The 283,487-nt window shown below is 42.4% G+C and overlaps 16 protein-coding genes across 19 annotated transcripts; 10 read left to right on the top strand and 6 right to left on the bottom strand.

Annotated features, from left to right (window-relative positions):
• Positions 1–29,326: 29,326 nt before the first annotated feature.
• On the top strand, positions 29,327–50,509 carry LOC306974689 (uncharacterized protein; the record flags this gene model as incomplete). Its single annotated transcript, XM_079572062.1, has 9 exons — positions 29,327–29,357; positions 32,397–32,502; positions 32,581–33,534; positions 39,081–39,838; positions 44,133–44,232; positions 44,311–44,732; positions 47,078–47,773; positions 49,477–49,597; positions 49,669–50,509. 9 exons carry the CDS (start codon positions 29,327–29,329, stop codon positions 50,507–50,509), a joined length of 4,029 nt encoding a protein of 1,342 aa, XP_079428188.1.
• A 4,536-nt stretch (positions 50,510–55,045) lies between these two features.
• LOC306974465 (connector enhancer of kinase suppressor of ras 3-like) lies at positions 55,046–81,039 on the bottom strand. The gene is made up of 14 exons (XM_079571717.1): positions 80,787–81,039; positions 77,593–77,693; positions 68,127–68,290; positions 64,196–64,398; positions 63,408–63,489; positions 61,166–61,207; positions 58,830–58,940; positions 58,698–58,757; positions 58,551–58,619; positions 58,216–58,359; positions 57,369–57,511; positions 57,148–57,287; positions 57,021–57,080; positions 55,046–55,460 (listed from the first exon to the last, which is right to left on the bottom strand). Exons 2-14 carry the CDS (start codon positions 77,642–77,644, stop codon positions 55,096–55,098), a joined length of 1,635 nt encoding a protein of 544 aa, XP_079427843.1. The 5' UTR covers positions 77,645–77,693; positions 80,787–81,039; the 3' UTR covers positions 55,046–55,095.
• Positions 81,040–91,725: 10,686 nt separating this feature from the next.
• On the top strand, positions 91,726–119,389 carry LOC306974688 (serine/threonine-protein kinase D3-like; the record flags this gene model as incomplete). The annotated part of the gene is made up of 18 exons (XM_079572061.1): positions 91,726–91,965; positions 101,134–101,272; positions 101,335–101,460; positions 104,801–104,985; positions 105,426–105,558; positions 106,437–106,511; positions 106,580–106,691; positions 107,879–107,999; positions 108,807–108,884; positions 109,292–110,057; positions 111,685–111,731; positions 111,799–111,871; positions 111,948–112,054; positions 114,078–114,239; positions 114,445–114,543; positions 116,756–117,023; positions 117,097–117,182; positions 119,264–119,389. 18 exons carry the CDS (start codon positions 91,726–91,728, stop codon positions 119,387–119,389), a joined length of 2,943 nt encoding a protein of 980 aa, XP_079428187.1.
• Positions 119,390–119,682: 293 nt separating this feature from the next.
• ndufaf7 (NADH:ubiquinone oxidoreductase complex assembly factor 7) lies at positions 119,683–125,177 on the bottom strand. Its single transcript, XM_079571678.1, has 9 exons — positions 124,899–125,177; positions 124,376–124,524; positions 124,128–124,208; positions 122,911–123,021; positions 122,569–122,838; positions 122,330–122,443; positions 121,416–121,559; positions 121,187–121,357; positions 119,683–119,937 (listed from the first exon to the last, which is right to left on the bottom strand). The coding sequence occupies exons 1-9, from the start codon at positions 124,963–124,965 to the stop codon at positions 119,713–119,715; spliced, it is 1,332 nt and encodes a 443-aa protein (XP_079427804.1). The 5' UTR covers positions 124,966–125,177; the 3' UTR covers positions 119,683–119,712.
• Positions 125,178–125,561: 384 nt separating this feature from the next.
• cebpz (CCAAT enhancer binding protein zeta) lies at positions 125,562–141,788 on the top strand. Of its 2 annotated transcripts, none has more exons than XM_079571768.1 (20): positions 125,562–125,791; positions 127,211–127,354; positions 127,519–128,031; positions 130,722–131,246; positions 132,137–132,444; positions 132,857–133,088; positions 133,202–133,295; positions 133,370–133,468; positions 134,698–134,786; positions 134,900–134,953; positions 135,030–135,180; positions 135,255–135,321; positions 135,750–135,856; positions 135,941–136,001; positions 136,898–137,082; positions 137,969–137,998; positions 138,073–138,159; positions 138,221–138,294; positions 140,114–140,195; positions 141,450–141,788. In XM_079571768.1, the coding sequence occupies exons 1-20, from the start codon at positions 125,588–125,590 to the stop codon at positions 141,590–141,592; spliced, it is 3,249 nt and encodes a 1,082-aa protein (XP_079427894.1). In that variant the 5' UTR covers positions 125,562–125,587; the 3' UTR covers positions 141,593–141,788. The 2 variants fall into 2 exon arrangements, with proteins under 2 accessions (XP_079427894.1, XP_079427893.1); XM_079571767.1 differs by having other exon boundaries at positions 133,367–133,468.
• A 1,609-nt stretch (positions 141,789–143,397) lies between these two features.
• Positions 143,398–147,595, bottom strand: LOC306974985 (protein CEBPZOS-like). The gene is made up of 4 exons (XM_079572395.1): positions 147,456–147,595; positions 144,663–144,771; positions 144,541–144,585; positions 143,398–143,499 (listed from the first exon to the last, which is right to left on the bottom strand). Exons 2-4 carry the CDS (start codon positions 144,769–144,771, stop codon positions 143,420–143,422), a joined length of 234 nt encoding a protein of 77 aa, XP_079428521.1. The 5' UTR covers positions 147,456–147,595; the 3' UTR covers positions 143,398–143,419.
• Positions 147,596–148,286: 691 nt separating this feature from the next.
• xrn2 (5'-3' exoribonuclease 2) lies at positions 148,287–188,906 on the top strand. 3 transcript variants are annotated; one of them, XM_079571697.1, is made up of 30 exons: positions 148,288–148,517; positions 150,280–150,407; positions 150,482–150,593; positions 150,671–150,782; positions 152,655–152,713; positions 152,794–152,883; positions 152,947–153,019; positions 153,094–153,144; positions 154,086–154,243; positions 155,554–155,628; positions 155,739–155,872; positions 155,949–156,006; positions 157,004–157,111; positions 157,299–157,343; positions 157,418–157,561; positions 158,981–159,025; positions 159,092–159,180; positions 159,258–159,393; positions 165,675–165,782; positions 165,857–165,946; positions 166,020–166,092; positions 166,182–166,265; positions 167,335–167,432; positions 167,502–167,581; positions 167,659–167,715; positions 169,805–169,873; positions 169,958–170,086; positions 172,625–172,737; positions 183,278–183,371; positions 188,776–188,906. In XM_079571697.1, exons 1-29 carry the CDS (start codon positions 148,443–148,445, stop codon positions 183,367–183,369), a joined length of 2,685 nt encoding a protein of 894 aa, XP_079427823.1. In that variant the 5' UTR covers positions 148,288–148,442; the 3' UTR covers positions 183,370–183,371; positions 188,776–188,906. The 3 variants fall into 3 exon arrangements, with proteins under 3 accessions (XP_079427825.1, XP_079427823.1, XP_079427824.1); XM_079571698.1 differs by having other exon boundaries at positions 148,291–148,517; positions 183,305–183,371; XM_079571699.1 differs by lacking the exon at positions 158,981–159,025 and having other exon boundaries at positions 148,287–148,517.
• Positions 188,907–193,474: 4,568 nt separating this feature from the next.
• Positions 193,475–198,188, bottom strand: LOC306974458 (homeobox protein Nkx-2.4-like). Its single transcript, XM_079571709.1, has 3 exons — positions 198,149–198,188; positions 195,695–196,199; positions 193,475–193,987 (listed from the first exon to the last, which is right to left on the bottom strand). The coding sequence occupies exons 1-3, from the start codon at positions 198,152–198,154 to the stop codon at positions 193,515–193,517; spliced, it is 984 nt and encodes a 327-aa protein (XP_079427835.1). The 5' UTR covers positions 198,155–198,188; the 3' UTR covers positions 193,475–193,514.
• Positions 198,189–204,090: 5,902 nt separating this feature from the next.
• LOC306974461 (homeobox protein Nkx-2.2-like) lies at positions 204,091–209,459 on the bottom strand. Its single transcript, XM_079571712.1, has 2 exons — positions 209,039–209,459; positions 204,091–204,511 (listed from the first exon to the last, which is right to left on the bottom strand). The coding sequence occupies exons 1-2, from the start codon at positions 209,262–209,264 to the stop codon at positions 204,102–204,104; spliced, it is 636 nt and encodes a 211-aa protein (XP_079427838.1). The 5' UTR covers positions 209,265–209,459; the 3' UTR covers positions 204,091–204,101.
• A 16,599-nt stretch (positions 209,460–226,058) lies between these two features.
• LOC306974589 (bifunctional protein GlmU-like) lies at positions 226,059–231,765 on the bottom strand. Its single transcript, XM_079571901.1, has 3 exons — positions 231,713–231,765; positions 228,299–228,472; positions 226,059–226,363 (listed from the first exon to the last, which is right to left on the bottom strand). Exons 1-3 carry the CDS (start codon positions 231,713–231,715, stop codon positions 226,103–226,105), a joined length of 438 nt encoding a protein of 145 aa, XP_079428027.1. The 5' UTR covers positions 231,716–231,765; the 3' UTR covers positions 226,059–226,102.
• A 1,494-nt stretch (positions 231,766–233,259) lies between these two features.
• LOC306974687 (uncharacterized protein) lies at positions 233,260–233,950 on the top strand (the record flags this gene model as incomplete). Its single annotated transcript, XM_079572060.1, has 3 exons — positions 233,260–233,751; positions 233,785–233,901; positions 233,945–233,950. The coding sequence occupies 3 exons, from the start codon at positions 233,260–233,262 to the stop codon at positions 233,948–233,950; spliced, it is 615 nt and encodes a 204-aa protein (XP_079428186.1).
• A 1,175-nt stretch (positions 233,951–235,125) lies between these two features.
• Positions 235,126–251,371, top strand: LOC306974686 (uncharacterized protein; the record flags this gene model as incomplete). Its single annotated transcript, XM_079572059.1, has 4 exons — positions 235,126–235,211; positions 240,038–240,120; positions 249,840–249,961; positions 250,042–251,371. Exons 1-4 carry the CDS (start codon positions 235,187–235,189, stop codon positions 251,369–251,371), a joined length of 1,560 nt encoding a protein of 519 aa, XP_079428185.1. The 5' UTR covers positions 235,126–235,186.
• Positions 240,646–241,867, top strand: LOC306974460 (uncharacterized protein). Its single transcript, XM_079571711.1, has one exon. The coding sequence runs from the start codon at positions 240,933–240,935 to the stop codon at positions 241,863–241,865; it is 933 nt and encodes a 310-aa protein (XP_079427837.1). The 5' UTR covers positions 240,646–240,932; the 3' UTR covers positions 241,866–241,867.
• Positions 251,372–255,956: 4,585 nt separating the features above from the next.
• Positions 255,957–282,642, top strand: LOC306974462 (uncharacterized protein). The gene is made up of 2 exons (XM_079571713.1): positions 255,957–256,007; positions 281,493–282,642. The coding sequence occupies exon 2, from the start codon at positions 281,887–281,889 to the stop codon at positions 282,583–282,585; it is 699 nt and encodes a 232-aa protein (XP_079427839.1). The 5' UTR covers positions 255,957–256,007; positions 281,493–281,886; the 3' UTR covers positions 282,586–282,642.
• On the top strand, positions 257,141–258,280 carry LOC306975104 (uncharacterized protein; the record flags this gene model as incomplete). Its single annotated transcript, XM_079572524.1, has 1 exon — positions 257,141–258,280. One exon carries the CDS (start codon positions 257,141–257,143, stop codon positions 258,251–258,253), a length of 1,113 nt encoding a protein of 370 aa, XP_079428650.1. The 3' UTR covers positions 258,254–258,280.
• On the top strand, positions 266,319–280,113 carry LOC306975103 (uncharacterized protein; the record flags this gene model as incomplete). Its single annotated transcript, XM_079572523.1, has 7 exons — positions 266,319–266,506; positions 268,452–268,572; positions 274,906–276,394; positions 277,318–278,314; positions 278,389–278,458; positions 278,531–278,658; positions 280,100–280,113. The coding sequence occupies exons 1-7, from the start codon at positions 266,410–266,412 to the stop codon at positions 280,111–280,113; spliced, it is 2,916 nt and encodes a 971-aa protein (XP_079428649.1). The 5' UTR covers positions 266,319–266,409.
• Positions 282,643–283,487: the final 845 nt, after the last annotated feature.

Genomic DNA, 283,487 nt, shown 5'->3' with positions numbered 1-283,487 from the left:
CTACTTTTTTCTTCTACTTTTTTCTTGTTCTATTTTTTCTACTTTTTTCTTCTCTCTTCTTTTTCTCCTTTTCTGTTGATCTTCTTTATCTTCTTTTTCTTCTTTATTTTTTTCTACTTTTTTCTTGTTCTACTTTTTTTCTATTTTTTTCTACTTTTTTCTTGTTCTTTTTTCTACTTTTTTCTTGTTCTATTTTATCCCCTACTTTTTTCTTGTTCTTTTTTCTACTTTTTGCTTGTTCTATTTTTTTCTTGTTCTACATTTTTCTACTTTTTTCTTCTACTTTTTTCTTGTTCTACATTTTTCTACTTTTTTCTTCTATTTTTTTCTTCTACTTTTTTTCCTACTTTTTTCTTGTTCTACTTTTTTCTACTTTTTTCTTGTTCTATTTTTTTCTACTTTTTTCTTGTTCTATTTTTTCTAAATTTTTCTTGTTCTTCTTCTTCTTTATTTTCTTCTTCTTCTTCTTCTTCTTCTTCTTCTTCTTCTCTCTTTCTTCTTCTTTTTCTTTTTTCTTCTTCTTATTCTTCTTCTTCTTCTTCTTTTTCTTTTTCTTTTTCTTTTTCTTCTTCTTCTTCTTCTTCTCTCTTTCTTCTTCTTTTTCTTGTCTTTCTTCTTTATCTTCTTTTTCTTCTTCTTTATTTTTTTCTACTTTTTTTCTTGTTCTATTTTTTTCTACTTTTTTCTTCTACTTTTTTCTTGTTCTATTTTTTTTCTACTTTTTTCTTCTACTTTTTTCTTGTTCTATTTTTTCTACTTTTTTCTTCTCTCTTCTTTTTCTCCTTTTCTGTTGATCTTCTTTATCTTCTTTTTCTTCTTTATTTTTTTCTACTTTTTTCTTGTTCTACTTTATTTTCTATTTTTTTTCTACTTTTTTCTTTTTCTATTTTTTCCTACTTTTTTCTTGTTCTATTTTTTTCTACTTTTTTCTTGTTCTTTTTTCTACTTTTTTCTTGTTCTATTTTTTCCCCTACTTTTTTCTTGTTCTTTTTTCTACTTTTTGCTTGTTCTATTTTTTTCTTGTTCTACATTTTTCTACTTTTTTCTTCTACTTTTTTTCCTACTTTTTTCTTGTTCTACTTTTTTTCTACTTTTTTCTTGTTCTATTTTTTTCTACTTTTTTCTTGTTCTATTTTTTTTCCTACTTTTTTCTTGTTCTATTTTTTCTAAATTTTTCTTGTTCTTCTTCTTCTTTATTTTCTTCTTCTTCTTCTTCTTCTTCTTCTTCTTCTTGTATCCACTGAAGCAGAATCGGGACTGTTTTGCTTTGAGCTCATTTTGTCTTGTATATTTGTTTCTTTAACCAAGTGCATTTTCTCCAGTTCAGCTTTACCCAAATGTACAAGACTCGTCTAAATAGAATTTACATTTTCCCCGCGTTTTCTGAACATTTCACTGTTTTTTTCAAACCTTAACTTTGTGAAAATATTTCAAAAATGCGTCAAATTTTGTGAGACAGAAAAAAATAAAATGAATCAAAATAAAACGTGTATTTTGTCTTTACGTCCTTTCCGTTTTGTCCGCGCATGCGCAACACAAACCCCGTCCCGTGACGAACCTCCGCGGTGCGTTTCCGGCTGCGGCTAAAGCTCCAAACGCGATGTCCAGAGGCCGGACCGTGAGGGCTGTGGTCACGGAGCGGCTCTCGGCGGCGGCGGAGCAGATCTGCGCGCTCATCGAACACACGATCACGGAGCTGGAGCTGGAGCTGAGGGTTTGTCAAGAGGAGAAGAAGAGGAAGCAGGAGCCCGGAGTCCAGCTGCCCGGGGCGGGTGAGTCTGGGCTCAAGTCCGGGCTGAAGTCCGGGCTGTTATCAGGAGTTAAACAATCATTACCTGCTTTGTGGAACAGACAGTTCTCAGTTTACAGGTTTGGGCCTGATGCTAATGGAAGCTAACAACACCTGTGACCTTTGACCCCCCTCCCACATATTTACATAATAATCAATGTTGCCAAAATGCCTTCATGTCACTGAAAAGCAGTTGTTTAACCTCTTAACTCCCGCCTGAACCGAGACGATCTTTTTCCTCACGTCATCAGATTTTTTTTTCCATCATATTTTTGTTGGGTATTCAACTCATTTTTGTAACTTTTTAGTCACATTTGTCTTTTTTTTTGTCTTTTTTTTTGTCATTTGTCGTCACTTTTTTGTCACATTTCCATCATTGTTTTCGTCTCAGTTTTGTTGCTATTTTCACACCTTTTCCCCAGAAGCTTTTGGATTGGGGTAAAGCCAAACTGGAGAAAATGTGCTCGGTTCAGGTGGGAGTTAAGGGGTTAAGCTTTTAGGTGTGGGTAAAGCTCGGTTACGCCCGGGGGTGAGGGTGAGGTAAAGCGCTCTTCCAGAATGGACGTGTGGCCGGTCCGCCTCTGCCTAAATCTAAAAGCTTCAAAAATAGCGACGATAACTCGACAGAAATGAGAATGAAACAAAAAAGTGACGACGACGACACATAAACACACAGAGAGTTTTCAGATGAGGCAGTGAGACGTTTCTAGATTTGGGCAAAACTGAACTGGAGAATATGTGCCCCTTAACCCCTTAACTCCCACCTGAACCGAGCACATTTTCTCCAGTTTGGCTTTACCCCAATCCAAAAGCTTCTGGAAAAAAGGTGGGAAAATAGCAACAAAACTGAGACGAAAACAATGATGGAAATGTGACAAAAAAGTGAGAAAACTTTGACAAAAAAAGTGATGAAATAATGACAAACAATAACAAAAAATGACAAAAAAATTATATAAAAAATGACAAAAAGTTCCCAAATGAGTTGAAAACCCCCCAAAAAGATGGAAAGAATCTGATGACGTGAGGAAAAAGATCCATTTCGATGAGTTTTGTAGGTCTTAGCTTTCAAATGAGGCGTTACACTGGCCTACAGGATTTGGGTAAAGCTGAACTGGAGAAAATGCTCTCGGTTCAGGCGGGAGTTAAGAGGTTAAAGTGATAATCTGTAAGTCTAAATATTTCACAAATGTAATAGATTGTGTATAATTAACCGTCTGAAGGCAACATAAGGATTATTAAATAATCATGTTTTCCTAAAGTCCTTCCCTTCGCTGATTTCAGCAACTAATCAGAATCCGCAGGACACCACTTTGACCAATGAGACAAGCTTCTCCTGTGAACCGGCCTGTCAGGTCCAATCAGGAGGGAGGGGGAGGAGCTTGATTGTTCACTTTTGAAAATTCTGTCCCCGCGCTTCTCATTTTGCAAACGAGGAAGGCCTTTACTTTGAAATGTCACTCTATCTCTCCTTACTTTGCAAACTTACAGACTATCACTTTAAAGGGACTAGATCAGGGGTCTCCAGGTTCATTTCCCAGGGGGCCAAATGTACCGGGGGGGGGGTGTCGCTGGAGTCCATAAACTAAAGCGCCAGTAAAATATGTTTGAATTGGGAAAATGCCAGTGAGGAAACTTGTTTGAATAAATGAATAATGATGACAAGACACATGTGAGTTTATTAGCGTGTCAGAGCTGGACAACACGTATGATGAAAGGATTAGAGACTCTGCGCCGCTGCTACGCTAACGTGTCAGGCGTCAAGGTCGACTCTTTTAAGCACTTGGGGACTGTTTTTGATTCCTCTCTACGATTTGATAAAAACACAGAGCAAAGTGTCAAACGTGGACAGCAGCGAGTTCACCTGACGAGGAAACTGAACTATTTTAATGTATCAGCAAATATTTTAAGTCACTTTTATCATTCTTTTATTGAAAGTGTCTTAACCTTTTCTTTTATTTGCTGGTTTGACGCCGGTCTGTGAAAAATCAGAACAGTCTGAACCACATTGTCAAAGTGTGGAGTCAGATTCCTGGTGTGCGTTTTGAAGACCTCGCCTCACTCTGGAAGAAAAGAGTCGTCCAAAAGACTCCCATGTCTTGCGGTCGCACTTTACTCTGATGCCTCCGGGGGGCGATATGTCGTCCCCCAACAGAAGAGAAACCGCTGTTCAACATCCATGATTTGATTGATTTGATCACTCGCCCTTCGACAAACTGTCACTAATCCTATACCTGACAGGACTGTTCGTTTACCACGTGGCCGTCATGTGTCGTTTATATCCTGATCTCTTGTTGTGTCAGTGCCCTCTGCTGGACACCTGTGGAACTCTTTCATTTAACCTGCGCAGGAATGAGCTGGAGACTTTTTTTTTTTTTTGGGACATACTCGGGCTAGATGGAAGTTGTATTTTTTTATACTCGCTACTGCCACCTCAGGTCTCACGCGTAACTGCAGATTCTATATTAAGTTTATGTTAACCGTTTACTGTGTCCTAACTTTCCGGATTAGAATATTTTGTGACCCATTTCTATCTGTTTGTTTTTGGGGCAATAAAAAGCAAAGGAAACTCTCCAGCGCTGATCATGTAATAAATGTGTCCCTCCAAATCAAACAGGACTGTCCCACTTACACAACTGTTGGAGGAGGTCGAGATAACAGGACTCACTGTGTGTTTTTAGTCCGGGGAGTGTTTTGATCTTTGTGACGACTGATGTGTTCGTATCAATAGGAGCAACATTGAAGAGCCCAGAATCTGAATAATGTGTCTGAGTCTCAGCTGCACGGGATAATAAAGAGCTTTACTTTGTTCCCGTTGTCTCCTGCAGGCGTCCAGATGTCCTCGCTGAGTCCTGGTCCTGACCTGAAGCAGGAAACCCCAGAGACTCCGCAGATTAAAGAGGAGGAAGAGGAGCAGAGCGTCAAACAGGAGGAAGAGCAGCTGCCAGTGTAAACATCACACTCACGTTTCACTGACAAACACTCACTTTTTAAATACACGTTTTGAATCATTTCTTTCAGGTCCGTCCCAGAGTTTATCACTGTCCTTGTGAAGAGCGAAGAGTCGTCACCGCCGAGCCAAACCGAGCACCGAGAGGAAACGCAGGGACAAACCGAGCACCGAGAGGAAACGCAGGGACAAACTGAGCACCGAGAGGAAACGCAGGGACAAACTGAGCACCGAGAGGAAACGCAGGGACAAACTGAGCACCGAGAGGACAGTTCAGAGCCTGAGGGACAAACCGACACTGACGATGACGACGACTGGGCACCTCCCAGTCCTCCAGCTGCGAGAAGCACCGGCCTGTTCCCCAAAAACACGTCTGCCCCAGAGCCCGGCGCCTCCGTCCACGAGGAGGACCCGTCAGGAGCCGAAGGGGCCGAGGGGAAGAAGCACCAGTGCCCGTTTTGTCAGAAGATAATTGGAGCTAAAAGCGTTTTACAAAGACACATCCGAGTCCACACGGGGGAGAAACCTTACAGCTGCTCGGTGTGTGGGGTGACGTTCGCCCAAAAGGGGAACCTCCTGAAACACGAGAACATCCACTCCCGGGCGAAGGTGAAGAAGCACCAGTGCTCGATCTGTAAAAAGACATTTGGGAGGAAGTTTGTTTTGCAGAGACACTTTCGAGTTCACACGGGGGAGAGGCCTTACAGCTGCTCAGTCTGTGACAAAACCTTTTCGCTGAAGAGTAACCTGGTGGCCCACGGGAGGATCCACTCCGAGGCCGACCGGAGGCGCCACCACTGCCCGGTCTGTGAAAAGATATTCACCAACAAGTATGTCCTGAAGAAACACGTGTCGCTGCACAGACCTTACAGCTGCTCCGTGTGTGACGAAACGTTTGCCCATCACAGCGACTTCAAAGCGCACATGATGGTGCACGCCGCCACCGTGAAGAAGCACCAGTGCTCAGTCTGTCAGAAGAACTACTTCACTGAGAGCGATTTACAGAAACACGAGGAGGTTCACCGGATCGAGCGCCCGCACGGCTGCACCGTCTGCGACAAGGCCTTCGTCCAGAAGAGGAGTCTGGTCTGTCACATGAGGACGCACACGGGGGAGCGGCCGTACTGCTGCTCCGTCTGCCAGAAAGACTTCGCAGATCCGTCCGGCTTCAGGAAACACATGAAGAACCACAGAGGAGCTCCTCCAGAGAAGAAGCACGAGTGCCCTTTCTGTCAGAAGAAGTTCACCAGGAAACATCTCCTACACGGACACATCACGGTCCACACCGGAGTGAAACCTTACAGCTGCTCCATCTGCAAGAAAACCTACACGGAGAAGAGTTCTCTCACGCTGCACACCAAGCTAAAACACACAACGGAGAGCGCCATCGTGGAGAGCGCAAACGTGGACAACGCAGACGTGGACAACGCAGACGGAGGAGCTGAGGGAGGAGCCGAGGGAGGAGCCGAGGGAGGAGCCGAGGGAGGAGCCGAGGGAGGAGCTGAGGGAGGAGCTGAGGGAGGAGCTCAATAAAAGAGACGAAAAGAACAGAATAGACTAAGATCTTTGCACTGACTCGAAACTATCGGAGAACTTTCTAAAGCAGGTGTTTGGCCCTGTGTTGTGATCAATGTGCGAAATACCCATTATTATTTGGGAGGATCCCATCTCCGGATTGTTGTGCAGCACAGAAATCTATTTTCTACTCTTTAATATACAGTCAAAATCCTTGGTGCTTCTCCCTCGTCCCTCTCGTCCCGTCCGTGTCAGCTCCGCCTCCGTGAGCTGCTGGAGGGAGAGATCCAGACTCCAGACATAAGTGAAGTTATGACTTTAGACAGGACTAAATATGAAGCCGATCTCTCTCAAATAAGAAGTGTCTGAAAGGGGGTATTCTGCTTTTTTCAGTCCCATAGCACCAGTCTATATCACACTACAATGATGACAAACCTTCTGTTGGTCTGTAAATGCAGTAAATCAGAATAACTGCCTTGTATAAAATGTCTCTCTCAAAATGGCTGTAGTGAATGTCTTGAAATAGGCCTCTGTCTCTTTAAGAACCTCTGAGCCTTTAGACACGCCCCCTCCACACGCTGTCTGTGGCATCAGTGGGGAGGGGGTTCTGCTGAGGAGCAGTGGTTGGTTACTCGGCTGGTGACCAAAGCTCGGAGGCGTCTCCAGGAGGTGGGGGCGTTCCTAGGAGGACTCAGGCAAACCTATCCCTAAAATGGCCGCCATCAGAGTTTTTACAGATTACTCAGAAATACGTGAATGTGCCAAGGCAACACTTCAGGCATGTTTTTAATGAGGGAGTGACATAACAACATGATGGGAAGCTTGAAAAAGTTGATTTTGCAGAATACCCCCCCCTTTAACTTTTCTGTAAACAGCACTCGTGGACGGGGTGCACCTGCAGAGTTCTCCCATCTGTTACTCAGTCTTTGCCGAGCTCTGTTTTCCTCAAATGCAGCACAGGGCAGTGAAACAAAAGAAAAACACAAGCCGCCGCCATGACCACAGCGTGCGCTTGTGTCCTGCACCTTTGCTTTGTGGTTCATATCTCTGGACATACTGGGCCCGTCCAAGCTCCTCAGCGATCCTCCCCGTCGGCTCTGAAGACTGATGCCAAATACAGCCTCTGGTTATCCCCGTGACCCCGTGACCCCGTGACCCCCCCCCGGCGAGCGCTCGACGGCGGCAAAGACATTTGAAAGAGTGTTTTTACTCTGCCCCCCCTCCTCATTCTCTTCATCTTCATCTGTAAAACCAAAAACCCAAAGTAAAAGGTTTTAAGGGCGAGTCGCCACAGGGAGAAAGTGGATTTATATATTTTTATTGAGGCTCAATAACGCCTGTGAATAACATGAAAACCTGAATCTGAAAGCTCAGCCTCCGTCACACACAAGCCCCTCCCTGTGTGTTTTTATCCCATTTTTAAACACTCTGAAAAATGAAGGATTGACATTTTTTGAAACTTTTTATTTATTTTGAAAGTCCGAGTCTGTCACACATTTAAGTAAAACATTACTTTTATTTTCTTTATTTGTGTGATAAGCAGAGTTTGACCTTCAAAATAAAAATAAAAGATTTGAAAAATATTGTTCCTTCATTTTTTTAATAGTTTTTCTAAAGTTTATCCACAGCGTAACCACTAAAAGGTGTGATTGAGGGTTGTTACTTCACATGTTTTGAGTTTTTTATTTTAGATTCATTTGGAAAATCAATCAAATGTTGAGTAAAGTGTTTGAACTCCTCTGTCAGAGCCGCGGTGGATGAGCCGAGTGGGATCAATAAATCCAGAGTAAAGACAGATGTTTTCTGCACAGCTGGAGGAACAGCTGTGTCCAAAGAACCGCTCACTGTTTATTTCAGGATGAACTGTTTTGTATTGATCTGAGCAGCTGAATGAATGAGAGGGAGATGAATGAAGCTGATTCATCATCATCATGATAAATGTAAATGTTAAATGATTGTGTGAAGAATCTACAGATTAATGAGCAGTTTCTTCATATTGTAATAACTCTATGTCACTGTTGTTCTGCTGTGGGGGCTCTAGGGGGCGCTGTGAGTTTGTGTGTTCACTGTGAGCTCTGGCAGGAACAGCAGCTTCTTAAAGGCACAGGTTATTGTATAGATAATATATAATATATTATGTGTGAGCAAAACACTGCATCTGATTATAAAGCAACTTCTGAGAAAAGTTTTCTGGCATTTCTGTGAAAGTGACCCCGAAAAGTGACCATGAAAAGTAACCCTGCAGGTTGTAAATTGTAAAGAGAAGAGGAAGAAAGAGCTGTAGCAGTAACAGTAAAAGAAAAAAAAGATTTTCGAGTTTAAACATGCAAATTATGAGAGAAATGTTGCAAATCTGCCGGAAAAAGTCGCAAATTTGTGAGGAAAGTTTGATTTAAAGGAACAGGTGTTTTCCACACTGAGACATGTTCTTACCTTAGACGAGTTCATGTGTACCTCTCTGGTCTTCACGCGTGTCCTCAGTCACGTTAGCACAGACGGCGTTAGCATTTAGCCTCTCTCCTCTATATCTCCAAACCAGGTGAAGATAGAAGCTTCCGAGCTCTTCCACGTTTTCCCTGTTTAAATACAGTTACATGAAGAGTTACACGATAAAGTATAATTACACTAAATTAAACTGTGGATTTTCTAAGTGGATCAAAGGGGGAACTATATTGTGAGGCGTAATAATACCAGGAGAACAAATGAACTCGTCTAAGCTCAGGTCCAGGATGAGCAGATGGAACGAGCTCCACCAGCGACAGTCGAACATCGTCTCATGTTCCAATAACTCGAACCTGAAGATGAACAAGACGAGACGTGTTGTATCATCATCATCATCATCATCACCATCATCATCATCATCATCATCATCATCATCATCATCATCATCATCATCATCATCATCATCATCATCATCATCATCACCATCATCATCATCATCATCATCACCATCATCATCATCATCATCATCATCACCATCATCATCATCATCATCATCATCACCATCATCATCATCATCATCACCATCATCATCATCATCATCATCATCAACATCACCATCATCTCTGAGTAAGTCGACACTTCAGCTGCTTTTATTTTGGAGGCAACACAGGCGAAATTTATGCAAATCTGTGACTTTATCCCCCTCACCTCTGCCATTTTCTTTAGCAAATCTGTGACTTTATCCCCCTCACCTCTGCCATTTTCTTTAGCAAATCTGTGACTTTATCCCCCTCACATCTGCCATTTTCTTTAGCAAATCTGTGACTTTATCCCCCTCACATCTGCCATTTTCTTTAGCAAATCTGTGACTTTATCCCCCCCTCACATCTGCCATTTTCTTTAGCAATTTTTTTTCAGGCAGATCTGTTATTTTATTTTATTTTTTTTAAATTCATTTTTTTTATTTGTTTTTATTTTATTTTATTTATTTTGTCATTTTTCCCGTTTTTTTATTATTATTATTATTATTATTTTTAATATATATATATATTTATTTATTTTTATTTTATTTTATTTTTTTGTGTTTTTTGTTTGTTTTTTTATTTATTTATTTTCGTCCCTAGTCCCTAATACGCCGCCGTAGAAAAGCTAAGATTATAGGTATTATTATTTTATTTTATTTTATTTTTTTGCTTTCTGAAAACTCAACGTTCGGCACGTGACCAGAAGCGGGACCAAGCTCCTTTTGTTGACTCGTAGTCGCGCATGCGCAGGGCCAATCCTGCCTGCGCGTGTGCGGCTAGCTCCGAGCTAAAGCTAAGTCGGTTTGTAAACATGTCCAGGGCTCAGGCGGCTCAGGCGGGTCGGACTCTGCGGGCTCTGGTCACGGAGCGGCTTCGTGCGGCCGCGGAGGAGATCTTTGTGCTGGTGGAACAGACTCTAGCGGAGTTTGAGCAGGAGCTGAGTGTTTATAAAGAGGAGAATCAGAGGAACCAGCGGCTCCTGGACCAGGTTCTCAGCCCCAGAGTCCTGCTGCCCAGAGCGGGTGAGTCTGACCGTCACATTTAGATATATTTCATAATCATTTCGCCAGCGTTTTAACCTCTTAACTCCCGCCTGAACCGAGCACAGTTTCTCCAGTTTGGCTTTACCCCAGCTGTGAAAATGGCAACAAAACTGAGACGAAAACAATGACGGAAATGTGACAAAAAAATGACGAAAAAATGACAAAAACGTGACAAAAAAATTACGAAAAATTGATGAAAAAGTGGCAAAAATGTCACAAAAATGTCACAAGTGATGATGGAAAAAGTGACGAAAAAGTGACGAAAATTAGACAAAATATGACTAAAAAATTACAAAAATATGACAAATGTGATAAAAATCTGACAAAAACATTACAAAAATATGACCAAAATGTAGCAAAAAAATGACCAAAAATTGAAAAGAAATGGACAAAAAAATGACAAAAAATGGATGAAAAAGTGGCAAAAATGTCACAAGAAATTGACCAAAAATTTATGAAAAAATGACAAAAAATAGACAAAAAATATGACAAAAATTTGATCAAAATTTGACAAAAAAATTACAAAAATGTGAAAAAAGTGACAAAAATGTCACAAGAAATTGACAAAAAAAATGATGAAAAAATGGCAAAAATTAGACCAAAAAATGACAAAAATTAGACCAAAAAATGACAAAAATTAGACCAAAAAATGACAAAAATTAGACCAAAAAATGACGAGTCTGAGTTTCATCTGGACTCCTGTGAGTGATTCAAGAGCTTCCCTTTGTTTCTCTCTGTCTCCTGCAGGTGTTCAGACGCCCTCGCTGAGTCCGGGCCCTGATCTGAAGCAGGAAACCCCGGAGACTCCACAGATTAAAGAGGAGGAAGAGGAGCAGAGCGTCAAACAGGAGGAAGAGGAGCAGAGCGTCAAACAGGAGGAAGAGGAGCCGCTGCCAGTGTGAGCTCCACCACTTTAAACATGTCACATTTCACTGACAGAAACACTTTTAAATCTGTTTTTAATGGCGTCTCAGGTCTGTCCCAGAGTCCAGCTCCGTCTGTGTGAAGAGTGAAGAGTCCTCACTGCTTCAGCAAAGACAAACTGAGCACCGAGAGGAAACGCAGGGACAAACTGAGCACCGAGAGGAAACGCAGGGCGAGGACAGTTCAGAGAGTGAGGCACAAACTGAGCACTCGTCTGACTCTGACGTCGACTGGAAACCGCCCAGTCCTCCAGCTGTAAGAAGCACCGCTCTGTTCCCCAAAAACAAGTCAGCACCAGAGACGAGCGCCTCTGTCTCTGTGCACGAGGAGGACCCGCCAGGAGCCGAGAAGAAGCACCAGTGCTCAGTTTGTAACAAGAGATTTGGGAGGAAATTTGTTTTAAAGCGACACTTTCGAGTTCACACAGGAGAGAGACCTTACAGCTGCTCCGTCTGTGACAAAACATTTGCCCTGAAGTCTAACCTGGCGTCGCACGAGAGGATCCACTCCGGACCCGACCGGAGGCGCCACCAGTGCCCGCTTTGTACCAAGACGTTCTTCAACAAGTCTGTCCTAAAGAAACACGTTCTGCGTCACAGGCTCTACACGTGCTCAGTTTGTGATAAAACCTTCGAGCAGAGCGATGACTTTAAAGCGCACATGGCGGCGCACGCGGTGAAGCGGCACCGGTGCTCAGTTTGTCAGAAGGCGTACGTGAGTGAGAGCGAGTTACAGAAACACGAGGGGTTTCACCGGATCGAGCGCCCGCACGGCTGCACCGTCTGCGACAAAGCCTTCGCCCAAAAGAACAGTCTGGTCTGTCACATGAGGACTCACACGGGGGAGCGGCCGTACAGCTGCGCAGTCTGTCCCAGAGACTTCGCAGATCCCTCCGGCTTCAGGAAACACATGAAAACACACGAGGGAACTCCCCCAGAGAAGTGCCCGATCTGCCCCAAGAGGTTCACGAGGAAAGACCATTTACAAAGACACGTTACAGTTCACACAGCGGTGAAACCTTACAGCTGATCCCTCTGTCAGGCCGAGGGGAGGAGGCGCCAGGGCTTTAACCTCTTAACTCCCGCCTGAACCGAGAGGATCTTTTTCCTCACGTCATCAGATTTTTTTTTTCCATCATTTTTTTGTCGGGTATTCAACTCATTTTTGTAACTTTTTTGTCAATTCTTTGTCATTTTTTTGTCATTTTTTCGTCATTTTTGTTATCAATTTTTTGTCATTTTTTTTATCAATTTTTTGTCATTTTTTGTCACATTTTTGTCGTTTTTTCGTCGATTTTTTGTCACATTTTTGTCATTTTTTGTAAATTTTTTGTCACATTTTTATCAAATTTTTGTCATTTTTTCGTCCGTTTTTTGTCACATTTCCATCATTGTTTTCGTCTCAGTTTTGTTGCTATTTTCACAGCTTTTTCCCAGAAGCTTTTTGACTGGGGTAAAGCCAAACTGGAGAAAATGTGCTCGGTTCAGGTGGGAGTTAAGGGGTTAATAGACACATTACAGTTCACACAGGAGAGAGACCTTACAGCTGGTCCCTCTGTCAGGCTGAGGGGAAGAGGCGCCAGGGCTTTAACCCCTTAACTCCCACCTGAACCGAGCACATTTTCTCCAGTTTGGCTTTACCCCAATTCAAAAGCCTCTGGGAAAAAGGTGTGAAAATAGTGACAGAACTGAGACGAAAACAATGATGGAAATGTGACAAAAAATGACAAAAAGTGTACAAAAATTTGACCAAAACATTACAAAAAATGACAAAAATTTATGAAAAAGTGAAGAAAGAAAAAATGACAAAAAAGTGATTAAAAAAATTGACGAAAAAATGTGACAAAAAATGACAAAAATGAGTTGAACCCCCCCCCAAAAAAATGATGGAAAAAAAATCTGATGACCTGAGGAAAAAGATCCATTTAGATGAGTTTTGTAGGTCTTAGCTTTCAAATGAGGCGTTACACTGGCCTACAGGATTTGGGTAAAGCTGAACTGGAGAAAATGCTCTCGGTTCAGGCGGGAGTTAAGAGGTTAAAGACACATTACAGTTCACACAGGAGAGAGACCTTACAGCTGGTCCATTCTATCCGTCAGTATCTCTGAGCCTGTTCAGTCAGTTCATTTTCTTCTGTAACGTTGGAAAGAGCTCGGCTGATGTGGATTTTTGGAACCGACATGAAGGAGGCGTCATGGCCGATGTCGATGTTATAATTTGATGTATTTTTTTGTTTAAATGTCTAGAATCACCTATAGTTAAACATTGATTACTTTAGTAAAGATTTAAATCATAGACAGGTGACAAAACAAACACTGTGCTATAGGAGCAGCTGATGTTTCATTTCAGGATAAACGGCTGGTTTGTTTTGTAACATGTTTATTTATACGAGAGGAACTTGTGTTTGAGGCTGAATTAAAGTTGGGATGAAATAAAATCTTCTGTGTTGTTTTTATTAAGCCGTACTTTAACCCCTTAACTCCCACCTGAACCGAGCACATTTTCTCCAGTTTGGCTTTACCCCAGTCCTAAAGCTTCTGGAAAAAAGCTGTGAAAATAGCAACAAAACTGAGACCAAAAAAAGTGGCAAATATGTCACAAGACATTGACAAAAATGTGACAAAAAAATGTCAAAAATGTGATAAAAATTTGACAAGAAAATTACAAAAAATTGACGAAAAAATTACAAAAATGAGTTGAATACCTGACAAAAAAATGATGGAAAAAGAAAGTGATGACGTGAGGAAAAAGATCCTCTCGGTTCAGGCGGGAGTTAAGAGGTTAAGGCGGGAACTGCATGTTTAGTGGTTGTTTCTTTTCCCAGGTGTAACACATCAGGGCGGGGCCACAGGGGAAGTAAAGTATAACCACAAGGACAAATAAACAGTGTGCACAGACACTGGAGGCAGGGCGGGTGAAGTGTCTTGCCCAAGGACACAATGACAGTGCGGGATTCGAACCGCCAAGACGACCGTACCGTCTTCGTCACCTCGTTAAAGTTCTTTAATCGGAAATAAAATGCAACGGTCACTTCCTGTTTCGATCCAGCTCGCCAAAATAAAAGCACGGCTCGTCTCATTGATCAGTTCAGGAATATAATGAAATACACACATTTGATGTGTTGAACTAATGAATGAGACGGTGCTTTTATTTTGGCGAGCTGGATCGAAACAGGAAGTCACTCCTTGGGCGATGTTATGATTTGAAGTTATGCACAGAGTAAATTAAACGTTAGATAAAGGGAAAACAAAGATGAAACTGTAACCGCCCGTCCCAGAGGAAGGGGGCGCCAGAGGTGCTAATCTTATTTAGGGCTCTTGGATTTCAGAAAGTCCAGGTACAGCCGATCTAAAGTGTGTTTCTCTGTACGTCTCTGGACAGAAAACCACAGTTGCAGCTTTAATAGAATCACGAAGAAGAAGCTAACACAGCTAACTGCGGGCTAGCGTCACTTAAACAGTATTTACAGCCGAGTTTGAGTGAAAAGACTGACCTCCATTGTGTAACTGGATGAATAATATCCCTCTGTCCCTTTGTCTTTTCTGTCAGTGTAGTATTTACTCTCAGACAGTTAATGAGCGCTAGCGTGCTACGGCACCTGCAGTGGCGCTTACGGCCTCTAGGGGCGTAAAGTTCCGTAGTGCTGCTTTAATATTTAAAAAAAACTGCTGCATAAATAAATGGGATTTCAATACAACTGTACAATTAAATGGGTTTTCTTTTACGTCCAGACTCCAGCGCATGACCCGAAGTGGGAAAGAACCTCGTGCCTGTTATAGCCATAGAACTAAATCACCTTATATCTTTTAATTGGGAAGTATCACCTACATAAAATGAAATGGGCCGACAAAAAAACAAACTTCTATACTTTCCTTGCAGACTTGAACCTATGTATTTCTACTATTAATTCAATACAAAATAAAAAAGCAGGTAAAACAATGTATATCCTAGAAAAGTACAATATTACTCCTGGCTCCTCTTAATGTTTTTGTTATGAGTGTTGTTGTTTTTCTTTTAAAGGTCCTATATCCTGCAAAATCGACTTTTTAGAGCTTTTAGCCATGTTGTTATGCTATTTCCTTATCAAAAACACCCCCAGAGTGGTTTGTGGCTTCATTCACGCAGCTCTCAGTAATCCTCCTGAATCCTGCTCTCTGAGGCTCCGCCCTCCTGCTCTCTGAGGCTCCGCCCTCTCCTGGTGAACGACTGAGTGTTCAGTTGTGTCGTAACAACGGAACGGAAGTGCTCGACGTCTGTAATGTAATGTCTTAATTCTATGCTTACGGACTGATTTTAATTTGTGAAAAAGCTTTTTAATTATTTCTGTCGTAAGAGAGAAACAAAGAGAAAATAAAAAGGAAATAAATAAAAAGGATGTGCCCGAGGTGCTTCCAGGTCAGCTGAGGCCAAAACATCCCCTGAGCGTCTGAACAGATCAGTCATGTTTGCGCTGCAGCTGAAGATGGAGCTCGTTATAACTTATTCTAGTTGTTTTTCTGTGACTGTCTCTGATGGATGTTTGGGGAACCTTCGCCAGAACCAAAGTGGATTAACTTTTATAACCAACGCGAGTCCCACAATGTAAACAGCGATGGACCAGAGCGGTGAGTCAATCCAAACGTGTGTTAGCTTGTGTGTTAGCATATTAGCCTGTGTGTTAGCTTGTGTGTTAGCATATTAGCATGTGTGTTAGCTTGTGTGTTAGCATATTAGCATGTGTGTTAGCATATTAGCATGTGTGTTAGCCATTTATGAAGCTGTGTTGCAGATGTCAACTCCGTATAACTGCATCGTGAAGTATCTTCACTTATTGCTGTTTATGTATATTACGGTAAAGTATGTGCGGAGAGAGGGGGCGGAGTTAACTGAATCGAAGCGTTGTGTCTTCCGGGTTTGAAAAATACCTCCAGAAAACACTTATATTTATCACAAAAATGAGTGCTCCATAGTGGTAGAGGTACAATATATCATATAAATGCCAATGCTTAACTTTGGAATGGGTAAAATAGCAGGATATAGATCCTTTAATGACAGATCTTCCTCTGGTAAAATGTAATATATCCCTGGCACTATTGTTTGTTGTCACTTTGTTGTTATTAATTGTAAATGTTAATAAAAATAATAATAATAATAAAAAAAAAAACTTGAATCAACTTTCTTTTTCTCCTACGTAAAAACAAACAAACAAACAAACAAACAAACAAACAAACCCTAAAACATAAAAAAAACACACACACACACAAAAAATGTCCCTTCAAGTGCACGTTCTGGGGGTGGAGCTTCGAGGAGACTACCGGAAACTGTCGGAGGAGAAGCGTGGACTTGTTAGCTTGGAGCTAAAGCTAAAAACAGTTTGTAAACATGTCCAAAGGCCACGTGCTGAGGGCTCTGGTGACCGCGCGGCTTTCTGCGGCGGCGGAGGAGATCCTCGTGCTGTTCGAAAGGACAATCTCCGAGTATGAGGAGGAACTGTGTCTCTACAAACAGGAGAACCAGAGCCCGCGGCCCAGAGCGGGTGAGTGTGGTGACGCGAGGCGAGGCGGAAGCAGGAGCCGCGGCAAAAAGCCCCACTGCGCATGTGCAGCGCTAACCCTTCGTATTTTACAGCTGTTATTGTTCGTCATAAAGATTTATTTAACATTAAAACATGAGTCTCACATCACTTTAATGCTGGTGGGTGATAAATACTGTTGAGTTTGTCCTTTAGAAACGTTTTTAGAATATACGGTCCAGGGCGGGAGGCGGAGCTTCAGCGGCTAGCTCGGCTAACAGCTAGCATTTCCGAATATTTCCAAATAAAATAAGTACTTTTAAGAAAACTGGCTCGATCTTATGATTATGCCACGGATTGTTCCCGGTGATTGGATTTGACGAAAGTGCTACCGCGGGAAACGTGGGAATCATGTGACCCGTGTGATGTGTTAAGCGTTTAGCTGTTAGCATTTATTTAGCCAACATAAGCTAACGCAGATAAATAACGATCCACGTGTTTTCCGCTGTTGTCAAGCATCGGCCACGTTAGCGCGATGTCAAAGCCTAGTGAGGAATAATTATAAATATAACAAATAAATATAAAATAAATTCTATTCACCTCTTAAGTTTGGCTTTACCCAAATCTAGAAGCTTCTTGTTAAAAAAAAATGACAAAATAGCGAGAAAAATGAGGCGAAAACAAGGATGAAAATGCAAAAAAAGTTACAAAGTGAGGAAAAATATCAATGTAGATGAGTTTTGTAGGTCTTAGCTTTCAAATGAGGCGGCAATCTTTGCTAAAACATGGTTAACCCAATTATATTTAAGATTATACATTTATAGTTTCACTTCCTTATTGGACACCGACAGGAAGTGACATAGAAGAAGGTAAACGATTTCAAACTGTTGCCGTGCTGACCATGTTAGGTCAATGGGAAATAATTCAAACCGCTCTGGTACGTTTCCTTCACTGAAATAAAATGATAATTATGCAGCGGATTTGATCTAATTATGTCCTCGTATTGAAACCTGTCACTTTAATGTCATGATGAACCTGCCATGGGATTTTCTTCACTATTCATTTATATGAGAATCTGGAATAATTTACAGAGAATAATCCGAAGAGGGTTTACAGCCGCCACAGGGGACAATAAAGTAAACAAACAAACAAACAAACAAACAAACAAACAAACAAACAAACAAACAGGGGGGGCTGTCACTGGAACAGGGAGCTTAGTTCGTTCTATTCCAACTTTCCTTCATCACGGTCTGAGTTCACTTTAACCTCTTAACTCCCGCCTGGACCGAGAGCATTTTCTCCAGTTCAGCTTTACCCAAATCCTGTAGGCCAGTGTAACGCCTCATTTGAAAGCTAAGAGCTACAAAACTCATCTAAACGGATCTTTTTCCTCACATCATCAGATATTTTTTCCCATCATTTTTTGGGGGGGTGTTTTCAACTCATTTTGTAACTTTTTGGTAATTTTTTTTGTCAAATACTACATTTTTGGTCACTTTTTGTCACATGTTCATCATTTTGTCATCATTTTTTAATCTTTTTTTTTGCCTTTTTTTTTTTCATTTTTTGTGACATTTTTCGTTATTTTTTGTCATTTTTTTGTCAATTTTTGTGACATTTTTGCCACTTTTTCATAATTTTTTTGTCAATTTTTTGTCCATTTTTTGTCATTTTTTTGTCCATTTTTTTTGACATTTTTCGTTATTTTTTGTCAGTTTTTTGTCAATTTTTGTGACATTTTTGCCACTTTTTCATCATTTTTTTGTCAATTCTTTGTCGATTTTTTGTCATTTTTTTGTGACATTTTTCGTCATTTTTTGTCATTTTTTTGTCAATTTTTGTGACATTTTTGCCACTTTTTCATCATTTTTTTTGTCAATTCTTTGTCGATTTTTTGTCATTTTTTTGTCAATTTTTTGTCGATTTTTTTGTCATTTTTTTGTCAATTTTTGTGACATTTTTGCCACTTTTTCATAATTTTTTTGTCAATTTTTTGTCAGTTTTTTGTCAAAGTTTTCTCACTTTTGTGTCACATCTTCATCATTGTTTTCGTCTCAGTTTTGTTGCTATTTTCACACCTTTTTTCCCGAAGCGACCACAGAAGTGACCACGCTCTTCCACGGGCACAAAGACCAGACAGGGTTTGGATTTGACTCGCTGTGGCGTCTGTTAGTCTGACAGTTTGAGGTCTTTAGATGAGCCGGTCCTTCTCATGGAGACAATGAGCCTCGAGTCTTATCTCAAATGTCTGGTTTGTCTCCTGCAGGTGTTCAGACGCCCTCGCTCAGTCCTGGCCTCGCTCTGAACCAGGACATCCCAGAGACTCCACAGATTAAAGAGGAGCAGAGCATCAAACAAGAGGATCTGCTGCCGGTGTAGGTTCCACCACCTCACACAAGCCGACAAACTCTCACTTTACACATTCAAATCTATGTTTTCAATCATGTTTCAGGCCAGAGTCCAGTGTCTGTGTGAAGAGCGAAGAGCCCTCACTGCTTCAGCAAAGACAAACTGAGCACCGAGAGGACGTCAGCTCTGAGGCACACGTCCACTCGGAGGCTGAAGGACAAACCGAGCACGTTGCTGATGCTGAAAACGACGAGGACGAGTGGGAGCCTCCGTTCAGCTGCTCGGCCCCGATGGAGACGGAGGCTCACAGCGAAGTCCGGACCAGAGGCAGGAGAGCAGCTTCACAAAGGTCCCAAAACAAGTCCTCGCCAGAGCCCAGCGCCTCCGCCAGCGAAGCCCAGGCGTCCGGAGCCGAAGCAGCCGAGAGGAAGGACATGGAGTGCCCCTTTTGTCAACACCGCTTCGGCAGCAAAGCGGAACTACAAATGCACATCCGAGTCCACACGGGAGACAAGCCCTTCAGGTGCTCCATCTGCGGGAAGAGATTCGCCGACAGGTCCAACCTCAAGTCACACGTGAGGACTCACTCGGACGAAAAACCCTTCAGGTGCTCGATCTGCGAGAAAGCCTTCACGCGAAACGCCACCCTCAAACTGCACATGAGGATCCACACGGGCGAGAAGCCTTACAGCTGCACGGCCTGTTCCAAGACCTTCACCAGGAAAGACCACCTCAGGTCTCACAAGAGGACGCACCGAGACGGAGACTTCAGCTTCGAGGAGACGCTGAACCTGTTCAACCTGTGAGGGAACGTTTCACCCGGGAGATCTGGAAACGTGGAGCCCAAAGCTGAAGAAAAACGACCACAGATGATCCACGAGCAGTGTTTCAGTCAGAGTTCCTCATCCGAAACATGGCACAGAGTCTCATTTTTGCACTGCTGCTCTGGACTATAGACTGTAGTTTATGAATGGACTAAGTGGGAGTGGCTTACCTCATCATGAAGCTTGTTTATGCGGAAATAAACATAGAGAAAGTAAGAAAATGGGGCGATGCAGAGCTGGAGATGTTAAGATGAACCGGCTTTAAAGGATTTTTGACACAGAGCCTCATTTCCAAGTTACCCAGAGTGTTTTTTAATTCACGCAGTCCTTATATCTGAAGAGTTTAGCGGTGCTAGGCTAGTGCTAGGCTAGTGCATGTCTATGGTAACTAGCAGCCTGCATTAAAAACAGTCTGCACCTGAGGCAAATCACTCATAACACCAGACTAACCACAGTGATGTCTGTGACTGAATGGTTTTATGTTTTTAATTTAAACAGGGACAGAGCACAATTTAACATTGACCAAAAGGAAAGATTGTTGTTCCAGGTTATAGAAAAAGTGCTCATTCCCACCTGTCGTCCCTGGGCAGGTTGATGTTACAAAAACTGATTTTAAATGTAGGTGAATTACTTGACCCTGGATTTATACGTTTTGACATCATTAAAAACATACATTTAATTTAAATAAGATTGAAACATTAGAGCATTTTCTACCGTTCCTTTTCCGGGGTGAACGGTCGCTCCTTCACGGCTTCGTTACAGGTCATGAGTTTGTTTTTCTAGAAGATATTTTTCTCTGTGGGCGTGAGTTCCACTGACCCGATCACAGAGAGGCAGGTTTAGCGAAGGCAGTTTTACAGTTTGAGACGCTGCTTCTCCTCTAGAACTGGATCGAGTCGTTCATTTCATCAGTACATAGAGTTACACATTTTCTCAGGGGAGGTGCAGTGACTTCATGGATAACTTTAAAAAGGTTTTTAAAATTCAGAATTCCAGACTTATTTAGTATCTTACAACGGTGACAGAGCCTGGGTTTCTTATAGATACAGACGCATCTCGTCATAGAAGGGGGCGTGGCTTCGCCGAGGGGGAAAACAGAATCTTTAGAGAAACACAATTTTCCCTCTTTTTAACCATTTTGTGGTGGAATATGAACTTATTTATCACACAAATAAAGTCAAGTGTAAATCAGGCCCATATGGATTTTTCTCACAGCAGATTGTTCAGTAGAAGTGAAAAAACGGCAGTTGTAGCAAGCGCTAGCTAAGCGTTAGCATTAGCCCGATGCTAACATGTAGCATCAAGTTAGCATTCTCCGTTACTCATGTATTTATGGGCAGTTGAACCACTTTGCTCCTCCCCATGTCTTTGTATCTTTATTTAGTAGAAACTATGTTCATATTTCAGCGTTTGTTACAGTAGTTTTTGAAAAAAAAAATCCCCTTAACTGTTTTCAAAAATGACCATATATGGGCGATTCCAGAGATGCCGTCTGTATCTATCATGGATCTTGAGCAGATTTATATCATGATTCAAGAGGCCCCAGAACCGTTTTACAGCTTGTGACCGACTCCATATACAAAACATAAAGTGTGACCATGGAGTTCAGGTACAAATGGGACGCCTCTGTGGTAAGAGACGCCCGTATGGATCGAAAGTTGGACAAGTTACATTTTAAAGAATTTTTTTTAAAGTTTTTTTACATGATTTTTGAAAGTCAGAGTTGGGTCCAGAGTTACGCCTAAGCAGGTGAATTCATCAACATTTTTTATTTCATTGCCATCAATAGATACAGACGGCATCTCTGGAATCGCCCATATATGGTCATTTTTGAAAACAGTTAAGGGTGAATTTTTAAAAAATTAAAATTTTCTCTATTATTCAAAAACTACTTTAACAAACGCTGAAATGTGAACATAATGATACAAAGACATGGGGAGGAGCAAAGTGGTTCAACAGCCCATAAATACATGAGTAACGGAGAATGCTAACTTGATGCTATATGTTAGCAACGGGCTAATGCTAACGGTTAGCTAGCGCTTGCTACAACTGCCGTTTTTTCACTTCTACTGCACAATCTGCTGTGAGAAAATATCCATATGGGCCCGATTTACACTTGACTTTATTTGTATGTGATAGATAAGTTCATATTCCACCAGAAAATGGCAAAAAAGAGGGAAAATATGTTTCTCTAAAGATTCTATTTTCCCCCTCAGCGAAGCCACGCCCCCTTCTATGATGAGATGCGTCTGTATCTGTAAAAATAGTTGGATAATTTAAACGTTTACCTCTATTTGTAAAAGACTTTGCGACTGTTTTGTCACTATTTAATGACAGTTTTGACACTTGTTGCATTTGATCAGTTAATTTTGTCGCCGCCTCACTGTCATTAGTAAGTGATGTGGCACTTACTAATGACACATGTTTAAAAGAGCAGCAGCAGCTTCCTGGTTGTGGCTACGCAGCGGCGTAGTGATCTGCTCGGTGACCGGATCTACAGTCCTTTGTTTACCATCACTACACGTGGAATTCACAGAGGAGCTTCTACAAATCAGACATGGCAACGTTTGGAGGACGAGCCCGTGATTTAGAAGAGGTTTTTAATGCAGGTTGATAGTTACCATAGACATGCACTAGCCTAGCATTAGCTTAGCACTAGCCTACAATGACACTAAATCCACATTTTAGCAGATTTGACCTTTTAGAGGCACCTGGTCCTAAACCTTTGATCAGCTGCAAGAACCGGCATTTCACTTTAATTGTTGTTTTCACCTGTTATGTATGTTTTGGTCAAATGTAAAGAAAAATGATGGACATCCAGAATATTAAAACTGAATCAGCACTTCCTCAGTGTTAAATAAATTCTACTCTTTTGTTTCTCATTTGTTTTTACATAACTTTCATTCACAGAAGCTTCTCATTAATGTTTCCGAGTCGGTCAGTTTGTGCTGTTGTTCACGGGTCATTAATGTGAAAACAGTTCCTGATGAATATTGTCGTCTCTCGGCCACCGTAGACGCCAAAACTGTTTCTCCTTCTAACAATAACCTTTTTATATTCACATTTATATGGACGAGTGCGGAAAACTTTAACCTCTTAACCCCCACTAACCCAAACCCATAAGCTCACAGCCTATAGGTCAGTCTAATGCCTCATTTGAAAGCTAAGACCTACAAAACTGATCTCAATTTATCTTTTTCCATACGTTGTTGCCATCAGGTTTTTGCCATTTTTCATCGCTTTTTTGTCAGTCTTCTGTTGCTTTTTTTTTGCGTTTTCGACCCATTTTTTGTCCTTTTTTCGTAGTGTTTTTTGTCACTTTTTTGTGGCGTTTTCATCTTAATTTTCCTTTCGTTTATGTTACGATTTTGAGGTTTTTTTTTTCTTCAAATTGTAGAAAACATGGTCGGTTCAGGCGGGGGATGAAGAGGTTAACCTCTAAACTCCCGCCTGAACCGAGAGGATCTTTTTCCTCACGTCATCAGATTTTTTTTCTATCATTTTTTTGTTGGATATTCAACTCATTTTTATCACATTTTTATCATTTTTTGGTCACATTTTTGGTCAATTTTTTGGTCAAATTTTGGTCAAATTTTGGTCATTTTTTGTCACTTTTTTGTCATTTTTTCGTCAATTTTTTATAATTTTTTTGTCACATTTTTGTCATTTTTTGTCACATTTTTGTAATTTTTTGTCAATTTTTCGTCACTTTTTTGTCACATTTCCATCATTGTTTTCGTCTCGGTTTTGTTGCTTTTTTCCAGAAGCTTTTGGATTGGGGTAAAGCCAAACTGGAGAAAACGTGCTCGGTTCAGGCCATGATAGATCCATGGTTCAAGCGGGGATGAAGAGGTTAACGAAACATTTGACGGCGAGAGGCCGCGCATGCGCACTCGCCACACCGGAAGAGCCCTGGAGACGGTTAGCTCGGAGCTAAAGCTAACACCAGTTTGTCAACATAAACATGTCTTTAGGTGAGTCTCTGTTTCTTTATCCTCTGTGTTAAAGCGAAACAAACAAGTCTGGGTTTATTTAACATTAGGCCGACACAAAACACGCTTTACATCCATTACCTGAGCTTAAAACATGAATATTTAAACTCAAATATATTTACAAAGGCTTTAAAATAACGCCTTTAGTCCCACGTGCTTCAGCTTAAACGTCTCTTCCTTTAGTTGCAGTAAATCTATCAAGTCAGCTCAGAAGTCAGTAACGAAGTACATTTACTGCAGTACTTAAGTAGAGTCTCTGAGGGGCTGTACTTTACTCGAGTAGTTTGAGTACGGATTACTTGCAGCACTGACAGTAACAGATCATTATTATCTTCTTATTTGTGGGTTTGTTCATCGCACTCATGGGTAAAGTTACAAAGAGGCGGAGACTTCATTGGGGATTTTTCAAAACATTCCAAAATTCTCTTAACCTCGGCCTGAACAAGCACGGCTTTACCCAAATCTAAAAGCTCCTCGACCGGGGGCAGGGGCGGACTGGCCACATGTACATTCTGGAAGAGCACAGAGGGGCCACTGGCTCTCGGGCCACCGGTCTGGCCTCTTCATTTTCTCCTTAACCTCTGACCCCCCACCTTAACCGAGCTTTACCCAAATCTAAAAGCTTAAAAGTGAAGCATTGAAATAGCGACGAAAACGAGGGTGAAAAGCAACAAAAATGTGCCGGAAAAGCAACAAAAAAGTGACAAAAACGTGACGAAAACATGACGACGTAGCAATGAAAAAAGCCATGGAAAAGGAATAAAGAGTGTCAAAAAAAGTGACAAAATCACGCCAAAAAGCAACACAACATGTGACAAAAATGCAGCGATCACTTTTGTCGGCTTCGCTTTCAAATTAAGCGTTTCCCCGTTGCTTTCCAGTCGAGAAGCTTTTAGATTTGGGTAAAGCTGAACTGGAGAAAAGGCGCTCGGTTAAGACGGGAGGTGAGAGGTTAAAGTATGTGTTTGTGGAAGTGCTCGGGCCAGGCTGGTCAGAGTCCAGGGCCGTTTTTCAGTCCCAGTCCGGCCCTGACTGGGGGGCTTACAGTCTATAGGCCAGGGGCAGCGCCTCATTTGAAAGCTAAGACCATTGTTTTTTGGCACGTGAATGTGTTCCCATTGTTTCTTTTATCCCAATTTTGTAGCTTTTTTCTCCTTTTTCATTTTTTTTTCTTCACTATTTTGTCTCTTTTTCAATAAACTTTACTTATTATTATTATTCTTTAATGAAAATTTGTTGAACTGTTCGCTTCCATCACTACTATTATTAGCTGCACATTAATGATGGGGCGACAGTGGTGCAGCTGGTAGAGTCTCGTGATCGGAAGGTCAGGGGTTCGAATCCCACCTCCTGAAAGTGCGCACTGTCGTTGTGTCCTTGGGCAAGACACTTCACCCACACTGCCCCCAGTGTCTGCGTACATTGGTGTATGAATGAGAGGATGAATGGGTGAGTGGATCCTTGCTGTAAAGTGCTTTGAGCCTAATGTAGGTGGAAAAGCGCTTTATAAGTTGAGACCATTTACCATTTACCTTTGACCCCTGTGACATCAGGTCAAAGCATAACACACATTTTGTTTAAAGAGTGCGTATTCTGCTTTTTTCAATCACACAGCACCAGTCTATATCACACTACAATGATGACAAACCTTCTGTAAATGCAGTAAATTAGAATAACTGCCTTGTATAAAATGTCTCTCTCAAAATGGCTGTAGTGAATGTCTTGAAATAGGCCTCTGTCTCTTTAAGAACCTCTGAGCCTTTAGACACGCCCCCTCCACACGCTGTCTGTGGCATCAGTGGGGAGGGGGTTCTGCTGAGGAGCAGTGGTTGGTTACTCGGCTGGTGACGAAAGCTCGGAGGCGTCTCCAGGAGGTGGGGGCGTTCCTAGGAGGACTCAGGCAAACCTATCCCTAAAATGGCCGCCATCAGAGTTTTTACAGATTACTCAGAAATCCGTGAATGTGCCAAGGCAACACTTCAGCCATGTTTTTAATGAGGGAATGACATAATAACATGATGTAAAGCTTGGAAAAGTCGATTTTGCAGAATACCCCCCCTTTAATTCTCTTTCTAATAAAGTTTGGGAGAAACGGTTTAATTTGCTCAGAACTGACCTAATAATGTATAATTCTGCACAGTTTTACAATGATCAGGTAAAATGATGTTCATAAAAAAGTTATATTGTTGCTAAAATTGAGCACGTAAAAAAAAGAAGCCAAGTGCCTCCATTTTGAGACAGTTCCAAACATAACTGCAGCCCTGTCCTCAATGTAAGAGCTTCCCTTTGTTCCTCTCTGTCTCCTGCAGGTGTCCAGACGCCCTCGCTGAGTCCTGGCCCAGACCTGAAGCAGGAAACCCCCGAGACGCTTCACATTAAAGAGGAGGAAGAGGAGCAGAGCGTCAAACAGGAGGAAGAGCAGCTGCCAGTGTAGGCTCCGCCTCCTTCCACCGACAAATCCTCACTTTACACTTTTAAATCTATGTTTCCAATCGTTTTCAGGTCCGTCCCAGAGTTTATCACTGTCCTTGTGAAGCGCGAAGAGCCGTCACTGCTTCAGCAAAGACAAACTGAGCGCCGAGAGGGAGTGGGCGTCGGCTCAGAGGCTCAGAGACAAACTGAGCGCTCGTCTGACTGTGACGACTGGGAGCCGTTCAGCCGCTCGGATGGAAAACGCACAGATCTGTCCCCTCAGAGGGAGTGTGCGCCGGAGAGCAGCGCCCCCGTCCACGAGGAGGACCTGTCGGGAGCAGAGGGAGCCGAGGGGAACAAATGGGAGTGCCCCTTTTGTCAGAAGAGCTTCGGAGACAAACGGGGCTTACAGAGACACATCAGAGTCCACACCGGGGAGAAGCCTTACAGCTGCGCGGCGTGTGAGAAAAGGTTCGGGCAGATCAGCACCCTGAGGAAGCACGAGAGCACCCACGCCAGCGAGAAGACGGTCAGCTGCCCCACGTGTGACAAGGCGTTTTCCCGGAACGATCAGCTCAACCTGCACATGAGGACTCACACGGGGGAGAGGCCTTTCAGCTGCTCGGTCTGTCCCAGGACGTTCGCCCACAGTAACTCCCGGAGCCAGCACATGAGGACCCACACGGGGGAGAAGCCGTACAGCTGCGGGGTCTGCAGCAAGACCTTCGTCCAGAAGAGCCAGCTCAACGTCCACATGAGGACCCACACGGGGGAGAAGCCGTACAGCTGCTCGGTCTGCGGCAGCACCTTCGCCCACAGGAGCACCCTGGAGAACCACGAGCGCACACACACGGGGGACAAACCCTTCAGCTGCTCCGTGTGCGAGGCCACGTTCAAGCGCAGCGGCCACCTGACGGCGCACATGAGGACCCACACGGGGGAGCGGCCGTACAGCTGCTCCGTCTGCAGCAAAGCCTTCGCCCAGTGGGGGGCGCTGGAGAAGCACAAGAGGACCCACACGGGGGAGAAGCCGTACGGGTGCTCGGTCTGCAGCAAAAGCTTCGTCCAGAAGAGCCACTTGGATCTGCACGCCAGGACTCACACCGGGGAGAAGCCTTACAGCTGCTCAGTCTGCAGCAAGACGTTCTCCGACAAACGCTGCTTCAGAGCGCACGTGGACGCGCACGTGGACGCGCACGTGGACGCGCACGTGGACGCGCACGTGGACGCGCACGTGGACGCGCACGTGGACGCGCACGTGGACGCGCACGTGGACGCGCACGTGGACGCGCACAGGAAGTCCAGCTCCTGACCTGCGGCTACTGGAATCTGTCGGACTTTACACGGTTTTTATAGTGACTCATTTGGATGAATCAGATTTAATCATCGTTGTTCATCAGTGAAGTCGTTTGTTTGTTTTATTTAATAGAAAAGTGCCAGAAGTGAAAGTTCCTCATGTACAGAAAACTTTCACTGCAACAAAAATCAAAATTCTGTATTTTAGGCCCAGGTTATCAGTTGCTTCTCTCTGACAGGTCGACTTTGAGGCTTCTTCAGTTTTGAATAATCTATATTTATCTCCTCCTTTGCCTCTTAAAGGAACAGTTCACCGATGTTCCAGACTGAGACATGTTCTTACCTGAGCTTAGACGAGTTCATGTGAATCTGTCTGGTCTTTGTGGTCCAACTTCACCCCCGTTTGGAGCCATAGGAATACAGTGGGAGAAGAACATCTCAGTGTGGAAAACCGGTGGCCTGTTCCTTTGATATTTGACCATGTAAACTAAGAGGGCGGTCACTTCTCTGTGAAGATGTTTGGGTTTAATAAAGAGAAAAACCTAAACTATGTTTTTTACTTTGCAAAGTCTGAAATAATCGACCAAAATAAAGGTTTGGTTCACGTGTGCAGGAGCCGTTTTGACCGTCCTCTACATCAGTGGTTCTCAACCTTTTGGAGCCACGACCCGCATTATAACAGTTAAAAGGGTTCGTGACCCCCCACCCGGGTCACACCGCGAGAAATTAGAACATTGGCCGAAACTACAAACAAATGATGGCGCGCTGGTAAAATAGCAAACACATAAAACATTTGATCATATGCTGATGGAAATATGTTTTATTTGATTGATTGATCTGGTCCATTGTAGGAGTTCTCTGTGTGTGATGATACAAAGGCAAAGATGAGCTGAATAAACCCGTTTGTCAAACTTCTCTCGGTGTTTTGAAGGCCTTGGCTTCGCTCAGAGCTGTTTAGCCACAACAAAGTGTTTCCATCTGGACAGTTCACACATTTCTCTTTTGTCCAGAGACTGAAATCCTGTAATGCTCTGATCTGGGATTAAGACACTTTACTCACCTCCACTGGGTGCGAACACTGGTGTGTGAATGAGAGCGACTGGTTCCTCACTGTAAAGTGCTTTGGGCCTGAAGAAGGTAGAAAAGTGCTTTATAAAATGAGTCTATTTACCGTTTATTAAGATGGTGCACGAAAACAGTCGTACATTTATTTAATGATGGTTCTGATACTTTTTTTGTTTTCATCGCGTTCAAAAAGACAAAGATAACACAGCTTTTTTCATTTACATGGATACGAATTCCATATATGCACCTTTACATAGGGTTAGGGGCACTTTTTCTTTTTCAATTTTTTTTTTTTTTTTTATTTATTTAATTTTTTTGCTTTTTTATTTTTTTTTATTTTTTTGCTTTTTTATTTATTTTTTATTTTATTTAATTTTTAATTTTTTTGCTTTTTTATTTATTTTTTATTTTATTTAATTTATTATTATTTTTGCTTTTTTATTTATTTTATTTTTTTATATTTATTTTTGCTTTTTTATTTATTTGTTTTTTTTAATTTATTTGTTTTATTTTTATTTTATTTTTTATTTTATTTCATTTTGTATTTTTTTGCTTTTTTATTTTTATTTTTTCACTTTCCGAGGCTGTCGAGTGACGTTCCTCCGTGGGCGGGGTTTACCGGAGAGAAGGCGCATGCGCGTTACCCAGCTCCGCAGAGGAGAACATTAGCCTGAAGCTAAAGCTAACAACAACAACAACAACAGTTTGTGAGGATGTCTTTGGGCCACGCGCGGCTCAGAGCGGGTGAGTCTCTGCGTTTTCACGGTCTTTGACGCTGAACGGAGACTTTACGTCACGGTTTATTCTCACAAAGTCATTCATTAAAAAGCTCAAAGGAACAGACAGCACGAGCACGAGCGCTGTTAAACACAATGTTAAAGGGTGTTTTCCCTTAACAATGAGTCTCTGCGTGTGTTTTCAGAAGCACAATCACCAGTCTGAGGTCGTTTCCTAAAAGTGCTTCTGTTTTTGAAAGATTTGAACATGCTAACAAGGCTAATGCTAACCGCTGTAGCTCCGCCTCTCGTCCGTAAAACATAAAGTAAACATTTATACCGGACAAATTTCACCTTTAACCGAGCACATTTTCTCCAGTTCAGCTTTTCCCAAATCTAAAAGCTTCAGGACTGGAGCTCAGAGCCTCATTTGAAAGCTAAGACCCACAGAACTGATTTATATTGATCTTTTTCCTCGCGTTGTCCATCATTTTGACCGTTTTTTCAAGAAGCTGTTAGATTTGGGTAAAGTCGAGCTGGAGAAAATGTGCCCGGTGCAGGCGGGGGGTTAGAGGTTAAACTGTGTTCACCACCATCAGCTTTAAAGAGTGTTTTCTGCTGTTTGCTGGTTTAACACATCATTGTCTTAGCTTTGAAAGAAAATGCAATTTGATCTAAAACAAAATCCAGTAGTTTCACTTCCTGGTTTATCACATGACCTCCCCCTCCTCCTCCTAATAATCACATTCTACATCTGCTTTGACTTCACAAAAAAGTCCAAGATGAGCCTCTTACTGAGCCTGAACCGAGTGCATTTTCTCCAGTTCGCCTTTACCCAAATCTAAAATCTTCTCGACTGCAGAACAACTGTGTAATGATGATCGTTTGAAAGCTAAGACCTACAAAACTGATCCTAACTTTTTTTGTTTTGTTGTAGGGCTGAGCGATGTGGCCAAAGAATAAAATCTGTTTTTTTTTTCTCAGTTTCGACGATCATGATTTTAATTGATTTTATTTGAAATAAACTTTAAAAAGTCTCATATGAAGAAAACTGCTCAGAGTCAAACTGCTCATTAATATTCATAATGTCGCTCTAGTCAGGCCCATTAAGAAAACACAACACTTTATTTATTCTGTTTTAGATTTTACTCGTCTGCTCAAAAGTAAAACCTCTTAACCTCTTAACTCCCGCCTGAACCGAGAGGATCTTTTTCCTCACGTCATCAGATTTTTTTCCCATCATTTTTTTGTTGGGTATTCAACTCATTTTTGTCACATTTTTGTTATTATTTTGAATCAATTTTGGAATCACATTTTTGTCAATTGTTTGTCAATTTTTTTATTTTTTTAGTCAAATTTTTGTCAATTTTTTATCACATTTTTGTCAATTTTTTGTCATTTTTTTATGTTTTTCGTAATTTTTTTCATCAATTTCTTGTCACTTTTTTGTCCCATTTCCATCATTGTTTTCGTCTCAGTTTTGTTGTTATTTTCCCACCTTTTTTCCAGAAGCTTTTGGACTGGGGTAAAGATGGAGAAAATGTGCTCGGTTCAGGTGGGAGTCATTTTATTGTTAAATTTTTGTCACTTTTTTGTTGAATTTTTGTTACTTTTTTGTTGAATTTTTGTCACTTTTTGTTGAATTTTTGTCATTTTTTGTTGATTTTTTGTCATTTTTTTGTTGAATTTTTGTCACTTTTTTGTTGAATTTTTGTCACTTTTTTGTTGAATTTTTGTCATTTTTTTGTTAAATTTTTGTCATTTTTTTGTTGAATTTTTGTCATTTTTTTGTTAAATTTTTGTCATTTTATTGTTAAATTTGTGTCACTTTTTTGTTGAATTTTTGTTACTTTTTTGTTGAATTTTTGTCACTTTTTGTTGAATTTTTGTCATTTTTTGTTGATTTTTTGTCATTTTTTTGTTGAATTTTTGTCATTTTTTTGTTAAATTTTTGTCACTTTTTTGTTGAATTTTTGTCACTTTTTTGTTGAATTTTTGTCACTTTTTTGTTGAATTTTTGTCACTTTTTTGTTAAATTTTTGTCATTTTTTTGTTGAATTTTTGTCGCTTTTTTGTTGAATTTTTGTCATTTTTTTGTTGAATTTTTGTCATTTTTTTGTTAAATTTTTGTCACTTTTTTGTTGAATTTTTGTCACTTTTTTGTTGAATTTTTGTCACTTTTTTGTTGAATTTTTGTCACTTTTTTGTTGAATTTTTGTCACTTTTTTGTTGAATTTTTGTCACATTTTTGTTGATTTTTTTTTTTATTTTTGTCACTTTTTTGTTTAATTTTTGTCACTTTTTAAAAAAAAATTTTGTCACTTTTTTGTTGAATTTTTGTCACATTTTTGTTGAATTTTTGTCACTTTTTTTGAATTTTTTAAAAATTTTTGTCACTTTTTTGTTGAATTTTTGTCACTTTTTTGTTGAATTTTTGTCACTTTTTTGTTGAATTTTTGTCACATTTTTGTTGATTTTTTTTTTAATTTTTGTCACTTTTTTTTAAATTTTTGTCACTTTTTTGTTAAATTTTTGTCACTTTTTTGTTGAATTTTTGTCACTTTTTTTTAAAAAATTTTGTCACTTTTTTGTTGAATTTTTGTCACTTTTTTTAAAAATTTTTGTCACTTTTTTTTTGAATTTTTGTCACATTTTTGTTGAATTTTTGTCGCTTTTTTGTTGAATTTTTGTCACTTTTTTGTTGAATTTTTGTCACTTTTTTGTTGAATTTTTGTCACTTTTTTGTTGAATTTTTGTCACTTTTTTGTTGAATTTTTGTTACTTTTTTGTTGAATTTTTGTCACTTTTTTGTTTGCGTTTACATCCTTGTTTTCGTCTCAGTTTTTGTGGCTGTTTTGGTGCTTTTTTGATTCGGGTAAAGCCAAACTGGAGAAAATGTGCTCGGTTCAGGTGGGAGTTAAGAGGTTAACAGAAAGAAATATGTGGAGACGCTTTTGTTTCTTTTTGGATAAATCCTCATTTTAAAACGCTGTGTGTCATGTCCGTAAACTTCACAGTAGAAGTTGACTGTTTAATCTTCCTATGACCTTCACTTTGTCTCCTGCAGGTGTCCAGACCCCCTCACTGAGTCCTGGTCTGATCACAGAGACTCCACAGATTAAGGAGGAGGTCGTGGAAGTGATTATCAAAGAGGAGGAGGAGCCGCTGCCAGTGTAGGCTCCGCCCCTTCACCTTTCACTGACAAATCCTCACTTTACACTTTTAAATCTATGTTTTTAATGATGTTCCAGGTTTGTCCCAGAGTCCAGTGTCTGTGTGAAGAGAGAAGAGCCCTCACCGCTTCAGCAGAGACAAACTGAGCACCGAGAGGACAGTTCAGAGAGTGAGGGACAAACTGAGCACCGAGAGGACAGTTCAGAGAGTGAGGGACAAACTGAGCACTCGTCTGACACTGACTGGGAACCGTCTGCACTGGAGCCCAGCGTCCACGAGGAGCGCCCGTCAGGAGGCGCCGAGCTGAGGAAGCACCAGTGCGCCGTGTGCAGGAAGATCCTCTCCACCAAACGGGCTCTAGAAAACCACACTCGGGTTCACACGGGGGAGAAGCCTTTCAGCTGTGAGTTCTGCAGCAAAGCCTTCACTCAGAGAAACCAGCTCCAAACCCACACGAGGACGCACACGGGGGAGAAGCCGTACAGCTGCTCCGTCTGCCAGGAGACGTTCGCCCGGAAGAGCAGCCTCACCACACACATGGTCGTCCACACCGGAGACAAGCCTTACAGGTGCTCGGTGTGCGGCAAAACGTTCCTCCACAACAGCAGCCTGCAAACACACACCAGGTCTCACACGGGAGACAAACCCTTCAGCTGCTCCGTTTGTCCCAAGACCTTCAGCTCCAGCAACAACCTGAAGGTGCACATGAGGACGCACCAGACGAGCGCCTGCGGGGCCGAGGGGAAGAAGCACGAGTGCCCGTTCTGTCAGAAGAGGTTTTGGACCAAATTCCTTTTGAAAAACCACACGCGGATCCACACGGGGGAGAGGCCTTTCAGCTGCTCCTTCTGTAAGCAGACGTATTCCCGTAAAACTGTCCTGCAGCGACACATGAAGCTCCACATAGAGGACAGACCTTACAGCTGTTCCATATGTAAAGCAGCCTTCGGTCAGTTAAGTCAGCTCCAAACTCACGTGAGATCTCACGCCGTTCTCATCTGTATCCCAGCGGCGGCGGCGGCGGCGGTTCAGTCAGACACAGGAGGCTCATGATCTCCTCTCTTCAGTGTCACCTGCATCTGTACAGACAGGATTTATTTACACTTTCGACTCGTAGTTCAAGCCAAAATGTTAAAGCAGTACTAAGTAACGTGTTACCTTAATAAACCCTCCCCGTAGTCCCTGTGGGGGTGATACAAGTGTTTATTGGATGATTGGAGGGTCTTTCATCGCCCCCTGGTGTCTCTGGCCAGAAAACCATGTTTGCAACTTGACTGCCCCCGGTGCGGAGAAAGCAATACACACTAATGGAATCACGAAGAAGAAGCTAACATGCTAACGGGCAAAGCTAACTGTGGGCTAACGCCACTTTAAACAGTATTTACAGCCAAGTTTGAGTGAAAAAAAATATTTCCATTGTATAATTGGATGCACAGTAACCCTCTGTCCCTTCACCTTTCCTGTCAGTGTAGGATTTACTCTCCAAGACAATTAATAAATTAAAAAATCGTAACTTGCTACTACACCTGCAGTTGCGCTTATGGCCTCTAGGGGGAAGAGTTACTTAGTACTGCTTTAAATTCAATTGTTTTAGCTTCAAAAAATAAATATTTCAACTGGACTTTTCTTCTTGATTTGATGTTGTATCAATAATACGTTTCAACTGTCTGAGCTCTGGTCTTAGGCTCAATCCAAAACCATCAAATTGTAGCCTCTAAGCACTAACACTAGCATCTAACTCCTTAACCTTTCATAGGGTCGACTGTTAGATCTGTGCAGTTACGGAACTAGAGCTTCAGCAGCATTTGAACAATCCGTCCGTCCTTAAACAGGGGAAAGGGAAGTGACATCACCAAAAGCTGTTTCTCTTCTTCTTTAAAGTTATTGGTGGAGTGCAGGCCAAACAAAAGTGCATGTCGCCCCCTAGTGTCCAACAACAACATAGTGTCCAAACAAAGACATTTAAGGAGAAAAATAAATCCAAATGATCCAAACGTTTCCCTTTAGTGTTATTTTATTTCACCAGCTGTTTCTTAAAGCTACATTCTGCAAATGATCCATGTGGCTTAAGTTTCTACTAAATGAAAACAAAAGCATTTAATCCGTTTCCTGAGTTTCCTCTTTAACACTGACATGTGACTGAGCTGTGGGAACGACAACATGGATTTATCACTTTATAAAGTTTGGCTTGTGCAGAATCTTAATTTTTAATTATTATTACTTTTATTATTAAATGTGCTCCTGTCAATCAACAGTGGTTGCGCATGAATCACTCGAGGGCGGGGCCGAGGGGGGTGGGGGGTTTGGCGCAGTGGCTTATGGGACGGCACATAGCTCCTAATCACTGGTTAGTTAGCATCAGAGGTCCCTATGCTAAAGTGGCTATGATAGTTAGCATCAGAGGTCTCTATGCTAAAGTGGCTATGATAGTTAGCATCAGAGGTCCCTATGCTAAAGTGGCTATGATAGTTAGCATCAGAGGTCCCTATGCTAAAGTGGCTATGATAGTTAGCACCAGAGGTCCCTATGCTAAAGTGGCTATGATAGTTAGCACCAGAGGTCCCTATGCTAAAGTGGCTATGATAGTTAGCATCAGAGGTCCCTATGCTAAAGTGGCTATGATAGTTAGCATCAGAGGTCCCTATGCTAAAGTGGCTATGATAGTTAGCGTCAGAGGTCACTATGCTAAAGTGGCTATGATAGTTAGCACCAGAGGTCCCTATGCTAAAGTGGCTATGATAGTTAGCACCAGAGGTCCCTATGCTAAAGTGGCTATGATAGTTAGCATCAGAGGTCTCTATGCTAAAGTGGCTATGATAGTTAGCATCAGAGGTCCCTATGCTAAAGTGGCTATGATAGTTAGCACCAGAGGTCCCTATGCTAAAGTGGCTATGATAGTTAGCACCAGAGGTCCCTATGCTAAAGTGGCTATGATAGTTAGCATCAGAGGTCCCTATGCTAAAGTGGCTATGATAGTTAGCATCAGAGGTCCCTATGCTAAAGTGGCTATGATAGTTAGCATCAGAGGTCCCTATGCTAAAGTGGCTATGATAGTTAGCACCAGAGGTCCCTATGCTAAAGTGGCTATGATAGTTAGCACCAGAGGTCCCTATGCTAAAGTGGCTATGATAGTTAGCACCAGAGGTCCCTATGCTAAAGTGGCTATGATAGTTAGCATCAAGGCTCCTTTTCCTAACGACTTCCTAACTGACAGACCAATTCGGAAGCATCTTGCCATGGTGGACGCTGACGCACATCCGGTTTGGCGTAAGAGCTCTTAGCAATCTGATGTTTCGGAAGGAGCCTTATACTCACAGCTGTAGGTGACGACCCCCTAGGCCACGCCTGTGTCAGTCTGTGTTGCCAGATAAGATGGTAAACCTCACTTTGAGGCGATTCCCCTTTAGTCTAAGGGAGTAAAGATGTTCGCTCTGTGTGAGGCATTGGCTGCATCCGAAACGAGCAGATCGAGCATTTTTAAGAAATTTTCATCGGGGCCTGACTTTATACTTATAGAAATAAAATACATTTGGTTCCTTTGGATTTCTTATATAACTTCACATGAACAGGTTTTGTGATGATTCCACCTCACATCAGCAGCGTAACTCTCCACCAGGTCTGTATTAACGTTGTCTCCGGCTGTGTTTGTCTCTGTCAGAGAAATGTCACATCACCTTATTTATTATTATTATTATTATTACTATTATTATTATTGTTATTATTATTATTATTATTATTATTATTATATTTTTGTTTTTTTATTATTATTATTATTATTTTTTGTTATTTTTTATTTGATTTTTATTTATTATTTTTATTTAGTATTCATTATTATTATTATTTCATTATTTATTATTGTTATTTTTTGTATTTTTTTGTATTTGATTTTTATTTATTATTATTTATATATTTTTTTATTAATATTATTATTATTATTATAAACAAAACAACAAAGACACACTTAAAATAACACAGGTTTTAAATAACTAGATAAAAACGATTTCACTGACGTTTCTCTGTGGGCGGGCTTCACCGGAGAGGAGGCGCATGCGCACACGCCAAACCGGAAGAGTCCCGGAGGAGGTTAGCTCGCAGCTAAAGCTAACAACAACAACAACAGTGAGTGAACATGTCTGTGGGGCAGACGCGGCTCCGCGCGGGTGAGTCTCATGTTTAATGAACCTTTTAGAGGAAACGCGGCTCAAACGCGGCTCTGAGTCACGGTTTATCTCAACAATAACACGTTTATCACATTATTCCGTTTCAAACACAGAAGAAACGTTTGTTAAACTGTTTTATTCCCACATGTGTTTGGTCTGTGAGCGCTGCCTGTTTAGTGTCACAGCCTCATGTTGTAGAGGAGCCTGAATAATTACTCAGGTAAGAGTAACTGAGTACTCGTCGGTAATACTTGAGTACTGTGACATATATCATGAGGAGCAAAACATTACACATGTGAAAACTGTCATATTTTCAAAGGAAACACCATAAAAACACACAGTGGCACATTTTACTATTTCTTTTACTCAAATAAGAAACTGATACTTTTTAATATTACTCAAGTAGAAGTAAGAAATACTTCATTATGCACTTGAGTAAATGTAACTGAGTCCGACCCGCCTCTGATGATTGATATTGTTTAACCTTTTACCACCCGCCTAAACCGAATGTGTAACACCTTATTTGAAAGCTAAGACCCACAAAACTGATCTTTTTCTTCGCATTGTTGCTGTGTTGTGTCACCTTTTGTATGTTTTTTTTTATTTTTTTCATTTTCGTCATTTTTATGTTGAGTTTTTGTCACATTTTTTGTGGTTTTTGTCACATTTTCGTTGAATTTTTGTCATATTTTTGTTGAATTTTTGTCACTTTTTTCTTGAATTTTTGTCACTTTTTTCTTGAATTTTTGTCACTTTTTTCTTGAATTTTTGTTGAATTTTTGTCACTTTTTTCTGGATTTTTTGTCACTTTTTGTTGAATTTTTGTCACTGTGACTCCAGTTCTTTTTCTTACCAACTTTGGACAAATAAACTATTCCTTATTTGCTGTTTTTTGCTCCATTCTTCCGCAAGAAAAACTCATAAATGAAGCACAATCTCTCTTTACTGTTTGTGAGACTTTAAAGATTGTCGACTGGACTTGGCAGAGAGGAGGAGAGTTTGGCAATGCAATTCCCGTATCTCAAGAAAGTTCCATCTGGCCTTAACCCCTTAACTCCCGCCTGAACCGAGCACATTTTCTCCAGTTTGGCTTTACCCCAATCCAAAAGCTTCTGGAAAAAAGCAGTGAAAAAAGAAACAAAACTGAGACAAAACATTGATGAAAAAGTGACAAAAAATTGATGAATAAGTGGCAAAAATGTCACAAAAATGTGATAAAAAAATTACAAAAAAAATTACAAAAATGTGATAAAAATGACAATTTTTTTTTTGCTAAAATGTGATAAAAAATGACCAAAATTTGATAAAAAATTACAAAAAATGTGGCCAAAAAATGACAAAAAATTGATAAAAAATTACAAAAAATGTGGCCAAAAAATGACCAAAATGTGATAAAAAAAAAATGACAAAAAAAATTGACAAAAATGTTACAAAAAATGATGGAAAAAAAATCTGGTGACGTGAGGAAAAAGATCCTGTCGGTTCAGGCGGGAGTTAAGAGGTTAATTAACAAACACAATTATGAATCTGCTTTTGGTGACTTTGGCTCTTTTATGCTTTAATGTCACTGATCAGACCCTGTTGAAACAGTTTTGTCGCAGTAATAATACAGAAAGTCCGTTGTTCTGAAGGCAGAAGCGAAACGTCCTCACCCCAGTCCCACTGATGATGTTTAACGCCTCCATAAAGAGCTTCACAGTGTTTCCACGTGTTTCCTGCAGGTGTTCAGACGCCCTCGCTGAGTCCTGGCCCTGATCTGAAGCAGGAAACCCCAGAGACTCCACAGGTGAAAGAGGAGGAAGAGGAGCAGAGCGTCAAACAGGAGGAAGAGCAGCTGCCAGTGTAGGCTCCAACACTTTAACCTCTTAACTCCCGCCAAAACCGAGAGGATCTTTTTCCTCACGTCATCTGATTTTCTTCTCATCATTTTTTTGTTGGGTATTCAGCTCATTATTGTAACATTTTTTTTTTTTTTTTGCCATTTTTTGTCACATTTTTTTTAATTCTTTTGTCAAATTTCTATCACACTTTTGTATTTTTTTGTCACATTTTTGTAATTTTTTGTAATTTTTTTGTCACATTTTTTGTCAAATTTTTGTCATTTTTTCGTAAATTTTTTATCAATTTTTTGTCACATTTTTTTTTTTTTATTGGTAATTTTTTTGTAATTTTTTGTCAATTTCTTGTGACATTTTTGCCACTTTTTCATAAATTTTTCGTCACTTTTTTGTCACATTTCCATCATTGTTTTCTTCTCAGTTCTGTCACTATTATCCCACCTTTTTTCCAGGAGCTTTTGGATTGGGGTAAAGCCAAACTGGAGAAAATGTGCTCAGTTCAGGCGGGAGTTAAGGGGTTAAACCCGTCACACTCATTTCCCTGACAAATCCTCACTTTACTTTTAAATCCTTCTTCAGGTCGGTCCCAGAGTCCAGTGTGAAGAGCGAAGAGTCCTCACTGCTTCAACACAGACAAACTGAGCACCGACAGGACGTCAGCTCGGAGAGTGAGGGACAAACTGAGCACTTTCCCGACACTGACGACGACTGGGAGCCCGAGGTGAGCGATGTCAACGACAGAGACTCGCCGGGACCGGAGGGGAAGAAAGAGGAGTGTCCGTTTTGTGGAAAGACGTTTGGGAGTAAACAGCATCTACAAAGACACATCCGAGTTCATGTGGGAGAGCGACCGTACAGCTGCGCGGTCTGTGAGAAAACCTTCACCCAAAAGAATGTGCTGGATTCCCACATGAGGACTCACACGGGCGAGAGGCCTTACAGCTGTCCGGTGTGCAAGAAAACATTTGCTCAAAAGGGGGCGCTGGATTATCACATGAGGACGCACACAGGGGAGAGACCTTACAGCTGCTCGCTCTGTCAGAAAACCTTCACGCAGAGCTCGTCGCTGAGTTCCCATCGGAGGATCCACACGGGCGAGAAACCCTTCAGCTGCTCCGTGTGCCAGAAGACCTTCAACCACAAGTCCAACCTGCGCACGCACATGAGCCTCCACATCGGGGACAAGCCCTTCATCTGCTCCTTCTGCGACAAGACCTTCACCCAGAAGGCCCACCTCAAGTCCCACCTGAGCACGCACCGGCAGAGGGAGGGGGCGGGCGCTCAGGGCGGGCCCCCGGCGGGGTTCATCCTGTTCATCGTCAACCCCGCCCCCTCAGGTCATGCTTTAAACCCCGCCCTCTCTTTGAATGCTTTAAACCCCGCCCCCTCAGGTCATGCTTTAAACCCCACCTCCTCTGTGAACGCTTTAAACCCCGCCCCCTCAGGTCATGCTTTAAGCCCCGCCCCCTCAGGTCATGCTTTAAACCCCGCCCTCTCTGTGAACGCTTTAAACCCCGCCCCCTCTGTGAACGCTTTAAACCCCGCCCTCTCTGTGAACACTTTAAACCCCGCCCCCTCAGGTCATGCTTTAAACCCCGCCCCCTCTGTGAATGCTTTAAACCCCGCCCCCTCAGGTCATGCTTTAAACCCCGCCCTCTCTGTGAACGCTTTAAACCCCGCCCCCTCAGGTCATGCTTTAAACCCCGCCCCCTCAGGTCATGCTTTAAACCCCGCCCTCTCAGGTCATGCTTTAAACCCCGCCCTCTCTTTGAATGCTTTAAACCCCGCCCTCTCTGTGAACACTTTAAACCCCGCCTCCTCTGTGAACGCTTTAAACCCCGCCCCCTCTGTGAACACTTTAAACCCTGCCTCCTCAGGTCATGTTTTAAACCCCGCCTCCTCTGTGAACACTTTAAACCCCGCCCCCTCTGTGAACGCTTTAAACCCCGCCCCTTCAGGTCACACTTTAAACCCCGCCCCCTCAGTCAACGCTTTAAACCCCGCCCCCTCAGTCAACGCTTTAAACCTCGCCCCCTCAGTTCATGCTTTAAACCCCGCCCCCTCAGTCAATGCTTTAAACCCCGCCCCCTCAGTTCATGCTTTAAACCCCGCCCCCTCAGTCAATGCTTTAAACCTCGCCCCCTCAGTTCATGCTTTAAACCCCGCCCTCCCAGTCAACGCTTTAAACCCCGCCCCCTCAGTTCATGCTTTAAACCCCGCCCCCTCAGTCAATGCTTTAAACCCCGCCCCCTCTGTCAACGCTTTAAACCCCACCCTCTGTGTGAAACGTTGAACTTCACAAACATCTCCTAACCTTGAGGAGACCATTTTAACTCCCATCTAACATTCTCTCTTTGGTTTGGAGTTCGATTCCCGCCTTAAACAGCATCTGCGTCGCCTCCTGTGCACTTCTATTATTTAACTTCTGTTTCTGTCGGTGGAGCTTTTGTTTCTTTGTCCAGAAATAAAGAAACTAACAACAAAGTGGTGATGTTTGTTCTGAACGGGTTTGTTAAAACATATAAACTAGTATTTAGATAAACTGTATAAGCAGAGGCTGAACTGTTGACTCAAGAAAAGCAACTTTACTTGGACATAATTTTACTCAAGGAAAAGTAAAAATGAGTGACCGAAATAATGACTCAAGTAAGAGTAAAAAAGTACTGTGATACTGAGTAAGTATTTGAGTAAAAGAACTGGATCAAATGGACCTGGAGTAATCTGCAAAATGATTCATAAAAACAATAAAATAAACCACATCCACCACATTAGACCTCGGAGAGAATCCATTTTTTGTGATGTGGATCCTTTAAGACGAAGAAGACGACGCGCATGCGCACACACCAACCCGGAAGAGCCGCGGGGAAGGTGATCGCGGAGCTAAAGCTAAAGCTAAAGCTAACAACAACACCGACAGTTTGTGGAAATGTCTTTGGGCCAAACGCTGCACGAGGCGGGTGAGTCTCTGCGTTTCACCGCCTGTGTCAAAGCGGAAAAAAACTATTTAATATTTTATTATTCTGTTTATTTGTGGCACAGGAGACACGCGTCTGCACAGCTTTCCTCCTCGGCTTTAACTCTGCGTTTACTCACCGATGCTTAAGTTTAATACATGTTATAAATACAGATTTTAGCACCAACTTGACTGAACTGAGTCTAAATCCTTCACAATATGATGTCATGGATTTGAATCTCCGGATGAAAATCAATCAATCAATAGGTTTTATTGTAAACCCGCGTCTTTGCCCTGTTTTTAGGTTTTATAACTACTTTATCCTCCTTGTTCTTTAAGTTTTGTGTAGAAAAACCTCAATAAAGTATCTGCAAACACTAAGATAAACCTTAGAGATGTCGGGACCAGAAGTTCAGAATCATGAATGTAAAACAGAGGAACAAAGTCCTGTCTCTGTGAAACAGCTGGAAAAAAAAACATCATATTCTTTTCTACTTTCCAAATCAAACTTCCAAATTTAAAAAGAGGAGAATTAACCTCTTAACTCCCGCCTGAACCGATAATGAGAGGATCTTTTTCCTCACGTCATCAGATTTTCTTGCCATCATTTTTTTGTTGGGTATTCAACTCATTTATGTAACTTTTTTGTGACTTTTTTGTCAATTTTTTGTAATTTTTTTTTTTTCATTTTTTGTCACATTTTATCACATTTTTGTCTTTTTTTGGCAAATTTTTTTCAATTTTTTTTTCATTTTTTGGTCCATTTTTTGTCAATTTCTTATGACATTTTCGTGACAAGTTTCCGTCTCTTTTTTTTGGTCAATGTTTTCTCACTTTTTTCTCACATTTCCATCATTGTTCCAGTTTTGTTGCTTTTTCTCAGCTTTTTTCCAGAAGCTTTTGGATTGGGGTAAAGCCAAACTGCAGAAAATGTGCTCGGTTCAGGTGGGAGTTAAGGGGTTGAATTTTTTGGCGATTAAATATTAATTAGACTTAGACTTTAAAACAGCTCTGCTTGTTACAAGTCTTTTCATGGTTTATCTCCAAAGTCCATCTCTGACATTAGAGCCGTATGAACCATCTCTGGCCCTGAGAACTTCAGGGAGGGGCCTCCTGGTGGTTCCCAGAGTCAGGACTAAACACGGTGAGGCTGCGTTTCAGTTTCATGCAGCTAAAATCTGGAACAGTCTCATGAGGACGTGAGACAGGCCTCAACTCTGATGTAGGAGCCTAAATTATGTTATTTTGATTTATTTACTTTTCTTCAAGTTATTTGGTTTAAGTAATCATTTTCATAATCATATTTTTGGTATTTGGTCATTGGTTTTAGTCATATTTTGTTTGGTCAGGCTTTGTGTCGCTATATCACGCTGCGCACAGTGTCGCATGTGTGGGGAGCGCACAGAATGGAGCCGTTTTTTGACCTCTGCTGCCCCTTTTTTGTAATCCCCTGTCTGTCATTTAATGTATGTTTTTTTTACTCACTAAAGAGTTTTTAAACTGCACATCTTGACTCCCTGGATCTTATTATTGACGGCGTTGTGGATTACTTTACGACATGCTAAGGGCGCAGCGAGTCATGCTGGCTTCATTTCATTTTAGAACCTACATCTGACAATGTTCAAATCCAGGCTGAAAACAGTTCTTTTTACCCGTGCACATGAAAGTATTTTATCTGCACTCTCGCCTTTTACTGTAATTGATTAATTTTATGTTGATGTTTTTATTGATTCTATTTGTTTTCTTGTATTTATGCGACTGTGAAGCACTTTGAATTCCCTTGTGTATGAATTGTGCTCTACAAATAAACTTGCCTTGCCTAATTAGACTTTAAAGCAGTACTAAGTAACGTGTTTACCTTAATAAATCCTCCCCGTAGTCCCTGTGGGGGTGATACAAGTGTTTATGGGATGATTGGAGGGTCTTTCATCGCCCCCTGGTGTCTCTGGCCAGAAAACCATGTTTGCAACTTGACTGCCACCGGTCCGGAGCCACCAATACACACTAATGTAATCACGAAGAAGAAGCTAACATGCTAACGGGCAAAGCTAACTGCGGGCTAACGTCACTTTAAACAGTATTTACAGCCAGGTTTGAGTGAAAAAAAATATTTCCGTTGTATAATTGGATGCACAGTAACCCTCTCTGCCTTCGCCTTTCCTGTCAGCGTAGTATTTACTCTCCAAGACAATTAATAAGTTAAAAAATCGTAACTTGCTACGACACCTGCAGTTGCGCTTATGGCCTCTAGGGGGAAGTTACTTAGTACTGCTTTAAATCCATGAGATTTTAAATACTTTGATTTTAGCCTAAAAGCACTTGTTATTCTCAAGATGAAACACATTTTGAAAAGGCGTTTGTGACTTGAGGCGACTTGCGGCTAAAGCAAGACTTGACTTGACTTGACTTGACTTGAGCCCATGACCGATTGACTTGGACTTACTGGGACTTGGACCGTCAAGACTTGGACTTGACTCGAGACTCGTTTAGTGACTTCCTCCCACCGCTGCTAAATACCCTTAAGTAAAGTGTCGACTTGAAGTTTGATTACGTTCCTAGATCGACCCCTGCAATATAAAATGTTCCTTGTCTTCATATTCCCATGTAAGCAGTACAAAAAGAGTCACAAATACGGTCCAGGGGTCAGAATTACACTTATATGAACCCATGTCCTGCAGGTGTCCAGGGTCTGAAGCAGGAAACTGAAACAGCGCCTCCACCGACTGAAGACGAGATCGTGGAAGTGATTATCAAAGAGGAGGAGGAGCCGCTGCCAGTGTAGGCTCCGCCCCCCTCACACATCACTGACAAACTCTCACGTGACGCTTTTAAATCTGTGTTTGAATGGTTTTCCAGGCCGGTCCCAGAGTCCAGCGCCTCTGCTGACGATGGAGCTGAAGGAGCTGAAGGAGCCGACGAGAAGAAGCACCGGTGCTCCGTTTGTCTCAAGACGTTCGGGAGGAAGGACGTTTTACAAAGACACAAGAGGCTCCACACGGGAGAGAGACCTTACAGCTGTTCCATCTGTAACAAGACCTTCACCCAGAAGGCTCATCGGGACTATCACTTAAACACCCACCGAGGGGGCGCGGCCTTCAGCTGCTCCATCTGCAGGACGGACTTCCCCGACGCTCCTTCCCTCAAGGAACATTTGAAAACTCACTCGGCAGAAAAACCGTCCGTGTTTGAGAGGTCGACGGCGGAGTCTGAGGAGAACCAGAGGAAACGCCGGCTCCTGGACTCGGCTCCGAGCCCCGTGGACCTGCAGCTCAGCGACGGTGAGAGATGTTTGTCAAGTGAAACAAAGCTAATTCTTCAAAATGTCGAGTAATAAGGCTGGGTTTCCCGATACCACAACTTTAGCGATACCTGCTTTTCTGTAGCGGCTTTCAAAGCAGTTTCCATGTAGACCATTCACTCTCTGCTGCCCCCTCCTGGTGGGACTTTCTGTAAGTTTGACTAAGTCTGGGCACCGGTTCCGACTGAAAAGCTCCAGTAGACCCACAGACAAATTTGTTTTCAGTCATTTACTCTCCAGATCAATCAGTCAATAAATGAGTCTAAAAAAGGCAACACGAGCGGATAAAGCAAAGCTGTAACTTACTCAAACTTTATTAGAGGTGACGGAGAAGGTCTGCGGCCGGTCTGAGCCAAGACTAAACCAGGACTTGGACTAAACCGGTTTAGAGGCAAATTAAAAAGCACAACAAACTAGACGTCTTTACTTTAGCCACAGACCCGGAGGCTGTTGACGCTGCAGTGACGAGAACAGTATGAGACACTTTTGGTAAATGATCAGTGACCGTGTGAGCCTCTCACTGTGTAAAGATCTTTAGTACTTTCACTTTGTCACCAGACAGCTTAGAATAAATATATATATACAGTATTTATCGCTGCTTCAAGCTACTGTAAGTGATCCCTCACCGTGTCAACACAAACACGTGAACAAGAGATGCAAATGTTCAAAGCAGGAGACGCAGCAACAGTTAGCCGCTAACAGTTAGCCGCTAACAGTTAGCGGCTAACAGTTAGCGTCTAACAGTTAGCGGCTAAAAGATGGAGACCTGACAAACATGTGACGACCTGAAACCCTCCTGTTTATTAATCCAACATCTACAGGAGCCTCAGGGCTTTTTACTCCTTTTTTTCCCCCCTCACAAATCAAAGCAGCACTGGAGCAGAGGCTGAGGCGTTCAAGGGTTATGAGTAAAAAAGGTTCTGCGCTGTAAACTTAGTTCTAAATGGAATTATTATGTTATATCTTTATTTGAATTGGGACAGTGCACATTCATCAACATGTGTTTCTTCAACATGTAAATGTGCCGGAGTTTCATCCGTCGTCCCCTGGCAGGTTGATGTCATGACAGGACAAACACAGGCACAAACATACAGAGAAAACACCATCACAGAGACATAAAAACACAGTGAATGATGAATGAAAACAATAAATATGTAAAAAGTAGGTACATTTTCACAGATAAAAGATCAGAAAGGGACAGTACACCAAACACCACAGTCTTCCACACAGCGAGACATGTATCAGTGGTGACTCTAGAGTCTAGACCATGTTGTGTTCACATGTCTGATTATCCAAAAGCCACTTCTTCACAGAGTTTCTAAAAGTGTGGAGTGAGGTCGGGTTCCTCAGTTCTGTTGGGATCAGGTTCCAGGAGTAGCTGCTCGTACTGAGGAGGCAGATTGTCCAAAAGACGTCTTTCTAAATGGGATTTTACCGTCTCCTCTGCTAGTATTTACATTCAGCTGTATAAACTCCTGTAATGGGGGCGGGGCAAGTCCATTTAGGGTTTTATAGACCATAATTACATCTGAATACATTAACACATTTTCACACTTTAAAAAAATATGTTTGGTAAAGACTTTACAGTAATGATAAGAATTGTTATTTTTGTCTAATGTTTTTACTGCTCATAAAGTCTTTCTACAGGCACAGTGTGCGAGAGAATTGTGGCATTTAGGTACAAATTTGAAGCATCAGTCGTTAAGTTATTTCTAATATGTTTAGAAATTCACTAAATTGAATTTAGTTTTGTTCCTCAATTTCTTAACATGTTGTAAATGTCCCAAAAAAGTGAGACTTTCATGAAAGTGACAGTTTTGCAAATAAATGTAAGAATATTTACTTTGTACAGAACTTATTTATGTGGATGAATGTTTCACACAAGATTAATGAGATTTCTGTAGCTCATCGAATGCAATCAGAGCGTGTGGAGGGGAGGGAGGGGCGGGGCCACGTGAGGGGGGGGGGGGTCAACTCCTCCACCTACTGATAAAACATTTGAAAAAGACATCGCTTAAGGCAGATTTAAACTAAAACATTCATGTGACACTGCGGTGGCCTGTGCTCTGTTGAGCCGTTATAGGAGTTTTCCCTGAATTTGAACTATTTTACTCAATTTATTTATATTTATTTTAATTAAATTAATATAACATAGGCATGAGAATAAAGTATTGTTAAGGCACCGGTACTGAAAATCAGCTATCGTTGAAGTAGTGGTAAAAACAAACTTATTTCTGGTTTGGTTAAATTACTCCAAACTGAAACGTGGTGGTATTAGAGTTATTACATCGCTGTTGTTAACGTAGTTCCCTTCATGTCCTGCAGGAGTCCAGACGCCCTCGCTGAGTCCCGGCCTCGGTCTGAACCAGGACGTCCCAGACCCGGCCCCGGAGTCGGCCGTGACAAACGAAGACTTGCCCGGAGCCGAGGCGGGCGAGAGGAAGATGCACCAGTGCTCGGTTTGTCACAAGACGTTCACCCGGAAACACGGATTAGAGAAACACTCTCGCGTCCACACCGGGGAGAAGCCTTACAGCTGTTCTCTCTGTGACAAGACGTTCTTCCAGAGCTGTAACCTGACCATCCACATGAGGACCCACACCGGGCACAAACCCTTCAACTGCTCCTTCTGCGACAAAACCTTCTCCCAGAAGTGCAACCTGAAGACGCACCTGCGGATCCACACAGGGGAGAAGCCCTACAGCTGCTCGGTGTGCGGGAAAGAGTTCAGCGACGGCTCCTCTCTGACGCAGCACAAGAGGACGCACATCAGGAAGAGACCTTACAGCTGCTCGGTCTGCGCCAAAAGGTTTTCTTACAAACTCGATCTGGATTTACACGCCAGGACTCACACGGCTGACGTCGCCTTCAACTGTTCCATCTGTCAGAGGGATTTCCCCGACGCCTCCGCCCTCAAGGGGCATTTAAAAACACACACGGCGGAGAAAACGTCCGGCCGCTCTCGCTCGTCCAGGGTCAAGAGAACAACGGCGGAGTCTGAGGAGAACCAGAGGAACCAGGGTGAGTGTCTCTGACAGAGGCCGAGTCTCCGACAGAGGCCGGGTCTCCGACAGGGGCCGGGTCTCCGACAGGGGCCGGGTCTCCGACAGGGGCCGGGTCTCCGACAGGGGCCGGGTCTCCGACAGAGGCAGGGTCTCCGACAGAGGCCGGGTCTGTAACAGAGGCCGGGTCTCCGACAGGGGCCGGGTCTCCGACAGAGGCCGGGTCTCCGACAGAGGCCGGGTCTCCGACAGAGGCCGGGTCTGTAACAGAGGCCGGGTCTCTGACAGAGGCCGGGTCTCCGACAGAGGCCGGGTCTGTAACAGAGGCCGGGTCTCTGACAGAGGCCGGGTCTCCGACAGAGGCCGGGTCTGTAACAGAGGCCGGGTCTCCGACAGGGGCCGGGTCTCCGACAGAGGCCGGGTCTCCGACAGAGGCCGGGTCTCCGACAGAGGCCGGGTCTGTAACAGAGGCCGGGTCTCTGACAGAGGCCGGGTCTCCGACAGAGGCCGGGTCTCCGACAGAGGCCGGGTCTCCGACAGAGGCCGGGTCTCCGACAGAGGCCGGGTCTCCGACAGAGGCCGGGTCTGTAACAGAGGCCGGGTCTGTAACAGAGGCCGGGTCTGTAACAGAGGCCGGGTCTCTGACAGAGGCCGGGTTAGGAATTTGTCTCATACTGGTGTAAATGAAAACTCAGGTGCAGGAAGTAACAAACTGAACCCGGGCCGAGGGCGACGCTGCGGAGGAGCTGATCCGAGCGTAACTTTGATACAGATTTAGCCACTTTTCAAACTTCCTGTGACCATATTTGGAAACAGGGCAAATGTTTATGACCCTCCAGGGTTTTAATAAAGTCTCCATCGTGTCTTCAAAGCACGTCCAGCTGCTCCGTGTGCAGGTCAGTCCCACGCCTCAAAATAACTCCTCCCATCAGCGCGAGCGTCTCGTCTTCTCTCGGGTCAGTCTCATGATCGATCACAAACACAAACGCTCCGTCTAAACTCGCCTTTTACACAAGATAACAACAAATAATCCGGTCCGGTCAAAACGAAACAGAAACCTGCAGTGACACTGATGTCAAAGCTCCGCTAACAGCAACGAAACACTTCCTGTTGTCCCGACAAAATAAAAGGCGTCAATGTTCCAGCCGCTGGGAGAGGGTTTGAAATGTTAATTAATAAATGAACCTAATATTTTAGGTGCAAATGGAAACAAATCTCGTTTTTCTTCATTTTCCTGGTCGTCCGTTTTGCTCAAATAGAAATAAAGGCCTGTCTCTAATTGTGGCCTGGTTCCAATAAAGGCCTGGTCCTAGATGCCCTCGAGTAAATAAAGGCCCCGGCCGATATTAGAGCATTTACGGTAATTTGACTCAAACATTCAGGCTAATGTCACTGCTTCATTTTTAGTCCCACTTTTGAGTTTTACTTTTGTAGTAAAAATATAATAACTTCAGAACCCACCCCCTCCTCAGCCGACCCTCCCCTGGATGAAACGTATCCTCCTCTTTTTATTTTGTGAGTCCTTCTGAAGGGTGCACCATTAGCAGCTCTTTTTGGAGCAAGGCAAAGAACTTAATGACATTCATTAAAGAGTAGATTTATTTATCAGTTATGAAACCTCAGGCTCATGGCATTATAGAATTAGTGACTTGATTTTTTTTTTGACTTTTTTTTTATCGCATTTAGATTAGCTGTTATTATATAATCCACTGTCTCCTGCAGGTGTCCAGATGCCCTCGCTGAGTCCTGGTCCTGATCTGAAGCAGGAAACCCCAGAGACTCCACAGATTAAAGAGGAGGAAGAGGAGCAGAGCGTCAAACAGGAGGAAGAGCAGCTGCCAGTGTAGGCTCCAACACTTCACTGACAAATCCTCACTTTACACTTTTAAACCTATGTTTTTATTCATGTTTCAGGTCTGTCCCAGAGTCCAGCGCTGTCTGTGTGAAGAGCGAAGAGTCCTCACTGCTTCAGCAAAGACAAACTGAGCACCGAGAGGAAACGCAGGGAGAGGACAGTTCAGAGAGTGAGGGACAAACCGAGCACTCGTCTGACACCGACAACGACGACGACTGGGAACCGCCGTACAGCCCCTCGGCTACAAAAAGCACTGGCCTTTTCCCCAAAAACAAGTCCGCTCCAGAGACCAGCGCCTCCGTGGACGACGAGGACCTGTCGGGAGCCGAAGAAGCCGAGGGGAAGAAGAAGTTCCAGTGCCCTTTCTGTCAGAAAAAGTTCTGGACGAATCCACATTTACAAATCCACATTCGAGTGCACACGGGGGAGAGGCCGTACAGCTGCACCGTCTGCGAGGCCACGTTCGTCCAGAAGGTTCACCTCAAAGTCCACATGAGGTCCCACACGGGGGAGAAGCCCTTCAGCTGCTCCATCTGCCAGAAGACGTTCGTGGCCAAGTGTCAGCTGAAGATCCACACGTACACGCACACGGGGGAGAGGCCCTTCAGCTGCTCGGTGTGCTCCCGGACGTTCACCCAGAGGTGCCTGCTGCAGACGCACATGAGGACGCACACGGGCGAGCGGCCGTTCAGCTGCCCCGTCTGCGAGAAAGCCTTCAAGCAGAGGAGCAACCTCAGGACGCACATGAACCTGCACACCGGCGCCAAGCCCTACAGCTGCTCCCTGTGCGACAAGACCTTTATACAGAAGTGTCATCTGAAGTTCCACATGAGCAGCTCGCACAAAGAGGCGGACCATGCAGCTGAGCAGGCGGACCATGCAGCTGAGCAGGCCGTGTGAGGAGCTCCAGAGGGAAACGACACGCCTAAACTTCCAAATAAAGCTCGTAGATAAAACAAAGTTGTTCAACAGCCTTTATTTGTACATATATGACGCCAACTTTAAAGGCATAGGCCACCGTTTTTACATACTGAGATATGTTCATTGGCATCCGCGCAGTAAAGTGAAGTTTACTGCGCAGATTTCGAACTACTCCTGGTATTATTACGCCTTACAATATAGTCCCCCCTTTTATCCGCTTAGAAAACCCACATTGTTTAATTTTGTGTAATTATACTTTGTAGTGGAACACTTCACGTAACCGTATTTAAATAGGGAAAACGTGGAAGAGCTTGGTAGCTTCTATCTTGACCTGTTTTGGAGCTATAGAGGAGAGAGGGAGAGGCTAAATGCTAACGCCGTCTGCGCTGTGTTTACGTGACTGAAGGCACGGGGGAAGATCAGACAGGTCCTAAAGAACTCGTCACAGCTCAGGTAAGAACATATCTCAGTATGTAAAAACGGTGGCCTATTCCTTTAACTTTGAGAGCGGGTTTTTCACGTCTACTGGACAAGTCTCCGAGTCAAAACATCCACAAGGAACTGATTTTGACTTGACTTGAAAGTGAGAAAAAAAGTCAAAAAAGTGAGAAAAAAAAATAAAAGTTACATTTTCAAATGAGGCTTGGACTTATAGGCTGTGAGCTCCGAGCCCGGCATAAAGCACGGCTGACTCTATTTATCTATTTATAAATACATATAAAGACAGTCTGGAATTGAAATTGCGCCCTAGATCTGGAATCTAGGACGTAATTTCCAAATGGAGACTGGAGGCGGGGCTAACGATCGCAGTTTGAACAAGAGTGAATCAATCAGACACAAAGCGACCTCCACCGTGGTTGTGGTGAAAGTCCTCAAAGCTTCTGCTGTGGCTTTAACCTCTTAACTCCCACCTGAACCGAGCACGTTTTCTCCAGCTTTACCCCAATCCAAAAGCTTCTGGAAAAAAGGTGTGAAAATAGCAACAAAACTGAGATGAAAACAAAGATGAAAGTGAGAAAAAATGTACAAAAAAATGACAAATGGACAAAATTTGACAAAAAAAGTGATAAGAATTTGACTAAAAAGTGACAAAAAATCATGAAAATTTGACAAAAATGAGACGACTGCCCAACAAAAAAAGTGATGAAAAAAAATCTGATGATGTGAGGAAAAAGATCTATTTAGTTCTGTAGGTCTTTCAAATGAGGCGTTACACTGGCCTACAGGATTTGGGTAAAGCTGAACTGGAGAAAATGCTCTCGGTTCAGGCAGGAGTTAAGAGGTTAAAGGGATATTTCAGGATGTTTGGATAACTAGGAAATGAGGCCCTATGTCAGAGTGTTGCTGGTACCTGGAGATATTGTTTTTGTAATTCCTGCAGTTCTTATATTTGAAGAGTTTCGTGGCGCTAGGCTAATGCTAGGCTAGTGCATGTCTCTGGTATCAGCTAGCCTGCATTAAAAACAGTGTGACCCGCTCCACAGAGCAACTGAGGCAAATCACTTATAACACCAGAATGACACTATAAATGTCTGTGTCCATAGAATCATGTTTGGAATAAAACTGAACCTGCATCACATGAATGATCGCAGTTTGAGGGACTATTTTCTAGCAGATCACTCCGCGGCCACGTAGCTTATACAACCACGAAGGTCTTTTAAATGACTCTATGGACACAGACATTTATATAGTCTGGTGTTATAAGTGATTTGCCTCAGGTGCTCTGTGGAGCGGGTCACACTGTGTTTAATGCAGGCTAGCTGATACCATAGAAATGCACTAGCCTAGCACTAGCTTAGCGCCACGAAACTCTTCAAATATAAGAACTGCATGAATTACACAAAAAATATCTCCAGAAATCAGCAACACTCTGGATAACGAGGAAATGAGGCCCTATGTCAAAAATCCTGAAATATCCCTTTAAGTCCAGCTCATTTAAAACAGAACAAAGGGCACTGGTGTCTCGGTTGCCGTCTTCACTGTTTTGGTTATAGGGGGAGCACAGGTGGTTGATGGGAAATCCTAGCGTGGAAGATGAGGCACCGTTAAGTCCCGCCTCCCGTGCTCCGATTGGCTCGTCTTGGTTTTGCCGGAGTCAGCGAGATTCAAATCACACAATTCCAGACTGTTTCCCCATTAGGGCTGAAAGATGTATCGTTACCGCATCGAGATATGAGCATTAAAAACATTCAAATCGAGAAAAGCAAGATATAAACAATATAGATTTTCATCAATGAAACTGCACTCTTTATTATTCTGTTTTTAATTTTCACATAGTTATATATGAAATTGTGTCCACATCGTTCAGCCCTGATCCCCATGTATCTCTAACATGGAGGATCAGTCTGACTCGTGCCAGGCTAGTGAGCTCCAGTTAGATTTGGGTAAAGGCAAACTGGAGAAAAAATGCTTGGTTGAGGCGGAGGGTTACGAAGTTAATGATGTCGTGATATTAGGCCGTTCAAAACAACTTGATTTTTGTCGATTCAGAAGCAGCGTTTCTTTACGGCTGTGGTTCCAAACTCGGGCCAAATATATTGTCAACATAAAAGTATTAAAGAGGGGGTATTCTGCTTTTTTCAGTCCCATAGCACCAGTCTATATCACACTACAATGATGACAAACCTTCTGTTGGTCTGTAAATGCAGTCAATTAGAATAACTGCCTTGTATAAAATGTCTCTCTCAAAATGGCTGTAGTGAATGTCTTGAAATAGGCCTCTGTCTCTTTAAGAACCTCTGAGCCTTTAGACACGCCCCCTCCACACGCTGTCTGTGGCATCAGTGGGGAGGGGGTTCTGCTGAGGAGCAGTGGTTGGTTACTCGGCTCAGAGGCGTCTCCAGGAGGTGGGGGCGTTCCTAGGAGGACTCAGGCAAACCTATCCCTAAAATGGCCGCCATCAGAGTTTTTACAGATTACTCAAAAATACGTGGATGTGCCAAGGCAACACTTCAGGCATGTTTTTAATGAGGGAGTGACATAATAACATGATGGAAAGCTGGAAAAAGTCCATTTTGCATAATACCCCCCCTTTAATTTAACCGAGGCTCCATGTGGTTCATAAACTGTAGCAGTTATTCCTGTTTTCTTCATTTTGTCTTTCTAACATTTGTTATGAAGACTTTGGTTTATGTTTAAAATCTCCATAACGGCTGGACTTTTCCACATGACACAAAAACTGTTCCAAAGTCCAGCGTTTTCTCTCTCAGCACAGATGAACTAAAGTCACATGACCGTCTCGTAAAGGCGTCCGGCGTGGAGACGATATTACAAATGATGAAAGGACGTAACATGAATGTGAATCCAGTCACTTCCAAATAACGACCAGGGAAACATTTGGACATTTCTTTCTGCATGGGTGTCGAAGCTGAAATGATCCAACATCAATGCATTCTGTTATATTCTATGGTTTCTAGAGGCAATGAGGCCTGAAACTGCAGAAACAGCGACATCTGGTGGTGAGAACAAGGCGCTGGGCAAACTCCGCCCCTTTTAAAGCAGAGTCTCTCCAACATCGTGTCTAAGAGCTTCATCAGTTCATCATCAGTTCTTCATCCTTAGCTGTTCCTGCAGCTGTTCAGACCAGGTTAAATAATGACTGAGAATATAGGTCTGTTTAAAGATTGTATATTGTAACGTGGAATAAAACTATAATTCCTAGTTGTGTCCCTGACTGTGACCTTTGTGCCTCACCTGCAGCTCCAGAGCCATATTTAATCTGAGTGTTACATAAATGAATCCACAGACATTTCAAAAAGTTTCATATCAGAAAAAACAAACCGAAGCAGCTGCGCGTGTTTATTTAGAGCCAGAGAAACTGACTTCATAATAACGTCTCATCTCAGACACAGCAGGAACTTGTTTTATAATAAAAATGTTCAGTGAGGCTTCATTTTACTGAATATGAAGAAGAAAAAGATCATCAACCTCCAAACGGAGAAAGTAAAGCCAGTGTTAAACGTCACATACGTCATGATGAAATCTTTAATGATTCAACAGTTTCTTTAACAGGTTTTTAAAGGCGATACTAATAATCAGCTGGACACAGAGACGTTTCTGGATTTGGATGAACCAGGACCAAACCTTCCAAAATCTCATCTCCTCATAGACGAGCTGCAGACGTCCCGCTCTCGGTGAAATGTGATACGGAGTGGCTTAAATCTCTGATGTGTTTAATATTATTCCTTAAATATAAATCCTCTTAATGGCCGGAGGCTTTTTTACTTCTACTTGAGTAATATCGTTATTTACTCTTAGGTCATTTCCTCTGCCATTTTTTGAAGTCACACAAGAGCCTAGTCATTCTGCGTTTAAACGTTTAAATGCCTCATAAAAAGTATTGTTTTGTAACTCATTGTAATCGAGAAAACCAAAGTGTGGCTCTGATGTTTCTGTTTGGTAAAAGCGGCTCTAATGTAGCTCAGAGTTTTGAAGTCGTGGTCTTCAGTCTGAGCGGTTTCCAAGTCAGAAGCCAGAACTTTCCAGTGGCCACGCACGGCTCCAAACCCGCTCAGGCCGGCGCCGCTTTCCCGCTCTACAAGGTTAGTCTTTCCCGGACTTTAGTGTCAGTGGCTCAGAAGTCTGAGCCGAGCGAGCCAGCCGCCGATCACAGAGCTGGGTTTGCTCCGGGAGCGCGGCCGGGTCTGCGGTTCCGCCTGTCCCGTCTGTCCCGTCTGTCCCGTCTGTCCCGTCTGTCCCGTCTCCCCTCCCGTCTCCCCCCTCGTACCCGGGTGCAGGTGCTGGTGGTAGGGGATGGTGGCGCTGTTGTGCAGCTCCGTGCCCAGGAAGCACTGGCTGCCTCGGATGTGGTCCACGCCGCGGAGCGACGGTGCGAGCCCGCGGTTCAGCGGCGCCGCGCGGTACGGCACCGGGAAGCCCTCCTCCTCCAAGATGGCCGACACGCGCTCGTTACTAAGGCAACGCTGCAAACCTGCGGCAGAACGAGCACATGTGACGTCTTACTACTTTGTGTTTTTTTTGGAAAGCACTTGCCAATGTGTAGTAGTAAAAAACTTTGATTTGGTTGATTTTACTCGTTATATTTGCTGTAAAAAAGTTTGATTTTGGCATAAAAATAAGTAGTTTTAAACAGAATAAAGCAGAGGCCAAACAGATGTGAGTTTTTATAAGATATTTAGCTTTGGCAAATGTGTCAGTGCTGAACAGTGGTGGAAAGTAATAAGTACAAGTACAAGTAAAAAGTACAAATTATAGGTACTTTTACTTTACTTAAGTACATTTTAGGATGAATACTTTTTACTTTCTACTCCACTACATTTTTAAAGCAGTACTAAGTAACTTGTTTACCTTAATAAATCCTTCCCGTCGTCCCTCTGGGGGAAATACAAGTGTTAAATGGATGACTGGGGGGTCTTTCATCGCCCCTGGTGTCTCTGCCCAGAAAATCACAATTGCAACTTTCCTGCCACCGGGTCAGAGTCACCAATACACACTAATGGAATCATGAAGAAGAAGCTAACAGGCTAATGGGCAAAGCTAACTGCGGGTAAGCACCACTTAAACAGTATTTACAGCCAAGTTTGAGTGAATAAAATTATCTCCATTGTGCAACACAGAATATGCTACGACACCTGCAGGGGAGCTTATTGCCTCTAGGGGCAAGAGTTGCTTAGTTCTGCTTTAAAAGTAAAGTATTTTCTTTTCAAAGTGACCTCTCTAAGATGAACTGGTTTAGTCCCAGTTTAGACCTTGTTCTGGTTTAGTTTAGTTTTTGAGTTAGTGGTTTACTGGTTTAGACCTGGTTTGAGTCAAATGTTTTTAAAAATCCTGCACATTAAACTCTATTTTTTACTTATAAAGTACATTTTACAATGCATACTTTTATACTTTTAATTAATTCTGCTTTTTTCAGTCCCATAGCTCCAGTCTATATCACACTACAATGATGACAAACCTTCTGTTGGTCTGTAAATGCAGTAAATTAGAATAACTGCCTTGTATAAAATGTCTCTCTCAAAATGGCTGTAGTGAATGTCTTGAAATAGGCCTCTGTCTCTTTAAGAACCTCTGAGCCTTTAGACCCGCCCCCTCCACACGCTGTCTGTGGCATCAGTGGGGAGGGGGTTCTGCTGAGGAGCAGTGGTTGGTTACTCGGCTGGTGACGAAAGCTCGGAGGCGTCTCCAGGAGGTGGGGGCGTTCCTAGGAGGACTCAGGCAAACCTATCCCTAAAATGGCCGCCATCAGAGTTTTTACAGATTACTCAAAAATACGTGAATGTGAAAAAAAAAAGTCGATTTTGCATAATACCCCCCTTTAAGTAAAAATTGTATCAGATACTTGAACTTTTTTTACTTTACATTTTTGGTCCTGTATTTCCACTTTTACTTCAGTAAGAATATTGAGTACTTCTCCCACCACTGGTGCTGAACTGTCACAGCAGGGGGCGCTTTATCAGAGGCTGATTTATTCAGGACATTCATGTTTAGGAGGTGCTTCAACGGGACGGGCTGAAAAGGGGCGGGGTCGAACCTTTGCGAGCGTAGATCCTGGACGACAGATCCACGGGCATCGACACGGGCCGCGCTTTACCTGGACACAAACATTTCAGTTTCTAAAATGAGCCTAACTTTATCGATCTCTAAGTGTCAAGACTCACATCGTGTGGAGGAGCGCTGCCGCAGCCTCACCGCGGCCTCGGGGGCGGGGTCAGGGGCGGAGTCTGTGGCGCTGAACGGTCGGTCTGCGTCCAGGCAGGAGTTCGGAGACATGGCTTTGATCGGAGACGAGCCGCCTTCACTGAGGACAGACACGCAACACCAACAAATAACGACAAGACTCTTTAAATCACAGGACCGAGAGGAGCAGGCAGCGACTCACAGTGGACAGTAGGGGGCGGCAGGAGGAGGGGGGATGTACAGATCCAAGATGGCCGATCCTCTCTTCACTGACTCCTCCCCCAGCTGCGGCGCCGTCCCGGGAACAGCTCTGAGTCCTGACACGGGTCCAGAGGGCTGAGTCGTCTGAGGCGGAAACACAAACAAACCATGAGGCGGCCGCTGCAGGACGATCGCCGGCCACAAGAGGGCACTGCAGAGCTGTTTAAGCCCTGAGGACTGAGGAGTGTCTCACCACTCCAGGGCTCAAGCTAAAGTTAGGCACATTTTCTCCAGTTTCTCAAAACTCAAAGCTTCTTGAACAAAGTGACGTAAACGAGGCAACAAAAACACAATTAAAAAGTGATGAAAAAGCGAAAAAAGAGCCACAAAAACAAGATGAAAAAAGAGATGAAAACACAACAATAATGCTTTAAAAATGTGACATAAAAGCCTTCCATTTGATACTCCATATGTATTTGAAGAGAGCACTGCAGAGCTGTTTTAGGGCCACATAAATTACATTCATAACAATGAGCTGGTAAATGATCGATAGCGCCCCCCTGAGGCAGAACGGCAATAATCCATGTAAAATCAAGGGTCAGGCTACACCCCAAACGAGAAACTAGTGAGCTGCGTCTGAATCCCCACAGAATGAGGGACAATACCCGACTATAATGTAAGAGAATATAGTTATTGAGGAGTTAGGGGGTGGAACATACGGAGCAGTGCTGGGGAAGTGACCTCTGACCTCAGATAGAGCGGCTCCGGCTGAACTCGTTTATCTGAGCTCGCACTCTTCCTGAACGCCACCACGAGTCTCTCTCAGACGTTTGGGCTCCAGTACTCACTTTGACCAGCGGGGGTCTCCAGCGCATGTTCTTCAGCGGCGCCGCGGAGCCACTTCCTGTCACTCTCTTCTTCTTCAGCGTCAGAACCACGGCCCCAGACTCCGCCCTCAACCGGTCCACCAGGTGTTTGAGCTGCCAGCCCACCTGAGAGGTTTCAGCAAAGTTTAAGACAGAGCGGTGTTTCTATGGCAGGATTATTTAGATTTGGTTAGTTTTGATCTTTTCATCTGCCGCGTCTCGCATGAAATCTCCAGATATTTTTGTCAACTTGTAATAAACTTTATCAAGATGAAAAGAAGGGACAGTCTAAAAGAGAAAGAGCTGCAGAGTCTCACCACCGTCTGCCCGTTGACCTGCACCACCTCGTCTCCTGCGTGGATCCTCCCGGTTCGATCTGCAAGAGACTGAGCACAGAAACACGGTTTAAAGCCTCGCTGCGGAACATTCCCGCTCATTTGCTACATCGCAGTGTTTGAACTCACGTCCTCGGTGGTGCCGGTGATCACGTGGAGACCGTCGTACGTGGATTTGATGTAAATGCCCTGGAACATCATCAATCACATGAGTCATATTGAATCATTTTGTCCTGATCACTGTTTATTCCTGCTCCTCACCAGGCCTTGTCCCGGCCGGACGTCGCTGATGGTGACGTCCTCCAGAGCACAGGGGTCACAGGGCGCCGGGTCAGAGGTCGTCTGTTCACAGATCGCCTTCAGAGACTGAGACTGAAACAAATAAACCGTTACAAGAGAAACGTGTGAAATGTGTCAATCGTTACAATCCATTTCTCACTATCGCCCCCCTCAGGACAAAGTCAGGGGCCATTTTCCAAATACAGTCCCGATCAAAACTTTATAGAATAATACTAATAATATTTTGCATGGTTGGATCTTAGCAAGGCTCCAAGTAGAACTTCAATATGCAACAAGAAGAAATGGGAGTGAGAAAAAAAAACAAATGAACTTGTTATTGAAAACAACAATTCAACTGTAAAGCTCTTTGTGTTACATGGAACGTATAAAAATGATTTTATAAATAAAGATTGATTGATTGAACTGAAATAGTCTGTTCTGCAGCTGATCAAAAGTTTAGGACCACATGCCTTTAAAGGGACTATACGGAGTTTAAAAATGTTAAAATTCTGTATTTTCCTCCCTCTACGTGTTCCTCCATGTCCTCATGTGTAGAATGAGCTCAGACCTGTTCACCACAACTGCCTCTAAAATCCTGCACTGTCACTCAGAAATGTGTTCATTTGGGTCCGAAGTGCCGTCATGAACGAGCTTAATATAGAAGGTGCAGTTACGCATATAACCTGAGGTGGCAGTAGTGAGTATAAAATAGCCAACTTGCATCTAGCCCCTTTAAGAGGCCAAATCTGTGCAAATCAGTCGCAGTGTTATTTTCAGGTTTTCACTGTCAGGACGTCCTGATGGCAAAGGTGGAGCTGCTTAAGCAGAGCCTCTCACAGCGCCATCGCTGCTGAGGGACGTAGTCAAGATCCTCAGAGTCATGGGACAAAAAGTCAAGTGGAAGATCCCTCCATATATGTCCCCAGCACTGAGGCAGAGGATCCGATTGGCTGGAGGATCTGATTGGCTGGAGGATCCGATTGGCCGGAGGATCCGATTGGCCGGAGGATCTGATTGGCCGGAGGATCCGTTACTAGAGCCGACTGCTGCCTAATAACCAGCGGTTCCCACAGACGAGGCCTCAGTCTGTAACATCTGCACAGAGCCTGTTTGACCTTTGCCCTGCACCACCTGAAGCTCCACTGTTCCACTGAAGGACGTCCAGTGGTGTCGAGGGACGGGTCAAATGCAGAGGACAAATGTCGTTGTACAGATGATGCAAATAAAGCACCTTTGCAAAAACGAGAAATGAGTATTTCAGTGTAAAAAAAAAAGTCTCAGCCCATTTCTTCTTGTTAAGATCCAACCATTTTTCAACAGGTCTTAAAATTTTGATCGGGACTGTATTTTTACAGAAGAAGAAAAGTTCATCACTTAAAAGGTGCATTATGCAACTTTTTATGTGGGGAAAAAGTGAATATTTGTGTGTATTTGACCTTGTAGTGACCGTGTGGCTGTAGGGGTGGTCAGCACAGTGGTCACTCGGACACTACAGTTCTTTGGAAGGTTTTCACTGCTGACCAGAAAACCTACAAAACAACTGATCTTGGAGCATGGTAGAGACCACCGTGATGCTGACCACAGGGTCACAAGGTCAAATACATACAAATATCAGCAGTTTTATTCTCATCAAAAGTTGCATAATGCACCTTGAAATAGTTTTTACTCAAGGCCTGACTGACAGTTTTATAATTTCTGTGTTTTCTTTTTCTGTTCATTCAGGGCAAAGTGCTGTAATTCCTTCATGAATACTTTGAGTATCGCAGTACAAGTATCTGTGTCGCGACTGTAACGTCGTAATGAAGCTTAAACGTGGACTGGGTGGCGCTTTTCCTTTACAGAGTTACAGATTCAGTCCAGGCTAAACTCAGAGGAAATGAGGCGAGAGTTGAACTGACAGAGATCAGCTGATGCTCGATGGAAAACAGGAAGTGTTGCATCAGACAGGAAGTGGACAGACAGATCTGAACAAACCTCATCTCCTCCACTTTTCCTCCCGTGTCCTGCTTTTCATTTTTCTAAACATACGTTATCCAATTATATATTTCCTAATGTTTCCAATGACACAAACACAGGATTTAGAGTCGTCGCTGGAGTTAATTCTTGTGTGTATTATATTTGCTGTAAATTAGTAACAGCCATAACTAAAGTCCTACAGAGGTGGTTAAAGTACCAGATTTCACTTTTTACTTGAGTCAAAGTACAGATACTACTGGTCAAATAGGACTCGAGGAGAGGTTTTGAGGAATAGCCCTCCAGAGACAGGAAGTGGACTCACACACGCACAGGAAGTGGCTGTTTAAAAACACAGGACTCACCACTTCCAGAATCTTCTCCTCCATCTGGAACACAGTGCAGTCCTAAAGGCACAGAACAAACAGTATAAGCTCCTTTCATTTCATTTAAAGGATCTGTACCTGATTTTCATCTTTCTGATTTTGTTCAATCAAACATTTGTAGAAAAAAGGCCTTTGTGTCATGCCTCCAATTCTACACCCTTTTATAGACGGTGAACTCTTCTGCCATGACCAGGACCTGACAGGCTGGTTCACGGATAAGCTTGTGTCATTGGTCGATGCGGAAGGATACTAGACTCTGATTCGTTGCCGAGATCTGGGAAGGAGGGACTTTACAAAAAATAAAATACAATATCTATATTATTACTTACTTTACATCAAAATGCAAAACCAGGGTGTCGATTTTGCACAGTCTAGAACAGGGGTGTCCAAAGTGGGGCCGCCAGAGAGTGACCTACTTTTGCGCTGAGTGTGGTTAATACTAACTTCCATTTATTCTCAATGGTAAATATGGATGCAGTACACTTTTTTGACCACCAGCGTCAAATTGGGGGCGCTGTTTCACTCCTTTCACAAAGTTAAGGAAACACTGTTGTGGTGTCTTGGTATTTATCAATCACAGAACGTTGAAGCATCAACTTTCACAGTTTTCCAATGTTTATTGCAAAGGTTGTTACATCAACAACAGTATATGTTAAAAATTGACTTATAAAAGAATTGATGCTGAACTGACACTTTCAAAATGATCTAATGTGGCATTTTCTTTGAGTGAACGAATGAGGTAAAGTTACTGTAGGTGCTGTAGATACAGGTGATTTTTATTTTGCACTAATTGCTACAATTGTTGATGTTGTTCCACTAAAACTAGGCTTTTGCCATAGTTACCATTTGTTTTAATATAGCATGTTATTTGTAGCCTGGCTAACGCCAGACTAAAATCACAAGTGATATTTAGTCTGGGGAACACCAATTCATTTTCTCGTAGGAGAGGTGTGGTTTACGAATGTCTATCATGCGTCTGCACGAGGCCACAGCCAATCGTATCATCGTATGAGATGACGTATGACGTACCCGCTGTAAACTTTCGAGATAAACTATTTAGAACACGGCCTAAAGCTTGATCGAAAAACACCATCGCGTCTGCTGCTGTCATGTTTGATCCGTAAATAAACGTTGTTTTTTTTTAATCCGTAAATAAACTACAAGCTTCCGTATATCGAATAGCTCGTCATCATCTCCTCGTTCTGTGATTGGTTCCCAAATCCATACGAAAATTTCAGCCATGGTCCCCAGGCTGTTGTGCAGTTCGAGCGCACACAGCAGCCTGGTGTTAGCCAGGTTATGTTATTTGCATAGATAGAAACAAATGCAAATGTGGGCTATATAAAGAAACTATTATTATTATCAGTTATATGTGTTTTTCGTGCTTGACATCACTGTGTTTGGCCCGTGACTCAGAGGCACTTTTTCATTTTGGCCCTCGGAGACAAAAAGTTTGGGCACCCTTGGTCTAGAACATTTAGACTTTCAGACTATAGATACAGACGGCATTGCGTCATAGAAGGGGGCGTGGCTTCACCGAGGCGGAAATAGAATATTCTGTGAAACACAGTTTTTAGCCATTTTCTTTTGAAATATTAACTTATTTATCACATACATACAAATAAAGTAAAGTCTAAATCAGGTCCATATGGATGTTTATTCACAGCAGATTGTTCAGTAGAAGCTTTAAAACATATGGACCCGATTTAGACTTGACTTTATTTGTATGTGATAAATAAGCTAATATTTCAAAAGAAAATGGCTAAAAACTGTGTATCCCAGAAGATTCTGTTTTCCCCCTCGGTGAAGCCACGCCCCCTTCTATGACACGATGCCGTCTGTATCTATCACTTAAACAATAATAGGTCATAAAATAAGAAAAAATGTGAATAAATGTGCTGACAACAATGAATCTAAAATATATAGTTTATCATTTATTCATTGATAAGTGGATGTAGTAACAATCGTGGCAGATTCAGGGTCTAAAAGGTCCAGGGCCTTTAAATGTACAGCTCATTATAGCAGAACAGTAGGAATCCAAGCCGTCCCATAAAGTTTTAGTAGATTAGGTTCAAAAATCAAACGGCCTAAGAGGTTTGTGGGACTAAGCGTGTTGTTGCAGATTAGTGTCAGAGCGTGCGTTGGTGCTGAGGATGTGTACTGTTAGTGTTAGTGTTGTGTTGTAGTGTTGGTGTTGTGGTGTGGTGCAGATGGGTTTGACCTTCTGCACGGTGGAGGTGAGCTCCAGACACAGCTGGATGATGCGGCTCTTGGTGCTGCTCAGGTCGCTGTCGGTCGAAGTCCTGCAGAAAACACCAGAGTTTACAAAACACATTCTCTCTGTGACTCTGGTGCGTCTGTCTCATTGAGGAACATCTGAAGCTCCACAGTCTCCTCCAGCAGGTGATCTGAACATAAACACGTCGGCCCTCGGGTGAAGTGTGCCTGAGCTGAGCAGGTGAGAGCGGATTCCTGTCGTGCTGTGACTTGACGTCGACGCTCGGTGGAAACAGCTGAGACGCCGCACGGATCCTGACGGAAGGAATGTGGAGGATTAAACTGGCAACTGTCACCGAGGCCTGAGCTGCTCCGAGTCAGGAGGAGAGTCAGGAGGAGAGTCACGTTTACGCCGAGTTCTCCCACACACACAGATGAGGGGACAAACCGCAGACTGAAGCTGGTTTACTGGGATGGATCTCTACACAAACATGAACCCCCACAGCCAGAAGATCATACAAGACCTGATTATTCCCTGATTATGTCTTTCATGGACAAATTCCAAGATGATCAACGTGGTTTTCATCCGATCTGTCCATCAGCTGCACTCTCTCCCTCCAGTCCCGGCTTTAACCTGGTCCGACTCCACATCCAGTCACTTCCAAATAATCACCAGGGGAAACATTTCAATATTTCTTTCCAAAACTGTGCCTCTCTCCATCAAATGAAATTCCAGAATGTCCTTTAACTGGTATTTTGTCAGAGGCAGATGTTGGAAAACGCCCCCCTCACCTGTCGAGGCGTCCCAGCAGCCCTTTGGCGGCGGCGATCAGCTCCACCACGGCGGACAGGAAGTCGTTGGGCGGCAGGTTGGAGCTCTTGTTTTGGTAGGCCGGGTTCTTCCTGCGGCGCGTCACGGCGGAGGAGAGGTTCAGGTGAGCCTGGTTCATCTGCGTGGTCACCGACTTCATCTGCTGCTGCTCCACTCCGCTGTTCTGTAGAGACGGGACGTTAGACACGGACGCCAGGGCTGCAACAAACTAATATCCAATCATATTCAGAGCGTCGGGACTAAGCTTTTAATAACATCTCTAAGATTTCCCGGTAGGTGATCTATAAGAGGCTGCCAAATATCTAAAAACAAATCATCATTTCCTCTCAATTTAGCACTTATCCTTTCCATTGGCAACATTTTAAAAATCTCACTGTACCACTCTGTGACTGTAGGTGGTTTGTCCATCATCCACTTGTTCAATATACTTTTCCTAGCCAAGGAAAGGCATTTTTTCAATAATTTAGAATTGGAATATGTTGTTTTAGTTGGCAGCTCCAATAAAAACTGACCTGGATCTAAGATAATTTGGCATTTTAAAATTGCACCTATCTCTTTGGCAATACAAGACCACAAGTGTATATATGTCGCCGGTGACTGCTTACACTTAAGACATGAAGAAGATCTAGAAGGATCCATTTTATTTAAAATGTAAGGGGTCCTATGCTGCCTATGAAAGATTCTAAATTCAGAAAAATCTCAGCCAGGTCACTCTTGCAAAAGAGATTATTAATCTCAATGAGTTTTTTACCTGGTTAAATAAAGGTTAAATAAATAAAATAAAATTGCATTTCTCTTAATCTGTTACTCAGAAACACAGAGTATATCACGAATAGTTTGTGCCAAGCTTCAGCATAAGTAAAACCAATATCTTCTTCCCATTTCTTAATAAGCTTCTCAACACTATCCCCAGTACATTTTTGCAAAACACCATAGCAACGGGAAACAAACCCCTTTGATAATTTAAACCTAGTCATAAATCTCTCAAGCGGATTAAGTAAAGGTCTATCCATATGTAAAGATTTTGCATGAGTATTAATAAAATGGCGAACTTGCAGAAAAGCAAAAAAGGCATTGTTAGGAAGCCTCCTTTATCTGCGTGAAGGACATAAGACAACCATCCTCATTGAAAAGGTTCTTTGCAATACGCACGCCTCGTCTATACCAATCATTAAACACAGTGTTACTTATTCTAGGAGGAGCACATATTTCTTATTCTTAATCTTTAATCTCTTCTGTTTGATTAGTATATGATTTTGTTTATGATTATTTCAGATGCATAAAGAACCGGTTTCCTGTATTCTCTGTGTTTTCAGAGAAGTGAAATGTCTGCTGGAGGTTTTATTTTAGTCTTTTGTTGCGGCGCAGGAAGCAGATGCTCACAGACCTCTGGACTGTAAACACATCAGAGTGAGTTCCTGAAGGAAGGGCCGAGTTCAGAGCGTTTCCGTTACAGCTCACTCTGACTAATTCTTCTCCACAGTTTTCTAATAAGAGCGTATCCTGGTGTTTGTCACAGGAAGAAAATGTGAAACTGATTTTAAACCTTTCTGCAGAAATGTTGGCCACTAACGATGTTAATGGATGATTTTGTGCTGTAAACATCTACATTTAGATTTGTTTTGTCGCTCAACAAGAGAATTATCCTGAAGACACAACAAAAGGGCTGAAAAAACACATTACACATTTTTCCCTATTTCCCCCTATACTTGGTCATTTTTCCTCACTTACTTTTTTTTGCCATTTTTCTCCCAATTCCACCCGATATTTTCCCTTATTTTTCCCCCATTATTTTCATATACATTTCACATTTTGTCCTTTATTTCCTAATTTCAACCTTATTTTTCCCCATTATTCCTCTATTTTCCCCCCATTTTTAAAGTAAAATTTCCCCTATTTTTCCATTTTTTTTTTTCAATTCTTTTTCCAATATTTCTTGACATCGGAGATAAACTTGATATTGTAACTTTGCAGATCTTCCAAACATTTACCGTAGATTTTAGACATGAACTTGTAGACAATATATTGCCCAGCTCGAATGGTTAATGATCCAGTGTTTCCGTGGGGCATCACATTTATACAGAAAGACATTAGATTGTTTATTGGTATTGCAGGTTTAGCCTGTTTTAGCTCCTGTTTTAGCTCCTGTTTTAGCTCCTGTTTTAGCCCCTGTTTTAGCCCCTGTTTTAGCCCCTGTTTTAGCTCCTGTTTTAGCTCCTGCTTTAGCTCCTGTTTTACCCCTGTTTTAGCCCCTGTTTTAGCCCCTGTTTTAGCCCCTGTTTAAGCTCCTGTTTTAGCTCCTGTTTTACCCCTGTTTTAGCCCCTGTTTTAGCCCCTGTTTTAGCCCCTGTTTTAGCTCCTGTTTTAGCCCCTGTTTAAGCTCCTGTTTTAGCTCCTGTTTTAGCTCCTGTTTTAGCCCCTGTTTTAGCCCCTGTTTTAGCCCCTGTTTTAGCCCCTGTTTAAGCTCCTGTTTTACCCCTGTTTTAGCCCCTGTTTTAGCCCCTGTTTTAGCCCCTGTTTTAGCTCCTGTTTTAGCCCCTGTTTAAGCTCCTGTTTTAGCTCCTGTTTTAGCTCCTGTTTTAGCTCCTGTTTTAGCCCCTGCTTTAGCTCCTGTTTTAGCTCCCGTTTTAGCCCCTGTTTTAGCTCCTGTTTTAGCCCGTTTTAGCTCCTGTTTTAGCTCGTTTTAGCTCCTGTTTTAGCCCCTGTTTTAGCCCCTGTTTTAGCCCCTGTTTTAGCCCCTGTTTTAGCCCCTGTTTAAGCTCCTGTTTTAGCTCCTGTTTTAGCTCCTGTATTAGCTCCTGTTTTAGCTCCTGTTTTAGCTCCTGTTTTAGCCCCTGTTTAAGCTCCTGTTTTAGCTCCTGTTTTAGCTCCTGTTTTAGCTCCTGTTTTAGCTCCTGTTTCAGCCCCTGTTTTAGCTCCTGTTTTAGCTCCTGTTTTAGCTCCTGTTTTAGCTCCTGTTTTAGCTCCTGTTTTAGCTCCTGTTTTAGCCCCTGTTTTAGCTCCTGTTTTAGCTCCTGTTGTAGCCCCTGTTTTAGGCCCTGCTTTAGCCCCTGTTTTAGCCCCTGTTTTAGCCCCTGGTTTAGCCCCTGTTTTAGCCCCTGTTTTAGCTCCTGGTTTAGCCCCTGTTTTAGCCCCTGTTTTAGCCCCTGTTTTAGCCCTGTTTTAGCCCCTGTTTTAGCTCCTGTTTTAGCCCCTGTTTTAGCCCCTGTTTTAGCCCCTGTTTTAGCTCCTGGTTTAGCCCCTGCTTTAGCCCCTGCTTTAGCCCTGTTTTACCCCTGTTTTAGCTCCTGTTTTAGCTCCTGCTTTAGCCCTGGTTTAGCCCTGTTTTGCCCCTGTTTTAGCTCCTGTTTTAGCTCCTGTTTTAGCTCCTGTTTTAGCCCCTGCTTTAGCCCTGGTTTAGGCCTGGTTTACCCCTGTTTTAGCCCCTGTTTTAGCCCTGTTTTAGCTCCTGTTTTAGCTCCTGTTTTAGCTCCTGTTTTAGCTCCTGTTTTAGCCCCTGTTTAAGCTCCTGTTTTAGCTCCTGTTTTAGCCCCTGTTTTAGCCCCTGTTTTAGCCCCTGTTTTAGCTCCTATTTTAGCCCCTGTTTTAGCCCCTGTTTTAGCCCCTGTTTTAGCCCTGTTTTAGCCCCTGTTTTAGCCCCTGTTTTAGCCCCTGTTTTAGCTCCTGTTTTAGCCCCTGCTTTAGCCCTGTTTTACACCTGTTTTAGCTCCTGTTTTAGCTCCTGTTTTAGCCCCTGTTTTAGCCCCTGTTTTAGCCCCTGTTTTAGCCCCTGTTTTAGCCCCTGCTTTAGCCCCTGTTTTAGCTCCTGTTTTAGCCCCTGCTTTAGCACCTGCTTTAGCCCCTGCTTTAGCCCTGTCCTGCCCCAGTCCCAGTGAAGTACCCCGTCCTGACCAGAGCGCAGAGCAGGTCCAGCGCCTCCAGCAGCAGCTCCTGGTGTCCCACGCGGCCCATGCCCAGAGACAGCAGCTCCGTGTGGGTGAGGCGCAGCAGCTGCTCCCCCGAGACGCCCTGGAGCTGGAAGGACGACACGTACGGCTGCAGCCCGTCGTCCAGACCTGGAGGAACACGGGGGAAACGAAAATTAAAACCTGTCATAATCAACAAAGATGTCCTTCAGGGAACCCAAATGTTTGTGACACATTTAGAGCTGCAGGATTACTCGCTGCTACTGAACCTCTTTGAACCTTGAAGTCGCGCCTGTCCCCCCGTCTGTCCGCGAAGGCCGGTCAGACAGACAGCGAGACGAGTGATTCATTTAAAGTAAACAGAGCCAGTTTCAGTTTGTGTTGCGTTCGGGAGCGCAGGTAAAAACACAGCCTCTGAGCAAACACGGCTTTGTTTACTCTCACTGCAGGACTCCGGACGCACCACAATCGATAACAAACGTGAGGCCACGAACCCAGGCAGCACCAGGACAACACGCTGCAATCCAAATATGGTCATTTCCTTTGTGGGAGACAGCAGCGGCTAAAGACGGGAGAAACATACACAGGCTATATGTGCTTTTCAGTCATGTGACCTTTGTTGTTATGGCGGCCATTTTGAATACCGAAGCAGAATTATGCAGCACTACAACACGTGACAATATCTCTAAGTAAAACAGTAAAAACACGCATATTTATGTGAAGAAACCAGTGAGTCAGTGTTTAAGCTGCTCGAGATGTTAGCATGCTACCGGTTAGCATTTAGCTTCAAAGCTCAGCTCTGACCTCTCCAAGAGAAAGCCCTGAACCACAAACATCTAGCCTTGGATTCAACATGTGACAGAGGTCAGAGGTCAGAGGTGTTACTGTAGTATTTCCTCAGTGTTCATACATGTGAGCCACACATGTGTTTATCGTGTTGAAGCCATTGACAGTTGCAAACAGGTAGCATGCTAACGTCTTGAGCAGCTTAAACACTGACTCAGACTGAGGCTCTGTGATTTTTACAGTTTGTCATGTCAACAGAGAAAGGTTTTCTGTTTTGTCTTTGATATGTCCATTTAGTCTTCAGAGTGAAGCAGATCTTCAGTAAATCCTGCTACGTCTGTGCCACATCTGCTGGTTTCTTCACATAAACGTGCGTCTCTGGGGCCTTTTTTAAACTGTTATCTTCTTGAGCAATGATTACAAGTACATAAAAATGCCACTATCAGTTGTCTATCATCATCCTGAGCTATTGTTACATGTTGTAGTACTGCATAATGCTACTTCGGTATTCAAAATGGCCGCTGGAACTATGTGTGATGTCACTGGAAACGCATGTATTTGGGAATGGACAGCTCTGATGGTGAAGCCGGAGTCGCCCACCCACATTATATGAGACGCCTGTGTTCCTTTTACAGTCCGTGTGCTGTTGTTACTGCGCTGTTACTGCACTGTTACTGCACTGTTACTGCCGTTACTGCGCTGGGAGGAGGAGGAGTGGACTTTAATGATGTTTGGCCTCACTTTTTGTTGACGTTGTGGAATGACAGCAATGTCTTTGTGCAGCAGTTTCTCCGCGACGGGGAAAGTGACGAGGAACAAGTATAAAAGCTCCGCTCTGGTTCAAACCTTTACTTTTCTCGACAAAGACTTGGCGTCGGGAAAGGTCATAGAGGGCGGGGCAAGGGAAATTCCTCTTTTGAAAATGAAATAAATAAAACTGTGCATGTTTCAAAACTCTTAAAGTAAGGACCAGTGATCCCTGAAGGCATCCATCTACAATAAAATTGATTTGCGATCAGGGAGTCAAGTGTCAAGTGTTTGGAGCGTAACAGCGTGATGACAGAGTGGCAGAAGTTCTCACCTTTTTTAAATTTCAATATGAAGAACCTGAGTCTGTTGAAATTACTGTAGCTTCACATTTATAAGTTAATTCAATGCACAAAAATCTGTGAGTAAATACGGCACTGTCACAGATACCATCTACAAACTGTTTACAGAAGGAGGTGAACACTTTCTGCTCCACTACATTTGTACTTTCTACTTTGCATAATGAAGTATAGTATAGAGTGAATGCAGTAAATATACAGCGGTGTGATTGGCAGCTCACACAGGTCTGAACTGATCCTCACATTCCTCTGACTCTGCACCGACAGCAGAACTACTACAACTGCAACTACAGTACTACAACTCACTGCAAACACTACGACAGCTATTGTTGCGACAGTTACAGAGGCCAAAGCTTTAGATCAGTCTGCCCCGGGGCACAGCAGCGACACTGAGGAGGGAGTTGGGTTCATTACTGCACAGTGGCTGAGGGGTTAGTGCTCTCGCCTTTAAAGTGTGGGGTTTGTTGGCACAGTAGGGCTATAACGAAACACTAACATGACAGTTCAGATCAACCATTTTGTTTTATTTTACCTTTATTTAACCAAGAAGAAGAATCTCTTTCTCAGGGGAGTCCTGGTCCCAGAGGGCAACCTATTGTACATGTTTTAAGTGGTAGGGAAAACCGGAGTACCCAGAGGAAACCTACGCAGACACGGGGACAACATACAAACTCCCCGTCCAGGTGGGAATCGAACCTGGGAACTTCTATTTTTTCGATACAGAAAAAGCCCCACAGAAAATTAACTTGCAAAATGTAATAATCTAAAGAGACACATTAAGATCTCTTAGAATTTCTTTATAAACTAAATCTGTAGATGAATCCACATTAACACTAGAATGTTTCAACTTCTTGAACTTTTCACATTATATTTGAGCCTAAATCCTATTTTTGCTTTGGCAATAGTTTAGCTTTTTTTTTGCCATAATTTCTTCTATTTGGCTCTGGTTTGTTTATTGCCACAAATGTGGTTTTTTTTTATTATTTTTTTTTAATCACAATTATATTTCGGCCGCTTGTTGGAGTAGAGTCGCTGCTCCTTCACATCGAAAGGAGCAGCTGAGGTGGCTAGGATCTGTTCCGGATACCTCCTGGTCGCCTCCCTCAGGAGGTGTTCCAGGCATGTCCTATTGGGCCTTGTGGAAGGCCCAGGACACTCTGGTGGGACTATGTCTCCGAGCTGGCCTGGTGTGGCCTCGGGATCCCCCCAGAACAGCTGGAGGAGGTGTGCGTGGACCGGGAAGTTTGGGTATCTCTCTCTGCGACCCGGCCCCGGATAAAGATAAGAAAATGGATGGATGGACAATTATATTTAAAGAGGGGGTATTCTGCTTTTGTCAGTCCCATAGCACCAGTCTATATCACACTACAATGATGACAAACCTTCTGTTGGTCTGTAAATGCAGTAAATTAGAATAACTGCCTTGTATAAAATGTCTCTCAAAATGGCTGTAGTGAATGTCTTGAAATAGGCCTCTGTCTCTTTAAGAACCTCTGAGCCTTTAGACACGCCCCCTCCACACGCTGTCTGTGGCATCAGTGGGGAGGGGGTTCTGCTGAGGAGCAGTGGTTGGTTACTCGGCTCGGAGGCGTCTCCAGGAGGTGGGGGCGTTCCTAGGAGGACTCAGGCAAACCTATCCCTAAAATGGCCGCCATCAGAGTTTTTACAGATTACTCACAAATACGTGAATGTGCCAAGGCAACACTTCAGGCATGTTTTTAATGAGGGAGTGACAGAATAACATGATGTAAAGCTTGAAAAAGTCCATTTTGCATAATACCCCCCTTTAAGATTTTGTTACAGATGTATCCAGCTTTCTTTAGTTGAACCATTTTTGTGATGTTTATTGTTTCACTTCCTTATTGGACACCGGCAGGAAGTGACATAAATAGAGGCAAACAATTTTGAACTGTTGCCGTGCCGACCATGTTATGTCAATGGGAAATGAGTCAAACTGCTCTGGAGCTTTACCTTTATCTATGTCACTTCCTGTCAGACGCTAAAAAATCGAATAAAAAAACTTTTCTGCTCAATATTTCTTCTAGGGCTGCAACGAACGACTGGCTGTGAAAGGTACGTGAACATTTTATTTTTTAATTTTATTTACCATACAAAGCTGAAGTGGCGCTGCTTGAGGACATGTGGATGGAGTAAAGTTAAAGTGAATGTTTGAAGGAGGCTCTTTGTGCTAATCAAACCTGCCGTATGAGAAACGTGATGGAGCAGAAAGTGTCATATTTATCTTTCAAATGAAGTTCTGAGCACAAAGTAAAGTACAGATCCTCAAACCTCCACAGAAGTACATTTACTTTGTTCCTTGTGGTTTTCTGAATGAGATTAAAGTGGATTGTGACTGGGATTGTTGGTGATTCCTGATGTTGTGTAATAATAATAAAGTGGAGCTGTGCCTTTGTGGGAAACGCTCCAACAGACAGAAGCGCCGTCAGACCGGTTTGGACCAGAAACAGGAGCTAATTCACATAAACATCCACCTCTGCGGCGGGACGGGGCTCAGATTCATGTTCCAGAGCATTTGGATCAGCTGGTTTCAGCCAATCACAGCCAAGCCTCCAAACGATCCAAACCGACTTGTTAGAACCTCCTCAGTCATGACGTGAGGAATGAGGGAAGACGTGTCTTGCTCATGGGACAAATGTCCAGAGCGTGTGGAGCCCGAGGTCATGTGACTGACCCGCCCCACAGCAGGACACAGGACGACCCTGGCCCCGTGACCTCTGACCTGTGACTTCTGCTCAGACAAACAGCTTCAAACAAAACACAAGGTTATTCACTAAAGAGCCACTGCAGAGACGACTTCGGGAAATCAAAATCACTTTTTCTAATTTAGCCAAACTACTCTCAGTTTTAGTCGACTACAATTGTACACAAAATTCAGCCGTCGAAATATATTCACTTTCAATTCAACTTTATTATGGACTCGGGGTCCAAAGAGACAGACGGACAAAATAAAACCAACAACACAAATATTACAAAGAATAACAATTACAGTCACTTTAAATAGACAGATGGACCAGTGCCTCCACATCCTCCACTGATCACGAATGTCACTACAGCCCCCCCTCACCATAAGAACCATACAGTCACCATACACACAAACAAACACTAGTGCCGGACCCTGTGGCCTCACACCAGTGTGTTCCTCCTTTTGTCTGGACCGTACGTTTTGTGTTGAGTGTTGAGCTCATGTAGAATCCTGTGTTTGTGTTTCTGCAGGAACTGCTGAAAATCAGACTGTGCTGAGCCAGTTTGAAATCTTTCCTGCTTAATGGGTCATTGGTAAACTTTCATTTATATACTGCCCTCTTACATCTGTACCTTAATGTCACGGAGGAGCGTTGGCTCTTACAGTTTGCGTTCAAATGAGGGCTGACAGATATATTATCGTATCGATATATGAACATTCAAGATATCAATATTGAAAAAGCAACAATATATCGTTATTGTATTGATATTGGGATATGAACATTCAAAACATTAAAGAGTAAAGAGTAAAAAGTCCATTTTGCATAATATTTTGTGTTGTTTTAATTTTTCGGAAAAATGCTTGGTTTTCACTCAACCCAGTTATATCGTATCGTATCGAGATATCTGCCATGAACATCGAGATATGAAATTTCGTCCATATCGTTCAGCCTTAGTTCAGATGATCATTTGTTGCTCACTGATCCATTTGCCCGTACAGAACTGCTCACTCTGCTCCTTCTTCATGGACCATGCTGCAAAAAGACTGGAAAATCACTGAGCTTATTTCATTGAACGCTTTCAAGTCCAGATGGAGAGCGTTTGAGTCGACCTTTTTACATTGTAACTGTTTCATAATGTGTATAACGTGTATGTCATTCTAATTCTGCATCGTTTGCTGCCTCTTGGCCAGGACTCCCTTGAAAAAGAGGATTTTAATCTCAATGGGACTTTCCTGGTTAAATAAAGGTTTAAAAAATGAAATTAAGCCAGTGACAAACTACTGTATTCAATGGACAAATGAAATGTACATGAGCGTCTGCAGTGAGGTTTTCAGCTGTTTATTCCAGCAGAGACAAGCATTGCACTTAGTGTTGCTCCGATAGCAGTTTTTCCGATCCGATACTTGGGTTCAGAGCAGTCGGCGATAACGAGTACCAGTCCCATACCACAGCAAGTGAATAAAAACAATAATGAAGGCCGTAAAAATATGCCGAAACCTAAAGCACCTGTCTCAGTATGCAGATTCAACTGAATCTCTGACTGTGACTTGTGCTACTTGATTCAATGTAGGCAAAAAACTAGGACACGAATCTGAATATTCGGGGGTTTAGTGTCTGCAGAGCATAACTTTTCACTGTATTGTATTTGATATTATGCTCTAAAGTAACTGTTGCAGCCCAGCAGTGCTCGGACTGAAGACCATTAGATCTCCTGCAGCAAATGATTAAACAGTGTTAATAAAATGAATGAGTATCTTTAATCACACATTTAATCACAAAAACCTGCTCCTTTGGCAGTGAATGTAAATAATATCCAGCTCTTTCACAAGTTTTAGTCTCTTCTTCTTCTAGATTGACCAAATATCTGCAGATTTTAGCCACAGTTTGAGACTTAGTTTGAGGAAAACATCCCGTTCGTGGGTGAACTGCTGCTACTGCAAGAATCCTGCGTATGTGCAGCTGAGAGTATTTGTGTGAGTATTTGACAGTTTGGCGTCTGTTCTGCTGTGCATTAGTGAGCGCTGTGGGCTAATCTGATCATGTGACTCCGAGGTAAATAAATGTAGGTCACGAACAGTAAAACGTCTGGATTTGAACTGGGACAGCTCTGTTTAAAGTTCACAGCTCCACAAACCAGGGATTCTTGTTTTGCTTTGGCCGCTGACGTTTCAGTCAGAGTCTGGGCCTGGTTTAGTTCTCTCTGTTTGGAGCCACTTGAACATCTTTGGATAGTTTTTGAATCTTCCCACAGTGGCTGTTCTTAGCAGCTCCTACGGATCCAGGAAATGCTGACGTAACAAGTGAATCTCTCCATTTCGAGATCAATTATGTCCAATCTGATCTCTCCATCTGCATCACATGACTGGATTTAGCAGGATTACAGAACGACTGGAGGTTCACACATCACGAGTGAGAATCGTGTCCCTATAGGACATGCCTGGAACATTTCCCGCAGGACACGACCATGAGGCTCTGAAACAGATGCCCGAGCCACCTCAGCTGCTCCTTTCGACGTGAAGGAGCAGCGACTCTACTCCGAGCTCCTCCCGGGTCACTGAGCTCCTCACCCACAATTTCATTTCACTTATTAATGTTTTTTGAATGGGACGGCGCATATTAATGAACAGACAACAAGTGCTGTGAATATGCCGGATTTAGCCCAAGGCTAATTTCCATCCGCAGTCCCATGAGGTAAAAAACGAAGACAAGAACATACAAAATATAAAACAAGCTAAAACACACAGCAGTACATTACAGACAAAACAGGCAACAACTACACAATATAAAGTGCATCTCTTTCATAAGCCACTCCCCTCGCTCACACACCTGCACCTGCAAATATAAATTAAAATATGTTCCTTTATTGTGTCGGTAAAAGGCCTTTATTGCAGCATGGCCATTAGATTTCAGCCGTATTAAGCTCTGTCGGGGCAGTGCTTGAGTGATGCAGCTTTTAAACTGTATTAAGTGGTCACATGGTCACACAAATATGTTCCTGTCTGATGCCTCTTAATGGTTACACCTTTGTTGGCAAAGAAGCCGTTCTTTCAGTTGTCTCTTAAATGAACATGAAACTGTCATTGGTCGAGCGTTCCAACTAGAACAAGCCTTAAAGGGGGGGTGTTATGTAAAATGGACTTTTTCAAGCTTTGCATCATGTTATTCTGTCATTCCCTCATTAAAAACATGCCTGAAGTGTTGCCTTGGCACATTCTCGTATTTTTGAGTAATCTGTAAAAACTCTGATGGCGGCCATTTTAGGGATAAGTTTGCCTGAGTCCTCCTAGGAACGCCCCCACCTCCTGGAGACGCCTCCGAGCCGAGTAACCAACCACTGCTCCTCAGCAGAACCCCCTCCCCACTGATGCCACAGACAGCGTGTGGAGGGGGCGTGTCCGAAAGGGTCAGAGGTTCTTAAAGAGACAGAGGCCTATTTCAAGACATTCACTACAGCCATTTTGAGAGAGACATTGTATACAAGGCAGTTATTCTAATTTACTGCATTTACAGACCAACAGAAGGTTTGTCATCATTGTAGTGGGATATAGACTGGTGCTGTGTGACTGAAATAAGCAGAATACCCCCTCTTTAATGGAAACACGGGCGGGTCATGTAACACTCTATAAACAAGACAATTCATTTGAAAAGATTTTACATTGATCGGGAACAAGACAATAGTTCGTTATAATAACTAACGCCAGCTCTGTCTCGCACTAAAACGTTACTTATTGAGGTCATGATTTTCGGACTCGGAAACCAACACATTCTGACATAAGTGAGAACTTTTCTATAGAGTGAAACAGAAGCTAAAGCTTTGGTTCCAGAAGTGTTGCTTCAGACGTCGTTTACGAGCCGTTACAACATCGCACCTCCACATTTGTTTTTACACACGAGCCAGAGGAGACTTAGAAAGAGGAAACAAAAACAACGAGGAAATGACTTCAGAATCCTTTACAGAAGTCATACTGGCAGAGACCGAGCTCCAGTAAATCAACAAACTCTTGCTCTTCTGTCCTCAAACCTCCCAAAGACAGTTTAGAGCCGTTATGACCTTGCTCGAGGTGCTGATGAAGATTTAACCCCTTAACTCCCACCTGAACCGAGCACATTTTCTCCAGTTTGGCTTTACCCCAGTCCAAAAGCTTCTGGAAAAAAGCTGTGAAAATAGTAACAAAACTGAGACAAAAACAATGTTGGAAATGTGACAAAAAAGTGAGAAAATTGATGGAAAAAATGGCAAAAATGTGACAAAAAATGACAAAAAAGTTACAAAAATGAGTTGAATACCCAACAAAAAATGATGGAAAAAAAATCTGCTGACGTGAGGAAAAAGATCCTCTCGGTTCAGGCGGGAGTTAAGAGGTTAAACATCTTTACTAATTCCCGCGGTCAGAGAGAGTCGGCTCCACGTCACACCTCACCATTTGTCTGTGACAAACGGCCGACGACAGGAAAACTAAATAAACCACTGGAACAACTGAGGGAACTCTGGGGAATCAGGGAAACTGTGATCAACACCATTTGTCCTTCACACCACAGAAGAAGGCTTAGAAAACAGACAATTCAGCTGCATTTCAATATTGTGGGGACTTGACAACGATGATGAAGCGATACAACCTTCAGAAATATGCAAACAAGCACTGCAAACATTAGATTGCTTTCCCTATTGTTTCACTTTATCCCCCACATTTCTTGACATTGCAGATTGATATTGTAAAAGTGCGTCTCTTCTAAACACGTAGACGATAAATCGCTCAGCTCGATCTGTCCATGAAACACTTCTCCCTCTGCCGCAGACAAACCAAACTCCATCGATCACCCACAGCTCATTTGCAGAATGTAAATGAAGAGTCACCTCTCATCCAGTCGGCCACCTGCTGCGGGCTCCATTTGCTGACCGCCTCCATGGCCCCGGGGCCCGGGCCTCGCTCCGGGCCACGTCCAGCGCCTCCTCTGCTGCACAGACACAGGGGTTTACTCGGTTACTTTTACTACAGTACGAGTACTTTTATCACACAGAAAGTAAGTCTTTGTGATGTCTACCATCTGCACGTAGGGTTGTCACGATAATTACTATATCAACTTAACGTTACATACATTTTGGTCGTCTGACATTTATTAGCATTTCCCCCTATTTTTTTCTTTGTAAAAGTGTAATTTTTAACTGAATGTCAACTGTCAATTGTGCTAGATTATATTTCATGTTTTTGCAGCTCGTGTGGTGTTTTAGGGTGGGATTAGGCACTTTTAGAAGTCATTTTCATGCTTTAAAGTTGAAAGTATCTTTAGAGTCAATATTATCGTTTATCGTGATATTTTCCTGCCTCAATATATGGAACTTCAAAATCATGACAGGCCTAATTGCAACATGTGTTATAAAGACAGAACAAAGGATTACTGACATTTCCTGGTTTCAGTGGCATCAAGTGATCCACAATAATATCGTTTATCGCGATATTTTCCTGTCTCAATATATTGAACTTCAAATGTTGTTATGGTGACAGGCCCGTCTGCCACAGCCAATCGTATCATCGTATGACCCGCTGTAAACTTTCCAGCTAAACGATTTAGAACACGGTCTAAAGCAGGGGTGGGCAACGTCAGGCCCGGGGGCCAAATCCGGCCCTCCGGCACAGAACCTCTGGCCCTCAAGAGGATTTTGAGAAACATTATCACACAAATCACAGAGTACTTTTAACATTATTAGAGTTAAATGGCAGAAAATAAGCTAGAAATACTGTCAATGCACCCAATGAGGTCATAACACTGGCATTTGAAAGACGTGCACAGGAAAAAGAATCATCGTTTTCAGGAAGAAATGACATAAATCTACTTGAATTAAGAAATTAAATCCAAGGTTTGAGTAGATTTGGTCTGGTTTTAGATGAAATAAAACCTCTAGTAGTCTTCTTCTCTTAATTCAGATAATTTTGTGTCATTTCAAGTGAAAAACAATTATTTGTCTGATTCCAAGTGGGTTTTATTCTTGTTCCATTGGCGCTGTAGCATCTGTATCTTGGATTAGTTCAAACCGACTCAAATTCAACATAGAAGAACTTTAATTCAAGCCATTTTAAGTCATTTATCTCATGATAGTAATTTTTCCAGTGTTGTGCTTTACTTTGCCTACCCCTGGTCTAAAGCTTGATCAAAAGATGGCGTCGCGTCTGCTGCTGTCATGTTGGATCAGTAAATAAACTTCTTTTTATTTATCCGTAAACAAACTACAAGCTTCCGTAAGTCGAACAGCTCGTCATCGTCCTGCTGCCCCTCCTCGCTCTGTGATTGGTCCCAAATCCATGTGAACATTTCAGTCATGGTCCCCAGAGGCCGGGCTCTAAACCAGGCGTCGGCAAGTTTGCGTTGAGGCCAATTTTCATCATCGCCAAAAGGGCCGAACTTCAACATTTTCGCTCACGGTAAAGAACTTTTTTCTGCAAATGCCAAGGTTTTACATGAGTGGTTCCCAAGTCGGGACCCAACGTTACCCTCGGATGGCCGGCCCAAATCACCCAAATAAAACCTTCATTTGTCATATATCGTACAAAATATTGTGCTTTCCCAAACGTTTTTATTGAAAAAGCAGTAGATATGCTTTTAAAAACTCACATTTTCAGATGGAAATTATTGGAAAAAAAAAATCTGAAAAAGGTTCCACCTTTTGGTTCCTGACCCAGTTGAGAATCACTGTTATGTTACACACTGTAAGATATTCTCCCTGGACATTTTTAAAATACTGACACTATTTCTTGCATTTTTAGAGTCCTGTAAAAGGAATTTGAGCTCTTATTTGCATAATAATGTTTCTCAAAATCATCTTGAGGGCCAGAGGTTCTGTGCTGGAGGGCCGGATTTGGCCCGCGGGCCTGACGTTGCCCACCCCTGCTCTAAACGCTTCTTACAGCCCACAGGCCAGAGGAACGCCTGAAAAGCTAAGAACTACAAAACTGATAGAAGAAGTTTCCTCATTGTGTTTCCATGCGTTGTTGCCGTGTTGTTTTTGTCACGATTTATCACATTTTTGTTACTTTGTTGTTGCTTTTTTGTCACATCTTTGCAACTTTTTTTAAACTTGTAATGCTTTTTTTATCTTTGTTTACGCCTCGTTTTTGTCGCTATTTTGACCTTCTTTTCCAGGGGCTTTCAGGTTTGGGTAAAGCCTGGATATCTGGATACAAACAGGAGAAGAGGCGGGGTTTACAGGTTTTAATTGTTAAAAGTGAGAAACTGAAAGTGTTTGTATGAAACAGGAGAACGGATAAAAACCTGCTACGAGCTCCAAATAACAAACTGCACAAAAACAATGTGATTTACAGTATTTCCCCCTAAAACAAAGACTGACCTGCACTGACCGCCTCAGACGGGACAAAGAGGGACCAGTCAGTGCGGATGTTTGGCAGGACTTTGAATAATTGCAGATGAGGCGGGTTTTTTATCCGACAATAGAAACATCTTTGTTTGTTGGAGTTTGTTTCTCCAGCACCTTTTTACTTTCATACTTTGGACTTTTCCAATAGTTTAAATACTTTCCCCTTTTATCTTTTCAGTTGTTTTTTCTATTTGGGTCACACGAGTTCATACTTTTACTAGAGTTAAGTTTTGAGACTTGGTTTAAAGTGCTTACTGACATTTTAATGACTAAATACTACATTTTAAACGCCTCAAACACAACATGGTGCTTTTTTACATGATATTATTTATTATGATTCAGTTAAACAGAGGAATAAGGGATCATGTTAATATTCAAAAGAAGAACTAGACACGACAACAACAACAAATAAATTCATATTTCAGCCAAAACTGGGTGTGACTATTTTTGTAGTTTTGCTGAACTTTTACAGTAAAACTGTTGAGCAAAGTAATTATTTAGCAAGAAATGTAGATTTAATGCCCGTTTGAATCCAAGCGTTTTAATGACATTTAAGTCGTTCAGTTTTGGCATATGAAAAAAAAGTAATGCATTTGTTTCACTACTTTTTGTTTCTTTTAGCGCAAAAGTATGTGAAAAAGGCAACTTTTTATGAAATATTGAGTATATATTTGACCCACCTGTGGAGCGGTTCACCTGACGAGTCCACGGCGCAGCAGCAGCAGCTCACCCGGGAAACATGCCTGACAGTCCGGGGTTATTCCCCCGCAGAGCCGCGGTCCACACGGGAGACAGACACGGGAGGACACCGGGGGACACACCGGAGGACACACCGGAGGACACGGGGGGACAGTCCCGGATCAGGACGTCAGGACTGCGGGTAAATAATGGCACAAACACGAAAGACTCGGAGGAAACGTTAGACCGAGAGAAACTGGATCCAACTGACGCCAGAGGCGGGAGGCGCGTGCTGCAGGGCTCAGGTGACGCCCCGCCCCCGGACAGCGCCTCGGCCAATCAGGAGAGAGTACGCTAATGAGGCAAAACAAAAACAAAACAAACGGTCTTTTCTGTTGTATATGTGTGAACTACTTCAATGGGACCAATATAACAGTATTCATTTCGTCGACTGAAATATTTAGTCTTAATTTTAGTCAATGTGATATTTTTGACGACTAAAATTGGGCTAAAACTAAATTAAAAGTTTCTCATGAGACTAAAACTATGACTACCATGTCCAGATATTTTAGTCGACTAAAATAAGACTAAATAAAAATGAAAAGGAGAGACTAAAATCATCCAAACTTCTACTGACCGTCTGAAAAAACCTCAGATCATGTAAATTCACTGCCAAAAGATCAGGTCTGAGCTTTATTCACTTGGAGCAGCTCCATGAAGCAGAGGAACAAGATTAAATATGATTATAATGAATATTATAAATATAAGTCGACTAAACTAGTCTTGATTTTAGTCGACTAAATTGACATGCAATTTTGACTAAAGTCGACTAAAACTAGACTAAAATTTAAATGTTTTTTTTACTAAATCTTGGCTAAAATTAAATTACATTTTAGTCAAAAGACTAAAACTAAAATAAAATATGTCGTCAAAATTAACACTGCAATATAAGTCTATGGATATTATTAAGTAAGTATATTTGCACTAGTACTGAAGTCTTGTATGTAAAAAAAAATAATATATATATATATATATATATATATATATATATATATATATATATATATATATATATAGTACGAGATGAAAATCAAATAAAATGAATGAAATGAAAATTGTTCTCGGGCAGTGATTGTCAAACTGTTCAGGGCCTTCTCTCATGAAATATTTGACGACCGAAGTACGACCAGAACAAGATCAAGATCAGACTCTCCCTGAAAGTTTTTTTAAGCAGCGGCGCTGCAAAAAGAACTGTGGCCTGGGTGCAAGAGAGAAAGCAAACGTGGCTCTTTTCTGCAGGTTATCAGAGAGTTTAACATGCTCCACCTGAAGCCTGAGCCCTGACGAGGCTCCTCTGTCTCTGCTGCTCCTCTCGTCCCTCCAAAGTTTGGAGTTTCCCTGTTTGTCACAGTCCAGAGAGACAGTCCGCCTGAGCCTCTGCAGAAGAGTCAAGAGCCTGAGTTTTCCTCCGTGGGTCGAGCGTCGCAGCCTCGGTGCATTGGCCATTACACTTTACGAGCCTCTGTTACCAAGTTTCTCAAAGCGCTTCACTATAGTGTAGTGGTGGTAAGCTTCTGTTGTAGCCACAGCTGCCCTGGGGTCAGGGGCGGATGGGACTCAAAACCAGCCTGGCCCAAATTAGCGTAAACGCGACACTTCCACAAATACACATGTTAACCTCTTAGCCCCGCCTTAACTGAGAGCATTTTCTCCAGTTCGGCTTTACCCAAATCAAAAGGCTTCTTGACTGGAGAGCAACACTAACGTCTCATTTTAAAGCCCAAATCTAGAAAAGTGATTTTTTTTGTCACGTTGTCATTGCATTTTTGTCATGTTTTTGCTGCTTTTTCATTACTTTTTTGTGGCCTGTTTTCGTCCCTTTTTTGTCACTTTTTCATTGTGTTTTCGTCTTTTGTTTTTCTTTTTCTTTTTTCATGTTATTGTTGTTTTTTCATCGCTTTTTTCATTGCTTTGTCGTCATGTTTTTATCACATCTTGTTGTGTGCACTTTTTTGTTGCTTTTCCTGCACATTTTTGTTTTTGGATGCTTTTCTTTTCAGCTTTTAGATTTGGGTAAAGCTCGGTTACGCCCGGGGGTAAGGGTAAGGTAAAGTGAGAGGCCAGACCGGTGGCCCTTCTGTGCTCTTCCAGAATGGACATATGGCCAGTCCGCCCCTGCCTGGGGTAGACTGACGGAAGCGAGGCTACCAGTCTGTGCCATTGGCCCCTCCCACCGCCACCAACCACTCTACATTCATTCTGGCCTATTGTACATGTTTTTTGTGGTAGGGGAAACCAGAGGAAGCGTATGCAGACACGAGGAGAACATACAAACGCCACAGAAAGGCCCCGTCCATGCGTAGGGTAATGCACGGATTAACACTGACCTCTAGTGGCTCAGGAAGTCAGGAAACATTCATCAGAACAAGAGAACGTCTCCACTGTGAGATCAATACAGGCTTATCTCATCATCTGTGAGCTTTAAGTTACTTTAAAGGCTAAAATGATTCTAAATCCAGGTCAAGTCCAGGGTAAACCGGTGAAACACATGAGCTTTATGTTTATAGGTATGTTGGCTCTAATCTGCTCATAAACACCGTGTCTGTTGCATTAATCCACACGTTAATCCCGGGTCGTTCCCCGCGGGCCGTGGCCTCGTGGCTCCAGCTGTGACCGTCCCGGGACCGAGCGGGTTAAACCGGGAGGAGGGAGCAGCTGCAGACCGGAGCCACCCTTGACCACAGGTTCAAGCTCTTTGTCTTTGTGATCAGGATCCGAGCACTCAGACACGAGGGCTGCTGTGTGTAGAAGGTCTGCAGATGATGTCACTGAAACAGAAGCCCAATGACAGTCATCCGTACTTCTGTGATTCAGCTGTTTGGACACTTCCTTTATAGTAGGTCCATCTCTTGTCACCTGACCTCTGTCTCCCAGGCTGGGACTTGTCCAGTGGTTCGCAAAGTGAGTCCAAGGACCACTGGGGGGTCCTTAACCTCTTACCACCCGCCTAAACCAAATGCATTCTGTCCTCTTTGGCCATTATATAGGCCTGTGTAACACCTCATTTGAAAGCTAAGACCCACAAAACTGATCTTTTCCCTCGCGTTGTTGCTGTGTTGTGTCACCTTTTTAAGTTTTTTCTTTCATTTTTTTTATTTATTTTTTTGAATTTTTGTTGATTTTTTGTCACATTTTTGTCACATTTTTGTTGAATTTTTGTCACATTTTTGTTGATTTTTTGTCACATTTTTGTTGAATTTTTGTTAATTTTTTGTTGAATTTTTGCCACATTTTTGTTGAATTTTTGTCACATTTTTGTTGAATTTTTGTTGAATTTTTGTTGAAGTTTTGTCACATTTTTGTCACATTTTTGTCACATTTTTGTCAAATTTTTGTCACATTTTTGTTGAATTTTTGTCACATTTTTGTTGAATTTTTGTCACATTTTTGTCACATTTTTGTCACATTTTTGTTGATTTTTTGTCACATTTTTGTTGATTTTTTGTTAATTTTTTGTTGAATTTTTGTTGAATTTTTGTTGAATTTTTGTCACATTTTTGTCACATTTTTGTCACATTTTTGTCACATTTTTGTCACATTTTTGTCACATTTTTGTCACATTTTTGTTGATTTTTTGTCACATTTTTGTTGATTTTTTGTCACATTTTTGTTGAATTTTTGTCACATTTTTGTTGAATTTTTGTCACATTTTTGTCACATTTTTGTCACATTTTTGTCACATTTTTGTCACATTTTTGTTGAATTTTTGTCACATTTTTGTTGAATTTTTGTTGAATTTTTGTCACATTTTTGTCACATTTTTGTCACATTTTTGTTGAATTTTTGTTGAATTTTTGTTGAATTTTTGTCACATTTTTGTCACATTTTTGTCACATTTTTGTCACATTTTTGTCACATTTTTGTCAAATTTTTGTCACATTTTTGTTGAATTTTTGTCACATTTTTGTTGAATTTTTGTCACATTTTTGTCACATTTTTGTCACATTTTTGTTGATTTTTTGTCACATTTTTGTTGATTTTTTGTTAATTTTTTGTTGAATTTTTGTCACATTTTTGTTGAATTTTTGTCACATTTTTGTCACATTTTTGTCACATTTTTGTCACATTTTTGTCACATTTTTGTCACATTTTTGTTGAATTTTTGTTGAATTTTTGTCACATTTTTGTCACATTTTTGTTGATTTTTTGTCACATTTTTGTTGAATTTTTGTCACATTTTTGTTGAATTTTTGTCACATTTTTGTCACATTTTTGTCACATTTTTGTCACATTTTTGTCACATTTTTGTCACATTTTTGTCACATTTTTGTTGAATTTTTGTCACATTTTTGTTGAATTTTTGTTGAATTTTTGTCACATTTTTGTCACATTTTTGTCACATTTTTGTCACATTTTTGTCACATTTTTGTCACATTTTTGTTGATTTTTTGTCACATTTTTGTTGATTTTTTGTTAATTTTTTGTTGAATTTTTGTCACATTTTTGTTGAATTTTTGTCACATTTTTGTCACATTTTTGTTGAATTTTTGTTGAATTTTTGTTGAATTTTTGTTGAATTTTTGTTGAATTTTTGTTGAATTTTTGTTGAATTTTTGTTGAATTTTTGTTGAATTTTTGTTGAATTTTTGTCACATTTTTGTCACATTTTTGTTGATTTTTTGTCACATTTTTGTTGAATTTTTGTCACATTTTTGTTGAATTTTTGTCACATTTTTGTCACATTTTTGTCACATTTTTGTCAAATTTTTGTCACATTTTTGTTGAATTTTTGTAGAATTTTTGTCACATTTTTGTTGATTTTTTGTCACATTTTTGTTGATTTTTTGTTAATTTTTTGTTGAATTTTTGTCACATTTTTGTTGAATTTTTGTCACATTTTTGTTGAATTTTTGTCACATTTTTGTTGCGTTTTTGTCACGTTTTTGTTGTGTTTAAATCCTTGTTTTCTTCTAATTTTTTGTGGCTGTTTTGGTGCTTTTTTCCCCAAGAAGCTTTTTGATTAGGGTAAAGCCAAACTGGAGAAAATGGGATCCGTTCAGGTGGGAGTTAAGAGGTTAAGAGGTTGAAACGTAATTTGCACAAAAACAAATAGTGTTCGCTAGAAGGTCCCGGGTTCGATTCCCACCTGGACGGGGCCTTTCTGTGTGGGGTTTGCTCGGTAATACAGGCCTGTAAAGTTCTTATTATTCATCTTTTAATGAGAAGAACCGAGCACATTCTCTCCAGTTTGACTTTATCCAAATCTAAAAGCTTCTCTTCAGCAACAAAAACAAGATGTAAACGAGGATGAAAAGTGACAAAAATGTGTGAGGAAAACACACCAAAAATACGCCACTCAAGAAGGTGATGACAACGTGCCAACAGGAGGAAAAAGATCCTTCTAGATCAGTCTTGTAGGTCTTAGCTTTCAAATGAGGCGTTACTCTGGCCTATACACTGCAAAAGTACTCTCCTAAAAACAAGGAAAAAATCTGCCAATAGGGTCAGCATTTTTTTCTTGCTAAGAATTCTTATTAGAATATTTTTCTTATCATAAAACAAGAAAGAAACACTACATTTAAGCAAATAAATAGCTGGAATTAAGCAAAATGTCCTCAGAAAATGGAATAATTTAAGGAAAACATTCTTCTTTAGCGAAATTGTGGGGTATTTTACTTAAATGTTGCTTGATTTAAGCAAAATGTTCTAAATGACACACATTTTTGAGCAAAATGTTCTTAATAAATACTATTATTTAAGGAAAATATTGCCCGCGCCCGGGGACCCGTCTCCATGATGTGGAGCCAGGCTGATGGTCAGAATCACCTGCTGGAGGATTCACCTATTGTACATGTTTTTAGTGGTAGACACGGGGAGAACATGCTCCACACAGAAAGGCCCCGTCTTGGTGGGAATCGAACCCAGGACTTTTGAGCTGTGAAGCTGAGGCTCTAACCGCTGTGCCACCGAGCCGCCCACTTTAAAGAATGGAATGTATTATCGATCTGTGAAAATCAGTTCTTACATTAAGAGTTGTTGTGATCTTAGTTTTTCTTAAAATAAGAAAAAATATTGTCTAAAGCTGAAGAAGATTCAAAAAGTTTCCTTTCTTGTTACAAGAAAAATTAGCATGTTTTTTTAGCAAATATATCTGAGCAAGAAATGGCTAGATTTTATTTCCTCTCAAGAAAACTTTGCTCAGTGAGACATTATTACTTTTTAGGGAAAAAATAAGTAAGATATTAAAAAGTAAGATATTTTTTACTTGCTTATCCACTTTTTGCAGTGTGGGCTGTGACCTTTTGGATTTGGGGGGTTAAGAAAGAGTACATATTGCCTGACCCTGCTGTCGTCCTGTCTCTGCAGCGGCTCCGGGCTGCGGGATCGGGTTAAAGGGGTCAGACTCCGCCCCCTCCTGATAAAGCTCCGATGCGGATGCCTCTGTGCAGACCCTCAGTGAGCGGGACAGAGCGGAGGAAGAGGAGGAAGAGGAGGGAGGCGGCGCTCTGACCGTGAGTCTGGGATAAACCTCTGATTATGATGAACAAATGTCATCTGAATAATGGCTGGTTTATGTGTCACATGTTCGTTACAAACATGTGGATCTTCTTTTCAAATTCCTCCTTAAACGTGTCAGAGTGAGATCGTTCCAGATGTGTTTGAGTGGAGTCTGTGAAGTGCAGATGTTGTTAAAGTTTAGTCTCTTTGTCTGCACATGCGCCCTGTGGATATTCCTCCCACAAAGGAAATGACCATATTTGGATTACAGAGCCTTTCCTGCTACACGTGGATACCAAAAAAATAAGCACGGGAAAGACCAGGGAGCCACAGACATGTTGGACTTAATCGAACAGTTTCAAAGTTGTTGTTTTTTAACCTCTTAACTCCCGCCTGAACCGAGAGCATTTTCTCCAGTTCAGCTTTACCCAAATCCTGTAGGCCAGTGTAACGCCTCATTTGAAAGCTAAGATCTACAAAACTAAATTGATCTTTTTCCTCATGTCATCAGATTTTTTTTCATCACTTTTTTTGTCAAATTCTTATCACTTTTTTTGTCAATTTTTTGTCAATTTTTCTTTAATTTTTTCTCACTTTTTTCACATTTTCATCCTTGTTTTCGTCTCAGTTTTGTTGCTATTTTCACACCTTTTTTCTAGAAGCTTTTGGATTGGGGTAAAGCTGGAGAAAATGTGCTCGGTTCAGGTGGGACTTCCGAACTGTTCCAAAATGTAAAAAAAAAAAAAATCCGAAAACTGTTCTTAAATTGGAAAATTTAGAAAAATGAAAAAACATTTGGAAATTTGACATTTTGGGATAAAAATGAAAAAGTGTTTTCAATTTTGGAACGATCAGTGGATTTACTTTGCACATTTTGAGATTTTTTTTTTCTTTCACTGAGGAATTAATTTTTTCATTGTATTTTAATTTGTCACTTTTTTTTTCTTTTTTTTTCCTTTTGATAAATATTTGTTTTCATATTTAATACTATTCTATACATTTTTGTGTTGCTTTTACTTTTTGTACATTTTGTGCAGAGGTGAGTAGAGTCGCCAAAATATTTCCTCGGGTCAGATTAACTTTGCTTTCATTTTAATGAAAAGCTTCTGAAAACAATGAAGGGTCAAGTATTGATCCTTGTGGTACCTCGGTTCTCTGATTTTTAAGTGGAAGTAAAACATACTTCAAACACTACTAGAGTACTGTGAGTGTGGAGCTGGAATGATAATTATAATATGAAAACACAGGAACATTGATTAAAGGGGGGGTATTATGCTAAATGTACTTTTTCAAGCTTCACATCATGTTATTCTGTCACTCCCTCATTAAAAACATGGCTGAAGTGTTGCCTTGGCACATACACGTATTTCTGAGTAATCTGTAAAAACTCTGATGGCGGCCATTTTAGGGATAGGTTTGCCTGAGTCCTCCTAGGAACGCCCCCACCTCCTGGAGACGCCTCCGAGCTTTCGTCACCAGCCGAGTAACCAACCACTGCTCCTCAGCAGAACCCCCTCCCCACTGATGCCACAGACAGCGTGTGGAGGGGGCGTGTCTAAAGGCTCAGAGGTTCTTAAAGAGACAGAGGCCTATTTCAAGACATTCACTACAGCCATTTTGAGAGAGACATTTTATACAAGGCAGTTATTCTAATTTACTGCATTTACAGACCAACAGAAGGTTTGTCATCATTGTAGTGTGATATAGACTGGTGCTATGGGACTGAAAAAAGCAGAATACCCCCTCTTTAACCTCTTAATCTCCACCTACACAAGCTTCTCCAGTTATTATCCAGGCTTTACCCAAATCTAAAAGCTTCCTGAAACAAGCTCTGTTACATGAAACTTCCGTAATGGTGGTTACTCTTTCCTCCGTGAGTAAATCTGTCAAAGTAAAGTAAAAGTACTGTTACTGTGTGAGTTCCTTCCAGACTTCACTACAGGCCAAACGTCGGGTGATTTTACCAATGTTTTCCGTGAAATGTCGTCTGGAAAAGTCTTCGTTTCTCAGAACAAGAACAAACTGTGGCGTTTCAGGAGGAAGTTCCCTTTTTCTGCCCAGGGGTTTTTTAATCATCACTGAGCCTTTAACACAAAGCTCCGTCAGATCAGGAGCTGTTCCAGAGTCGCTTTCCACATGATCGCAGACGCAGCTGACGACACGAGACAAAAACAACAATCACAAACATAAAACATGTACAATGTGAGAAACAAAAACCTCTGAATTCTCTCATTTTCTCCACTTCAGCTTTTCCTTCAGAACTCTTTTGTTTCTTTTTATCGCCTTTTTGTCTTTTTCATTCATTTTTCTTCTCATGTTTTCGTTGCTCTTTTGTTGCTACTTGAAACTTTCCGATTTGGGTAAAGCCAAGCACAGTTCAGGTGGGGGCTAACTGTAGGCAGACATGTGAGCAGAGCTAAGGGGGGGTTTTGATGAATAATATTTACAGAATATTGCCCAAGGACGGGGGTGGGACATTTTAAGTAACTTTAACTAACTACCTCCTACCGCTTTTTTACTTACTAAAGTTCAGAAAATACACTATTAATTATTTGTTTTGTATAACCTTTTATCTGTTAACACAATAACAGGCCATTAATAATACGCTTATTCATAACCAACCCTTACCATAAAATGATCACTAATGCTTATTAATACTTAATGAGAACACCTTAATCTAAAACAATCCTTTAATTTTTTTAAATATGTTAGTAATGTATAGTTAATCGGGTTTATTTTATTTTTCTTTATTTTAATTTCATTGTATTTTAGTCTGTTATATTTTATTTAAAAAATCAACTATATTTTTATTTTTATTTTTATTGATTTAATTTAATTTTACTTTATTTTAAATTGATTGTATTATATTTTCTATTATTTGCGTTTAATCTATTTTATTTTACTTTATTTTAGTAAAACAAAATAAAATATTTCTCTCAAATATTTTTAGTAAAATAAAGTACAATATTTTAATTTATTATATATATATATATATATTTAAAAATTACTGTATTTTTTATTTTAATTGAGTTCATTTTATTTAACTTTATTCTAGGGCTGCAAGCAGCTAACAATCGATTAATCGCTTGTAAAATGTTTTTCAGATCTGAGTAAAATGTTTGTCTGAGGTTCTTAGTGCTTTGTCTCTACAGCTGAATTTGGTTTTGCTCAAAGCTGCTCATGAAGCACAAGTCTCTGCACAGGCCATTCCTCATTTGAAAGCTAAGAACCTCCAGAGTTTAACGCTTTAACGATTGGAAGCTGTGCTGGCACTGACTGGGACTTTATCAGGTGGAAGTGAGGAAGTTTATTTCCAAACTGGTTTAAAACTATAGGATCTGGCAACAGCAAGAGTGGAGTTAAATGATTATTGCCATACTATGTAAAATAAAAACCTCTGTGAATCAAAACGCATCATATATACTGTACAATTCCTTCATCCTTCCACACTTAGCTATTGTGTGGAAATAAGTGATCAGCCATGCAGAATACTGGGCTCCAACACTTTTTATTAGACTAAATATCTTGAAATTGCATGATCTTGTTGATGTTTACACAGCAGTTGTGATGTACAAAGCTCACGATCTCAGGCTCCCTCAGTGTTTACAGGAGATGTTTCAAACTAGAGAATCTATAAACAATCTTAGAGGAACTGATCTGCTACAGAAACCTCTGAACAGTGATACTAAGAGGAGGTGTTTATCAGTTAAAGGCGTTGATCTATGGAACGGTTTATCTGTTCAACTTAAGGCTCCAAAACTATTAAAGCATTTAAGAAAATGTATAAGTTAAACATGATAGAGAAGTATAGAACACTTGAATGAAGAGCATTAGAAAAGAAGTCGATCGAGGAAACAAAGCATCATTTCTGATTGTTGAAGTTTAAGTTTTGTGCTTTAGTGTTTCCATCGTTGGTATTAGAGAAAGTGTATAATGTGTCTCTTTGGACACAGAGTCACAGTTTGTAAAAGGGTTTAGAGGCAGAATAAGTCTTGGCTTCAGCCTAAACCCCTTTCGGTCTGGTTTCATTTAGATTAGATTCTTAATGTATGTGTTTTCTTATTGTACAATGTCTAAGATCTTTGGAAAACATGTGATTTAAATGTTCATAATGACCAAAGAAAATAGATTTAACTAACTAAATCTACTTTCTGATCATTTCTGAAACACTCCACACAGTTTCATCATGTTTTTCATATTTCTTTCTAGTGCGGTGTTTTCCTCCTGTTCCTGAAGTCCGTGTCGAGTGCGGAGTTTTCCTCCTGTTCCTGAAGTCCGTGTCGAGTGCGGTGTTTTCCTCCTGTTCCTGAAGTCCGTGTCGAGTGCGGAGTTTTCCTCCTGTTCCTGAAGTCCGTGTCGAGTGCGGTGTTTTCCTCCTGTTCCTGAAGTCCGTGTCGAGTGCTGTGTTTTCCTCCTGTTCCTGAAGTCCGTGTCGCCGCCCGGATGTCGGTCTCTAACGGAGTCTCGCGGCCGTCCTCGCTGACCAAACAGCTGTCGGACCCGGGCTCGCCCCACGTGCGCGCGCCCCTTCACGTGCGCAGGTCCTCTCACCACCACGTGCACGCCCCCAGCGGCGAGGGGGGCGTGTCCTTCACTCTGCAGATGGGCCTGAGCAGAGGTCATGTGACTCTGGAGCGCGGCGAGATGAACCTGGAGGCCGTGAGGGAGAAGGTCCGGCAGACGGTGAGTGGAGGAAACACACGGTTCAAAAACAATGAGGGGCCGAGCGCTGATGCTTGTGGTACCTCGGCTCTCCACCTGTCCTCGTTTTCCAACAGATTTCAGTTTAACGCTTGGAAACTGTCGCTTGTGAAGAGTTTTGTGGCTAAAAAAATTCAACAAAAATGTGACAAAAACTCAACCAAAAAGTGACAAAAACTCAACAAAAATGTGACAAAAACTCAACCAAAAAGTGACAAAAATTCAACAAAAATGTGACAAAAATTCAACAAAAATGTGACAAAAATTCAACAAAAATGTGACAAAAATTCAACAAAAAAGTGACAAAAATTAAACAAAAAATGGACAAAAATTCAGCAAAAATGTGACAAAAATTCAGCAAAAATTCAGCAAAAACTCAACAAAAATGTGACAAAAATGTGACAAAAATACAACAAAAATGTGACAAAAACTCAACAAAAATGTGACAAAAATGAAACAAAAAATTGACAAAAATTCAGCAAAAATGTGACAAAAACTCAACAAAAATGTGACAAAAATTCGAAAAAAATGTGACAAAAATTAAACAAAAAATTTACAAAAATTCAGCAAAAATGTGACAAAAACTCAACAAAAATGTGACAAAAATTCAACAAAAATGTGACAAAAATTCAGCAAAAATGTGACAAAAATTCAGCAAAAATGTGACAAAAACTCAACCAAAAAGTGACAAAAACTCGACAAAAATGTAACAAAAATTAAACAAAAAATTTACAAAAATTCAGCAAAAATGTGACAAAAATTCAACAAAAATGTGACAAAAACTCAACAAAACTGTGACAAAAACTCAACAAAAATGTGACAAAAATTCGAAAAAAATGTGACAAAAATTCAGCAAAAATGTGACAAAAATTCAACAAAAATGTGACAAAAACTCAACAAAAATGTGACAAAAACTCAACAAAAATGTGACAAAAATTCAACAAAAAATTGACAAAAACTCAACAAAAATGTGACAAAAATTCAACAAAAATGTGACAAAAACTCAACAAAAAGTGACAAAAACTCAACCAAAAAGTGACAAAAATTCAACAAAAAATTGACAAAAACTCAACAAAAATGTGACAAAAATTCAACAAAAAAGTGACAAAAATTCAACAAAAAATTGACAAAAAATCAGCAAAAACTCAACAAAAATGTGACAAAAGTTCAGCAAAAATGTGACAAAAATTCAACAAAAATGTGACAAAAATTCAACAAACATGTGACAAAAATTCAACAAAAAAGTGACAAAAATTCAACAAAAAATTGACAAAAACTCAACAAAAAATTGACAAAAATTCAACAAAAAAGTGACAAAAATTCAACAAAAAATTGACAAAAATTCAGCAAAAAAGTGACAAAAATTCAACAGAAATGTGACAAAAATTCAACAAAAAATTGACAAAAATTCAACAAAAATGTGACAAAAATTCAACAAAAATGTGACAAAAACTCAACAAAAATGTGACAAAAACTCAACCAAAAAGTGACAAAAATTCAACAAACATGTGACAAAAATTCAACAAAAATGTGACAAAAACTCAACAAAAATGTGACAAAAACTCAACAAAAATGTGACAAAAACTCAACCAAAAAGTGACAAAAATTCAACAAAAAATTGACAAAAACTCAACAAAAATGTGACAAAAATTCAACAAAAATGTGACAAAAACTCAACAAAAAGTGACAAAAACTCAACCAAAAAGTGACAAAAATTCAACAAAAAATTGACAAAAACTCAACAAAAATGTGACAAAAATTCAACAAAAAAGTGACAAAAATTCAACAAAAAATTGACAAAAATTCAGCAAAAACTCAACAAAAATGTGACAAAAGTTCAGCAAAAATGTGACAAAAATTCAACAAAAATGTGACAAAAATTCAACAAACATGTGACAAAAATTCAACAAAAATGTGACAAAAATTCAGCCAAAATGTGACAAAAACTCAAGCAAAAACAATGAGGGGCCAAGCACTGATCCTTGTGGTACCTCGGCTCTCGACCTGTCGACGTCCTCATTTTCCGACAGATTTCAGTTTAACGCTTGGAAACTGTCGCCTGTGAAGAGTTTTGTGGCTAAAACAGAAAGTCTCTGGTTGTGTCAGATTATGGACAGAAAACGCCGCTCCTGTTTCCTTCCTGCGGCGCTAATCCTTTAAAAGCCGTTATGTGACAAAGGCAGCGACAGGATCCGGAGGCTTAACCACCGGCGGAAGAAAAATGAATAAATGGACCAATCTGATACAGTCACAGTGTCATAATAATAATAATAATAATAACAATAATAATAATAATGTGTAGACCATCACACATGTTAGAAGTTTTGAAGTGAACTTTACTTTTTCTCTCGTTAACCCGTGTTCTAGCGTTTCCTCGTCAAAGTCAGACCTGGAGCGTTTCATTCACGCACTTTTGGGTTAATCCTCGGGTTAATCCTGATAAATTGAGCGGTTTCTTCTTTAACAGCGCCAGCGCTTCGTTCCTGGATACAAAACCCCCAAACTGTTAAAGCCAATAATCTAACATTATGTCTAGAAAGTGTTGATCAGGCCGTGAAATTGGAACTAAAGTGGTCCGGCTCCGAGACCCGCCATTACTTTAACCTCTTAACTCCCCTTTTTCTCCAGTTTGGCTTTGCCCAAATCTTAAACTTCTTGGGAAAAAAGCACCAAAACAGCCACAAAAAATGAGAAGAAAACAAGGATGTAAACGTGACAAAAAAGTGACAAAAACTCAACAAAAAAGTGACAAAAATTCAACAAAAAAGTGACAAAAATTCAACAAAAAAGTGACAAAAATTCAACAAAAAAGTGACAAAAATTCAACAAAAAAGTGACAAAAATTCAACAAAAAAGTGACAAAAACTCAACAAAAATGTGACAAAAATTCAACAAAAATGTGACAAAAACTCAACAAAAATGTGACAAAAATGTGACAAAAATTCAACAAAAATGTGACAAAAATTCAACAAAAATTGAACAAAAATGTGACAAAAACTCAACAAAAATGTCACAAAAACTCAACAAAAATTCAACAAAAAAGTGACAAAAATTCAACAAAAATGTGAAAACACATACAAAAGGTGACACAACACAGCAACAACGCGAGAAAAAAGGTCAGTTTTGTGGGTCTTAGCTTTCAAATGAGGTGCGACACAGGCCTATATAATAGCCAAAGAGGACAGAATGCATTCGGTTCAGGCGGGTGGTCAGAGGTTAATGACTGGCTGTGACCCAAATAAAACTGTCATTTGTCATGTATCATATAAAATATTGTATTGACACATCACACATGTTTTTATTCAACAAGCCGTAGATTTGTTTTTAAAGCAAAACTAAGTAGCTCCTGCCCCTAGAGGCCGTAAGCGCTACTGCAGGTGTCGTACATGTTGTGTTTTTTACTCATTAATTCCCCGTGAGAGTAAATCCTACGCTGACAGAAAAGACAAAGGGACAGAGGGACGTTGTTCATCCAGTTACACAATGGAAATCATTTTATTCACTCAGACTTGGCTGTAAATACTGTTTAAGTGATGCTAGCCCACAGTTAGCCTGTTAGCTTCTTCTTTGTGATTCCATTGGTGTGTATTGGTGACTTTGACCCGGTGGCAGGAAAGCTTCCGTGTAGTTTCAGATGGAAATTTTTTTTTTTTAAAGTTCCCTGTAGGCTCGCGACCCACTGTTTGACATGATATCTGACCAAGTGGGATGTTCTGCAAAGACAGTTAAAAAAATACACTATAAAAACACACTATTTCTCGCATTTTTAGAGTACTTAAGTATTTGAACTCTTATTTATAATATTTCACAAAATCATATCGGGGGCCTGAGATTCTATGCTGGACGGCCAGATGTTGCCGATCCCTGGCATACAGTATGAACTAAGGTCACATGACTGTCTCACGAAGGCGTCCGAAAGTGGAGACAATACATGTACCGTAAATGCTCTAATATAGGCCGGGGCCTTTATTTACTCAAGGTTTATTAATGAACATTTCAAACCCTCTCCCAGCGGCTGGAACATTGACACCTTTTATTTTGTCGGGACAACAGGAAGTGTTTCGTTGCTGTTAGCGGAGCTTTGACATCAGTGTCACTGCAGGTTTCTGTTTCGTTTTTACCGCGGACCGGATTATTTGTTGTTATCTTGTGTAAAAGGCGAGTTTAGACGGAGCGTTTGTGTTTGTGATCGATCATGAGACTGACCCGAGAGAAGACGAGACGCTCGCGCTGATGGGAGGAGTTATTTTGAGGCGTGGGACTGACCTGCACACGGAGCAGCTGGACGTGCTTTGAAGACGTGATGGAGACTTTATTAAAACCCTGGAGGGTCACACAACATTTGCCCTGTTTCCAAATATGGTCACAGGAGGTTTGAAAAGTGGCTAAATCTGTGTCAAAGTTTCGCTCGGATCAGCTCCTCCGCAGCGTCCCCCTCGGCCCGGGTTCAGTTTGTTACTTCCTGCACGTGAGTTTTCATTTACACCAGGATGAGACAAATTCCTAACATGGGGAATATTTCTACTGCTATAGTTTCTAATAAAAGCCCCGGCCTGTTTTAGAGACCGGCTTTAATTTGCCTCCGCCAGCCACGAACCCGGCCTCTGTCAGAGACCCGGCCTCTGTCAGAGACCCGGCCGCTAATGGAGTACAGGCCAGTATTAGAGAATTCCCGGTAGTCAGTAGAATAAGAATAATGTATCAGGTTTGTGAACACAATCACTTCCAAAGATCAGGGAAATAGTTTTATTTTCTGTCAGTTTTACACAAACATGTTCTGAGTTTCGTGTTGTGTGTGATTTATATCCGACCGTCGGCTCTGCCTCTGGCGCAGCAGCTCCGGAACTTTCGGACTGTCGTGTGAACTTGAAAAGATCGGTTAATGCAGTTATAATCCACACTTAGCATTAGACTCTCCTCATGGACAACATCTGCAACATCTGCTCCGTCTGATGTTACGCAAAGAGCCTCAGGGCAGGAGAAGAACGTCTGCTCTATAATCCTGTGTGTGAAGCTCTTAAACGGTGAAGTGTTGAACTGGGACAGCAGGGGGCGCTGTGTGAGGCGCATAGGGCTGATGTATTCAGGACTGTTTAGACCAGGGGTGCCCAAAGTGGGGCCACATTTGGCCCGCCGACCCAATTCTGTTGGGCCGCCAGAGAGTGACCTACTTTTGCGCTCTCTCTCATTCATTCTCAATGGTAAATATGGATGCAGTACACTTTTTGGCCACCAGCGTCAAATTGGGGGCGCTGTTTCACTCCTTTCACAAAGTTAAGGAAACATTGTTGTGGTGTCTTGGTATTTATCAATCACAGAGCGTTGTAGCATCAACTTTCACAGTTTTCCAACTTTTATTGCAAAGGTTGTTACGTCAACAACAGTATATGTTAAAAACTGACTTATAAAAGAATTGATGCTGAACTGACACTTTCAAAATGATCTAAAGTGGAATTTTCTTTGAGTGAACGAATGAGATAAAGTCACTGTAGGTGCTGTAGATACAGGTGTTGTTGTTTTTTTGCACTAAATTGCTACAATTTACATTACATTACAAATTACATTTTGTTTTACTAAAACTAGGCTCTGCTGTATTCTTCTGTATTCTTCTGTATTCTTCTGTATTCCTCTGTATTCTTCTGTATTCTTCTGTATTCTTCTGTATTCTTCTGTATTCTTCTGTATTCTTCTGTATTCTTCTGTATTCTTCATTATTCTTCTGTATTCTTCTGTATTCTTCTGTATCCTTCTGTATTCCTCTGTATTCTTCTGTATTCTTCTGTATTCTTCTGTATTCCTCTGTATTCTGCTGTATTCTTCTGTATTCTTCTGTATTCTTCTGTATTCTTCTGTATTCTTCTGTATTCTTCTGTATTCTTCTGTATTCTTCTGTATTCTTCATTATTCTTCTGTATTCTTCTGTATTCTTCTGTATTCTTCTGTATTCTTCTGTATTCCTCTGTATTCTTCTGTATTCTTCTGTATTCTTCTGTATTCTTCTGTATTCTTCTGTATTCTTCTGTATTCTTCTGTATCCTTCTGTATCCTTCTGTATTCTTCTGTATTCTTCTGTATCCTTCTGTATTCTGCTGTATTCTGCTGTATTCTTCTGTATTCTTCTGTATTCTTCTGTATTCTTCTGTATTCTTCTGTATTCTGCTGTATTCTCCTGTATTCTTCTGTATTCCTCTGTATTCTTCTGTATTCTTCTGTATCCTTCTGTATTCTGCTGTATTCTGCTGTATTCTTCTGTATTCTGCTGTATTCTCCTGTATTCTTCTGTATTCTTCTGTATTCTTCTGTATTCTTCTGTATTCTTCTGTATTCTTCTGTATCCTTCTGTATTCCTCTGTATTCCTCTGTATTCTTCTGTATCCTTCTGTATTCCTCTGTATTCTTCTGTATTCCTCTGTATTCCTCTGTATTCTTCTGTATTCTTCTGTATTCCTCTGTATTCTTCTGTATCCTTCTGTATTCCTCTGTATTCTTCTGTATTCTTCTGTATCCTTCTGTATTCCTCTGTATTCTTCTGTATCCTTCTGTATTCCTCTGTATTCTTCTGTATTCTTCTGTATCCTTCTGTATTCCTCTGTATTCTTCTGTATTCTTCTGTATTCCTCTGTATTCCTCTGTATTCCTCTGTATTCTTCTGTATTCCTCTGTATTCCTCTGTATTCTTCTGTATTCTTCTGTATTCTTCTGTATCCTTCTGTATTCTTCATTATTCTTCTGTATCCTTCTGTATTCTTCATTATTCTTCTGTATTCTTCTGTATTCTTCTGTATTCTTCTGTATTCTTCTGTATTCTTCTGTATCCTTCTGTATTCTTCATTATTCTTCTGTATCCTTCTGTATTCTTCATTATTCTTCTGTATCCTTCTGTATTCTTCATTATTCTTCTGTATTCTTCTGTATTCTTCTGTATTCCTCTGTATTCTTCTGTATTCTTCTGTATTCTTCTGTATTCTTCTGTATTCTGCTGTATTCTTCTGTATTCTTCTGTATTCTTCTGTATTCTTCTGTATTCTTCTGTATTCTTCTGTATTCCTCTGTATTCTTCTGTATTCTTCTGTATTCTTCTGTATTCTTCTGTATTCTTCTGTATTCTTCTGTATTCCTCTGTATTCCTCTGTATTCTTCTGTATCCTTCTGTATCCTTCTGTATTCTTCTGTATCCTTCTGTATTCTGCTGTATTCTGCTGTATTCTTCTGTATTCTGCTGTATTCTCCTGTATTCTTCTGTATTCTTCTGTATTCTTCTGTATTCTTCTGTATTCTTCTGTATTCTTCTGTATCCTTCTGTATTCCTCTGTATTCCTCTGTATTCTTCTGTATCCTTCTGTATTCCTCTGTATTCTTCTGTATTCCTCTGTATTCCTCTGTATTCTTCTGTATTCTTCTGTATTCCTCTGTATTCTTCTGTATCCTTCTGTATTCCTCTGTATTCTTCTGTATTCTTCTGTATTCCTCTGTATTCTTCTGTATTCCTCTGTATTCCTCTGTATTCTTCTGTATTCTTCTGTATTCTTCTGTATCCTTCTGTATTCCTCTGTATTCTTCTGTATTCCTCTGTATTCCTCTGTATTCTTCTGTATTCCTCTGTATTCTTCTGTATTCTTCTGTATTCCTCTGTATTCTTCTGTATTCCTCTGTATTCTTCTGTATTCCTCTGTATTCCTCTGTATTCTTCTGTATTCCTCTGTATTCTTCTGTATTCCTCTGTATTCCGCTGTATTCTTCTGTATTCTTCTGTATTCTTCTGTATTCTGCTGTATTCCTCTGTATTCCTCTGTATTCTTCTGTATTCCTCTGTATTCTTCTGTATCCTTCTGTATTCCTCTGTATTCTTCTGTATTCCTCTGTATTCCTCTGTATTCTTCTGTATCCTTCTGTATTCCTCTGTATTCTTCTGTATTCCTCTGTATTCCTCTGTATCCTTCTGTATTCCTCTGTATTCTTCTGTATTCTTCTGTATTCCTCTGTATTCCTCTGTATTCTTCTGTATTCCTCTGTATTCCGCTGTATTCTTCTGTATTCTTCTGTATTCTTCTGTATTCTTCTGTATTCCGCTGTATTCTTCTGTATTCTTCTGTATTCTTCTGTATTCCTCTGTATTCCGCTGTATTCCTCTGTATTCCTCTGTATTCCGCTGTATTCTTCTGTATTCTTCTGTATTCCTCTGTATTCCGCTGTATTCCTCTGTATTCTTCTGTATTCTTCTGTATTCCTCTGTATTCCGCTGTATTCTTCTGTATTCTTCTGTATTCTTCTGTATTCTGCTGTATTCCTCTGTATTCCTCTGTATTCTTCTGTATTCTTCTGTATCCTTCTGTATTCCTCTGTATTCTTCTGTATTCCTCTGTATTCCTCTGTATTCTTCTGTATTCCTCTGTATTCTTCTGTATTCTTCTGTATTCCTCTGTATTCTTCTGTATTCTTCTGTATTCTTCTGTATTCTTCTGTATTCTTCTGTATTCTTCTGTATTCCTCTGTATTCTTCTGTATTCTTCTGTATTCCTCTGTATTCTTCTGTATTCTTCTGTATTCTTCTGTATTCTTCTGTATTCTTCTGTATTCTTCTGTATTCTTCTGTATTCTTCTGTATTCTTCTGTATTCCTCTGTATTCTTCTGTATTCTTCTGTATTCTTCTGTATTCTTCTGTATTCTGCTGTATTCCTCTGTATTCCTCTGTATTCTTCTGTATCCTTCTGTATTCTTCTGTATTCTTCTGTATTCTTCTGTATTCTTCTGTATTCTTCTGTATTCCTCTGTATTCCTCTGTATTCTTCTGTATTCCTCTGTATTCCTCTGTATCCTTCTATATTCTTCTGTATTCTTCTATATTCTTCTGTATTCTTCTGTATTCTTCTATATTCTTCTGTATTCTTCTGTATTCCTCTGTATTCTTCTGTATCCTTCTGTATTCTTCTGTATTCTTCTGTATTCTTCTGTATTCTTCTGTATTCTTCTGTATTCTTCTGTATTCTTCTGTATTCTTCTGTATTCCTCTGTATTCTTCTGTATTCCTCTGTCTTCCGCTGCACACGGTGTCAGTCCATTATTGATGACCCTCCTCTGGTGTCATGTGACTCCCCGGCTCCACAGTGGGTTAAAGTCTGGTCCCTGACGCCCCGTCTCGTCCTCTTTAGTTCCCCGACTGTGGAGCTTCGGGGCTGAAGGAGAGGATCCTGTTGTTCAGACACGACCCGAGCTCCGAGAACCTGCTCCAGAAGCTGTGCAGTCCCCAGCAGCTCCAGCAGGGGGACACGCTGGAGGTGGTGCTGCCCGGTGAGTCCCGGGGCAGGGCCGGGTTTGTCTGACCGATGTAAAACTGACATGTCTGTGCTCAGCGTCAGCGTCGGAGCCCGGGACCCGCCCTCACGTCCTCATGGTCCACTCCTACAGAGCGCCCGCCTTCTGCGACCACTGCGGGCAGATGCTGTGGGGGCTGGTGCGGCAGGGGCTCAAGTGCGAGGGTGAGGGTATTCATTTTTTATTCAGGATTGTGTCAGTGACAGCCCATTCTACACACAAAAAAAGAAACACAGATTTGATAAAGTGCAGCCGCCCCGAGAACAAGGCTTAAAATACAGACAGGATATTTATAATAATGAACTGCACTTTTACATTGACATTTCTCTTTGCCAACATGTTGTTTTTGTAAATTAATCCAGCCTCTCTTTAACCCCTTAACTCCCACCTGAACCGAGCACATTTTTTCCAGTTTGGCTTTACCCCAATCCAAAAGCTTCTGGAAAAAAGGTGTGAAAATAGCAACAAAACTGAGACGAAAACAAGGATGAAAATGTGAAAAAAGTGAGGAAAAAATGGACGAAAAATGTACAAAAATTTGACAAAAAAGTGAGAAAAATTGACGAAAAATCGAGAAAAAATGGTCGAAAAAAGTGACAAAAAATGACAAAAAAGTGATAAGAATTTGACAAAAAAATGCGAATAATTTGATGAAAAAGTGACAAAAAAGTCACGAAAATTTGACAAAAATGAGACGACTGCCCAACAAAAAAAGTGATAAAAAAAAATCTGATGATGTGAGGAAAAAGATCAATTTAGTTTTGTAGGTCTTTCAAATGAGGCGTTACACTGGCCTACAGGATTTGGGTAAAGCTGAACTGGAGAAAATGCTCTCGGTTCAGGCGGGAGTTAAGAGGTTAAAGGATCTGTATCTGCTCTTTTATCCATCCCAAAGTAAAGTATAGGCATTTACATGATATATTGTACCTTTACCACTATGGAGTACTCATTTTTGTGATAAATATTAAATATATATAAAGTAATTTCTGGAGGTATTTTTCAAACCCAGAAGACACAACGCTTTGATTCAGTTAACTCCGCCCCCTCTCTCCGCTCTCTTTAGCAGTAGTGGAAATGTAAATATCACAGCAAAAAGGTTCACAAACATCAGAGACAGTCAGAAAAACACTGTTTTGGTGAAAGTCGCTGAATCCTGGAGAGAAAAAACGACTTCTGTTGAGTGTCCTCTGCTTTAGGAAGGTTGAATAAAGTCCTCGTAGCCAAACGTGCTTTTCTCCGTGACATTATCGTTAGGTAAGAAAAAAGAACAGGCGTGTCCAGAGTAGCTTAGAAAGAGCTCCTTCTTCACAGCTTTAGGTGCAAACATGACGTCCTCAGGCACTTCCTTTTATCTTTTCTTTTTTTCTTCATTTCTTTCTTACAACAGAAATAATGAAAAAAATGTTTTATAAATTAAAATCAGGCCTAAGGCATTACATTACAGACATCAGGCTCTTCCTGTCAGTGGTTTACAGGAGAGGGCGGAGCCTCAGAGAGCAGTGTTCATTTCGTCGACTAAAATATTTAGTCTTAATTTTAGTCAAAGTGATATTTTTGACGACTAAAATTGGACTAAAACTAAAAAGTTTCTCATGAGACTAAAACTATGACTAAAATGTCCAGATATTTTAGTCGACTCAAATAAGACTAAATAAAAATGAAAAGGAGAGCTCTATGTGTTTATTTCTCACTCCAGTTTAAATGTCCTGAATGTCGGGACTTGAGGCCACAGTTTCAGACCCTGCACAGTTGCTTTCGAGGGTCACAAATGTTTTTCTCACATACTTTTTCCAACTATGTGAACAAGGACTGGTCGTTACTTTTTAAGCATCTCTACAAATGAACGGCCGTTCAGTTCTTTCAGTTTCTGTATCTCCGTTCTCAGCCCTGGTTGTAAAAATAGACTTTATGCAAATATCGTAACAAGCTCCACCGCGACGACAAAAGCACTTTATATCATCAACTTTCCAGCGGTTAAAACGCTCCAAATCAGAGTTTCCTTCGTTGCTTTACGCTAACTATCAATATTGTTTGGTCGCCAAAATAAATTCCATTTTTTAGGGTTTGCTAAATTGGACCCAAGAACAGACACAGCAAACCAAAGCGTGGTTCGAAGTAAATTTAATAACAAAAAGCGTCCCAGTGGCTAGGCTTGGTCCTGGGGGTGGCTCCGGAGCAGGCTCGGGTACTAAAAGAGATCAAAAACAAAATCAAAATTGGAACCTGAAAACGATCAGTCAAATACAAACTATCACAGAGCTGAAGTAGCTACCGCAACATGGACGGATGAAAACCAAAATAACAAAATCCAGACATAACCAAAAACCGGGGCTGAGAAAGACAATGACGCGACAAAGGACAAGGGAAACACAGGGGTATAAATACAAGAGGAAACGGGGCACAGGTGAAACACATCAGGGCGGGGCAGGCAGGTAACGAGGGAAGTCAAGCAAAATCACAGCAGAACACATATCAAAATAAAACGGGACAAGACCAAACACAAGAAAACATATGAACAAAAGACGAATCATGACACCATTACCCATAATGCAACGGGCGACCCGAGATGGGCATTCGGCTTATAAACAGGTCTGAGCTTTGTTCATGTGAAGCAGCTCCATGAAGTCGAGGAACACGATTAAATATGATTATAATGAATATTATCAATATAAGTCGACTAATTGACATGCAATTTTAGTCGACTAAAACTAGACTAAAATTGAAATGTTTTTTTTGACTAAATTAAATTACATTTTAGTCAAAAAACTAAAACATGTTGTCAAATAAAACATGTTGTCAAAATGAACACTGTCAGAGAGCAGGATTCAGGAGGATTGTTAGAACTGTGTGAATGAAGCCAAAAAACACTCTGGGTGTTGATTTAGCCTGATTTAGGACCTTTAATGTTGGGCATCTCGGTGCTTTTCCAGTTTTTAAGTCTTAGAACTGATTCCTGCACACGTGTTGAGTTGCCGTGTGTACAAAATGCACAGTATAAAGAAACTTGCCAGGCCTAAAAGACTTTTAAATATTACGTTGTCTCGCCCATTGACCGAGTGTGAGGTTAGTGCGTACGTTTTTGTCGCATATCTGTGTCTCTCTTCTGGCTCTTCCATCACTTTTTAGTCGTGGTTTTGTCGCTTGTTTACTGTTATTGTTGAGTTTTTCAAGAATCTTTTAGATTTGGGTAAAGCCAAACTGGAGAAAATGAGCTCGGTTAAAGGTTCAGTGAGTGGCTCTGGTTTGTGAGGCTGAGGACGATAAGAACATTTCCAAACTTCTGCCTCATGTCGTTAATGAAATGAAGAACCTCGGGCTCGTCATGAGGACACGTCAGATGATGAGGACGTTTACAGACAAAGCAGAGGGTTGTCAGCCCAGGCCAAAACTCTGGAGCTTATTTAACCCCTTCCCTCCCGCCTTCACCCAGCAGGCTTTATCCAAATCTAAAGCTTCTTCTTCCAGTGTTTGAGCTGTAGGTGCTGACTCCGCCCTCTGTTCCAGGCTGTGGGCTGAACTACCACAAGCGCTGCGTCTTTAAGATCCCCAACACCTGCAGCGGCGAGCGGAGGCGGAGGTTCTCCACGCTCGGCCTGACCTCCGGGACCTCCGGGACCTCAGGGGGGAGGCCGGACCTGGGCTTCAGCGGGCGCCTCACGGACCGCAGACACACGGCGCCGGGAGCAGAGGTAAAAAGGGGACGCGGAGGGCGGGGCCATGATGTAACAGCTGGATCGATGGTTTTCCGCAGAGAAGTGGGTCAGCGACAACAACAGCTGCACGTCAATGATAAACTGATAAATCAACACTCAGTAAAAACATGTACTTTTACTGTACGGACAGAGGATTAACGAGGCTGATCTAACCTGCTGGACCGGGACATTATCCTGCAAAGAGCTCTAAAGGGACGATATGGAGTTTAAAAATGTTAAAACTAAGTATTTCCTCCCCAAATGTTCCTCCATGTCCTCATGTGTAGAACGAGCTCAGACCTGTTCACCACAACAGCCTCTGAAATCCTGCACTGTCGCTCAGAAAGCTTAATATAGAAGCTGCAGTTACACGTATGACCCGAGGTGGCAGTAGTGAGTATGTAATGAGCAACTTGTTCTCCTGTGTCTCTCCACAGCTCCCCCTGGTGGCCGAGCGGAGGCTGAACATCCCTCACACCTTCTCGGTCCACACGTTCACACGGCCGACCGTCTGCCCGCTCTGCAAACGCCTGCTGAGGGGGCTGTTCCGCCAGGGCCTGCAGTGCCGCGGTACGACCCCCCCCCCCCCCCACACACACACACACACACGCACACACACACACACACACACACACACACCTTCTACTGTGGAGTTTACTGAACAAAACGTGAACTTATCAGAGATCATTTAACCTCTTAACTCCCGCCTGAACCAAGCGGATCTTTTTCCTCACGTCATCAGATTTCTTTCATCATTTTGTTGTTGGGTATTCAACTCATCTTTGTCACTTTTTTGTCATTTTTTCATCATTTTTATCACATTTTCGTCACATTTCTTGTCATTTTTTATGTATTTTTTTGTCATTTTTTATCACATTTTTGTAAAAAAAAATTGTCACATTTTTGTCATTTTTTTGTCAACTTTTTCTATTTTTTTTTGTCAATTTTTTGGAATTATTTAGTAATTTTTTTGTAATTTTTTTGTCAAATTTTTGTAATTTTTTTGTCAAATTATTTAAATTTTATTGGCACATTTTGTCACATTTTTGTCATTTTTTGGTCATTTTTGTGACATTTTTGCCACTTTTTAATAAATTTTTCGTCACTTTTATGTCACATTTCCATCATTGTTTTCGTCTCAGTTTTGTTGCTATTTTCTCACCTTTTTTCCAGAAGCTTTTGGATTGGGGTAAAGCCAAACTGGAGAAAATGTGCTCGGTTCAGGCGGGAGTTAAGGGGTTCAAACAGATCCTTGGTGTTTTTGTTTACGGAAATGTTTTGCCCTAATTTTGGTCAAAGTCATATTTTTTCTGACTGAAAATTTAACTGTGACTAAAATCTGCTGATAATTCGGTCGCATTTGAAGGGAGTAAACTGGAATTCCACCAAAACTGCACCAAAACTCAAACCAAATGTCAAAACCAAACGAACATTCATGTGTTTTTCAGACTGTAAGTTCAACTGCCATAAGAAATGTGCGGCGAACGCTCCGCGGGACTGTCAGGGGGAGGAGCCGAGCGGACGTGAGTCTAAGCCCCGCCCACACATTCACCTTGTGATGAACCTGACCTCTGACCTCTCTGTCCGTCAGAGTCCGACCTGCTGAGTCCAGACTCGGTCCTGGGGCTGGTCCTGACGGAGGAGAACTCAGACTCGGCCCCGCGGAGTCCGGAGAGAGGCCAGGGCGACCGGGACAGGGACAGGTCCGAGTCACAGAGTCACAGGAGGAGATTCATGAGGAAAACATGTGCTGCAAACATTTACATTTACAGTTACAGTTACAGTTACATTTACATTTACATTTACATTTACAGTTACAGTTACATTTACATTTACATTTACATTTACATTTACATTTACAGTTACAGTTACAGTTACATTTACATTTACATTTACATTTACATTTACAGTTACATTTACATTTACATTTACATTTACAGTTACAGTTACAGTTACAGTTACAGTTACAGTACACGGCTTTGTTGCTTTATTTTTCCACCATTTTTTTCCACTGTTTTTTCTTGTCAATTTTCCTCATTTCAATTTTTTTGGGTCTATTTTCCCTTGTTTTTTCCCTTACATTCTGTTCCCAATTTTTCTGATTTTTTCCCCAATATTTCCCTTATTCCCCCCCCCCCTATTTTGTTCCTAATTATTCCCCATTTTCTCTTTATTTCCCCCCATGCTTTTTCTATTTTTGCCAAATGTTGTTCCAAATTTCCCCCCCATTTTTTCCCAATTCTTTCCCCAATTTTTCTTTTTTTTTCACTATTTTCCTTTGTTTTTTGTTCCCATTTTTTCTAAATTTCCCCCCAATTTTTCCTTTTTTTTTTTGACACTTTTCTGCCATTGGAGATAAACTGAATATTGTAAATTTACTTCCAAACGGTGTTTTTGATGTGAGTTTATTTCCAGCTCTGGGTCAGATTTAGCTTCAGTTCCAGGACACGTTTGTAGAGCTCTGACCTACAGGGCGAGCTCGTGTTGTAGAGTCGCTTTAGGGTCAGTGCTGTCAAAGGCCACACATTGATTAAAATGACTGGACGATAATTAATTATTGATTACTCGTCACAAAAGGCTAGAAATAAATAATGTAACGTGACGTGTTCTGAACATGTGACTGTGAGTCTCTGCGTCAGGACCGGGTTTACACTGGGCTTTAAAAGTGATTTCATTAATGTTGACTTGAATGTCAGTAAAAAGCATTAAATTAGATTCAAACTAGACATTTTTACTGTATAAGATCATTGGAAACACTGAAATGAAAGAGTCTAAAGTTGCGTTGTTCATTTCCCCTCTGAGTTCCCTCTACCTTCAACATGCTGCAAATATTTCACCAAAGATTCACTAAATACTTTGTGCTGATAAACGTTTCCTGTTCCTGTTCCAGCCCGGTGAGCGGGAACATCCCCCTGATGCGAGTGGTGCAGTCGGTGCGTCAGACCAAACGCCGCAGCTCGGCCGCCGTGAAGGAGGGCTGGCTGGTCCACTACACCAGCTCCGACAACCTGGTAATATAAAAACAATAATAATCATAATAATTATTATTATGGAACTACACCAGCTCCGACAACCTGGTAATATAAAAACAATAATAATCATTATTATTATTATTATTATGGAACTACACCAGCTCCGACAACCTGGTAATATAAAAACAATAATAATCATTATTATTATTATTATTATGGAACTACACCAGCTCCGACAACCTGGTAATATAAAAACTATAATAATCATTATTATTATTATTATGGAACTACACCAGCTCCGACAACCTGGTAATATAAAAACAATAATAATCATTATTATTATTATTATGGAACTACACCAGCTCCGACAACCTGGTAATATAAAAACAATAATAATCATTATTATTATTATTATTATGGAACTACACCAGCTCCGACAACCTGGTATTATTGTTATTAGGCCCGAGCGGCCTGCAGGGCTCGGGCCTATTGTAATTGTACAGGCAGCAGAGCGCTCCCCATGCATTAGACAATAATACAGTAATTCGTAACTGCTCGCGTGAAAGAGGTGGAAAATCCAGGCATGGCGCAACATTGACACGAAAGTAGTCGCGCTCGTCATCGACCATGGCCCCTCCCCAGTCCCTAAAACACTAGTATAGTGACTCAGGGCATCGAGGCCTATCTGGTAATATAGGTATTTGATTAGATATTTGTAGTTGCTCGCACAAAAATATGAAAAAAAAAAAACGTATTTCGAAACATTGACAAAGAAGAGGTCAATTACGAGCGCAACGATGTTTTTAAAGGGATAAAAAAGTTATTATGACGTTTGTGTTTGTGCAGAGGAAGAGACACTTCTGGAGACTGGACGCCAAGAGCCTCACGCTGTACCAGAACCAGACCGACTCCAAGTTCTACAAGGTCAGGCTTCACTTCTCTGTCCAGTCATCCTCCATCTCCACAGGCATCGCTCCAATGACCAGACCTGGATCAGACCTGGATCAGACCTGGGTCAGACCTGGATCAGACCTGGATCAGACCTGGGTCAGACCTGGATCAGACCTGGACCAGACCTGGATCAGACCTGGATCAGACCTGGATCAGACCTGGATCAGACCTGGATCAGACCTGGATCAGACCTGGGTCAGACCTGGATCAGACCTGGACCAGACCTGGATCAGACCTGGATCAGACCTGGATCAGACCTGGATCAGACCTGGATCAGACCTGGATCAGACCTGGATCAGACCTGGAGTCCTCGTCAGGCTCTTTCTGAGAGAGACGGGTTTATGAACCAGACCTTTGACTCTAATGTTCTGACTCTGCAGGAGCTGCCTCTGTCTGAGATCCTGAGGGTGGAGTCACCAGGGGGCCAGGATCAGGACCAGAACCTGGACTTAAACCAGGACAGAGACCAGGAACAAGACCAGGAACAAGACCAGAACAAAGACCTAAGCCGAGACTTAAACAAGGACAGAGACCAAGACCAGGACCAGACCAATGACAAGGACCAGAACCAGGACTTAAACAAGGACCGACACCAGAATCAGGAACAAGACCAGGACAAAGACCAAAATCAGGGCCAGAAACAAGACTCACACAATGAGCAGGACAAGGACCAGAGACTTACAGACTTAAACAAGGACTTAAACAAGGACAGAGACCAAAACCAGGACCAGATCAATGACAAGGACCAGAACCAAGACTTATACAATGACCAAAATCAGGGCCAGAAACCAGACTCGAACAATGACGAGAACAAAGACCTAAACCAAGACTTAAACCGAGACCAGGACCAGGACCAGCACCAGAACAATGACCAAAAGCAGGACCAGGCCCAGACTCCAGACCGTGGCGAGGCCGTGAGTGGGTCCAGGCAGGGCTTCTCTCTGGTGTTATCGTCCGTGGTTTACTTCATCGTGGAGGACTCGGGAGCAGACCCAGGAGCAGACCCAGGAGCAGGACCAGGAGCAGACCCAGGAGCAGGACCAGGAGCAGGACCAGGAGCAGACTCTGAGCTCCGGAGCTGGGAGCACGCCCTCAGGCAGGCCCTGAAACCCATCACCGAGAGCCGGGGCCCGGAGCAGCCGCACAGTGAGTCTCTACAGTCTGTGTGATCGTATAAATGTTACTTACTCTGATAAAACAACAGCATTTTCCAATAAAAGCAAAACAACAACATAAAATACATCCTCCCAAAAAGTACCATCTGAAAAAAAAAAGTTTTTCAATGAAACTCATGAACGGTATTTCAGCCGTTTCTGCTTCAGTTTAGGAGAGGCCGGACAGAAGGTTAATGCACGACTGCAGCCTCTGGAGGGTCCTACACCTTCATGTTCAGGAGACTCCAGTTTTGTAGCAGCTGTTCTCATAACCTCTTAAGAGAGAACCGAGAGGATTTTTTTCCTCACGTCATCAGATTTTTTTTCCATCATTTTTTTGTTGGGTATTCAACTCATTTTTATCACATTTCTGTCATTTTTTGGTCAAATTTTTGTCATTTTATTGTCACATTTTTGTCATTTTTTGGTCAATTTTTGGTCATTTTTTGGTCAATTTTTTGTCAATTTTTTGTCATTTTTTGACACATTTTTGTCATTTTTTTGTTATTTTTTTGTTACATTTTTGTCATTTTTTGGTCAATTTTTGGTCATTTTTGGTCATTTTTTTGTCATTTTTTGACACATTTTTTGGTTATTTTTTGTCACATTTTTGTCATTTTTTGACACATTTTTGTCATTTTTTTGTCATTTTTTGGTCACATTTTTTGGTTATTTTTTTGTCACATTTTTTGTCATTTTTTGACACATTTTTGTCATTTTTTTGTCATTTTTTTGTCTCATTTTTGTCACATTTTTGTCATTTTTTGGTCATATTTTTATAAATTTTTGGTCAATTTCTCGTGACATTTTTATGACATTTTTTCCACTTTTTCATCAATTTTTTGTCACTTTTTTGTCAATGTTTTCTCCCTTTTTTGTCACATTTCCACCATTGTTTTCGTCTCAGTTTCACAGCCTCTGGAGGGTCCTACACCTTCATGTTCAGGAGACTCCAGTTTTGTAGCAGCTGTTCTCTTAACCTCTTAACTCCCGCCTGAACCGAGAGGACATTTTTTCCACTTTTTCATCATTTTTTTGTTGGGTGTTCAACTCATTTTTGTAACTTTTTAGTCATTTTTTGGTCTTTTTTTGGTCTTTTTTTTGTAATTTGTTTGTCAAATTTTTATCAATTTTTTATCAATTTTTTATCACATTTTTGTCATTTTTTCATGAATTTTTTGTCAATTTCTTGTGACATTTTTGTGACATTTTTGCCACTTTTTCATCAATTTTTCGTCACTTTTTTGTCACATTTCCATCATTGTTTTCGTCTCAGTTTTGTTGCTATTTTCACAGCTTTTTTTCCAGAAGCTTTTGGATTGGGGTAAAGCCAAACTGGAGAAAATGTGCTCGGTTCAGGCGGGAGTTAAGGGGTTAAACTGATGTATTTGTCTGGCAGAAACCGTCCTCATTGTGCCTTTATCTGCACAAACCCGCGTGTCTCTGAATCATCTCTTATCTGTACCATGATTACGCTTCATCTTTCATGAAATATCGAAGGTTTTCACACCAAGACCAAGACATTCAACTATTTCACACTTTCCATCAGCAGAGAGATCCTTTTTCTTTCCCTTTGTTGCTTGTAAATGTTGGTCTGACCCCTGTGTGGTGTTTTCCAGAGGAGCGCAGCCTCTCGGTGTCCGACGCCCAGGTCCAGGAGAACCAGGTGAGTCCAGAGTTTATCCACAGATAAATAAAAACAATGAAATAATGGAATAAATCCCCGTCTGCAGGACATCAGCGCCGTGTTCCAGATCTTCACGGACGAGGTTCTGGGGTCGGGGCAGTTCGGCGTCGTTTACGGAGGTCAGACGTTCAGGGTTAAATGTGTTGAATGAGCCGTGAGGGGGGGGAGACTGAGGAAGTGTGTGTGTGTGAGCAGGAAAACACCGGAAAACAGGGCGAGACGTGGCCATCAAGATCATCGACAAACTGCGCTTCCCCAACACGGAGGAGAGCCAGCTGAAGAACGAGGTGGCCATCCTGCAGGTGACGCTCAACCAACTGTACGACATGATCCGAGTCCCCTCTGTCAGTGGCAGTGACGGCACATCTGCACAGCGCCACCTACTGGTCAAAGAGTGGGCATTATTAGTATGGCTGGGTACTGTTAAATTTTACCCCAAAAGTTCAAGTTCCACTGGTGTTGAAAAAATCACAGTATCGAAAGCAGTTACTGGAAAAAATGCGGAAATTGGAGGGGAGTGGGGAGAAAGTGACAATATTTGCCAGGAAAAGTTGAAAAAATTGAAAAATAAAATAAAAAAAATGTTGGTAAAAAATTTATAAATGTGAAAAAAGTAAAAAAAAATTGCAAAAAGTTAAAATTTGTGGAAAAAAAATGTAAAAATGAGTGGAAAAAGAGTGGAAACGTTGGCAAAAATTTTAAATAGAATTTTGAAAGTGGACAAAAAAGGATAAAAAATGGGGTAAATGCATAAACTGATAAAATTGCATGAAGTGGTTAATTTGCATAATCTAATTTGCATAAACTGGTCAAATGCATAAATGTCATGTTGCATAAACTGTATAAACGGCATAAAGGGGTAAAATGCATGAACTCTTTAAAATTCATAAATCCTAAATGGCATAAACTCTTAAGTTGCATAAACCGGTTAAATCCCATAAAGTGGTTAATTTGCATAAATTATTAATATTACATAAACCTTTATTTTCCATAAACTGGTCAAACTGTTGAAATGGCCTCAGTGCTTGATTGGCAGAAGCACAAATGGCTGAAAGTCCTGGAGTTTCCTGATTGGCTGGATTCCCCCATACACACTAATGCAAAAATTTCAAACTCCCGTATAAAAAAACTGGAAATCTGCAGAAGGACAATTTTTTCTCAAAACCCACAAGTTGCAGAAGCTGAACATGCACAAAGTGCAGAAATTGCATAAAATGCAGAAAAAAGTGGATTTGCGGCAGCCCCATTATAAGTCAATGGGAAAAATCTCCAACATTTCGGCCGATTGCGGAAAAACCGTAAGTTGCAGAAGTCCCAAAAGTAACAGCACCTTCTCCTCAACATGCGGAACGTTTTGATGCATAACTTGCATAAATTGCACAAAGCATGAAGGTGCTGAAAGCTGGAGAAAATCGGGAAAAAGATGGAAGAGGAATAATAACTGCGCCATTGCGATTGACTGCGGAATTGCGGGAAGCGAATGCAGAAATTGCACAAACTGTTCAAATTGCATAAATTGCTTAATTTGCATAAACTGGTAAAATGCATAAAGTGGTAAAATGCATGAATGGGTTAATTTGCATAAATTATGTAAATTGCATAAACTCTTTAAAATTCATAAATCCTAAATGGCATAAACTCTTAAGTTGCATAAACGGTTTAAAATGCATAAAGTGGTTAATTTGCATAAATTATTAATATTGCATAAACTTTTATATTCCATAAACTGGTCAAACTGTTGAAATGGCCTCAGTGCTTGATTGGCAGAAGCTGCGCCATTGCGATTGAAGCATGAAGGTGCTGAAAGCTCTAGAAAATCGGGAAAAAGATGGAAGAGGAATAATAATAAAGAACATGAAAACCAATAATTGAAATCAAAAATCAAAAAAAGAAAAAAAGTGGAAAAATTGGGGGAAAAGTTGCAAAAATAGAAAAAAAAAATGTTTTGGAAAAAGTAATTAAAAAAAAGAGATTTTTTTTAACGTTTTTTTGTTTGACAAAAATCTAGAAAAAAAATGCTAAATTTGAGGGAAAAAAGTGGAAAAAATTGACAAAAAAAGATAAAAATGGGGGTTAATTAGGGGGATGGGTACAAAACAGAAAAAAATTGAAAAATTTGGGAAAATGGTTTTAAAAAATGTTTTAATGTGGGAAAAATGTGCTAAAATAGGAAAAATGTATCATGTTTTTTCTGCCCTTTTGGTGTTAAATGAAGTTTCTTGGTTGTTTCACGACACATGATACAGATATTTTCTTATAGGTTATTACAGGTCCAGTTAAAGCACCGTGTGTTGGTTCAGTGACTGTGGATGTTCTGCTCCTCAGACGGTCCGTCATCCCGGGGTGGTGACGCTTCAGTCCATGTTCGAGACTCAGGAGAAGATCTTTGTGGTGATGGAGAAGCTTCAGGGCGACATGTTAGAGCTGATCCTGTCCAGCGAGAAAGGACGGCTCCCTGAACGCACCACCAAGTTCCTCCTCACGCAGGTCAGTGAACGCACCACGAGTTCCTCCTCACGCAGGTCAGTGAACGCACCACGAGTTCCTCCTCACGCAGGTCAGTGAACGCACCACCAAGAGTTTGTCAAATGTAAATGTTCTGTTTGACTTATTGACTTATTTTTCCTGCTGTTTCTCTGTTGTTTATTATGTATTTCTTGTTGAACCTGAACCTTGTTTTGTTTTCCTGCAGATCCTGGTGGCGCTGAAATACCTCCACAGTAAAAACATCGTTCACTGTGATCTGAAACCAGAGAACGTGCTGCTGACGTCGGCCGACCGCCTGCCGCAGGTGCCATTTTAAAATCAAACTGGCAGGAATAAAAGTGGGAAAAACGGCAAAACTTGATGCTACAGCGCTCTGTGATAAACACCAAGGCACCACAAGTCTTTCCTTAACCTCTTAACTCTTAACTAAAAGCTGTGAAAATAGCAACAAAACTGAGACAAAAACAATGATGAAGATGTGACAAAAAAGCTTTGACAAAAAAGTGACAAAAAATGACAAAAAATGACAAAAATGTGACAAAAATTAACAAAAAGTAACAAAAAATGACAAAAAATGTGACAAAAAATGTAACAAAAATGTGACAAAAATGAAACAAAAAGTGACAAAAAATGACAAAAAATTTGACAAAAAATGTAGCAAAAATGTGACAAAATGTGACAAAAAATGTAGCAAAAAGTGACAAAAAATGTAACAAAAAGTGACAAAAAATGTAACAAAAAGTGACAAAAAATGTAACAAAAAGTGACAAAAAATGTAACAAAAAGTGACAAAAAATGTGACAAAATGTGACAAAAAATGTAGCAAAAAGTGACAAAAAATGTAACAAAAAGTGACAAAAAATGTGACAAAAAATGTGACAAAAATGAAACAAAAAGTGACAAAAAATGTAACAAAAATGTAACAAAAATGAAACAAAAAGTGACAAAAAATGTAACAAAAATGAAACAAAAAGTGACAAAAAATGACAAAAAATGTGACAAAAAATGTGACAAAAAATGACAAAAAATGGACAAAAATGGACAAAAAATTACAAAAAATGTGACAAAAAAAAGTGACAAAAAATGAAACAAAAAGTGACAAAAAATGACAAAAAATTTGACAAAAAATGTAGCAAAAATGTGACAAAAAATGTAACAAAAAGTGACAAAAAATGTGACAAAAAATGTGACAAAAATGAAACAAAAAGTGACAAAAAATGTAACAAAAATGTAACAAAAATGAAACAAAAAGTGACAAAAAATGTAACAAAAATGAAACAAAAAGTGACAAAAAATGACAAAAAATGTGACAAAAAATGTGACAAAAAATGACAAAAAATGGACAAAAATGTGACAAAAAATGACAAAAAATGGACAAAAATGGACAAAAAATGACAAAAAATGGACAAAAATGGACAAAAAATTACAAAAAATGTGACAAAAAAAGTGACAAAAAATGAAACAAAAAGTGACAAAAAATGTAACAAAAATGTAACAAAATGAAACAAAAAGTGACAAAAAATGAAACAAAAATGTGACAAAAAAGTTATAATAATGAGTTGAACACCCCCCCCCCAAAAAAGATGGAAAAAAATCTGATGACGTGAGGAAAAAGATCCGTTTAGATGAGCTTTGTAGATCTTAGCTTTCAAATGAGGCGTTACACCGGCCTACAGGATTTGGGTAAAGCTGAACTGGAGAAAATGCTCTCGGTTCAGGCGGGAGTTAAGAGGTTAACTTTGCGAAAGGAGAGAAACAGCGCCCCCAATCTGGCCACTCTCTGGCGGGCCAAAGGAATGGTGGCCCCACTTTGGGCCCCCCTGCTCAAAGTCATCCCGAGGGCCAGAGGTTCTATGGAGGGCCGGTTTTGGGCCTGACGTTGCCTAACCCTGAAATAGAATATAGGATATAGAATGAAATATAGGATTGGGGCATTAAATTTGACTTGCCACAGCCAGTAGAAACCCTGAAAAAGGCTGGGTCTGTTCCTTTGGTTAGTTCTATATAAACTGAGCAGCTGTATGGTTCTCTGTTCCTTTGGTTCTTTATAAACTGAGCAGCTGTATGGTCCTCTGTTCCTTTGGTTCTTTATAAACTGAGCAGCTGTATGGTTCTCTGTTCCTTTGGTTCTTTATTAACTGAGCAGCTGTATGGTTCTCTGTTCCTTTGGTTCTTTATAAACTGAGCAGCTGTATGGTCCTCTGTTCCTTTGGTTCTTTATAAACTGAGCAGCTGTATGGTCCTCTGTTCCTTTGGTTCTTTATAAACTGAGCAGCTGTATGGTTCTCTGTTCCTTTGGTTCTTTATTAACTGAGCAGCTGTATGGTTCTCTGTTCCTTTGGTTCTTTATAAACTGAGCAGCTGTATGGTCCTCTGTTCCTTTGGTTCTTTATAAACTGAGCAGCTGTATGGTTCTCTGTTCCTTTGGTTCTTTATAAACTGGGCAGCTGTATGGTTCTCTGTTCCTTTGGTTCTATATAAACTGATCAGCTGTATGGTTCTTATCTTCTCCGCAGGTGAAGCTGTGTGACTTTGGCTTCGCGAAGATCATCGGCGAGCGCTCGTTCCGCCGCTCCGTGGTCGGGACGCCGGCGTACCTGCCGCCCGAGGTGCTGCGGAGCCGGGGCTATAACCGCTCCCTGGACCTGTGGAGCGTCGGCGTCATCCTGTACGTGAGCCTGAGCGGGACCTTCCCCTTCAACGAGGACGAGGACGTCACGGAGCAGATCCACAACGCCGCGTTCATGTTCCCCACCAAGCCCTGGAAGGAGGTGTCCCGGCCCGGTACGACGGCAGAACCACTCTGTCTGACAAATGCAGTGAAGTAACTCTTTTATTGTGGGATGTTTTTCTCCAGCCATTCACCTGATCTCCAGCCTGCTGCAGGTGAAGATGAGGAAGAGACTCAGCGTCGACAAAACCCTCAGCCACCCCTGGCTCCAGGTACACGATCCATCAGACCTCCAAACCACAGAACTAACGGCTTTTTCAGTCACTTCACTGCAATTCGATTTGTGCCCGACCGATATATCGGCTGATATCCAGTGTTGGATAGTAACTGAATAATAATAACTTGAGCGGCACGGTAGCGCAGCGGTTAGCGCCTCCGCTTCACAGCTAGAAGGTCCCGGGTTCGACTCCCACCAGGACGGGGCCTTTCTGTGTGGAGTTTGCATGTTCTCCCCGTGTCTGCGTAGGTTTCCTCCGGGTACTCCGGTTTCCCCTACCACTAAAACATGTGCAACAGGTGAATCTTCCAGCCAGGTGATTCTGACCATCAGCCTGGCTCCACATCATGGAGACGGGTCCCCGGGCGCGGCACGGCCGTCGACCACTGCTCCTTACGGGTCGCCCCAGCGGCATCGAAGGATGGGTTAAATGCAGAGGATGAATTTCCCTACGGGGACAATAAAGTATACAAAACAAAAACAAAAAAACAAAAAACTTGAGAACTTTTGAGTAACTTCATTCTGGTAAAACTTTTGAGTAACTGCATTCTGGTACAGTTATTCTTTCATTTGAGGGTTTTTAGATACGGTTGCTGTCCAAATGTCAAAGGAATAACTGAAGAACTCAGTCATTCCAATTTAGTTTCATAACAATAAGAAAGAGAAGATCAAAACAGCTGAGGAAAAGTTTAGGTCTGGGCTGTGGGCGTTTGCAAAGAGCTTTTTTTACGACGTTCCTAATTAATGATTTATTTGAGAAACATATAAATCATGTTGTCAAATCAAGCTTTGTCCACCTTAAAACCCTAAGCATCCACCTGCCTGTGACTTTGAGAAAACCATTCATGCTTTTATAACTTCGCGACTTGATTATTGTCATTCTGTGTACACTGGTCTGGTCAGCGTTCAATCCGTCGCCTCCAGGGGGCGCTAAACGCAGCAGCTCGTCTCCTTACAGGGACCAGGAAGCGACAGCACATCAGCCCTGTGTCCGCGGCTCTACATGTGTATTATAGGATAAGGTTGTTGTCTTGTCTGAGCTTCTGGTGCTCGGGCTCTGAGATCTGCTGATCTGCTGCTTTTAGAGGTTCCGCGCTCCAAGTATGTGACCAAAGGGGACGGGGCTTTCTCTGTTGCAGCTCCAAAACTGTGGAATGAGTTAGCCTGGCATCCAGACTAATCTCCGATGTTTATTAATTAATAAACAGGAGACTAGTCTGGCGACCCTGTCATAGAAAAGCTACTACTTGAGGCGGGACTAATGTGGGACGACCGAAGCGCAGCCAATGAGAACAGAGCGGATGTGACGACAGAAACAGCGAGAAGGAAGTTGTCGTCATTCGGACATGAACAATGGCGCTCCTGCCACACGGAGTTCAGTAAATGACTTCTGTCGTTTATGTCAGAAAAACTTAAGAACACAAACCGGAGCATTACATGAAGTGGCTGCTTGTGTTGAAAAACTACAAAACAAAGGCTCAACAACGTGACCCCGTTCAGGGAGCTGCTCTGATTGGTCGGTAGGCTCCATATGGCTGCGTCACTTCCTTTGAAAGCGCGCAATGGAGTGTTGCCAGACCCTCTTCTGTAAAGAGGCGGAGTCTGGTTGGCGAGACTGGGAATGAGCTGCCTCCACATCAGAGCTGCCTCTCCACATCAGAGCTGCCTCTCCACATCAGAGCTGCCTCCACATCAGAGCTGCCTCTCCACATCAGAGCTGCTCAGACACTGGACCAGTTTAAATCATTGCTAAAGACACAGTTTTATGCAAAAGCTTTTTACACTGTCTAGCACAGACCTGGCCAAATCTGAGCGGTTAGTGCTTTGCTGTTTTGTATATTGTGTTTTGTTTCTTATTATATATATATTTTTTCTGTACTGTAGACCTTTTGTGAAGCACTTTGGTCAACAACAGTTGTTTTAAATGTGCTATATAAATAAATTTGATTTGATTAATAGAAATCAGTTCATAAGAGCTGGTGTACTGAAAAGAGTCCCACATCCTCCTCGGCCTCAGCGGAGAAACATCGCTGTGAAAATCGTCCCCGGTTTGTTCATATTTGATGTCATTTCCAGGACTACGACACGTGGCAGGACCTGCGGGAGTTCGAGCGCAGGTTTGGGCAGAGATACCTGACCCACGAGAGCGACGACCAGCGCTGGGACGAGTTCAGCTCCACCGAGACCGGCCCCGAGTCCTGACCATCAGAAGAGGAGCGGCTGCAGCTCTGACTCAGGGACAACACAGACAAGACATATTATTTATTTATGTATTTATTCTTGATGTTGAGATCGGAATAAAATGGACTTTGAACTAGTTTTGTGCAACATTATTCTGAACCACATTCAAAGCAAAACATAAATAACAGGAGAGACACAGTTTTCCCTGATCTTTTCTGCCACATTACGCTGAAAGTCCTTTTGTCTCCACTTCATGAGAGTCACATGAGCGCAGTTCATCAGTGCTGAGGGAGAAGACTCTGGGCTTTGTTAAACGAGCGTGGAGGCGGCGAACTCTCTCTGCGTCATTTGTACGTGAGCTCGCTGAACCCGGCCACGGGCAGCGGGGCGGGGCGGAGGTTCTTCTCCAGGGTCATTCCGCTCTGAGGCCTGGGTTCCTGGACGCGGCTCAGGGGCAGGATCCCGAAGAACTGGAACCTCTCCCCCATCTGCTGCGGGTCGGTGAGCGTGTGGTACGAGCGGAGCAGCTGAGCGCGGGAGGCGTCGTCCGAGCTGCTGCGCAACAAAACCTAAAGGGGAAAACGCACACATGTTGTAGTTGAGTGCCTCGGTTTAGGTCTGAAAAGCTTTTTGTAGCAGCTGTTCTCTTAACCCCTTCACTCCCACCTGGACCGAGCACATTTTCTCCAGTTTGGCTTTACCCCAGTCCAAAAGCTTCTGGAAAAAAGCTGTGAAAATAGAGACAGAACTGAGACGAAAACAATGATGGAAATGTGACAAAAAAGTGACGAAAAATTGCTGAAAAAGTGGCAAAAATGTCACAAGAAATTGACAAAAAATTACAAAGAAATTACAAAAATGTGACAAAAAAATTACAAAATTGTGATAAATATTTGACAAAAAAATTACTAAAAATTTACTAAAAATTACAAAAAATTGACAAAAAAATGACAAAAAAATGACAAAAAATGTGATAAAAAATATGACAAAAAATGACAAAAAAGTGACAAAAAAATTTACAAAACTGTGATCAAAATTTCACAAAAATATTACAAAAATGTGACAAAATGTGATAAAAAATGGACGAAAAAATGACAAAAAAGTGACAAAAAAATGACAAAAAATGTGATAAAAAATGGACGAAAAATTACAAAAAAGTGACAAAAATATTACAAAACTGTGATAAAAATTTCACAAAAATATTACAAAAATGTGACAAAAAAATGACAAAAATGTGACAAAAAAATGACAAAAAAATGACAAAAAATTACAAAAAATTACAAAAAAAATTACAAAAAAGTTACAAAAATGTGACAAAAAAATGACAAAAAATGTGATAAAAAATGGACAAAAAATGACAAAAATGTGACAAAAAAATGACAAAAAATGACAAACAATGACAAAAAAATTACAAAAAAGTTACAAAAATGTGACAAAAAATGACAAAAATGGGACAAAAAAATTACAAAAAATGTGATAAAAAATGGACAAAAAATTACAAAAAAGTGACAAAAAAAATTACAAAACTGTGATAAAAATTTCACAAAAATATTACAAAAATGTGACAAAAAATGACAAAAATGTGACAAAAAAATGACAAAAAAATTACAAAAATGAGTTGAATACCCAACAAAAGAAATCTGACGTGAGGAAAAAGACCCTCTCGGTTCAGGCGGGAGTCAAGAGGTTAATCTGATGTATCTGTGTCTGTCAGAAACCGTCCTCATCGTGCCTTTATCTGCACAAACCCATGTGTGTCTGAATCAGCCACAAATCTCTCATCAGTTCAAAAATGCCCATATTTGGATTATGACCGACCTGGAGCCGCGCCTCGATGCCCATGTTTCGGAGGAAGCTGCTCTGACTGACAGGCCCCACACAGGCCACGCCCCCCGCACACCTGCGCAGGTAACTGAAGTCCACGTCTGCGGTGAGGTCAGCCGACCCGGGCGCCGTCAGGACGTCGTGGAGCTGGTGACCTTTGAACCCCTGGACACAGAGCGAGGTCAGACTCAGACGGAGCGTACGCAGATATTCCAGAGTTTACCCTGAACGTGTCCGTCCTGGTGCCGTCGTGGCCGTAGTCTGCGATCAGAGCGGCGCCGCCGGACTCGGAGATCCTTCTGGAGATGTGCTGGAGGACGACGCCTCCCTCTGCGCAGACCTCCACGTGCTCCCGCCGCTCGCCACGCTGGAACACATGTTAGGCCTTTACACAGCGCTACACTCGCCGCGCTGGAACACACGCCACCACGTTAGGACTTTACACTACAGAACCTCAGACGCTTTAGGAGGAACTGTTCCAGCTCCTGCTCTGGGGCAGGACTTTCAGACCAGGGACATTTGTTAACCTCTTGACTCCCACCTGAACCGAGAGGATCTTTTTCCTCACGTCATCAGATTTTTTTGTTGGGTATTCAACTCATTTTTTTTTTTACTTCTTTGTCATTTTATTGTAATTTTTTGTCACATTTTTGTAATTTTTTTGTAATTTTTTTGTCCATTTTTTGTCAAATTTTTATCACTTTTTTGTCCATTTTTTGTAATTTTTGGGTCATTTTTTTGGTCAATTTCTTGTGACATTTTTGCCACTTTTTTTTATCAATTTTTTTAAAAATGTTTTCTCACTTTTTTGTCACATTTTCATCACTGTTTTCGTCTCAGTTTTGTTGCTATTTTCACAGCTTTTCCCCAGAAGCTTTTGGATTGGGGTAAAGCCAAACAGGAGAAAATGTGCTCGGTTCAGGTGGGAGTTAAGAGGTTAAAGGTAAATAATAATAATGTTGGTTTTGTAATTCAGGACAGGAGTTTGCAGATGAGGCCCATGTAGTATTCGTAGTATTCGTAGTAATAGTGATGGTTGTATTAGTCATTGTATTCGTAGTAGTAGTACTTGTATAAATGTAGTGGAGGCCAGTGTAATAGTAGTAACAGTAGTATTAGTATTGGTAGTAGTAGTACCTGTACAAGTGTAGTGGAGGCCAGAGTGGCGTTGGGCGACAGCACAAACCTCAGCCGACCGTCTCGCTCTGGGTCGATGTCGACGAGAATTTCCCTCCATCCTCTGGGAGTTTTCTATAAACCGACACAAATATGAACTCCCTCTGTGTTTATTCCATGTTTATTCCGTGTTTACTCCGTGTTTATTCCGTGTTTACTCCGTGTTTACTCCGTGTTTAGTCGGTGAAAACGTGTCGTACCTGGAACTTGTGAATGGGCAGAGCGTCGAAGAACTCCTGGGCCACGATGACGCTGAAGCCTGAGGGCACGTCCTGCACACGGCGGTACCACCGCACCGGGACGCCGTCTGCGGTGCTTCCACAGCGATACACAGACTCCTCCCCCTCCATCACCTGACCCTCTCCTCCCGTCAGCGCCTGGGCCTGCAGCGCGCTCAGGACTGGGCTGACCTCCACCAGGTGAACGGACACCGAGGCCGCGCCCATCACCTGCCGCAGCTGACCAATCACCTGAGAGGACGAGAGGGTTTACGTCACACTTTACCACCAGCTTTTACTCTGAGCCCGGCCGATGAGCCTCACTCTGAGCACGTCCTGGGTCAAAGAGCCTTTGCCTGGTCCCAGCTCCACGATCTGCAGCTGCTGCGGACGCCCCGCTGCCATCCACTCACTGATGATCCACACGCCGACCAGCTGACGGGACAAGAATAAAACAAACTTTATCAAACATCATCCACTCACTGATGATCCACACGCCGACCAGCTGACGGGACAAAGAACACCACAAACTTTATCACACATAGGACTGGGTACTGTTAAACGGTACCTACTTGGTACCGACCCAAAAGCTCCAGTAGGGGGCGGTATCGAAAAACTTTTTTTTCTCGGTGCTAATTTTCGGTACATTTTCTCTCCAAACGTCAATAAATGATCCACAGTGAGTCTAAAAAAACCTGAACTCATGAGCAGCTTCAGCGCAAATGCAGAAGCAAAGCTGTAACTTACTCACACTTCAGTCTTTATCAGAGATGGCAGAGCCGCGTCTGAGCCAGGACTAAACCAGGACTAAACCAGGACTAAACCAGGACTAAACCAGGACTAAACCAGGACTGAATAAGAAAGTAAAGCTCTTAGACAAACAGAAAAGCAGTGACAACAAGAAACACATGAGCTTTACCTTTACCTTTAGCTTTACCTTTAGCCGCAGAGCCTGAAGTTCCTGCTGTTGTTTAAACTCCAGCTGCACCGGAGCGTTTGGGATCAAAGATTGTCTCTGGAAAAGGTGAGGCTCACTCTGCATTAGCCATGTTTGGAACAGTTATGGTGCATTGTCAGTGACAGAGTGAGCGCTCTCACTATGTAACAGATCTGTGACGTGTGAGGAGCTTTCACTGTCCAACAGCTCAGTGAGTTTAGAAAAGTTTATCTTCAGTAAACGGTCCTGATGTGGATCTGGTCTGTTCCTGCAGCTCAGGAGGGAATAATGTCCGAACTCTCTTTTTATCACGGCTTTAGTGGGAATTCTGCTCAAAACATGAAGTTCCAGGCGACGCTGCTGCTCCTGTTTTCTGATGTGCCGTGTTTGGACTTTTCCTGCACATTATTTTAACTCAATTATAATAACATAGGTATCGGAAAAAGTACCGTTAAGGCACCGGTACCGAAAGCAGGTATCGTTAAAGTAGTGGTATCGAAAGCGGTACCCGGCCCTACTCACACATCAGCCACTCACTGATGATCCACACGCCAACCAGCTGACGGGACAAAGAACGCGACAAACTTTATCAAACATGTCTGACCTCTCCGAACATCTGGCTGATCTCTGGTGAAGTGATGAAGTCTCCCTCTGCGCCCAGCATGTTGTTCCTCACGTAGTAACCCTGCAACAGATCGGACAAACATTGACTTTACATCAGAGGACTGAGCTACTCCAGGTGATAATTCCCAAAGGTCCAATGCAGGAGACACCAGCTAAAGTCAAATGCTTTTATTTCCATCCCGCCCTCATAAAGTGACATAGAAATGAATGAAGCGACGCCGTCCTCACCGTGACCGGGTTGGTGAGCACCTCCCTCATGTACTCGGCCACAGAGATGGGGCCCGTGGCTTTGATCTTCGACGTCAGGTGTTTCAGCATCGACGGGCGGGGCTTCTCCTCCGCAGGTGAACAGGTGCACAGGGGGCGGGGCCATCGCACTGCCACAACAACAGAAGAATCCATTCATTTACACACGCAGATCTCCATTTTCAGCCTTCTTGTACCCATGTATTCACACTACATCACACTAGTAGGCCTGCATTTAGACACTAAATACTGTAAAAGCCTCGAATAAACTTTTCCTCAGTGTATGCAAGCAAAACAATTCAATATTTCCATCTTTTTGAGTCGTAAACCTTTAAGTTTATGCCATCTCTGACGTTGCTCAAACAAACAAGCACTAAAATAAAAATGGGCTTTTCTAACCAACTTGTTAGTGCCCTGTTGTGTCAAATTCCACTTAGATTCCAGGTCATAACGACTAAACCATGTTATTATGCTTAACACAAATCAATGCAGTAATAGTTCTCACCTGCTGCAGAAGGACTGAAGGCTTTAGTGACTAAATATCGCGTTTTGAATCCCAGAAACAGCCTCATTCTCCTTTATTTACATCCAGCTGTCACCTCTGCGCTTCACACATGTGACATTAGCTACGCGCTAGCATCTGACTGGATTTACAACAAAACGCAAAGTAAACTGCGGGAAACTGGACACAATTATGGCGGAGAAAACGAACTGTTTCTAGCGGCTATTTGTGTTCTGAAAATGCGATGAAGTCGTTGAGTTTGAGCGGAAACGCAAAGCTAGTATTAGCATAAAGCTAACGCCACGGGCCGGAAGTTGGCTTTTCTAAATAAAATATCAGGTTATTATTTTTACTTAGTTTGATTATTATTGGTTTGAATTAGTATATTTTTGTAGATCTAATCGCTTTTTTATTACTGATGAAAGGAACTAATCAAAAATGTATTTATTTTACGTAGAAAAAAATAATTAATTAAAAAAAATAGTTCGAAAGTACTTTTTTTTTCTTTTTTTTTTTAGGAATTTCACTTCGGGATCCGTAAACAAAAGTGAGTGAATGTAGATTTTTTTTTCCAACGCAGTTTATAAAAAAGACAAACGTTTATCTATTTTGTATTTCATTTTACGGAACGCCCATAGACTGTGATTCACTTCCGGGTCACGCTGTCTCACGCTGCCGAGGGAGGAAAAAGCATGGCAGCGAAACACAAGCAGAAAAATAAACATAAAGCGTCCAAAATGGGCCTCTCCGCCGCGGACAGGGGCGACGACATGGACCCGGGGGACGGCGACCACAGCGGGGCAGACGGAGAGTCCGAGGGCGAGGCGCAAAACGGAGACGTTAAAGAGCAGGAAGAGTTTAATCTGGATGAAGTTCTGAGGCTCGGAGGGACACAAGTGAGAAACACGTGATAAACAACTCCACAAATGCCACGATTTCACACTCACGATGAGGCAGAAGGAGTTTATCATCATTATGTCACTTGTTATTCAGTTCTAATGTGTTATCCTCTTACCCCCCGCCTTAAACCGAGTGTTTTTCTCTAGTTCAGCTTTACCCAAATCTAAAAGACTCTTGACTGGAGCGTATAGGTTAGTGTAGTACCTCATTTGAAAGCTAAGACCTACAAAATTGATCTAAACGGAGCTCTTTTCCTCGTTTTTGCCATCGCTTTTGAAAAAAAATTAATCACTTTTTTGTTACTTTTTCCGTCCCATTATTGATAATTTTTCGTCGCATTTTCGCCCAATTTTTTTGTTGCATTTTTGTCACTTTTTCGTCGCATTTTTGTCACTTTTTGTCGCCTTTTCGCCCATTTGTATGCATTTTTGTTACTACTTTTATGCTTGTTTTTCAAGAGCCTTTAGATTTGGGTAAAACCAAGGTGGAGAAATGTGGTTTACTTTTGTCTAAACAAAGATTCGATGACGATGACGATCATATCTACTAGAAATTAAAATGTTTAAGGGGAGACGTTGCAGGAAAAAACATTTTTTTTGGTAAACTGTCGCTTGGAAACACATGAATTAGCGAATCTACTCAATAAGGTGCTTAATTATTAATTCAACTTTTCTGCAAAGATCCGTCCATTTTGTAACTTTATCAAGACAATATCTCCACTAAAGAATCTCCTACAAACCTCAAACCTTCCAGTCTTGTATTTGTGTTCAGGCGGATCATTCAATTCCTGCTTCATTACGTGAGTTTTGAACCTCGCAAAAGAATATTTAACAAAATAAACCCATTAATGTAAAGCTTTATTATTCCGATGTTGTCACTGAAAATATAGACCGTTTTTGTCACTTTTTTGTCATTTTTTTGTTGGATTTTTGTCACTTTTCTGCAGATTTTTTGTCATTTTGTGCAGAATTTTTGTCATTTTTTTGCTGAATTTTTGTCATTTTTTGCTGAATTTTTGTCTTTTTTTTGCTGAATTTTTGTCATTTTTTGCTGAATTTTTGTCATTTTTTTGCTGAATTTTTGTCATTTTTTGCTGAATTTTTGTCTTTTTTTTTTGCTGGATTTTTTTGCTGGATTTTTGTCATTTTTCTGCTGGATTTTTGTCACTTTTTTGCTGGATTTTTGTTATTTTTTTGCTGGATTTTTGCAATTTTTCTGATGGATTTTTGTCACTTTTTTTGTTGAGTTTTTGTCATTTTGGCCCTTTTTTGTTTTTGTCATTTTCTTCACGTTTTTTGTCGCTGTTTTGAAGAAGCTTTTTGATTTGGAGCATTTGAAGAACAGGAGAAAACATGTTCAGGTGGGAGTTAAGAGGTTAATTATCTGCGTCTGTCCTTCTCTTCTGTTTCCTTCAGGCCGACTTCGTGATGCTGGCGACTCTGGACGAGTCGAACGAGCTGCTGGACGGAGGAAAGAAAGGCGCCATCGACGACCTGGAGGAGGGAGAGCTGGAGAAGTTCATCGCCAAACTGGGAATCCGAGCGCTCTCCGGGCAACAGGTGAACTCCACAAACTATCATCGGATAGAAACATCGAGAGGCGTTTCCTCCCTGTGGATTGGCTGGAAAAGGAATCGTCTTGTTTGTGTTTCTTTGATTAAACGAAAGGTTTTAAAACTTCACGTGTCGTGTCATAGAGTTAAAATGTTTTAATGCTGTTGCAGATTATTCCTGAAGAAGAGGAGTCTCCGAAAGTGAAAGACGCGAAGGAGAAAAAAGCCCCAAACTCTGAAAAGCAAACGGAGAAACCGGCGAAAGAAAAAGTGAAAAAGAGTCAAACTGTCCCGGACAAAGCGAACGGGGAAACGGCGTCGGCCTCAGAAACGCGTAAACCCAAAGACTCCAAGAGGCTGAAGCCGGTGTTCGAGTTCACGAAGCGCAGCGTCCTGCTGATCCGCCCCGGGGGGAAGTGGTTCGACCAGGATTACGCGGCGGAGTCCGGCGAGGCTCAGGAGGCGGAGCTCGTGTCCAAGTACAAGGCTCTGGCGCAGCAGCTCCTGGAGAACGAGGCGGAGCTTTACCGCAGCAAGAAGAGCCTGCAGCGCGGGGCCAACGCCGGCTGGATGAAGACCGTGGTGTCGGCCGGAGTCCTGGCGGATCGACTCGCCGCCATGACCGTGCTCATCCAGGACTCGCCCGTGCACTCGCTCGAGCACCTGGGGAACCTCGTCGCCATGGTGAGTCGGGCGCTTCCTCGTTCTAGGCTTTCCGATTCAGTCGCCAAAATATCAGCAAATTTAATGAATATTTAGAACTTGCTCAATGCGATTTATTGTTCAAAATACAAAAAATGTTTTTACCTTCATAAATCCTCTCCGCAGTCCCTGTGGGGGTAATACAAGTGTTAAAGGGATGATTGGGGGGTCTTTCATCTCCCCCTGGTGTCTCTGGACAGAAAACCACAAGTGCAACTTTTCCTGCCACCGGGTCGGATTCACCAATACACACTAATGAAATCACGAAGAAGAAGCTAACGGGCAAAGCTAACTGTGGCTAGTGTCACTTAAACAGCATTAACAGCCAAGTCTGAGTGAAAAAAAAAGATGTGATGTGTAATTGGTAAAAAACGCTACATGCTACGACACCTGCAGTGGCGCTTATGGCCTCTAGGGGCATGAGTTACTTCATACTGCTTTAAAACAGAAATAACTGTTTTAAAGTAAGTTAGTAACTGCTTTATTTGTCATTGTACAAGTGTACAACAAAATAGTTGCATATTATGAATCTAAATATTTATGGTCTGGACTTTTCTTTATATCAAAGATCAGGAGACCCCTTTAACCTCTTAACACCGACCTGAACGGATCCCATTGTCTCCTACAATAATCAAAAAGCTTTTGGGGAAAAAGCACCAAAACAGCCACAAAAAATGAGAAAAAAACAAGGATGTAAATGGAACAAAAAAGTGACAAAAAGATGTGACAAAAACTCAACAAAAAAGTGACAAAAATTCAACAAAAATTCAACAAAAAAGTGACAAAAACTCAACCAACAAGTGACAAAAATTCAACAAAAATTCAACAAAAAAGTGACAAAAACTCAACCAACAAGTGACAAAAACTCAACCAACAAGTGACAAAAATTCAACCAAAAAGTGACAAAAATTCAACAAAAACGTGACAAAAAGATGTGACAAAAATGTGACAAAAACTCAACCAAAAAGTGACAAAAACTCAACCAAAAAGTGACAAAAATTCAACAAAAATTCAACAAAAAAGTGACAAAAACTCAACCAACAAGTGACAAAAACTCAACCAACAAGTGACAAAAATTCAACCAACAAGTGACAAAAATTCAACCAAAAAGTGACAAAAATTCAACAAAAACGTGACAAAAAGATGTGACAAAAATGTGACAAAAACTCAACCAAAAAGTGACAAAAACTCAACCAAAAAGTGACAAAAATTCAACAAAAATTCAACAAAAAAGTGACAAAAACTCAACCAAGTGACAAAAACTCAACCAACAAGTGACAAAAATTCAACCAACAAGTGACAAAAATTCAACCAAAAAGTGACAAAAATTCAACAAAAACGTGACAAAAATTCAACAAAAACGTGACAAAAAGATGTGACAAAAATCTGACAAAAACTCAACCAAAAAGTGACAAAAACTCAACCAAAAAGTGACAAAAATTCAACCAAAAAGTGACAAAAATTCAACCAAAAAGTGACAAAAATTCAACCAACAAGTGACAAAAACTCAACCAAAAAGTGACAAAAATTCAACAAAAATTCAACCAAAAAGTGACAAAAATTCAACCAACAAGTGACAAAAACTCAACCAAAAAGTGACAAAAATTCAACAAAAATTCAACCAAAAAGTGACAAAAATTCAACCAACAAGTGACAAAAACTCAACCAACAAGTGACAAAAATTCAACAAAAACGTGACAAAAAGATGTGACAAAAATGTGACAAAAATTCAACCAAAAAGTGACAAAAATTCAACCAAAAAGTGACAAAAATTCAACCAAAAAGTGACAAAAAGATGTGACAAAAATGTGACAAAAATTCAACCAAAAAGTGACAAAAACTCAACCAAAAAGTGACAAAAATTCAACCAAAAAGTGACAAAAATTCAACCAAAAAGTGACAAAAATTCAACCAAAAAGTGACAAAAATTCAACCAAAAAGTGACAAAAATTCAACCAAAAAGTGACAAAAATTCAACCAAAAAGTGACAAAAATTCAACCAAAAACGTGACAAAAATTCAACAAAAACGTGACAAAAAGATGTGACAAAAATGTGACAAAAATTCAACCAAAAAGTGACAAAAACTCAACCAAAAAGTGACAAAAATTCAACCAAAAAGTGACAAAAATTCAACCAAAATTCAACAAAAAAGTGACAAAAACTCAACCAAAAAGTGACAAAAATTCAACAAAACTGTGACCGAAATTAAAAAAAACATAAAAACGTGACACAACACAGCAACAACGCGAGGAAAAAGATCAGTTTTGTGGGTCTTCGCTTTCAAATGAGGTGTAACACAGACCTATAGCGAAAGAGGACAGAAGGCATTCGGTTTAGGCGGGTGGTAAGAGGTTAAGTTTATTTCCCCACACCCTTCTTAAGGCCGGGCAACTGGAGCTCTTCACCACTTTTCCTGATGAAGGTCTCGGGACCGAAACGTGGACCTAATCCTAATAAACTATTTTTGCAAGGTTGGCGGGAAGTATTATTTTTTTTCAAGTTTATTTCCAATTTAATAAATATAAATCTTATTATATTTATTTGCCAAATTGCCCAGCCCTTATTGTATCTGAGATTTTACCACGACCCATTTGCACATTTTCCTACTAATTCTTAAGCTTGTGTATAGTTTTATGTGTAAAGCTCCATGATGTTCTGTTCTGCTCCTCAGGTGAAGAAGAAAGGCAGCCGTCGCATGGGTTTGATGGCGATCGACACCATCCGAGAGCTGCTTCTGTCTGATCTCCTCCCCGAGAACCGTAAACTGCGAGCGTTCTCCCAGCACCCGTTCGAGGAGCTGGAGGAGCGAGCGAGCGGGAACCGCGACTCCCGGGACCGGCGGCTCGTGCTGTGGCTGTTCGAGCACCAGCTGAAGAACCTGGTGGCGGAGTTCGTGATGGCGCTGGAGGCCGTGGCTCACGACACCGTCCTCGCCAACAAAACCAAAGCCCTGACGTCGGCCTTCGAGCTGCTGAGCGGCCGGCCCGAGCAGGAGAAGGCGCTGCTCACGCAGATGGTGAACAAGCTGGGGGACCCGGAGTACAAGCTGGCGGCGAAGGCGTCGTATCTGCTGGAGACGCTGCTGCACAGGCATCCCAACATGAAGGGCGTGGTCTGTGGGGAAGTGGAGCGGCTGCTGTTCAGAGCCAACATCGGAGTCAAGGCCCAGTACTACGCCGTGTGCTTCCTCAGCCAGGTACAGACGACTACTCACCCCTGCTTTAGGTACAGACGACGACTAACCCCTGCTTTAGGTACAGACGACTACTAACCCCTGCTTTAAAGGGACTATAAGGAGTTTAAAAATGTTAAAATGAAGTATTTTCCTCCCCCTACATGTTCCTCCATGTCCTAATGTGTAGAATGAGCTCAGACCTGTTCACCACAACTGCCTCTAAAATCCTGTACGGTCACTCAAAAAGGTGTCACTTCGGCCCGAATTGCCGTCATGCACGAGCTTAATATAGAAGGTGCAGTTACACATATGGCCTGAGGTGGCAGTAGTGTGTATAAAATGGCGAACTTGCTTCCAGCCCCTTTAAGTACAGACGACTACTCACCTCTGCTTTAAGTACAGACGAATTAGAAATTTGGGAAAGAATGAGGGTAACATTGATGTAACCTGTCCTGTTTGCGCCCCCTGCTGGTTGTCCTGATGTAACCTGTCCCGTTGGCGCCCCCTGCTGGTTGTCCTGATGTAACCTGTCCCGTTTGCGCCCCCTGCTGGTTGTCCTCATGTAACCTGTCCTGTTTGCGCCCCCTGCTGGTTGTCCTCATGTAACCTGTCCCGTTTGCGCCCCCTGCTGGTTGTCCTCATATAACCTGTCCCGTTTGCGCCCCCTGCTGGTTGTCCTCATGTAACCTGTCCTGTTTGCGCCCCCTGCTGGTTGTCCTCATGTAACCTGTCCCGTTTGCGCCCCCTGCTGGTTGTCCTCATGTAACCTGTCCTGTTTGCGCCCCCTGCTGGTTGTCCTGATGTAACCTGTCCCGTTGGCGCCCCCTGCTGGTTGTCCTCATGTAACCTGTCCTGTTTGCGCCCCCTGCTGGTTGTCCTCATGTAACCTGTCCCGTTGGCGCCCCCTGCAGGTGATCCTGAGCCGGGACGACGGTGACCTCGCTGCGCGCCTCATCGGGATCTACTTCTCGTTCTTCAGCCTGTGCGTGAAGCGCCGGCAGGTGCAGAGCAAGATGCTGAGCGCGTTGCTGAGCGGCGTGAACCGCGCGTATCCCTTCGCGCCCGCGGGAGACGAGGCCGTGCGCGGCCACATGGGGGAGCTGTTCTCCGTGGTGCACAGCGTGAAGTTCAACACCGCGGTGCAGGCGCTGATGCTGCTGTTCCAGGTCATGGACTCCACCCAGAGCGTCTCCGACAGATACTACGGCGCCCTCTACAGGTGAGTCAGATACTACTACTGTCCTCTACAGGTGAGTCAGATACTACACCGTCCTCTACAGGTGAGTCACAGGTACTACACCGCCCTCTACAGGTGAGTCAGATACTACACCGCCCTCTACAGGTGAGTCAGATACTACACCGCCCTCTACAGGTGAGTCAGATACTACACCGCCCTCTACAGGTGAGTCAGATACTACACCGCCCTCTACAGGTGAGTCAGATACTACACCGCCCTCTACAGGTGAGTCAGATACTACACCGCCCTCTACAGGTGAGTCAGATACTACGGCGCCCTCTACAGGTGAGTCACAGATACTGCCCTTTTTAGGAACATGCTCCTGTCTCTTTTGGCCCCTGTTGTTGATGTTTTGTGCGTGTAAGAAGCTGTTGTTCATGTTTTGTCTCCGCAGGAAGCTTCTGGACCCCGGCCTGTCGCACTCGTCCCGTCAGAGCATGTTCCTGAACCTCCTGTATAAATCTCTAAAGGCCGACTCCGTCCTGCGTCGGGTCAAAGCCTTCGTGAAGCGCCTCCTGCAGGTCAGCGCGGAGCAGGGCGCCAGCTTCACCTGCGGCGCCCTCTTCCTGCTGTCCGAGGTACTGAAGAACAAGCCGGCGCTGAGGGGATTCCTGCAGGCCCAGGAGGTGAGGGCGGCAATCTGAGGGACGAAAGCTGATAGAGCTGTTGTGTGACCAGAGGTTTGACCAGGTTTTATTGAAGCCTGATCTATGTTTAACACGGTTTTGACTTTGTTCAGGACGAAGACGAGGAGACGTTCAGAGACCTGCCCGACGAAGAGGACGATCCAGAAGAGGGCGCCACCGAGACCAAGGAGGGACCGGGACAGAAAGGTGACGTCATCAAACTCTCTTTATGTTCCCCAAAAGAATAACATATTCATTCATGTCTCCTCTCCCTCCAGTAGATGGCGCTGACGCCGAAGAGCGGCTCGTGGAGGAACCTCAGGAAGAGCTGAAAAAGGAGCGGCCCAGTGCATCATGGGTACACCACCACAACATGGACGGTAAGACTGCAGACGCCTCGGGCTCCGCAGACGCCTCGGGCTCCGCAGACGCCTCAGACTCCGCGGACGCCTCGGGCTCCGCGGGCGCCTCGGGCTCCGCGGGCGCCTCGGGCTCCGCGGGCGCCTCGGGCTCCGCAGACGCCTCGGACTCCGCAGACGCCTCGGGCTCCGCGGGCGCCTCGGGCTCCGCAGACGCCTCGGGCTCCGCGGGCGCCTCGGGCTCCGCGGGCGCCTCGGGCTCCGCGGGCGCCTCGGGCTCCGCAGACGCCTCGGACTCCGCAGACGCCTCGGACTCCGCAGACGCCTCTGGCTCCGCAGACGCCTCTGGCTCCGCAGACGCCTCTGGCTCCGCAGACGTCTCTGGCTCCGCAGACGCCTCGGGCTCCGCGGACGCCTCGGGCTCCGCGGACGCCTCGGGCTCCGCGGACGCCTCGGGCTCCGCGGACGCCTCGGACTCCGCAGACGTCTCTGGCTCCGCAGACGTCTCTGGCTCCGCAGACGCCTCTGGCTCCGCAGACGCCTCGGGCTCCGCAGACGCCTCGGGCTCCGCAGACGCCTCGGGCTCCGCAGACGCCTCGGGCTCCGCAGACGCCTCGGGCTCCGCAGACGCCTCGGGCTCCGCGGGCGCCTCGGGCTCCGCGGGCGCCTCGGGCTCCGCAGACGCCTCGGACTCCGCAGACGCCTCGGGCTCCGCGGGCGCCTCGGGCTCCGCAGACGCCTCGGGCTCCGCGGGCGCCTCGGGCTCCGCGGGCGCCTCGGGCTCCGCGGGCGCCTCGGGCTCCGCAGACGCCTCGGACTCCGCAGACGCCTCGGACTCCGCAGACGCCTCTGGCTCCGCAGACGCCTCTGGCTCCGCAGACGCCTCTGGCTCCGCAGACGTCTCTGGCTCCGCAGACGCCTCGGGCTCCGCGGACGCCTCGGGCTCCGCGGACGCCTCGGGCTCCGCGGACGCCTCGGGCTCCGCGGACGCCTCGGACTCCGCAGACGTCTCTGGCTCCGCAGACGTCTCTGGCTCCGCAGACGCCTCTGGCTCCGCAGACGCCTCGGGCTCCGCAGACGCCTCGGGCTCCGCAGACGCCTCGGGCTCCGCAGACGCCTCGGGCTCCGCAGACGCCTCGGGCTCCGCAGACGCCTCGGGCTCCGCAGACGCCTCGGGCTCCGCAGACGCCTCGGGCTCCGCAGACGCCTCAGACACTAAAGCTTCATTAACGACTCTTTCTTCTGTTCAGGAGGGAAAAGTTCCCAGGCCTACGACCCTCTGCACCGTAACCCTCTGTTCTGCGGCGCCGACCGCTCTGCACTCTGGGAGCTGCACACGGTGAGGCTCAGTGGTTAGTCTGGCTCTTATGCAGAGGCTCAGTGGTTAGTCTGGCTCTTATGCAGAGGTTTATTCTGTTTGCTCTGATGTGACTCTGTTGTTGTCGTTCACAGTTGGCCGATCACTTCCACCCGTCGGTTTCTCTCTTCGCCAAAACCATCCTCCAGGTGAGAAAACTGAATGACTAAATCGAGATAAACCTGGGTCTAACCGAGTCTAACCGAGTCTCTCCGTGGTCTCCAGGGCGACAGTATCTCGTACAGCGGAGACCCTCTGCAGGACTTCACTCTGATCCGCTTCTTGGACAGATTTGTCTTCAGAAACCCCAAACAGCGCCAGGGCACTGACTCCGTGAAGCTGCAGCCGAAGAAGAACAAAGCCGAGTCCCTGCCAGGTCTGAGCCGCCCCGGGACAGTCCCTCGTTTGGAGACAGAGTTTGTGAATGTGTGGATGTTTCTGTTGTTTCAGTGAACTGTGAGGAGTTCGTGTTGAAGGACGAGAGTCAGATCCCAGTGGACCAGGTTTTCTTTCACCGGTGAGACTTTTACTTTGAAACCTTTACTTTGGGAAGTAAGAGCCGAGACTCTTCACTGATGGAGTTTAAACGTTCTCCTGTGTCTCTAGAGGTTTGTCCTACTGCTAAAAACATGTACAATAGGATGTGTGTGAGAGCGAGCGGTTGGAGAAATCCTAACCAGGAAAGTTCCTTTGAGATAGGGGAACCTATTGTTCAAGGCCGTGGGAACCCAGGGTGCTGAGGGTGCTGCAGTACCCCCTGGTGGATTGTTTGTGAACTGCAGGCCATATTAATAAATAGGAAATATGCACGGGAAAAGTGTTTTGTGGGTAAATTTTGGCCCTCAGCACCCCGTAACCAAAATATCTTCCCACGGCTCTGCTATTGTACATGTTTTAGTGGTGAGTGAAGCAGATCTGCTCATCAGCACTGATGTTTTCTGTCAGGTACTTCGTGACGCGGCGGCAGCAGCCGAGCGGGCGCCGACCACGCCCTGAAGGCGACACCGAGAGCATCGAGGACGTGGACGACGACGAGTTCGAGCGGATCCTGGGTCAGAAACAAACGGACTTAATAAATAATAATGAATAATAAAGTTGGAGACGAGTGACGTGATGTTGATGTGTTTTCTCCTCAGACTCGTGTGAAGGCGACTCGTATTACGCTCAGCTGAAGGACGGCGACCTGGACTTCGCCGGGTGAGTTAAAGCCCGAGTGCCGCGACACATCAGTTTATCTTCTTCAGTCACATACAGAGTACAGTCGAGGACTCAACAATAGGGATGGGCACCGTTAAACGGTTCCTACTTGGTACCGACCGAAAAGCTCCGGTCGGGGGCGGTATCGAAAAAATAAAATTATTTCGGTGCCAGTTTCCGGTTCTTTTTGTCTCCAGACCCGCATTGAGTCTAAAAATGCAGGTATGCGCAGATAATGAGCGGCTTCAGCTCATATGGAGCGAAGAAAAGCTACACCTTAAAGCTATAACTTACAGGCCTCGTCAGACTTCACAGACACGAGAACTGGTGAATGAACTGGCCTTAAAACGAAGCAAAGCTACAACTACTAAACACAGATGGCAGAGCCACGGTCTGCGTCAGGACTGAGCCAGGTCTAAACCAGGACTTACTCCGGTCGTAAAACCCAGAGCTAAACTAAACCAGTTTAAAACCAGGACTGAATAAGAAACTTTAGTTTTTAGGCAAATTGAAAAGCAAAACCAAGCAGTGACAACAAGAAAGACGTCTTTACCTTTAGCGACAGACCCGGAGGCGGAGCTTACGTGCTGTTGGGCGGAGCTTACGTGCTGTTGGGCGGAGCTTACGTGCTGTTGGGCGGAGCTTACGTGCTGTTGGGCGGAGCTTACGTGCTGTTGGGCGGAGCTTACGTGCTGTTGGTCTTTTTCCTGAATGATGCTTTTTATACATGTTATTTGTATTGAATTAAAATAACATAGGTATCGAAAAAAGTACCGTTAAGTCACTGGAACCGAAAAGCAGGTATTGTTAAAGTACTTAACGAACGATGCCCATCCCTACTCAAGAACCTTCGCCTGTGGTTTCCTTCCCCGCCTCTAACTCTGCGTGTGTTTCAGGAGTGTGGGTCCCAAAGCGCGGTCCGCGGGCCCCGAGGACTCGGACTCAGACCAGGACTCAGACCTGGACCTGGACGATGAGGAGGTGGAGCTGAGTCTGGACGAGGAGGACTTTGGGGAGGAGTTTGAGGAGGAGGGCGGGGCCTTCATGGACCCGGCCGACGACGATGACGACGATGAAGAGGGTAAGATCCTCATTACGAAACAAATAGACTTTATTAAAACAAGTTATTTTTCTGGTGATGAGGATTTGAATCAGTTTAGTTCAGTAACAAACCCTTTTTATTAGAGCTGCACAATATATCACAATCGTGTCCCGATATATATCTCAAACCACAATATCTCAAACCACAATATCTCAAACCACTATCTCAAACCACAATTGACACGGCACGGTAGTACAGCGGTTAGTGCTTGTGCTTCACAGCAAGAAGGTCCGGGTTCGATTCCCACCAAGGACGGGGCCTTTCTGTGGGGAGTTTGCATGTTCTTCCCGTGTCTGCGTAGGTTTCCTCCGGGTACTCCGGTTTCCCCTACCACTAAAAACATGTTCAATAGGCCAGGATGTATGAGAGTGTGTTTGAGAGTGCGCATGGGGGACGACGGATGAAAATTAGCCTAAGGCTACAATCCGGTGTGGCTTGTTCATTAACTTGCACTGTCCCTACCAAATAAACCATAAATAAATAAAAAATATCTCAAACCACAATATCTCAAACCACAATATCTCAAACCAAAATATCTCAAACCAAAATATCTCACTAAATGTATACATTTGTAAAAGTTCTAGTTAAAGTTTTAGTTTGCTGCACACCGGTGGGCTAAGCTCCGCCCCTTAAAGGGCCAGCATACCAGTCTTTAGACAGCCTTTTCTACAGTGGGGTCTTTGCTAAATGTTAAACATAAGCAGCGTTTGGATGTATTCTGCACCATGTTTTTGAATTTAAACTTTTGGAGCAAAAAAAGGTCGTCATTAAGAAAGAGTTTAAAAAAGAAAAGTTTAGTGCCTGGTGTGTTTTCTTCATATTAAAGCCAAACTGATCTGACTTTGTGAATGTGTTTTGTGTTCAGTGCCGGAGCTGGAGGACGACGATTTCGGAGGTGAGTTTGTTAATTCTGTTTTTTATAAATATATTTACTCAGATGAAATAATTAAGCGTTTGTTTCAGACTCAGAGGAGGAGCCGGAGCCGGAGCCGAGTCGCCCACAGAAGAAGAACAAGAGGAAAGTGTCGGAGGAGCTGGACTTTTCTGCAGATTCAGGTACAGTTTTATCAGAATAATGACCTGTTAAAGATGTGGAGGTTAAAGCGTCGTGTTTCAGGGGTGACGGCGGCGAAGAAGAAGAAGAAGAAGACGGGGAGGAGCGACTCGGCCGTGTTCGCCTCGGCTGAAGAGGTGAGTCCGGCTTTAGTTTCACTTTGAGTCTTTTCGTGATTTCTCAGTTGTAGTTCGGATCTGACTGTTTCTCTGTCGTAGTTTCTCTGTTGTAGTTCAGATCTGACTGTTTCTCTGTTGTAGTTTCTCTGTTGTAGTTCAGATCTGACTGTTTCTCTGTTGTAGTTTCACTGTTGTAGTTCAGATCTGTCTGTTACTCTGTTGTAGTTTCTCTGTTGTAGTTTCTCTGTTGTAGTTCAGATCTGACTGTTTCTCTGTTGTAGTTTCTCTGTTGTACTTCGGATCTGACTGTTTCTCTGTTGTAGTTTCTCTGTTGTAGTTCGGATCTGACTGTTTCTCTGTTGTACTTCGGATCTGACTGTTTCTCTGTTGTAGTTCAGATCTGTCTGTTTCTCTGTTGTAGTTCAGATCTGTTTCTCTGTTGTAGTTCAGATCTGTCTGTTTCTCTGTTGTAGTTCAGATCTGTTTCTCTGTTGTAGTTCAGATCTGACTGTTTCTCTGTTGTAGTTCGGATCTGACAGTTTCTCTGTTGTAGTTCAGATCTGACTGTTTCTCTGTTGTAGTTCGGATCTGACTGTTTCTCTGTTGTAGTTCGGATCTGACAGTTTCTCTGTTGTAGTTCAGATCTGACTGTTTCTCTGTTGTAGTTCGGATCTGACTGTTTCTCTGTTGTAGTTCAGATCTGACAGTTTCTCTGTTGTAGTTCAGATCTGTTTCTCTGTTGTAGTTCGGATCTGACTGTTTCTCTGTTGTAGTTCGGATCTGACTGTTTCTCTGTTGTAGTTGAGATCTGACTGTTTCTCTGTTGTAGTTCAGATCTGTCTGTTTCTCTGTTGTAGTTCAGATCTGACTGTTTCTCTGTTGTAGTTCAGATCTGACTGTTTCTCTGTTGTAGTTCGGATCTGTCTGTTTCTCTGTTGTAGTTCAGATCTGACTGTTTCTCTGTTGTAGTTCGGATCTGTCTGTTTCTCTGTTGTAGTTCAGATCTGACTGTTTCTCTGTTGTAGTTCGGATCTGTCTGTTTCTCTGTTGTAGTTCAGATCTGTCTGTTTCTCTGTTGTAGTTCAGATCTGACTGTTTCTCTGTTGTAGTTCAGATCTGTCTGTTTCTCTGTTGTAGTTCGGATCTGACTGTTTCTCTGTTGTAGTTCGGATCTGACTGTTTCTCTGTTGTAGTTCGGATCTGACTGTTTCTCTGTTGTAGTTCGGATCTGTCTGTTTCTCTGTTGTAGTTCGGATCTGACTGTTTCTCTGTTGTAGTTCGGATCTGACTGTTTCTCTGTTGTAGTTTCTCTGTTGTAGTTCGGATCTGACTGTTTCTCTGTTGTAGTTCGGATCTGACTGTTTCTCTGTTGTAGTTCGGATCTGACTGTTTCTCTGTTGTAGTTCGGATCTGACTGTTTCTCTGTTGTAGTTCGGATCTGACTGTTTCTCTGTTGTAGTTCGGATCTGACTGTTTCTCTGTTGTAGTTCGGATCTGACTGTTTCTCTGTTGTAGTTCGGATCTGTCTGTTTCTCTGTTGTAGTTCGGATCTGACTGTTTCTCTGTTGTAGTTCGGATCTGACTGTTTCTCTGTTGTAGTTTCTCTGTTGTAGTTCGGATCTGACTGTTTCTCTGTTGTAGTTCGGATCTGACTGTTTCTCTTTTGTAGTTCGGATCTGACTGTTTCTCTGTTGTAGTTCGGATCTGACTGTTTCTCTGTTGTAGTTCGGATCTGACTGTTTCTCTGTTGTAGTTCGGATCTGACTGTTTCTCTGTTGTAGTTCGGATCTGACTGTTTCTCTGTTGTAGTTCGGATCTGACTGTTTCTCTGTTGTAGTTCGGATCTCTGCTGGATGAAAACGCCGGCTCTAAATTCGACGGCATCGGAGTCGACGCCATGAGGAACACGGACAAAGCAGGTGAGGCTCAGAACAAACACACGAAGAGCTTTAACCTCTGGTTCTGAGGTTTTCATTCACGACATCCTCACTTCAGCAGCTCATATGTCATCTGTTCTTACCTGAGCTTAGACGAGTTGATGCGTACCTGTCTGGTGTTTACTCGCCTCTGAACAGAGCCTCGCACTGTCACTAATATCCGATTCGAGTCTATTTTTTCCACAAACGACGCACACGTGTCAGTGCGGGCGGTGTTGACCCACTGGACACAAGCTGAAAGTGGCTCCAGGTCATTATTTTACAGCAGTTTTCCTTTAGGCTCAGTCCCAATAACTCCAGCCAAATCTAACCACAGCCTGATTAACAAACTATGACACTTAATCCTTTACTTACTAGATTATTTTCAAAAATATTACACTTCACATTTTGGTCTATACTTGTATTTTACCTCCCATATATTAAGTGTTTGCACAAATTGGGAATACATTAGGACCAAGTGCAGAGTAAATGTGTAATAAATAAGTTTAATAAAAAATATTGGCCTAGGCTACATTGCCTATATACAGTAGCCTCTAACGTTTCTTTTCTTTTAAAGTACCGATAAGAGCACCATTAAAGTACCGGATCAATAAGGAGTATCGATATAAGTCCTGGTTGAGCTACAGAAAGTTCAGGCTCAGGATTTTTTTTCACTTTAAGCCCTGGAACTGTATTGTAAGGTGTAATAACATAGGAGCACTTGGACGTCCAGTAAAGTCGATGTGCTCCTAAGGTGTTATTACGCCTGACAATATAGTTCCCCTTTTTATCCGCTTAGAAAATCCACATGTTTAATTTTGTAAAACTATTCACGTAACTGTATTTAAATATGGGAAACGTGGAAGAGCTTGGTCGCTTCTAACTTCACCCCCGTTTGGAGCTACACCTATGCTAGGAGCGGCTAAATGCTAACAACATCTTTGGTCTATTTGCGTGACTGAGCGCAGGTGTAAAGACCGGACAGTTACACATCAACTCGTCTAAGCTCAGGGAAGAAGTTTACTCGAAAACAAAATAAAACAAAACATTTAAACCTGGCTCTGTCCATTATTAAGATTTTATTAGTGAAAATATCGGCCATTTTTACACTGAATGACACTAAACGTACCACATTATCTCTACAGGAAAAGTTTCACATTGACATTTACACATTTGATTTCCCCCTGAGTTCCTCTTGTCTCCTGAAGTGTGATGTTCGAGTTTCCGTGACTGAGTTCGTGTTCTGTTTTCCTGCAGGTCTGAAGCAGCTGAAGTGGGAATCTCAGCGCGACGACTGGATCCACGGCCGCGACGCCAAAACTCTGCGGCGCAAGAAAACCACGTTCAACAAGAACAAGAGGCGGCCCTTCCCCACAGGAAACAGGAAGTTCAGGAAGTGACGGACCTGGAACAGACACAGAACAGACTCTTCACTCAGAGACCATAGAACGGCTCTTCATCAGCCAAGTACAGACGACTGCTGAAGCCTTAAACACCAGCTTTATGAGGCCGGAAATGCCACAGGTTAAAGATTTGTAACATTTTTATTGTGAGAAAGTCGATAAATAAAAGACTGGACTCAAACCTGGTTTTGGATAAATATGTATCATCTCTGAGCTTTTCCTCTTTTTTTTACACGTCTTTTTCTTCCACTTCCTGATGTCTGTGATTGACGAGCGTTTTAGCCAATCAGAGAAAAGCCGGATATGACGCATGCGGTGTATTATAAACAAGGAAGAAACCTCTATGTCCTAACTCTGGCTCCTGACCCTTGACCTTTCATGGGGTCGACCTTTAGATCTCTATGCAGTTAGTGAACTTTTGCTTCAGCAGCATTTTCCCAATCGGACCGTCCTTACCCAGGGGAAGGGGAAGTGACATCACCAACAGCTGCTGTTCTTCTTCTCTAAGGTTATTGGCAGACTGCAGGCAAACAGAAGTGCATGTCGCCCCCTCATAGACTGTATATATAAATGGACAGCTTCTGCTCACTCCTCCCCGTTTACCATAATGACCACGCTCGTGGGGGAAGTCATGGCGGATTTACAGACTCCGCCTCCCCAGCTCTGACGAAGCATGTTCCTAAAAAGGACATCAGGGCGGGATCTTCACCGTAGACTCGGCCCTTGCGTGACGTGTAGCTCGCGCTGCTCCAATGCTAACAGTCCAACCCTCATTAAGTACGAGATTTCAAACATTCTTCTTACGAAAACCAGCCTGGTTTCTTAAATTGTGATTAACCCAGCGTTATCTCAGGAGGAAGATCTAGCTCTAGATAGTTCCAAAAAAATTGGGACCAGGCTTTAAAGTTGTTTTTAATGTGTCTAAAGTCCAATGCTTTTCAGTGGGGGACCAGCGGCGATATGGAGGTACTACAGCAATGGCGGCCCCCAGTGTCGTGGTCATAAAGCAGAGCAGACAGCGGCCATTGCGCCACCTATTGCACTGCATATGCAACAACATAGTGTCCAAATGAACACATGGACTATACAGTCCCTTTAAATGTCACTCAAAAAGTTGTTACTTCGGGTCCGAAGTGCCGTCATGCACGAGCCTAATATAGAGACTGCAGTTACGGAAAGACCTGAGGTGGCAGTAGTGAGTATAAAATGACCAACTTAATTGCATCTAGTCTCTTTTAAGAAAAAAAAGAAAAATCCAGATGATCCTTCACATTTCCCTTTAGCCTTATTTTATCTCAACAGCTGTTTCTTAAAGCTACAGCAGCAAATGATCCATGTGGCTAAAGTTTGTACTAAATGAAAACAAAAGCACAAACTGTCTTCATTTAATCTGTTTACCTTAAAACACTGACATGTGACTCAGCTGTGGGGACGACAACGTGGATTTGGTCACTTTTATAAAGTTTGGCTTGTGCAGAATCATACTTTTTATTTTATTTTTTATATTTAATGTGCTCCTGTCAATCAACAGTGGTTATGCATGAATCACTGAGGGTGGGGCCGAGGGGGGGGGGGGGGGGGGTTTGGCGCAGTGGCTTATGGGACGGCACATAGCTCCTAATCACTGGTTTGTTAGCACCAGAGGTCCCTATGCTAAAGTGGCTATGATAGTTAGCATTGAGGCTCCTCCCCCTAACCCCTTCCTAACTGACAGCCCAATTCGGACGCTTCTTATCATGGCGGACACATCCGGTTTGGCGTGAGAGCTCTGACCGATCTGCTCGTTTCGGGCGGGGCCTCAGTGAAACTCGCCTGTGTCTGCGCTCACTGCTGTTTGCTCCAGGCGTCGCGGTCGCTCTCTCTGATGCCGTAAACTCCCGCCCACTCATTGGACAGATAATACGCTGCAACGACACAAAGCACCAATCAGAGACGAGCAGACGAGCACTTCCTGCACTTCCACTGGGATTGTGATCAAACTACAACAATAATTTACACTCATTTCCCAATGAAAATATGATTCAGAACAAGGGCTGGGCTTCGATACCGGTACGAAAACATTTATCATTTAGAACCACGAACAGATGAATAATGTTAGTTTATTCCTTTTACATTTGTATCATTTATTTGAGGTGAAACAATCAAGAAACTTTAACGACAAAAGGGCGGAAATAACACTTTCCAACATTCTTATTTTATTCCACAATTTTTCCCCCAAATTATTTTTTTTCAAAAAAATTTCTTTTTTTTCTTTTATTTTCCCAGATATAATTTTTTATTCAATTTATTTTCCCTTTTTTTTTCAATTTCACCGCAAATTTTCCAAATCACATTTTTTCATTTTATTATTATGTTTTATGTTTATGTTATTATGTTTTTCCAAATTTTTCCCCCAAAAAATTCCATTTTCAATTTTTTTCAATTTTCCAATTTTGCCCCAGATTTTTCCACAATTTTTCCCCCAAATTATTTTTTTTCCAAAATGTTTCCGCTTTTTTTTTTCATTTTCCCAGATATTATTTTTTCTCACTTTTTTTTTCAATTTCACCGCAAATTTTCCAAATCACATTTTTTCATTTCATTTTTTTCCTTCTTTAAATTTTTCCAAATTTATCCCAAAACGTCCCCCAAATGTTAAATTTTTTCACAATTTTTTTCCATTTTTAATTTTTTTTTATTTTCCAATTTTGCCCCACATTTTTCCATCATTTTGTCCCCATGTTTTTTTTTTAATGAAATTTTGCCCCATACCAGACCAACAGCATCAAAACTTGAACATAAATATATAATATCTCTTTTCCGTTCCTGCTTTTGATACTTTGATTTCTCCGATATCAGACTGGTATCGTTTCTATCGTGCCCAATTCAAAAACACCTTTAACTCCATGTTTTTGCTGATTGTTTTGTTTTTCCCTTTGAAAACCTGCTCAGTTTCCAACACTCACCTTCTAACACTGAGGGCAAACGCCGGTTCATTTTGCTCCGGGCATCTGTGAATAAAAAGCAGATTTAACACGACACGAGGAGGAGGAAGAGGAGGAGCTGGAGGAGGAGGAGGAGGCGGGACCTCGGCTGGAGTTCATCCACTGGAACAGTCCGTAGGCTCCGAACACGCCGAGCAGCTCCACCGCGATCACCGCCTTAAACAGACGCTTCGTCACCGACGCCCGGGACATCTGAGACACAACAGGGACGGAACCAGGATCCAAAGCTAAGAAACGGTCATGGGTTCACTTCCTTATCGGACGGACACTGACAGGAAGTGACACAGATGGAGGCAAAACCATTTTAACCTCTTAACCCCCGCCTGAACCGAACAAACCCAGAAAACAAGGATGAAAACTCAACAAAAAGTGACAAAAATGGGTCCAAAAGGCAATAAAAAGAGCCTCCAAAAAAGCAGTGACTAAACAGCGATGAAAAAGTAGAAAAAGATCCATATAGCGCAGAATCACCATAACCCAAGAAGGAACGTTTAAAGATCACTGTATTACTAGGGCTGTGCAATTAATCGAAATTCGATTACGATTTCGATTACAACGGTAAACGATTACAAAATTAGCATAATCGCAAAAAATCGATTATAATATTTGTTTTCTATTTTTTTTCTATTTTTTTTTTTTTCTATTTTTTTTTCCACATTTTTTATTTTTTTTATTTTGGGATTTTTGTCCCTTTTTTGCTGGATTTTTGTCCCTTTTTTGATGGATTTTTGTCACTTTTTTCTGGATTTTTGTCACTTTTTTTCTGGATTTTTGTCACTTTTTGGATGGATTTTTGTCATTTTTTGGATGGATTTTTGTCACTTTTTTGATGGATTTTTGTCACTTTTTGGATGGATTTTTGTCACTTTTTTGCTGGATTTTTGTCACTTTTTTAATGGATTTTTTGCTTTTTTTTTTGCAGGATTTTTGTCCTTTTTTTTATGGATTTTTGTCACTTTTTTGCTGGATTTTTGTCATTTTTTGGATGGATTTTTGTCATTTTTTGGATGGATTTTTGTCACTTTTTTGATGGATTTTTGTCACTTTTTTGATGGATTTTTGTCACTTTTTGGATGGATTTTTGTCACTTTTTTGCTGGATTTTTGTCATTTTTTGGATGGATTTTTGTCACTTTTTGGATGGATTTTTGTCACTTTTTTGCTGGATTTTTGTCACTTTTTTGATGGATTTTTGTCACTTTTTTGATGGATTTTTGTCACTTTTTTGATGGATTTTTTTTAAAGGCAACAAATAATCGTTTGAATAATCGTGATTTCAATTATGACAAAAATAATCGTGATTATTATTTTTTCAATAATCGAGCAGCCCTAATAATTACAATAAATTACACTGCTGTAGGGCTGGGCGATAAATCAAATAAATTCAATAAATTCATGCTTTTAAAAACAGACGATTTGGAAAATGGCTAAATGGTAAAATGGAGTCGGCCGCTCCATGTCCCCCAACTCTCTGACGATCTGCTGCTTCACAAAGACGTCACGCTGGAGTTTCTGCTCCTGTGCCTTTCTCTCACTCTGCTCTGAGCCGACCATTTAACTCCGCCCCTTTCCCTCGAGTCTCCATGGAGACAGTCGTCAATCACAGCAGAGGCATGAAGACGATAAAACTAAAACACTTCTGAAAACTCCACGGCTCATTAACCCCTTAACTCCCGCCTGAACCGAGCACATTTTCTCCAGCTTTACCCCAATCCAAAAGCTTCTAGAAAAAAGGCGTGAAAATAGCAACAAAACTGAGACGAAAACAAGGATGGAAATGTGAAAAAAGTGACAAAAAAATTGACGAAAAAGTGACAAAAAATGTACAAAAAAATGACAAAAATGGACAACAATTTGACAAAAAATTGAGAAAAAAGTGATAAGAATTTGACAAAAAAATGTGAATAATTTGACGAAAAAGTGACAAAAAAATGGACCAAAAAAGTCAAAAAAGTGATGAAAAAAAATCTGATGATGTGAGGAAAAAGATCAATTTAGTTTTGTAGGTCTTAGCTTTCAAATGAGGTGTTACACTGGCCTACAGGATTTGGGTAAAGCTGAACTGGAGAAAATGCTCTCGGTTCAGGCGGGAGTTAAGAGGTTAAGAGGTTTTACTTTTGAGAGCAGATGAGGAATATCTGAAACAGAAAAGATAAATAAATAAAGGGTTTTCTTAATGGGCTTAATTGGAGCTACATTATGAATATTAATGAGCAGGACTCTGAGCAGTTTTCTTCATATGAAAGACCAGGAGACTTTTGAAAGTTTATTTCAAATAAAATATATTAAAATCGTAATCGTCCAAACAGATTTTTTTGGCCATGTGACCCAGCCCTAATATTACCATGAAGTTTCTCTGTAAACTGAAAATGATGCTCGAACATGTGGACGCGTCTCTGATGTTTCCGACCTGGAACATCTGGAACAACTCGGAACAAACGTTTGATCAGATTTTCCGATTCTGACGCAGCATTTACCTCTATCTATGTCACTTCCTGTCATTAACTTAAACATTCCAATAACATTTTCTTCCCAACATTAAAGCTGCTTCACTGGAATAAAATGATATGTCATTATATGCACTTTAAAGGAGTAATTATTAACTATGTGTATCCATGTCATGAACTTCCAGGATGTTCTTTTTTCACATTTCAAAGACACTGAAGTTTAGAGTTTTATTGTGCAGCATTTCTTTTATATTTTGTCCCATTTTTATCTTTAAATTCAAACAGTACATTATTCTAAACAGCCTACACATAAACAATAATACCCAATTCATGCAAAACATCCTTTAAATAACAGTAGCTTTGAACAGCACTTCCACTTTAACCCAGATTATTGTAAAAAAAAAAAAAAAAAAAATGTTGATGTTTTTACCTTTGCACCGGCTCCAACTGCGAACGACACGAGCTTCTTCTGTGGTCAAAATGAAGAATATAAAGTAAAAAGCAGAGATTAAACGAGAGAAAGATCTTTTAATCGGTGCTGTCCTTGCGAGAGCGTTTACTTCTGTTTACTTCCGGGTTACGAAAGTCCGGAAGAACAAGTTATAAAACAAACATTAAAAACAAACCGGGCACTTAAAGTAAATATAAACTATGTTGTGCGTTAATATGTTACTACAGGGGTAATAAAAAAAGTGAAAATATTTAAAATAACGTGTTGGGAAATGATTCTTAATATCGTGACGTGAAAATGGTTCGAGCAGCAGATGGCGCCATAACACCTTATAAAGTCTCTGATTTCAGACCATAGGGACTCAGACGGTACATTTCTTTTTAACCTCTCAACCCCCACCTTAATCAAGTGCACTTTCTTCAGTTCAGCCTCACCCAAATCTAAAAAGCTTTCTATTTTTGTCACTTTTTTGCTGAATTTTTCTCATTTTTTGCTGGATTTTTGTCTTTTTTTTTGTTGGATTTTAGTCTTTTTTTGCTGGATTTTTGTTTTTTTTTGCTGGATTTTTGTCTTTTTTGCTGGATTTTTGTCACTTTTTTGTTGAGTTTTTGTCATTTTTGTCACTTTTTTTGGTCACTTTTTAGCTTTTTTTTGTTGCGTTTGCATCCTCATTTTCTTCTCGTTTTTTGCCTCTGTTTTGAAGAAGCTTTTAGATTTGGAGAATTTGGAGAAAACATGTTCAGGCGGGAGTTAAGAGGTTAAATTCCATGTATGCTTCCCGCTGCAGTACCAAGTCTGTCCTGAAGCTCCGTGCGTCGCTGTGACGGTCCCTCGCCGCCTTTATCCCCCGGAAACAGTCCCCTCTGCCCCGGCCTCTGCCTCCGACCCTGCAGCCTCTCCGCTCGTGTTGTTTTTACCCACGCACTTTAAGCTTTTCCCAGTGTTTACAGCCGCGGGAGCCTGCAGATGGGAGTCCCGGCCTTTTTCCGATGGCTCAGCCGAAAGTATCCGTCCATCATCGTGCACTGCGTGGAGGAGAAGGTACTTAGCCGTTAGCCGCTAGCCTTTAGCTGTTAGCATGTAGCGCCGTTAGCAAACAATGGCAGCGGCACATTTGAGTCGCACTTACGTTTTACAAGCCGCAATGAGCCCAGAAGCTACATTTAACCGGTGTTTTTCTAAACTCTCAGGGTTATATCAGCGGTTTAAAGCCTTTTAAATATAAGGCTCATTCGGTTTAAGCTTTTGTTAATTACATTTTGTGACTGTGAAATCTGAAAAAAATATCTTCTAATATATTATACAGAACACATTTGTATCGACATTGCCAGTGGTAAGTGTTACTAATTAGGGATTTTGTATCTTGGAAGCGACAGTATAATTGTTCTTAATAAAAGCACAGCGGGAGTGCAAACAGGAATAATCTAGCATATCATAAAAACGATTCATAACATTAACTCTGAATATGCAAAAGAGTGTGGATATGACCACGTGCAGTTCCTAAAGTCTCCCACCATGTAACACATCATGCACTTTTCGACCTTCCAAGCAGAGTTCGGGAAAATCCACAGTTACCATGGAGATCCGCCATGTTTGCAGCTGTTAGCATGCACTTCCATAGACGTACATTAGCAAAAAGCAGTATAAAAAGTGGAGAGAAAAGCAGTGAAGCAACTCCATTAGCTGCTGAGTTACTGCTGGTAAATGCATCTATCACACTGTGGTGTTAAGGTGTTTTAATGTGAACAATAACTCCAGTATTTTACCTTTTAAATTCTCCATTTGTTTATTATTGCTGCAAATTTCATCATGTTTAGCGATATGGCGACATGATTCTTTCACACCAGACAGTCACGTTAGATTAAGTGTCAATTAGGATTAAATTGGGTTGAAAAAGGCGCCAAAATCGATCTAAATTGGACATAAGAGTGATTTACGAAACTTAAAAGCATGAATGAAAACTCATTAAGATGAAGAACGGATTTACGGCTCTTTTCCGAGATCCGTTCAAAGCACTGGCACTTAAAGGAATAGGCCAGCGTTTTTACATACTGAGATATGTTCTTACCTTAGCTTTGACGAGTTCTTTAGGACCTGTCTGATCTTCAGTCACGTAAACACAGCGCAGACGGCGTTAGCATTTAGCCTCTCCCTCTCTCCTCTATAGCGCCAAAACAGGTCAAGATAGAAGCTACCAAGCTCTTCCACGTTTTCCCTATTTAAATATGGTTACGTGAAGTGTTACACTATAAAGTATAATTACACAAAATTAAACAATGGATTTTCTAAGCGGATAAAAGGGGGGACTATATTGTAAGGCGTAATAATACCAGGAGTAATTTGGCGTCTGCACAGTAAAGTGAAGATTACTGCGTGGATTTCGAACTACTCCTGGAATTATTACGCCTTACAATATAGTCCCCCTTTTATCCGCTTAGAAAATCCATTGTTTAATTTTGTGTAATTATACTTTATAGTGTAACACTTCACGTAACCATATTTAAATAGGGAAAACGTGGAAGAGCTTGGTAGCTTCTATCTTGACCTGTTTTGGCGCTATAGAGGAGAGAGGGAGAAGCTAAATGCTAACGCCGTCTGCGCTGTGTTTACGTGACTGAAGGCACGGGGGAAGATCAGACAGGTCCTAAAGAACTCGTCAAACCAAGGTAAGAACATATCTCAGTATGTAAAAACGGTGGCCTATTCCTTTAAAAAATACTGTTTTTATCCCCCTCTGAGTGTTTGTGTTTGTATATATTGCGTCTTCACTGATTCGTTGATTCTATGTTTGTTTTTTTCTCAGGGGAAGGAGTGCAATGGGGTGCGAGTTCCCGTGGACACGACGCGCCCAAACCCGAACGAGGTGGAGTTCGATAACCTGTACCTGGACATGAACGGCATCATCCACCCCTGCACCCACCCCGAGGACAAGTACGGGTCCCGCGTCTGGATTGTTTGATTGATTTAGCTCTGGCTTTAACCGTGTCCCACCTTCTCCTCCTCAGACCGGCCCCGAAGAATGAAGACGAGATGATGGTGGCCATTTTCGAGTACATCGACCGCCTGTTCAACATCGTGAGGCCCAGACGAGTTCTGTACATGGCCATCGACGGCGTGGTACGAAGCTCCGCCCTTTGACCTGACGACGAGCCTTTCCCCTGTGCCTTTTTTAAAACACTCTGTTTGTGTCGTAGGCCCCAAGAGCCAAGATGAACCAGCAGAGGTCCAGGAGGTTTCGTGCGTCGAAGGAAGGCGTGGAACTGACGGAAGAGAAGGCTCGTATGAGAGAGGAGGTCATTCAGAGAGGTGAGCACTCATGTTTACACTCGCCTGCTTCTCTGGCCTGTTCCCCATGTTTAGTCTATGATCCTGTGTGTGAAGCTTCGAAGCTATAAAACGTGTCGGTGTTGAACTGTGACAGCAGGGGGCGCTTTAAGAGCGGCACAGGGCTGATTTACTCAGGACTTTCAGGTTTAGTCCTCCAGAGGGAGCTTGTTTTAAAGGAACAGGCCACTGTTCTTCCATACTGTGATATGTTCTTGCCTGAGCTTAGACGAGTTAATTCGTACTTCCAACTTCACCCCCGTTCGGAGCTATAGGAATACATTGGGAGAGGCCAAATGCTAACAACATCATTGGTCTTTTTGCATGACTGAGGGCACACACAAAGACCAGACAGATACGCATCAACTTGTCTAAGCTCAGGCAAGAACATATCTCAGTATAGAGAAACGGTGGCCTGTTCCTTTTAAAGACAAAAATCAACAGATTAAAAAAAAAAAAAAAAAAACAACTAAGCCTCTCACTAAACATGTATAATAGGTTCCCCTCTGGGGCCAGGACTCTCTTGAAAATGAGATTCCTAATCTCAGCGCCGCGGCACGTCCTCTGACGCGCGTCCATGTGGGATTTCAACACACCGGAGCTCGCCGCGTCACTTCAGAGCAGTGTTAATTTCATCGACTAAAATATTTAGTCTTAATTTTAGTCAAAGTGATATTTTTGACGACTAAAATTGGACTAAAACTGGACTAAAACTAAATTAAAAGTTTCTCATGAGACTAAAACTGTGACTAAAATGTCCAGATATTTTAGTCGACTAAAATAAGACTAAATAATAATGAAAAAGAGAGACTAAAATCATCCAAACTTGTATTGAGCGTCTGAAAGAGCCTCAGATCATCTAAATTCACTGCTAAAGGATCAGCTCTGAGCTTTGTTCATGTGGAGCAGCTCCATGAAGCAGAGGAACAACATTAAATATGATTATAATGAATATTATTAATATAAATCGACTAAATTAGTCTTAATTTTAGTTGACTAAATTGACATACAATTTTAGTCGACTAAAACTAGACTAAAATTGAAAAGTTTTTTTAGACTAAATCTCGACTAAAATTAAATTACATTTTAGTCAAAAGACTAAGACTAAAACTAGAATAAAATATGTTGTCAAAATTAACACTGCTTCAGAGGCTTTTCTCAAACCGTGATTTATACATTTATCATAAATGAAAGAAGACACGTATGTCCGTGTTGTGAGAGAGAGAGCAAACGTGGCTCTTTGTGGAGAAAGTGGAGAAATCTGCTCGGTTAACCTCTTAACTGCCACCTGAACGGATCCCATTTTCTCCAGTTTGGCTTTACCCTAATCAAAAAGCTTCTTTTGGAAAAAAGCACCAAAACAGCCACAAAAAAACAAAAATGTGACACAAATTCAACACAAATTCAACAAAAATGTGTCAAAAATTCAACAAAAATGTGACAAAAACTCAATAAAAAAAAAAAAAAAAAAAAAAAATCAGTTTTGTGGGTCTTAGCTTTCAAATGAGGTGTTACACAGCCAAAAGAGGACAGAATGCATTTGGTTTAGGCGGGTGGTAAGAGGTTATGGCAGGGGTTAGGAGGTTAAATAAAGAATAAATAAATATAAATAAATAGTTGTAAAGCCGTGACTGGGCTCTTTCCTGTGCAGAAAAGTCTCTATGACTTTTGGTTACAGTCCCCATTTGATAATATATTTTTTCATAATAGCTCTTTGACTTCAGTGATAGAGCATTATTTAAAATGGCCAGGCATAGACTGTAATTCATCAGGTCTTATATAATGTGATGCCGACTGCCTCATATGCCTTTGATAATCTGAATAACCTGCAGTCTAAACGTTCTTGTGTTTCAGGTGGTTATCTTCCTCCAGATGAAATCAAAGAGCGCTTCGACAGTAACTGCATCACTCCAGTAAGACTTAAACTTCCTTTACGTTCCTTTGGAGGTTCGTTTCATCGCTCAGAGACTAACCTGTGTGTGGATCCTTTCAGGGCACAGAGTTCATGGATAACCTGGCCCACTGTCTGCGTTACTACATCGCCGATCGCCTCAGCAACGACCCGGGCTGGAAGAACATCACCGTGAGTCTGTCGCGTCATTCATGAACTCGCTCCACAGTCTCTAAAGCTGCTGTGGGTTTACAGGTGTTTCTGTCCGACGCCAGTGTCCCGGGCGAAGGCGAGCACAAGATCATGGACTACATCCGCCGGCAGAGAGGTGCGTCCTCCTCAAACGCTAATGTAAAGGAGGCAAACGGCTCAGTAACGATGTAATCCCTGTGTGTGTTTCAGCTCAGCCCAACCACGACCCCAACACGCACCACTGCCTCTGCGGAGCCGACGGTGAGAGCGGCTTCAGCCACGTTACCGCCTTTAGATCAGGGAGCAGTAGGTCCAAAAAAGTAGGCGCAGGTGCTCTTCAGAGATCAAGTGTAAAACGTGATGAACAGTTAACCTCTTAACTCCCGCCTGAACCGAGAGGATCTTTTTCCCCACGTCATCAGATTTTTGTAACTTTTTCACATTTTTGTAACGTTGTCATTTTTTTGGGTCAATTTTTGTCATTTTTTTAATCAAATTTTGGTCATTTTTTGGTCACATTTTTTGTTAAATTTTTATCACTTTTTTTTGTCACGTTTTTGTCATTTTTATGTCACATTTTTGTAATTTTTTTCATCCATTTTTTGTCAAATTTTTATCACATTTTTATCCAATTTTTTTTCATTTTTTTGTCACATTTTTTTCATTTTTTTGTCACATTTTTTTCATTTTTTCGTCCATTTTTTATCAAATTTTGGTCATTTTTTTGTCACATTTTTGTAATTTTTTTGCCACTTTTTCATCACATTTTTGTCACATTTTTGTCAATTTTTTGTCACATTTTTGTCATTTTTTCGTCAATTTTTTGTCAATTTCTTGTGACATTTTTGTGACATTTTTGCCACTTTTTAAATAAATTTTTCGTCACTTTTTTGTCAATGTTTTAAGGGGTTAAAAGTCCTTTTATTGAATAGACATTCAATAAAGGACTTTTAACTAAGTCAGAGTGCCTCAGATCCTTTTTTCCCTCTGTTCAAAGAGCGGTTATATTTGAAGAGTTAAGTGGTGCTAGGCTAGTGCTAGGCTAGTGCTAGGCTAGTGCTAGGCTAGAGCATTTCTACATGGTTTACAAAAATATCAGTTCGTCCTTGTTTTGGAGAAAGTCCCACAATTGCAGAGAGATGAGCTTTTATCTTTCTGGTCCAGCTTTACCCCAATGTGACTTGTTTTCTGTGAATGTCCAGCCGACCTGATCATGCTGGGCCTGGCCACTCACGAGCCCAACTTCACCATCATCCGAGAGGAGTTCAAGCCCAACAAACCACGGCCCTGCGCCCTGTGTGGACAGATGGGCCACGAGCTGAAGGAGTGTACTGGGACGGCCCGCGAGAAGCAAGGAGAGGTAACTATACTACTACTACAGTAAAGGAGTGTACTGGGACGGCCCGCGAGAAGCAAGGAGAGGTACTACTACTACTACTACAGTAAAGGAGTGTACTGGGACGGCCCGCGAGAAGCAAGGAGAGGTAACTATTTTTCTCTCCAAACGTCAATAAATGATCCACAGTGAGTCTAAAAAAGCCTGAACTCATGAGCAGCCAGGACTAAACCAGGACTTACAGTAAACTGGTTAAAAACCAGGACTAAACCTGGACTGAATAAGAAACTAGACTCTTAGTCAAAGAGAAAAGCAGTGACAACAAGAAACACATGGGCTTTACCTTTACCTTTAGCTTTACCTTTACCTTTAGCTTTACCTTTAGCTTTAGCTTTACCTTTAGCTTTACCTTTAGCTTTACCTTTAGCTTTACCTTTAGCTTTAGCTTTAGCTTTGCCTTTAGCTTTACCTTTAGCTTTACCTTTAGCTTTACCTTTAGCTTTACCTTTAGCTTTACCTTTAGCTTTACCTTTAGCTTTACCTTTAGCTTTACCTTTAGCTTTACCTTTAGCTTTAGCTTTACCTTTACCTTTAGCTTTAGCTTTAGCTTTAGCTTTAGCTTTAGCTTTAGCCGCAGAGCCTGAAGTTCCTGCTGTTGTTTAAACTCCAGCTGCACCGGAGCGTTTGGGATCAAAGATTGTCTCTGGAAAAGGTGAGGCTCACTCTGCATTAGCCATGTTTGGAACAGTTCTGGTGCTTTGTCAGTGACAGAGTGAGCGCTCTCACTATGTAACAGATCTGTGACGTGTGAGGAGCTTTCACTGTGGAACAGCTCAGTGAGTTTAGAAAAGTTTATCTTCAGTAAACGGTCCTGATGTGGATCTGGTCTGTTCCTGCAGCTCAGGAGGGAATAACGTCCGAACTCTCTTTTTATCACGGCTTTAGTGGGAATTCTGCTCAAAACATGAAGCTACAGGCGACTGCTGCTCCTGTTTTCTGATGTTTGGACTTCCTCCTGAACGATACTTTTCCTGCACATTATTTTAACTCGATTATAATAACATAGGTATCGAAAAAAGTACCGTTAAGGCACCGGTACCGAAAAGCAGGTATAGTTAAATTAGTGGTATCGGGAAAAAACGAACTGTACCCAGCCCTACTACAGACTACTACTTATACTACAGTAAAGGAGTGTACTGGGACGGCCCGCGAGAAGCAAGGAGCGGTAACTACTACTACTATAGGATACCACTACTAGTACTAATGGAACAGTTTGAGCTCATATTGACTGTAGTCTTGTGTGTGTTTGTGTGTGTGTGTGTTTGTGTTTTCAGCACGATGAGTTCGCCGACTCGATGCCAATGTCTGAGCAGGAGTTCATCTTCATCCGCCTCTGTGTTCTCCGCGAGGTCAGGCCTGAATCTCTCACCTTACACTGTCATCTATAATAATCTATAATGATATATTATGATCTATAATGATGAATGAGGATGTTTAATGTGCAAACGTCTCTCCTCAGTACCTGACCCGGGAGCTGACCATGGCCAGCCTCCCCTTCCCCTTCGACTTCGAGCGCAGCGTGGACGACTGGGTCTTCATGTGCTTCTTCGTGGGCAACGACTTCCTGCCGCACCTGCCCTCGTTAGAAATCAGGTAACGCACTTCAGACACGACTTTATTTACCTTTCCCTCCGCTGACACTCACGCTGCAGTTCCCCTGTCCTCACAGAGAGGGCGCCATCGACCGGCTGGTGAACATCTACAAAGACGTGGTTCACAAAACCGGGGTGAGTTTCACGGCTGCTTCTGCGCAGACGGTTTAACCCCTTAACTCCCGCCTGAACCGAGCGCATTTTCTCCAGTTTGGCTTTACCCCAATCCAAAAGCTTCTGGGAAAAAAGCTGTGAAAAAGCAACAAAACTGAGACGAAAACAATGATGGAAATGTGACAAAAAGTGACGAAAAATGGATGATAAAGTGGCAAAAATGTCACAAAAATGTAACAAGAAAATTTACGAAAAAATAACGAAAAAATGACAAAAATGTGACAAAAAATGGACCAAAAAATGGACCAAAAAAATGACAAAAAAAGAGAAAAATTTGACAAAAGAATTACAAAAATGTGATAAAAATGTGACAGAAATGTGACAATTTAATTAAAAAATTGACCACAAAATGACAGAAATGTGACAAAAAATGACAAAAGAATGACATGTCATTGAAAAAAAATTGAAGTGGCAAAAATGTAACGAAAAAGTGACAAAAAATGTGACAAAACTGACCAAAAAAATGACAAAAATGTGATTAAAAAAATTGACAAAAAATGACAAAAATTTGATTAAAAAAAAACGGATGGAAAAAATGCCAAATGTGACAAAAAATGACCCCCAAAAATGACAAAAATGTGATAAACATTTGACCAAAAAAAGACAAAAATATGACAAAAAATGTGACATATGTCAAAAAATGTCAAAAATTTGAAACGGACGAAAAAATGACAAAAATATGATAAAAATTTGACAAAATGTGACAAAAAATTTGATTAAAAAAAACAGAAGAAAAAATGACAAATGTGACAAAAACTGACAAAAAATTGACAAAGTTACAAAAATGAGTTGAATACCCAACAAGAAAATGATGGGAAAAAAATCTGACGTGAGGAAAAAGTTCTTCTTGGTTCAAGCAGGAGTTAAGAGGTTAAGAGGAAACATCCATTCATTTTTTTATTCCTGCAGGGGGCAATGTTATCATTTACTATGTACTTACTGTGTACTTGTACTGCAGGGTTACCTGACGCAGAACGGCTACGTGAACCTGGAGCGAGTGGAGCTGATCATGCAGGCGGTGGGCGTGGCCGAGGACAACATCTTCAGGAAACGCAAAGAGGACGACGTGAGTTTCTCTTTTCACAGAGCTGGGCACTGGTACATTGTTTTCCATACCTGAACGATACCTATACTAAATTATTTGTCATATAGAATCATAAAACTGATTCCTAATGTTAAGTTATTCCTTTTCCTTCCACATACTTCTAAAAAAAACACTTTGGTCCACTGTAAGAGTGTGGTGTGTCTTGCAGGAAGGCTTCAAGAGACGGATGAAGGAGAAAAAGAAGAGGATGAAGGTGAGTGTTTGTCCCCTGTGCTGCGTGGACTCCGCCCGTATCGCCGCGGTAACCGTCCGTCTGTCCCGTCGCAGATGGAGCGGGACCGGCCGGCCTACATGACCTCGGGCCAGTTCGCTCCGCAGGCTCTGGGCCGCGGCGGGAGACCGGAGGCCGTGCACAACGCCCGCAACCAGGCCTTCAACATGAGGGTGCAGGCCATGGAGCACCACAACAAGGTGAGTCTGAACAAGAGGAGCTTCAGAAGGTTAGAATCAGCAGCTCCTCTCGCTGAGGATCAGGACGTCCTCGACTCCAACCAACCCAGTCCAGCGGATGATGAATACTTCCTGGACTGTGTTAACCCCTTAACTCCCACCTGAACCGAGCACGTTTTCTCCAGTTTGGCTTTACCCCAGTCCTAAAGCTTCTGGAAAAAGCTGTGAAAAAAGCAACAAAGCTGAGATGAAAACAATGATGGAAATGTGACAAAGTGAGAAAACAGTGACAAAAAAGTGACGAAAAATTTATGAAAAAGTGGCAAAAATGTCACAAAAATGTCACAAAAAATTGACGAAAGAATGACAAAAATGTCACAAAAAACTGACAAAAATGTGACAAAAAAAATGACAAAAATGTGATTTAAAAAAACTGACCAAAAATGACAATGTGACCAAAAATGACAAAAAAATGTGATAAAAATTTGACCAAAAAATGACAAAAATTTGACAAAAAATTACAAAAATGTGATTAAAAAACTTGACCAAAAATGTGACAAAAAAGGACCAAATTTTTTTATAAAAAACGGAAGAAAAAATGACAAATGTGACAAAAAAAAAAAAAAAATGACAATGTGGTAAAATAACAAATTTGATAAAAGATGACACTGTAATACAAATTTGACAAAAAAATGACAAAAAAACAACAAAAATGTGACAAAAAATGACAAAAATGTGATTTAAAAAAAAATGACAATGTGACAAAAAATGTGACAAAAAAATGTTACAAAAATGACAAAAATTAGATTAAAATTTGACCAAAAAATGACACAAATGTGACGACAAATGACAAAAATGTGACAAAAGAAATGACAAAAATGTGATAAAAAACTTGACCAAAAATGTGACAAAAAAGGACCAAATTTTTTATAAAAAACGGAAGAAAAAATGACAAATGTGACAAAAAATAACCCAAAAAAATGACAAATGTGACAAAATGCTACAAAAAAATGACAAAAATGTGATAAAAATTTGACAAAAAACAAAAATTGGACAAAAAATTTAAAAAAATGACAAAAATGTGATAAAATAAAATAACAAATTTGATAAAAGATGACACTGTAATACAAATTTGACCAAAAAATGACAAAAAAATGACAATAAAATGACAAACAAATGACAAAAAAAACGACAAAAATGTGACAAAAAATGACAAAAATGTGATTTAAAAAAACTGACAATGTGACAAAAAATGTGACAAAAAAAAATGTTACAAAAATGACAAAAATGTGATAAAAAATTTGACAAAAATGTGACAAAACAATACCCAACAAAAAATGATGGAAAAAAATCTGCCGTGAGGAAAAAGATCCCCTCGGTTCAGGCGGGGGTTAAGAGGTTAAAGTCTCCTGTAAATGTTAATGCCTGTGGTTTCCTCAGGACGCCGCTCAGTCGCTGAAGGCCATGATGAAAAACGGGGGAAATGTGAGTGTCACTTCACACGCGGAGTAAAAAGCGGATCAGTCTGACGGGTCTAATGTGTGTGTTCAGTCGTCTGCAGGGCCGTCCTCGGATTCCAGGGGAGTGAAGCGGAAAGCGGACGACAGCGACAGCGAACCCGAGCCCGAAGACAACGTCCGGTAAATACTTTTCCCTCTCTGACCAAAGGGAAGGAAAGTGCCTCAGCTTCTCATGACTGTGTTTGTGTCGGCTGCAGTTTGTGGGAGGAGGGATGGAAGCAGCGTTATTACAAAACCAAGTTCGACGTTGACGTGTCTGATGACGAGTTCAGGAAGAAGGTGGTGCGGTCGTACGTGGAGGGGCTCTGCTGGGTACTGCGCTACTACTACCAGGTAAATACTACTGCAGTACTGTGACTGCGCTGCTGCTACCAGGTAAATAACTGATGAGCCTGTGCGGTGTCGCTGTAGTTCATTATTTTGCAGCAGTAACTTTCCTGTTCCTCTCGGCGCCGGTTGCCGTTGGCGACCTGGAGCTGTTACTAATCTGTGATTTAAGCCTTTGACAAAATGTGCTTCGTCTCCGGTTTAGAAACGCGTCTGCGCCGTCCTGCCGAGTGCCACTACACCTCCCTTCATCCCCCTCTCCTCGTCCACCTCCCTCATTCTGTCTCCTTGATCCTGTCCCTTCCTCTTCCTTACTTTCCCTGCTCCTTCCTCCTCCTTCACTCCCTTCACTCCCCCCTCCTCCCTTCTTTACTTCTCTCCCTCCTTTCCCTCCTTCCTTCCTTCCTTCACTCCCTTCTTCACTCCCTCCTCCTTCCCTCCTTCACTCCCTCCTCCCCCTTCTTTACTTCTCTCTCTCCTTTCCTCCTTCCTTCCTTCCTTCACTCCCTTCTTCACTCCCTCCTCCTTCCCTCCTTCACTCCCTCCTCCCCCTTCTTTACTTCTCTCTCTCCTTTCCTCCTTCCTTCCTTCCCTCCTTCACTCCCTCCTCCTCTCCCTCCTTCAGTTCCTCCTTCCCCCTTCTTTACTTCTTTCCCTCCTTTCCCTCCTCCTCTCGCTCCCTCACTCCCTCCTTCCCTCCTCCTCTCCCTCCTTCTCTCCCTCCTTCCCCCTTCTTTACTTGTCTCCCTCCTTTCCTCCCTCTTCTTCCCTCCTTCCTTCACTCACTCCTCCTTCCCTCCTTCACTTCCTCCTTCCTTCCTTCCTTTCTTCTCTCCCACCTCCTTCACTCCCTCCTCCTTCCCTCCTTCACTCCCTCCTCCTCTCCCTCCTTCTCTCTCTCCTCCTTCACTCCCTCCTCCTCTCCCTCCTTCACTCCCTCCTCCTTCACTCCCTCCTCCTCTCCCTCCTTCACCCTCTCCTCCTTCCCTCCTTCACTCATTCTCTCCCTCCTCCTTCCCTCCCCTCCTCCTTCCCTCCTTCACTCCCTCCTCCTCTCCTTCACTCCCTCCTCCTTCCCTCCTTCTCTCCCTCCTCCTTCCCTCCTTCACTCCCTCCTCCTCTCCTTCACTCCCTCCTCCTTCCCTCCTTCTCTCCCTCCTCCTTCACTCCCTCCTCCTCTCTCTCCTTCACTCCCTCCTCCCTCCCTCCTTCTCTCCCTCCTCCTTCACTCCCTCCTCCTCTCTCTCCTTCACTCCCTCCTCCCTCCCTCCTTCTCTCCCTCCTCCTCCCCTCCTTCCCTCCTCTCCTCCTTCCCTCCCTTCCTCCTTCCCTCCTCCTCTCCCTCCTTTCCTCCTCCTCTCCCTCCTTCACTCCCTCCTCCTCTCTCTCCTTCACTCCCTCCTCTCCCTCCCTCCTCCTCCCCTCCTTCCCTCCTCTCCTCCTTCCCTCCCTTCCTCCTTCCCTCCTCCTCTCCCTCCTTTCCTCCTTCACTCCCTCTTTCACTCCCTCCTCCTCTCTCTCCTTCACTCCCTCGTTCTCTCCCCCCCCCCCCTCCTCTTCCCGTCTGAGCGCAGCCTCTTGACTGGAGCGCCTGCAGGGATTTGCTCTAAGCCCGTCTCTGGGGTCTGTTCTGCGGGTGAATATTTTAGCCGTTCCCTCGCGGTCCGAGGCGTGTTCTCGACCCGATCTCGCTCATTCACGCCGCGGCGCCGTAACCCGCCCAATTACACACACACACGGGTCTCACACACCTTCCACGCCGGGCCTTACCCACTACATCCACCGTCTGAAAAACTCTGCACATTCAGTAACTGTCCAGCCATTTCTGAGACTGAACCAATATAAGAACTAGGAGGGAAGTCTGTGAGCGCCTGCATGGTCTGACTCTGCTCTGACACCGCTCTGAGCGCCTGCGTGGTTAATAAACGGGTCTGAAGTGGCGTGTCCCTGAGGCCTTCATAAATCCCTCTCTCAGGAGCCGCTCTGAAGCCCAGACGGGTCCTGCTCCGGAGCCCAGAGCGCGAACTAAAGACTAAACCAAACAGCAAGACGCCAGATTTAAACGCGTGGTTTCGTTTTGTTGATATATCGGATACAAAGGTTTGGTCAGAGGGGTTTTAGATTCTGTATGTGAGATTTGATGGACGTCACTGATCAGAAAAGTTGAGCCTCTGATCTCAGGTTCGGCTGCAACAGATAAAAGTTGGTCTGGGTTTTCCTTAAGGCAGAGTATAAGGTCTTATTTTAGTCTCGTGGCTGTCCCCCAGAGCTACTCTGACCGTCGGGGAAACACGTCCAGTTTTGAAAGTAGATTGTGATTGTTCTAAAGTGGAGGAATTTGAGTAGAATATGTTTGACTAAAGTCTAAAACTGTCTTCCTTCAATAATCATTTTACTAGTTCAAATATAAAAATTGAGAATCGAATCACAATATTCATAAAAATAGCAAAAATATCATGCAGCCTTTCAAGAGTGTAAAGAAACGGCCCCAAAGTTTGGTCTCTTTGTCTGTAGCTGCTGCTGTCTCCCACAAATAGGGCTGGGTACCGTCGATACCACTATTTTAACAATACCTGCTTTTCGGTACCGGTGCCTTAACGGTACTTTTTCCGATACCTTTGTTATTATAATTGAGTTAAAATAATGTGCAGGAAAAGCATCGTTCAGGAGGAAGTACAAACATCAGAAAACAGGAGCAGCAGCGTCACCTGTAACTTCATGTTTTGAGCAGAATTCCCACTAAAGCCGTGATAAAAAGAGAGTTGGGACATTATTCCCTCCTGAGCTGCAGGAACAGACCAGATCCACATCAGGACCGTTTACTGAAGATAAACTTTTCTAAACTCACTGAGCTGTTCCACAGTGAAAGCTCCTCACACGTCACAGATCTGTTACATAGTGAGAGCGCTCACTCTGTCACTGACAAAGCACCAGAACTGTTCCAAACATGGCTAATGCAGAGTGAGCCTCACCTTTTCCAGAGACAATCTTTGATCCCAAACGCTCCGGTGCAGCTGGAGTTTAAACAACAGCAGTAACTTCAGGCTCTGCGGCTAAAGCTAAAGGTAAAGCTGAAGGTAAAGCTAAAGGTAAAGCTAAAGGTAAAGCTAAAGGTAAAGCTAAAGGTAAAGGTAAAGCTAAAGGTAAAGCTAAAGGTAAAGCTAAAGGTAAAGCTAAAGGTAAAGGTAAAGCCCATGTGTTTCATGTTGTCACTGCTTTTCTATTTGTCTAAGAGTCTAGTTTCTGGTTTAGTCCTGGTTTAGTCCTGGTTTAGTCCTGGTTTAGTCCTGGTTTAGTCCTGGCTCAGTCCGCGGCTCTGCCATCTCTGATAATGACTGAAGTGTGAGTAAGTTACAGCTTTGCTTCTACATTTGTGCTGAAGCTGCTCATGAGTTCAGGCTTTTTTAGACTCACTGCGGATCATTTATTGACGTTTGGAGAGAAAAAGTACAAAAAATTAGCACAGAAAAAACAAAGTCCTTCGATACCGCCCCCTACCGGAGCTTTTCGGTCGGTACCAAGTAGGAACCGTTTAACAGTACCCAGTCCTACCCACAAAGGAAATGACCATATTTGGATTACAGCGTCATCTCGGTCACAGCCTTTCGTGCTACACGTGGATCCCAAACGTGTCAGTCTTTGTGAATGAATAAGCGCGGGAAAGACCAGGGAGACGCACAGACATGTTGGAGTCACTTCCTGGATAAATCTGAAACGCGGCTCGGCCAAAAGTCATAAAATGAACATAGTAAAGGAGGTGTTTCTTTACTCTGGTTAATGTAGTTTTCTCATCGTTGTAGTTTTAACGTCGATCAATGTTTTCATCCTCGTCTCCACTTAAAGCGTGTCGAAACTACAAAAACCCGAACTTAAACCCAGCACAGACTTTATTTACACGTGAACTGGAGCGCGTCGGCCGGTCGTCCTTGGAGCGGCCTTCATTTCCCAGAGTGCACCTGGAGAGCGCGGCTCATTCTCATGGAAATGCGGCGTTTACATGACAAAGAGCCGCCGGCGCTTCGTGGAAACAGTCTCCTGCTGATGATTTAACGATCAGAGAGGGGTCAAAGGTCACGGGGCGAGGCTCAGGGTCAGGACGGGACGCCGTGATTAACCGTAAACGCCGTCATCAGCATAATGAAGCCGGTTTTATTACTCGGTGAGGATTTTGACTGTTTGAAACGGCCGGTTACAGCAGAGATGATGTAGATTTCTGTCCCGGAGGCGGTAATTACGTCCAGCGTGAGGGAAATGTCAGAGCCGTGCTGGATTTGGAACTTACTGTGAAAGTTTGAGCTAAAGGCCACAGTAAAGCTCTCGATCCCACAGAGGAGACGCAGAGGAGACACGGAGGACAAAGTGTTACAGATGGACTGGAAGTAACGGACACTTTTTATTCAACCAGGAAGTGTGTCATTTTGACTTAGATATTGGGAAAATACTGAAAAAATAGGGGGACATTTTGGGGGTAAAAGTGGTAGAAATGGAGAACATGTTTTTCTTTTGCCTTTTTGTCTGTTCTGATCTTTTCTTTGTTTCTTAATGACAAACGATGTAAATTTAGGAGGGAGAGAAGGAAAGGAGGGAGAGAAGGAAAGGAGGAGGGAGAGAAGGAAAGGAGAGAGAAGGAAAGGAGGGAGAGGAGGGAGAGGAGGAAAGGAGGGAGAGGAGGGAGAGGAGGAAAGGAGGGAGAGGAGGAAAGGAGGGAGAGGAGGAAAGGAGGGAGAGGAGGAAAGGAGGGAGAGGAGGAAAGGAGGGAGAGGAGGAAAGGAGGGAGAGAAGGAAAGGAGGGAGAGAAGGAAAGGAGGGAGAGAAGGAAAGGAGGGAGAGAAGGAAAGGAGAAGGGAGAGAAGGAAAGGAGGAGGGAGAGAAGGAAAGGAGGAGGGAGAGAAGGAAAGGAGGAGGGAGAGGAGGAGGGAGAGGAGGAGGGAGAGGAGGAGGGAGAGGAGGAGGGAGAAGAGGAGGAGGGAGAGGAGGAGGGAGAGAAGGAGAGGAGGAGGGAGAGAAGGAGAGGAGGAAAGGAGGAAAGGAGGAGGGAGAGGAGGAAAGGAGGAGGGAGAGGAGGAAAGGAGGAGGGAGAGGAGGAAAGGAGGAGGGAGAGGAGGAAAGGAGGAGGGAGAGGAGGAAAGGAGGAAAGGAGGAGGGAGAGAAGGAAAGGAGGGAGAGGAGGAAAGGAGGAGGGAGAGAAGGAAAGGAGGAAAGGAGGAGGGAGAGAAGGAAAGGAGGAGGGAGAGAAGGAGAGGAGGAGGAAAGGAGGAGGAAAGGAGGAGGGAGAGAAGGAGAGGAGGAGGGAGAGAAGGAGAGGAGGAGGGAGAGGAGAGGAGGAAAGGAGGAAAGGAGGAGGGAGAGGAGGAAAGGAGGAGGGAGAGGAGGAAAGGAGGAGGGAGAGGAGGGAGAGAAGGAAAGGAGGAGGGAGAGAAGGAAAGGAGGAGGGAGAGAAGGAGGGGAGAGAAGGAGGGGAGGAAAGGAGGAAAGGAGGAGGGAGAGAAGGAAAGGAGGAGGGAGAGGAGGAAAGGAGGAGGGAGAGAAGGAAAGGAGGAAAGGAGGAGGGAGAGGAGGAAAGGAGGAGGGAGAGAAGGAAAGGAGGAAAGGAGGAGGGAGAGGAGGAAAGGAGGAGGGAGAGAAGGAAAGGAGGAGGGAGAGGAGGAAAGGAGGAGGGAGAGAAGGAGAGGAGGAGGGAGAGAAGGAAAGGAGGAGGGAGAGGAGGAGGGAGAGGAGGAAAGGAGGAGAGGAGGAGGGAGAGGAGGAAAGGAGGAGGAAAGGAGGAGGGAGAGGAGGAAAGGAGGAGGGAGAGGAGGAAAGGAGGAGGGAGAGGAGGAAAGGAGGAGGGAGAGGAGGAAAGGAGGAGGGAGAGGAGGAAAGGAGGAGGGAGAGGAGGAAAGGAGGGAGAGGAGGAAAGGAGGAGGGAGAGGAGGAAAGGAGGAGGGAGAGGAGGAAAGGAGGAGGGAGAGGAGGAAAGAAGGAAAGGAGGAGGGAGAGAAGGAAAGGAGGAGGGAGAAAAGGAAAGGAGGAGGGAGAGGAGGGAGGAAAGGAGGAGGGAGAAAAGGAATGAGAGAAAGACAGCAGGGAGAGAATGAAAGAAAGAGGTAGAGAAGGAGGGAGTTGGAGAATCTTTCTCCTCTTTAAAGGCTGGGTGTGTGTTATGCAAAATGTACTTTTTACAATATTACAATGGTGTTCCTGCTTCAAAAACGCTGAGACCGTGTGTTTAATATACTATAACTATAAACATTCAAGTCTAAATGTGGTCCTCATGAATGTGTGGTCTCATTCTCACCTCTCCTCAGGGCTGCGCCTCGTGGAAGTGGTACTTCCCCTTCCACTACGCTCCGTTCGCCTCCGACTTCAAAGACATCAAGGACATGTTCACGGACTTCGAGACGGGGACCAAACCGGTGAGTCCGAGTTCTCCCTGTGTGACTTTTATTTCACGTCTGTCTGCGTCGCTCACGTCTCTGTGTCGTCCCAGTTCAAGCCTCTGGAGCAGCTGATGGGGGTGTTTCCTGCAGCCAGTGGGAACTTCCTGCCGGAGACCTGGAGGAGCCTCATGAGCAGCCCGGTTCGTCACTGCACTTCATTTTGATCTAGATTATGAAAACGGCATAAACTTGACGTCTTGTGTTTTCCCACAGGACTCCTCCATTATCGACTTTTATCCCGACGACTTCGCCATCGACCTGAACGGGAAGAAATACGCCTGGCAAGGTGAGGAGCAGGTTCCATAGAGGAGAGGAGCGTGTTCTTCACGTGTTCCCCGAGGTCTTCATGTCCTTCACGTGTTTGTGTGCTTTCAGGAGTGGCGCTGCTGCCGTTTGTGGACGAGCGTCGACTCAGAGCCGCTTTGGCCGACGTTTATCCAGATCTCACGCAGGAAGAAGGTGAAGCCCACGTTTAAAGCAGTGGTTTATTGATCCACAGGTCACAGAAGGATGCAGGGTTTTAAACATGGATACATTTATAAATATTGACTTGTCTTTGTGGTTTTCGATACCTACTATATGGATAAAGTATTTGAAATATAGAGCCATAAAACAGATGAATAATGTTCTTTTATTCCTTTTCCTTCCATTTTATTTCTTTTGCATTTGTATCATTTATTTGAAGTGAAACAACCAAGAAACCTTTAACGACAAAAGGGCAGAAAAACATTTTCCCAATTTTTTTTTTTCCCTTTTTTTTTTGCACCAAGCTTTTCACATTTTTTTTAACGTGTTCCCCCAATTTTTTTTTTCAATTTTTCCAAAAATAAAAAAAAATCCATTTTTTTCAACATTAAAAAAAAAAAAAATCTGAATTTTGCCCCAATTTTTTTATTTTTTATTTTTTACACGTTCTCCCAAATTTGTAATCCCCCCCAAATTTTTTTCCCAATTTTTCCAAAAATCTTCACGTTTTTTCCCATTTATCCCAAAATAATAAAAAAAAATCATTTTTTTTCCTAATCTTTTAGAATTTTTGAGAATTTTGCCCCAATTTTTTTTTTTTTTTTTTACACGTTCTCCCAAATTTGTAATCCTCCCCAAGACAATTTTTCCAAAAATCTTTACATGTTTTTTTCCCCATTTTTCCCCAATTTTTTGAATTTTTTTTTACATGGTCTCCCAAATTTGTAATCCCCCCCCCCAAAAAAATTTCCATATTTTTTCCAAAATCCAAAATGTTTTCTTCCCCCCAGTTTTCCCACAATATGAATTTCTTTTCAAATTTTTTTGCCCCAAATTTTTAAGTTTGTTCACCCAAATATTCCCCAAATTTACCCCAATTATTCCACCCGTTTTCTCAATTTTCACCCTTTTTTTGGGTCATTTAAAAAAAAAAAATCTTGTTTAATCAAATGTGAATATGAGGATTTTGTATTTGTTTTCGTACCTGCTTTCAACAGCAGACTGGTATCGTGTAACTGGACCCAGCCCTGGTCTATAGTGTTTATGTTTTGTTTTGTTCCAGTGAAGAGAAACAGTTTGGGCAGCGACATCTTGTTCCTGTCGAAGTCTCACCCGCTCTTCGACTTCATCCACGAGCTTTACCGCACGGAGACCAAGGAGGTAAAAACTCTGAACCCGCCGCCCTGAAAGTCACTGCCCTGAAAACTAACCCGTCTGCTGTGGTTTCAGGCCACGGACATCCCGCCCGAGCTGTGCCACGGGATCCTGGGCAAACTGAGCCTGGACGCCTGCCCCATCCTGCCCGACAAGTACGACCTCTGCCTTCACCCGGATACACAAATACTCTGGATGTGTTTAAAGTATTAAAGTACTTTTGTGTCCTCAGGCCGGTGGAGTCTCCCATCCCCACGCTCAGAGACATCACGCACAACTTCGCCATCGGGTACGTCTCACACTCATGGTGGACTTTGGAACTTTAGCCAAACCACTCTCCTCTTTTTAATGTTAACGAGAGAGAGCGGAGGCGGGACTTATGACTAGCAGCCAATGAGAGAGTGACAGCTTTACCCAATTGGTTTTTATCCCATGATGCATTTTATGGCTGGTGCGTCTTATACTCCGGAGCGACTTATAGTCCGGAAAATACGGTAGTTTTTGACCCAGCCTTGATTTGTTTTTGTTAGCGTTAGCGTGCTCCCGTTAGCATGCTCCCGTTAGCGTGCTCCCGTTAGCATTAGCTTGCTGTTTCTTGCCGTGGTTTTGCACGGCGATCAAAGATACATTTGCGGAGGTTAACATAGGGCTGTGCAATTATTCGAAATTCGATTACGATTTCGATTATTACACTAGATGATCACAAAAATAGCATCATCGAGAACAAACGATTATTAAGGATGCCCTCCCGCTCGTCCTGTGGTTTGTGTGACGCGTCTGATCAGCTGAAACACCAGCGCAGTGACAGAACTGTCAATAATATCTACTAATGTTGTTTATACCTAACTCTTAGATAACGCCTCTGTTAAGAGCTCACCTTGTGCTGAAGGAGAACAGCTGTTTTGGAAGCCTCGACATCCTTTGCTCAGACACTGGTTTGTTTAGTAGAAAAGTCTAAAACTCTTCTTCAGGAGCAGATCAACGGAGCTCAAACAAACTCTAATTACTTCACGCTGCTGAGATGATTGTTTCTGTTCCCTTCACATTTCACGAGCTAAAGGCTCAGGCTTTGGTTTGACATAAAAACATTAGCGCTGAGTGATGATGTCATCAGGCCGCGCGGCTCTGTTGGACAGGTGTGAGGGCTGGCCAGCAGGGGGCAGGTGTCTCTATAGGACTAGTTTAGAAACGTGAGCATATAAAAAAAATGCTTTTATTGTTCAAAGAAAATGTCGTCCATAGTTGTTTTTTAAAATAATAATAAAAATGAATAAATAAAATAAAGAAATAGTTTTTTCTTAAGGCAACAAATAATCGTTTGAATAATCGTGATTTCAATTATTACTAAAATAAACGTGATTATTATTTTTTCTATAATCTAGCAGCCCTAGGTTAAAACTAACTCGGCAATTACATTCTCCATGTTCTAAGCTTCAAAGTGACATACTCCATATTCACTGAGGTTTAGTGGTTAAGTTGTGTTTTTATTTTTTTGTTTTTTATATTTTGTTCATATCTAATGCTAATGGATACATGTAAACGCATGGAAGTGGTTATGCTTGTTGGAGGATAACATTAAATCATTATTTATTACACTGGGTCAGGCTGTACAGTCGTACTGTCTCTGTCATAGCCTTGGCTGTGGAGCTCAGACTCTTGTGTATCAGCCTGACGCTCTGAGGGGATTTATCCCTTTTCTGTGGAAGCTCAGACACACTGGCGATTTAATGTTATCCTCTAACAATGCTAAGCTACGCCACAGGAATGAATTGGCCGCTAAGCTAACGTTAGCATGAAAGAAAAGACAAAGTATCGATCCCTACTTCATATTAAAAACATCAAAGTTACTCATTTTCAAAACTTCAAAACTGTTCCAACTTTTTTTGACAGTGTTTTGCTGTTATCCAGTATCTTTCACCCACTTTTAAATGGAATCTAATCTAATCTGCTCTTGGTGTGAAAGTTAGTGGTTGTGCCTGAAGCGGCTGCAGGCTGCTTTGGACTTGGGGAAGTTGCGAGCGTTCTCCCGTCGTGGCGGCGCTGATGGTGCGGATGATTAAAAGTCGTGCAGCTGCAGATGTGGAGTTTGTGATTGGGGAGAATCAGTTTCATTTCCACAGATTATAATTTCATCCACAGCTGCGAGTTCAGGCTCAGGCTCCGCTCAGTCGAAGCTCCGTCGGTATAATTATCACTTCCCCAACAGTGTAAAAGGTGTTTAAAGAAATCACAGCCTGGACGGTCCTGGGCTGGGTGTGAAGACGCTCTCCGTGTAAAATAACGGATAAAAACACATACGTCGTTCACCTCGTCCGGAGTTTCCGCAGAGCATTAAGTCATTAAATTTACTGAAATAGTGATTTTAACTGTGTTTTCAGAGTGGAGTTCAAAGACCCGGCGTTCGCAGACGGGTTCGTGTTCAAGGCCGTCCTTCTCCCGGGAGCAAAGTCAGTCACTTTCAGCGTTTTTCACAACTTTTCCCCTCATTTGTTACAGAGCAGTGTGTTTTCTAACAGCGTTTGTGTTCTCAGGCTCCCCAGTAACGTCCTGAAGCCCGAGGACTTCGAACGAAGCGGCCGCCAGGGCTGGAGACCTCAGCTGGGCTTCAACGCCAACAGACAACAGGCCCACCTCGGCCAATCAGGGCAGAGGGCGCTCAAGTAAGTCCCACCCCTTCTCCCACCTCGGACAATCAGGGCACAGGGCGCTGAAGTAAGTCCCACCCCTTCTCCCACCTCGGCCAATCAGGGCACAGGGCGCTGAAGTAAGTCCCACCCCTTCTCCCACCTCGGACAATCAGGGCAGAGGGCGCTCAAGTAAGTCCCACCCCTTCTCCCACCTCGGCCAATCAGGGCACAGGGCGCTCTAGTAAGTCCCACCCCTTCTCCCACCTCGGCCAATCAGGGCAGAGGGCGCTCAAGTAAGTCCCACCCCTTCTCCCACCTCGGCCAATCAGGGCAGAGGGCGCTCAAGTAATTCCCACCCCTTCTCCCACCTCGGCCAATCAGGGCACAGGGCACTTGAGTAAGTCTCACCCCTTTTCCCACCTTGGCCAATCAGGGCACAGGGCGCTCGAGTAAGTCCCACCCCTTCTCCCACCTCGGCCAATCAGGGCACAGGGCACTTGAGTAAGTCCCACCCCTTTTCCTACCTGGGCCAATCAGGGCAGAGGGCGCTCAAGTAAGTCCCACCCCTTCTCCCACCTCGGACAATCAGGGCACAGGGCGCTGAAGTAAGTCCCACCCCTTCTCCCACCTCGGCCAATCAGGGCACAGGGCGCTGAAGTAAGTCCCACCCCTTCTCCCACCTCGGACAATCAGGGCAGAGGGCGCTCAAGTAAGTCCCACCCCTTCTCCCACCTCGGCCAATCAGGGCACAGGGCGCTCTAGTAAGTCCCACCCCTTCTCCCACCTCGGCCAATCAGGGCAGAGGGCGCTCAAGTAAGTCCCACCCCTTCTCCCACCTCGGCCAATCAGGGCAGAGGGCGCTCAAGTAAGTCCCACCCCTTCTCCCACCTCGGCCAATCAGGGCACAGGGCACTTGAGTAAGTCTCACCCCTTTTCCCACCTTGGCCAATCAGGGCACAGGGCACTTGAGTAAGTCCCACTCTGGCCAATCAGTGCACAGGGCGCTCGAGTAAGTCCCACCCCTTTTCCTACCTGGGCCAATCAGGGCACAGGGCGCTCAAGTAAGTCCCACCCCTTCTCCCACCTCGGACAATCAGGGCACAGGGCACTCAAGTAAGCCCCACCCCTTCTCCCACCTCGGCCAATCAGGGCACAGGGCACTCAAGTAAGCCCCACCCCTTCTCCCACCTCGGCCAATCAGGGCACAGGGCACTCAAGTCCCACCCCTTCTCCTACCTGGGCCAATCAGGGCACAGGGCGCTCGAGTAAGTCCCACCCCTTCTCCCACCTCAGCCAATCAGGGCACAGGGCGCTCTAGTATGTCCCACCCCTTCTCCCACCTCGGCCAATCAGGGCACAGGGCGCTCAAGTAAGTCCCACCCCTTCTCCTACCTTGGCCAATCAGGGCACAGGGCGCTCGAGTAAGTCCCACCCCTTCTCCCACCTCGGCCAATCAGGGCACAGGGCGCTCAAGTAAGTCCCACCCCTTCTCCTACCTTGGCCAATCAGGACACAGGGCGCTCGAGTAAGTCCCACCCCTTCTCCTACCTGGCCCAATCAGTGCAGAGGGCACTCAAGTAAGTCCCACCCCTTCTCCCACCTCGGCCAATCAGGGCACAGGGCGCTCGAGTAAGTCCCACCCCTTCTCCTACCTTGGCCAATCAGGACACAGGGCGCTCTAGTATGTCCCACCCCTTCTCCCACCTCGGCCAATCAGGGCACAGGGCGCTCGAGTAAGTCCCACCCCTTCTCCTACCTTGGCCAATCAGGACACAGGGCGCTCGAGTAAGTCCCACCCCTTCTCCCACCTGGCCCAATCAGGGCACAGGGCACTCAAGTAAGTCCCACCCCGGCCAATCAGGGCACAGGGCACTCAAGTAAGTCCCACCCCGGCCAATCAGGGCACAGGGCACTCAAGTAAGCCCCACCCCTTCTCCCACCTCGGCCAATCAGGGCACAGGGCACTCAAGTCCCACCCCTTCTCCTACCTGGGCCAATCAGGGCACAGGGCGCTCGAGTAAGTCCCACCCCTTCTCCCACCTCAGCCAATCAGGGCACAGGGCACTCGAGTAAGTCCCACCCCTTCTCCCACCTCAGCCAATCAGGGCACAGGGCGCTCGAGTAAGTCCCACCCCTTCTCCTACCTGGGCCAATCAGGGCACAGGGCGCTCGAGTAAGTCCCACCCCTTCTCCCACCTCAGCCAATCAGGGCACAGGGCACTCGAGTAAGTCCCACCCCTTCTCCCACCTCGGCCAATCAGGGCACAGGGCGCTCGAGTAAGTCTCGCACTCTCCTAAGGCCGGGAATCGTTACATGGTTTTCGATATCGGTACTTTAACAATACCGATACTAAAATATTTGTCATATAGAACCATAAAACAGAACAGTGATAATTCCTTTTCATTCCGTTTAATTTTCTAGCTGTTTAATTTATTTGAGATGAAACGACCAAGAAACTTCCTTAATCTACAAAAGGGCAGAGAAAGCACTGCAAAAACACTGCATGTTTTCCCTGCTCGTTATTTGGAAGTGGCTGGATTCTGACCGTGCCCTCGTCTGTTCTGTTTCAGTCACACCCTGGGCAGGAGCCCCGGTGGAGGAGGTCAGTACAGCAACGCTCCTCCTCCTGGAAACTACCACCAGGGCTACAGAGGTCATCAGCAGCAGCAGCAGCATTACCCCCGTGAGTAAACTCTCTGATTTAAGTTCAAACACATCAGTTTATAGTTCTGCGTTGTAATTACGGTGAACACAGCCGTGGTTTTCCTCCACAGCCTGACATTAGGAAGTGTTGATGACTAAATGGTTTCAGATGGCTGTGGTTCTCGTGTTATGGTGATGTTTTTGGACCGAGTAATGAGCTGCAGTGAATCTGTTAAACTCCCGTTAATGTCGCCGGCGGAGGAAGATAATTCCCGCCGTAATCAGCCGCAGCCTCGCTCTGATTAGGACGACCCGCTCTCATTACCGCCTTGCGCTGATTTCAAAAGTACGTTTGCTTTCCAAGACGTAGGTTCAGGGTTTGGGGGAGATTTCTTAAAATGGCCAGTGGAGCCGTTTAGGGAAGGGATGATTCCTGAAAGTGTCCGGTCTCTGCTGGACTCTGGCCTCTGGGTTTGATCCGTGCATGAACTGAATATTTCCCCACTAAGGATGTATAATATCTGCGATTATCGGCCTTTTTGACGCCATCATCGATAATTTTTTGCCCGATAATTATAAGCTTAGAGACTAGATGCGAGTTCGCCATTTTATACTCACTACTGCCACCTCAGGTCATACGTGTAACTGCAGCTTCTATATTAAGCTCGAGCATGACGGCACTTCAGACCGAATTAACACCTTTTTGAGTGACGGGGCAGGATTTTCGAGGCAGTTGTGGTGAACAGGTCTGAGCTCATTCTACACATGAGGACATGGAGGAACATGTAGGGGAGGAAATACTTTAACATTTTTAAACTCTATATAGTCCCTTTAACGACAAAAGGGCAAATGCTCCGGTGCAGCTGGAGTTTAAACAGCAGCAGTAAGTTCAGGCTCTGCGGCTAAAGCTAAAGCCCATGTGTTTCTTGTTGTCACTACTTTTCTATTTGTCTAAGAGTCTAGTTTCTTATTCAGTCCAGGTTTAGTCCTGGTTTTTAACCACTTTACTGTAAGTCCTGGTTTAGTCCTGGTTTTTAACCACTTTACTGTAAGTCCTGGTTTAGTCCTGGTTTAGTCCTGGTTTAGTCCTGGTTTAGTCCTGGCTCAGGCCGCGGCTCTGCCATCTCTGATAATGACTGAAGTGTGAGTAAGTTACAGCTTTGCTTCTGCATTTGTGCTGAAGCTGCTCATGAGTTCAGGCTTTTTTAGACTCACTGTGGATCATTTATTGACATTTGGAGAGAAAAAGTACAGAAAATTAGCACAGAAAAAACAAAGTTTTTCAATACTGCCCCCTACCGGAGCTTTTCGGTCAGTACCAAGTAGGAACCGTTTAACAGTAGCCAGCCCTACTGATCGCGTGACTCTCTAACATTTTTAAACGCCATATAGTCCCTTTAACGACAAAAGGGCAGAAAAACATTTTCCAATTTCTTTTTTTCACAATTTTTAACACATATTTTTTTTTCTCCGTATAGTCCCTTTTAACCCCTTAACTCCCACCTGAACCGATTACATTTTCTCCAGTTTGGCTTTACCCCAATCCAAAAGCTTCTGGAAAAAAGGTGTGAAAATAGCAACAGAACTGAGACAAAAACTATGATGTAAATGTGACAAAAAAGTGACAAATGGATGAAAAAGTGGCAAAAATGTCACAAGAAATTGACAAAAAATGGACGAAAAAATGACAAAAATTTGACCCAAAAAATGGCAAAAATGTGACAAAATGTGACAAAAAAAATTACAAAAATGTGACAAAAATGTGATAAAAAATTGACAAAAAAATGACAAAAATTTGACAAAAATGTGACCAAAAAATGACAAATTTGATAAAAAATTGACAAAAAAATTGCAAAAAATGTGACAAAAAAAAAAAAGACAAAAAAGTTACAAAGATGAGTTGAATACCAAACAAAAAAATGATGGAAAAAAAATCTGATGACGTGAGGAAAAAGATCCTCTCGGTTCAGGCGGGAGTTAAGAGGTTAAATAGCATTGAATCTGCGGCTCCAGCTCGCTGCCTTTCTGCGACTGCAGCCCGGAGCTGCTGCAGATTCATGACCGCAGCGCATTCTCTCCTCGAGCAGCTTGTGCTCTGTTTAAGCTGTAACATACGAAGAGGAAATGTGTATCGCAGTTTATATATATTTTGGGCAGAACTGTTGAATAAAAATCCTCAGTGGTCAATATGGAACTAAACCCGTCTCTAGATGACCCTTTCCCCTCTCTCTGCTCTCTCTCTCTCCCCTCTCTCCCCCCTCTCTCTCCCCCCCTCTCCCTCTCCCCCCTCTCTGTGATTAGTCTCCTCTATGGCTGGAATCTGAAGTGCTCGTGTCCTTTTCTGTGGGACTGAACTGGCTCGTTTCTTTTTTCTGAATCCGCTCCTGGCTCCACAGCCTTTGTCTGAGCTGAAATATCTTTAACCTCTTCAGACTCAGCGACTTTAATCGTCCGGACGCTCTTTCAAACTTAAATTACCCACCGGTTCAGGGGCAGATTCAGATTCAGTCAGAGCCGATTAAAACTGAAACTAAATACCTCCGTTTTACCTTGTAACTTCATGTTTTGAGCAGAATTCCCACTAAAGCCGTGATAAAAAGAGAGTTGGGACATTATTCCCTCCTGAGCTGCAGGAACAGACCAGATCCACATCAGGACCGTTTACTGAAGATAAACTTTTCTAAACTCACTGAGCTGTTCCACAGTGAAAGCTCCTCACACGTCACAGATCTGTTACATAGTGAGAGCGCTCACTCTGTCACTGACAATGCACCATAACTGTTCCAAACATGGCTAATGCAGAGTGAGCCTCACCTTTTCCACAAACAATCTTTGATCCCAAACGCTCCGGGGCAGCTGGAGTTTAAACAACAGCAGGAACTTCAGGCTCTGCGGCTAAAGCTAAAGCTAAAGGTAAAGCTAAAGGTAAAGCTAAAGGTAAAGCTAAAGGTAAAGCTAAAGGTAAAGCTAAAGGTAAAGCTAAAGGTAAAGGTAAAGCTAAAGGTAAAGCTAAAGGTAAAGCTAAAGGTAAAGCTAAAGGTAAAGCTAAAGGTAAAGCTAAAGGTAAAGCTAAAGGTAAAGCTAAAGGTAAAGCTAAAGGTAAAGCTAAAGGTAAAGCTAAAGGTAAAGCTAAAGGTAAAGCTAAAGGTAAAGCTAAAGGTAAAGGTAAAGCTAAAGGTAAAGCTAAAGGTAAAGCTAAAGGTAAAGCTAAAGGTAAAGCTAAAGGTAAAGCTAAAGGTAAAGCTAAAGGTAAAGCTAAAGGTAAAGCTAAAGGTAAAGCTAAAGGTAAAGCTAAAGGTAAAGCTAAAGGTAAAGGTAAAGGTAAAGGTAAAGGTAAAGGTAAAGGTAAAGCTAAAGGTAAAGCTAAAGGTAAAGCTAAAGGTAAAGCTAAAGGTAAAGCTAAAGGTAAAGCTAAAGGTAAAGCTAAAGGTAAAGCTAAAGGTAAAGCTAAAGGTAAAGCTAAAGGTAAAGCTAAAGGTAAAGCTAAAGGTAAAGGTAAAGCCCATGTGTTTCTTGTTGTCACTACTTTTCTATTTGTCTAAGAGTCTAGTTTCTTATTCAGTCCTGGTTTAGTCCTGGTTTAGTCCTGGTTTAGTCCGCGGCTCTGCCATCTCTGATAATGACTAATGAAGTGTGAGTAAGTTACAGCTTTGCTTCTACATTTGCGCTGAAGCTGCTCATGAGTTCAGGCTTTTTTAGACTCACTGTGGATCATTTATTGACGTTTGGAGAGAAAAAGTACCGAAAATTAGCACAGACAAAAAAAAGGTTTTCGATCCCGCCCCTACACGGAATTTGAGTTTTTATTGATTTTTTCACTTTATTGAAAAAAAGATCCTCTGAAAAAATCTATGGGACTATGGAAAAGGTTTAAGGTAAACAAGTGTTAATGGGATTTATCTCCCCCTGGTGTCTCTGGCCAGAAAACCACAATTGCAACTTTGCCTGCACCGGGTCGGAGTCACCAACACACACTAATGGAATCACGAAGAACTGCGGGCTCGTGCCACTCAAACAGTATTTACAGCCAAGTTTGAGCGAGAAAATGATCATCCATCCATCCATCCATGACACCTGCAGTGGCGCCTATGGCCTCTAGGGGCATGAGTTACTTAGTACTGCTTTAACCCCTTAACTCCCACCTGAACCGAGCACATTTTCTCCAGTTTGGCTTTACCCAGATCCAAAAGCTTCTGGAAAAAATGTGTGAAAATAGCGACAGAACTGGGATGAAAATGATGAGCATGTGACAAAAAAGTGACGAAAAATGACCAAAAAAATTACAAAAAATAATTTAAAAAAGACAAAAATGTGACAAAAAAATGTGACAAAAAAATGACAAAAATGTGACCAAAAAATGACAAAAAAATGATTTAAAAAAAGACAAAAATGTGACAAAAATGTGACCAAAAAATGACAAGAAATTAACAAAAATAATTTAAAAAAGACAAAAAAAGACAAAAATGTGACAAAAAAATGTGACAAAAAAAGACAAAAATGTGACCAAAACATTACAAAAAAATACAAAAAAAATGATTTAAAAAGACAAAAAAAATGACAATGTGACAAAAAATGAAAAATTACAAAAAATTACAAAAAATAATTTAAAAAAGACAAAAAAATTACAAAAATGTGACAAAAAAATTACAAAAAAATGAAAAAATAATGAAAAGAAGAAAGAAATGACAAAAAATGTGACAAAAAGTTACAAAATGAGTTGAATACCCCCCCGCCCCCCCCCCCCCAAAATAAGGATGGAAAAAAATCGGGAGGAAAAAGATCCATTTAGATGAGCTTTGTAGATCTTAGCTTGAGGCGTTACACTGGCTTACTGGATTTGGGTAAAGCTGAACTGGAGAAAATGCTCTCGGTTCAGGCGGGAGTTAAGAGGTTAAGTAGGATTCAAAGATATATTTCCTTAGAGGCAGAATCTGTAAAATATCAACAGTTTTGGCCTTGTTTGTATCTGCTCTCCCTCACTTGTATCCACAGCAGAGGCGTCTCCACGTTCAGTCCCGTGTTCTACGTTCAGTCCCGTGTTCTACGTTCAGTCCCGTGTTCTCCGCTCAGTCCCGTGTTCACCTGCGGCGTCGGGCCTTAAACGCTCCTTTGTGGCGTCTGTGGAGCAGCTGCTTCGGTGCGGTTGCAGGACGATGTTTTCGCGGCTCGTCTCCCTTTGTCCCTTTCAGCTGCAGGTCTTTAATTACGTCCCGGTGGGTGGTCCCCCCTCTGAACCCCTCGGACGCCGGCCCTTTGTCCCCCCAGTCCCGCAGCCGCACGTTTCATTAAGGCTCATTTGGAAACTTTTCAGAAACTGTTTCAGACGCGGATTTAGCTCCTGGAAGTTTTCACGCAGCGCTCTTTCTTAAGCTTTTGTTGTGGTTTGATTTAAACGATGAAAACTCAAAGGGCTTTGGTCCAGATTCAGTCAAAAGTATCAGGATTTCAACAAACTGGTTTAGATGAGGATGAAAACTCATAAAGTCAAAGTGAAGACCTTTAACACTTTATAGGCTCTCACTGACACGTTTATTTCTGTTTCATTATCATGCAGAAAATCAATGTGAGCGAAGTTTCCATATTTAGCTCATGGCCCTTTAGCCTCTTACCACCCGCCAAAACCAAATGCATTCTCTCCTCTTTGCCATTGTCCTCACTTTTTATTTCCCTTATGTGTTTTTGTCACTTTTTTATGGCACTTTTGTTGCTTTTTTTGTTATCTTTTGATGCATTTTGGTCACAGTTTTTGCTGGATTTTGGTCACTTTTTTGTCACATTTTTTGCTGGATTTTTGTCTTTTTTTTGCTGGATTTTTGCCACTTTTTTGCTGGATTCTGGATTTTTGTCACTTTTTTGCTGGATTTTTGTCACGTTTTTGCTGGATTTTTGTCTTTTTTTTGCTGGATTTTTGTCTTTTTTTTTGCTGGATTTTTGTCTTTTTTTTGCTGGATTTTTGTCTTTTTTTTGCTGGATTTTTGCCACTTTTTTGCTGGATTCTGGATTTTTGTCACTTTATTTTTTGCTTGATTTTTGTCCTTTTTTTTGCTGGATTTTTTTCACTTTTTTTTGCTGGATTTTTTTCACTTTTACTGGATTTTTGTCTTTTTTTTGCTGGATTTTTGTCTTTTTGCTGGATTTTAGTCACTTTTTTACTGGATTTTTGTCTCTTTTTTGCTGGATTTTTGTCACTTTTTTGCTGGATTTTTGTCACTTTTTTGCTGGATTTTTGTCTTTTTTGCTGGATTTTTGCCACTTTTTGCTGGATTTTTGTCTTTTTTGCTGGATTTTTGCCACTTTTTGCTGGATTTTTGTCTTTTTTGCTGGATTTTTGCCACTTTTTTGCTGGATTCCGGATTTTTGTCACTTTTTTGCTGGATTTTTGTCACGTTTTTGCTGGATTTTTGTCTTTTTTTTGCTGGATTTTTGTCTTTTTTTTGCTGGATTTTTGCCACTTTTTTGCTGGATTCTGGATTTTTGTCACTTTTTTTGCTGGAATTTTGTCATTTTATTTTTTTGCTTGATTTTTGTCCTTTTTTTGCTGGATTTTTTTCACTTTTTTTTGCTGGATTTTTTTGACTTTTACTGGATTTTTGTCTTTTTTTTGCTGGATTTTTGTCTTTTTGCTGGATTTTAGTCACTTTTTTACTGGATTTTTGTCTCTTTTTTGCTGGATTTTTGTCACTTTTTTGCTGGATTTTTTTCACTTTTTGCTGGATTTTTGTCTTTTTTGCTGGATTTTTTTCACTTTTTGCTGGATTTTTGTCTTTTTTGCTGGATTTTTGTTATTTTTTTGCTGGATTTTTGTCAATTTACATCCTCATTTTCTTGTTTTTTGTCGCCATTTTGAAGAAGCTTTTAGATTTGGAGAATTTTGAGAACAGGAGAAAACATGTTCAGGTGGGAGTTAAGATGTTTTACTTAATATATAAACCTCTGTAATAAACCAAGTAGTTTCAGGTCTGGGCTGGAGCTCAGGAGACGTTTTGTTCTGTGATACTGATGTTTGAATGACACACCTGTCATAGGAAAGAGCTTTTGTAATGTGATTGAGTGATTGAGCTTTACAGCAGTGGGCGGGGTCACTCACGTCCAATGTTGTTACTAAAAATAACCTAAGACCTACAAAACTCATTTAAATTGATCTTTTTCCTCACGTCATCACATTTTTTTCCATCTTTTTTAACTCATTTTGGAACTTTTTTGTCATTTTTTAAATACATTTTTTGTCTTTTTTTTGTCATTTTTTCGTCACTTTTTCGTCCAAGTTTTCTCACATTTTTGTCACATTTTTTGTCCTTTTTTGGGTCATTTTTTGTCACATTTTTGTCATTTTTTCGTCACTTTTTCGTCCAAGCTTTCTCACATTTTTGTCACATTTTTTTGTCATTTTTTGTCACTTTTTCGTCATTTTTTGTCACTTTTTCGTCCAAGTTTTCTCACATTTTTGTCACATTTTTTGTCCTTTTTTTTGTCATTTTTTGTCACATTTTTGTCATTTTTTCGTCACTTTTTCGTCAGTTTTCTCACATTTTTGTCACCTCTTCATCATTGTTTTTGTCTCAGTTGTGTTGCTATTTTCACACCTTTTTTCCAGAAGCTTTTCGACTGGGGGTAAAGCTGGAGAAAATGTGCTCGGTTCAGGTGGGAGTTAAGAGGTTAAATCTACATTTCTTACACAATAACGACACTCAGTTAAATCAATGTTTTTACAAAGAACAAATAGGGGGAAAAAGTGAATAAATGTTGATCCCAAAAATGCATTGCCTTATATTACTCCTCCTTTACTTATCGAGCGTTTACTCCCAAAAACATGACTGACATCTTCTGTAGACTAAGATCTGAAAGTACTTTGAGAAGATCGACTGTAAATAAGGGGATTATAAAGCATTAGACTGGATTCAAACTGGCGTGAAGTGTTTGTTAGAAAATATGATCTATTTTACTCCAGTTCATTGAAAATCCAAACGTTGTGATGTGGAGCTCGTTGTTGCCCGTGTTTTTCTCCGTGCGTGTTGGTTTTTTCTGATTGTGGAGCTCGAGCTGCAGCTGGTCGCTCGGGAAACCTCTCGAGTGGTTTCTGTCGGAGCCACTTGAGTCTCGCACAAAGCTTCGTTTCTGTGACGTGAATCTTAATGCGGCGTCTGCTCCGGCGCTAACACCCGGGATTACGCCGGACGCGAACCCGGGACTCGAAGTCGCCGTCGCCAATCTGCCGCTCGCTCTCCTTCCACTGGAGACCTCACTTTAATGTTTAGTTTGGGAGTCGTTCGAGTCTTGAGTGAAGATACTCTGTACTAAAACGACTCAATCATTCAACATTTATTTATAAAAGTGCTTCTACTTTACTACATTTGAAAGATAAGTATAAAACTTTCTGCTCCATTTCTATAAACCAGGGGGAGGCAAGTTCTCTTAGGCGAGGGCTGATTTTCTTTATTGTAAATAGACCGAGGGCCGAAGGCGCTGATTATTATGATTATTAGCCCAAAGTGAAGCACAACACTGGAAAAATGACCATCTTAAATGAGATAAATGACTTGAATTCATCAAATTCTATGTTGAATTTGAGTCTGTTTGAACTAATCCAAGATACAAATGCTATAGCGCCAATGGAACAAGAATAAAACCCACTTGAAATCAGACAAATAATTGTTTTTCCCTTGAAATGACACAAAATTATCTGAGAGAATAACCACTACTAGAGGTTTTATCTCGTCTAAGACCAGACCAAATCTAATCAAACCTTAGATTTAATCTCTTAATTCAAGTAGATTTATGTGATTTCTTCCTTAAAACGGTTATTCTTTTCCAGTGCACTTCCTTCAAACACCAGTGTTGTACATAATATATGACCTCATTGGGTGCATTGACAGTATTTCTACCTTTGTTTCCTCCCATTTAACTCTAATAATGTTAAAAATACTCTCTGATTTGTGTAATAATGTTTCTCACAATCATCTTGAGGGCCAGAGGTTCTGTGCTGAAGGGCCGGATTTGGCCCACAGGCCTGACGTTGCCCACCCCTGCTATAAAGGCTCCAAAGTCGAAAGTCTATTTGTCCAAAAGCCTAATAAAGCAGTATTTTCAAACAGTAGGTGGCGCTGTGCAGATGTACTGTCGACGCCACTGACTCACCACAAGGATCAAGGTTTGTCCCCGTCTTGTTGCCGTACAGAGGGGACTTTTTCTTGTTTTTGAAGCTGCAAAGATATTTTCTTCTTGTAAAAACACCAAGGAAAACAACAGCACCAATGATTATTTGTCACCATTGCCTAATTATAATAAGTTGTGATTCCATATATTTCATTAGTGGAGTCCAGGTTACTTCCCATTTGTTCATATTTGTGTAATTATGTTGCGTTGTTACATTTGAAGAGGGGAGGGGGGAGATCCAAGCACCTGAGCTGCTGTTCCTCCTGTCAGACCTGGCGCTTTATGAAAAACGGAGTGATTTAGGCTCTTATTATGAGAGGACGCTCATGTTTATGTGATCATTTATTCAGCTTCAGCCTCTTCACTCCGACCATCGCAAACAAACATCTCTGCGCTTGTATCTTTATATTTCCCACAAATGCAGATCAAATTGAGTGAAAGGAGAAAGGAAGCAAACATTTACCTGTCAAAGGAATTGTTCTGATATTATTTGGTTAAGTTAGAGTCCAGACAGCAGGTTTAACACGCGTGTTGACAGGTTGAACACGCGTGTCAGCCCGGGGCAGTTTCCCCAAACTCGGGCCACATCAGCTTCACCCGCTTTGTAAACACATCCCAAACTAAAGTTCCAGACTTTAAAGTTACTGGTCAGGCGTTTGTACTGATGAAGAAGGGAAACACGCTGTCCACCTGCCGAGGAACCGCTTTCCCCGGTTTACAGAGCCATGTTTACATTTCAGGGTGGCTGGTTTTTCATTTTATTTTCACCCGTGGCTGGTCTTTTTCAGACGTTTGTTAGTTTTTTCGTTGAGACAGTTGTTCAGGTTTATTATTAGTTCCTTTTCTGGTTAAATTTCGTTTGGCGGTGAGGCACTCAGACCCACGGTGTGCGTCACGTGACCGCGGTATGACGGTAATCCGGTTACCGCCCCAGGCCTACTATCGAATCGAGGTTTTGATTACTGCAATCACCTCCAGAGACTGAGGTTTTCTTCCTCCTGTCTGTGTATTTGAGTGATGTCACCGATCAGAGTAGTCGAGTCTCAGGTTCAGCTGCAACAGAAAAGATTGTCTGAGGTAACATTAAACATAACGCTCTGTGATTCCACCATGGACTTATTTTCATCACGTGGCTGCCGGGGAAGCTCCTCCAGTAGAGGGCGCTGTCCACTTAGAAACAAACACTTTTGAAAGTATTGTGTGTTGTTCTAATGTGGGGTCATTTGAGCTGTTTGAAGTCTAAACGTAACTTCCTTCTCATTTCGCCTATTATTACATTCACAAGCTCATTTATCCAGTTCCTGAAGCGTCTGAGGTTTTCCAGTCCCTTTGAGAATGACTTGGCAACTGTTACCGTGATCGGAGTAATGTCACGGTATCGTCCCTGTAAACACGTCCCGGTAAACCTTTGTCTCTTTGTGTTTCAGAGTCTCATCAGGGCAGTTTGCTGGGAGCGCCTCATCAGGGCAGTTTGCTGGGAGCGCCTCCTCAGTATCAGCAGCAGTCGTATCAGAGGTGAGTGTGGAGCTCAAAGAGGAGCGGACCCAAAACTGTCCCTTGCGGAGTCCCTGCGTCACACACACCGCTGTCTCAGGCCTCAAGTGTCATTGAAACACATTCATTTTGGTTCCGCCGTTCAGTAAATCAAACTTTTCATCATCAATCATCCAGAACATCTTCAACTGCACGTTTTACTGAAGCTGATTTTCTCCATTAGAATTTTATCTTTAAGCCCAAACTCTCTCTACGACGTTTATTCTGTTTTGTGGCTTTGGGAGGTTTTTTTCCACAAGGATTTTTACAGGTCTAACCCCTGACAGAATTATTGAGCTTTGTAAACAAAAAAAACAAGGAGGAAATCAAATTTTTACAGATTTTTTTTTCACTAATAACGACGAATTTCTGCGGGGCATTAAAACACATTATGAATAAGGCCTTAAATATCATGAAAAAGCACTAAACTGGATTCTAACTGGCATTAAATCTAAATATATTGGACATTGAAGACATTGCTCAACAATTCTTACCGCACAATATCGTGAGACACAAAATTATGGTTCAAAACATTCAGTTACAGTTTTGGATGAAATTTACCACCATTTTTTTGTGCAAAAGTTGCCATTTTCTTAAAATCTCTTTCAACTGTTTGAGGAAATGTTTGCAAATCTTAAAGAGGTTTTGTCAGTCCCATAGCACCAGTCTATATCTCACTACAATGATGACAAACCTTCTGTTGGTCTGTAAATGCAGTAAATTAGAATAACTGCCTTGTATAAAATGTCTCTCTCAAAATGGCTGTAGTGAATGTCTTGAAATAGGCCTCTGTCTCTTTAAGAACCTCTGAGCCTTTAGACACGCCCCCTCCACACGCTGTCTGTGGCATCAGTGGGGAGGGGGTTCTGCTGAGGAGCAGTGGTTGGTTACTCGGCTGGTGACGAAAGCTCGGAGGCGTCTCCAGGAGGTGGGGGCGTTCCTAGGAGGACTCAGGCAAACCTATCCCTAAAATGGCCGCCATCAGAGTTTTTACAGATTACTCAGAAATACGTGAATGTGCCAAGGCAACACTTCAGCCATGTTTTTAATGAGGGAATGACATAACATGATGGAAAGCTTGAAAAAGTCCATTTTGCATAATACCCCCCCTTTAAATAATGAAACACGTGCTGATTGTCTAAAAATGGCATTAAAAAGCATTAAATTTGACTAAACCAGTTCCAAATCTGAGCAAATCTTTGGAACTAACACATCACAAAATAAAACCACACATTTAAACCTGGCTCTGTCCATTGTTTAGCTTTTGTTGCTGAAAATATTAACAACTTTAGGCATATTTTTTTTATAAAACGCCTTATTTTTATTTGAAAACTTAAAATGACAGAAAAGTTGCCACACATTTCTCCTCATGTTCCTGTCAGTGTCCACAGCAGAAGCTTCACATTGATGTCTCTACATTTAAATGTTTTCTCTGTTCTCGACGTGGCTCCGTGACGATCGGCTGAAGGCCTGGGGAGAGGAGGGAGGAGGGAGGGGGGAGAGGGGAGAGGGGGGGAGAAAGGGGGAGGGGGTTAAAGGAGACGGGCTGTGATTAGGGCACAGTCTGAAGGAGCCTGAGTGCATTAGTGCGGCCTCATTACACTGAGCAAACTGCTTCACTTAAAGGGACTTTAATAGACACGACTGAAGCCGGACTGAGGCGTCACAGACTGAAACTCATCAGTCCAGTCGATTATACAGTTTAAAACCTCTACGACGTTTCAATCATTTCTGGACGACTCGTCACTAACACAGGTTTTGAATAAACTTGGAACATTTTTCATTTTAACCTCTTAACTCCCGCCTGAACCGAGAGCATTTTCTCCAGTTCAGCTTTACCCAAATCCCGTAGGCCAGTGTAACACCTCATTTGAAAGCTAAGATCTACAAAACACATCTAAATGGATCTTTTTCCTCACGTCATCAGATTTTTTTCCATCTTTTTTTTGCGGGTATTCAACTCGTTTTTGTACGTTTTTTGTCATTTTTGGGGTAATTTTTTGTCTTTTTTGTCTTGTCAAATTTTTTGTCATTTTTCTGTTATTTTTTATCTTTTTTTGTCGTTTTTTGTCCATTTTTTGTCGATTTTTTTTTATCTTTTTTTGTCAATTTTGTCATTTTTTGTCAATTTTTCTGTAATTTTTTTTATCTTTTTTTGTCGTTTTGTCACATTTTTTCTCATTTTTTTCCTCATTTTTTTCTCATTTTTTGTCATTTTTTGTCATTTTTTGTCCATTTTTTGTCCATTTTTTTGTCAATTTTTTGTCCATTTTTTGTAAATTTTTCTGTAATTTTTTCTTTTTTTGTCGTTTTGTCACATTTTTTGTCATTTTTTTCTCATTTTTTGTCATTTTTTGTCAATTTTTTTGTCAATTTTTCTGTTATTTTTATCTTTTTTTTGTCTTTTTGTCAATTTTTTTTTTTCATTTTTTGTCACTTTTTTGTCCATTTTTTTGGTCCCTTTTTTTTCTTCATTTTTTGTCAATTTTTTGGTCATTTTTTCGTCCATTTTTTGTCAAAGTTTTCTCTCTTTTTTGTCACATCTTCATCATTGTTTTCGTCTCAGTTTTGTTGCTATTTTACTTTTTTCCAGAAGCTTTTGGATTGGGGTAAAGCCAAACTGGAGAAAATGTGCTCGGTTCAGGCGGGAGTTAAGGGGTTAACTGATTTTTTCACTTTGTTTTTTGGGTTCAAAGTTTCATAAATCTGTCTGTGAAAAAAACTCCCAAATGTCGAGTCCGAGCCTGTAAAGTTTCCAAACCGTCTCCCGCAAAGGAAACGACCATATTTGGATTCCAACATCAGGTCACAGCCTTTCCTGCTACACGTGGATACCAAACATGTCAGTATTTGTGAATGACTAAGCGTGGGAAAGACGGACATGTTGGAGTTCCTTCCTGGAAATCATCCTCAGAGAATATATCTGTGTGAGCCTCACTAACCACTGTGCCACCGGGGTCAAAGGTCGCGCGGTCTGTGGACTCAGATGGTCCGGATTCCGCAGTGAGAGCTCCGTAAACTCCATAAACTCCGGCCTCTTCTTAAACTCGATTAGCGCGGCGTTGGCGTACGTTTTCAGGCCGCCCTTAAAGGGGAAGCCCTCGTACTTAAAGGGGAAGAGTAATTGTATTTTTTTTGTGAATGCGGTTTCGCCGTGGCCTGGGATTAACCCTCGAGGCCCCGGTCACAGTCGGGGTGGTCAGGGACGGCTTTGAAATGTTAAAGAACTCGACCAGGAAGTTACTCCAACATTTTGCAACAGTTTGGAAAAGTCTAGAACATTTCGGAAGAGTTTAAAATTTTCCAAAACTTTTCCACTATTTTCTAAACCGTCTGGAGCGAGCGTTTGGGGCGAGAGTTTGTGGCGGAGAGTTTGTAGCGGAGAGTTTGTAGCGGAGAGTTTGTGGCGGAGAGTTTGTGGCGAGAGTTTGTGGCGAGAGTTTGTAGCGGAGAGTTTGTAGCGGAGAGTTTGTGGCGAGAGTTTGTAGCGGAGAGTTTGTGGCGAGAGTTTGTAGCGAGAGTTTGTAGCGGAGAGTTTGTAGCGGAGAGTTTGTGGCGAGAGTTTGTGGCGAGAGTTTGTAGCGGAGAGTTTGGAGCGGAGAGTTTGGAGCGGAGAGTTTGGAGCGAGAGTTTGGACACGGAGAGTTTGTGGCGGAGAGTTTGTGGCGGAGAGTTTGGAATGAGAGTTTGTGGCGAGAGTTTGTGGCGGAGAGTTTGGAATGAGAGTTTGTGGCGGAGAGTTTGTGGCGAGAGTTTGTGGCCGAGAGTTTGTAGCGAGAGTTTGTGGCGAGAGTTTGTGGCGGAGAGTTTGGAATGAGAGTTTGTGGCGGAGAGTTTGTGGCGAGAGTTTGTGGCGAGAGTTTGTAGCGAGAGTTTGTGGCGAGAGTTTGTGGCGAGAGTTTGTGGCGAGAGTTTGTAGCGAGAGTTTGGGCGGAGAGTTTGGAGCGAGAGTTTGGATACGGAGAGTTTGTAGCGAGAGTTTGTAGCGAGAGTTTGTGGCGAGAGTTTGTGGCGAGAGTTTGTGGCGAGAGTTTGGAGCGGAGAGTTTGTGGCGAGAGTTTGGAGCGGAGAGTTTGTGGCGAGAGTTTGGAGCGGAGAGTTTGGACGGAGAGTTTGGACGGAGAGTTTGTAGCGAGAGTTTGTGGCGGAGCGTTTGGGGCGAGAGTTTGTGGCGGAGAGTTTGTGGCGAGAGTTTGTAGCGAGAGTTTGTAGCGGAGAGTTTGTGGCGAGAGTTTGTGGCGAGAGTTTGGACACGGAGAGTTTGTGGCGAGAGTTTGTGGCGAGAGTTTGGACACGGAGAGTTTGTAGCGAGAGTTTGTGGCGAGAGTTTGTGGCGGAGAGTTTGTGGCGAGAGTTTGGAGCGAGAGTTTGGGCGGAGAGTTTGTGGCGAGAGTTTGTGGCGAGAGTTTGGGGCGAGAGTTTGGGCGGAGAGTTTGGAGCGGAGAGTTTGTGGCGGAGAGTTTGTGGCGGAGAGTTTGTGGCGGAGAGTTTGTGGCGGAGAGTTTGTGGCGGAGAGTTTGTGGCGGAGAGTTTGTGGCGAGAGTTTGGGCGGAGAGTTTGTGGCGGAGAGTTTGTGGCGGAGAGTTTGTGGCGGAGAGTTTGTGGCGGAGAGTTTGTGGCGGAGAGTTTGTGGCGGAGAGTTTGTGGCGAGAGTTTGGATACGGAGAGTTTGGATACGGAGAGTTTGGAGCGAGAGTTTGGATACGGAGAGTTTGTGGCGAGAGTTTGTGGCGAGAGTTTGTGGCGAGAGTTTGTGGCGAGAGTTTGTGGCGAGAGTTTGTGGCGAGAGTTTGTAGCGAGAGTTTGGACACGGAGAGTTTGGGGCGAGAGTTTGGAGCGAGACTTTGGAGCGAGACTTTGGAGACGGAGAGTTTGTAGCGGAGAGTTTGTAGCGGAGAGTTTGTAGCGGAGAGTTTGTAGCGGAGAGTTTGTAGCGGAGAGTTTGTAGCGAGAGTTTGTAGCGAGAGTTTGGATACGGAGAGTTTGTGGCGGAGAGTTTGGCCGAGAGCCTGGGGCCGAGAGCCTGGGGCCGAGAGCCTGGGGCCGAGAGCCTGGGGCCGAGAGCCTGGGGCCGAGAGTTTGTAGCGGAGAGTTTGTAGCGGAGAGTTTGTAGCGAGAGTTTGTAGCGAGAGTTTGGATACGGAGAGTTTGTGGCGGAGAGTTTGGGCGGAGAGTTTGTAGCGGAGAGTTTGTAGCGGAGAGTTTGTAGCGAGAGTTTGTAGCGAGAGTTTGGATACGGAGAGTTTGTGGCGGAGAGTTTGGCCGAGAGCCTGGGGCCGAGAGCCTGGGGCCGAGAGCCTGGGGCCGAGAGCCCGGGGCCGAGAGCCCGGGACCGAGAGTTTTACAGACTCCAACTCACACTCAATCGAAATGTCCGTCCTGTCCTTCTCAGGCCGTCTTACGGAGGAGGAGGAGGAGGAGGAAGAGGAGGTCACGGCTGGGACCGGGCCACGCAGAACCAACACAGCGCCTTCCAGCAGAACGCCAACAGGGGGCACTCTCACGGAGGATACCAGCAGCAGTACAACCAGCCCCAATACGAGCAGCAGTACCGAGGGGGGGCCCGAGGGGGACCACAGGTGAGGGAGGGGGTTTAACCGCTTAACTCCCACCTGAACCGAGCACAGTTTCTCCAGTTTGGCTTTACCCCAATCCAAAAGCTTCTGGAAAATAGCAACAAAACTGAGACGAAAACAATGATGGAAATGTGACAAAAAAGTGACGAAAAATTGATGAAAAATTGGCATAAATGTCACAAGAAATTGAGAAAAAATTGACAAAAAAAAAATGACAAAAATGCGCTAAAAATTTGACAAAAAAATGACAGAAATTGACAAAAAATGACGAAAAAATTTGACAAAAAAATGACAAAAATGTGGGAAAATTTCACAAAAATGTCACAAGAAATGGACAAAAAATTGACGAAAAAAATGACACAAATGTGATAAAAATTGGACAAAAAAATAACAAAAAATTGACAAAAATGTGATAAACATTTTTTGACAAAAATGTGACAAAAAATGACAAAAAAACAAAAATGTGAAGAAAAAAAATGGACAAAAAAATGACAAATGTGACAAAATGCTACAAAAAATGACGACATGTGATAAAAATTCGACAAAAAAATAAAAATGTGACAAAAAATGACACAAAATGACAAATGTGATAAAAAAAAAATTGACCAAAAATGACAAAAAAAATGACAAAAAAGTCACAAAAATGTGTTGAATACCCAACAAAAAAATGATGGAAAAAAATGTGATGACGTGAGGAAAAAGATCCTCGGTTCAGGCGGGAGGTAAGAGGTTAAAGAACATCATGTGTCAGAACACTCCCCAAACACATGAATATATCCTGTATTCCTGTATGAACCTGTTTTCCTGACTCTCTGACTCTTCTGTTCCAGGGCCACGGCTCCGGGCGCGGCGGTTACCCGGCGCCGCCTCAGTCCAGACGCTACAACTGGAACTGAAGATCGTCGGGTCCCGCGGGGGGGGATTTACGGGCTTGTTTTTTCAGTCTGTGTAAAATGATTTATTCTTTCTATTTTTTAACGGCAGTGAACGCTGTTTTTTAATCCACGTCTCGGACTTTGTTTTTGAGAGGAAACTCCAAAGTGCTCCATGTGTTCAAATAAACGACTGTGTCTGACGCGCCCCCGGACTCTGTTCTTTTTGTGACACAAAAACACACGGGTTTTTATTTGCAGAAGAAGCAAGTTTATTCAAAATGGAGGACAAGCAAATAACCATAATGTCTCATAACTGTCCCGAAGTCCACTGTCTCCTGTCCTGTCTCTAATTCATGCTTTTAACAACAGACGATTTGTAAAATGGCTGAACGGTAAAATGGAGTCGGCCGCTCCGTGTCCCGTTTCAGACGCTCTGCAGTGAAACGACTCCAGTGAAGCAGCAGAGACTTTCTGACGATCTGCTGCTTCACAAAGGAGTTTCCGCTCCTGTGCCTTTCTCTCACTCTGCTCTGAGCCGACCATTTAACTCCGCCCCTTTCCCTCGAGTCTCCATGGAGACGGTTGTCAATCACAGCAGAGGGACGAAGACGATAAAACTCAAAAACACTTTTGAAAACTCCACGGCTTATTAAGAGGTTTTACTTTTAAGCGCAGACGGGTTGTGTTTTCTTAACCTCTTACCCTCCGCCTTAACCGAGCGCAGTTTCTCCAGTTCGGCTTTACCCAAATCTAACAAGCTCTCACCTGGCGCTTACAGCATATTGGCCAGAGTGACGCCTCAAAGACAAGACATACAAACAGATCCTTTTCCTCGCATAGATACAGACGCATCTCATCATAGAAGGGGGCGTGGCTTCGCCGAGGGGGAAAATAGAATCTTTAAAGAAACACAATTTATCCCTCTTTTTTGCCATTATCTGGTGGAATATCAACTTATTTATCACATACAAATAAATTGAAGTGTAAATCAGGCCCATATGGATATTTTCTCACAGCAGATTGTTCAGTAGAAGTGAAAAAACAGCAGTTGTAGCTAGCGCTAGCTAATCGTTAGCATTAGCCCGATGCTAACATGTAGCATCAAGTTAGCGTTCTCTGTTATTCATGTATTTATGGGCTGTTGAACCACTTTGCTCCTCCCCATGTCTTTGTATCATTATTTAGTAGAAACTATATTCATATTTCAGCGTTTGTTACAGTAGTTTTTGAATAATTAGAGAAATGTTTTATTTTTTCAAAATTGTTTTCCCCCTTAACTGTTTTCAAAAATGACCATATATGGGCGATTCCAGAGATGCGTCTATCTATCGCTGCCTCGTCACTTTTTCACATTCTTTTTCATCTCATATTTGTCAGAGTTTGACATATTTTTGTTGTTTTCTTTTGTCACATTTTTATTATTTTTTGTCACATTTTTTATTGATTTTTTGTCACATTTTTTATTTTTTTGTCAGTTGTATTTTTTGGTCACATTTGTATTTTTTTTAATTAATTTTTCATTTATTTTTTGTCATTTTTTAAAATTTTTGTCACTTTTTTTTTTTTTTTTGGTCACATTTTTAATTGTTTTTTGTCACATTTTTTATTGATTTTTTGTCATTTTTATTGATTTTTTGTCCCTTTTTTTTGTCACATTTGTATTTTTTTGTCACATTTGTATTTTTTTGTCACATTTGTATTTTTTTGTCACATTTGTATTTTTTTTTTCAATTTTTCATTTATTTTTTGTCATTTTTTTTTTTTTTGGTCACATTTTTTATTGTTTTTTTTTGTCACGTTTTTGTCGCTTTTTTTTTTTTTTTTTACACTTTTTCCGATAAGCTTTTACATTTGGGTAAAACCAAACTGGAGAGAAAGTGCTCTGTTCAGGCGGGAGGTCAGAGCTTAATGGGCTTAACTGCAGCTACATTATGAATATTAATGAGCAGGACTGAGCAGTTTTCTTCACATAAAAGATCAGGAGACTTTTTAAGTTTATTTCCAACAAAATCTATTGAAATCATGCTCGTCCAAACTGAGTAAAAAATAATCTTGATTTTATTTTTTGGCCACATCGCCCAGGCCGAGATATTTCTGTTCAAAACTGTGTCTGAGTTCACAGATTGGAGTCGCTTCAGTTTCCGTAGCTGCACCTTTTAATGCGTGGTTTTGTTTTAACCAGGAAACCCCCCCTGAACTGAGCACATTTTATACAGTCTGGCTTTACCCAAATCTAAAAGCTCCTTGAAAAGAACGTCAAACAAAAAGGAGCCAAAGAAAAACAAAAGAGTGACTCAAACGCAACAAAAAAGCAAAACAAAAGGTGCGGCAACAACACAAGCACAAAGATCCGTTCAGATCAGTTTTTGTAGGTCTTGGCTTTCAAATGAGGCACGACACTGGCCTACAGGCTGTCAGCTTTTAGATTTGGGTAAAGCTGAACTGGAGTAAAGGCGGTGAAGCAGAAGATATTGGGCAGTGAAGTCATTTTTATTGTTAAGCTGCTTTAGGTACTGCTGGTGTTAGGGTTAATTTCGTCGACTAAAATATTTAGTCTTAATTTTACTCAAAGTGATATTTTTGCCGACTAAAATTGGACTAAAACTAAATTAAAAGTTTCTCATGAGACTAAAACTATGACTAAATTGTCCAGATATTTTAGTCGACTGAAATGAGACTAAATAAAAATGAAAAGGAGAGACTAAAATCATCCAAACTTCTGTTGAGCGTCTGAAAGAGCCTCAGATCATGTAAATTCTCTGCCAAAGGATCAGCTGAGCTTTGTTCATGAGGAGCAGAAACATGAAGCAGAGGAACAACATTAAATATGATTATAATGAATATTATCAATGCAAAGTCCACTAAATTCGTCTTCATTTTAGTCGACTAAAACTAGACTAAAATTGAAAAGTTTTTTTTTGACAAAATCTTGACTAAAATTAAACACCATTTTAGTCAAAAGACTAAAACTAAAATAAAATATGTTGTCAAAATGTCAAAATTAACACTGCTGGTATCAAACATAAAAGTATTGGGGAAACTTCAGCTCAAATGATGCAAAAAGAAATGGTCTTTGATGGAATAAATGAGCATTCTTGTTCTGGATGACACATATTTTATTGTAGGTTTCAACAAAAGTATCAAAGTATCGGCATCGAGGAAAAAAAGCCCTCGTATTTGTAATAATCTCAGACACTTTATCTTTATCTCACACTTTGTTGGTTCGAAATTGCAATATTGATCTAAGACAGCGGGAACTAAATATCCAGTCATTTCACAGATCTCCCCGTAAGCCCCGCCCACCCCCCCCTCCTCGGAGCACTCTGGTCCTCTCCGAGTTCACAGGTTGCAGTTTGAGCGGCGTTCAAAGGTGTTTTTCCCCAAATCGGAGGCGGGACGTTTCTTCTTCTCCTCCTTCTGGGGAGACCGTGAGGAAAAGCACTTCCTGGATACAGAGGAGCTCAGGAGAAACGGCTCCAGGTCTGTTCGTGATGAGAGAACATTGTAACAAAAGCTCTGAAAAGTCGGTTTTGCATAATGCCCCCTCTTAAGAAATCCAAAGTTGGAATCCGCGGCGTCTTTAGTCCGGAGTGTCCCGGCCTAAGTCCCGGTCAGTGTCCCGGTACGTGTCCCGGCCTAAGTCCCGGTCAGTGTCCCGGTCCGTGGTCCGTGTCCTGGTCCTACCACGTCCTCCCGTACAGCAGGTTGGACCCGATCACGTTGCTGTACGTCTCTATCAGCGCCGTGTCCGTGTGCGTCATGTGCAGCTCGAGCGGCGGGGGGCTCGGGGACAGCGCCTCCAGCTCCTCCTCCTGCTCCGCCGCGCTCTTTTTGGGCGTGGCCTCGCTCGGCTCCGGCCCGCTCTTGTCCTTGGCCTGGCGCTTCAGCTTGTAGCGGTGGTTCTGGAACCAGATCTTCACCTGGTTGGGCGTGAGGTGGATGAGCCCGGCCAGGTGCTCGCGCTCGGGCGCCGACAGGTAACGCTGCTGCTTGAAGCGCCGCTGCAGCTCGTGCACCTGCGCCTGCGAGAAGAGCACGCGCCGTTTCCTGCGCGGGGCGGCGTGAAGAGCCAGGACCTTCCCCGAGCCGTCCATCCCGCTCAGAGGCATCATCCCCGGGACGGAGGCGGGAGACGGGCCCATGAACCTGGAGACTGACAGAGAGCGGTCAGAGGAGAGTTCTTTAAACCTCTAAACCCCGACCAGTGTTTTCTGCTTGTTTTGAAATGATGTGACCCGTAGCCTAAAACTGTGGTTCCCAAAGTGGGGGTCGCGAGGCCTTATGTGGGGGTCCCCAGATGATTTGAAGATGTAATGAAAGGAAAATTGCTATTGTTTTTAGTATATTTTTGAGTGGAGAACGGCATATATTTATATATTTTGTGAAAACCATTCAAACAAACTGTTTAAAGACGTATCAACTTGATATTAAAATGTTTTTTCTTCCTTTAAGTAGCAACAACGCAGTAACTTTATACAATGGTTATTTACGTGCCAAAAAAGGCCTAAGGCACGGCTGCTCTCACTTTTTAATCCTTTAACCCCTTAACTCCCACCTGAACCGAGCACATTTTCTCCAGTTTGGCTTTGCCCCAATCCAAAAGCTTCTGGAAAAAAAGCTGTGAAAATAGCAACAAAACTGAGACGAAAACAAAGATGGAAATGTGACAAAAAAGTGAGAAAAATTGACGAAAAATGTGATAAAAAGAAGGACAAAAAAAGGATAAAAATGTGACAAAAAATGACAAAAATTTGATGAAAAATTGACGAATAAATGAAAAAAAAGTGACAAAAATGTGACAAAAAAAGACAAAAATGTGACAAAAAATGACGAAAAAATTATGAAAAATGGACGAAAAAATGACAAAAAAGTGACAAAAATGTGACAAAAAAGTGACAAAAATATGATAAAAATTTGACAAAAAAATGACAAAAAAATTTACAAAAATTTGATAAAAATTTGACAAAAAATGACAAAAAAAATATGAAAAATGGACGGAAAAATGACAAAAATGAGACAAAAAAATGACAAAAATATGATAAAAAATTGACAAAAAAATGACAAAAAAAAATGACTAAAATGTGACAAAAATGTGATAAAAAATGACCCAAAAAATGACAAAAAAGTAACAAAAATGAGTGGAATACCCAACAAAAAAATGATCTGATGACGTGAGGAAAAAGATCCTCTTGGTTCAGGCGGGAGTTAAGAGGTTAATCCCTAATTTATTTTACCTAATTTGCTGAAAATTCAAGAAGAATCTGAAGAATCTGACAGAGATAATTGAATCACATTTCCAAACACTAATCCTAATTTTATATATTTTTTGATTTGCTCAAACAATGTTTCGCAATAAAAAACTAAAATGTCCTGAAATATAATACAAATGTAAGTAATATATAATTAGTAAACACTTTTTATAATGATTAGCTATAATTAATACAGTTGAAGCCGCAGCCCATCGCTTTTGTAAACGCTACAAACGCAAACTAAATGATTTCCGGTTGATATAAATATTTCACGTTGCATAATTTTTAAAAAAAATAAACAATTTATTTAAAGTGTAATAAATAAATAAACAAAAATACTACTAATTAATTAATACTTTCATTCAATAAAAAATCCCGAATTTTAGCGCCACTTTATTTGTTTGTAGCATTAAGCTAACTTTTCAAGCGGCGCGAAAATAGACCGTAATAACTTATGATAAAAACCCCGTTAGCTTTAGTTGATTTAAGTGATATTCAAAATGTTTTATGATTGTTTGTGAATGTGTAAATACGTAATAAGTTCTTCTCGTTCCTCCTGGTGGGTTAAGTTTAATTAAATGTACATTTTAATAAGTTATTCATGTTCTTACTGGCGGGGTATCTGGGCTCCGGGCCGCCGTGGTACCAGGCCGCTCCGCCTCTCACTGTGTCCGGGTACGGCAGCTCCCCCACGGCGGCGGACAGCTGGTTCATCCCCGCGGGGAGGTGGTGGCTCATCCTGGGGGAGAGGTGGAAGCCCGAGGCCGCTGGAGCCGCCGCGGAGGCCTGCGGGGCGAGGGCGGGGGTGGCGGGGCCGGGGCCCGGGTGCTGGAGCTCCGAGTGCGGCAGGTGGTGGTGGTGGTGATGGTGGTGGTGATGGTGGAGGTGAGGAGGGAGCGGCGGCTGATGAGGCTGAGGCTGAGGCGGCTGAGGCTGGACCCCGGGCTGGGACACAGTGACCTGGGCTCGGTAGGCGCTCAGGCCGGTGCCCATGGCTCCCACGCCGGCGGGGTCGTGCGCGAAGCGGCGGTAGCAGTCCTCCATCGGGCTGAGGATGTCCGACACCGAGAAGGGAGTGGAGAGTTTGGGGCTGAACGACATCATCCACCCGTCGGGCTGCGGGTTCAAACAAGGCGAGTTTATTCACAGGAGACTCTCATTTCTAAGTGCACTTTACTACAAATTAATTACTGGCCTTAATTTGAGTCACAAGGCAGGATTTCAGGGCCTTAAATGTCATCAAAAATCCTAAAAAGGGATTCAACCTGGCTTTAAATCTAAATTTCTTGGAAAATTATGACATTGCTTAACATTTTTTTCAATATAAGTTAATAGTAAATATCTAAACTATGGTCTAAAACATTATCCTTTGCAGTTTGGCTGAAATATACCACTTTTTTTGCTCTAAAGTCGCCCACTTTGTTCATTTCTCTTTCCTCTGATGAAGTGTTAAATATGTGCTGATTTCTTTTCTGGTTTTGTGGCATTAAAACATAGTAATGCCGCTTTAAAAAGGTTTAAATTTGACTTGTATAAACCCTGGAAAGACGAAGCCACTAAATTAAATTGATCCAAACTCCCTCTCGACAAATTACAGTTCCTCTAAATTAAGAAACCTCATCTCGTCGCTCTCAAAATTAGACAAAAGATTAATTTACTTGAAGTACATTTACAGACGGTGAAGAAGCATCAGGTACATTTGAAGTAGTGGAAGAAGTCGCTACTTGTTAAGTAAAAGTGCAAACAAAGGAGCCATACATTTAGGCTACGTAGAAAGAAAAGTCTTTCAAATGTACTTTGGGGCAGACTTTTTACGCTTTTGATAGAGTTAAATGTGCGGTATTTTCACAGAATGTGATTATGATGGGGGTTTTTGGGGGGAGGAAATTGGGAGAAATAGTGGAAAAGTGTGGGGAAAATTTGGGGGGAAAATGGTAAAATCGGAGAAAGAATATGGGGGAAATGGTTAGAAAATAGGGGGAAAATGGCCCAACAAAATAAGTGGGAAATGTGGGGAATTTCTGGAAAAAATTGGGAGAAATTGGGGAATAATATGGGGGGAAAAAGTGGGGAGAGAATTGTGGGGAAATGGGGGAGGATATTGTAGTCTGTCTCATCTTTTTGGTGCAAATTAAGATGTTTCTCAGCAAGTTTTTTTTAACATATTTCTGATGCAAAAGTATCTTTTCATCATATTTTCGAGAAAGTTCCCACAAATACTGAACATATTGATTTTCGTCGATATCGCCCAAGCCTTATAATCTGTTTTTATCGTTTATACATTTTGCCCCGTAAGGTTTTCGTAGTCATTGTTTATAAGACCTACTGTTTAATTGTTTGCACATTTCCTGCATTGTGAGGTCAATAAAGGCAAATATCTGTCAGAAAAACTAATCAAGTTGAGCAAAAGTAGCTAAAATGTGTAGTTTTTACAATTTGTTACTTTCCGCCACTGTCGATTTTAAATAGACCTTTTCCAAACTACTTTCCCAACACTTCTTTTTTGTTTATTCACAGCTTTCCAGGAGCAACAGCGTCGACGATTGAAAGGCTTCAGCGCAAAACGTTGAAGGACAAAGCGGCCGCAAAAAAAGATCAGGTATTAAAGCGTGAAGTCGTTGAGTGAAAAGCGGCAAAATCCGGGCCTGGAAAAGCGTTAAATCTGATCCGAGCCGGGATTAAAGCTGCATTTCATCGACGATAACGACACGAATGAGCAGAGATGGTTCATGAAGCGGAGAGAAAATTCAAAGAAAGTTCCGTTATTGTTGAGTGTGTTGGACGCGGGCGACGCGGGCGAACGTGTAACGAGGTGATTTCAAATGCGAAGAGGCTTTTACATGAGAAAGGATGTTCTTTCCACTTGAAACGAAACGAAGCAAAGGAAAACCGCTCTTGTTCCTTTGGTAATACTGACTTTTTGCTCCATATTTGTGAAAAAATACAAATAATCTTGATGTTGAGTTACATGTTTTGCTGATTTCCTCGTAAAAAAATATCCAAATTCTGGTCGTTCCTGTTAAACTTGTGTAAATTGTGTTAAAAAGTGTGGAGTTTCGTGTTACCTGCATAAACCCAGTGGGTCGGCGTCTCCCTCCCGCGGCGGCGTCTCTGCGTCTCTGAAAACCAGCCGCGGTTTTGGCCTTTTCCTCGAGGACTCGGCGATGGGGGCGGAGCTTCGGTTTTGGGGACGTTTCTGTCCACAAAGTAAATCTGCTACAGTCCAGGACCGGAGCTCTACAGCTTTACCCAAATCTCAAAGCAGAAAACAGGCAAAACGGTCCGACAAAAAGGTGCCGGAAAAGCAACGATAACACAGTAAAAAAACGAGACAAAAATGAAATGAAAAAGTGACGAAAACAAAAAGAGCGATGAAAAAGCAAAAAAAAACTTAACAAGAAAGCCACAAAAGAGCGACAAAAAGGTGACACAAAAGTTAGGATCAGTTATTATGTAGGTCTTAGCTTTCAATTCTCTGGCCTAGAGGCTGTGAGCTCTAAAGGCAGGAGGCTTTTAGATTGAAAAAAAGAAAAGAAATATAAAATTTTTATTCATGTTTTGATGCTGTCGGTGACCAACATTTAAAAGAAATGAAAAAGTGACACACAAGTCGAAAAAAGAATTTTAAAAGACGGGGAAAAATTGGGGTAAATTTAGGAAACATTTTGAGGAAAAAACTGGGAACATTTGGGGTGAAATTTAAAAACAAAAACAAATGTAGGAAAAATTAAGAGAAATTTTGGGCAAAAAAATAAAATTGGGGAACACGTTTTAAAAAATGGGGAAAATTAGGGGAAATTTTGGGAAAAATTTGGGAAAACCTGGAAAGTGTTTTTTTCTGCTCTTTTTTCATTAAAGGAAGTTTCTTTGATGTTTCACCTTAACCCCTTAACTCCCACCTGAACCGAGCACATTTTCTCCAGTTTGGCTTTACCCCAATCCAAAAGCTTCTGGAAAAAAGGTGAGAAAATAGCGACAAAACTGAGACGAAAACAATGATGGAAATGTGAGAAAAAAGTGAGAAAACATTGACGAAAAAGTGATGAAAATTTTTGAAAAAGTGGCAAAAATGTCACAAGAAATTGACAAAAATTGACGAAAAAATTGCAAAAAAATTACAAAAATGTGATAAAAAATGTACAAAAATGTGACAAAAAAAGACAAAAAATGACAAAAATGTGATAAAAATTTGACAAAAATGTGATAAAAATATGGACGAAAAAATGTGATAAAAAATTAATTGTTTTTTTACAAAAATGTGAAAAAATTGACAAAAAAATTACAAAAAAATGACACAATTTTTTTTACAAAAATGTGATAAAAAATTGACCAAAAATGACAAAAATGTGACCAAAAATGACAAAAAAAATTACAAAAATGTGATAAAAATTTGACAAAAATGTGATAAAAAAAATGGACGAAAAAATGTGACAAAAAATGACAATAAAATGACAAAAAGTTACAAAAATGAGTCGAATACCCAACAAAAAAAAGATGGAAAAAAAATCTGATGACGTGAGGAAAAAATTCCTCTCGGTTCAGGCGGGAGTTAAGAGGTTAAATAAATGATACAAAGGCAAAAGAAAACAAAGGGAAAGGAAGAAATTAACATTATGAATCTGTTTTTTGGTTCTAAATGACAAATAATATCTGTCATTTAGAACCATTTAGAACCTCCTGCATCGACCAATGAGACGAGCTTTTCCTGTGAACCGGCCTGTCAGGTCCAATCAGGAGGAGGGGGAGGAGCTTGATCGTTTACTTTTCAAATTCTGTTCCTGCTCTCCTCACTTTGCAAACTTGCAGATTATCACTTTAATAAATGATGAGTTAACACTTAATTCAACATAAATTAAACGTTTTCTAAGCTTTTGAGTAAAAACTAAGGCGTTGAGGGAGATTTTGAGTTGATTCTGTGGCGTCAAAGGCTTAGTTTCCTCCCGTCCCCGAACGCCTCTCTCCGTCTCCCTCTTTGCCTCTGAAGTGTTGATTGTAATTGTGTGTAATCCAGACGTAAACAATCGTGTAATCCGCACTGATCCCAGTTTGTTTGCTCAGATTAAGAGCGAAGGGGAAGCAGCTGCATCGGGGCCGTCAGGTTTCTCTCTGCTCTTACACATCGAGTCGCAAAGGGGGGGAAAAGTCCTGGAAACTTTCAATGGGAACTGTAGCTCATACATTTTGGGGAATTACATTTATATTTAACCCCTTAACTCCCGCCTGAACCGAGCACGTTTTCTCCAGTTTGGCTTTCCCCCAATCCAAAAGCTTCTGGAAAAAAGCTGTGAAAAAGCAATAAAACTGAGACGAAAACAATGATGGAAAAGTGACAAAAAAGTAACGAAAAATTTATGAAAAAGTGGCAAAAATGTCACAAGAAATTGACAAAAGATTGATGAAAAAATGATAAAAATGTGACAAAAATGTGATAAAAATTGACAGAAATGTAACCAAAAAATGACAAAAAAATGACAAAAAATGAAGAAAAAATTACAAAAATGTGACAAAAATTGACAGAAATGTAACCAAAAAATTACCAAAAAATTGATTAAAAAATGACAAAAATTTAATTAAAAAAATTGCTTAAAAAATGACAAAAATTTAATTAAAAAAATGACAAAAATGTGGCAAAAATGTGATACAAATTTGACAAAAAATTACAAAAATGTGACAAAAAATGAAAAAAAAAATAACCCAAAAAAAATGACAAAAATTTGATAAATTTTTTTTTTACAAAAAAAAAATGACAAAAGTGAGTTGAATACCCAACAAAAAAATGATGAAAAAAAAAAAATCTGACGACGTGAGGAAAAAGATCCTCTCGGTTCAGGCGGGAGTTAAGAGGTTAAATGAGCCAAATGTTTTAAAAAACAGGATATTCTTGCATTTTCTGTTACCATTAATTGTGTTGTTGATGTGAGTGATAAAGTGAACAAAACACAACTGTCCTAAACCGACATTCTGCTGAATCCTCTTTGTAATGAGCGCTGGGACAGAGTCACCTGTCACTCACTCAGATCATGACACACTGATCTTTACAGGGGGCGGGGCCTGGGCGGGGCCTGGGCGGGCGCTGCTTTAACCTCTTAACTCCCGCCTGAACCGAGAGGATCTTTTTCCTCACGTCATCAGATTTTTTCCCCATCATTTTTTGTTGGGTATTCAACTCATTTTTGTTACTTTTTTGTCATTTTTTTGGTAATTTTTTCTCACTTTTTTTTCTTTCTTTTTTTATTCATTTTTTTGGTCAAATTTTTGTCATTTTTTTGGTCATTTTTTGTCACATTTTTGTCATTTTTTTGTCACATTTTTGTATTTTTTCGTCAATTTTTTGTCAATTTCTTGTGACATTTTTGTGACATTTTTGCCACTTTTTCATACATTTTTCGTCACTTTTTTGTCACATTTCCATCATTGTTTTCATCTCAGTTTTGTTGCTATTTCCACAGCTTTTTTCCCAGAAGCTTTTGGATTGGGGTAAAGCCAAACTGGAGAACATGTGCTCGGTTCAGGTGGGAGTTAAGGGGTTAAACTGAGCTCAGTGATAGACTTTGTAAAACTGCACATGCTTGATGAATATAATAAGACTGAACCAATCATGGAGTGAGTCTCAACCTGAAACAAACTAAACCACCATCCTCTCGCAAACTCCACAGAGGCTCCGTCCGGCTGGGGATCGAACCCCAGACCTTCTCTCTGAGTGCTACCCGCTGTGCCACCGTCCTGCCCACTTTATATCTGGCACCTTGCACATGCCCATGAATCCACAGTGAAAATGATCCATCATCCATTTTCTTCCGCTTTATCCGGGGCCGGGTCAGGGAGGCGGCGCCTGAGCATAGACGCCCAGACTTCCTGATCCACACACACCTCCTCCAGCTGTTCTAGGGGGACCCCGAGCTCCTCTAGCTGTTCTAGGGGGACCCCAAGCTCCTCTAGCTGTTCTAGGGGGACCCCGAGCTCCTCTAGCTGTTCTAGGGGGACCCCGAGCTCCTCTAGCTGTTCTAGGGGGACCCCAAGCTCCTCTAGCTGTTCTAGGGGGACCCCGAGCTCCTCCAGTTGTTCTGACCCCGAGCTCCTCCAGCTGTTCTAACCCCGAGCTCCTCCAGCTGTTCTAACCCCGACCTCCTCCAGCTGTTCTAACCCCGACCTCCTCCAGCTGTTCTAACCCCGAGCTCCTCCAGCTGTTCTAACCCCGAGCTCCTCCAGCTCTGAAACATCAGGAGCATTTTCCATGTTGAGAATTCCCTACTTGGAAACACAAAAGACGTTGAACTTTGTGCCAGATTCCGTCTCCTGTGAACGGCTGCACGTCTGGACGGTGAGGCCAGGGCGCCCTCTGCTGGAGAACGTGCAAACATGTTGGACTCCCATGAGGTCCAGGCTCCGTTTGTGTCAGAATCTGGAGCTTTCACACTTTCTCTCCCGTCTCCGCCTCCGGGAGCAGCAGAGGGGAGAGGGCGCCACCGACAGGACGGCCGGGGAACTGCAGCGCTCAGGTTTATTCTGAATGAAATCAGGTATTGCTCATTACAGATGTTTCCTCCTACTTATTCATTCACCAATACTGACATGATCAAAAACTAAGCAAGATCCCAAATCCCTCTGATAATAAGTCATAAAATATAACCACACATTTAAACCTGGTTTTGTCCATTATTCAGATTTCGTCACAATTTTTTCCTTATTTTTAGTTGAATCATAAGGAACTAAATGAAAACTGAAAGAAGAGACTAAAACGTGGAGGTGTGATCTGATTTTGCGGCCTCTCCTGCCCCCTGCTGGACAACACTCTGCAGTGATCGTCCTCTCTGTGTTTAACCTCTTGTTTTAATTTGATAAACGACAAAGTGCTTGATTCTGACTCAGTTTTATTTGACAAAAACAGTGATATTTCTGCACGTCATAAATCTCCAGGTTAAACATTCAGATATAAATAAATATTATTGTTACATTCAAAGGTCATGAATAAATACATTTAACACAGATCATAGAAACACAGACTTCAGTCACGTCTGAATCAAAATTGTCACGTTTTTACAGTTTTCAGTCTGTGGCTCGAGCGGCTCCAGTGGTACAGATGTGGTACAGATGTGCCAGGGGCTGGTGTGGTACAGACAGGGCTGGACTGGCCATCGGGAGATTCGGGAGTTTTCCCTTTGGGCCAACGTACTTTTGGGCCGGTTATACCTTAACACCGGCCCACAATTAAAGGGAAAAGCCATTAGAATCTCTATCATTACTCAGATGCAATTACACGACTCCTCCACTAGAGGGATGTGACGCCCTCTGGTGGCCTTTCTTGAGTCATGGTTCCCAGATTCTGGTATAATGAGCGATGGGCCTCTGGGACATAACACTCATGCCCCTCACACTGTGAATATAAGAGGAAATTGTTTATTGTAACTCCCTCCAGGACCCACAGAACCTCAGACCTCTATTTTTTATACACATTTTAGACAAATGTTTGCAAAGAAGTGCATGCTGGGAGTTGTCAGGTGACTCCGTCTTGCCCCTCGTCGTCAGTGCAGTTTGGAAATTGGGATTTCTGTTCTCACTCCTCACCTCCTGAACTCTGAGGTGAGTTTTACCGTTTCATCTTCATCTACAGTCGATCATTTGGTTTTGAGAAGTTTATTTGTGTCGCGAGAGGAACTTCATTAACGGAACGCACATTTTAAGATTGTTTAGAAGTTTTACAAAAGTTCCATCAAATTGTAAATGAAAAGATTAAAGAGTTGAGTGCTATGAGGTGTGAGCTTGAATTCAGCAGAAACAAAATGTAACTATTGTCCTCGATTTGTAGCTTAAACTGTTTTAGTTCAAGCAAAAGGCTCATTGTTTTGCTCATCACCTCCACTATTGAATATGACTGTTGTTTTTTTTAGTTTTTTTTAGAGGGCCGGTCTTGACTCAAAAGTCCCGGGACGATTTTTTCTGCCAGTCCAGCCCTGGGTACAGATGTGCGTGACCAGCTCCAGTGGTACAGATGTGGTACAGCTGTGGTGCAGATGTGCGTCACCAGCTCCAGTGGTACAGCTGTGCCAGGGGCTCGTGTGGCAGCAGCGTGGACACGCACAGCGGCAGCATGCGGTCGCAGGGCTTGAGGAGGGGCATGTGCAGGCGGCGCAGGGGCAGCAGCTGCAGCGCCTCCAGGCCTCGCTCCGCCCGCGCCCTCTTCAGTTTGTACCGGTGGTTCTGGAACCAGATCTTCACCTGGTTGGGCGTCAGCTGGATGTTTCCCGCCAGCGCCTCGCGCTCCGGGGCCGACAGGTACCGCTGCTGTTTGAAGCGCCGCTCCAGCTCAAACGTCTGCGCTTTGGAGAACAGCACTCGCCGCTTACGCCCCCGGCCCTGAGGAGCGTGACCCGCCTGGACACACGAGGCCTGGGCCTGGTCTGAGGCCGGCTTCAGCGGGAGGGGGCGCACTGGGGGGGGCACGCAGAGAGAGAGGGTTAATGCATGATAATAACAGTCAGGCTTTTCTACTACTTTATAACCATAATGTTAGGAGCGAAAACACGGAGACACAGACAGTCAGGCGTCTCTGCCGGCTTTATCTTTACTGTAAACCATAACTCTGTTTCACTGTTAATATCACACATGTAAGGATTAAACAACGAGGAGCCGTGCATTAGACGGTTATAATGCACGACGCGGAGTCAAGAACACTTTTTCATCAATTTTTCGTCACTTTTTTGTCAATGTTTTCTCATTTTTTTGTCACATTTTGTCATTTTTTCGTCAATTTTTTTAATCACATTTTTGTCTTTTTTTGGTCCGTTTTTTAATCACATTTTAGTCATTTTTTTGTTACATTTTGTCACATTTTTCTCATTTTTTTGTCACATTTTTCTCATTTTTTTGTCCATTTTTTGTTGGGTATTCAACTCATTTTTGTAACTTTTTTGTAACTTTTTTTTGTCATTTTTTCGTCCTTTTTTTGTCACATTTTGTCATTTTTTCGTCAATTTTTTTTAATCACATTTTTGTCATTTTTTCGTCATTTTTTTATCACATTTTTATCACATTTTTGTCTTTTTTTGGTCAATTTTTTAATCAAATATTTGTCATTTTTTTGTCCATTTTTTGTCAATTTCTTGTGACATTTTTGCCACTTTTCCATCACTTTTTCGTCACTTTTTTGTCAATGTTTTCTAATTTTTTGGTCACATTTTGTCACATTTTTGTCATTTTTTCGTCAATTTTTTTAATCACACTTTTGTCTTTTTTTTTGTCTTTTTTGGTCAGTTTTTTAATCAAATTTTTGTCATTTTTTTGTTACATTTTGTCACATTTTTGTCATTTTTTGGTCAATTTTTTGTCAATTTCTTGTGACATTTTTGCCACTTTTTCATAAATTTTTCGTCACTTTTTTGTCACATTTCCATCATTGTTTTCGCCTCAGTTTTGTCGCCATTTTCTCACCTTTTTCCCAGAAGCTTTTGGACTGGGGTAAAGCCAAACTGGAGAACATGTGCTCGGTTCAGGTGGGAGTTAAGGGGTTAAACTGAAGTGGTTCGAACAGTGGATTTGACGGCTCCAGTTTCCTTTGGCTGCTTTTGTCTTATTCACGTTAAGTTGAAGGTTTACTGTCCCGGAACCATTTCATGAGCTCGACTGTCGAGTTTACATCGTGAGCCACCGAGTCAATGTTGGTGAGACGTGCAACCAATGCCATGTCATCAGCATGTTTGATTAAGGGTAAAATGTTTGTGTCATATCTGATTTCATTTGTGTATATTGAAAATAACAAGGGCGATAATATGCACCCTTGAGGCAGACCTGTGTTTAGCGTTAAACCGATATGTTTTATGTTGCAGACTTTTGCTTATCATACGAGACATTTAAATTTGGACGAACTCCCTCTAATGTAGCAACTAAACATGAATGTCCTGAATAAATCAGCCCTAAGCCCCTGATGCGGCGCCCCCTGCTGTCACAGTTCAACACTGACACGTTTAGAAGCTTCACACACAGGATTAACCTCTTACCACCCGCCAAAACCAAATGCATTCTCTCCTCTTTGCCATTGTCGTCACTTTTTATTTCCCTTATGTGTTATTGTCACTTTTTTATTATTTTTATGCTGGATTTTTGTCTTTTTTTTGCTGGATTTTTGTTACTTTTTTGCTGAATTTTTGTCTTTTTTTTTCATGGATATTTGTCTTTTTTTTTGCTGGATTTTTGTCATTTTTTTGCTGGATTTTTGTCTTTTTTTGTTGGATTTTTGTCTTTTTTTTTGCTGGATTTTTTGTCTTTTTTTGCTGGATTTTAGTCTTTTTTTTGCTGGATTTTTGTCATTTTTTTGCTGGATTTTTGTCATTTTTTTGCTGGATTTTTGTCATTTTTTTGCTGGATTTTTGTCATTTTTTTGCTGGATTTTTGTCATTTTTTTGCTGGATTTTTGTCATTTTTTTGCTGGATTTTTGTCATTTTTTTGCTGGATTTTTGTCTTTTTTTTTTTTGCTGGATTTTTGTCTTTTTTTGCTGGATTTTTGTCACTTTTTTGTTGGATTTTTGTCTTTTTTTTGTTGGATTTTTGTCTTTTTTTGTTGGATTTTTGTCTTTTTTTGTTGGATTTTTGTCTTTTTTTGCTGGATTTTTGTCTTTTTTTGCTGGATTTTTGTCTCTTTTTGCTGGATTTTTGTCATTTTTTTTTGCTGGATTTTTGTCATTTTTTTGCTGGATTTTTGTCTTTTTTTGCTGGATTTTTGTCTGTTTTTGCTGGATTTTTGTCTTTTTTTGCTGAATTTTTGTCATTTTTTGCTGGATTTTTGTCATTTTCTTGCTGGATTTTTGTCACTTTTTTGCTGGATTTTTGTAATTTTTTTGCTGGATTTTTGTCATTTTTTGCTGGATTTTTGTCATTTTCTTGCTGGATTTTTGTCACTTTTTTGCTGGATTTTTGTCATTTTTTTTTGCTGGATTTTTGTCTGTTTTTGCTGGATTTTTGTCTTTTTTTGCTGGATTTTTGTCTTTTTTTGCTGGATTTTTGTCATTTTTTTGCTGGATTTTTGTCTTTTTTTTGTTGGATTTTTGTCATTTTTTTGCTGGATTTTTGTCTGTTTTTGCTGGATTTTTGTCTTTTTTTGCTGAATTTTTGTCATTTTTTGCTGGATTTTTGTCATTTTCTTGCTGCCCTTTTTTCACCTTTTTGTTGAGTTTTTGTCATTTTGGGTCACCTTTTAGCGCTTTTTTGTTGTGTTTACATCCTCATTTTCTTTTTTTTCTTTTTTATCGCTGTTTTGAAGAAGCTTTTAGATTTGGAGAATTTGGAGATCAGGAGAAAACATGTTCAGGTGGGAGTTAAGAGGTTAAAGACCGGACAGTTTTAAACATCGGCATCAGAAAAACCCACATCAGTCGACTCGAGATTGAAACCTTTGCTGTAATAATAAATCTTTAACTATCGGCTATTTGAGAGATTAAAAAAAAACACACATCAAATTAAATTGCTTGAAATATCGGCCAAACCGCTTCACATCAGTATCGATATCCGGGCCGTTCGTCCCGCGGAGCGTCTGAAAAGACTCTGCACAAAAGCTGGAGCTGCAGGAGGCGGCGGAGAAAACGGCTCCGAGCTTTTTGTCCATTTGATCCGAAACTTCTCGTCTCCCAAAACGCTCCGCTTTGTTTGTTTATCAGAGCGGGGTTTGCGTCTCTAATGCGGCGTAAAAAAAGCGTCTTTCCCGGAGGCCGGAGCCGCGGGAGGCCCGGGGGGGAGGCCGCGGGGGAGGCCGGGGGGGGAGGCCGGGGGGAGGCCGGGGGGAGGCCGCGGGACCACACGCACCGGCCGTAATCCCAGCCCCAGAACCAGCGTTTGTGTCGGCGCCGCCGCAAATAACAGAAAATCATTATAATCAAAATACATTATCGGTGTCGTCTGCGAGATCATGGCTCAACACGGAGAATTCAGGTTTATCTCCAGTGTCAAGAAATGTGGGGAAAATGGGAAAAATAAGGAGAAGATGATGGAAAAAATAATAATAAATTCCACCCAAATGTTTCCTACTGACGGCAGAAAAGCGCTGTTTAATTTGAGTCCATTTGCAGGAACTCACCAGGAAAATCCAGCAAAGACGCCAAAGTAATGTCACAAAAACAAGCATAAAAAGGTTGCTAAAAATTAAATAAAAAACATGAATAAATCTCTAATTTGTGGAGAAAGTACTGAGTGTTCCAGTGGTTCAACCCTCGCCCGAACTACCACATTTTCTCCAGTTATTATCCAGGCGTCCAGGCATTACCCAAATCTAAAAGCTTCTTAAAAAACAGAGACAAAATTACAAGAAGAACGAAGATGAAAAAGCAGTTGTTTAGATCAATTTCGTGGTTAAAACACTGGAGAAAATGCGCTCGGTTAAGGCGGCGGCGAAGGCTTAAATAATCACGGCTTCTCTTCACTTCACATTCTGAAGTACAGTTTGTGCCATTTGTATTTTACTATTACATTAAAACATGCCTGACTGAGTTTGAATCACTAAATCTGTGTTTCCACTCGGACAGTTTTAAAATGAGCTTTTTATTTGTGGAAAAATCTGCAAAAATTGTAATTCTGCAAGTTTGAGAGAGATTTCAGTTTATAAAAGCGACCGGTTGTAAAGAAAAAAGTCCTCGTCCAATTAGACAAAATAAAACTAAAATGATAATAAAATGATTATAGGTTTTTATTAGGTTTCGTTTCCTGTTTCAGATGGAAATACGTGAGCGATGTCACAAATCTAATAAAACATTAAAGCAGATAAATGATCTGTGCCCAAGTCAAGACCTGAATGTTGTTAAAAAGCACTAAAATTGATCCAGACTCTACATCACACAGAAAATAATGACAATTCTCGACTCTTTTATATCCGTGCTTTATTACTATTTATAAATATCGTTTTTGTGGCTTTAAAATCCTAATTATTTCCTAAATGTTTGTGTTTCTTGTCAGATTATTAAGGGTTTCGTACCTGAGAAGTGCAGCTCCGGCGGCGCGTGGCTCCAGGGGGCGCCGCGTCGAGCCGTGTCCGCCCGCGGGGCCTCGTCCCGGGGCTCGTCCGCCGCCCGGCTCCGCCCCGGTCCCGGTCCTGGTCCTGGTCCCGGTCCCTCCGAGGCTCTGGAGGCGCCGGCGTCTGGACTGGGCTCTGAACGCGGTAAGTCCAACAGGTCACGCACCGAGAAGCCCGACCTCGACATCACGCAGGGGCTGGAGGGACTAAACCGGGGCTAAACCGGGGCGAAAGCAGGACTGGAGAGGAGGACTAAACCGGGGGCTAAACCGGGGCTAAAGCAGGACTAAAGCAGGACTAAAGCAGGACTGGAGAGGAGGACTAAACCGGGGATAAACCAGGACTATAGCAGGACTGGAGCAAAGGACGAGAGCGAGACTAAGGCGGGATTTAAGTGGGAGTAGAGCGGTACTATAGTGGGTTTCAACCAGGACTAAAGCAGGACTAAAGCAGGACTGCAGTGGGACTAGAGCGAAGGACTAAGGCAGGACTAAACCAGGACTAAAGCAGGGCTAGACCAAGACTACAGTGGGTTCAAACCACGGCTAAAGCATGTTTAAAGTGTGACCAAACAAGTACTAAAGTGGGACTAAACCAACACTAAAGTGGGACTGAAGCGGGTTTAAAGTCGGCCTAAACCAGCACAAAAGCGAGACTGAAGTGGAGCTAAACCAGGATTAAAAAGTGGGACTAAACCGAGACTACAGCGGGTTTAAACCAGGACTGAAGCAGATTTAACGCGCGACCAAACGAGGACTAAAGCGAGACTGAAACCAGGACTGAAGTGGGACTAAAGCTGTAAGACCAGGACTAACCCGGGACTGAAGCGAGTCTAACCCAGCCCTGCTCTGGTCTGGTCTGAGCGGTGGAGCGTCTGGACCCGACGAGGCTCCGCTGGACCAGATGGAGGTGGAGTCTGGGCCGAGGACGAGCGGGGGATCAAAGATCTCACTCCTTTTTACACTTTGAGGCTCATTTATTTATTCGTTTTGGACCAATGACGTTTATAGAATATATTCACTGAAGCTGAACCCTTAATCACACACAAGACTTTTATATTTTACTCAGATCTTTCCACAGATCGACTCTGATGCATAAAATAAAGGAAAGACTCAGTAACAAGGGAAAAATGCAGTTGTTATTTACGACTGTTTACTCATATATATGGGAAATAACAGGGATTTTCTTCCTCTCACACTGGTGTTTTTTTATTTGACCTTTATTTAACCAGGAAAGTCCCACTGAGATTAAGAATCTCCTTTAAAGGGAATCTATTGTACATGTTTTTAGTGGTAGAGGAAACCAGAACACCTGGAGGAAACCTACACAGGGAGAACAGGCAAACTCCACAGAAAGGCCCAGGTGGGAATCGAACCTGGGACCTTCTAGCTGTGAAGCACGAGCACTAACCTCATGGTGAAAACACATGTCAGGGCGCTAGTTTGAAGCTTCAAGGTTCAGAAAATACGCAGAAGTTTGAAATCACATTTAGAATCTGTTTTGCGTCTTGAAAAATCGTGAGCGTGAACATCTGAGCGACGGAAAGTTGGCAATGAAAGGGTTCGAATGTTTAAAAAGTTTGATTATTTGATCAGGCTGCAGCTAATGATTACGCTGCGAAAAGTAATTTACTAGATTAGTTTAGACGTCTCAATCTGAGCGTGATAATCCAAATCTTAGTTCAAGTCGATTCATCTTTTTTATTTGAGCATCTGAGTTCCACCAAGAGTTCAGCTCAGTAATCAAGCAAAAGAAAGATCCATGTGTAGGTGAAGAGCCAAATAGATAAATAAATAACGTGGATATGATGCTCAAAAGGAGTCGGCAGAAGCTTCAGCCTGTTAGCGCCTCCCCCTTTTGTACTTAAAGCAGCACTAAGTAACGTGTTTACCTTAATAACTCCTCCCCGTAGTCCCTGTGGGGGTGATACAAGTGTTTATGGGATGATTGGAGGGTCTTTCATCTCCCCCTGGTGTCTCTGGCCAGAAACCATGTTTGCAACTTGACTGCCCCCGGTGCGGAGAAAGCAATACACACTAATGGAATCACGAAGAAGAAGCTAACATGCTAACGGGCAAAGCTAACTGCGGGCTAACGTCACTTTAAACAGTATTTACAGCCAAGTTTGAGTGAAAAAAAATATTTCCATTGTATAATTGAATACACAGTAACCCTCTCTCCCTTCGGCTTTCCTGTCGGCGTAGTATTTACTCTCCAAGACAATTAATAAGTTAAAAAATCGTAACTTGCTACGACACCTGCAGTTGCGCTTATGGCCTCTAGGGGGAAGAGTTACTTAGTACTGCTTTACTTTGCATAAAGAAGATCCGAAAGTCATTTTCTCCTATTCCAGTGACTTTACAATCATCAATATTTACGTTACAACATTCTGCTGGTTCCAAGACGGGGAAAGAAAACTCAATAATTACAAATATCCATCACTGCCAATAACACGAGTCACCTCTTTTAAGTTGAACATTTGTTCCTTGTTGTTGTTGTTTTTTTTAGTTAAGTGCTTTTAATGGACATTGATTGTGTTATTTACAACCACATTATATGATTTATTAATAAATATAATTTATTTCATATTTTGTGCTATTATATCATTATTGATTTTGATTTTTTCGTCACATTTTTGTCATTTTTTTCTCACTTTTTTGTCACATTTCCATCATTGTTTTCGTCTCAGTTCTGTCACTATTTTCACAGCTTTTTTCCAGAAGCTTTTGGATTGGGGTAAAGCCAAAATGGAGAAAATGTGCTCGGTTCAGGTGGGAGTTAAGGGGTTAAAAAAAATTACACAAACACGATGAAAAAGCAACAAAAGAGCCACAGGGATCTTAGCTTTCAAATGAGGCGTTACTCTGGCCTATAGCCCGGACACTCCAGTCGAGAAGCTTTATAGATTTGGGTAAAGCCGAACTCAGTTTTAAACATTACAGGGAGGTGTTGAGGAGTGACCTGTGCCTCTGAATGTTCTCCTCGTGTCTGTGCAGGTTTAACCCCTTAACTCCAAACCTGAACCGAGCACATTTTCTCCAGTTTGGCTTTACCCCAATCCAAAAGCTTCTGGAAAAAAGCTGTGAAAATAGCAACAAAACTGAGAGAAAAACAATGATGGAAAAGTTACAAAAAACTGAGAAAACATTGACAAGAAAGTGACAAAAATTGAGGAAAAAATGACGAAAAAATGGTCAAAAAAATGACAAAATGTGACAAAAAAATTACAAAAATATAATAAAATTTGACCAAAAAATGACAGAAATGTGACAAAAATTTGACAAAAAAAATTACACAAATTACCAAAAAAAATGACGATTTCAACTCATTTTTGTATCTTTTTTGTCATTTTATGTCATTTAAAAAAGTAACAAAAATGAGTTTAATTCGTCATTTTTTTAAATCACATTTTTGTCATTTTTTTTGGTCATTTTTTGTCACATTTATGTCATTTAAAAAAGTTACAAAAATGAGTTGAATACCCAACAAAAAAATGATGGGAAAAAAATCTGATGACGTGAGGAAAAAGATCCTCTCGGTTCAGGTGGGAGTTAAGAGGTTTAACTTAAGGGCAGTTTTTAAAGTTTCTGAGGTCGGAGCAGCTCTAATGTTCTGGTCCAGACAGACGAGCTCAGAGTGAGAGACTCTGAAATCCATGAAGACATTTGAAAACAAGCATCAGAACCTTACAGTCCATCCTATAGCTGTCGTCTTATTGTATATAAGTAAACCGATATATACTATTACTATGCACAATATCCTGAGCTTTTACTGCACGTTTTCTTGACTCTTTCCTGAGTGTTCCTCCACTTTCCCCGTTCTCTGGTGTTTTGTTTTAACGTTAACTACAGACTTCAGATCTCATTTTTTCGTTCATACATTTAAATGCTCTTGTAACTCGACTAATATAGTTTTTACGTTTTCATAGCATATTTTTATCTAAATTCTGTGTTATGTGTTATGTGAACCTGTTCTCAAACAATGGCATTAAAAATTATTCTGATTCTGATATTCCCTAGTTCAGGGGTGGGCAACGTCAGGCCAGGGGGCCAAATCCGGCCCTTCAGCACAGAACCTCTGGCCCTCAAGATGATTTTGAGAAACATTATTACACAAATCAGAGAGAACTTTTTAACATTATTAGAGTAAAATGGGAGGAAATAAGGTAGAAATACTGTCAATGCACCCAATTAGGTCATAACACTGGCATCTGAAAGAAGTGCACAGGAAAAAGAATCATCGTTTTCAGGAAGAAATGACATAAATCTACTTGAATTAAGAGATTAAATCCAAGGTTTGAGTAGATTTGGTCTGGTCTTAGATTAGATAAAACCTGTAGTAGTCGTTATTCTCTTAATTCAGATAATTTTGTGTCATTTCAAGGGAAAAACAATTATTTGTCTGATTTCAAGTGGGTTTTATTCTTGTTCCATCGGCGCTATAGCATTTGTATCTTGGATTAGTTCAAACCGACTCAAATTCAACATAGAATTTGATGAATTCAAGTCATTTATCTCATTTAAGATGGTCATTTTTCCAGTGTTGTGCTTCACTTTGGGCTAATAATCATAAAAATCAGCGCCTTCGGCCCTCGGTCTATTTACAATAAAGAAAATCGGCCCTCCCCTAAGAGAACTTGCCTACCCCTGCCCTAGTTACTGAAAAAGTAATATAATTTTGTAACTTGTTCCCCGAACACTGGTCACACCCGCCCCTCCAAATATAAGAACTGCATGAATTACAAAGAAAAAAATATCTCCAGAAATCAGCAACACTCTGGATAACTAGGAAATTGGGCCCTATGTCAAAAATCTTTAACCTTTAACCCACCCATAAGCCCCTGGGCCCCTGAGCTCCAGCCCAGGCCAGCCCAGCGGTGAGGCGGCCCTGCCCGAAATTGCACCACACTTAGTATTTTAATATTGTCTTAATAATATTAGTCTGTGACCTTTAAGCTCATTTAATCTCTTAACTCCCGCCTGAACCGAGAGCATTTTCTCCAGTTCAGCTTTACCCAAATCCTGTAGGCCAGTGTAACGCCTCATTTGAAAGCTAAGACCTACAAAGTTCATCTAAATGGATCTTTTTCCTCACGTCATCAAATTTTTTCCCATCTTTTTTTGGAGGGGTTTTCAACTCATTTTGGAACTTTTTTGTCATTTTTTTAAATACATTTTTTGTCTTTTTTTGTCAAATTTTATTTATTTATTTTTTGTCACATTTTATGTAATTTTTGTGGTCACATTTGTTGTAATTTTTTGTAATTTTTTTTGTAATTTTTTGATATTTTTTGTCATTTCTTTTGTCATTTTTTGTCACATTTTTTGTCATTTTTTTGTCAAATTTGTTGTCATTTTTTAAATTTATTTTTTGGAATTTTTGGATATTTTTTGTCACATTTTTTGTCATTTTTTGATAATTTTTGTCATTTTTTTGTCATTTTTTTGTCATTTTTTTGTCCAATTTTTTCTCTTTTTTTATTTTAATTTTAATTTTTTGTCATTTTTGTCACATTTTTGTCATTTTTTGGTCAAATTTTTGGTCTTTTTCTCATTTTTTTGTCACATTTTTGTCACATTTTTTTGTCCAATTTTTTTGTCCAATTTTTTGTCCAATTTTTTTGTCATTTTTTGTCAAAGTTTTCTCACTTTTTTGTCACATCTTCATCATTGTTTTCGTCTCAGTTCTGTCGCTATTTTCCCACCTTTTTTTCCAGAAGCTTTTGGATTGGGGTAAAGCCAAACTGGAGAAAATGTGCTCGTTTCAGGTGGGAGTTGAGGGGTTAAAGCCTAAAACACAAAGTCAAGAGTGAGTGAGAAAGTTACTTCATGACTTTCCGATGTGTGAGCTCAGAGACGGGGGCGACGGTCTGATCATGGGACTTTTATCAGGTCTCTCCGTGGTTGAACCGGAGCTGTTAAAACTGACCCCGGTCTCCAATACAAATGAAGCACTGGCCATTTTCCAATCAGACCTCGGTCTCAGGGTTAAGAAACACTGACCGACGGAGCCGACGAAACCGTCCTAATTGAGCGTCCGGTGACAGAAAACTATAAAGACGAGTATTGTTCTGACTCCAGGGGCAGAGGCGCTCGTTACGCCGCATTTGAAGAGAGACGGGCGTGTGGTGGAGCCGCGGTGGAGCCGTGGCGCGTGCGGCTTCATTAAGGGCGGCGCTCCGGCCCCCAGCTGAGCGTGAGCCGACGCCCCCCCCCCCCCCCCCCTCGTCACGCGCACTTTCATCTCACGGATTCTTTATTTCTTACAATCGGGGGCGACACCGGAGCCACACGGAGCGCGCTCACGCACAGGTCTTTAAAGGAAACTTCAAACCTCTCACTGAAGGTTCACACAGACGCGATTCAACACCACAGATCGATTACAAAGCCGTTGTAGAGAGAGGAGGGGACGCGGGGCAGTTTCACACTTTCTGAGTTCACCGCTCATCAACAGGAAAGAGTCAGGCCGACATCAACTGAGAGCTTTGACCCTGGACTCGAAGTGGACCTCACTCCCTTTTTGTGATAAACACTTATTAACCGTCAAACACAAGGAAGGACAACAGTTGTACAATAGTCACGATGCAGATGTTCATGAGGCGAGGGCTTCATCTGGTGGAGAACATGGCCTCGGGTTTGGAGGATCCTCATCGTCGCCCAGAGCCGCTGAAGGTCCATTAGGGCGGGGCACCTGTATCCATACCTGGTTATATACAGGGGCGGACTGGGACTCAAAACCAGCCCTGGACCAAATTACACTTCCACAAATACACATGTTAACCTCTTACCCCCCGCCTTAACCGAGAGCATTTTCTCCACTTTACCCAAATCAAAAAGCTTCTTGACTGGAGAGCAACACTGTTTGTCACGTTGTCGCTGCATTTTTGTCATGTTTTTGTTGCTTGTTGCTGCTTTTTCATTACTTTTTTGTGGCTTTTTGGCATGTTTTCGTCACTTTTTTGTCACTTTTGTCATTGTGTTTTCGTCTCTTGTTTTTCTTTTTTTTTCTCTTGTTTTTTCATCGCTTTTTTCATTGCTTTGTCGTCACGTTTTCATCACATCTTGTCACTTTTTTGTTGCTTTTCTTGCACATTTTTGTTTATCGATGCTTTTCTTTTAAGCTTTTAGATTTGGGTAAAGCTCGGTTGCGCCCGGGGGTAAGGGTAAGGTAAAGTGAGAGGCCAGACCAGTGGCCCTAGAGCCAGTGGACCTTCTGTGCTCTTCCAGAATGTGGCCTGTCCGCCCCTGGTTATATAGAACCATAAAACAGAGGAATAAGGTTATTTTTTTCCTTTCCCTTCCATTTCAGTCATTTTGCATTTGTATCATTTGTTTGAGGTGAAACAACCAAGAAACTTTAATGACGAGAGGGCAGGAAAAACACTAAAAACTATTTTTTCCCCCAATTTTCCCAAAATCTTCATTATTTTTGCCCAAAATTTTCCAAAATTTATCACAATTATTCCTGTTTTTTCCAAATTTTTTCCTATTTTTTATACGTGTTTTTTTTTTCCGTTTTTTTTTTTCAAGTTCACCCCAAATGTTCACAGTTTTTTCTTTTTTTCCCTTATGTCACTTTAGTTTTTAACCCCTTAACTCCCACCTGAACCGAGCACATGTTCTCCAGTTTGGCTTTACCCCAATCCAAAAGCTTCTGGAAAAAAGCCGTGAAAATAGCAACAAAACTGAGACGAAAACAATGATGGAAATGTGACAAAAAAGTAAGAAAACATTGACAAAAAAGTGATGACATTTTTTTGAAAAAGTGGCAAAAATGTCACAAGAAATGGACAAAAAAGTGACGAAAAAATAACAAAAATGTGACAAAAAAATAACAAAAATGTGACAAAAAAAATGACAAAAATGTGATAAAAATGTGACAAAAATGACAAAAAAATGACAGAGATGTGACAAAATGCTACAAAAAAAAAAAAAAAATTGACAAAAAAGTGACAAAAATTTGATTAAAAAAATTGATGGAAAAAATGACAAAAAAATGACAAAAATGTGACCAAAAAATGACAAATTTGATAAAAAATGTACGAAAAAATTGCAAAAAATGACAAAAATGTGAGACAATGTGACAAAAAAATTTGACAAAAATTTGACCAAATAATGACAAAAAAGTTACAAAAATGAGTTGAATACCCAACAAAAAAATGATGGAAAAAAAATCTGATGACGTGAGGAAAAAGATCCTCTCGGTTCAGGCGGAGTTAAGAGGTTAAGTCTCTTTTAGAAAGACACTAGGTATACCCCCTGAAGTGCCCTTTTCCCTCCATACCTTTTATTTATTTATATTACATTTTGTGTATCCAAAGCTTTGCCACTGTCCTTTTTTTTTTAGCAACATATTTTACTCACAATATTCTAGCTCTATTACACAATTATTAAGCAAATGATAATTTTCTCTGATTTTCTAAATTGCATCTGTTTCTCTCTGCACGGCCCTGCCTTGTTTCGATGGACGGGGAACTCTACGTCCGTCTTCATCAAAGGGCAATATTGTGATAAACGATATTACTGAGGACTTTATACTGTTTTAAGCAAATGTTAGTCTTTGGACAACGTTTGCTAGCACCCACAAACATGGCGGATCTCCATGGTAACACTGTGCCGCACCGTCACGTCCTGAATGTGGGGCCTTTAACCTCTTAACTCCCGCCTGAACCGAGAGGATCTTTTTCCTCACGTTATCAGATTTTTTTCCATCATTTTTTTGTTGGGTATTCAACTCGTTTTTGTAACTTGTTTGTCATTTTATTGTCATTTTTTAAATCACATTTTTGTCATTTTTTAATCCATTTTTTGTCATTTTTTGGTCATTTTTTGTCATTTTTTGGTCATTTTTTGTCACATTTTTTGGGGAAATTTTTGTCATTTTTGTGGTCATTTTTTGGTCACATTTTTGTCATTTTGTCATCCATTTTTTGTGAATTTCTTGTGACATTTTTGCCACTTTTTCATCCATTTTTTGTACTTTTTGGTCATTTTTTATCACATTTTTTGTCATTTTTTTGTCACATTTTTGTAATTTTTTTGGTCATTTCTATCACATTTTTGTCACATTTTTTGGGCAAATTTTTGTCATTTTGTGGTCATTTTTTGGTCACATTTTTTTTCATTTTGTCATCCATTTTTTGTCAATTTCTTGTGACATTTTTGCCACTTTTTCATCCATTTTTCGTACTTTTTTGTCATCTTTTGTCACATTTTTGTCGTTTTTTTGTACATTTTTATCACATTTTTTGTCATTTTTTTGTCACAATTTTGTCATTTTTTTGGTCATTTTTATCACATTTTTGTCACATTTTTTGGGCAAATTTTTGTCATTTTGTCATCCATTTTTTGTCAATTTCTTGTGACATTTTTGCCACTTTTTCATCAACTTTTCCTCAGTGTTTTCTCACTTTTTCATCACATTTCCATCATTGTTTTCGTCTCAGTTTTGTTGCTATTTTCACAGCTTTTTTCCAGAAGCTTTTGGATTGGGGTAAAGCCAAACTGGAGAAACTGTGCTCGGTTCAGGTGGGAGTTAAGGGGCTAAGTATAAATCAATCTAAATAAAATCACTCACATTCTCGTTTGCAGTAAATTGTCGGAGTTTGTGTAGTTTCGTTCATAAGCGAAAACAACAACTACACGACACTGCCTTCGTTTACCATATTGTTACAGTAATATTTAAAGAAACTGTGACAGGTTCAGGCCTTTGCTTCTGTGTAACCTGCACCTCACTGTTCTGTCATGTTTTTGTCACTTTTTTATTGTGTTATTGTTGCTTCTTAGTCACTTTTTTGACGCTTTTTCCCCACTTTGTTTCAGCCTCATTAACGGAGAAAAAGTGCTGGGTTCAGGCGGGGTTAAGGTAAGATAATCCTTTACAGTGAAGCTCTCAGAGACACTCAGGCTGTGCAGGTCAGACAGGAAATGTGCACGTACTTAAACAGTAAATCGAGATCTCTTATACACAATTACCACCAACACTTTAAGGGGAAAAAAGTATAAACTGTGAAAATGAAAAGTAAACAGACTATAATAAAAAAGTCAGTGTTAGCCGTGCAGGTTTAGTCACAGAGCAGGAGGGCGATAAAGTGAGGCAGATACAGAGATTATTGCACATGTTACTTTACAACAGGGGTAGGCAACGTCAGGCCCAGGGGCCAAATCCGGCCCTCCAGCATAAAACTATTGGCCCCCAAGAGAATTTTGAAGAAACATAAATACATAAATTCATTAATCATAGACCAAAGATGTGATAAAGCTCTCTAAAATGTGGAAAACCTGGACGGGCCTGTCTGTGTGGAGTTTGCATGTTCTCCCCGTGTCTGCGTAGGTTTCCTCCGGGCACTCCGGTTTCCCCTACCACTAAAAACATGTACAATAGGACCAGGATGAATGATGTGTGTGAGTGAATGTATGGTGGTGGTCAGAGGGTCCGTTGGCGCAGACGTGTGTAGTCGCGAAAGCGCCTCTGACAGTCTCCCCCAGGGGAAACTGAAGCTACAAACGTAGTTTACCACCACTGAGTAATGAGTGAATGTACAATTGTCTCATGTAAAGCGCTTTGTGACCATGTCTGTGAAAGGCGCTATATAAATAAAGATCTTCTTCTATATAAATAAAGATCTTCTAAAATAGTTTCACAAAAGGTGCTTTATTTTGGGCTACAATTGTGAGTTTCGGCCCCTGGCGTTTTGTCAATGGAGAAAATTGGCCCTCCACGACACAAACTTGCCTCCCCCTGCTTTACAGTCTTGTTGTTCAGTCTGACCGCAGTGAGGATGAAGGACCTGAGGGTGCCTCAGCTCCTCTACAGTCCCGTGCAGTGGGTGGGAGGTGTTGTACATGATGGAGGTGAGCTTGGCTAACACCCTCCTGTCCCTCACCTCCTCCATAGAGTCCGGAGCTGGCCCTCCTGGTCTTGTCCCGCTCTGTGCTGCCCGGGGCCCCGCACATGGCAGAGGCTGCTCACTCAGAAGGACCTCAGTCTCTTCAGAAGGACCTCAGTCTCCTCCGAAGGACCTCAGTCTCCTCAGAAGGACCTCAGTCTCCTCAGAAGGACCTCAGTCTCCTCAGAAGGACCTCAGTCTCCTCAGAAGGTGGAGGCGACTTTGGCTCTTCCAGTTGTCGAGGTGAACACCCAGGAACTGTCCCCCTCCTCACTGTCCTCCCCCTGGATGTTCAGCGGTGTGAGCTGGTTCAAAGGTTAGAATGTGCTCTTTTTTGTTATTTCTAAGGGCTGTTGTTTATCTTCTGAATGGTTTGGAGCGACACCGTGACCGTGATGGTGAGATGTTCTGAGACGGGATCAATAGTTTTGTGACTGTGAATCCTGGTCTAATTGGACAGAGCAGTCGTGCCTTTAATTGGAGTAATATCTGATCAGTGGAAGCCGATGAGCCGAGAGCCGAGGCCTTTCACACCAAACTACACGGAGCTGCGAGCTTTTCCACGAGTCCAAAAAGTGCCATTTCAAACGGCGCTTTGACAAAGTCGGCCGCGGTCCTGACTCACAAATGGAAAGTTTGTCTGGATGAGAGAGTTGTGCGGCCGAAACAGCACATGTTAAACACATCATTAGAGATAATAAGCTGCAGAAGTCCGGGAGGTTTGTGTCACAACAGAAACAACTGTTCCGTTTGAAGACAATCCTGAAACTTCATAATGAGTCTGCGCGGCCGGTGAGAGCGGCCGACGAGCGGCGGAACCGGGGCCCCGGGCCGGGATCCGGAGGGCAATCACGCACAAACGACCCGCCTTCGTAATGAAATGCTAATATGATTGCGCATTTGAATTAGCAGCAGCCTCGTGTCGCCGCGGAGACAAACTCGCGTGGACTTTTTTTTTTTTTCCCTTCTTCCCGCGCGGTGAGAGCGCTGTTGATCCGCGCCCCCGCTGCGTAATTCAAACACGAGCAGCGCCATTAGCCCCGGCCCTTTCTCCGGCTTTTCCGCGGCCGCAGGCGGATGAAAGGGCGCTCCGCAGCGGGGGGCCGGAGCCGCCTTTCTACCCGGCAAATGGACTGGGCAGGGCTCGTTAGCGCCACATCCAAAGCGTCGTTAGGGCGGCGGGCACACGCCTCGCGCTCGCTCGCCGAGAGGAGGCGGTAACGAGGCCCGGGTCAGGAGGAATACTCGCACCTGAGAGGGACAGGAGAGCGGCGGGAGCATCAGAGCCGGGCGAGGAGGGGGGGAGATCTGTGGGATCAAAGGTGTTTACGCCGCTTTAATGACGCTCGGAATCTGCCTTTAAACTTTTCCAGCCCCTTCTTTCAACACAGAAAAGGTCATAAAGTGCCGTCGACATCAGCGGAACGGGCGAGCAGAGGCTTTCAGGCTGGGAACCGGTACTTTAGCGCGATGCTGAGGGCCGGGGCCTGAAAGAGGGCAGCCAAAAACATCATTAAAGGGGGGGTGTTATGCAAAATGGACTTTTTCAAGCTTTCCATCATGTTATTCTGTCATTCCCTCATTAAAAACATGCCTGAAGTGTTGCCTTGGCACATTCACGTATTTTTGAGTAATCTGTAAAAACTCTGATGGCAGCCATTTTAGGGATAGGTTTGCCTGAGTCCTCCTAGGAACGCCCCCACCTCCTGGAGACGCCTCCGAGCTTTCGTCACCAGCCGAGTAACCAACCACTGCTCCTCAGCAGAACCCCCTCCCCACTGATGCCACAGACAGCGTGTGGAGGGGGCGTGTCTAAAGGCTCAGAGGTTCTTAAAGAGACAGAGGCCTATTTCAAGACATTCACTACAGCCATTTTGAGAGAGACATTTTATACAAGGCAGTTATTCTAATTTACTGCATTTACAGACCAACAGAAGGTTTGGTCATCATTGTAGTGTGATATAGACTGGTGCTATGGGACTGAAAAAAACGTAATACCCCCTCTTTAAAGGTCCTATATCAGGCTAAATCAACACCCGGAGTGGTTTGTGGCTTCATTCACACAGTTCTAACAATCCTCCTGAATCCTGCTCTCTTATAAAACAGTTTTTTTTTCATTATTTCTGTTGTAAGAAAGAAATGAAGAAAAAAAGAAAAGATTTTATGGTATGTCACTCTCTCATTAAAAACGTGCCTGAAGTGTTGCCTTGGCACATTCACGTATTTTTGAGTAATCTGTAAAAACTCTGATGGCGGCCATTTTAGGGATAGGTTTGCCTGAGTCCTCCTAGGAACGCCCCCACCTCCTGGAGACGCCTCCGAGCTTTCGTCACCAGCCGAGTAACAAAGCCATTTTGAGAGAGCAATTTTATACAAAGTTATTCTAATTTACTGCAGTTACAGACCAACAGGAGGTTTGTCATCATTGTAGTGTGATATAGACTGGAGCTATGTGATTGAAAAAAGCAGAACACCCCCTCTTTAAAATCAACTTTCCTTTGAAAGTGACTGAAATAACAGAGGGTGGACATGGGTAAAGTGGGACACTTTCAGAAAAATCTGTTTCAACCTCATTTTTTTCTGTTTTTTTTTCTGTTTTTATTTATTTATTTGAGAAGTTGACAATTTGCTCAAAAGGAGTGGGCTGAAGCTTATGAGCGCCTGCCCCAGAAATCAGTACAATAAGAAGTACAAAGAGCATAGTGGAACAAAACAACAATAAAGAACAACAGCAGAATAAATGGATTATGTCGAGATGTGATCCAGATGTGATTATAGTATCATCGTTCAATCAGCTGCATCATATTCAGATTTAACACAGACCAAACTGACGAAGCACGAGCACAACAGCGCTCTGGTTTCATGTGCGATGTCTAGGACAAAGCAAGTAACAAAAGTCCATCATTAACACATTTCTCTCAGATGTTTAATGCCAAACAATATTAACATTACTGAAAGTCACTAGTTATATGTTAGAAAGGCACATTAATATACATATTACATATTATACTCCGTGATCATTGCCATCCTCAGCACAATATTAATTATATTGCTTGTCTTTTGTGTGAGTTATGTATGATGTAAACCAGGGGAGGCAAGTTTGCATCGTGGAGGCCAATTTTCATCAGTGCCAAAATGTCCAAGGGCCGAACCTCAACATTGTCCCTAAAGTAAAGAACTATTTTCTGGAAATGCCAATGTTGAACAAGCAGTAGATTTCCCTTTAAGACTGAAATTATGATCAAAACAACCCAATAACATTCACCTGAACCGAACACATTTTCTCCAGTTTGGCTTTACCCCAGTCCAAAAGCTTCTGGGAAAAAGGTGTGAAAATAGCAACAAAACTGAGACGAAAACAATGATGGAAATGTGACAAAAAAGTGACGAAAAATTGGCAAAAATGTCACAAAAATGTCACAAGAAAATTGTCAAAAAAATAAAAAAATAAATGTGACAAAAAATGACAAAAAAATGACAAAAATATGACAAAAATATGATAAATATTTGACAAAAAATAACAAAAAATTGACAAAAAAATTTGACAAAAAATGACCAAAATGTAGCAAAAAAATTGACAAAAATGAAAAAAATGTGACCAAAAAATGACAAAAAAATGACAAAATGTGACAAAAATGAGCTGAATTCTTAACAAAAAAAATGATGGAAAAACAATCTGATGACGTGAGGAAAAAGATCCTCTCGGTTCAGGCGGGAGTTAAGAGGTTAAAGGTGCATCATGTGTTTGTTGTGTTGTATGTTCTTGATAATGATCCTTCTCCTCCTCGGCGTAACACGGGGGGCGGGTCATGTTTTCATGGGCGTCCTCTGAGCGCGGTTTGATTTCGGGGGTGGTCCCGTCTCTAATAGCGGTTCAATGTGAGTTAAATGGATCTAAACTGCGGCCCCCGGAGACCGAGGGGGGGCGAGGGGGGGACGAGGGGGGACGAGGGGCCCCCGGGAGCCCACACACAAAGCACTGACTCGAGGATTATCGCCACAGGCCGCGGTTTAAGCAAATCTCCGCCGCTAAGTCGCCTTTTCTACGTTCGGGTCACTGTTTAACGCCGAGTGAACGAGAAAAATAAATGTATCAATGTGACACTTTTGCTGTAGATGAGTTTTGTCGGTCTTAGCTTTCAAATGAGGCGTTAGTCTGGCCTATAGGCTGTAAGTTCCAGTCAAGATAACTTTAAGATTCGCTCTTTCCGGTGCAAGAAACAGGACGTCTTTATCACTTTCGGTTCCAGAGATATCGGCCGGTAGCCAATATTAGAGATACCCAAATATCGGCCCGATATATCGGCCGGGCCCAAACTCATTCTTCACTTTCTAACAGTTCATTCTTAACACATTGAGGGGGGTTTAAATAGCGAAACTAGACCCTCTGATCCACCTTATGTGTGATTTTGTAGATCTGTGATGAGCAGAAGTGAAATAAATGACCATCAAAAACTGGTGAAAAGTCACGATCTGGACATTTTATATTATTGCCAGTGTGCGAAATGCGGGGGGGTGCGGGGGGTCCAACCCCCTTGATTAACCCGTCAGACCCCTGGGGCCCGGTCTTGAGGGCGAAGGCAGACGTGGTAGACTAGAGCAAAGGTGCAGACACAGGCCACTCTGCGCTCTGGCCCATCGCGGGCAGGGACCGGCCACATCGTGCAGACTCAGTATGACAGTATGTCGACGGCACGCAGGCCGACTACACCACCACACATTTATTTATTTATTTATTGGTTTATTTGGTCGGGACAGTGCATGTTAATGAACATACATGGGTCTCATGCATGTGGTCATACCGCCTTTGCGATGCCCAATCCCGTCAGACCTTGGAAGCTCAGCAGGGAAGGGCCTGGTCGGTGCTTGGATGGGAGACCGTCTAGTAACACCAGGAAGCCTAGCGAATGTAGTGAGTGAGTGAGTGGTTGGTGGTGGTCGGAGGGGCTGATGGCGCAGACTGGTTGCCTCGCTTCCGTCAGTCTACCCCAGGGCAGCTGTGGCTACAATAGTAGCTTACCACCACCGAGTATGGAGTGAATGAATAATGCAATGTAAAGCGTCTTTGAGTGTCCAGAAAAGCGCTGTATAAAACCGAGGCAGTAGTAGTAAACAAGCCACACCGGATTATAGCCTTGGGCTAATTTCCATCCGTCGTCCCCCATGCGCACTCACAAACACACTCTCATTCATCCTGTCCTATTGTACATGTTTTTAGTGGTAGGGGAAACCGGAGTACCCGGAGAAAACCTACGCAGACACGGGGTGAACAAGCGAGATGGGGACCCCCCCCCAAATATTGATGGGTGTTTCGCACACTGATTATTGCATTTCTTTTCTTTTTCTTTAGTCTGTGGGGGCGTGGTGTTAGTCTGAGGGGTGTTAGTCTGAGAAGAGAGAGGAGTTAATCAGAAAGGAGAGCATTTCATAAAACACTAATTATCTCCAAATCTAGAAAAAAATCTGTGATTTTGATCAAAACTAGCCTCTTGTTTAGCTCAGTTTTCTCAGGAACCGAGGCCATAGGATTAAACTGTTTTCACCTACGTAGAGCTCAGATTCTCACCTTTCAAACGAGCCACATCATGTGTCCATAGCTATAACACAGAATATACGCTGTGGTGCTACAAATATCATGAAAAACAGTCTGGATTGTTGGCACTCAGTGTGTGACGAGTTTATGAGAACTTTTCCAGATTCAGTGTCACAATAGAATACTAGAATACTCTCGTACAAGTTCAGGAAACGGATACAAAAGCAGTATTTTTTTACAGTGTACAAAACAAATTTTCTTTCACTGCTAAAAAAAATGAATGAGGTGCAGGGTCGGTGAGTGGAGCCTGTAAAGTGCGGAGTCTTATGGAGAGACTAAAGGTCAGATGGTGTTAAAGAGCGGAAAGAAAACGGCCCTAAAGTTTAGTCCTTTGTCTGCACATGCGCCCTGTGGATATTTCTCCTCTTTCCTGCTACACGTGGATACCAAACATGTCAGTATTTGTGAATGAATAAGCGTGGGAAAGACCAGGGAGCGGCACAGACATGTTTTAATGAATTCAGACAAAATCCTTAAAGAAAACAATGACAGATAAACCTGGTAAAGGCAGAGTTTGTTCTGTTTTTGTTGTTAGTTGTTTTTTTTAGTTTGTTTTCTCCTCCTCGCTCGGCGCCGTCACCACCAGCTCCTCGAACCCGGTCTGTGGGTCCAGGTCTCGGGTGAACAGCAGCCCCGGGGCGTCTCCGATCACCACCTCGGCCGTGGTGAACACCCGCAGGTTCCCCAGGACGTGGCCCCCGACGGTGCGCCCCCTGCTGTCCGCCAGAGACACGTGCAGGTGCGGCTCCGGGTTCAGCGTCCCGACCAACGACACGATCTCGAAGCGGCCGCTCAGCTCCAGCACCTGACGCCCCGAGAGGAGAGAGAACAGTCACACACGCCAAGAGGCTTCTACATTTGGGTAAAGCCGAACTGGAGGCAATGTGCTCGGTTAAGTTGGAGATACACTGTGTTCCAAATGATTATGCAAATTGGATTTTTGTGTCAAAAAGGTAAAAAAAAAAAAACAATAATAATGAAACTCATGGATGGTATCGTGTCTCGGGGCTCTTTGAATCACTGACATTAATCTCAGAGACCTGGGATGATTCGTTTTCAGGTTAAGCCCAGTTAAGGGAAAAACTACTGAAAAAGGGTGTTCCACTTTATTATGCAGATCATCATTTTCAAGCAATATGGGGGGAAAAAAGTGTCTCTCTGCTGATGAAAAGCGTGAAATAGTTGAATGCCTTGGTCTAGGAATGAAAACCTTTGATGTTTCATGAAAGATTAAGTGTAATCATCGTACTGATAAGAGATTTGTGGATGATTCAGACACACTCCGGTTTGTGCAGATAAAGGCACAATGAGGACGGTTTCTGCCAGACAAACACATCAGATTAAGAGAACAGATGCTACAAAGCAGCAGACAGGTATTTGAAGCTGCTGGTGCCTCTGGAGTCTCCCGAACATGAAGGTGTAGGACCCTCCAGAGGCTGCAGTTGTGCATAAACCTTCTATCCGGCCTCCCCTAAACTGTTCATTGAAGCTGAAGCAGAAACGGCTGCAGTGGCTCAGAAATACATGAGACTCATTTTCAAACAGTCTTGTTCACTGATGAGGCCGTGTGACCCTGGATGGTCAGATGGATGCAGTAGTGGATAGTTGGTAAATGGCCACCATGTCCCAACCAGGCTGTGACGTCAGTAAGGAGGGGGCGGAGTCATGTTTTGGTCATGGTGTCATGGTGAGAGAACTGGTCGGCCCATTTAGGCCCTTTAGGCTCCCTGAAGGTGTGAAAATGACCTCTTTCTGACTGACCACTTTCTTCTATGGCACAAAAAGAACAAGATCCTCTTAATGCATGACAACGCACCATGTCCTGCTGCAAAGAAAACCTCTGCATCACTGGCTGCTATGGGCATAAAAGGAGAGAAACTCATGATGTGGACCCCCTCCTCCCCTGACCTCAACCCTATTGAGAACCTTTGGAGACTCAACAAAAAAAACTTCTATGAGGGTGGGAGGCAGTTTTCATCCAAACAGCAGCTCTGGGAGGCTATTCTGACATCCTGCAAAGAGATCCAAGCAGAAACTGTCCAAAAACTCACAAGTTTAATGGATTTAAGAGTTTTTAAGCTGCTGTCACACAAGGGCTCCTATGGTAAAATATAACTTGACCTGTTTTACTTTTTTGATTGAAATAACTTTTGATTTCAGTAAATATGACCTCCTAATGCTACACATACAACAAATGACCATTTTCAGTTAATCACAAGCTTTAAAATGTATTGAAACGATGAGTTGCATAATAATTTGGAACAGTGGATTTTGAGGTTTTTAAAATACTGTTTTCACCGGGAGATTTTTTTCAACCACATTTAAATGATCCTCGACCAGTTACAGACTTTAAAATGACGCTGACTCTCATTTGAGTCGACAGTTTAGAAAATCTTAGAAAAATGTCATTTGCATAATAATTTGGAACACAGTGTAGAGAGGTTTAGCGACACTTGGTTTTCGATGCCTGTACTAATTTATTCATCATCTAGAACCAACCACAATATTAGGTTTGTCTCCATTGTCGAAAAGTGTGTGTGAAAAATGAAAAATTGGGAGAAATCGTGGCAAAATTAAGGAAAAATTGTGTAAAATGAAAAAAAAAAGAGAGTTTATCAAGTTATTTTGCAGAAAAACAGAGACATTCACAACATGCATGGAATAAGTAAGTGAACCCCTTTTTGTCACCACTGTATCAGATCAACTAAACACTGACGGCGAACCGAACCCTGACTCTGACCTCGTTGACGTTGTCGGCCGTGGCGTTGGCGAGCCTCAGCGTCGCCGCGGTGACGCTGCCCACGCACGTGAGCACGAACGGCGCTCGGAGCCGCCGCTGATCCACGAAGTCCCGGAGAGACGAGAGAAGCTCCGCCCCCGGACCGAGCCGCAGGGCGTGCACCTGCAGAGACGACTGGGGACGAACCGGTTTAAAGCTCTTTCTCGTCAGCGTTAAAGTGACAGTCTGTAAGTTTGCGACGTGAGGAGAGGCCGAGTGAAATGTGAAAGTTAACAATCAAATCCCTCCTTCTTATTTAGATTAGTTTAGTTTGCAAAATGAGGAGAAGGAGGAACAGAATTTTCAAAAGTAAACGATCAAGCTCCTCCCCCCTCCCCTCCTGACTCCTGTGTCATTGGTTGACGCGGGAGGATACTAGACTCTGATTAGTTGCTGATATCCGAGAAAGTATATATTATTACTTACATTACATCAAAATGCAAGACCAGGTGGTTGATTTTGCTCATTTTATACAATTTGTAAAAGATTTAGACTTCCAGACGATCACTTTAATGATGTTTTTCAGCAAAAGCTTGAATAATTTTAGCTTCATTTTGAACTAGTTCTGTCAATCGATTCAAGTTTTTTTATTGCGATTAATCTCACTTGTGAAATTCGATTAATTTTACTTTCTTAATGGGGCCAGATGCAAGTTAGCCATTGTCTACTCACTACTGCCGCCTCAGGTCATACGTGTAACTGCAGCTTCTGTATTAGGCTCGTGCTGAGGCAGTCGTGCTGAACAGGTCATTCTACACATTAGGACATTGTTGGAACATGTAGGGGGAGGAAAATACTTCTTTTAACATTTTAAACTCTGTGTAGTCCCTTTAAAGTTAATTATACTCATTATTAATACTTGGCCAACACAAAAAAAAACTAAAAACTAAAGCATTTGCTACATTTAAGGCGCTAAATCTTCACAGTTTCATAATTCTATAGTAGTGGTTCTCAACCTTTTGGAGCCGCGACCCCCATTATAACAGTTCATTAGGATCGTGACCCCCGCCTGGGTCAGACCATGGGAAAAACAGGGACATTAACCTATATAATTCTTAAAAAGCAAAGAAAAAACAATGGCTAAAATAAAATTAATCAAATTTAGAACAACAGCACCCTGGTAAAATAGCATGTATGCTACAATACCATAATAATAATATATATTTTTATCTATATGCTCTGGCGACCCCCAGGTTGAGAACCCCTGTTCCATGGAAAAAGCCCGACAGCTCAGAACAGGGATCTCGCTCGCCCAGGGCTGTAACATTTCCACATTTCTGGTGTGATGAGTCTTATCTTCTCTTAAAGCAGTACTAAGTAACTTTTTCCCCTAGAGGCCATAAGCGCAACTGCAGGTGTCGTAGCAAGTTACGATTTTTTAATTTATTAATTGTCTTGGAGAGTAAATACGCTGACAGGAAAGGCGAAGGGACAGAGGGTTACTGTGCATCCAATTATACAACGGAAATATTTTTTTTCACTCAAACTTGGCTGTAAATACTGTTTAAAGTGACGTTAGCCGCAGTTAGCTTTGCCCGTTAGCATGTTAGCTTCTTCTTCGTGATTACATTAGTGTGTATTGCTTTCTCCGGTCCGGTGGCAGTCAAGTTGCAAACATGGTTTTCTGGCCAGAGACACCAGGGGGCGATGAAAGACCCTCCAATCATCCCATAAACACTTGTATCACCCCCACAGGGACTACGGGGAGGGTTTATTAAGGTAAATAAGTTACTTAGTACTGCTTTAAACGTTGCAAAAAGAAAAGATCTGATCATCGACTTTAGGAAGAGCTCTCCCACATGTTGTAACATATATAAAGGGACGACAAGTGGAGTGTGTGGAGTCCTACAGGTGTCTTGGAACAATTATAGATTGTAAACTGAATTTTAATGAAACCTGTACTGCTGTTTGTATAAAGGGCCACCAACGACTGTATTGTCTTCGGAAACTGTCCTTCTTTCATGTAGATAAAACTGTGATGACACTTTTCTATCGGGCGTTCATCGAAGCGACCCGAGCTCTGCCTGGTCGCCTGGTACGGGAGCTCTTCTGTTAGAAACAAAAACGCCTTGAATCAGCTGGTCCAGTAAAGTCCTCGGCCTCAGACCAGTTTGGACTTTCTGCAGGATCGACAGTTAGAGAGGACGAAGCATCGTAAAGACACTGAGCATCCTTTGCATTCAGCGTTTCGATGCTTCCGTCTGGGCGTCGGTTTTTGATGCCAATGAGCCACAGGAACCGTTTTAACCTCTTACCACCCGCCAAAACCAAACCTTTTGTGTTTTTGTCAATTTTTATTACTTTTCTGCTGGATTTTTGTCACTTTTTTGCTGGATTTTTGTCATTTTTTTTGTTGAGTTATTGTCATTTTTGTCACTTTTTTTTTAATCACTTTTTCGCGCAGTTTACATAGTTTACATCCTCATTTTCTTTTTTATCGCTGTTTTGAAGAAGCTTTTAGATTTGGAGAATGAACAGGAGAAAACATGTTCAGGTGGGAGTTAAGAGGTTAAGAAAAGCTTTGTTCCCGCTGCCCTTTCCTTTATGAACAAGTCGGGATCAAATTGCCCCTGACACGGGTTTTTATCTTTGTTACTGTCAAGTGGCTTAAACTTCAGTTGTTTCTGTACCAAAGGCACATCCTGTTAGTATCTGCAGCACTTACAAGCTTTATATTTAAATATGTGTGAGGTTTTATCTTTGTATAATGTGTTTTAATGCGTCGACTAGTTCTCAGAATTGCAAGACGAATTTACCCACGGGTACAAATAAATTAACCTAACCTACACGCGCTTGATAATTACATTTTAATTGTCATTTTATTACACATTTGGTGCTGAACGTTTTGGACAGAATCTACAAGCCTTTAGGTTCATACAGTAAAGTATAAGGACACAATAGTAATGAGACGAGCCTCTTTGATGCATAAAAGAACCTCATCATGTTGAAGGCTGGAGACCCCGGCTCACAGGGAGGACTTAATACAGTGAGCTTGGACAAAACATATGATTAATAATAAGATATATTTTCCATTAATCGTGAGTTAAAGCTTTAACTTCAGCCGTATTTCAAACGATTATGATGAATATGTCGACTTTAATTACCAGTCTGTATTAATGTTGGAATATTTTCCTCTTGAATGGCCTGCCGTGCACAACAAACATGACGAAGCTAAAAGAATTCATGTGTATAAAGTACTTGTTGTGTTTGTCACTCAACACTGGGGCCTTTAACCCCAGGGTACAGTCCAGACAGGGATACACTTTGACCCGTAACACCAGGACTGGACTGGGACTAAACCAAGACTCTAACAAGACTGAACTAAACCAGGATTAAGCCAAACCAAACTCCAAACCAAACCAAAGCTAAACTCACCATTTTCAGTTCAAGATGTCAGTTGTAGAGGCCGCTCTGAGCATGCGCAGGACACACGCGGACCTGAACTTTGCTCACGGCCTTTTGCTGCCCCCTGCTGGACAGACACAGAGGAGCAGAGTTGGATGAGCAGGAGTTCTTACAGGTGCTCTCATCTTCCTGAACGAATCCATTTTCTCCAGTTTGGCTTTACCCTAATCAAAAAGCTTCTTGGGAAAAAACACCAAAACGGCCACAAAAAATGAGAAGAAAACAAGGATGTAAACGCACCAAAAAAGTGACAAAAAATCAACAAAAATGTGACAAAATCAACAAAAATGTGACAAAAATTCAACACAAATGTGACAAAAAATCAACAAAAATGTGACAAAAACTGAACAAAAAAATTACCAAAAATTCAACAAAAAAATTACCAAAAATGACAAAAATTCAACACAAATGTGACAAAAACTCAACAAAAATTCAACAAAAAAAACATACAAAGGTGACACAACACAGCAACAACGCGAGGAAAAACATCAGTTTTGTGGGTCTTAGCTTTCAAATGAGTCGTTACACAGGCCTATAGCCAAAGAGGACAGAATGCATTTGGTTTAGGCGGGTGGTAAGAGGTTAAAAGAAAAGTAGAGAAGATGAGAGAACGTCAGGTTAATAATGGAGTAAAAACAAGACAAAAACACCTGAATGTCAGTTACAAAGTGTTCCCTTTGTCTCCTGCAGGTGTCCAGACGCCCTCGCTGAGTCCTGGTCCTGACATGAAACCCCAGAGACTCCACAGATTAAAGAGGAGGAAGAGGAGCAGAGCGTCAAACAGGAGGAAGAGCAGCTGCCACAAACACTTGCTTTACTAGGGCTGGGTACTGTTACTTTTTTCTTTCTTTTTTTTCACTTTTTCCAATACCTTTATTAAAATATTTATCATATAGAAACATAAAACAGATAAATAATGGTAATTTATAACTTTTCCTTCCATTTAATTCATTTTCCATTTGTATCATTAGTTAAGAGATAAGATTAGCCTTTATTGATCTCACAATGGAGATCAATTAGAAACACTCAGGGTTTGCAAAAAGGCAGGAAATGTGAGGAAAACAATGAAATAGTAAATATCTTATATACGATGACCACCAGGGACTTTGTGGGGACAAAAAGTATAAACAATAAATGATAAGTACACAGACTGTAAATGTTGTAGTCAGTGTGATCATAGTGCAAGTGAAAAACGATGTTTCCCCCAAATCTTCCATACTTTTTTTTCTACATTTACCACAATTTTTACATATTCTTCCCCAATTTTCGAAATGTTTCCATATTGTCCAAGTTTTCTATGTGTTTTTTTTTCTCCTCCCATTTATTTTTCCCACTTTTTCCTTCATTTTCCCCCATTTTTCAGCTTGTGTGTCACTTTTTTTTATTATGACCAACAGCATCAAAACTTTAATATAAAGATTTAATATTTATTTTTGTTTCCTGCTTTCAGTATTTTTTCTATCCCAGACCGGTTTTGTTAAACAGTGCCCAGCTCTACACATTTCACTTTTCAATCTATGTCAGGAGCTGAAGGAGCCGAGGAGGCGGTTGGACTGGGTCTGGACTCAGTGGAGGGGGTGGTTGGACTGGGCCTGGGCTCAGTGGAGGAGGTGGTTGGACTGAGCCTGGACTCAGTGGAGGAGGTGGTTGGACTGGGCCTGGGCTCAGGGGAGGAGGTGGTTGGACTGGGCCTGGACTCAGTGGAGGAGGTGGTTGGACTGGGCCTGGACTCAGTGGAGGAGGTGGTTGGACTGGGCCTGGGCTCAGTGGAGGAGGTGGTTGGACTGGGCCTGGGCTCAGTGGAGGAGGTGGTTGGACTGGGCCTGGACTCAGTGGAGGAGGAGGTTGGACTGGGCCTGGGCTCAGTGGAGGAGGTGGTTGGACTGGACCTGGGCTCGGTGGAGGAGGTGGTTGGACTGGGCCTGGACTCAGTGGAGGAGGTGGTTGGACTGGGCCTGGGCTCAGTGGAGGAGGTGGTTGGACTGGGCCTGGGCTCAGTGGAGGAGGTGGTTGGACTGGGCCTGGGCTCAGTGGAGGAGGAGGTTGGACTGGGCCTGGACTCAGTGGAGGAGGAGATTGGACTGGGCCTGGGCTCAGTGGAGGAGGTGGTTGGACTGGGCCTGGGCTCAGTGGAGGAGGTGGTGGAGCAGACTGTGAATGTGAGCAAGAGACCAATGCTCTGTTTCCCTCCTGTCTTTGTAGAGCTGAGCCGACTGAAAATCAATGATCTTGTTGATCTAAATACATCAGTAATAGTGCACAAAGCATATCATTATCTTCTCCCTCCTCCAGGAGCTCTTTAAACACAGGAAAAGTCAGCATAACCTCCGAGGAACTGCTATTTTCAAAAAAGCAAAAGCTAAAAAGAATAAAAAGAGTGGATGTATTTCTGTAAGAGGTGTTAGTCTGTGGAACGACCTGGAAGATCAGTTAAAACAGTCCCAAACAGTTTCAAAAAGTTGTTTAAAGCTGCTAAAATTCAAGCATATATAAGCTGAGGATGAATAAAATTAATAAAAAATAATAATGATGACATGATTTAGTTTCAACTAAATTAACATAAAACAAATGTATGTGTACGTATTTGTTGGATATTGAAATGTATGTTACTAACTCCAGATACATGATTATTTCTCTTCTGTTTGACACTTGATATTGTTCATTATTAATGTTTATGTTTTGTTTTTTCTCTGGTGGAAGTCTGTAAACTGGGTTAGGCGTAATAAGTTTTCACTTCAGCCTAAACCCTTTCGGGGGAAATGTTTGTATAACGTTTAAAGAAATGAACTGACCGAATAAACTACTACTGCTACTACTACTAATATGATGGGATGTACCTGTGAGTCTATGATCTGACCCGACCCTCCCAGAGCTCCCAGATCTGTCAGACACCACACACTACCAGGAACACAATCTAAGAATCACTTCTGGAGCTAAAGGAGGACGTTTAAACTCTGCCGTCCTTTTTCTCAGTACTCACTGGAGATGGACAACCCCTGTACGACTGAGAGCTTACACAGACAATTTGATTGAATTAAATATTTCATTTTAGATTTGAATATATGTTTACGTGTATTTTTGCGCTTCTGTTCAAATTATGTTGATTTATTGCTGCCTTGCACTTATTTTTGCTCTTAAGCATCTGTGTCATAAATCTACTGAGTTTTTATTTATTTATTTTTATTTATTATTTTTTGTATAATTTTCCGTGTTCACCCAGTCAAGTCTAAATAATAATAAAATAAAGCTGAAAAATAAAATAAAAATCTGTTATATTTCTATGGAAAAAATACTAAATAATTTGGATCGTTTCTTGTGCAAATGTTTTATCTGGACACCTCTGTGGGCGGGGTTTAATGCGAGAAGAAGCAGCGCATGCGCACACACCAAACCGGAAGAGCCCCGCGTAAGATTAGCTCGAAGCTAAAGCCAAAGTTTGTAAGAATGTCCCTAACGCGGCTCAGAGCGGGTGAGTTTCTTTAACGTTTCGTCTGTAAAGTTTATATTTAAAGCTGAATCTGTGGAGAGAAGATTAAAACTGCGGACAGAGGTTTGAGCTTCTTAAAGGCAGCTCTTCGGAAGCTAACGCTAAGCTAACGCTAAGCTAACCGCTGCCTTTACCGCGGAGTCTGCTTTAAAACTCCTTAGTTCAGTCGTTTCCGCGGTCACAGGTTCATGTTTATTATAAAGTATTTCATAACTGCTGTAGACGTTACAAAACTGAACATCTGGAACTTTGAAATAAAGAAAACACGTTCCTAAAGTTGTGGAAAACCTCGAACATCAGAGCCATCCTACATGAGGGGAGTCTGGTTCTTCACAGACTGATGGTTTACACCTGGAGGACTGAGAGCCTCAAAACTAAGAGTTAACAGAGACAAATGTTTATCTAGAGTTAAACAGCGAAGAAGGTCAAAGGTTACATGTAAACATATGACTTGTGTTGGTTCAGTTCCTTCAGGGCTGATTCACTGATGTTTGGATCATTTTCCTGATTGTTGAAGGAACATTTCATAAAGACTTTTTGAATCTCACGTATCATTCAGGATAAATGTGAGCTGATATTTCTATATATTTCACAGTATTTTTGACTGAAGTACAAATCATAACGAAGGATTGTTCATGTCACAGTTTTTGTTTGGTTGGAGTTTTATGTTTTGCTTCACTTTAAATAATATATTTCACATTTAATTCATTGGAAAGTAAAAAAAAAAAAAAGCTCTGTTCGAGGAGTTGCTGTTTGTACAGTATGACGTCAGCAGGGGGCAGCAGAAGTTTCATCCACACAGGTGAAGGAGGGATCCTTAGGGGAGGGGCTTCCATCACAGAGCTATAAAAACCTGTGTGAGCTGAGAGGACTTTTGCAAACACAGGAAGAGCCACAAAGACGACGCCTCGGAGGAAATATCCAGGACTCACAGAGAAGCTGCTGCTCCAGGAGTCGGTCTGCACAGGTGAGTCAGACACACTCACATCAGCGAGGTTTAGACTGGACTTTCTTCTAAGAACAGATGTGTTGCTGATTCACAGTGAGCTGCCGGGGGAGGGGGGGGGGGATACTGTGTGAATGAGTCTCATGGTTTCGGACGCAGCCGTAGTTTACCTTCATAGTTGTATTTCGCAGTTTCTTTTCTGTTGTAATACAGCTTGGGTCCACTGAAGGATTCCATACCTCCCACCAGAGGGCAGTATTTGTCCACATTTGTTCTTATCTCTAAAAACATTTAATGACGATCTCCTCTGTGAGGGCAAAGCCCACAACAACCGTGTGTGGTGGAAACAGAAGTGTGTGCGGGGTAGAGTCGATACGTGCGCGGTCGGGTCGCACTATGTGGAACGACAGCTTAAAGGGGCTGGAAGCAAGTCAGCCATTTTATACTCACTACTGCCACCTCAGGCCATATGTGTAACTGCACCTTCTATATTAAGCTCGTGCATGACGGCAATTCGGGCCGAAGTGACACATTTCTGAGTGACCGTACAGGATTTTAGAGGCAGTTGTGGTGAACAGGTCTGAGCTCATTCTACACATTAGGACATGGAGGAACATGTAGGGGGAGGAAAATACTTAATTTTAACATTTTTAAACTCCTTATAGTCCCTTTAAGTGTTTTACAGAATAATGTGTGTGACATCAACACTAACTCCTGTTTCTGTCCGCAGAGAAATGGACCCAGCTCCGCCTCTGCAGACTCCCCGCACACAGGGAAAGACATACAGCTGTGAGCAGTGTGGGAAAGGATTAACTACATCAAAAAGTCTGAAACAACACAAGAGGATCCACACTGGAGAGAGGCCGTACAGCTGTGAGCAGTGTGACAAGACCTTCACTCAGTCACCCGGCCTCAAAGAACACATGAGGATCCACACTGGGGAAAAACCACACAGCTGTGAGGAGTGTGGGAAAGGATTCACTAGATTAGATGGTCTGAAACGTCACATGAGGATCCACACTGGGGAAAAGCCCTTTGAGTGTGGCCAGTGTGGACATGTGTTTAGTCGGTCTGCAAATCTGAAGCATCACATGATGATCCACACTGGAGAGAAGCCAGTTGAATGTGGCCAGTGTGGAAAAGCGTTTGCTTTATCTGCAAGTCTTAAGAGTCACATGAGAATCCACACTGGAGAGAGGCCGTACAGCTGTGGGCAGTGTGGGAAGAGCTTTACGGAGTCATCCAACCTCAAATCACACTTTAGGATCCACACTGAGGAAAAATCATACAGCTGCGATAAGTGTGGGAAAAGATTCAGTCAGTCACATCATCTTGAATGTCACATGAGGATCCACACTGGAGAGAGGCCGTACAGCTGTGAGCAGTGTGGGAAGAGCTTTACTCAGTCATCCAGCCTAAAAAGACACTGTAAACTCCACACTGGACGAGCTGCACTGGAGTAAAAGGTCTGCGTTTGACATGAACGTGAGATCCGTTCAATTCATGTATTTTAATCTAATGTTGTTTTAGAAATGCTGCTTTGTTTTTGTGTTTTGATACAGAATTTGTCAATAAATATTTATCCTACACAAACGTGATGTAGTCAATGTTGTTCCTCGTCTTTGGTTCAAGTCTGAGATTAAAAATGTAAAAATATAAAAATAAATGTAGTAATTCGATGGCCTCGACTGAAGACCAGACGTGATCAACTTTCACTCAGATGAAGTATTTACTGTTTATACTTAAGATGTTGAAGAATATTTCAACAACGTTTAAACCTCTTAACTCCCGCCTGAACCGAGAGGATCTTTTTCCTCACGTCATCAGATTTTTTTGTTGGGTATTCAACTCATTTTTGTAACTTTTTTGTCAGTTTTTCGTCATTTTTTTTTCACATTTTTGTCAGTTTTTCGTCAATTTTTTTTTAATTTTTGTCAATTTTTTTGTCATTTTTTGGTCAAATTTTTGTCACTTTTTTGTCTTTTTTCCCCCCATTTTTGTCAATTTCTTGTGACATTTTTGCCTCTTTTTCATCAAATTTTCCTCACTTTTTGTCACATTTCCATCATTGTTTTCGTCTCAGTTCTGTTGCTATTTTCACAGCTTTTTTCCAGCAGCTTTTGGATTGGGGTAAAGCCAAACTGGAGAAACTGTGCTCGGTTCAGGTTAAATCGTTCATTGTGGTGCCGCAGATACTGAAACACATTTGTGCAAAAGGTTGTTTAAAGTCATTATTCCTCCACACGGTAACAGGCAGTGCTGAGTTTTGTGAAAATACATCGGTCGACCTAAGAAGCTTTTAGATTTGGGTCAAGCCGAACTGCAGACCATGCACTCCGTTCAGGTGGGGCTCAGAGGAGAACTGACCTGAATGTAAAAGCTTCTTGACTGGAGCTCACAGCCTCTGGGCCAAAGCAACGCCTCATTTGAAAGCTAAGACCTCCAAAACAACACTTTTTTCTTGCGTCATGTTTCTTGTTGCTTTTCTGCAGCGTTTTTATCCTCATTTACATCTCATGTTGGTCTTTTCAGGTTGGATGTTGGTTATCGGCCACAAATATCCGATACTGAACCGATACTAGTTTTGGATCTGACAACTTTTACCTCCTAACTCGAAGTGAATGTGGACCACTGAGTTTTAACCTCCGCAAATGTATGTTTGATCACCGCCCAAAATGCCGCGGCTAGCATCAGTGTGCTAAAGCTAGCGGGAGCTAATGCTAATGAAAAGTAATCAGACTTTATTGATCTTGAAAGGGAGAAAATGGTCAATTGAATTTTTCACTCAGATAAAACCACTTTAGTCGTTTATCAATTCAAATCAAAGTATAAACGACTCGTACTGTACAGTCCTGCGTACAGGACGGGGGAATAGAAATAACTGCAGTAAACGATCTATGTTGTATTACTGTAACTGACAAACTTAAAAATTGAAGTATCACTGTTTATTTATCTGATCACACTGTGCTCTGTCGTTTTGCAGAGGAGAGGAAAAAAAAGAATAAAGATTGTATCCACTTACGTATATAGTGCATATAACTGTCTATTACTCTATTTTTTTGTTTTGTCTTATTCACACATCTCTGTTTTGTATTAGCTATGTGAATCTGAAGTCAAAGCTATATATGACTATATATATAGTCATATATATATATATATATATAGGCTATAAGTACAAATGCAGATCGCTGTTAGATCTACTTCGATCGTTTATCACCAATACTTTTTCTGATGTGTCAGAACTAAACCAAGTGTAACAAAGACAAACCTTAAGTAACTCAACATTGTGGCTGCTCGTCGTCACCATCACTGCTCCTCAACTATACAAAGATCAGGGCAGGCGACACATGGACCCCCCCCCCCCCCCCCCTGTAGATGGTGACAATGAAGTGACTGATTATGAATCAATAGCAACAATAATGATAAAATGTAATAATAATAAATTAATCAATAATGATGTATTAGTACAAAACATGAAATGAATTATATTTATTAATAAATCATATAATGTGGTCGTAAATAACATCAATAATATTGTGTCCATTAAAAGCACTTAACTAAAAACAAAAAACCACAATGAACAAACGTTCATCTTAAAAGAGGTGACTCGTTATTGGCCGTGATGGGTGTTTGTAATTATTGAGTTTTCTTTGATTACTGCGCTGAACTAACACCAGACTAAATATCACTTGTGATTTTAGTCTGGTGTGAAAGTCTCTTGGTATCGGTTAATATTGGTTAATATCGGATATCGGCAGATACTCAAAACCCAGTATCGGTATCGCTGTCGGTAATAAAAGAGCTGGATCGGTGCATCTTTAATGAGGCTCATCTACATGTTTGTTTTTTATGTTTTCCCCAGTGACGCCTGCAGGTGTTCAGACCCAGATTAAAGAGGAGGAAGAGGAGCTGAGGGTCAAACAGGAGGAAGAGGAGGAGCTGAGGGTCAAACAGGAGGAGGAGGAGGAGGAGGAGGAGGAGCAGAGCGTCAAACAAGAGGAAGAGGAGGAGGAGGAAGAGGAGCAGAGCGTCAAACAAGAGGAGGAGGAGCTGCCAGTGTGAGGCTCCACCACTTTCACATTTCACTGACAAACACTCACTTCACACTTTTAAATCTATGTTTTTAATGATGTTTCAGGTCCGTCCCAGAGTTTATCACTGTCCTTGTGAAGAGCGAAGAGTCGTCACCGCTTAGACAAACTGAGCACCGAGAGGAAACGCAGGGACAAACTGAGCACCGAGAGGAAACACAGGGACAAACTGAGCACCGAGAGGAAACACAGGGACAAACTGAGCACCGAGAGGAAACGCAGGGACAAACTGAGCACCGAGAGGAAACGCAGGGACAAACTGAGCACCGAGAGGAAACGCAGGGACAAACTGAGCACCGAGAGGAAACGCAGGGACAAACTGAGCACCGAGAGGAGGGGGAGGGAGAGGACAGTTCAGAGTCTGAGGCACAAACCGACACTGACGACGACGACGACTGGGAAACACCCGGCGCTCCAGCTGCGAGAAGCACCGGCCTGTTCCCCAAATACACGTCTGCCCCAGAGCCCAGCGCCTCCGTGCACGAGGAGGACCTGTCAGGAGCCGAAGAGGCCGAGGGGAAGAAGCACCGGTGCTCAGTTTGTAACAAGAGATTTGTGACGAAACAGATTTTACAAAGACACCTTGGAATCCACACAGGAGAGAGACCTTACAGCTGCCCAGTCTGCAACAAAACCTTCACCAGAAAGAACAGTCGAACTAAACACATGAGGATCCACACGGGAGAGAAGCCTTACAGCTGTTCGATCTGCAGCAAAACATTCACCCAGCAGAGCAGTCGAACGGCACACATGAGGATCCACACGGGAGAGAGACCTTACAGCTGCTCCATCTGCAAGAAAACCTTCATCCAAAACGGGAATTTAATCTCACACATGAGGAACCACAGCGGAGAGAGACACTACGGCTGCTCGGTTTGTGACAAGACCTTTATCCGTAAGTGTCACGTCGTCCGCCACATGAGGACTCACCCAGCAGAGGGCGCCCGCGAGTGCTCCGTCTGTAAGCAGAGGTTTGAGACGGAACAGATGCTGCAGAAACACTTCGGAGTCCACACAGAGGAGAGACCGTACAGCTGCTCGATCTGCAACAAACCGTTCACCAGGAGGAACAGTCTGACGGCGCACATGAGGATCCACACGGGGGAGAGACCCTTCAGCTGCACGTTCTGCGAGAAGACGTTCTCCCAGAAGGGTCACCTCACGACACACATGACGATCCACACGGACCACAGCTCGTACAGGTGCTCCGTCTGCAGCGTCACTTTATCGACAGAGGTCAGTTTGAAAACGCACATGAACTCGCGACACCCCGAGGCCAAGAAGAGGTGCGCGGTCTGTCAGAGGAGTTTCATGTGTGAGGAGGATTTGGAGAAACACGCGGCGTTTCACACGGACACGAGCCCGTTCCGCTGCAGCGTCTGCCCCAAAACGTTTGTGCAGAAGTACAACCTGAATGTCCACATGAGGACGCACACGGGCGAGAGACCCTTCAGCTGCTCCGTCTGCGAGAAGTCCTATTTCCGGAAGCAGGTGTTGAAACGCCACGAGGAAACGCACAGGAGGCCGGCAAAGAGCGGCGCCGAGATGCTGACCCGAGGCGCCCCCAGGAAGCGCATCGTCCTCCCCCAGGTCTACTAGAGCGGACGGACGGCCCGTTTAACCCCTTAACTCCCACCTGAACCGAGCACATTTTCTCCAGTTTGGCTTTACCCCAATCCAAAAGCTTCTGGAAAAAAGGTGAGAAAATAGCAACAAAACTGAGACGAAAACAATGATGGAAATGTGACAAAAAAGTGACGAAAAAATGACCAAAATATGACACAAAAAAAAGAAAAAAAATTGATAAAAATTTGATAAAAATTTGACAAAAAAAGACAAAAAATTGATTAAAAAAATGACTAAAAAGTTACTAAATGAGTTGAATACCCCCAAAAAAGATGGAAAAAATATCTGATGATGTGAGGAAAAAGATCCATTTAGAAAATTTGACGAACAAATTGACGAAAAAGTGACACAAAATTTTCCAAAAATTTACCAAAAATTGACAAAAAAGTGATAAGAATTTGACAAAAAAAATGCGAATAATTTGACAAAAAATTGACAAAAACATGACAAAAATTTGACGAAAAATAGAGAAAAAATGGACGAAAAAGTGACAAAAAAAGGACAAAAAAGTGATAAGAATTTGACCAAAAAAATCTGAAAAATTTGACGAAAAAGTGACAAAAAAGTCACGACATTTGACAAAAATGAGACGACTGCCCAACAATAAAAGTGATGAAAAAATATCTGACGACTTGAGGAAAAAGATCCATTTAGATGAGTTTTGTAGGTCTTAGCTTTCAAATGAGGCGTTACACTGGCCTACAGGATTTGGGTAAAGCTGAACTGGAGAAAATGCTCTCGGTTCAGGCGGGAGGTAAGAGGTTAAGGAAGTTCATCTAGGATTTTCTTGCAGAGAGGCGGTTCGTGATGGATCTGGTGATGGGTCGTGTGTCCGTGATTCTGAATGTCCAAGAGGAAGCCTGTGCAGGAGAAACAGAGGGGGCCTGTGGGCGATTTCACAAGAAATATTAAAACTCTAAATTTACATAAGGTCTGACTCCATAAGATCAATTTAAACACAGTTAAACAGTTAAGATTAAAGTATTAAAGTATCGCCAGCGTGTTAGTTGATCCCAAGGTCTGAGGAGAAACCACCAGAATCCAGTAGCTTTAGTCAAAGAAGATTTATTCCCTCTAACAATTACAGTTTCTAAACACAGGTTATCTGAATGCTAAAGTCCCGAACAATATACACGGTGCTCGAACGGGGCGTCCCAGGAAACGGCACCGTCTAACTGCGCTCTTACAAATATATATCAGAGAAAATGTGACGTTCACGAAGAGATAGGAGATGTGGAGCTCGGGCCAAGGTCATCAAGCCTTTCTCTCAGTAGTTTTCCTCTACAAGTGTCTTCCTGTTGCCTTATTTGGAGTTATTTTTTCACAGCTCCGGTGAGGGCGCCGGACGTCTCCACAGGTTTGAGCAAAAGAATGTAAGAGCAAGAAATGGGGTTTTGTTACAGCGATGTGCGTGTGAAAAGATTCAACTGAAACTTAAAGCGCATAGATTAAACTCATAAAAAACATTCAATAGCATTAAAAAATATAACATTAACTAAAAATCATCAGTTTCCCACAGGCCCGAGCACCGAGCCTTGAGGGGCTCCGTGGCTGACAGGTGTGGAGTGAGACGGGCCGTTGGTGAGGAGGTGATGACGTCCGTGATGAGCGGCGGAGGCGAGGAAGGCAGAGCTAATGTAGAATCCTGCTCATCACATTCAAAACAATCCACAAGCCCCGCCCCTTCAGACCTGACTGACCTCTGTATCTCCACACCTGCTCCGGGGTCGAGCCTTCAGCCGCTCTGCTCCCCAGCTCCGTAACACCCACTCAGCCCCACACTTCAAATCTCAAAACTCATGTGTTTAGACCAGGGGAGGCAAGGTTGCATCGTGGAGGCCAATTTTCATCATTGCCAAAACACCCAAGGGCCAAACCAAAATGTTTTACATCAGTGGGTCCGAAGTGGCTTTGGGATCCACCATCACCCTCGGACGACGAGCCGAGGACCCAAAAAAAACTGTAATTTGTCATAAATCGTATAAAATATTGTATTTTCCACACACGTTTTTGTTGAACAAGCAGCAGATTTCCCTTTAAGACTGAAATTAGGATCAAAACAACCCAATAACAGACACAGTTAGTGTTTCTACGCAGTTTCAGGTGGAAAATATTGAATAAAAGTTCCCCATCGACTCGCGACCCACTAAAAATGTTGCCGTGACCCACTTTTGGGTCCCGACCCCCCAGTAGAGAATCACTGTTTATCATTATAAAACCAAGAGGGACATTTTTAAAACACTGACACTATTTCCTCACATTTTTAAACTACTTTAACAGGTATTTGATCTTATTTGCATAATAATATTTCTCATAATCATCTTGGGGGCCGGAGGTTCTGTGCTGGAGGGCCGGATTTGGCCCCTGGGCCTGACGTTGCCTACCCTGGTTTAGACTCACTGTGACACGACCGACCGTCCTCTTTAGTTCAGCCGGTTTTAACTTTGTATTTGAACTGTTTTAAATGTTGATGTTCATTTACTTGACGAGACCTGAGTGTCTAAAAAGGCGCCTAAGAAATAAAAAGTGTTATTTGTGTACATGTGTTTTACTGTTTTTTTGTTATGAAGCTTCTGTGTCATAAATCTGTTTATATAGTTTATATATTTGAATTTCCTCTCGACTTTGAGTGAAAGGTTCAAATAGACATTCTACAATTTCTTTTTTTTTAATTAACTTGTAATTTGATGCATCCATTGTAGAGGACACTGGGTCGATACAGTAATAATCTGTATTGATAAATCTGTTCATATCAGTTACGAGAGTTAATATAATATTTAATTTCAGGTTAAAATCACCTCATGATCATTATTGTTTGGAGTTTCTTTAACCCCTTAACTCCCACCTGAACCGAGCACATTTTCTCCAGCTTTACCCCAATCCAAAAGCTTCTGGAAAAAAGCTGTGAAAATAGCGACAAAACTGAGACGGAAACAAGGATGGAAATGTGAAAAAAGTGAGAAAACATTGACTAAAAATTAAGAAAAAATTGACAAAAAATAAATTAAAAAATGACAAAAAAGTGAGAAAAATTTGACTAAAAATTGACGAAAAATTCAGAAATAATTGATGAAAAAGTGACAAAAAAAGGACAAAAAAGTGATAAAAATTTGACAAAAAAGTGTGAATAATTTGACGAAAAATGGACAAAAACTTGACAAAAAAATGATGAAAAAGTGACAAAAATTTGACGAAAAATTGAGGAAAAAATGGATGAAAAAAAGTGCAAATAATTTGACGAAAAAGTGACAAAAAAGTCACGAAAATTTGACTAAAATGAGATGACTGCCTAACAAAAAAAGTGATGAAAAAAAATCTGATGATATGAGGCCTACAGGATTTGGGTAAAGCCAAACTGGAGAAAATGCGCTCGGTTCAGGCGGGAGTTAAGAGGTTAATAAACGCAGGTAAAGTGGCACTGACCCCTCACGACAGACACAAATGTGGGCGGGGTTTACAGCGGGAACCAGCGCATGCGCACACACCAAACCGGAAGAGCCCCGCGTAAGATTAGCTCGAAGCTAAAGCTAAAGCTTGTTGTTATGTCCCTAACGCGGCTCAGAGCGGGTGAGTTTCTTTAACGTTTCGTCTGTAAAGTTTATATTTAAAGCTGAATCTGTGGAGAGAAGATTAAAACTGCAGACGGAGGTTTGAGCTTCTTAAAGGCAGCGCTTCTGAAGCTAAAGCTAAGCTAACGCTAAGCTAACCGCTGCTTTTACCGCGGAGTCTGCTTTAAAACTGTCTGTGTCCTGCATTCTGGAAGAGAACAGAAGGGGCCTCTCAATGTTCTCCTTAACCTCTTACCCCCCGCCTTAACCGAGCTTTACCCAAATCTAAAAGCTTCAAAGAAAAGCGTCAAAATACCGAAAAAATGTGCCGGAAAAGAGACAAACACAACGACATAGCAATGACAAAAAAGCAATAAAAAAATAATGATAACGTGTGACCAAAATTCAACAAAAATTCAACAAAAATGTGACAAAAAATCAACCAAAAAGTGACAAAAATTCAACCAAAAAAGACAAAAATTCAACAAAAAAAAAAAAAAAATCAATAAAAAAGTGACAAAAATTCAACCAAAAAAGACAAAAATTCAACAAAAAAGTGACAAAAATTCAACAAAAAAAGACAAAAATTCAATAAAAAAGTGACAAAAATTCAACAAAAATGTGACAAAAAATAAACAAAAATGTGACAAAAATTCAACAAAAATGTGACAAAAATGTGACAAAAAATCAACCAAAAAGTGACAAAAATTCAACCAAAAAAGACAAAAATTCAACAAAAAAAAAAAAAATTCAATAAAAAAGTGACAAAAATTCAACCAAAAAAGACAAAAATTCAACAAAAAAGTGACAAAAATTCAACAAAAAAAGACAAAAATTAAATAAAAAAGTGACAAAAATTCAACAAAAATGTGACAAAAAATAAACAAAAATGTGACAAAAATTCAACAAAAATGTGACAAAAAAGTGACAAAAATTCAACAAAAATGTGACAAAAATTCAACAAAAATGTGACAGAAAAGTGACAAAAATTCAACAAAAAAGTGACAAAAATTCAACAAAATGTGACAAAAATTCAACAAAAATGTGACCAAAAAAAAAACACACAAGAGGTGACACAACACAGCAACAACGCGAGGAAAAGGATCAGTTTTGTGGGTCTTAGCTTTCAAATGCGGTGTTACACAGGCCTATAGCCAAAGAGGACAGAATGCATTTGCTTTAGGCGGGCGGTAAAAGGTTAAACAGGGTTTACTTGTATCATTCAGGATAAACGTGTGATTATATTTCTATATATTTTATAGTATTTTTGACCAAAGTACAAATGATGAAGGAGGATTGTTCATTTATTCTGCAGTTTAACCTAAAGGACTTTCACAGTTTTTCTCAGTTTGTTTGGAGAAAAGTGAAATAATATTTGGAGTTGTGTGTTTTGCTTCACTTTAAACAATTTATTTCACATTTTATGAATTGGAAATGTATAAAAATCTCTGTTGGACCGAAGAGGAGAGTAAACGGCCACAGAGTTAGAGCTGGATCCGGGGGGAGGGGCTGTTTGTATAGTGTGACATCAGCAGGGGGCAGCAGAGGCTTTATATACAGAGGTGAAGGAGGGCTCCTTAGGGGAGGGGCTTCCATCACAGAGCTATAAAAACCTGTGTGAGCTGAGAGGACATTTGCAAACACAGGAAGAGCCACAGAGACGACGCCTCGGAGGAAATATCCAGGACTCACAGAGAAGCTGCTGCTCCAGGAGTCGGTCTGCACAGGTGAGTCAGACACACTCACATCAGCGAGGTTTAGACTGGACTTTCTTTTAAGAGCAGATGTGCTGCTGATTCACAGTGAGCTGCCGGGGGAGGGGGGGGTGATACTGTGTGTGTGAGAACAGAGGGAGGGGGAGGGTCACACCAACACCAGCACTAACTCCTGCTTCTGTCTGCAGAGAAATGGACCCAGCTCAGCCTCTGCAGACTCCCCGCACACAGGGAAAGACATACAGCTGTGAGCAGTGTGGGAAAGGATTAACTACATCCAAAAGTCTGAAACAACACAAGAGGATCCACACTGGAGAGAGGCCGTACAGCTGTGAGCAGTGTGACAAGACCTTTACTCAGTCACCCGGCCTCAAAGAACACATGAAGATCCACACTGGGGAAAAACCACACAGCTGTGAGGAGTGCGGGAAAGAATTCACCACATCAACAAAGCTGAAACGCCACATGAGGATCCACACCGGAGAGAAGCCCCACGAGTGCGGCCTGTGTGGTCACGTGTTTACTGTGTCTGCACATCTGAAACGTCACATGAGGATCCACACTGGAGAGAGGCCGCACAGCTGTGAGCAGTGCGGGAAGAGCTTTAGTCGGTCGTCCAGCCTCAGAACACACGTGAAGATCCACACTGAGGGAAAGTCATGCAGCTGTGATGAGTGCGGGAAGACTTTTAATCATCTCACAAATCTCACACGTCACAAAAAAGTCCACGATGGTCTGAAGCCGCATGAGTGTGAGCAGTGTGGGAAGACATTCCGTCAGTCACACTGCCTTGAACGTCACATGAGGATCCACACTGGAGACAGGCCGTACAGCTGTGAGCAGTGTGGGAAGAGCTTTACTCAGTCATCCAGCCTAAAAAGACACTGTAAACTCCACACTGGACGAGCTGCGCTGGAGTAAAAGGTCTGCGTTTGACATGAATCTAATGTCGTTTTGGAAATGCTGCTTTGTTTTTGTGTTTTGATACAGAATTTGTCAATAAATATTTATCCTACACAAACGTGAAGTATTCTCCTTTCATTGTAACAAAACATGAAAATCCAGCAACAACAGTAACAGGGATAACACATTCCAGTATTTACTGTTTATACTTAAGTTAAATCGTTTTCGGGAGAGTTCCGTTGTGGCGCAGCAGATACTGTGTTTCCTGCAACAGGACGTTTAAAGTCATTATTTCTTCGGCTTTTCTCACTGTTTAACCCCTTAACTCCCGCCTGAACCGAGCACATTTTCTCCAGTTTGGCTTTACCCCAATCCAAAAGCTTCTGGGAAAAAGGTGAGAAAATAGCAAAAATAAAATGTGACAAAAATGTGACAAAAAAATGATAAAAATTTGACAAAAAAATGACAAAAATTTGACAGAAAATTGACAAAAAATGACAAAAAATGGACAAAAAAATGATACAAATTTGAGAAAAAAATGATGAAAATTCGACCAAAAACGGACAAAAATGTGACAAAAATTTACAAAAAAAATGACAAAAATCTGACAAAAAATGATAAAAAAAATTGACAGAAAAATGACAAAAATGTGAAACAAATTTGACAAAAAATGAGAAAAAAATGACAAAAAATTAGAAAAAAAATTGATAAAAATTTGACAAAAAATTGATAAAAATTTGACAAAAAAATGACAAAAAAGTGAGAAAAATGAGTTGAATACCCAACAAAAAAATGATGGAAAAAAAACACGTGAGGAAAAAGATCCTCTCGGTTCAGTCGGGAGTTAAGAGTTTAACTTTCACCACCTCAGTCTAAGTGAACGTGGACGTGTCATTTGAAGGAATAGATATAATTGATCCGTCGCATCATGACAATAAAATATGATCCTAAAATGGAGAAAACCGTTGACGACATTTTTCACTGAGACAAAACCACTTTTAAGAAAGTCTCTTAGTTTCAGTTAATATCGGTTAATATCGGCAGAGGCTCCAAAACCCAGTATCGGTAATGTAGCGTGTGAGCGTGACCTATTGCCCTGTCGCCGTGGTTACCGCATTCCAGAGAGGAGCAAAACCCCCACTCCAAACCCCAGACCATTTTACGGCTTCGGAATGTCTTCACTTCCTGTCTGGTGAATGGCTGATCAGATCGAACACAGAAGCCGGAGAGAGAGAATCGCTCTTCTTTTTGAAACCACTTCCTGTGAGAGTTTGAGTTTGGAGGAGAAGGAGAGACGGCAGGAGGGACAGCATGTGGCACATCCCCCGCTGAACTCTGACCTCTCTTTGTCTCAGACGGACCAGAAGAATCTTTAAGTCTGAGCACTTTAATATTTAATGCCGTCTGTTAATTGAGTTTGATCATTAAACCTCCATAAACCACAGTTTGCTTTGGTAATGTCTGTGTTTATTATTCCAGACTAAGGGTCCATGTATACGTTAAAGACCTCACTTCCTTCAGATAAATCTGTAGTTTAGCCTCCGATTCTTACTTTTATTTTGTTCGCTTTTCGAACTGGTGCCCCGATAAATTTCAAGGCTAATCTACAACCTATTAATTAATTAATAAACAAATTAATTGATTAATAAACCCTCATACCCTACAGTAATAAAAGAGCTGGATCGGTGCATCTCTAATGAGGCTCATCTACACGTTTGTTTTTTATGTTTTCCCCAGTGACGCCTGCAGGTGTTCAGACCCAGATTAAAGAGGAAGAAGAGGAGCTGAGGGTCAAACAGGAGGAAGAGGAGGAGGAGGAAGAGGAGCAGAGCGTCAAACAGGAGGAAGAGGAGGAGGAGGAGGAGGAGCAGAGCGTCAAACAGGAGGAAGAGGAGCTGCCAGTGTGAGGCTCCACCACTTTCACATTTCACTGTCAAACACTCGCTTTACACTTTTAAATCCATGTTTTTAATGATGTTTCAGGTCCGTCCCAGAGTTTATCACTGTCCTTGTGAAGAGCGAAGAGTCGTCACCGCTTCATCAAAGACAAACCGAGCACCGAGAGGAAACGCAGGGACAAACTGAGCTCCGAGAGGAAACGCAGGGACAAACCGAGCACTCGTCTGACACTGACGATGACGACGACTGGGAAACACCCGGCGCTCCAGCTGCGAGAAGCACCGGCCTGTTCCCCAAATACAAGTCTGCCCCAGAGCCCAGCGCCTCCGTCCACGAGGAGGACCTGTCAGGAGCCGAAGGAGCCGAGGGGAAGAAGCACCGGTGCCCGTTTTGCCACAAGAGATTTGGGACAAAACAGATGTTACAAAGACACGTCAGAATCCACACAGGAGAGAGACCTTACAGCTGCTCAATCTGTGATAAAACATTCACTCAGAAGAGCAGCCGAACGGCACACATGAGAATCCACACGGGAGAGAGACCTTACAGCTGCTCCATCTGCGAGAAAACCTTCATCCAAAACAGTAATTTAATCGTTCACATGAGATATCACACAGGAGAGAAACGCTACAGCTGTGCAGTTTGTGAGAAGACTTTTACCTGTAAGTCTCAGCTCGTCCGCCACACGAGGACACACCCAGCAGAGGGCGCCCACGAGTGCTCCGTCTGTACACAGAGGTTTGGGACGGAGCAGATGCTGCAAAACCACTTTGGCGTTCACACAGGAGAGAGACCTTACAGCTGCTCGATCTGTAATAAAACGTGCTCCAGGAAGAATAACCTAACGGCACACATGAAAACCCACACGGGAGAGAGGCCTTTCAGCTGCTCGGTGTGTGAGAAGACGTTTGCCCAAAGGGGGACCCTCAAGACGCACATGAAGGTCCACACGAAGCGCAGTTACAGCTGCTCAGCCTGCGACGCCACGTTACCCACGAAGGCTCGTTTGGTGAAGCACGTGAGCGCGCGGCACTCGGGGGCGGAGACCAAGAGCTCGGTTTGGCCTGAGGACGATTCGGGACGACGAGCTCCGGGTCACGCAGAGAAGAAGTCGTACGGCTGCCGTTTCTGTCGGAAAACCATCGTCCGAAAGTCTCACTTCAAAGTCCACATGAGGACACACACGGGAGAGAGGCCCTTCAGCTGCTCCGTCTGTGAGAAAGCATTTGTTCGAAAGAGTGCTCTCAAACGCCACGTGCAAACACATGAGAACACGCCTAAGAACACGCCTAAGAACACGCCTCTGAACACGCCTAAGAACACGGCTAAGAACACGCCTCTGAACACGCCCCTCCTCGCTAACTCTCGGACGACAGATGGACGTCATCCACAGTCTGGGAGGACCGTCATGTGATCGTACTTTGTCCTGATGATGAATAAATAAATGAAACTAAAGCGGCGTCTTTGAAGAGCCCGACAGGAAACACGGTGAAAAACTGCCGCTCGTTTGTCTTTTAGATGGTATTAAACTCTAAATTATATTAGCAAAGGGAAGCTTCATCAAACCCCACAGCAGTTGAAGCGATCGCTCCACAGTGACATCTTGTGGCCAAGTGTCGTTACAGCCACATTTACAGCGTTTCAGGATCAAACATGTTATTGAAATAAAACACCTTCTGTTTGATTTGGTTTTCCATGAACATACGGCTCTTCCCGAGTGTTTTTGTTGTTACTGTACGAGAAAAATAAATCACAGAAGAAACTGTCACAAATGTACGTTTTTCGACCGACTCAAGGCTTCTTTTTGCTAATCTATGTTTATAATTGTTTTAACACAAAGCTTACAGGCCTGTGGTTCAGATTGACTGAAATTATGTTTTTGTTTACTGCAAAAGTATCATTTGTGTTTTTAAAAACATCGCTCCACTTCGCTGCAGTGTCTCACCACTTTCATTTCATATGAGGTGATTTAATGTTCTAAAAGCTCAGGTTCAGGAGCCACTTCCTGTGACGTCATCGAGTTCACTCGTTCCAAACGCTGAAAAAGCCGAGTCCAAACTCGTGAACTCCTCAAGTCCGTACCCAGGAGTCTGCTCTCTGAGGCTGCGTCTGAAACGAGCAGATCGATGAGAGCTCTTACGCCAAACCGGATGTGCGTCAGCATCCGCCATGACAAGAAGCTTCCGAATTGGTCTGTCAGTTAGGAAGGAGTTAGGAAAAGGAGCCTCGATGCTAACTATCATAGCCACTTTAGCATAGGGACCTCTGATGCTAACTATCATAGCCACTTTAGCATAGGGACCTCTGGTGCTAACTATCATAGCCACTTTAGCATAGGGACCTCTGGTGCTAACTATCATAGCCACTTTAACATAGGGACCTCTGATGCTAACTATCATAGCCACTTTAGCATAGGGACCTCTGGTGCTAACTATCATAGCCACTTTAGCATAGGGACCTCTGGTGCTAACTATCATAGCCACTTTAGCATAGGGACCTCTGATGCTAACTATCATAGCCACTTTAGCATAGCGACCTCTGATGCTAACTATCATAGCCACTTTAGCATAGGGACCTCTGATGCTAACTATCATAGCCACTTTAGCATAGCGACCTCTGATGCTAACTATCATAGCCACTTTAGCATAGGGACCTCTGATGCTAACTATCATAGCCACTTTAGCATAGCGACCTCTGATGCTAACTATCATAGCCACTTTAGCATAGCGACCTCTGATGCTAACTATCATAGCCACTTTAGCATAGGGACCTCTGATGCTAACTATCATAGCCACTTTAGCATAGCGACCTCTGATGCTAACTATCATAGCCACTTTAGCATAGGGACCTCTGATGCTAACTATCATAGCCACTTTAGCATAGGGACCTCTGATGCTAACTATCATAGCCACTTTAGCATAGCGACCTCTGATGCTAACTATCATAGCCACTTTAGCATAGGGACCTCTGGTGCTAACTATCATAGCCACTTTAGCATAGGGACCTCTGGTGCTAACTGTCATAGCCACTTTAGCATAGCGACCTCTGATGCTAACTATCATAGCCACTTTAGCATAGGGACCTCTGATGCTAACTATCATAGCTACTTTAGCATAGGGACCTCTGATGCTAACTGTCATAGCCACTTTAGCATAGCGACCTCTGATGCTAACTATCATAGCTACTTTAGCATAGCGACCTCTGATGCTAACTGTCATAGCTACTTTAGCATAGGGACCTCTGATGCTAACTATCATAGCTACTTTAGCATAGGGACCTCTGATGCTAACTGTCATAGCCACTTTAGCATAGCGACCTCTGATGCTAACTATCATAGCTACTTTAGCATAGGGACCTCTGATGCTAACTGTCATAGCCACTTTAGCATAGCGACCTCTGATGCTAACTATCATAGCCACTTTAGCATAGCGACCTCTGATGCTAACTATCATAGCTACTTTAGCATAGGGACCTCTGATGCTAACTGTCATAGCCACTTTAGCATAGGGACCTCTGATGCTATCATAGCCACTTTAGCATAGTGACCTCTAATGCTAACTATCATAGCCACTTTAGCATAGGGACCTCTGATGCTAACTATCATAGCCTCTTTAGCATAGGGACCTCTGGTGCTAACTATCATAGCCACTTTAGCATAGGGACCTCTGATGCTAACTATCATAGCCACTTTAGCATAGGGACCTCTGATGCTAACTATCATAGCCTCTTTAGCATAGGGACCTCTGGTGCTAACTATCATAGCCTCTTTAGCATAGGGACCTCTGGTGCTAACTATCATAGCCTCTTTAGCATAGGGACCTCTGATGCTAACTATCATAGCCACTTTAGCATAGGGACCTCTGATGCTAACTAACCGGTGATTAGGAGCTATGTGCCGTCCCACAAGCCACTGCGCCAAATCCCCCCACCCCCTCGCCCCCACCCTGGAGTGATTCATGCACAACCACTGTTGATTGACAGGAGCACATTTAATAATAAAAATAATAATAATTAAAAAGTAAGATTCTGCACAAGCCAAACTTTATAAAAGTGATAAATCCATGTTGTCGTCCCCACAGCTCAGTCACATGTCAGTGTTAAAGAGGAAACTCAGGAAACAGATTAAATGCTTTTGTTTTCATTTAGTAGAAACTTAAGCCACATAGATCATTTGCTGCTGTAGCTTTAAGAAACAGCTGTTGAAATAAAATAACACTAAAGGGAAATGTTTGGATCATTTGGATTTATTTTTCTCCTTAAATGTCTTTGTTTGGACACTATGTTGTTGTTGGACACTAGGGGGCGACATGCACTTTTGTTTGGCCTGCACTCCACCAATACCTTTAAAGAAGAAGAAAAGCAGCTGTTGGTGATGTCACTTCCCTTTCCCCTGTTTAAGGACGGACGGATTGTTCAAAATGCTGCTGAAGCTCTAGTTCACAAACTGCACAGATTTAACAGTTGACCCATGAAAGGTTAAGGGTCAGAGGTCAGTGTTAGAGTTTAGAGGCTGTAATGTGATGGTTTCAGACGCAGCCTGAGAAACGGCCCAAGTGACTGCAATACTCTTGTGGGCGGGGTTTACAGCGGGAAGAAGCGCATGCGCGTACACAACACCGGAAGAGCTCCGCGTGAGGTTATCTCGAAGCTAAAGCTAAAGTTTGCAAAAATGTCCCAAGACCTAACGCGGCTCAGAGCGGGTGAGTTTCTTTAACGTTTCGTCTGTAAAGTTTATATTTAAAGCTGAATCTGTGGAGAGAAGATTAAAACTGCAGACGGAGGTTTGAGCTTCTTAAAGGCAGCTCCTCTGAAGCTAAAGCTAAGCTAACGCTAAGCTAACCGCTGCCTTTACCGCGGAGTCTGCTTTAAAACTGTCCTCAGTTCAGTTGTTTCTGGTCACAGGTTCATGTTTATTATAAAGTATTTAATAACTGCTGTAGACGTTATAAAACTGAACATCTGGAACTTTGAAATACACGATTTAATGAAGATCCATCATTAAATCTTCATCTCTAACCCCCGCCTTAACCGAACACAGTGCGTTCAGTTCAGCTTTTACCAAAACTGGACTCCACCGCAGCTGTTTCCATAAACAGTTGAGCTGGTTGAGCTAGCTAGCTTTAGCTTCAGGTTAAACGTTGTAAAAGGTAAATAACTCCTGCCCACGAGTGCCGCATATCGGTGTTTACTTCCAGGGAAAAGTGTTTCCGGGTTAGTCCTGTTGTGTTGTGATTCTGTGCTGATGTTGTGTCGTTGAGCCTGACTGAGATCCTCGTAATAGCTGCGGAGAATGACTCGCTCTGAGACCAGCCTTCAGTGACCGGCTAATAACCCACACAAAATAGTCCCGTAGTCTGGCAGATTTAGTGACTTTAGTCAATGAAAAACACATTTATTATAAATGTTAGGTTTGTGGGACCCTGGTATAAGCGGATTAAACAACGAGGAGCCGCGTTAGACGTTATAATGCAGGAGGAACAACACTGTGTCGGGCGTTAGAACCGGCTAATGCGGCTCCGACATGTTTAATCCTTACTTAAAACATGGAACTCTCTCGCGGTCCGGACCATCACAGGGATGTGTAACGGGCGAAACCTGGCACGATCCTCTCCTGTGATCATTAAAACACAGACACATCTGCCCTTTGACCCCGGCCTTCACCGAGCAGTTCAGCTTTACCCGAATTTAAGAGCTTTGTGGACAAAAGCAACAAGAATGAATAGCACTGGCGTTTAGGCTGTGAACTCCTGTCGAGACGTTGTTACATTTGGGTAAAGCCGAATTGGAGAAAAGTTGGGGGTTAAAACCTTTAACCGAGCACGTTTTCTTCAGTTTGGCTTTAACAGCAGCGTGAGGCGTCGCTCTCCAGTCGAGAAGCTTGTGGATTTGGGTAAAGCAGAGAAAATGGTTCAGGTTGGGGGTGAGAGACGCTGCTGAACATCATCTCATCTAAACGTTTGTTTTGTTTATTATGTATCAGGCGAGAAGATCCCGATTAAAGAAGAGCCGGAGGAACCGAGCATCAAACAGGAGGAGGAGCAGCTGCCAGTGTGAGCGTCAAACATCACACACTTCACTTTACACTTTTACATCTAGGGCTGCGATTACGATTTCGATTATTACACGAGACGATCACAAAAATATCATAATCGAGAACAAACGATTATTAAGGATGCCCTCCCGCTCGTCCTGTGTGGTTTGTGTGACTCGTCTGATCAGCTGAAACACCAGCCTGACAAAACTGTAAATAACATCGTACTAATGTTGTTTATACCTAACTCTTAGATAACGCCACTGTTAAGAGCTCACCTTGTGCTGAAGGAGAACCGCTGTTCAGAAGCCTCGACATCCTTTAACCAGACACTGGTTTTGTTTAGTAGAAAAGTCTAAAACTCTTCTTCAGGAGCAGATCAACGGAGCTCAAACAAACTCTTATTCACCTTATTCCGCCCCGCCCACTTTTGCCACTTTTTTCGTTGTCTCGGCGCCTCTTTTTCCTGACACTTCCGGTCGAGCGCGAAGCCCGTTCATTTTAACGGAGAACGAGGGAAAATATTCTCCGCTGAAATCTGATGTTTAGTCGATTGATTTGTGTAAAATGTCCGATGTTCATTTGCACCGACAAGTCGACACTGTAACGTTTCTCTGTGCGGCCAAAAAAAACGCTTTGTTTTCGTGTAGTGACTGATTTTATGTGGACTTCTCCAGCCCCATGTTAACACATAGGAGAAAAGGGGCGGGCACAATTCATGGCGGCGCCCACGCGAACGTCCGGAATAAGGTGAATTATTTCATGCTGCTGAGATGATTGTTTGTTTCCTTCGCATTTCACGAGCTAAAGGCTCAGGCTTTGGTCTGACAGGAAAACATTAGCGCTGAGTGATGATGTCATCAGGCCGCGCCGCTCTGTTGGACAGGTGTGAGGGCTGGCCAGCAGGGGGCAGGTGTCTCTATAGGATCAGTTTAGAAACGTGAACATATTAAAACAAATGTTTTTATTGTTCAAAGCAGATGTAGTCCATAGTTGTTTTTTAAAATAATAATAAAAATGAATAAATAGAATAAATAAATAAAGTTGTTTTTTTTTAAGGCAACAAATAATCGTTTGAATAATCGTGATTTAAATTATTACTAAAATAATCGTGATTATTATTTTTTCTATAATCGAGCCCTGTTTAAATCTATGTTTTATTCATGTTTCAGGTCCGTCCCAGAGTTCATCACTGTCCTCGTGAAGAGCGAAGAGTCGTCAGAGTCTGAGGGACAAACTGACACTGACGACGACTCGGAACAAGTCAGATCTTCAGCAGCAGAAAACACCGGCCTGTTCCCCAAAACCAAGCCTGCCCCAGAGCCCAGCGCCTCCGTGCACGAGCAGGACCCGTCAGGAGCCGGAGGAGCCGAGGGGAAGAAGCACCGGTGCCCGTTTTGTCAAAAAACTCATCCCAGCGAACAGAGTTTACAAACACACATCAGAGTCCACACAGGAGAGAGACCTTACAGCTGCTCAGCGTGTATGAAAACCTACAACCACAAAAGCACTCTGCGCAAACACGTGAGGAAGTGCACCGGCCCCACGGACGCAGCCGCGAGGACGACGCACCAGTGCTCCGTTTGTCAGAAGGTCTTCGGGACAAAACCGATCTTACAAAGACACATTCGCGCTCACACAGGAGAGAGACCTTACGGGTGCTCGGTGTGTGAGAAGTCCTTCATCTCCAAGTCCTGCCTCGATCGCCACATGAGGAGCCACACGGAGGAGGGCGCCCCCGACGGACCCGAGAGGAAACACCAGTGCTCCGTTTGTCAGAAGAAGTTTTGGACGAAGCAGATTTTACAAAGACACGTCCGGATCCACACGGGAGAGAGACCTTACAGCTGCTCGATCTGCGCTAAGACGTTCTCCCAGAAGAGCAATCTGACGGTGCACATGAGCGTCCACACGGGGGAGGGCGCCCGCGAGTGCTCCGTCTGTAAGAAGAGATTCGGGAGCGCGAACGACTTACAAAACCACGTCCGAGTTCACACGGGGGAGAAACCCTTCAGCTGTTCGGTCTGCGACAAAACGTTCTCCCAGAAGAGCCACCGAACGACGCACATGAAGACGCACACGGAGGAGAGACCTTACAGCTGCTCCGTGTGCGAGATGAGATTCGCCCTGAAGGGAACTCTCAAAACGCACATGAGGACCCACACGGAGCGCAGCTCTTTCAGCTGTTCAGCCTGTGATAAAACATTAACGACGAAGGATAATTTAAGGAAGCACATGAGCACGCAGCACTCGGGGGCGGAGTGAAGCGCCGGTGCTCAGTTTGTCTAAGGAGCTTCAGGATCCTCAACAAATCAGAACTAAAGCGACGAGCGCCTTCCGCGAAGAGCGCAGCCCGACAGGAAACACGGCAAAGAACTGAAGCGCTCTCTGGTCTTGGGGACTTGTGGCCTCCATGTTCTTCTGGTTTCTTTTAAAAACACGGCTCTGTCATAAAGGCCAGATTTGTGCAGTTACGACTCATAGTTGTTCTGTGGACAGTTTCCCCCACCTGAGCTGTGTCTCTCTGCACTTCATCAGGGTCATCACAGGCGTCTCTGTAACAGCTCTGGTCAGTGCTGTTGTAGCGCTTCATTAATGTGTAATAAGGTCAGGACTTGTGTTGCAATGGGAGGAACATGACTGAACAGAAAAACCAGGTTCGTTACAGGAGCTTGGGGGAAATGATGAACACGATGCACAGAAATAAGATTTAAAGTGAAGTTTATTCAAGCAAAAGAAATAGTAACACACAGTAACATATAAATAAGGCCTCGTTTAAAGTGCACAACAACGAGAATAAAGGGAAAAAATGTCCAAAAAACCCTTATGACCTTTAATAGTCTGGTTTTAGTTCTTGTTTTAGAGTTCAGTTGATACGTTTTTTTTTCTCCAAAACGTAATATTTAGTTTGGTTTACGATCCTTTTATCCAAAACGCAAAGTTCAGAGTTCAAAAAGCCCAACATTTTTTAGAAAAAAAAAAATCCAACAAAAAGTGTCCAGCGGAGGCACAGACGAGGAATGATAAGTTCCTACCGGTTTCGTTTCGCTTCAGCTCGCCGCCTCCAGCAGAGGAATTCCCGGGGCAGGCGTTAAGAAAAGACCCTGACCGTCGACTTTTGAGATGTTTTACTTGGGTTTTATGAGACCGTCACAGACCTGAGACCAGCACAGACCTGAGACCAGCACAGACCTGAGACCAGCACAGACCTGAGACCAGCACAGACCTGAGACCAGCACAGACCTGAGACCAGCACAGACCTGAGACCAGCACAGACCTGAGACCAGCACAGAGCAGCTGTATCTGACCTGACATTAGAAACACACAGGTCGACTCTAACATGTGATCGTTCAGGAATCATCAGGAAACTTCTGAAGGCGATTGTTTCACTGTAAGTCAGGGGTCGGCAACGTCAGGCCCGGGGGCCAAATCCGGCCCTCCAGCACAGAACCTCTGGCCCCCAATGTGATTTGGAGAAATATTATTATGCAAATAAGGGATCAAATACCTGTTAAAGTATCTAACAATGTGAGAAAGTATCTTTTTATAGTGTCTTTTTTAAAGGTCCTGCAGAACATCCCACTTGGTCAGATTTAATGTAAAACAGTGATTCTCAAAAGTGGGTCGCGAGCAAACAGGAAACCTTTTTTCAATATTTTCCATCTGAAACTACACGGAAACACTGGAGTCTGTTAGAATTAATATTATTGGGTTGTTTTGATCATAATTTCAGTCTTAAAAGCAAATCTACGGCTTGTTCAATAAAAACATGTGGTCAATACAATATTTTACACGATATATGACAAAGTACAGTTTTATTTGGGTCGCAGCCGGTCACTAAGGTAATGGCGGGTCTTGAAGCCGGACCACTTTAGAACCACTGATGTAAAACACTGGCATTTGCACAAAATGGTTCTTAACTTTAGGCGACCGTGAGGTTCGGCCCTCGGTGTTTTGACCATGGTGAGGTTCGGTGTTTTGGCTTTGGTGAAAATCGGCCTCCGTGACGCAGACTTGCCTCCCCCTGCTGTGAGGTATACGGACAGGAGTACAGATGCTTGTACTGCACATGTGGCCCCCATGAACGCTCACAGATCACAGTCCTGTTCTTTGTTATGTTTTAAACGTGCCTTTAATGAAAGCGTGTGCATATTCTGAGCCTGTAAAAGGATCAATAATAAAATCCATCTCAGTCATCGCGACATTTTGTTTTTATGTCATTTTAACTCCAAAACAAGAACAAATGTTTTGAATAAAGTCAATTATTCTCATTATTGGTCGATCATGGGGTCGTGATGAACCTCAAACTTTGAACAGTCGTGTATTTTTGCATTATTTTCATTTTCCCTTGATATATTTCTGCCTTGCTCTTATTTTGCTTCTAAACTACTACGTCATTAATATGTTTAAGTATTGATTACATTTATTTTCTTAACATATTTAATATAAATAGTTTGGATCGTTTCTTTCTGAATACCTTTGTGTGCGGGGTTTACACAGCGGGAAGAAGCGCATGCGCACACACCAAACCGGAAGTGCCCTGGGAGAGGTTAGCTCGAAGCTAAAGCTAACGTTTGTAAACATGTCCCAAAGCCTCGCGCGGCTCAGAGCGGGTGAGTTTCTGTAAAGTTTATCTTTAAAGCTGAATCTGTGGAGAGAAGATTAAACCTGCAGACAGAGGTTTGAGCTTCTTAAAGGCAGCGCTTCTGAAGCTAATGCTAATGCTAACGCTAAGCTAAGCTAACGCGGAGTCTGCTTTAAAACTGTCCTTAGTTCAGGTCTTTCCGCCGTCACAGTTTCATGTTTATTATACAGAAACAGATTTGTAGTTTTAAACATTGACAAGAAAATGTGCTTCAGTCAAACATCAGATTCATCTTAAACTGCGGGAAACAAAAAGGACTCGGGCGGGTTTCTGGTAGGAATCTGAGTAACGTTTCCATTTCGTTTCAGATTCATGTTTTTGGTTTGGTTAAAGTCAAACTGGAGAAAAGTGCTCGGTTTAACCTCTTAACTCCCACCTGAACATGTTTCCTCCAAATCTAAAAGCTTCTTCAAAACAGAGGCAAAAAACGAGAAGAAAATGAGGATGTGAACGCAACAAGAAAAGCTAAAAAGTGACTCAAAAAAAGCGACAAAAAAGACAAAAACTCAACAATAAAGTGACAAAAACTCAACAAAAAATGACAAAAATCCAGCAAAAAAGTGACAAAAATCCAGCAGAAAAATGACAAAAATCCAGCAGAAAAGTGACAAAAATCCAACAAAAAAAGACAAAAATCCAGCAAAAAAAATGACAAAAATCCAGCAGAAAAGTGACAAAAATCCAGCAAAAAAATGACAAAAATCCAGCAAAAAAGTGACAAAAATCCAGCAGAAAAAAGACAAAAATCCAGCAGAAAAAAGACAAAAATCCAGCAGAAAGGTGATAGAAGAGCAGCAAAAAAGTAATAAAAAAGTGGCAAAAACACATAAGGGAAATAAAAAGTGACGACAATGGCAAAGAGGAGAGAATGGATTTGGTTTTGTCGGGTGGTAAGAGGTGAAGACGAGGGTCAGGAGGTTAAATCTCAGACGGTTCACGCTGGTCTCTGGTGTTGATGACAGAAGATTTGCCTCTGTTGATCTCACAGTGAAACGTACTTGTTCCATTGAGCTCAGAGACACTGGGTTTGCAGCACAGACGGGAAATGTGCAAACAATGAAATAGTAAACAGTCAAACGTCTAATGACAAAACATGTAAAGAGTGTCCGGCCTCTTTGGTTCACGTTCCCTGAGGTTCTGACGTGTAAAAAATACAATAAAGCGACTATAATGTCAGTATAAAGAGTGCAGGTTTACAGTCACAGAGCAGGTGGTGAATAAAGTGACGCAGATACGCAGCATGTACTTTATTGCATGTGTTTTTTAAAGGTGTTTTTACTTCACTGTAGTGTCTCTATTAACAAACCTACACTGCAGTACAACCAAGAGTGAGGCAGGTGGCGCCAAAGAGTCTCATCTACACGTTTGTTTTTTACATGTTTTCCCCACTGACGCCTGCAGCTGTTCAGACCCAGATTAAAGAGGAGCCAGAGGAGCTGAGCATCAAACAGGAGGAAGAGGAGGAAGAGGAAGAGGAGCAGAGTGTTAAACAGGAGGAAGAGGAGGAGCAGGAAGAGGAACTGAGCATCAAACAGGAGGAAGAGGAGGAAGAGGAAGAGGAGCCGAGTGTTAAACAGGAGGAAGAGCAGCTGCCAGTGTGAGCTCCACACATTTCACTGACAAACTCTCACTTTACACTTTTAAATCTGTGTTTTAATCCTGTTCCAGGTCTGTCCCAGAGTCCAGAGTCTGTGTGAAGAGCGAAGAGTCCAGACAAACTGAGCACCGAGAGGAAGCGCAGACAGACGACAGTTCAGAGTCTGAGGGACAAACTGAGCACTCGTCTGACACTGACGGCGACCGGGAAGAAGTCAGATCTCCAGCTGCGAAAAGCACAGCTCTGTTCCCCAAACACACGTCTGCCCCAGAGCCCAGCGCCTCCGTGCACGAGGAGAAGCACCGGTGCCCTTTCTGTCAAAAAACACATTCTAATGAACAGAGTTTACAAACACACGTCAGAGTTCACACTGGAGAGAGACCTTACAGCTGCTCAGTTTGTCTGAAAACGTATAACCATAAAAGCACTCTTCGAAAACACAAGAGGAAACACAGCGGAGCCGCTGACGGAGCCGAGAGGAAGAAGCACCAGTGCTCGGTTTGTGAAAAGAGATTTGGGACTAAACAGATTTTACAAAGACACGTTCGAGTTCACACAGGAGAGAGACCTTACAGCTGCTCAATCTGCGACAAAACCTTCATCCAAAACAGTAATTTAACTGTACACATGAAACATCACACAGGAGAGAGACCTTACAGCTGCTCAATCTGTAATAAAACCTTCATCCAGAACAGTTATTTAATTATACATATGAAAAACCACACAGGCGAGAGACCTTACAGCTGTTCGGTCTGTGAGAAGGGATTTACCTCGAAGTCTCACCTGGTTCGCCACACGAGGACACACACGGGCGAGTGCTCCGTCTGTAAACAGAGGTTTGAAACGGAGCAGATGCTACAAAACCACTTTGGAGTTCACGCAGGGGAGAGACCTTACAGCTGTTCCATCTGTAACAGGACATTCTCTAAAAAGAGTAATCTCACCGGACACGTGAGGAGTCACACAGGGGAGAGACCTTTCAGCTGTACAGTCTGTGAGAAGAGGTTTGCCCAGAAGAGTAACCTGAAGGCGCACATGAAGCTCCACACGGAACAAACCTGAGCTCGGACGTTTCCACTTACATGAGGCACTTAGAGCACTTTACTTTCTCCAGTTTGGCTTTACCCCAGTCCAAAAGCTTCTGGAAAAAAGCTGTGAAAAAGCAACAAAACTGAGACGAAAACAATGATGGGAATGTGACAGAAAAGTGACGAAAAATGGATGAAAAAGTGGAAAAAATGTCACAAGAAATTAACCAAAAAATGGACGAAAAAATGACAAAAATGTGATAAAAATCGAACCCAAAAATGACACAAAAAAGCCAAAAATGTGACAAAAAAATTAAAAAAAATGGACAAAAAATTTACGAAAAAAATGACAAAAAAGTTACAAAAATGAGTTTAATACCCAACAAAAAAATGATGGAAAAAGAGTTAAGAGGTTAAAGCACTTTACAGCGAGGATCCACTCACCCATTCACTCTGTCATTCACACCAGTGCACGCAGGGGGTGGAGTGTCTTGCCCAAGGACACAATGACCGTGCACATTGTTATGGTAAACGCTGAGACTGTATTAAATGAAAACCGGAGAGAAGTCGTCATGAATCAGGCGTGCAGGTTTATTTGACATATGCAGATGGAGAGACATTCTGCACAGGTTGGACAAAGACGCTCTGTCAGTCCAGAGGCAGGACACGGTATTTATACAAACAGACTGTGTGAGATCACATGATCAGAGCGGACCAATGGTGTGACCGATGATGTAATGGTCAAAGTTACACAGATACAGCAGATACATAAGGAGCCACGGACGAGGGCGTCTCTATAGATCAGACTGTTTATCCAAAGAACAAAAGAACTTATCCAGAAGGAACAGATGAGGTAACGCTCACTGAATAAAGGTCACTGTGTGATGGTCAAATGTCCATAAAGCACATGTGACCTGATGAGAGGAATAAACAGTTAATGGTTCATTAATGGTGGATTTTGTAACATGTTTCTCCCACAACACTTTACAGATTAAAGGAAAATGTCTCTAATCTTCACATATGTTTATCTTCCTTTGTTCTTTCTGTAATCTGCATTTATCTTCCTTACTTACTTAGATATTTATGTGTCACTGTGTTGTTTTTCCATCTACAGCCCGTCCGTCCATGGGAGGGGATCAGTAGCAGCGGCTCAGTGGCAGCGGCTCAGTGGCAGCGGCTCAGTAGCAGCGGCTCAGTGGCAGCGGCTCAGTGGCAGCGGCTCAGGACTAACACCTCAGTATTATTTCGCTGTACGCTGTGACACGAGAAACTTTATAATTTTACTCAAGTAAGAGCAAAGATACTCACTAGGGATGGGCGGATCGATACCAAACGGCTACTTTTTAAGTATCGATAATTAGCAAAAAAGTATCGATACTAATTTGCATATGTAAAAGGAGGCGGGGCAGCAATTATCAACACAAAAAGATGATTTATTTCTTTGTTCTGATCCAAAACAGCCACAACAGCAAAGGATTGAACTGAGCCGGGCTGATCATTCTGGTTTAGGTTCTGTTTGTCATTTAAGTATTAATTTTAAATGTTGTTTATGTATTTGATTTCACATTAGTGTTGTTTAATTAACCAGTTAAAGTAATATCATTTTAATTTACCAGTTAATTATATAAAATAACCAGTTTTATCGACAAAAATGAGCCCAAAAGTATCGGTATCGTATCGATTCCTAAAAATGTGGTATCGCCCATCCCTAGTACTTACAGTATTGCTAAGTAGTATTATAAGTAGAAGTGAAAAGTACTGAAAGATATAACTAGTCTAATAAGTATAGTTACTTCTAAAAGTTTCATGTACTTGAGTAAATGTAACTGTAGAACAATAAGGCAGTTAGTACTCAAAGTATTATTGATTGACTGCGGAATTCTTCCGCAGTCAATTATTGGTTTTCATGTTCTTTATTATTATTCCTCTTCCATCTTTTTCCCGATTTTCTAGAGCTTTCAGCACCTTCATGCTTTGTGCAATTTATGCAAGTTATGCATCAAAACGTTCCGCATGTTGAGGAGAAGGTGCTATTACTTTTGGGATTTCTGCAACTTACGTTTTTTCCGCAATCGGCCAAAATGTCGGAGATTTTTCCCATTGACTTATAATGGGGCTGCCGCAAATCCATGCTTTTCTGCACTTTTTTCTGCATTTTATGCAATTTCTGCACTTTGTGCATGTTCAGCTTCTGCAACTTGTGGGTTTTGAGAAAAAATTGTCCTTCTGCAGTTTTCCAGTTTTTTTATATGAGAGTTTGAAATGTTTGCATTGGTGTGTATGGGGGAATCCAGCCAATGGGGAGACTCCAGGACTTTCAGCCATTTGTGCAGCTTCTGCCAATCAAGCACTGAGGCCATTTCAACAGTTTGACCAGTTTATGGAATTTAAAGGTTTATGCAACATTAATAATTTATGCAAAGTAACCACTTTATGGGATTGAACCACTTTATGCATTTTAAACCGTTTATGCAACTGAAGAGTTTATGCCATTTAGGATTTATGAATTTTAAAGAGTTTGTGCCATTTACATAATTTATGCAAATTAACCCATTCATGCATTTTACCACTTTATGCAGTTTATACAGTTTATGCAACATGACATTTTATGCAATTTACCAGTTTATGCAAATTAGATTATACAAATTAAGCAATTTATGGAATTTAAACAGTTTATGCATTTTAAAGCAGAATAATGCAATTTAATAGGGATTTTCGCATATAACCAATTTATGCAATTTGAGGAGTTTATGCAATTTCTGCATTCGCTTCCCGCAATTCCGCAGTCAATCGCACTGGCGCAGCCATTGCATTTCTAGTTTATTTTGTTTTTTATGTTTTGTGCTACTTGGATTTCTTTTCTGCAGTCACATGTGTTGATTTTTATGTCCCGCCCACTTCCGGTTACGTTAAAGTTATTTTTTATATAAATTCTGTGATAATGACCTTATGTTTGATGTTGCCCGACAGCACCGAGAAAAAAAAAACCTAGTTTGTGAATCTGTGGCAATAAAAAGATTCAGATGTTTTTCTTTCCCCAGTTTCCTTAAACGCAGCGTTGCAGCGGCCGCGCATGCGCAGACGTGCGCGGCCGCCCTGGGACGGCGCCGTGTTGCTAACTCTGAGCTAAAGCTAAAAACAGTTGGTAAAAATGTCCGGAAGCCAAACAGCGGGAGTTTCGGAGCCTCTTCCCCCGGATCAGAGCCTCACAGACCGGCCCCGGAGCTGCAGAGTCCGGCCCGCGGCGCGTGAGTCCGTCCCGGTGTAAAGGTTTTAAACTACCCCCCATTTCAGGCTGCCCCCCGGTAATTTGAAATCAGTTTCAAGTTACCCCCGGGGGTAAGATGAACGCGATTTCAAGCTACCCCCCCTGATTTCAGATTACCCCCCTCTCAACTGCTTTCTTCATCCATAAAATACCTTACAGGAACCGCAGTTGGAGCCGTAACCTTAAGGATAGTGGAGTTTACGAACTAAAGCTAACCTTACCAGATGAAAAGTTACGAGAGTTGTAACTATTATTAGCAATTAACATCCGGGCATTTTCTATTTAACACAGCCGAGCCAAACAAACAATACATATTGCGGCGGGGGTAATTTGAAATCGATTTCAAGTTACCCCCCGGTAGTCTGAAATCAATTTCAAAGTACCGGGGGGTAGTTTGAAATCGCTACACCGGGGCAGATCCTGACGTCTGACCGTGTCTTTAACGTCATGATCGTGAGATGGAAGTGTAGCGGGGGGGTGCGCGGGGGGGGACAGACCTGTTAAAGCGGCAGCAGGAGGGCCATGTTTCAGATGAAGTGGTTTGTGTGTTTTACAAATGTTTACATCCGGGCCCAGTGTTTTTATGCTGATGCGGAGCCGCCTACAGGCCGCGGCCGGAACTGCTGCTCATGTAGTTCCGCAGATTATCCACAGATGGCGCAGTTTCCCGCTGATCTGAAGGTGTTTCTGTGGGGCAGCCAGTCTGTAGAGCTGTTTATGTGTCAGTCAGCACGTGACCACAGCCAATCGTATCATCGTATCAGATGACGTATGACGTACCCGCTGTAAACTTTCGAGCGAAACTATTTAGAACACGGCCTAAAGCTTGATCAAAACATGGCGTCGCTCATGTTGGATTAACGATACTTGTTTTTCGATACCAATATCTGAACGATACTTTTTGCCCAATTTTTTCCCCCCAAATTTCCCCCATTTTTAAGGTGTTTTTTCCAAATTTCCCAAAACGTTTTTTTTTTTTTCTCCAAAATCTACCACATTTTTTTCTCGATTTTTCCAAATTTTTTCCAACGTTTTCTTATTTTTTACTTTATTTTTCACTTTTTTCTCAATTTCGCCCCAAATTTGTTCTACATTTTCCTCCTTTTTTTTCTTCCACTTTAAAAAAAAAACTTTTATTGACGACCAACAATCAAAACTCCATTGAAATCGCCGTCTCTACTTTGGTCGATCTCAACAGTCGTGGGATTTTATAATCGACGTTTCTGCGGCACAAACAGAACCTGGTTTTGGACGATGAGACTTAATGACAGTTTTTGTTTGAGCTGAAGTTTGAATAAAAGATGTTTTTAAATTTATAATGGAAAAGCAAAATCGATCGAAAATCAATATTGATCCATTTAGGGGAAATAATCATGATTATTTTTTTTCCTAAATCGCCCAATACTTTTTAAAGGGGGGGTATTCTGCAAAATGGACTTTTTCAAGCTTTACATCATGTTATTCTGTCATTCCCTCATTAAAAACATGGCTGAAGTGTTGCCTTGGCACATTCACGTATTTCTGAGTAATCTGTAAAAACTCTGATGGCGGCCATTTTAGGGATAGGTTTGCCTGAGTCCTCCTAGGAACGCCCCCACCTCCTGGAGACGCCTCCGAGCTTTCGTCACCAGCCGAGTAACCAACCACTGCTCCTCAGCAGAACCCCCTCCCCACTGATGCCACAGACAGTGTGTGGAGGGGGCGTGTCTAAAGGCTCAGAGGTTCTTAAAGAGACAGAGGCCTATTTCAAGACATTCACTACAGCCATTTTGAGAGGGACATTTTATACAAGGCAGTTATTCTAATTTACTGCATTTACAGACCAACAGAAGGTTTGTCATCATTGTAGTGTGATATAGACTGGTGCTATGGGACTGAAAAAAGCAGAATACCCCCTCTTTAATGTTTCCCATTAACACCTGCAGGTGTTCAGACGCCCTCGCTGAGTCCTGGCCCTGACCTGAAGCAGGAAACCCCAGAGACTCCACAGATTAAAGAGGAGGAAGAGGAGCAGAGCGTCAAACAGGAGGAAGAGCAGCTGCCAGTGTAAACCTCACACTCACATTTCACTGACAAATCCTCACTTTACATTTTTAAACACACATTTTTCATCATTTCTGTCAGGTCCGTCCCAGAGTTTATCACTGTCCTTGTGAAGAGCGAAGAGTCGTCACCGCCAAGCCAAACCGAGCACCGAGAGGAAACGCAGGGACAAACTGAGCACCGGTCTGACACGGACGACGACGACGACTGGGAAACACCCGGCGCTCCAGCTGCGAGAAGCACCGGCCTGTTCCCCAAATACACGTCTGCACCAGAGCCCGGCGCCTCCGTCCACGAGGAGGACCTGTCAGGAGCTGAAGAGGCCGAGGGGAAGAAGCACCGGTGCCCGTTTTGTCAAAAGAGATTTGGGACGAAACAGATGTTACAAAGACACGTTAGAGTTCACGTGAGAGACAGACCTTACAGCTGCTCAATCTGTAATAAAACATTCCTCAGAAAGAAAAATCACATGGCGCACATGACGACTCACGCAGGAGAGAGACCTTACAGCTGCACCGTTTGTGACAAGTCTTTTATCTCCCAGTCCAGTCTCGATCGCCACACGAGCTCACACGCAGGCGAGGGCGCCCCCGGTGGACCCGAGGAGGAACACGAGTGCTCCGTCTGTAACACGTGGTTCGGGAGGAAACGCGATCTAGAAAATCACTCCCGGGTTCACAGGAGGGAGTTCAGCTGCCCCGTCTGCAACAAGACCTTCTCCAGGAGGAAGAACCGAACGGCACACATGGCAGTTCACACAGGGGAGAGACCTTACAGCTGCTCCGTGTGCGAGAAGAGGTTCGCCCTGAAGAGCTCTCTCAGGGCTCACACGAAGCGCCACACGGAAGGCAACTCCTTCAGCTGTTCGATCTGTAATAAAACATCAACCACGAAGGGCAATTTGAAAACACACATGAGCACGTGGCACCGGGGGACGAAGCACCGGTGCTCAGTTTGCAAAAGGAGCTTCGTGTCTGAAGATGAGTTAGAAAGACACGCTGTGGTTCACTCGAAAGAGAGACCTTACAGCTGCCCAGTCTGTGAGGTGAGGTTTGGCCTGAAGAGTAATCTCAAGGCACACGTGAAGCGCCACATGGAACGCAACTCCTTCAGCTGTTCGATCTGTGACGCTACACTGTCGACGAAGGGTAATTTAAAAACACACATGAGCTCGCGGCACGTCGGACGGACCGAGAAGAGCCAGCGCTCGGCTCGTCAAAGGGGCGGCGCTGTAGCTCACACAGACGATAGACCTTACAGCTGCTCCGTCTGTCTGAAAACATTTGCCCAAAAATACGACGTCAAAGTCCACATGAGGACGCACACGGGAGAGAGACCTTTCAGCTGCCCAGTGTGTGAGAAGAGGTTTGGCGTGAAGAGTAATCTGAAGACGCACATGAAGCTCCACGTGGAACGCAGCTCTTTCAGCTGTTCGGTCTGTGACGCCACATTATCGACAAAGGGGAATTTAAAAACACACATGAGCTCGCGGCACCCGGAGCCGCAGAGAAGCTCCGGCGCTCGGTTTGTCAGAGGAGCTTCGAGTCGGAAAGTGAATTCGAAAGACACAGAAAAGAGAGACCATGCAGCTGTTCAACCCGTCTGAAAACATCCGCCCAAAAATCTAATCTCGACGCGCACGGGAGAGAGACCCTTCAGCTGCTCAAACACATGCGTCACCGGAGGCTCTTCCAGCTGCCGCCTCGTCCTCCCCAAACCTGAGAACTGAAGACGGTGTCGGGAAATTACTCTAAACGGTCACATGTTCTATATTAATCGTTACAGCTTGAAGAATGTAAGATGTTTGCGTTACATATTACTGAGTTACTCTTAGAGTTACTTCTGAGTTACTTTTAGAGTTACTTCTGAGTTACTTTTGGCAAAATATAAACTGAAAATAGTAAAACCGGCACCGAACAAAAGTCAAAGTTTTCCTTTTCCTTCACTTTCCCTCAGGTTTGGTTTTGTGCAGATCTGATTCACCAGTGTCTTGATCTGAGGCAGTTTGGCTTTTGTCTGTAAATCAATACAAACCTTTCAAATGCACTTGTAACTCGAGTTACCCCCGGCTCACATTAACTACGGTTCGGTCCGGGTTCGGTCCTGATCCGGTCCGTGTTTGCCCCAAACCACCACTCACAGTGAGTCCGGCTGACACTGTGGCTCCGCCGGCTCCGGCCCAGACGCTGCTCCAGGCACAGAAACAGCACTCGAGAACAGAAGTGCGGGTTTCCCGCTTGGTAAGAGTTTACGTGATGATCAGCCCCGTGTACAGGTAGTTTTTGTAACAAAAGCCGCATTTGCCTGAACAACGACTCTCCCCAGTGAAGTGGAGGCTTTAACTCACTCCTGCCCCGTGTCACTGGTGATGGAGACATGTTTACATTTACGACGTTACGCTCGTGTACAGGTGATAAACCAGACCAGATAAGGAGCGAGCAGAGAGATTTTATTTTGAAATACACCGGATCTTCTTTCCTCACGAGACCTGACTTCCTGCTTGGCTCGTGTTTTTCTGTCAGCTTGATCCGCTGGGGCTCCGGCGTCCGGCATAAATACACTTCCTCTACCTCTGGACGGCCTCGGGAGCCGGACTTCGCGGAGCAGAGCGAGTCTGCAACATTGGTTTGAATGACTTTCTAAGTTCGCGGAGGCCGGACCGGACCTTAAACGGATTTAATGTGAGCCGGGGTTACGTAAATGATAATGACTTATATGTTCTAATCATCAGTTACTGAAAAAAGTGATTTATTTTTGTGTCTAATAAAGTTTATAAAGAAGCTAAAACGTGTTTATTTGTGTCGGAAATCAAGAAAAAGCTTTTGTTCATTAGTTCCAAAAGGCTCATATTTATTTTTGAATGAACTGAATTTTGAGGACGTGTTGTTTGTTTAAGCAAACGCAGCCTTTTCCATCACAGGTCAGTGAATCCTCAGAACTGGACGCTCTTCCACGGTCTCGGTGCGTCTGCAGAGGGACTCGTCAGCTCCAGGTCTTTAGCCTGACCGTCCATGAGGCTGGATCTCTCCTGTGGTCCTCTGGTTCTCTCTGAGGCGTCTCCATGAGGCTCGTGTCCACAAACTGATGACGTTCACACTGGATTAGATTATTATGTTTTAATCGAGTCCCAGCCCTGACTGAGGAGGTCGGACCAGGGGGACATCAGGTCCATCAGGTCCATCAGGTTCATCAGGTCCATCAGGGGAGCTGCCACCACGAGGAGAGGGGACTTTACTGGGGCTTTGTTTTTTTTTATGTCGTCTTGTTAATAAACGGTGTGAGTGCCCTGACCTTCCACAGCTCTGTTACAAGTACAGCTCAAAAAGTTTCTCCAGTGCTTGGAAACGTTAGCTAGAAGGTCCCGGGTTCGATTCCCACCTGGACGGGACCTTTCTGTGTGGAGTTTGCCTGTTCGGTTGTTTTAAAGTAAAGTCCAGGCTGTTTTTTCTGTGGTCGTTTTAGTATTTAACACAAAGTATTGCTATTCATTTTATTTGTATGTTTTGTGCTGCTTAGACTTTACTTTTCTGTTGTCAGAGATCTGACCCCCCGCCTAAACCGAATGCCTTCTGTCCTCTTTGGCTATAGGCCTGTGTAGCACCTCATTTGAAAGACCCACAAAACTGATCTTTTTCCTCGCGTTGTTGCTGTGTTGTGACACCTTTATGTTTTGTTTTGTTTTACTTTCTTTCTTTTCATTTTTGAGTTTTTGTCACATTTTGGTTCAGTTTTTTGTCATTTTTTGTTGAATTTCTGTCATTTTTTTGTTGAATTTTTGTCATTTTTTGATGTTTTTTTGTTGATTTTTTGATGATTTTTTGTTGAATTTCTGTCATTTTTTTGTTGAGTTTTTGTCACATTTTAGTTCATTTTTTTGTTGAATTTTTGTCATTTTTTTGTTGAATTTTTGTCATTTTTTTGTTGAATTTTTGTCACATTTTTGTTGATTTTTTGTCATTTTTTTGTTGAATTTTTGTCATTTTTTGTTGAATTATTGTCACATTTTTGTCACATTTTTGTTGCGTTTACATCCTTGTTTTCTTCTCATTTTTGTGGCTGTTTTGGTGTTTTTTCCCAAGCAGCTTTTTGATTGGGGTAAAGCCAAACTGGAGAAAATGTGATCCGTTCAGGCGGGAGTTAAGAGGTTAATATTATTATTATTTATTTATCTTTTCCCCCAGTTTCCTTGGACGCAGCGTCGCAGAGGCCGCGCATGCGCAGACGTGCCCGGCCGCCCTGGGACGGCGCCGTGTTGCTAACTCTGAGCTAAAGCTAAAAACAGTTGGTAAAAATGTCCGGAAGCCAAACAGCGGGAGTTTCGGAGACTCTTCCCCCGGATCAGAGCCTCACAGACCGGCCCCGGACCTGCAGAGTCCGGCCCGCGGCGCGTGAGTCCGTCCCGGGGCAGATCCTGACGTCTGACCGTGTCTTTAACGTCATGATCGTGAGATGGAAGTGTAGCGGGGGGGGGGTCCGGGGGGGGGACAGACCTGTTAACGCGGCAGCAGGAGGGCCATGTTTCAGATGAAGTGGTTTGTGTGTGTTTTACAAAGGCAGGTCTTTTGTACTGAAGCTAACGGCTAACACTGACTCCGCCTCTCTTCTGTTTAGCTAACGGCTAACACTGACTCCGCCCCTCTTCTGCTTTTACCGCCACATCTTTCAATATAAACGATATAAATGTTTAAACGTAGCAGAGCCGAGAGTCTGTGGATCCCGGAGGACGCGGGCCGGAGTTCACACATGTTTGTTTAAATGTTTACATCCGGGCCTGGTGTTTTTATGCTGATGCTGAGCCGCCTACAGGCCGCGGTCGGAACTGCTGCTCATGTAGTTCCGCAGATTATCCACAGATGGCGCAGTTTCCCGCCTTCTGTTACATTTTTTTTTATACTGGTACTTGTACTAATACTAATTTTTGTCATACAGAACCATAAAACAGTTAAATAATGTTAATTTATTCCTTTCCATTTAAAACAACCAAGAAACTTCCTTTAACGACAAAAGGACAACAAAAAAATAAACAAACTTTCCAATTTCCCCCCAATTTTTTCACTTGTTTTTCCCGATTTTTTCTCTATATTTCCATATTTTTCCAACTGTTTTTTCACCCCAAAATGTTCAATTTTTTTTACCCAAATTGTTTTCCACTTTTTTTCTCAATTTCTCACTTTGTGTCCCTTTTTTATTTATTGAAATGACGACCAACAGAATCAGAACTTTGATATTAAGCTTTCATGTTTCTTTTCGGTATCTGCCCTTGGTTCTCAAACACAGCTTTAACCTCTGAACTCCCACCTGAACGGACCCCATTTTCTCCAGTTTGACTTTACCCAAATCAAAAAGATTCTTGGGGGAAAAAACACCAAAACAGCCACAAAAATGAGAAGAAAACAAGGATTTAAACGCAACAAAAATGTGACAAAAATTCAACAAAAATGTGACAAAAATGTGACAAAAATTCAGCAAAAATGTGACGAAAATTCAGCAAAAATGTGACAAAAATTCAACTAAAATGTGACAAAAATTCAACAAAAAAATGACAAAAATTCAACAAAAATGTGACAAAAATTCAACAAAAAAGTGACAAAAATTCAACAAAAAAATGACAAAAATTCAACTAAAATGTGACAAAAATTCAACAAAAAAATGACAAAAATTCAACAAAAAAGTGACAAAAATTCAACTAAAATGTGACAAAAATTCAACAAAAATGTGACAAAAATGGAAAAAAAGAAAAGAAAAAAACATACAAAAGGTGACACAACACAGCAACAATGTGAGGAAAAAGATCAGTTTTGTGGGTCTTAGCTTTCAAATGAGGTGTTACACAGGCCTATATAATGGCCAAAGAGGACATAGTGTATTTGGTTTAGGCGGGTGGTAAGAGGTTAAGAAGTAATTGTATTTCTAAGAGTAGTTTTTTCACACTGTACTCTCTGTTATGTAACTGTTCTCTTGTCCGTGAATAAAGCGTCATGTGATGAAAAGCTGCACTTGGGGCCGGGCGCCGTTAAACCAAACCAGTATCAGGAAAAACAGTTTAGGTGCTTCTGGTATCGAAAAAATCTAAGTATTGAAGCAGATACAGAAAAAAAACTCCTAAATTTCAGTTTCATTTGTGTCTTTATGATGTAGTAGTTTTGACCTACGACAAAAGGAGGAATGAAATGTCTTGTTTATTTCCTTCAGGTGGTCAGACGCAGATGAAGGAGGAGCCAGTGGAAGTCATCATCAAAGAGGAGGAAGAGCAGCTGCCAGTGTAGGCTCCAGCGCTCACACTTCACTGACAAACCCTCACTTCACACTCATATAACTGTGTTTAATCGTTTCCAGGCCTGTCCCAGAGTCCAGCGCTGTCGGTGTGAAAAGCGAAGAGCCTCCACTGCTTCAACAAACTGAGCACCGAGAGGAAGCGCAGGGGGAGGAGCCACATTTCCACTCGGAGACGGAGGGACACACTGAGCACTCGTCCGACACCGACAACGACGACGACTGGGAGCCTCCTTTCAGCTGCTCAGTCCAGACGGAGACTGAGGCGGACGGAGACGACCGCAGCCAAGTCCGGACCAGAGTCAGACGGACAGCGGCGCAAAACCCCGCTCTGTCCCCGAAAGCCAAAGCCGCAGATGTGTCTGGAGGAGCGGACGCGAAGAAGCACCAGTGCTCGGTTTGTCACAAGAGGTTTGGGAAAAAGCGCGACTTGCTGATCCACAGCCGAGTTCACACCGGAGAGAGGCCTTACAGCTGCTCCATCTGTAAGAAGTCTTTCAATCAAAAGCCCAACCTGCAAAGACACATGATCATCCACACGGGAGCGAGCGCCTCCGACGGAGCCGAGCGGAAGCACCAGTGCTCGGTTTGTAAAAAGAGGTTCGGGACGAAGCAGAATTTACAAAGACACTTCATCCTTCACACGGGAGAGCGGCCCTTCAGCTGCTCGGTCTGTGACAAAGCCTTCGCCTACAAAGGGACCCTGGTTTTCCACATGAGCCGGCACACGGGGGTGAGGCCTTACAGCTGCTCCGTCTGTCAGAAGGACTTCGCGGATCCGTCGGGCTTCAGGAAGCACGTGCGGCGCCACACGGAGACGGACGCCGGCGCCGAGAAGAAGCACAAGTGCCCGTTCTGCCAGAAGACGTTCATGAGGAAGTATCACCTGCAGATCCACATCCGCGTGCACACGGGGGAGCGGCCCTACAGCTGCTCCGTCTGCAGCAAGACCTTCGCCCAGACCAGCTCGCTGCGCACGCACATGAGGACGCACACGGGGGCGAGCGCCGCCGACGGGGCCGCCCGGAAGAAGCACCAGTGCCCGTTCTGCCCCAAGAGGTTCATCAAGGGGAACCTGAAGCTGCACATCCGGGTGCACACGGGGGAGCGGCCCTTCAGCTGCTCCGTGTGCAAGAAGGCGTTCAGGCTGAAGGGCACGCTGCAGGCGCACATGAGGACGCACTCCGGGGACGAGGCCAAGACGCACCGCTGCTCGGTCTGTCAGAAGACGTTCGGGACGAAGCAGATGCTGCAGCGGCACGTGACGGTGCACACGGGCGAGCGGCCCCACGGCTGCGGCGTCTGCAAGAGGACGTTCACGCTGAAGAGCAACCTCCAGGCGCACATGAAGACGCACTCCGGGGCCGAGGAGAAGAAACACGAGTGCTCCGTCTGCCAGAAGAGGTTCACCAGGAAGTATCACCTGCAGATCCACCACAGGCTGCACACGGGGGAGAGGCCGTACAGCTGCGGCGTCTGCGACGAGACCTTCGCCCAGAAGAGCAACCTCCAGACGCACATGAGGTCGCACAGCAGCGGGGACGCGGCGGAGGTACGGCGGGGACGGGGGCGGAGACTGTACGGAGGGCGGAGACTGTACCGACGGCGGAGACGAGGGCGGAGACTGTACCCATTATTCTCACGATTAATCGATTAATCGCCACATTTTTTAATCAAATAAATCTAAAGTAAATATTTATATTCCAGTTTGGATGCTGATCATCAAAATGTGAAAGAACTAAAGTGACACAAGTTGAAAACATTTTTGGAAAAATAGAAAAGTTTGGGGGAATATTGGGAACATTTGGGCCGAAATTTAAAAAATGAAAGAAAAAAAAAACACGTAGAAAACTTTGGAAAAAAATATGAAAAAATGAGGAAAAAAAATTGGGGGAAAAACATTTTTTGACTCTTTTTAGATTTGGGTAAAGCCAAACTGGGAATAATTAGGTGGAGGTTAAGAGAAGGGCTGAAACAACTAATCAAGAGCTAAACTATTATTGAACTATTTTAGCATCAATCAATCAATCAATCGTTTTCTAGTAAACACAGACTCAAATAGAGCAAAACTGACATGAAAATTGTGTATTTTTACATGAAAACCTGCTTTGTTTTTAAAGTTTGGTCTTTAGTGTTTTGTACTTTGAAAATGTCATACATATCCGTCTGTGTCTCGTCCAATCAGAAGCAGAATTAGGGCCATGAGCAGGGGCGGACCGGCCACATGTCCTGTATTCTGGAAGAGCACAGAGGGGCCACTGGCTCTCGGGCCACCGGTCTGGCCTCTCACTTTTCTCAACCTCTAAACCCACACCTTAACTGAGCTTTACCCAAATCTAAATGCTTAAAAGAGAAGCATTGAAATAGTGACGAAAACGAGGATGAAAAGCAACAAAAAAGTGACGAAAACGTGACGACATAGCAATGAAAAAAGCCATGGATTAACAACATTATTGTTTGTGGTCCCGCCCCCAGGCGGAGCTGCAGTGTCCGTTCTGTCAGAGGAGTTTCGGCTCGAAGCAGACGGTGCAGCGACACATTCGGATCCACACCGGGGAGAAGCCGTACAGCTGCACCGTGTGCGGGAAATCCTTCCCCCTGAAGTACACGCTCCAGACGCACATGAAGCGCCACACGGAGGACGGCGAGGAGGACGCGGGCGCCGAGGCCGGGAGCCACCAGTGCTCGGTTTGTAAGAAGAGATTCATCAGTAAGAAGTCTCTGCAAACACACGCCAAACTGCACACGGGGGAGAGGCCTTACGGCTGCTCGCTCTGCAGCAAGACCTTCACCCAAAAGGCTCATCAGGAGCAGCACATGAGGACGCACACGGGGGAGAAACCCTTCAGCTGCTCGCTCTGCGCCCTGACCTTCGCCCAAAAGAGCAACCTGAACGCCCACATGAGGAAGATCCACGCGGAGGAGGCGTCGTACAGCTGCTCCGTCTGCGAGCAGCGCTTCACCGACTTCTCGTCCCTCAAGCAGCACCGCCGGACTCACACCACGGAGCGGCCCTTCAGCTGCCCCGTGTGTCACAAGACGTTCATCCAGAAGGCTCATCAGGTGCAGCACATGCGGACGCACACGGGGGAGAAGCCCTTCAGCTGCCCCTTCTGCGAGAAGACCTTCGGCCAGAAGAGCAGCCTGAGCACGCACGTGAAGCTGCACACGGGCGAGAAGCGCTACAGCTGCTCCGTCTGCAGCCAGGAGTTCCACGACCTCCCGGCGCTGAAGCTGCACCGCACGGCTCACCGCGAGGGCCGGACCTACAGCTGCCCCGCCTGCGACAAGAGCTTCACCCGGAAGTTCAGCCTGGAGCAGCACGCGAGGACGCACGCGGCGGAGGCGGAGGCGGAGGCGGAGTCAGAGGAGAAACCTCCCGGAACACGAGCAGAGGAGAAGCCTCCCGGCCGCTCCTCGCTGATACAGAGCATCATCGTGGAGTACGAGGAGGAGGCGAGCGCCGCGGCCGGTGAGTGCAGCGCAGTCAGGAGGGCGGCAGGGGGCGCTCACGAGGGTCATCGTGTTTCCTCTTGTCTCCTGCAGGTGTTCAGAGCCACATGAAGGAGGAGCCAGTGGAAGTCATCATCAAACAGGAGGAGGAGCAGCTGCCAGTGTAGGCTCCAGCGCCGTCACACTTCACTGGCAAACACTTCACTCTAAATCTGTGCTTTTACTCATGTGTCAGGCCTGTCCCAGAGTCCAGCCCCGTCTGTGTGAAGAGCGAAGAGCAAAGGCAAACTGAGCACCGAGAGGAAGCGCAGGGAAACACTGAGCGCTCGCCCGACACTGACGACGCCGCAACGCACAACTCAGGTCTGCTTTCGTCCTCATGTTTTACAGTTTCGTCACATTTTTCTAGAATTTTTGTCACATTTTTCTAGAATTTTTGTCACATTTTTCTAGAATTTTTCACACATTTTTCAAGAGTTTGTCGCATTTTTTCCCCCCGAGTGTTTTCTAGAGTTCTTTTTTTTCTTTTTTTTCGCATTTTTGTCATATTTTTCTAGTGTTTTTCAAATTTTTCTAGTTTTCGTCACATTTTTCTAGTTTGTCACATTTTTTCTCCCGAGTGTTTGTCACGTTTTCGTCACACTTTTCTAGAGTTTAAGTTTTTCTACTTTTGTCCGTCCAATCACTGCAGCCGAGTCCAGGCCAGGTAGAGCTCAAAGGCACATTAAAGCTGACCTCATGTTATTATGTCATTCCCTCATTAAAAACATGGCTGAAGTGTTGCCTTGGCACATTCACGTATTTCTGAGTAATCTGTAAAAACTCTGATGGCGGCCATTTTAGGGATAGCTTTGCCTGAGTCCTCCTAGGAACGCCCCCACCTCCTGGAGACGCCTCCGAGCTTTCGTCACCAGCCGAGTAACCGACCACTGCTCCTCAGCAGAACCCCCTCCCCACTGATGCCACAGACAGCGTGTGGAGGGGGCGTGTCTGAAAGGCTCAGAGGTTCTTAAAGAGACAGAGGCCTATTTCAAGACATTCACTACAGCCATTTTGAGAGAGACATTTTATACAAGGCAGTTATTCTGATTTACTGCATTTACAGACCAACAGAAGGTTTGTCATCATTGTAGTGTGATATAGACTGGTGCTATGTGACTGAAAAAAGCAGAATACCCCCTCTTTAACTCTGACTGTGTTAGCCGCTAACTGTTGCTGCGTCTGCTCCTTCAAACACCACATGTTACCGTGGTGAAGGGGCCGGTGAGGATGAGGGCTGAGGCGGGGGACGTGTGGCGTTTGATGCTTCTGCAGTGCAAAGTTCGCTAGCTGTTTGTGAAAGTGGGGCGTTTAGCGATGCAATGTGGATGTGCAGTCACGCCGGTCCGGGAAAATGCTGAGAGAAGCTTTATGTAAAACTAAAAAAAAACACACTTAATGATTATAGGAGGCTCTAATTCCCACTGTCTCCTGCAGGTGTCCAGACGCCCTCACCGAGTCCTGCTCCTGATCTGAAGCAGGAAACCCCAGAGACTCCATGGATTAAAGAGGAGGAAGAGGAGCAGAGCGTCAAACAGGAGGAAGAGCAGCTGCCAGTGTAGGCTCCACCACTTTAAACACGTCACACTCACATTTCACTCACAAACTCCAGGTTTCATTCCAGTTTTCGAGCAGCTTTATTGAAGGAAGGACCTTGCAATATATTGTCAGATTTCTGTTCAGTTCAGACCAAAGATTACTCTGTCAGATCATGGCCGTTCTTCTGTCTCTTTCTTTCCTCTGTAAAACCCGGGTCTCTTTGTAGAATCTGGATCTTAAACGCAGAACTCTGGACTTGCACTGGCTGAAAATAAACTCCATAAAACCTTTCTGTGGTCCTCGTCTGCTTTTTGAACACAAATATAACAATGTGTTAAACAAACGTAACTGCTATCGTTAGTATCGGTTTATAGTATTTATATTTGACCCTTTCCATCCCAAAACCAGCAAAAAATCTGCCTCAAAAAGAGTCAAAATAATGAAATCGAAAACTCACTTGTCTTTCAGCTGTTTATCGTGACTGATCTGTTTCCATCATGTTTACGTCCAGAGTTTGCCATGTTTTCCTAGAGTTTCCGTCACATTTTTCTAGAGTTTCCGTCCGTTTTTCTAGAGTTTTTCAAATTTTTCTAGTTTTTGTCACATTTTTCAAGAGTTTTCGTCCGTTTTTCTAGCCATATATCATTGAAGTGTCTTAGCTTCCCAGGCTGCTCAAGTTTTTTCACCACATCTTTCTAGTTTCCATCACATTTTTCTAGAGTTTGTCACATTTTTTCCGAGTGTTCGTCACGTTTTTGTCACACTTTTCTAGAGTTTGTAAATTTTTTCTAGTTTTGTCACATTTTTCGTCACATTTTTCTAGAATGTTTGAGTTTTCGTCCGTTTTTTGATCACATTTTCCTGGAGTTTTGTCACATATTTCTTCAGTGTCACATTTTTCTAGTTTTCGTCACATTTTTCTTCAGTGTCACATATATCATGAGTGTCACATTTTTCTAGAGTTTGTCAAGTTTTCTAGAGTTTTCGTCACATTTTTCTAGAGTTTTGGTCATACTTTTCGAGTTTTCGTCCGTTTTTTTTCTAGTTTCCGTCACATTTTCTAATTTTTCTAGAGCTTGTCATGTTTTTTTTTTTCTAGTTTTTCGTCACATTTTTCGAGAGTTCGCTATATATTTTTTTGAGTGTTCGTCATGTTTTCTTCACACTTTTCTAGAGTTTTTGTCACATTTTTCTAGAGTTTTCGTCACATTTTTCTAGAATTTATGTCATGTTTTTCTAGAGTTTATGTCATGTTTTTCTAGAGTTTATGTCATGTTTTTCTAGAGTGCCACATTTTTTTTCAAATTTTTCTAGATTTTGTCACATTTTTCAGGAGCGTTTTTGTCACATTTTGTGGCTTCATCACAGTTACACTAAAAGACAAAATGTGGCCAAAAAACAACAATTAAAGGCACATGACAAAAATTCCACAACAACAAAAACGCATCACACTGGCCTCGAGGCTGTGAGCTCCAGTCGAGGAGCTTTTAGATTTAGGTAAAGCCGAGGTAGAGAAAATGCCCTCGGTTAAAGTCGGGGTTAAAAGAACAAACATTTTCAGGACACGTCATGACTGAGGCCCATTCGAGTTTTAAATCTATATTTTAATCGTTTTCCAGATCTGTCCCAGAGTCCAGCGCTGTCTGTGTGAAGAGCGAAGAGTCCTCTCTGCTTCAGCAAAGACAAACTGAGCACCGAGAGGAAACGCAGGGAGAGGACAGCTCAGAGAGTGAGGGACAAACCGAGCACTCGTCTGACTCTGACGCCGAAGGATCCGCGGGGAAGAAGCACCGGTGCTCTGTTTGCAAGAAGACATTTCGGAGTAAACAGTATTTACAAATCCACTACAGACTTCACACCGGAGAGAAGCCTTTCAGCTGCTCTATCTGTAAGAAGAGCTTTTCTCGGTGGGATATTTTGAACGTACATAAAAGAACACACACGGGGGAAAAGCCTTACATTTGTTTTATCTGTCAGAGAACGTTCACACAAAGGAACAACCTCCAGGTCCACATGAGAACACACTCCACAGAGATCGCCTCCGCCGTCAGGACGAAGCACCGGTGCACAGTTTGTCAGAAGATGTTTGGGAGTAAACATTATTTACAAATCCACTACAGGCTCCACTCAGGAGAGAAGCCTTACAGCTGCTCTGTCTGCGATAAACCCTTTGCGAGCCAGTCGTACCTCAGGACACACATGAGGACTCACACCGGAGCCGCCGCAGACGTGGCCCAGGCCAAGAAGCACCAGTGTCCCTTCTGTGTCAAGAGGTTCTGGACTAAACAGAGCGTTCAGAGACACATTCGGGTTCACACGGGGGAGAGGCCGTACAGCTGCTCCGTCTGCCAGAAATCCTTCGCTCTGAAGAATAAGCTCGCACTCCACATGAGAACACACGCGGATCAAACACCAGCGTTTGCTCAGAGGAAAACCCTCGATTCCCACATGGAGGAAGCACGGACTGGGCTGGACCCCGGTCCCAGGGCCCACACGGAGAGATTCAGCTGCTCAGTCTGTGACCAAACGTTCCTCCTGAAGAGCGCTCTGGAGAACCATGAAAGAACACACACCAGCGCCAAACCCTTCAGCTGCTCGCTCTGCAGGAAGAGCTTCGGTCACAAGGCCGCGCTTCAAACCCACCTGAGCACTCACACGGGGGGCGGAGGCTCCTTCGTCAACCGCTTCATCCGCCCGCGATCCAAGAACTGAAAGGCCTGACGACGCCATCGAGCCGCGAGGGGGAGGGGCTACCATCCCTCACGGCCAATGAAGTCCTGATGAAGACTTGACTAATGTCTTATAGGCACAAAACAGCAAAGGTTTGAAGTGCAAGTCCAACAGTAAAACTAATATGTAGCATCAAAGAGCAACTGTTTAACCTCTTAACTCCCGCCTGAACTGAGAGGATCTTTTTCCTCAGATTGTTTTTCCATCATTGTTTTTGTTGGGTATTCAACTCATTTTTGCAAGTTTTTTTGACATTTTTTTGTCCATTATTTCGTCCATTTTTTTCAAATTTTTGTCCTTTTTTTCGTCCATTTTTTGTCACATTTTTGTCACATTTTTGTTACATTTTTATCACATTTTTGTCCATTTGGTCCTTTTTTTAATCAAATATTTGTCATTTTTTGGTCACATTTTTGTCCTTTTTTTTGTCAATTATTTATCACATTTTTGTCACATTTTTGTCATTTTTTTGTCATTTTTTTAATCAAATATTTGTCATTTTTTGTCACATTTTTGTCATTTCTTTGTCATTTTTTGTTACATTTTTATCACATTTTTGTCATTTTTTGGTCCTTTTTTTAATCAAATATTTGCCATTTTTTGCCACATTTTTGTCATTTTTTTGTCAAATTTTTATCACATTTTTGTCATTTTTTTGCCACATTTCCATCATTGTTTTCGTCTCAGTTTTCTTGCTATTTTCACAGCTTTTTTCCAGAAGCTTTTGGATTGGGGTAAAGCCAACCAGGTTCAGGTGGGAGTTAAGGGGTTAACTGTATAAGAATGAACTAAAGTATATCTGTAAATGATCACTATTAACCTGCAAGGACCACAACATCGACATAGAGTGAAATGGAGCTTATTAAAAGATGAGGATTGAAGGC

This window comes from Gobius niger (assembly GCF_951799975.1).
Source record: "Gobius niger genome assembly, chromosome: 15".
In the NCBI taxonomy this organism is placed as follows: domain Eukaryota; kingdom Metazoa; phylum Chordata; class Actinopteri; order Gobiiformes; family Gobiidae; genus Gobius; species Gobius niger.
Note: the sequence above shows the minus strand (reverse complement) of the source record. Positions and strands in the feature narration are given on the sequence as shown.

Bases quoted from the DNA above. Each gene is read 5' to 3' on its own strand.
- LOC306974465 (XM_079571717.1), bottom strand. From the start codon at position 77,644: ATGGAGGCGGTCAGCAAATGGAGCCCGCAGCAGGTGGCCGACTGGATG. The intron at 58,758-58,829 runs GTGAGGAGCAGG...ATGATGTTCCAG, and splicing joins TCCGGCCGGGACAAGGCCTG to GGCATTTACATCAAATCCAC. The intron at 57,288-57,368 runs GTGAGTCGCTGC...GTCTGTCCTCAG, and splicing joins GCCGCCCCCTACTGTCCACT to TGAAGGCGGCTCGTCTCCGA.
- ndufaf7 (XM_079571678.1), bottom strand. From the start codon at position 124,965: ATGAGGCTGTTTCTGGGATTCAAAACGCGATATTTAGTCACTAAAGCC. The intron at 124,525-124,898 runs GTGAGAACTATT...TTGTTGTGGCAG, and splicing joins CTTCAGTCCTTCTGCAGCAG to TGCGATGGCCCCGCCCCCTG. The intron at 122,444-122,568 runs GTACGACACGTT...GTCGGTTTATAG, and splicing joins TGCCCATTCACAAGTTCCAG to AAAACTCCCAGAGGATGGAG.
- cebpz (XM_079571767.1), top strand. From the start codon at position 125,588: ATGGCAGCGAAACACAAGCAGAAAAATAAACATAAAGCGTCCAAAATG. The intron at 133,469-134,697 runs GTAAGACTGCAG...TCTTCTGTTCAG, and splicing joins ACACCACCACAACATGGACG to GAGGGAAAAGTTCCCAGGCC. The intron at 134,787-134,899 runs GTGAGGCTCAGT...TGTCGTTCACAG, and splicing joins CACTCTGGGAGCTGCACACG to TTGGCCGATCACTTCCACCC.
- LOC306974985 (XM_079572395.1), bottom strand. From the start codon at position 144,771: ATGTCCCGGGCGTCGGTGACGAAGCGTCTGTTTAAGGCGGTGATCGCG. The intron at 144,586-144,662 runs GTCCCGCCTCCT...TTTTATTCACAG, and splicing joins GTGGATGAACTCCAGCCGAG to ATGCCCGGAGCAAAATGAAC. The intron at 143,500-144,540 runs GTGAGTGTTGGA...GTGTCGTTGCAG, and splicing joins TTTGCCCTCAGTGTTAGAAG to CGTATTATCTGTCCAATGAG.
- xrn2 (XM_079571697.1), top strand. From the start codon at position 148,443: ATGGGAGTCCCGGCCTTTTTCCGATGGCTCAGCCGAAAGTATCCGTCC. The intron at 153,020-153,093 runs GTGCGTCCTCCT...TGTGTGTTTCAG, and splicing joins CTACATCCGCCGGCAGAGAG to CTCAGCCCAACCACGACCCC. The intron at 159,181-159,257 runs GTAAATACTTTT...TGTCGGCTGCAG, and splicing joins GAGCCCGAAGACAACGTCCG to TTTGTGGGAGGAGGGATGGA.
- LOC306974458 (XM_079571709.1), bottom strand. The intron at 193,988-195,694 runs GTAAGAACATGA...GCTCTCTGTCAG, and splicing joins GGAGCCCAGATACCCCGCCA to TCTCCAGGTTCATGGGCCCG.
- LOC306974461 (XM_079571712.1), bottom strand. From the start codon at position 209,264: ATGTCGAGGTCGGGCTTCTCGGTGCGTGACCTGTTGGACTTACCGCGT. The intron at 204,512-209,038 runs GTACGAAACCCT...TGCCCCCCCCAG, and splicing joins GCCGGAGCTGCACTTCTCAG to TGCGCCCCCTCCCGCTGAAG.
- LOC306974589 (XM_079571901.1), bottom strand. The intron at 226,364-228,298 runs GTCAGAGTCAGG...TCGGGGCGTCAG, and splicing joins CGGCCGACAACGTCAACGAG to GTGCTGGAGCTGAGCGGCCG.
- LOC306974460 (XM_079571711.1), top strand. From the start codon at position 240,933: ATGAGGATCCACACGGGAGAGAAGCCTTACAGCTGTTCGATCTGCAGC.
- LOC306974462 (XM_079571713.1), top strand. From the start codon at position 281,887: ATGAGAACACACTCCACAGAGATCGCCTCCGCCGTCAGGACGAAGCAC.